This window comes from Triturus cristatus, chromosome 7, assembly GCF_964204655.1.
Source record: "Triturus cristatus chromosome 7, aTriCri1.1, whole genome shotgun sequence".
In the NCBI taxonomy this organism is placed as follows: domain Eukaryota; kingdom Metazoa; phylum Chordata; class Amphibia; order Caudata; family Salamandridae; genus Triturus; species Triturus cristatus.
Genome location: NC_140590.1, coordinates 162,332,335 through 162,620,692, shown reverse-complemented (window position 1 = coordinate 162,620,692; position 288,358 = coordinate 162,332,335). Strand labels below are relative to the sequence as shown.

The 288,358-nt window shown below is 47.2% G+C and overlaps 3 protein-coding genes across 6 annotated transcripts; 1 reads left to right on the top strand and 2 right to left on the bottom strand.

The window, feature by feature from the left end:
• Window positions 1-109,823: 109,823 nt before the first annotated feature.
• Window positions 109,824-187,524, bottom strand: PSENEN (presenilin enhancer, gamma-secretase subunit). Of its 3 annotated transcripts, none has more exons than XM_085615915.1 (4): window positions 187,392-187,524; window positions 116,634-116,740; window positions 115,791-115,895; window positions 109,824-110,317 (listed from the first exon to the last, which is right to left on the bottom strand). In XM_085615915.1, exons 2-4 carry the CDS (start codon window positions 116,692-116,694, stop codon window positions 110,178-110,180), a joined length of 306 nt encoding a protein of 101 aa, XP_085472041.1. In that variant the 5' UTR covers window positions 116,695-116,740; window positions 187,392-187,524; the 3' UTR covers window positions 109,824-110,177. The 3 variants fall into 3 exon arrangements, with proteins under 3 accessions (XP_085472041.1, XP_085472040.1, XP_085472042.1); XM_085615914.1 differs by lacking the exon at window positions 187,392-187,524 and adding an exon at window positions 162,432-162,561; XM_085615916.1 differs by lacking the exon at window positions 187,392-187,524 and adding an exon at window positions 161,848-162,440.
• Window positions 162,856-262,271, top strand: U2AF1L4 (U2 small nuclear RNA auxiliary factor 1 like 4). Of its 2 annotated transcripts, none has more exons than XM_085615913.1 (8): window positions 162,856-163,011; window positions 194,349-194,436; window positions 201,810-201,876; window positions 205,765-205,814; window positions 206,335-206,433; window positions 227,414-227,547; window positions 259,338-259,433; window positions 261,241-262,271. In XM_085615913.1, exons 1-8 carry the CDS (start codon window positions 162,968-162,970, stop codon window positions 261,365-261,367), a joined length of 705 nt encoding a protein of 234 aa, XP_085472039.1. In that variant the 5' UTR covers window positions 162,856-162,967; the 3' UTR covers window positions 261,368-262,271. The 2 variants fall into 2 exon arrangements, with proteins under 2 accessions (XP_085472039.1, XP_085472038.1); XM_085615912.1 differs by having other exon boundaries at window positions 227,414-227,551; window positions 259,342-259,433.
• LOC146809115 (G protein-activated inward rectifier potassium channel 4-like) lies at window positions 206,638-210,303 on the bottom strand. Its single transcript, XM_085614296.1, has 3 exons — window positions 210,040-210,303; window positions 208,380-209,583; window positions 206,638-207,048 (listed from the first exon to the last, which is right to left on the bottom strand). The coding sequence occupies exons 1-3, from the start codon at window positions 210,301-210,303 to the stop codon at window positions 206,687-206,689; spliced, it is 1,830 nt and encodes a 609-aa protein (XP_085470422.1). The 3' UTR covers window positions 206,638-206,686.
• Window positions 262,272-288,358: the final 26,087 nt, after the last annotated feature.

Here is a 288,358-nt window from a genome sequence, read left to right as displayed (position 1 = left end):
TACTTTCTGAAAAAGAAGTTTCTTTCCAAGAGATCGAAGAGAGAGGGGGAGGGTATTCCAAAGTTTGGCTGGCTGTATGAGAACACAGAGTGATTTAAATTTGATCCTTTCTGCTATACCGAGCCAGTGGGGGAGACGTAAGACTTGCCTGGAAGATGGGTGTCTCTGTATAATATACAATATATGGGCCGCAGAGTTCTGTTCTACCCATAGTTTGTTTAGAGTCGATTTTAGCACTCCCAAATGCCATGAGCTGCCGTAGGCCAGGTGTGAAAGAATAAGCACCTGGGCCAAAAACCTTTTAAAGATCGGAGGAAGAAGAGGGAGGATTTTGCGCAACATCCTCAGCATGCCATAGCAGGTAGCAGCGAAATTTAAAGCCTGGGGATCAAAAGACTATGGCAAAGGACCACTCTCCATCAGGAAGAAAATCAATAAATACATACAACAAAGGAACCTACGCTGAATAATGCTTCCCGCCTCAAAATTCCACCATACAAGTAAACAAGCATTGGCATAGCCAATGGGTCTCGCCTTTGGGACCTTATATGTGTTTAGTTATCCAGCACAATATACTTGGTGCAACAACATCAAGTGTTGCACGGCTAAACAATTATAAGGTCCCAAAGGCGAGACCTATTGGCTATGCCAATGCTTGTTTTGAGTGAGTGGCTTGTGCAGGTATGCCACTGTGAGGTAGAGATGCTGCAAGTGCTTTTACAGGAGCCCCTGTGACATTGCGCCTCCTCAAAATGTATCTTGGGTCTGGTGTAATACTTCTAGCCCTTATTCCCGTCTTCTCGCACCCAATGCATCCTTAAATGTCCCATGTACAGCTGGGGTTGACACTCCTATTACCCTTGCCCACCAGTGACACTTTACCTGTCACGGGTGGTGGTGGTGGACGTGGTGGTGGTGGTGGACGAGGTGGTGGACGTGGTGGTGGTGGACGTGGTGGTGGTGGTGGTGGACGTGGTGGTGGTGGATGTGGTGGTGGATGTGGAGGTGGTGGTGGAGGACGTGGTGGTGGCGGTGGATGTGGTGGTGGATGTGGTAGTGGACGTGGTGGTGGTGGACGTGGTGGTGGTGGACGTGGTGGTGGTTGTGGACGTGGTGGTGGTTGTGGATGCGGTGGAGGTGGTGGACGTGGTGGTGGTGGATATGGAGGTGGACGTGGTGGTGGTGGACATGGTGGTGGATGTGTTGGTGGTGGACGTGGTGGAGGTGGATGTGGTGGAGGTGGATGTGGTGGTGGTGGACATGATGGTGGACGTGGTAGTGGTGGATGTGGTGGTGGTGGATGTGGTGGTGGTGGGCATGGTGGTGGTGGTGGTTGACTGGGTGGTGGTTGATGTGGTGGGGGATGTGGTGGTGGTGGACGTGGTGGTGGTGAATGTGGTGGTGGTGGTGGATTTGGTGGTGGTGGACGTGGTGGTGGACATGGAGGTGGACGTGGTGGAGGACATGGTGGGGGTGGTGGTGGGCATTGTGGTGGTGGTGGTGGGCATGGTGGTGGTGGACGTGGTGGTGGTGGTGGACGTGGTGGTGGTGGACATGGTGGTGGAGGTGGACATGGTGGTGGTTGAGGACAAGGTATTGGTGGATGTGGTGGTGGTGGTGGATGTGGTGGGTGGACGTGGTGGTGGACGTGGTGGTGGACGTGGATGTGGTGGTGGATGTGGTGGTGGAGTTGGTGGTGGATGTGGTGGTGGTGGACGTGGTGGTGGTGGATGTGGTGGTGCTGGACATGGTGGTAGTGGATTTGATGGTGGTGCTGGTGGACGTGGTGGTGGATGTGGTGGTGGACATGGTGGTGGTGGTGGAGGTGGTGGTGGTGGACGTGGTGGACGTGGTGGTGGACATGGTGGTGGACATGGTGGTGGTGTACATGGTGGTGGACGTGGTGGTGGATGTGGTGGTGGACGTGGATGTGGTGGTGGTGGATGTGGTGGTGGTGGATGTGGTGGTGGTGGACGTTGTGGTGGTGGACGTGGTGGTGGACATGGTGGTGGTGGACGTAGTGGTGGTGATGGTGGTGGTGGTGGACATGGTGGTGGATGTGGTGGTGGTGCTAGTGGTGGATGTGGTGGTGGACATGGTGGTGGACGTGGTGGTGGTGGACGTGGTGGTGGACATGGTGGTGGATGTGGTGGTGGTGGATGTGGTGGTGGTGGACGTGGTGGTGGATGTGGTGGTGGTGGACGTGGTGGTGGCGGATGTGGTGGCGTTGTGGTGGACATGGTGGTGGATGTGGTGGTGGTGGACGTGGTGGTGCTGGACATGGTGGTGGTGGACATGGTGGTGGACGTGGTGGTGGTGGTGGACGTGGTGGTGGTGAACGTGGTGGTGGTGGACATGGTGGTGGAAGTGGTGGTGGATGTGGCGGTGGTGCTGGTGGTGAACGTGGTGATGGATGTGGTGGTGGTGGTGGATGTGGTGGTGGACGTGGTGGTGGTGGTGGACGTGGTGGTGGACATGGTGGTGGACGTAGTGGTGGTGGACGTAGTGGTGGACATGGTGGTGGTGGACATGGTGGTGTTGGTGGTGGTGGTGATGGTGGTGGTGATGGACATGGTGGTGGTGGTGGACGTGGTGGTGGTGTTGGCGGTGGACGTGGTGGATGTGGTGGTAGACGTGGTGGTGGTGGTGGTGGTCGTGGTGGTGAACGTGGTGGTGGTGGTGGACGTTTTGGTGGACACGGCAGTGGTGGTCGTGGATGTGGTGGTGGTGGTGGACGTGGTGGTGGTGCGAGTGCGAGCGAAAGAAAGAGTGAGTGAGGGGGGAATGGAAAAAAAAGTGTGGCCTGCGCCAGATAAAGTACTGACACTGCTTGATTTATTCAATGCACTTCATGGCCCGAGCTGGCAGTAGGAAAGTAACATGCACACATAATGGAATGAATGTGATGGGACACTGGAGAGAGAGCCGTGCATGAGGGAAAACTTATAATTTGATATTTTGGGGCTCAGTTGTGTCTGCTTTATATTGAGGCTATTGTTAATTGTCGTTACAAAGAAAATGGTAAGACGAATTGCTGTCTCTGTGCGACCTGTGACAAGAAAGAGAGAGAGAGTGAGAGGCAGAGTGCGAGTGAAAGAGCGAGTGAGTGAGGGGAGAATCAGAAGAAAAAAAAATGCGGCCTGCGCTGTGTTTAATGACTGTGAATGACTAATGCTGAAACTCAAACAAGCAGCAGCTGTTTTCAAGCACACTCATGCTTGTGGTGGCATCCGCCTTTCGGGAGCGAGCAGTGGCCAAATAGCACGCACGCTGCTGCTCGCTCCCACAAGGTGGATGCCACCACAAGCACTAGTGTGCTTGAAAAGGAGCAGACCGATGGCTAAAGGCCCTCCTAGGGCAGCACATGCGCGCTGCCTAGGCGAGACTAAAAAAACATGGGTGGAACATCTTTCTCTGTTCAAGCTGCCAAAATATGGAATTCGCTACCCACAAACATAAAATCCACTGACAACCATCTAAGCTTAAGATGATTAGTCAAGAGCTGGCTTTTCTCCACATGACGAATATGCTTGAAACACAAAGGAGCACCACAGCAGTATACTCAAACATAGTAAGCTATGCATCACACAGAATGGAGAGGAAGTTGTTGTTATGCATTTGTCACTGTACTTTGAACTGTGCTTCCCATTATAAGCAGATACATTTAAATAAGGGGGAAAACAGTGTATTACATCAGAAGAGACGTGTATATCCGACCATGTAAATAGTGCTGCTTTTATTTACATATTGGTGCATATATAGAGGGGCTTAGGCCTCAAACTTTAATATGTGTCATGTGTAGGTATGTATGTATAACTTAATTCTAGTTATTTGATAAAAAAACAATTTTCATACGTCACAACACGATAAATGTACATGTGTAAATATTGCAGCTTCTATCTACATATGGGTATTTATATAGAGGGGTTTACTTCAACCACTAGAACTTTACCAAGTGTCATGTCTATTTATGTATAAGTTAATTTCAGTTTTGCTACCACATAATAAACTTCTCCCTCCAAAATTTGCCCCACCCCTCCTTTCTCCAACTCATGCCAAACCTTTCGCCCTATTGTGGCAGGGTGTGGATCTTTACATGAACCAATTGGACAGTTCTTGGATTTTCATCTACAACCATTAGTACAATCATGGGAGACCTACGTTAAGGACACAACCGACTGCTTACTTAAACTGGAGACCGTAAAATACCAAAATGAGGAAGATATTATACTATGCACAATAGATGTGGTAGCCTTATACACATCCATAGCTCATAACGAAGGTCTCGAAGCGGTGGAATGGCGACTATTGGAGTCTACGTTAGAACAGGACATGAGTGTGTTCCTATTGGAACTCTTACACTTTTCACTCTATCATAGTTACTTCAGCTGGAAAAAACATAATTACTTACAAAAAACAGGAACTTCAATGGGATTTCCCGGGGCACCGGCGTATGCCAATACCTTCATGGCACATTTTGAATACCAACACATTCTTCAGAATTCCACATGGCGGAAGCATGCAATTCTACTGCTACGGTATATAGACGACTTATTGGTTATTTGGAAGGGACCAATACATGTGTTAGAAGATTGCATTCAAGATTTGAATCATCGTAATCCCCGCATTCAGTTTACCTCAGAAATCCAAACAAATGAAATACATTTCTTAGATATTGAAATTTCCAAAACACCCACAGGTCTTCAAACAAGAGTATACAAGAAACCTACAGATGTTAACAATGCGCTACATTTTTTTAGCGCACATCCGTATTCCTTGAAAAAACATCTTCCGGTGTCTCAATTTATAAGGATTAAGAGGATAACTTCGGAGGAAACACAATGCACCAAACTAATAGAGGAGCAAAAAATGAGATACATGGAACGTGGATACACAGAAGCCCAAAAGACAGTGACACTTAAAAAACGAAAGGAACTTCTCCAACCTTCACAGAAACAGACTAAACAACGCGAAGTGTTCGTCTTAAAATACTCAGCACAAACCTCTCAAATAAAGAAAATCATCCACAAACGTTGGGAGATCATCTCACAGGAAACAGACTTCAAGGACTTGTATAAAGGCCCTCCCTTGTTCGCCCACACTCGATCTAAAAACATTCGAGAATTATTGAAACCGAAAGATTCATCCAGAAGACAAACCTATAAAGGTATGCAAAAGTGCCACAACTGTGGCCAATGTGGTAATGTCATCGTGGGCAACTCATTCTCACACCCACAATCAGGACAAAAAATCACTTTAAGACACTCCTCGGATTGTAACACCGAAGGCGTCATTTACGCAATTCAATGCCCTTGTGGATTAGTGTACGTAGGGAGAACTTCCAGGAAAATAAAAACAAGAATAGTGGAACATAAAAGCACTATACGCAATAAAAATTTAAAGTCATGCCTTGCAACACATTGGGTAAACACCTCGCACACAATACCACAATTACGCTTTACAGTGTTAGAAAAAATACAATCCATGCCAGGCACTGATTTCAACACGACCTTAGCACAAAAAGAAACTGTTTGGATAAAACAACTTGGCACCCTAACCCCGGGGGGCCTCAATGACCATGTGGAATTGTTATGTTTTTTGTAAACAGCTCTTCTATCATCAACATCATGAATCAAGCGGTTTTTCCAATACAAACTCAGCATAGAAGAGGTACCTATCAATTGTAAAGGATTTGCACTCCCTTAAATTTCGTTTAATCCCTTACTTTTTCTTTTTTTCTTCAACTCATTTTTCTGTTTTCGTAATTCTGTCAATGCTCCATAAAGTTTTTCAACTCGAGTTGTCTAATTGAAAGGAAGGCCCCTTTAAAAATGTCTCGGGAACGTATGCGTCATCACGCACGTTCTCTGGAGACGACGGAATCTGCACTCGGCCGGAGCCTGCCTAGATCAGCTGGTAAGCGGCGTCCGTGTAGCACGAAAATTCTGGTTTTTAGCCCCTAAATTTCTTCTTGAGTTTCATTGCATTTATATTTAACTCTTCACAGCTTACTTCTCTGTGAACGTTTGGAACGTGACCATTATTTGGGTAAGACTTCGGTTTAGACACCCGGGTGTTTGCTAAAGGGCAACACAGGATATAAGACTTAAGAGAGATTACATTTCATGTCTTACATTTCTGCTTCACAGATATTTACTTCTTGTGAAAGCGACGTATTCTTTAGTGACACTTACCCACTATAGACCTCGCTGTAAGTATATTACTCAGGGACACTATATTTTGTGCACTGGATCACTCAGTACACCAGTTTCAAGTAGCACTTTTTCTCGTTTCTTCACCACACCCGCCATTGGCTTTAATCGCGTTTTTACACGCGCATACTCTTGGCACGTTTGGGCGACTTTCCCACAACTAGAGCTTTTTCTCTACTATCTCCTTCTTTAAAAATAATGCACTTCTTCATAGCTTGCTTTCACGAGTGTTTCCACGAGTGCAAATCCTATTCTTAGAATGTTGTATTTTCTTATACCTAGTCAATTAGACTTTCTGTTTCGTTGTAGCTCTCAGAATGGTGGACCAGGTTGAAAATTGACTTCTCCTCTACAATGCGTATCCCCTGAAGAAGGGTTTCGTTAACCCGAAATGCATTGGGAACTTTCATTGTAACAAAGAGAATATCATTTATGTTGCTTTTAGAGTCATAAATTCTCATGGATCGAATATGTTTATGATTCTTCATACTCTCCGAATTTTTGCAAAGCAGATGTTTGTACTCACAATGACCATTATATGTTTTGACTATAATATGTTTTAACAAGTTGGCACATGTAAAAGTATTTATGTATTTTGATGTTTGAATTATTCAGAAGAATATTAAATCAAGGATATAGACTTATACAGTCTTGTGTAGTGCGTCATGTAGGTTTGGGTCACTCCACTCCTCCACTTTTGACAAACCTTTCTGACTGCCATGAACTCCCAACCATCCCTCTCAAACTTCCCTCTCCTCTCTTTTTTAGCTCATTCACCCAGCTGACAAGCACATGCAACCACTATTTATAACATGCATTGGCAAAGCCAGTAGGACTCGCCTATGTACACTGCGGTAGAGTGGAGTGGGGGAGATTGGGATGGAGTGGGATAGATTGGGATCGAGTGGGGTAGATTGTAGTGGAGTACAGTGGGGTAGATTGGAATGGAGTACAGTGGGGTAGATTGGAGTGGGGTGGGATAAATTGGAGTGCAGTTGAGGGGAGTGGAGTGTATTTGAGTGCTAGATTGGAGGGGGATAGATTGGATTGGGGTAGATTGAGGTGGTTTGGGGTAGATTGGAGTGGAGTAGACTGGAGTGAGGTAGGGTAGACAGGAGTGGATTGGGGTAGAGTGTGGTAAATTGGAATGGAGTTGAGTAGATTGGGGTAGATTCCAGTGGAGCGAAATGGGGTAGATTGGAGTAGAGTGGGGTAGATTGGGGTAGACTGGAATGAAGTGGAGTAGTATGGAGTGGAGTGAGTAGATTGGAGTGGGGTGGGTTATGCTGGAGTGGGGTAGATTGTGGTGGGGTATATTGGGGTGGGTTGGGGTTCAGTGGGGTAGATTTGAGTGGAGTGGGGTAGATTGTGGGATCAGAGTGTGGCAGATTGCAGTTGACTGGGGTAGACTGGAGTGTGATAGATTAGAGTGGAGTGGGGTAAATTGGATTGGAGTAGAGTGAGATAGATTAGGGTAGAGGTGAGTGGTGTAGACTGGGGTGGAGTGTGGTAGCCTGAAGTTGACTGGAGTGGGGTAGATTAGGATGGAGTGTGGTGGGGTGGGGTAGATTGGAGTGGGGTGATAGGGGTGGATTGGGATGGAGTGGGGTAAATTAGAGTGGGGTAGATTGGAGTGGAGTTGGGTAGATAGTGGGATAGTGGAGTATGGAAGATTGGAGTAGGATACATTGAGGTAGAGTGGAGTAGATTAGGTGGATTGCAGTGAGTTAGATAACGGCGGAGGCTGTTAGATTGGAGTGGAGTAAGGTAGATTGGGATACAGTGGAGTGGGGCAGATCAAGGTAGATTGGAGTGGAGTGGGGTAGCCTGTGTTTATGGAGTGGGGTACAATGTGGTAAAATGGAGTGAGGTAGGTAGCAGTAGATTTCAGTGGGGTGGATTGGTGGTAGATGGGAGTGGAATAGGGTAGATTGGAGCAGAGTAGGGTAGATTGGAGTGGAGTAGATTGGGGTAGATTGGATCAGAGTGGAGTGGATTGGTATAGATTGGAGTGGAGTTGGCTATATAGGAGTGGAAGGGTGTAGATTGGTGTAGACTGGAGTTGGGTGGGGTAGATTGGAGTGCGGTAGGCTGGGGTTGATTGGAGTTGGATGGGGTGGAATGGTGTGGATTGTTGTAGATTGTGATAGAATGAGGTGGAGTGGGGCAAACTGGAGTCGAGTGGGGGAGATTGGTGTTGAGTAAGTTAGATAGGAGTGGGGGTAGATTAGAGTGGAGCAGAGTAAATTGGATTGGAGTAGAATGGGGTGGACTGGGGTACAGTGGAGTGGTATAGATTGGGGTGGAGTGGAGTGTGGTAGCCTGGGGTTGACTGGAGTGGAGTGGAGTAGATTGGAGTGGGGTACGGTAGATTGGAAAGGGGTATGGTAGGTTGGAAAGGAGTAGATTAGGGTGGAGTGGAGTATATTGGAGTTGAATATTGAATAGGGTAGATTGGATTTGGGTAGATTGGAGTGGCGTAGATTCGAATGGAGTATGGTAGATTGTGGGAGAGTGGAGTGGGGTACATTGGGGTAGAGTGGAGTGGGGTGAACTGGGGTATATTGGGTGGATTGCAGTGGAGTAGATTGGAGTGGTGTAGGTTAGATTGGAGTGGAGAGGGGTAAATTGGAGCAGAGTGGAGTGGGGTAGGTTTAAGTGGAGAGGTGGGGCTACTAGAGGGGGGAGAATGGAGTAGACTGGATTGGAGTGAAGTAGATTGGAGTAGTCTGGAGTGGGTTAGATTGGGGTGGCTTGGGGTACACTGAGGTGGGGTGTATTGTGTTAGATTGGAATGTAGTGGGGTAGATTGGAGTAGACTGGAATGGAGGGGTGTAGACTGGAGTGGAGTGGGTATATTGGGGTAGATTGGAGTACAATAGATTGCAGTGGGGTGGGGTAGATTAAAGTGGAGTGAGGTAGATTTAAGTGGAGTGGGTAGATTGGGATATACTGGAGTGGAGTGGGGTAGACTGGAGTGGGGTAGATTGCAGTAAATTGTTGTGAAGTGGAGCGGGATTGAGTAGAGTAAATTGGAATTGATTGGGGTGGATTGGAGTAGATTGGGTTAGACTGGTATGAGAGAGGAAGTTGGAGTGGGGTATATTGGAGTAGAGTGGGGTAAACTGGGGTAGATTGGAGTGAAGTGGGGTAGTTTGGGGTAGATTATAGTGAAATGGAGAGGGGTAGATTCGAATAAAGTGGAGAGTATTGGGGTAGATTGGAGGAAATTGGGCTTGATTGAAGTGGAGGAGGCGAATGGAGTGGGGTCTATTGAAGGAGAATTGGGTAAATTGGGGTAGATTGCAGTGGAGTGGGGTATATTGGAGTGACGTAGTGTGTGGAGTGGAGTGGGTAGAGTGGAGGGGAGTAGAGTAGAGTGGCATGCAATGGAGTGGTTTGGCGTGTCATAGAGTGTCTTAGAGTGGCGGCGAAGAGTGGAGCAGTGTGGAGTGAAGTGATGTGGAGTGTCATGCAATGGAGTGGCATGTCGTAGAGTGGAGTGGAGTGTCATAGAATGGAGTGGTGTGGTGTAGAGGGGAGTGACATGGTGGGGAGTATGCAGAGTGTGGTAATGCACTGATATTATAGACAATACATTTTCAATTGAAATTACCATTACATTTGCACAGACATGCGGTTTTACTGCGCACAAATGATAATGTGTGGAAATGTCATCACCTAGTGCATTGAAATGTTTTAATCGTATTCAAATATTTGTTTCCACCACACTTCAGTATTACAAAAAAATAAACTTAATTTGTACTCTCCTATTTCTGATATTTTCTAAAATATTATTTTTGTTGTGTGCTATAAAAAATCTTTGGTTTCACAGCAAGATTGTCACATAAATACTTTCACTTTGAAGTCAAAGACAGAAAACTAAACTCGAAGTCCCCCTTGGAAGACATAGCCTGTATTTGAACTCTGTCTTTGAATGCACACTAAATGTTTCAAGATAAGAACAAGGTTTAAAGGCAAGCAATTGGAAGGATACAGTAAACAGGCAACGCTCCAATGAACAGTCAAAATCAAGCTGGGCAGCCTAAAACAAATAAAGCCAGCAAATAAAAAGCAAGCAAATGTGAGTTACAAGCCACAAAGTCAATGTCAGCAATGTATGGAATGCATTCCCAGGGAAGCTTTCAGAATGCCTAAAAGAAGTTGTTAGCAGGAGCGCTAGGTGGCGCCGAACCAGCATGGCCGCCTCGCGGTGAAGCTCCGGGCGCCGGACCCCGAAAATCCTCCCTAATCCGACCTGAGCTGCCCTGGCCGGTTCCTTCCGGGCGTGCCGGAGTCCTGAACTGTCCTGCTATCCCTGGTTCAAGTTTGGAGCGCCTCTGCCCCCTCGGGGCTCGACCAGGCATCTCGGAGGCGGACCGACGGGAGGAGGCTGCAGTCCCGGTGCTGAGGCGCGGGCGGGCTGTCACTCGAGCCCGCCGCGCTCACGAGGTATCTGGGCCTGGGTTCGCCGGTGGCCTAGAAGAGGCGTCTCTGCTGCCATTGTGGCCCCCTCCGAGGAGGAAAACAGGGCTCCTGTCTGATGCCCACCTGCGGAGTCTGTGGAGGAGCGGGGCTGGTCCCGAGGGGCTGATTTGCGCCAAAGAGCAGGCGGTGAGTGCGGTGGTGGAGAGACGCACCAACAGGGCTATCTGAGCTGTTGTGGGTGCCGGAGGAGGTGGGGACGCCCCCCCATCGGGCCGGGTGTCGACGGTCGGGGGTCGGCTCCCCTCTTCCCCCCCCCCCGCCTACGTCGCTTACTCTGGATCTGGTTCTCCACGGCCTGCTGGGGACGTTTTGGCTGGTGCGGAGCCACCATTGAGGATCGGGCTGCGAGCCGGCGGTCAAGGTGTGTGTGGCTTCCTTTACCCCCCCCCCCCTTTCCCCTCTTGGCTACGAGGTTCAACGTGTTGGGGGTGAAGCTGTTCGGACCCCTGGGGGGGTCCGAACTGAACTTGGAGCCCGCGGGCCTAGGCCGAGCACAGGCCGTGGTGGCGAGGGACCCACCGGGAGGGGTCTGTAACGTGGGTGAACGCCTTCGCTTGTGTCCCAGAGGCCTTGAAGTGCAGGAATGTTGGTATGGGGTGTCCGGGCCCCAGGACTTTGGTTGGAGCGGTGAGGCCGCGCCTTGGCTGCGGTGTACGGCGGATGGCGACGCACCTCCCTGGCTATCGGTGGGCTGCGGGTTGGTGACGGACCCCATGAGATAACCGGCTGCCATATCGGGCAGCAAGCGGGGAAGTACCCTGCGGGGCCTGTGACGATTGGCCTTCTGGACAGGCGGGGAGCCCTAAACGTGTTTCCTCCCTCCCGCAGTCCGCCTCCCCGGCCCTCGTGGAATCACTGGACGTTGCTCACGTTGCTCATCGGCTGGCCTGGGCGTCCCCGTTATCCGAGGTGCCACCGCCATGGGTAAGGACAGGGCATCCAGGCCGACGCCCGCAGCCACCCAAACCAAGATGGACCAATTTACAACCTCCGAGAAGGGTGCGGGCCCCACCGAGGAAGCGGTTCCAGCCCCTAGCACGGACCTTGCTGCCATCTTACAGGCCACCAATGCGTCCCGCTCCTCCCTGGAGTGTATGGTGGGGGAGGTCAAGGTTGATGTTGCCCTTCTCCGGCAGGACTTGCGTAACGCCACCGCCGGCATATCTGAAGCCGAATCGAGAATATCGACCGCTGAGGACGATATCCGTCAGCTGCAGGACCAGGTACGCAAACTGACCACTCATTCCAAGGAACTGCACCGCCGGGTCGAAGATGCAGAAAACCGAGCCCGGCGTAGTAACCTCCGCCTGGTGGGATTCCCGGAGGGGGCGGAGGCGGGTCGCGCGGATGACTTTCTGGAGCGCTGGTTTAAATCCGGGATGCCGGCGGACAGCCTATTGGCCTGGTTCGTAGTGGACGGGGCCCATCGTTCGCTGGCTCCCAGACCTCCGGGAGCGCCCCTCCGTCCCTTCATCCTAAAGATCCTCAACTTCAGGGACAGTGACGCAATTCTACGGGAGGCCAGACACACAGAAACTCTCAAATATCAAAATCACACTATAATGATTTTCCCGGATTACACCTGGGAGGTCCAAGAGCTACGGCGATCCTACACGGAGGTGAAGCAGAAGATGCGATCCCTGGGCCTCCAATACCAGCTTCAGTTCCCGGCCCGCCTTCGAGTCATTTTTCAGCATAAGGTGATATTTTTTGACACGCCACGAGCGGCCTGGACCTGGTTAAGGAGTGTCCCTTGCATCGATCTGGACAAAGATCACCGGCGGGTGGGCGGGGGGGGCGGGAGGTGCCCCGGTCATCAAGAACCCGTCGACGGCAACGCACGCTGCCCCGGAGGCGCGCAGAGGGAGAGGTGGTCGTCACGCGCTCCATGGGGCGGCCGCGCCGGGCGTCTGGGGCCTCTTCTGCCTCCTCAGCTGCGCCTACAAGTCCCGCTGCCGCCGGACGGCGGGCCGTGTCCCCCCTGCGGGCGGGTTCCGCAACCCGGCCTGTCGCGCAGGTGGTCACCTCGGACCTTTTCCGCAGCCCTGTCATTTGACTTCCCTCTACTGTTTGTGGTATTGTCGGGGGGGGTTGGGATTTGCTTACCAGGCTGAAGGAATTAGGGACCGGGCCTCAGTGCTCCACTATACTCGCTGTTCTCGGCCAGGGCAGATGAATTGGGCTTGTTCTGATCTACTAATTGGTCCACTGGTGCTCAGGCCCGAGCGTTTTTGCTTGGTTGTTGTTACACATTTTTAATGCGACAGATGCTTCTGTTTTCGAAGTATAGGGTGGGGGGTGAGGGGTTGGGGTTAGTTTGGGGTTGTTTCTTCCTCCTAGGGAGGTTTTTGATGATGGAGGGTAAACTCTTCTCTGTTGTTGTTCCAAGGCATCATGTAACCTTTGACCTGATCTCCTGTCCGATTTCTCGTTGTCCCTCCTTTCGGGGAGCTCACGCGCCCGCGCCCCCCTCAGCCTTGGTGTGGGCGCAGTGCCCATCAGGCGGCTATTCTATGCGCGTTCCCCGGCCCTCCAGGTGTCTGATTTCGGGGTCACCCATTCCTCGCGAGGGCTGCGTCTCTGGCCATGGCATCTGCTTCCACGGCATGCTGCAGCTGCGCAGTATTCTGCTCCTCTTTGCCTATAAAATGCCCTGCGGGCAGAGGGTTGGGGTCCTTACACTCCGGAAGGCGAGAACTCGTGCTTGGCATGCCCATGATTATACCTATGGCTGACACACCCGTTCCTAGGGCCGCCATGCGCGTAATGTCCCGGAATGTAAATGGCCTTTTGGACCGTTTCAAACGCATGGCAGTCCTTAAATATGCACAGCTTGTGGAGATCGACGTGCTCCTCCTTCAGGAGACTCACCTTCTTGGCAATAGATGTCCCTTTCTCGCCCGTTACGGATACAATAGGGTGTGGCACTCAGGCTTTGCTTGGGGCTCCCGGGGGGTGGCAATCCTACTTAAACAGTCCTTTGTCTTTGTATTGGCTCAGGTGCATCTCGACTCCCAGGGAATGGCCGTTGCGGTTTGTGGCACTTTCGAGGGGAGACCGCTCACCTTGCTGTCCCTCTATGCAGCGCCGTCCCTATTGCAGACTGCCCTTTCCTACACCTCAGATCTACTTCCAACACTTCCGGCGGGCTCGCTCGTTCTAGGGGGCGACTTTAATGCTGTGTACACGCCCCGTCTGGACTCGACAGAGCCGCTCACGCGAAGCAGCTGTCGAGCTGGGCCGAAACCCAGGGCCTGTGTGACGTCTGGAGGGTTCGGCACCCACATGCTCGCCAATACACCCACACCTCGGCGCCACACCATTCTCACGCCCGGATCGACCTAATCTTTGTCCCGTCTACCGAGTGTGCTGGGGTTCGAAATGCCCGCATTCTTCCGAGGGGCCTTTCCGACCATTCGCCAGTACTTCTCGCTCTTGGCCCACCTCCCTTTTCGACCCGCCCGGTGTGGCGGCTGAACGCTTTGTTCCTTCAAGACGAGGAGTTTCGGAAAATGGTGGGAGGTGAGATTACTAATTACTACTTTCACAATGTGGGTTCTGTCTCTTCCTCGGCCGTCCTTTGGGAGGCCGGCAAGGCCACTATTAGGGGGGCTGCAAAGGGGCTGGTGCAACAGCAGTGCCAAAGACAAATCCAGCAGCTCACGGCTTGCGAAGCACAGGCCTTGGAGCTTGAGCGGGACCAGGAGGCGTTGAGGGACGCCATGCGGGCTCGACGACTGGCCTTTCTGCGGGAGGAGATACGCATGCAGTCTCTGGAGGCGGCGAAGACTCTTTGGCGCTCCTCGGTGGCCTGGGTCTACGGATGGGGGATAAGAACGGTACGCTTCTCCATCGGCTGGCTACCTACCCCCGGGCAGGCCGGATTATTCCTGCCATCATGGACTCCGCGGGCGAGACCCACACGGTCTCAGTGGCAATGGCTCAGACCTTTGCGGATTATTACTCCCAACTATACCGGGCTCGGGCGCCGGGAATCTCCCTTGCGGAGTTGATGGGGATGAGCGGGTCTGCCCTTGGGCGGTTGGGACAGGAGGCGTGTGAGACCCTTGACTTGCCCATCACGCTACAAGAAGTTGATGAGGCGATTAGTCACCTGGCATCCGGGAAGACCCCGGGACCAGACGGTTTCCCACAGGAATACTATGCTCACTTCCGGGAGACCCTTGCCCCGAGGCTTCTGGATCTCTTTGCAGAGGTGGTGGAGAAGGGTTCGTTCCCGCAGGACATGGACACAGCCACTATAGTCGTCCTTCCCAAGTCACAACCCCCATCACAGTCCTGCTCGGATTATCGGCCGATATCTCTCATCAACACCGAGCTAAAGATATACGCCACCATCCTCGCGCAACGGTTGCGCCCGCTTCTTGTCTCACTGGTCCACCCGGACCAATGTGGATTTATGCCGAACCGAGGGACCAGACACTGCCTGCGGCGCTTGCATCTCGCCCTAGCCCACCGGGAGCGCCTTTCTCCTTATCTGGCCCTTCTACTGGTTGGCTTCGAAAAGGCCTTTGACTCGGTGGGGTGGGACTATCCCGGAGAGACCTTGGAGCGAATGGGTTTTGGCCCCCAGTTTCGCGCCATGGTCCGTGTCCTGTACGCGGACCCGCGAGCCCGAGTATTGGTTAATGGGGCTCTATCCCGCTCCTTTTCCATAGGACGGGGGACACGGCATGGCTGCCCGCTCTCGCTCCTCCTCTTCGCCCTGGCAATGGAGCCCCTGGCCGTGCTGATCCGGTCGGATCCTACTCTCCGTGGGTGGGATTGGCCGGGTATGGTCCCTGATAAAATTGCTTTATACGCGGACGATGTCCTTCTCTATCTTTCGGATCCGGCTGTCTCGGGTCCTCGTGTCCGCCGGATTCTTCGCCGGTTTGGTCAGGCATCTGGTCTCCACCTAAACCCCAGGAAATCTGTACTGGTCCCGTTGCACCCGTCTAGGGAGTGTTTCGACTGGCAGTCTGATATTCTCCTCTGGAGACTCTCCTTTAAATATCTGGGGATCTGGGTCACCCTTCTTCCGGAGCTCTGCTGGGCCCTCAATGTGGCCCCCGTGGTCAATAAAACCAGGTCAGACATGGTAAAGTGGCAGTCGCTCCCGCTGAACCCGTTGGGGAGGATTGCTCTTTATAAGATGATGATCCTCCCCAAGTTTCTATATATGCTGCAGAAAACGCCCTGCTCCTTCTCCCGCTCTTGGTTCCGGGACCTGGACAACACTGCGACTAAATTTCTCTGGGGTGGCGGTAGGCCCCGTCTAGCTCTGGACCGATGCCGGGTTCCTTCATATGACGGAGGCTTGAGCATGACTAATCTTTACTTGTACTATCTTGCCACTCGGCTGCTGGTGGTTTATGACTGGTTCTCGGGCGGCTGGGACGATCCGGCTTATAGGCTAGAGGTGCAGCTCACCGGGTTCTCTGCTATTCAGAACATGCTCTATGGGGCAACGACCCCTCGGTCACTTCCAGATGTTGTGCGGGCTCCCTTTTTGGCGTGGCGTGCCGCCTTACGGCACACCCGTTGGTCGAAGGCACTGACCCTGGTCACACCACTTTGGCACGGTACTTGGCTGCGGGAGGTCTCGGGGCTTGAAGGATTTCGCGCTTGGGATCTTCTGGGGATCTCCCGCTTGGGGGATGTCTGGCAGGGGAGCCACATGTGTTCCTTCCAGGAGCTCCAGACCCGGTTTTCTTTACACTCTTCGCAATTCTATAAGTATCTCCAACTACGCCACGCAGTCCAATCTCACGTCCCTCTGGAATCCAGGATTCCCGACCATAGCCCGCCTGAGGCTCAGGTGATGCTGGGGTGTCTTGGGAGGGGAGGAATATCCCGTATTTATCGGTCCTTGGTCAATAACACCCCGGTGGATTGGAGCGGGTTGAGGCAGCGGTGGGAGACCTGGGTGGGTCCTTTGGATGAAAATGATTGGAGGGACGCCCTTATGGCACCCCGGATGACCACCACTTCGGCTCGACTGCGGCTCATCCAGCTTTACTATCTCCACGCCGCATATCTGACCCCGGAACGCCTATATCGTGCGGGCCTGTGTCGGGATGCTTCATGCGCTCGGTGCGGGGTAGAGCCTGCGGACTTCTTTTACATGGTCTGGTCTTGCCCACGCCTGGGGAACTACTGGGCCGAGATTGAAATCGAATTAACTGAGGTCCTAGGATGGGAGGTCCCCCACGACCCTAAGCTGGCTCTGCTGGGAATAATGGATGGGTTGGACGGATCCCGTAATGAAAAATATTTCCTAACTACTGCTCTGGTGGTGGCTAAAAGAGATATTGCAGCCACCTGGAAGCAGATTGACCCACCCAAGGGCGCTAAATGGAGAAGAGGGGTGGACTGGTGCGCCGCACAGGAACGGACGTTGTACACTGCCCGGGGCTGCCCCAAAAAGTTTCGCAGAGTATGGGGGAAATGGCTCGGGGGCTTGTTTTAGGGGGGGGAGTACGAGGGACGGGAGCGGAAGGTTGGGGGAGGGGGTGGGGGGGTCTTGCGATTGATTGTCACTGATTCTGTGATAAGTCTTGTTGATGCCAATTTCATCAGGTTGATGTATGTGCTTCTTGATTTTGCTCTCTATAATAAAAATAAAAATTTGTTTATCAAAAAAAAAAAGAAGCTGTTAGCAAACCAGACAGCTCTGCTGTCTGGTAGGCTCCGACCTATAAACACCTTACTTCTTTCCCTTTTCTAATCCATTCCCATCGTTCAATCCCTATTCAAAGCTCTGCTAAACACACAGGAAAGCAAGAGCACAAATTTAACTCAGCCAATCCATAAAGGAAAAAAGAAAGCACTTCTTACTAATCTACTAAATCTACTATTAAACTCTAATCTTGTACTCCAGAGTAGCGTGCTACTCGCCACAAATTGCTTAAAAGCCATGTCAAGGGTAGTAAGCGCTATATAAATACAATTTACAATCAAACTTTTACAGAGGCTTGAACCGCCTTCTGCATCATTTTTTGATTATCTCTTCCGCTGCCTCCTTGATAGAACCACAAGTATCTTCCATTTCTAATTAATTTCAGACAATGTCCTTATATATATATTTTTTTTTATGGAGTTTTATATAGCGCGAACTTGACTCAAAGGTATCGGGTATCAGAGCACTTTACATAGAACCAGTTGTGCTACGTGAGGACACATTCATTTTTGTTAGGCATGGGGAGATTAAGTGATTTGGTACGGGGAGATTAAGTGATTTGCCCAGAATCACAGGATGTTCAGTGTCATTGCCGAGACTCAAACCCGGTTACCCAAATTCAAGGTCGACCTCGCTAGCCGTTAGGCCAACTCCTCTCCCCATAATTGAAAATATGTATATATAATCCCAGTACCAGAAACTAAGGTCTTTATACTCAAATTCTTTTTCTTTTCTCCTGCAACATTCCTATGTAATCGAATTTATGACTATACCATTTGTGCCAACATTTTAGAAGAGGAAAGGGGGAGATTTTAGAAAAATAATCATGTATGGGACTTGAAAGTGTGGTACTACAGGACTGGAGGGCAGAAATGCAGATACATGTTTTTTTTTTACTCCTTACCTGTCAGGAGCATGGAGAAAGCGCTATGGCAGACTGAAAGCATGTGACAAAAATGCTGTGCCTTTACCTGAAGGAGCAGGTTACTGGCATTGAATACTGCGAGTCTCATTAGCCCGCAGAGGAATCAGGTTTTTGAATGCAGGAATCTGGCAGTGGGAGACTAGCCTTGAAATCAGCAGTCTCCCACCTGAATTGGGAGGGTTGGCATGTATGCTATACCTTAATGCAGCCTGAATCACTCTCGGAGGGCAAGATAACAGCAAAAACAGGTCAGTTGAACAAATTGATGTGCGCAATGCCTTTAATCCAACAGAGCCTTTGAAGGCGTGTACTAAATAGTGTTCACACTAAAATGGTGGACTTTGATCCAGGACTTCAAATGTCTGAACATTCCAATGTTGACGTCTCAGTCCAACCTTTGTTTCTGTGGACTGAACAGCATGCATCAACCTGGAAGTGTGAGATTCTGTCTCAAACAGCCCATTTTTTTAAAAAACAAATAACTTTCCTCGCACTTGCCTCATGATAGATACTCAGTTATTAACAATGGGGTTGATTATGATGTTGGTGGGTCAGTGTCAGACTCATAGACATCTACCCCTGTGGTACACCCCGGCGCATTGCGATGGGGTGGGTAGAGGCATAGGGTGGAGGGACTGTCTGAAGCGCTTCTGATGGGCTCCTTGCATCAGAAAGACCCCCATAATCCCCTAATTTCGGCGACTTCACAGTTGGGTTTATGATGTCATTTTCTGATAGCCTTTCCATGTCGGCCTTTCTGAAATAGAAACGCTGTTGGAAAATTACTTTGGGAGCCTCTAGCAGGGCCCCTTGACCCTCCGCTATGGGGCTGGGGGTTACCTATGGTGCCCCTATAAATATCCCTGTCATACAGTGCCTGCCACACGGTGCAGAGATGTTTACAACATCCATTTCACTATGGCACCTTGTGCTGCGGGCCTTTTCGTCCCACCACACAAGCTGCTAATGAAATGGATGTTTCCGACCCCCCTATGGGTGGTCGCATCCAAATTGAGAGGTCGGAACCGCCGACCTATGGTCGTGCGATTCCAGACCGATACGGCATCCGCCCGGAATAGTAATCAGGGCCTAAATTTGAAACTCTCATAAAGGCTTAAAGATATGGAATTAACCTTTGAAAAAAAACTCGAAATTGGCAATTAGCTAGACACATTTTTTATCGTCATATAAAAACAAAGTTCTGTATATTGGGAACAGCTAAGCACGGTGAATATATTAGAGGGAAAAAATAAGCAAAGTGAATAATTATAAGGAAAATAACATTTAACCATCACGTTTAACATATTAACTTTCTCAAAATGAAAATATATAATCTCATTGAGAAACAGATACTTTACTGACATGCAGCAGCAATGAAAAGAGGAACAGGGATAACGTTTCTGAGCTTATAAGGAGTATGGTATTCTGATTCTAGAATTTAGTGGCATGCAAGAAGTTTCTTTAAAGAGTTGCACAAGGGTAAGAAATAAAGTCTAATGCATAATGTCAGCCTCTGGTTTTGACATGAAATCTGCATCCTCATCCTTGATCCCTACGGGCATTTGTTGCACTTTATAATCTAGTCATATCATATCATATCAGCTCTTCCCAGTGAGAGAGTCCACCAGGGATGGTGTGTGAGGAGAATCCACGTCTTGTTGAGAGGGCCACGGAAGCCGCATGTGAAAAGAATCTAGATTCTCCGTTCCAGGTAAATATTCTGCCCTTAAACAAATCCTATGTTCTAAACAAAAATACCAACAGTCCCTTGCCAAACCTGGCAATTTCTTTGAACTGCTTCCATATACACCATTTATATAGGTCACTACAGACACACTGTCCATGCGTATTAAACCAACGTTGCCCGTCAAAAATTCCTCAAGGCTTTTAATCCTGCCAGCATCTCCAATCAATTTATGCGCAAACCTCACTGTGCCTTTATCCATTTTACCCCTTTTCCTGACTGTTCAAAATAGCACCCCAACTTTGATTGCTCGCATCTGTTTCTGAAACAAAATTTGCATCCAACCCCAAATCTGCTTGTCCATTCCAGGCTTTTGAACTGTATAGCCATCACATTATCTCCTCTCTGACCTCTGTTGACAGATTAAGTGTGTCCACATACCACAAACCTTTTCTTAAGCCTGATGTCTTCAAACTCTGCTATGCCCTGTAACTTTGGGATCCTGCAAAAATCAATTGAATTGATGAAAATAAAAGCTCAATTACTCAAGCTAAGTCCTGTTGAGTAACCTGCTTCTTTGATAACACTAAGCAATTCTCTTTCATTATCATTTTCTTCTTTTTTTTAATTAGCAGTAATTTTGCCTAAGAAGCATCTACATGGAACCCCAAAAATTCTAACAATTTGAGAAGAATTAAAACGAAATTGTGTCAACTCCCAATGCAGGCCCAGGCTCTGGAGATAACCCTCGACTGTACCAACCAGGGAATACAAGGGAAATAGCAGGGACTTGTTTCGGTTGAGCCGGAGTCCGCACAGGTCTCTGAACTTGTCCAGTGGTTGCAGCAGTGCAACACGTGGGGAAGCGAGATAGAAGAGCGTATCATCCGCGTACAGTGATATCATGTGATGGGTATCCCCCAGTCGTATGCCCCAGTCCCACAGCTTCCGATATGCCCATATTGCCAGAAGTTCCATTGCTAGTGCGAATAGGAGTGGTGAAAGTGGACAGCCTTGCCGCGTCCCCTGTCCAGGGTCCACGCTTCCGATCGGCTGTATCCCAGGCCTTCTCTAGTGCTAGGACCGGTGTATAGCAGCTGGATCCATCCACGAATATTAGGACCAAATACCATGACTCTCAGCACTTCGAGTAGGTAGTCCCAATCCACTGGGTGAAGGCTTTTTCTAGGTCAATGGAGACCAGTGCCAACTCTTCATTGCGAAGCTCCACTTCATTGTGGACATAAGCTAAGTGTCTGAGGTTCATACCGATATTCCAATCAGAAATAAACCTGGACTGATCTTCATGCACCAGATGGGGTGCCAGTCGGTTAGCGGGTAATTTGCAAAGTATCTTCTTATCTTGTGAGCATCCAAAAAGCACTGGGTCTGGTCTTGTTGCCGCCTGGCTTAAGGAACATGCAAGTCTCTCCCTCCCTCATGGTCGGGGGTAATATCGCTCTGTCACGTGCCTCTAGGATGACTTCCAGGAGACGTTCTGTGACCGTGGCTGAGAACAACTGACAAAACGTATGTGTAAAGCCATCACCTTCGGGCGCCTTTTCCCTCAGGAGCATACACATTGTGGTTAGAAGTTTTTCCAGAACTATCAGAGTGCCTAGGGACTGGACTGTCCTCAGTGCGAGTCAGGGGATGTCCAGTCTCTCTAAGAATGGTTTGTATTGAGCCAGGGTTATATCGGGGTCCGCGGTTTATACGCGTTGTAAGTGCTGCCTAAATATACCCACTATTCCAACCCTAGTGCAGACTCTGGTACTGTCCATCGATGTCAGGTGTGTTGTAAGCGGTGGCAGGTGTTTCCTACCTAGAATCCAGGCAGGCAGCCTACCCAATCTTTCCCCATCCTGTGGAGTCTATGTCTATATTGTTTGAGTGTGTATTTATCCAAGGGATTCCATATATCTGCAATGCGTCTATTCACTGCCTGTTCCCTACAACGTGCATCAGGGTGCGATTTCTCCCCAGCATGCAGCGAGGCCAACGCTGCTTCCTCCCTGCCTAGTTGCACCTGGAGCTGCCGACGCACTCCGCAGGCTTCAGCCCTTGCATGTGCCCCTCAATACCACTTTCAGGGCCTCCCACTCAGTGGCCCTAATCTGACAATGCCTGTGATAGCGCCTTCCTCCCGAAAGGGTCTATTAGGACATCTACCGGCATCTTACAGGACCTTACAGCTAGCACTGCATCACCCTACTTCATGGTGCAACAGACCTGGAAATGATCCGATAGGAAATGCTCTGTGTTACCTCAATGTCTTCTGCATGTGGGAATCCTGCCACCAGTATTCTGTCCAGTCTACTATATGTGTTATGTGTGGTGGAATGACAAGTGTATACCTGCTACGCTAGGGTGGCTCAGCTGTCAGACATCATCCAAACCCAGATTTTGCATTACCCCACTATGTCCTGCTGTCATTAATGGTTTGGTGCCCACCCGGGAGGGGGGGAATGCGGGGGGTGGAGGGGCGCCCTATCCAGATTGCAGTCTAATATGCAGATGAAGTTGCCTAACCGTATCAGGGGCAAATCAACATCTTGTGTTAACAAATCCTATATATTGTGAAAAAAGATGGGGTCATTGTTCTTTGGAGCGTAGGTGTTCAGTATGGTCTAGTCACATCCGTCTAGGGTTACCACCATGTACGTGAGGGAAATCAGGACCCCTGGCGCCACCCAGATAAGTGTCCTTCTGTTGTATGTTGAGCAAGAGGAGTGAAATATTTGACCTAACCATTTCTGGACCAGGTGTGTGGCACCTGTGTCATCCAGGTATGTTTCTTGTAAGCGGTCTATAGTGAGTTTGTGCTGTTTTAGGAAGGCGATTACCCTGTACCTCGTAGTGTATGTCCCTAATCCTCTGACATTCCATGTCAGGATTCTGAGATCAGCCCCGTCATAGTTCGAGGTTTCGGATAAGAGTCTCCTTCCTCACCGCCATGTCTGAACCTCTGCTTACTGCTGTACAAGTATAAACACTAAGATACAATGCATAATAGATATTACCCCCACCTATGGACAAACATAGTCTAACCATTCAACTATTAATGTCTACCCCATTCTTCAAACCAAAGGGCATTACCACAAATTGATAATGTGCTCCTGGGGTCGAGAAAGCAGTTTTGGCCTTTGCATTCTCAGCTAGTCTGATTTGCCAGTAGCCTGCTGTCAGGTCAAATGTGCTCAAAAACTTAGCAGCTGCCAGTCTGTCAATGAGCTCATCTGCCCTAGGTATTGGGTGGGCATCTGTCCTAGTGACAGCATTGAGACCTCTGTAGTCCACGCAAAACCTCATCTCTCTCTTACCATCTTGGGTGTGAGGTTTTGGCACAAGAACTACAGGACTAGCCCAAGGGCTCTCTGAAGGTTCAATGACTCCCAGCTCCAACATCTTTTGTACCTCAACTTTTATGCAGTCCCTGACATGGTCAGGTTGCCTGTAGATTTTACTCTTCTCAGGCAGACTGTCACCAGTGTCCACCTCATGGGTGCACCAGTTTGTCTGACTTGGGGTCAGAGAGAACATATGTCTGTAGGATTGCAGAACTTGTCTGCAGTCCTGGTGCTGATGGACAGTGAGGCTGTCAGAAAAGACCACACCATCAACTGAGCCATCATCAGGGTTCTGAGTCAACAGGTCTGGGAGAGGGTCACTCTCTTCCTCCTGCCCCTCATCTGTAGCCATGAGTAAGCCCATGTCTGCCCTGTCAACATATGCCTTCAATCTGTTGACATGAAGCACCCTGTGGGGGCTTCTGGGAGTCCCAAGGTCCACCAAGTAGGTGACTTCTCCCTTTTTCTCAACAATAGTGTGGGGTCCAGACCATTTGTCTTGGAGTGCTGCTGGGGCCACTGGCTCCAACACCCACACTTTCTGTCCTGGCTGGTACACAGTCAGCACAGCCTTTTGGTCATGCCAAGCTTTTTGGAGTTCTTGGCTTGCCTCAAGGTTTTTAGAAGCCTTCTTCATATACTCTGCCATCCTGGAGCGGAGACCAAGTACATAATCCACTATATCAAGTTTGGGTTGTCTGAGAGGTCTCTCCCATCCTTCCCTCACCAAACATAGGGGTCCTCTTACAGGATGCCCAAACAAAAGCTCAAAAGGGCTGTAGCCAACCCCCTTTTGTGGGACCTCTCTGTAAGCAAATAGAAGGCAGGGTAAAAGGATGTCCCATCTTCGCCTAAGCTTGTCTGGTAAACCTTTTATCATCCCTTTTAGGGTCTTGTTGAATCTTTCCACAAGCCCATTGCACTGTGGGTGATAGGGTGTAGTGAACTTGTAGTTGACACCACATTCCTTCCACATTGCAGTCAAATATCCTGACATGAAGTTGGCACCTCTGTCAGACACCACCTCCTTTGGAAAACACACTCTGGAGAAAACTCCAAGTAGGGCTCTTGCCACAACAGGGGCTGTTGTGGTCCTCAGGGGAATAGCTTCTGGATACCTGGTGGCATGGTCCACTATCACCAGTATAAATCTGTGCCCAGATGCTGTAGGGGGGTCCATTGGTCCTACAATGTCTATCCCCACTCTCTCAAAGGGAACCCCCACCACAGGTAGTGGTATGAGGGGGGCCTTTGTGGTGCCACCTGATTTGCCACTGGCTTGGCAGGTGACACAGGAGCGACAAAACTCCTTGGTATCTTCTGACATGTGAGGCCAGTGAAAGTGAGGAACAAGTCTGTCCCAAGTCTTGTTCTGGCCTAAGTGTCCTGCAAGGGGAATATCATGGGCCAAGGTAAGAAGGAAGCCTCTGAAACTCAAGGATATTACCAACCTCCTGGACGCACCAGGCTTGGGGTCTCTAGCCTCTGAGTACAGCAGCCCTTCATCCCAATACACTCTATGGGTACCTTGAGCATTCCCTGCAGCCTCAGCAGCAGCCTGCTGTCTGAGGGGTTCAAGAGAGGGGCAGTCTAATTGAGCCTGCCTCAGATCTGCCCTTGAAGGTCCCCCTGTCCCAAGAAACTCAACCTGATCAGGTTCCAGTTCTTCTAGGACAGTTCCTTCAGGGCTCTCAGAATCATCCTCCTTGGAGGGCTGATCTACCACCTGAGGCAGGGGGGAAGGCACAGCCTTTACCCTACTGCTCTTTCTCTTGGATTGTGTCTGGTCCATTGTCCCAGGATCCAGCACTTGTTCAGTGTTACACTTTTTGGCCTGTGACCTGGTCACAGCAAGGACATGTGCATCTATCCCAAGCATTTCTGCATGGGTCCTATACTCCACTTCAGACCAAACTGAAGTTTCAAGATCATTTCCTAACAGACACTCTACAGGAAGGTCTGAACTTACCACAACTTTCTTGAGGCCAGTTACCCCTCCCCAGGAGAAGTTAACAATTGCCACACTATGGGAGGTAGTGGCATTGCTAGCGTTGGTCACTAGGTAGTTCTCACCTAGCATGATCTGTCCAGGGTCCACAAAGGCAGGTGTCACCATTGTGACACTAGCCCCAGTGTCCCTGTAGGCCTGAGCCATTCTATTATTGATAAAAGGAGTCTGTCTGAACTTGCCCAGGTTACTGGGGCCTACAGTAGAGGACAAAGCTATGTCCCCATCACAGATCAGAACAGCCTGAGTAGGTATCCTGACTAGGCCAGGACCCTCCTCAGTTCCCAGGGTTAACCCTACTACACCCTTTTGCTGGGAACCACCACTTACAGCTGGACTAGGGGGTACAGTTGCCTTAGGGGCAATGGTGGCTGGGGGCTTATCCTTTTTGGTGCACTCACTAAACCAATGTGAGTTTGACTTACAATAGTTGCACCATTTTTTTTTTTGGCCATCTTTCTTCTTATCCTTTTTGGAACCCCCCCCGAGCCTTTTGGGGGCCTGGTGAAGACTTTTGGTCTTTTTGTTTCTGATCATTACCCTTCTAGTCTGCCTTTTTCTGATCACCGCCCTGGTTCTGGTTTTTCTGCTGAACTCTAGTCCTGACCCACCTATCTGCATTCTTTCCCAATTCCTGGGGAGAAGTTAGGTCAGAGTCAATCAAGTGTTGATGCAACAGCTGGTTTTGACAGTTATTAAGGATTTGTTCTCTCATGATCAAATTATACAATCCTGTATAGTCCTTAACCTTACTACCCAATAACCAGCCTTCCAGAGCCTTAGTGGCACAATCTACAAAGTCAGTCCAGTCCTGAGTCTGTGTCTTCTGGGTATCCCTGAACAACAACCTGTATTGTTCAGTGGTTAGACCAAACCCATCAATCAGAGCACTCTTCAGGACAGTGTAATTGTCTGCATCCTCATCACTAACTGTGAGGAGCTTGTCTCTACCTTTCTCAGAGAAGGAGAGCTACAAGATAGCTGCCCACTGACTTTGGGGTACCTGCTGCACTTTGCAAGCTCTCTCCAAAGCAGTTATCCATTTGTGGATGTCATCCCCACACTTGTAGGGAGGGACAATCTTGCTCAGGTTTCTATTATCATAGGTCCTGTCTCTATCCTTAGGGATATTGCTGCCACCAGTGGGTTCTAACCCACTTACATTCTGCTCTCTAGCCAGAGCAAGCTTCTCCTTGGCAAGGGCAAGTTCTTCCCTCTGAATCCTTAGATTAGCTTCCCTCATTCTGGCTTCATGCTCTTTTCTCTGTGGGGAAGTCATTCCCCTGTGAGAAGAGGCATTGGAGCTGTTAGAGACATGGGAGTGGATGGATTCCCTTGAAGGGGATCTGTCTCTCCTGTTTCTCTGGTTAAGCCCACTTGAGGGTCTGAATGGGGGGGCCCCATTCAGACTCCCATGCAAGCTTAAGTTAGCCTGGCTAAGTCTTCGTACTTTGACCTGGCTGTCTACCTCCTCGTCTGAAGTCTCATCTGACTCATCTGTAGTGGGTAGACCCTCACCTGTACCTAGGGTACTAGCCTGGGAGGCCCTAAAAGCATCATACTCCTCTAGGATCTCTACTAGCTGAATGAGGGTAGGGTTTGAACCCTGTTTTAACTTTCTGGAGGTACACAATTGTCTCATCTCCTGAAAAGTTAGGGTATCATATCTAGAGGGGATCTTTCTAAGATCTACCCCTCCTGGGAGAGAATCACCTTGATCTCCTCTCAGAGACATGATCTAGTGAGGGTGTGGTGTGTGCACCTACCTACACTAGTTGTATCTACTAAACCTCTCTAGTAGTTGTAGTCAGGGTGTGCTAGGCCCTTCAACCTACAACAACTAAGTCCAGTAGGACTTAAGTATTTATAATCTATGTTATATGTACCTAAACAATATCTTATGTGATCTTTCAATTTAGTATCTCAAGATTACAATGGTATTACAACAGCAAGCTCAGATCCCAACCGCTGCTCACCAATGTGAGAAGTTGGCCTGATATATGATGTCACTAATTCTAGTGTACACCTTGTATCAGTCCAAACAACCCTTATGGTGATTGATTGTAAAGTCAACCTTATAGACCAGCTATCCTAGTGGTAGCATGGACAAGAGCAGTCTTTTTTTTTGTAAATCTATTTTTTATTGTTTTAAACAGGAACATTCCTTGGCATTTGACACAATAGGTAAGCAGAGAGTTGTAAACATATGTGGGGGATCACCCCGCATCAGGAGCAATAACTACTACTTCATGACATGCATTCAGACTAATTTGTGGTCACTGTCCACAGCGGAGCCAGCTACAGTCTCTTTGACAGTCCCGGTGCAGTCACATCGGAAGTGACGGTAGTAACCGTACCTCAGCCAGGCTCCGTGTCTGTGCGCGGGTGCCTCCCGCCCCATTCAGGTAGTGAAGAACAGGCAAAATACCCGCAAGTCCCAAGGATTATACATAACAAAACCTTAACAATGGCAGCATAGACTGTACATACAGGCTCAATACCCCCCCAGCTGTCAGTAACTCCCCGCCCCTCCACACCCCCCCGAGGATCCCCCATGTGTGTGCCTCGGCTGTGAACGTCGCTATGCAAGTGTGGGTGTCGCGGCGCTAAGGGAGAAAGCAGGCAGGGTCCTATCATCTCGGCAGAGGGGCATCCCCCGATCCACCCCCACCCACGCCAGCTCCGTCGGCCACCTCCTGTGACCCCGCGCAACCCTCCGCGCCTAGGCGTCTGAGCTTCCCCAACAGCTGCCTCCAGCGATCTGCCATGGGTTCCCTCCGCAGGCCCAGCGTTTCCTCCCTCTGGATGGCGGTCCCCTCTGCCCCGGCCCATGCCTGAAATGAGGCACTCCAAGCCTGCACGCGCGGCGGTTCATGTGCTTTCCACCGCTTCGTAATGAGGCGTGCCGCTACCACTAGCCCCAGGTCTAGGAATCGAGACGTCACCTTATCCTTGCGCGATCGTTTAAAGTGGTGCAATATGTGTTCGGGCCAGTCGAATGGGATGTTGCGGCCCACACTCTCTAGCAGCAGCCCACTGACCGATCTCCAGTAGACGCCCAACCGTGAACAGCTCCACAACATATGCAGGAAACCCGCCCCCGGCTCACTACATCTAGGGCACACTGCGTCAGTACGGTGAAAATACCGGTTAATTAACTCCGGCGTGAGGTAAGCTCTGTGCACAATAAATAACTGAATTTGGCGGAACCGCAAGTTTCGGGGTATACGCACCGGGCCCTTGAGTATCCTTTCCCACTCCCTGTCCTCCAGCGGTCTTCCCAGGTCCAGATCCCACTTAGCGCGGAGGCGGTCCAGGCCAATGGACGACAGCTCCCTCAGCGAAGCTGCAAACCAGCGGATCAAGTGCCCTCCCCTCCCCATGACATGCAAGTACTGCATGGTCAGATGCAGGGTGGGTTCCGAGGCCATATCCCCCCACTGGGCGGTCATGCTCGCTATCAGCAAGCGATGCGTCAGGAACCCACCGGGCGGGAGCCCATCCTCCGATACCAGGGTCTCGTACGGTATGAGCTCGCCCTCCCGGTACAGATCTCCCAACGTGCGCACATCAGCTCCCCACCAATCCGCCAGCACGGGGGCCGTGAGCACCGCTCCTCCACCAGGGGAGCCCTCCAGCGGTATTGCCGGCGCATACGGGACAATAGTACGCGTGAGGAACAAGGCCCTCCGGAAACACCTATGCGCCACTTCCAGAAGGAGTGGTAGCGGGCGCGCGGCCCTGTGGAGAGGATGGAAGGACCTGGTTATTCGCTCCAGTGAGTAAGGCGCCAACCCCGAGGCCGTGTCGTCCCTGCCCCTATCAGCTAGCCAGCGGGCCACCCATTGTAATTGAGCGGCCAGGTAGTAGTGTTCAAAGCAAGGGGCGGCTAGACCACCTCTGTCTGTCGGTAGGAACAACTTCGCGAGCGCCAGCCTGTGTCTGGCAGTACCCCAGACAAAGTCCCGCAGCAGCTGATTGAGTTTACCAAAAAATGCGGGGGGAATATACATCGGCAGGTTGGCGAAGTAATACAGAAGGCGGGGGAGCATGATCATTTTGGCCAGCGCCACCCTGCCCGTGATCGTCAGTGGGAGTGCGCTCCAGAAGTGCACCTGCGACCTGAGCGCCGTGACCGCCCTCCCCAGATTCCCATCGAAGAGGTCGGCCGGGCATAGGTAAATTTGGATCCCCAAATAGCGGAAGGTGTCTTCCTTCCATTGGACCAGCGTGCCATCCAGGCAGTATCTCGGATCGTCAATACCGGCGCTAAAGGCATACAGGCAGGATTTGGCTGCGTTCACACGTAGCCCCGAGATAGCGGCGAACGTCCTCAGCAGCCGCGGCAGCTCCTCCGGGACACGCCCCACATCCTGCACATAGACCAACAGGTCATCAGCGTAGAGCGACACGTGGTGGACGGCGTCCCCCAACCGTATACCATCTCCCAGGGTTGCCCGCACAGCCACAGCCAGAGGCTCAATTGCCAGGGCGAACAGGAGCGGGGAGAGCGGGCACCCCTGGCGGGTGCCGCGGCCCACCGGTATCGCCTCCGAGACGTGAGGGCCCAGTCGGACACGGACCGTGGGTCGCCTGTATAACAGGTCGACCATCTTCAGGAATTCCCGGTCCAACCCATATCGCAGCAGCACCTCGGCTAAGTAACCCCACTCCAGACTGTCAAATGCCTTCTCTAAGTCCAAGATGAGGCACCCCGCTCTGGGCCACCTGTGCACTGCCTCGGTTGCATGGACAAGAGCAGTCTTACGCTAAACTCTGAGTGGCATGTATAGCCAGCTGTTATACCATATGTAATCCCTTGAATACCAAATGAAAGGACACCACAACAGATATATCTAAAAATAGAATGTATTTATTCTAGTCAAAGCCTCAGCACTCTTTATGAGATTCGAGGTAAGTACAACACAGTCTTATTTAAGCATACATTAAGTCACACAGGTAAGTAATACATTTAGGCCCTAGGGGCCACGCAAACCATATTCTAAGTAAGTGGTATAAGGACCACTGTCACAAACACAGGATAGGCCTAGGCCTAGGGAATCGCTGGAGCTACACTATACTACCAACAGTTAGGAAGTGGGAGGCCCACGGGATTCAGGTGCAGAGTGGAAACACTCACGCGTAATGCGTAAAAGTCGATAGAATCACTAGCAGTTAGAAACAAGTAGTTTTAGGACACTTCTGGGATAGCTAGAAAGTCGAGACTCGGAAACTAGACCCTAGGATAGTCAATACCGTTGTGAGCACCGAAGTACCCAAGTTACCTAGCCCACAGGCTGCGGGTGCATAGGTGTGAACTTGCGTCGGGTTTCGTTGTGGACTTCTATGGATGCCTGAACAAAAGTTGCTGACAGGCAGTCAGTGAAGAGTGTCCGGTGGATCCCAAGGTGGGGATCAAGAAGGAAGGAACCTGCAAGCAGAAGGGACAGAGTCTAGGTCACCAGCCAGGAGCCAGGAAGGAACCAGGCGATGTCGTGAAGATGCAGGTGAAGAGGTGAAGCTTGTCGCAGCAGCCACGGGTACCAGAAGACGTCGAGGATGACCAGGACCAGGAGGTGAGCTGTCCCACGAAGGCTCTTGCTGTCGGCGGCGTCGAAGTCGAGTCCGGACCCAACAAGCCTTGGCAAGCGGAACCCACGCAGGATGGAGGACTTGCTTCTGGTGCAGACCAGGAAGGTCTGGGGTGCTTCTCTTTCACAGAGGAGTGGGTGCCAGTCTGGAGGAGCCGGACCAGCAAGTTAAAAGTAAAGGTTCATCGTCGCAGAGGCTACTAGCCAACGGGCCAGCAACCGGACAACACGTCGAGCAACACAGGTGCAGAAGGGCCCCACGCAGAACACGTGAAGTGTGGGGAGCTGGTCTTCTTTGCAGATGGTGCTCGGGAGTGGGGCTTCTCACTTCCCTAAGCACAGCCTCGAGGAAGCCTCAGAAGTCGCGCTAGTCAGTTACTAGCCACTTTTCCCAAGTCGCCGGTCCCACGTCCCTCGATGGCTCCACGGGTCTCAGCATCACTGAAAATGTGGATCTGGTTCAGAGGTGTCTGGCAGTCTCGGCGCTGGTCAGTCTCTGCAGTCGTCCCTCGTAGGATTCAGTCGCAAAGCAAGCAGCGGTCGCTGGATGGTGCCTGGTTGCCCAGGGCGGTCACTCCTTGGCCACAAGGGAGATTTCTTAAGTCTTCTTCCTGAGGTCGAATGTCAAAGGTCCAGAGTTTCTGTTCAAGTTGCAGATTCAGGTTAATCTAATTTAGCAGGGCACAACTAGCTACTAATATACTGGGCTAGTGGGCTGGGCTACCTGCAAGGTCCCCCCTAGGGGTGGGACCAGGAAGGGGAGTGGCTACACCCCCTTTCCTTTGTCCAGTTTCACACCAGAGCTGGGGCTGGAGTGCCCCAGCACCGGTTTGAACAGGGCTAAGCATGGGACACCTTGTGTGCCCCAGGCAGTGTCTCGTTTCATTCAACCCTCCCTGCCCCAATACACTAAATCCTGTCTAGGGTGGTGCTCGCACCTCCCGAGGCAGGAAACCTATTGTCCAAGCCTCCCTCGCTGGAAGGACTCCCAGCAGCAGGAGGTCAGACTTGTGTCTGTGGCAGCAGCATCCATTTTGTGATGCTGGAGCTCTGGTTAACTTTAACCGGGTAAGTAGGTTTCAACATGTCTTCTCCCTCTAGAAGGGAGGGATAATATCCTCATGTCCAGAAATGGCATGGGGGTATTATTCCACAGTGTTAGACACCTTACACGACATGTTTCGATAAAGCCAAACCATAGTTACCATAACCGTTTAAGATTATAAGGCACTTTAAGAGTATATGGTAGGCTATATCATAGAACAGCTATAAGGACATGGTTCCGAAAGCTGCAGACAGGCTCAGCTCAGGCTAGAGCACCATCTCACATGTTACCAAGCACTCTGCCTCCAGGATTGTTAAGGCCTGCCATAGGAGTGGCTGATAGGTACACATGTGTCTATATAAGGTAGGTATAGGAATACTACACCTAAGCAAGGGGTGATTACACGACCTTGCCCCAGCTGAGTGATCAGCCAGTCGTGTCATAAGGGAAGGCCAGGCCAGGGGTGGCATAATACATGCTGCAGCCCCTGGTAGGCCTAGGGTACACCTATGCCCTGGGTACCTAAGGTACACTGTACAGGGGCCAATAAGGTGATCCTATCCAATTGGGTTATGCACCTAAAGTACATAGTATTAGTTTAGAGAGAGAACAGCTGGGCTGTGGGTCTGATTAGCAGGCGCACAGCCACATCTAAGTCGAAAACCAGTGGAGCAAAAGCAAAAAGTGGGGGTGAACATAGAAAGCAGACCCTACTCTCCTACAAGGTATGCACGGCAGTTAGAGCTCAGTCTGCCCCCAGTTCTCCAGGAACTCTTTGGTGGAGCCCCCCTCCACTCTCTCGGAGAACCCCAGGACAGGAATATTGCTGCACCCGGAGCGGCCCTCCACATCCTCTGCTCATCGTTTCAACTCCTTTGTGACGTAGTCATCTGAGCCATTTGACATTTGAGGGCGACCACTTCGACCTGCAGTTCACAATGTTACCTTCGGTGGTCATGAATTTGTCCGCAACTTTCCTCAGGTCTGCCTGCAAGAGATTAACATTGATATATTCAAGTGTGGTCCGGGAAGGAGTAGTTTCTTTCTGTAACTCCAGTTCTGTAGTAGGGGTATCTCTGTTATAGTCATAATCTAGTGAATAGTCCCGCCCATGTGCGTGGACCCCGGAGCAATAAAAATAATCTCTTAAGTTGTCAAGCCATGCAGACCTGCATCTACACTTAAGAGAGAATTTCAAAGACAGATAATGCAGCCTATATCCACAGGCTACACTGTCCGGTACTTCAACTAGAAAAATTCCACCAACAACCACCAACAGCACTGCCTGCCCAGCTTTTTCCACAGAGAAAAACCTGCCTCTTCCAGCAAAAGCCTCTGGAATGATAGAGAGGAAGGAATGGACAGACAAGCCCCATAGGCTGCCATTATGTGGCTCAGAACAGGATACTGTGCCTTTAAGAACACTTTCCAGGACTTTTCCAGTATCCCAGAATGCACAGCAGGTCCCTTTTACTTTCAGTTCTTTTTGAAGGCGTAGCACGCCAGACCTGAGGCATTCCTTATTATTAACATTCATCTCTCCACCGGGGAGGAGGGCGGGCGCTTATGACTATAACAGACATACCCCTACTACAGAACTGGAGTTACAGAAAAGAAACTACTTCTTCTGTAGTAGGGGATCTCTGTGTATAGTCATAATCTAGTGAATAGAATGGCAAGCCCATCCCCACACAAAAACGGCGGTGGAGAAGATTACAAAATAATACCACTACTGTGCGAACAAATTTCGCAGCGAAGCCTGCCCAACCTGAGCATCTGCCCTGGCATCCGCGTCCAGACTGTAATGCGCAGCAAAGGTATGGACCGACTTCCAAGTGGCCGCCTTGCAGATTTCTGCAATCGGAACATTACGCAGCAAAGCAGTCGTGGCCGCTTTGCCCTTGGTGGAATGAGCCTTAGGTTTACCCCCTAAGGTCTTATTAGCCTTTTGGTAACACAACTGTATACAGGACACAATCCACCGAGAGATGGACTGTTTGGAGGTAGCAAGACCGGTGCTGACTGATCCATAATTGATAAACAATTGGTGTGACCTACGAATATCTTTGGTCTTATCAAGATAAAACTTCAACACCCTCCTAACGTCCAGGGAATGTAGAGACCTTTCCGCTGGAGAAGAAGGATTCTGAAAAAACGTAGGTAAAGTTATGGTCTGGGTGACATGAAAATCAGATATGACCTTAGGAAGAAATTTAGGGTGAGTACGCATAACAACCTTAGCAGCATGAAATACAGTATAAGGTTCTCGGCAACACAACGCCTGAAGTTCACTCACCCTGCGGGCCGATGTAATGGCCACTAGGAACGCCGCCTTCCAGGACAGGTGCTGCAACGAAGCCTTGTGAATAGGTTCAAAAGGCTCCTTCATCAATCTGGACAGCACCACATTCAATTCCCAGGAAGGCGAGGGAAGTCTGACAGGAGGGAACACCTTCTTCAAGCCTTCCAAAAAATCCTTGACCACAGGGATCTGAAAGAAGGAAGTCTGTGAAGGGCATTTCCTGTAAGCAGTCAAAGCAACGAGATGAACCTTAATGGAGTGGAAATTAAGGCCAGACTGCGCCAAATGTAAAAGATATGGAAGGATGACATCTTCCTTACAGGTCGTCGGGTCAAAGTTCTTGGATTTGCACCAGATGCAGAATCTCTTCCACTTGTAAGCATAGGAAGTCCTAGTGGAAGGACGTTTAGCCTCCTTCAGTATGTCCATACAATCTTCTGGTAGATTCAAATGGCCATATTGCACTATCTCAGGAGCCATGCCGCCAAACTCAAAGACGAGAGGTTGGGATGCACCATCCGCCCCCCGAACTTCATGAGAAGGTCCGGCCTGCACGGCAGCCGCATGTGAGGAAGGAGAGACCGGTGAAGCAGGTCCGTGAACCACCACTGCCTGGGCCATTCCGGGGCAATCAGGATCATCCGCGCCCCGGACTTGGACAGTTTAATGAGCACCGCCGGAATCAGGGGAATGGGTGGAAAAGCGTACAGAAAGCTGTCCGACCAGTCGATCCATAGCGCATTCCCCAGCGTCCCCTTCTGGTAGTACCTGGATGCGAAGTCTCGGCATTTGCTGTTTTCAGCGGTGGCGAACAGATCTACGTCTGGAGTTCCCCACCTTGCGAAGACTTCTCCTGGTACCTCGTCGTTTATGACCCATTCGTGGTTCTCCTGAAGCAGCCTTGCTCAGCACGTCCGCCTGAACATTCTGCACCCCCGGCAGATGCGTGGCCGTGATCATCAGTCCCCGGGCCAGAAGCCAACGCCAGATCGCCTGCGCCTCCTGCGATCTCGACCCCCCCTTGCTTGTTGAGGTAATACATCGTGGTTGTATTGTCCGTCTGTATCAGCAACGAGTTGGTCTGGAAGGACGGATGGAAGGCCTTCAATGCCAGGAACACAGCTCTGAGTTCCAGGAAATTGATGTGGTACGTCGACTCCACCGGAGACCACTTTCCTTGTATCTGTAAGTCTCCGGAGTGCGCTCCCCAACCTTGGAGAGACGCATCCGTCACGATACTCGTCTTGGGAATGTCCTTGTGGAAGGGAACCCCCCTGAGGAGATTCTCCGCCAAACACCACCATCTTAGAGACTGGAGAGCATGTAGAGACAGCCGTATCTTGTCGTCCCAAGAACCTGTCCTCTGATCCCATTGATCCTCCAAGCACTCCTGCAGTGGTCTCATGTGCAGCCGTGCGTGCGGAGTGAGGAAGATACAGGAGGCCATCGACCCCAGCAGCGAAGACAACTTCCTCACTGTCGCCGATGGAGCGGTCATGAGGTCCTGAGCCTTCCGAAGGAGCGATAACCGTCTCTCCTCTGAAGGAGACACGCTTGCTGACCGTGTATCGATGGAGGCCCCCAGGTACTGTATGCACTGGACCGGAGTCGGGACAGATTTGGACATGTTGACGTGTAACCCCAGCTTGTTCAAGAGAGCGCACGTCCTCCGGAAGTGCACCTGCGCTTCCGAAAAAGATGAGGCCTTGATCAACCAGTCGTCCAGGTACGGGTAGACAAACACCTTGTTCCTTCGCAGGTGCACCGCTACCACTGCCATGCACTTCGAGAAGGTCCTGGGAGCGGACTTTAGCCCGAATGGCAGTACTGTGTATTGATAATGATTGGCGCCGACTTGGAATCGCAGGAACTTCCTGTGTTTCTGTGCAATGGGCACATGGAAGTACGCGTCCTGTAGGTCTATGGCACAGAGCCAGTCTCCCCGTTGCAGCTGAGGGTAAATCTGATGCAACGACAGCATGCGAAACTTCTCTCTGCGAATCCATTTGTTTGCTTGCCGCAAATACAGAATGGGCCTGAACTCGTTCTTGTCCTTCTTGCGAACCAGGAAGAAACGAGAGTACAGACCTCTTCCCCTTTGAGACAGAGGTACGTCTTCCACCGCCTTTTTCCGTAACAGGATGTCTGCCTCCACCTGGAGCTCTCGCAGTTGATACCGCGAGCTTACCGGCGGAATCGCTGGAGGCAGCCTGATGAACCGAAGACTGTATCCATTGCAAACAATATTCAGCACCCACTTGTCCCGAGTAATTTTTCTCCACTCTGCCGGAAAAAATTGAATGCTTCCCCCCACTGGAGTGGGTAACGGTTGCAGGGGAAGTAGACGCTCAGGGCCGAGACCCGGCCGGGCCCTTAGTAGCAGTAGCAGACTGCTGGCCCCCTCTACCCTTCTGGCGTTTCTGGAAGGGTTTAGGGAACTGCTGCTGCTGGTGTTGCTGCTGTCCCGAGGCCTGCCCACGCCCTCTGCCCGCAGACCCGAACCGTCTCTGGAACGGGCGCTTCTTCTTTTTTGGCTTCTCCAACCCGACAGCCGTCAGGGTCTCTGCCTCCGTCTTCATGCGGGCCATTTCGTCGTCCGCATGCTGGCCGAACTGGGGTTCCCCCGAGAAAGGCAGATTGGCACCTCTATGTTGAGCCTCCGGCTTGAGCGAGGTAAGGCGAAGCCATGCGTGATGTCGTTGGTGGACGCCATGACAGTACCCATGCGCCGCCAGCAGAGACACATCCGCTGCCGCACTGATAACCTGGTTTGAGACCAGCATCCCATCGCGCAAAGTCTCCAAGAAGTCTTCCCTCTTGTCGCGAGGCAGCAGCTCCGCGTACTGCTGGAGAGACTCCCACAGGGCACGGTCGTAACGCCCCAACAGAGCCCCGGCACTTTCCGCCTTCATGGTGGTAGCAGCCGTCCCACAGACCTTCCTGCCCGCAGAATCTAGCCATCGCCTCTCCTTGTCGGGCGGAACTGTCGATGAAGGGGTGGTAGCATGCTGCTTCCTCGCCGCCGTCACAATGACTGAATCCGGCTTAGGGTCCGTCCTCAAAAAGGTCGGGTCCGAGTCCGGGGCCCGATACTTCTTCATGAGCCGGGAGGGGGCGGATTTCGTCACTGCCGGAGTGAGGAACAACTCCATAGCGGGCTCCACCAGTCCCGGCACGAGAGGCAACAGGGGGCGAGACAGGTGCTTCTTGTGCAGCGTCTCGAATATCACGGACGTCGTCGGTGTCGGTACCGTCACCGTAATTCCCAACTTGGCTGCACCCCTCAGTAGAACCTCCTGGAAGGAGACCAGATCGTCAACCGGCGACACCCTCGTCCCGGGCAAGTCCGACAGCGTCGGTGAGAAGTCCCTGGCAGATGATCGAGTGCGTGATCTGGATCTGCGCCTCCTGTGGCGTCGCCTCGATGTTGACGACGAACGCCCACGGCTCCGCGATCTCCCTCTCCTTCCGGAGCGGGAGCGCGATCTCCTTGGCTTCGGTCTGTCCGCCGGCCTCGCCGGGCCCGGCGACGGTGGCTTACCCTGGCGCCGCGGCCTAGGCGTTCCCTGCGGCGGCGTCGGATACCTGGGCAACGAGACCGATCGTGTCGGAACCGCTGGTGGGCCCGAAGGCCTGCGAGGTGGAATAGCGACGGAGGTGGAGGAGGAGGAGGCGGCGGTGGTGGTGGTGGCGGCAGTGGCGGTGGCGGAGGAGGAGTATACACTATTGAGTACCCCGAGCCCGGGGACTCCGTCGAGGGACTCCTGGTGTCCGGGCGCCCCCTGCGCCTCCTCGACGTCGATGAATCCCTCTTCGACGTCGATCGCCTCCGTGACGTCGATCGCCTCCTTGACGTCGATCGCCTCCTCGACGTCGACGGCGAGTGCCTCGACGGCGGGTGCCTCGACGGCGAACGCCGCCTCAACAGCGAACGCTGCCTCGACGGCGAGTGCCTCGACGGCGACCGTCTCCTCTTCGCCGACGGCGACCGGCGACCTCCCCTCGACGGTGAGCGCCGACGCCGGGCCTGATCTCGACGTCGATGCCTCGACGGCGAAGTTGACGGCGTCGACGCAGACGATGCCGAAGTCGTCGACGGCGGCCTGGTCAGCTCCCTCGACGTTGAACGTCGACGTCGCTTCTTCCCAGAGCCCTGGGGAGAAGGCGAACAGACCGTAGTCATCCCTCTCGACGCCTTAGTCGACGTCATCGACGCCGGTGGAGAATGGGGGCGTTTGCCGGTCTTCCTGCCCCTGGGGAGCCCCCCAGAGGCCTCAGCATGGGCAGAATCAGCCCCTCCTGACCCACCTTGTGCCTTCAGCCTTCTGTCCTCCAGGACTTGGAGCCTGATCTTCATTCTTTCTCTCAGGGTCCTGGCTGAGAACGAGTGGCAGATCTCACACTCTTCCGGCACATGGGACTGGGGAAGGTAGCCTATACACACCCTGTGTGGGTCTGACTTAGCCTTCTTCCTATCGCACTCTGGGCACTTGTCAAACAAGCCAGGCATGTTGACAACACCAGAAGGAAATCCCAACACTAAAACACTTGAAAATGTGACAAAAATCACTAATAAACCCTTGAAAAGGGAGAGCTCAATGCTCCAGGGTCCTGCTAGCAGGAGCCGGACAAAAGAACTGAAAGTAAAAGGGACCTGCTGTGCATTCTGGGATACTGGAAAAGTCCTGGAAAGTTTTCTTAAAGGCACAGTATCCTGTTCTGAGCCACATAATGGCAGCCTATGGGGCTTGTCTGTCCATTCCTTCCTCTCTATCATTCCAGAGGCTTTTGCTGGAAGAGGCAGGTTTTTCTCTGTGGAAAAAGCTGGGCAGGCAGTGCTGTTGGTGGTTGTTGGTGGAATTTTTCTAGTTGCAGTACTGGACAGTGTAGCCTGTGGATATAGGCTGCATTATCTGTCTTTGAAATTCTCTCTTAAGTGTAGATGCAGGTCTGCATGGCTTGACAACTTAAGAGATTATTTTTATTGCTCCGGGGTCCACGCACATGGGTGGGACTATTCACTAGATTATGACTATACACAGAGATCCCCTACTACAGAACCTTGGATCGCCGCTAATAATTTGTCCCTGGTGGGCTCTGTGTCACCCACCATTATGTCCCCTGTATTGTTCATCCTTTTTTGCCTTGTTATTCTTTGGGTAGGGTAGCGCGTATAGTATATTGGGTTATGGTATTCACTGGGTTTGAGCGATCTGGCTTGTCCTTATCCATGATGTGCTGTGGGGGACCATCTAGCTCACTTCTGGGCCGCAGATGATTGGGGCTCATCCTGCCACCGGGATCTCCAGGGCCGCCGAGCAGTTATCACCACTCCTTCAGAGTCAATGGGAGGTAGACTGGCCTCAGCAACTGGACCGTCAAAGGTTGGAGACCTTGCTTTGGTGGGGGGAGGCGTAGTGCAGTTCGCTGCTGTACCACTCTTGTGGCTGCGCATATCCATCTGAGGCCCTCACAGCAGTGTCGCTGCTCCAGCCGGTGCAGCAACTGCGCTCCAATCAAGGCATGGATTAATGGGAGCAGAAATGGAGAAGAGTGCACCCTTTGTTGCTCATATGCGCACCCTAGGGAGAGACATGCATCATTCCAGTGTAAGCCCAGGTGGATCAGTCAGTTATAGCTCTTAGTAGTGGCTTCATCCCCTGATAGCGTCATTGGGGAGCAGTCCCCAGAACTGCCAGGGGGTCTTACCAGGTGGGCCGCCTGAGAGCGTAGGCAGGGCGAGAGGCAAGCCATTCCGCACCAGTCCACAGCAGTGGCCCGGCAGATCCCCCCAATCCCCGGTCCCTCAGTCTGTCAATTCAATTGCTGGGGGCAGCTGCCCAAGGGCTCCCACTGGGAGCAAATAGGGGGTGCATCATTGACCAGTACATAGATGCCTCACAGATTATGGAAGGCTGGTGTGAGCTCCTGGGGACGATTCAGTAGGGCCTTCCAGCATGGCTGTGTGACCTAGATTGGGGATGCGGAGCGCCCCCCCCCGACCTCCCCGTGGGGCACCACAGCAGACGTTCCTGGCCTGCTGCAGGGCACTGGCAGAGACGGGATGGTCATAACATGCTCCAAGGGTCCGCGATGCAGTAGAGAGAGGGCAGGCCGCCTCAGAGACTGGTCCTGTCTCCCTTGGAATCCACACGTAGCAATCTGTTGTGGGCTTGCAAGCCCCTCCAGAGGATGATGGAGCTCTCTCGCCCGGGGATTCCTCCTCGCCGGGCGCTCCATCAAGCTTGTTGATAATGAAGGGGAAGCTGGGGCCACCCCACCTACACAGGTTCTTCTGGCTGACGTGGACAGGCAGCCCAGCTCCTGCTAGGCCCACTCACCTCACCTCCTTACACAGGCTGGGCTCCAGGGCTGCCATGGGTCTGGTCGAAGAATCTGAAAGGCCTTTTCTATTAACTCAGACCACCGGCGGGGCTATTCGCTGATCTTTGCTGGCAATAAATGCCGCGGCAGGTCGCCATGCCTCATGGTGCAGGCCACATTTAGGTCTCAGGCGCATTCCCTGCCATTTACGTCAAACTGGAGCACTCAACAGAAGTCGCTCTCTGTTTTCGCACTACACCTTGTACGGCTCTTGCTCAGCTGTCCGATATCCATTATGTTGTGGCCAGGATTTGGCAGGATTCAACAGGATTATGTGCACTGGCTGGCAGGAGCTCAAGGGTTTACGTTCTGTTGCCCATGTTTCCAGCTTGGCTGTTCAAGGTTGATAATAATACTGGTACCTATTCATCTCATGGCTGGCAGCCATTTCCCTCGGTTGGAATGGAAAAATTCTCTGCATGGGAACGGGCATGCACCTCTGACCTGAGTGCGCCAACTGTACTGATGTCTGGATTTCTAATGCGGATTTTGTTGTCATAGGCAAGCATGAACCATGTGTGTGCCCCATTACGTAGACCTGTCTCAAGGATTGAGGTCTTGTTGGGCCGGGAGGGGCATAGCTGTGAAAGGTTGCTGCTTTTATCAGGAGTTAAGCAACACAAGTGTGGAAGTGGCAATATAATATACCATGTAGTCATCATTAGGAGTGAACAGGTCCATGTTAACCTGTGTCACTGCAGTGGGGAGCTAAAGGCTTACTCATTCAAAGTTCTGCTCCTGTGTTTTTAACTCATCCCATGACATACAACGGGTTGTGGTGAAGTGTTGCTCAGTGCTGGAGTGGTGTATCTGTGCTGGGTGTATGTGTGCCTGGGAAGAGTACAATACAGGAATAATGTAGTATTGTGCTATATGTGTGCGGTAGATGCAAGTGCTGGGTGTATGTGTGTCTGTGAGTGTTACAATACATGAAAGAAGTAGTGTTATGGAGTGTGGGTGCATGGTGAATGCATATGCTGGATGTATGTGTGCCTATGGATGGAATAATACATGAAGGGGATAGGGCTGTGCGGTGCATGCATGGTAAATGTATATGATTGGTGTATGTGTGCCTGTGAATGGTACATTACAGGAAGGATACAGTGCTGTGCGAGTATATTAAAAACATGTACTGGGTGTCTGTGTCAGTGAATGACACAAGATAAGGCAGACTAGGGGTTCCATTTTGGGAGACCTAGGCCTGCATGGTAAACATGAGGACATAGATGATTCACCCCTGACAGATTTGTGCATTACTGCATTCCTGTAAGTTGGGTGTGACACACGGGAGGGAGGGAGAGAGAGAGGGAGAGGGAGAGGGAGAGGGAGAGGGAGAGGGAGAGGGAGAGGGAGAGGGAGAGGGAGAGGGAGAGGGAGAGGGAGAGGGAGAGGGAGAGGGGGAGGGAGAGGGAGAGGGAGAGAGAAAGAGAGAGAGAGAGAGCGAGAGCGAGAGCGAGAGAGAGAGAGAGAGACTAGTCTACCTCTTGCATGAGGGGGCATTACACAGGGAAACCAAGGCCACTTCATCTGGAGCATCAGCACCTGCCTTCTTGCCAAGACAGTGTGCCCTGTGAAGAACATGAGAGTGTTGAGGGGAGCGAGGTCCAGTGGGGAATCCTTTTGAGTGGATTCCCTGTGTGAGGTAAGAGGAATGGCTGCTGCACCAATTGGGTCCTTTCCTATGAGCAGGACAAAGTTGGCGACCCTCTGATGGCGGTGGAAGGGAGCCATTATCTGAGCTGTGGATATTGCTCCACCGATCGAGCAGGAGCTGTGTACAGTGAGGGTCTTGGCAACTCCATATTCCAGGGGGCAACCATGGACAAAGTGTCATGTGGACTGGGCCCTAGCGTGGTGAAGAGCCGGTAAACCAGTATGCAAGGCGGCCCGCTGTGCAGGCATCTGCTGTGCCATTTGGAGTGGTGCCTCTGTATAGCAGTTGTGTGGTGACCCCGTATTCAAGAGGAGCTCACTGGAACTAGCAAAAAGTGTGACCTCATCAGGAGCATAGCTGGAGGAATGAGGCAGTTGTGGGATCCTCGACGCACCTACATCTGGATGGAATCGGCATCCGGAACTTTGCATCACCTTATCTCCATTGAGGGATGGACTGAAAGACTTATTCTACTAGGAGGTGCTGTGAGGAACCTCCAATCACTGAGGGACTGCAACCGCGTGTGAGGAACTCGGGGATCGTCAAGTACAGCCTGCCTGAGCCTCACCTGAACCAGTCGCTGCCACTCCGGTACCTGCAGAAGGGGCGCACTCAAGAACACCAGATGCTTTGATTCTGTAGGTGCTGGTAAGATGGAAATCTGGCTAAGTCGAGCCCAGGGGAACTTGCCTGCTAGATAGTGTTTCTGCGCTGGAATATTTTTGACTTTGTCATAGAATTGGAGTGGAGTCTTGAGACTCAGACTACTAGTGGGGCTTACCCTTGATATGGCCTAAACTGAATGGGGAATAGCCATGACTGCAAGAGCGGAGAAGGAGTAGGACACAGAAAACTACAACAAAACATTAGAGCCCTGACCTCTGGGGGCCTGGATAGTTTTGTGTGAATATCATATTTACTTTGTGTTGATAGTGATAAAATAAAATACTTCTCTTTTTCCATAAAAGTGAGTATTTGGTTGGACAATAGTTTATTGCTGCTGCAGTACGTATTTTGAGTTGTGTACCTAGGTTCACTTCCTGTATATATTTTCCCTTTGAGGGATTAGTCAAAACTTGCTATACTTGAGAGTCAAATGCTGAAGGGGTACTTGGCCCAGTTGATCAGGATCCATAGTAGTTCGGGCCCCGGGACATCAGAAGCAAAATGTCTCAACCCCCCTGGTCCGGTCCAGTAACGCCTGATTACCCTGTGGCCCTCTGAAAGGAGTTATAACACCCACCTGTCATCTCTTCCAAAAAGACTATTATCAAACATGTCTCATAGTTACCTGAACCTTATAAAGAACGGTGAGTGTTGAAACATATTTGCACAATGACTTTACTACTCCTTCTCCAAGCAGCAAACCTTTTAGGCTCCTTTGAGGGTTCTTTAAAAAACGCATCCCTTAATTTCATATTACCTTTAATTAAAATAGCTGACCACTTTTCAGTTTTCAGGCTAGCATTAGCAATGCTGAGCAAACAAATTCCTTGCTGGCTCCATTCTCAAAGAAGCTTAGATTCAACCTTTTTGTGAGTTCAAATGGGCTTCTTCCACCATATGAAAAGGTCCCAACACATCTAGCAACTTATCCTGTCACTGTTTTAATGATCGGTCTAGTCCCTTTCTCAGATCTCTTCTCTCCTTGAAAAAGAAGGCAAGAAGCTCTATCTCCAAACTTGGGGTTACACATACCTTCTACTCAATGACCGGTCTAAATCACTCTGGCCACATCACATTATGAGCTCCTTCTCCATAGGCTTCCTCAGACCTTTCTTAAAGAACTTGGCCTCATGGTCCAAAGCCTCCATTCTGAACTATGTGGCTGCCTCAACGAGTTTGGATTGAACATGCCCTCCCTCTGAGGATCTTTTAATACATCCTGGTCTAAAAGGACTTTTTAAGCCCTCAATCAAACTTTCAGTTTGATGAGTCCTATCTTGAAGATAAAGAACATTCTCATTGAAATGTACTATTCTTTTTTTGTAAACAATTTTATTAGGAAAATAAAAATAAGGTACAAGGAAATGATAAAACAATAGTCGGGTCTACAATAAAACAACACATATTGCAATATAGGAATCAATCGATAGGCACCATACTCGTAACGGAGATAAGCCAGAGTGACAGTGTCAGGCCTGTACAGCGAATAATATCCTGTAATAAGGGACAGAGGAATACAGGCAGCATACATATCAAGTGTCATCTCACTTTCAAAGCAGTAGTTACGTACTTTAAGGCAAGATCGTCTCATCATTTCCAGGGTCATCCAACAATAGGCGCCTTTCACGTTGTAGTTCAATTGTAGGAGACAAACATATATTGCCTCTATATTTGTTCCACCTCCCCCACTTATGGTCCCATTTCTTGGGGCACCCTCTGTGCTTGAACACGTCCTTTTCAGCAATCATTGCCCTATCCATGTCGATAGCCCAGTCTCGTAAACACGGGGCTGTCCCCACTCCCCACCTCTGCACAATGTTGCATTTTGCGATGGACCACCCCAATGAGGCCCATATTTGTTCAATCTGCGTGAGGTCCGTGGCCTCCCATACATTAAGGAGGCACAGCTGGGGGGAGCACTTCAAAGTCTTGCTGCCCGCCCTCTCCATCTGCTTAGTGACTTTATCCCAGTACTGTCCCACTATTGGACATTCCCATAGGATATGGAAGAAGGCACGCGTATGGTTACAATTTCAGAAGCATAAGGAATTAGGCCTTGTACCCAACTTAAACAAAAGCTTTGCATTAAAGTATACACAGTGGATGATTTTTAGTTGGACTAGGCACAGTCTCATTGGGATAGCCACTTCTTTAGGAGAAGCCAGTACATCACGCCAGTCCTCATTATCAATGCTCCCCAGGTCCGACTTCCACCCATGCCGCAGATGTAGCATAGGATCAGGTCTATTATTGAGCAGTTTTTAATAGGTAAGGGAGATAGCCTTTGTGGGCATAGGGTCTAAAATCAATCTGTCTTCCAGTGCAGAATAGTCAGGCAGAGGAAGTTTCTTGGGCATAACGGCCATGATCGCGTGACTGATCTGAAGATATCTGAAGGCCTCGGTGGGCGCCAACTGATATTTGGTTTGCAGGCCGGCAAATGTGTCCAGTCTCACCCTCACCCACATGTCCCCAACCGTAGAAATGCCTATCGTATCCCACCTGTCAAATCCAGGACACTTACTAAGCTGACCCAACTTGTCCGGTTCCCAGAGTGGTGTAGCTTTTGTCAGTCGGTTGTGCCAGACCCATTTCTTAGTGATACCATGCCAGACCTCCACTGTGAGTGTGGTGGGCCCCGTGAGGTGATGTTTGCGGGGGTTCGCGTACTGTGCTCTGCTGTACCCTGCCCGTCCCAAAAGCCAACGATCTGTGCGAAAGTTTGGATCATCGTACTCCCCATGAACCCATCTATTAACCGCAACTAGCAGAGACGCCTGGTAATACAGCCGCATATCGAGCAAGGAAATACCTCCGTCATACCACCCCATTGTAAGTTTATTCATGGCGATACACAGCGCCCGCCCCTACCAAAGGAGTCCTCGCACAGCATTATTGGTAAAGTATGCTTCGGGGATCACATTGGGGGTATTTTGCAGTGCATATAAGAAGCGTGGTAGCGTTAGCATCTTGAAAAGCGCTGCCCGTCCCAGAAGGGTCAACGGGAGGGTACGCCAATGTTTGGTGTCTGATTTCAGATGAGCCGAGGGCCCTAACAGGTTGGATTCATAAAATAGAGTTGGATCGGGGTGATGAAGATGCCAAGATACTTGAAGCCTTGGGATGCCACAGGTATGCTGTATCCCCTAGGGCTACTGGGCAGTTCACCCCACAAGGATGGATAAAAGCATGTATTATCATGATAATCAAATAGTGATTTGTCATTAAATGTATTTACTAAATTCCTTTACCAGTATGTTAAAACAATGGATGTGAGTGACTGTTATGTTTGCATGAAACTTCCTCCTTCTGTCTCAGAGGGTGTGACATATCACCATCTTCCATTAACTTATGGTGTGTCTTGTAGTGTTGTAACTAGTTTGTTTTATGTTACTGGTAAGTTACACTATTATTATAGTGACATGGATTTCGTATTTTCAGAAATCCCTATTAGAAGAAATATGAATCCAGTACTAAATGGTAAAAATTCAGAGTACATGGGAGAATTCTTTCTAACAACGAATACCATAGACATAATACATGCACATAGAAATAATCTAACATGCCTTTTGCGTGATGAAGAAAAATATTTTTTAATTTTCTAATTTGACAGAAAATCATTATTGAGTTGCTTGTTTTTATTGAAAACTGTCAGAGCCGTAAAGGTTACATCCATAAGAAAAGCACAAAAAGGCTCAAAATATTAGCTTTTTTCGCAGAGGATGGGGAGTGCTCAAAAAGCACAATTGTTGCATTGAGCTTCAAAAATCTTTTCACTGTTCCTGTGTCTTTGTACGTGAAAATGCATAGGTTCTAACCTTAGATGCTTAGGCAAAATATTGTCTCAAATCCGTGGGTAAAAAATGAACATCCTTTAAGGTGAGAATTTATGTTTTATTCCCATTGAGCTGTATCAGTCAGACGTCTTACAAAAGCGACTGTTTGCTGTTCTTACTAATTTCACCGACTGACTCCTTCCTCTGACATTCCTACAAATAGTTTGCGCCTGTGTCGGAATTTTACAAGGCATCCCCAGTCCTTAATGTGCTCTGAAGATGCTGGCACTGATTTATCGAATGGTGGCAGGCAGACTTTCTGACTGGCTCCCTCCCTCACTCCCACGCATTTGTTTTCCTGGACTTGTCTCCTCTGGCCTGATTTTCTGAGAGCAGCAAACACTCTTGCTCAGTTTTCTCGTTCCCCACCGGGGCATGTGCCCATCCCAGAGGAGTGTAAATTGATGTATTCATTAGCACGCTATATTCTTGAATCAGCAGCCTGCTGGTTGGCAAGTCATAAGTGGCTTAACCCCTTCAGTGCCACGCCCTTTCCCCCTCCTGTGCCGGGCGTTGTATTAGTGGGTGGGGTTCATGACAAGATAGTCTCGTCATGGGCACAGCGCAACTGTGCTCCATGACGAGACTATCTCGTCATGGGCACAGAAGAGGTTAACAGGCTCTTAGAGTAAATCAAGCAGCTACAATTGCAAAGCAGAACATTACTGGCAAAAGTCTCGCGAACGAAGCTAAAAAACAAACAAACAAAAAAAGCATTTTGAATGCAATAGATCTCGCATTTACACAAGTTTGAGCTATTATCAATGTAAATGACAATGTCTTTTATTTACGTTTTGGTTTTTAAAAGATAAATAAAAGGCATTGTCATTTACAATTCTAATAGCTCAAACTCTCGCCAATGCGGGCCCTATTGCATTGCAAATGCTTGTTATTGTCTGTTGTAACTGGAAACAGTCCTGCAACTGACTAGCCCTGTACCAGTGCCTAGTGCCCCACCAGTTCGGTCCGGGACTCTCAGGCAGAAATGGGATCATCATCCCTTCACCCGGCCTTGTCGGGATCGTAACGGGGAGCAGTGGCGATGGGAGAGGTGGAACCCGTGCAAGCCGGATACCGGTCGCCCAAAGCAAATCTCTATAAATCATGCCATTTAAGAACCTCCCAAGCGCAAATAAAATAATTATTTTACGGAGAAAGGCGGCACCCACCTGTCAGGGAAGACAAGTTCTAAACTAAAAGCACATTATCTCCCATAAAGCCCTGCAACCAAGAAAAACAAGCGTTGGCATAGCCAATAGGTCTCGCCTTTGGGACCTTATAAGCGTTTAGCCATGCAACAGTTGCATAACTAAATACTTATAAGGTCTCAAAAGCGAGACCTATTGGCTATGCAAAGCGGCCATGCGGCCGCGAAAGTGAAAGTAATCGCGGTAAAACTCGGCATGCGCGCCCGCGCACATGCACTGTAGCTCTAGGCTGGCCTGGTAGCACTTTTTGGAGCCCTCTCAATAAGTCTCTCCAGACCAGCGCATGCGCTGGGTCAGGCGAGACCTAAAAAACAGACTAAACTTACTGCTAAGGCTGCGGGGCTGGGTGGCGCTCCACCAGTCAGCTGACAGTGACACACCGAGTACATTAAAATGATAGCTGCTGATATCCACCTTTCAGCTTGTTTGATCGGACTCCACATAGGCGAGAGAGCCTACCGACACAAATGATGCTGTATTAATTTGATCGATTTCCAGGGAGCAGCCAGAAGGCATGGTCGGCGCAAGCTGCCTCAGGCAGCATTTCAATAATTGTTTCTGCTCACCGGCTACAGGAGTCGGACCTAGGCTGAGACAGGATGTTCAATTCCCCTCCTGTGCTTCAGCCCCTAGGATCTTTTGCTTCTCTGGTAACAGAACTTTAACGTGTACGACCTCTGGATATGTGCTCTGAGTCGGACAGCTGAACAGGTGGCGCTGAGCATCTTTACAAGGCATGCTTCTGTCATAACATCGGTTGCACCATTGCCCCTGCATTTCTGATGCGTATCAGCAGCAGTTTTAAGATCTTCTAAGAGTTTCCGGTTGTTCAAATGAGTGTAATTTATGATATGTAAATGTTTACCTACTGTTCATTGCTTAATTTTACTTGCGAAAAAGTGTCACTCAGTTGTTGAATGTCACTCCTATGAAAACTGAAAATTAGAAAATGTCACATATAGTAATCCTAAGTCTTGGCAGCTATGAGAACTACATATAAATTTATATCTAATCTGTTACTGTGAATGTGTGTGAAGGGAAATGGCACCGAAAAATGAATACATTAAATGGGAAGGGTTTGTTAGACAAAAAGTTCATTAAGAAATCGAGAATGACAGCGTGAGGTAATGAGAACTCCCCTGCCCCTGCCCAATCACAATCCATGATCCAATGAGACTTGCAACTTTTGAGGAAGGGACATGCAGAAATAAAGACTGTAACTAGAGTGATTTAGGTTAAGAAGGTGGACGTCGATGCTGTGTGAGGTGTAGGCGGGAGCTGCTGCTGGAAGGGAACAGACTGGGAAGATTCAATCCTGTAAGACAGCCTGATTAGAGTTTAGATTTTGCGGAAGAATATCGAGGATGGAGAGAGTGTAATAGAGGGATGCGCTCCGGTGCGTCAGGGTTTTAGAGAAATGTTGTAAGTATTATCCTATCCTGCATTTGTCCTATAGTCTTTGTCACCTGATTCTTAAGTCAGGAGACCCCCGCCAGTCCTTTGGCCAGAGGGTTGGGTTTCCCCATTTCACCATTCGGTCAATATTATTCTGTCTTAAATTTACATATCTTTTTGCAAATGTATGACTTATTATGTCTTTTGTCTCTTCACCTATCACTCCTAATGCATTAAATTGTTGAATGCGTCTGTAATTTGAATGTAATTTGATAAATGAATTTTCCTCTCCCATGAAAGTTGGAGTTTGCACTGTGAATCTGTACAAATGAGCGTTTATTTGAATGAGTTATTAGATACAATTCATTGAATCTTACCCAGAGTCTGTGATTATTTTATTGAGAGTTATAAAATAGATTAATGAATTTGTTAATATAACCATCAACTACTCTACTAATGGCCCATTGACCAAAAGAAGAATGTTGATTTGTGAAGGTTAATTAGACATTGACGAATTCAGATAAAGGTGGAATTAAAACTTGACCCCCAGCGAAAGTCAGGAAACTTGAATGTGTATATGGGCCCATTTTGAATAATTTCTTGATTGTGAAATGTTAATCCTAGCCTTTCGCTGGACCAACGTCACATAGCCAACTACCTTATCCAATCCAGAAGCTGCTCTCATGCCGTTAACAATGTTCAGCAGCATGAGTGAAGCACTTGGATTGGCTGCTTCAGCGCCCTGAAAGGCACTGGAGGCAAGTGCCTTATCTTCAACCTCGCTGTCTAAGACAGCTGGGTTGGAGAGTTTTGAATTGTGAATGTCAGGCTGGCCGTAATATAACAGCAGGCCAAATCTACATTTGCACTTCAAACTGAAGTTGCCCTCCTCATTACTGCCAATTAGCAGCAATGATGCACTGGCCCCGCCCACATACTCCGTTCGCAAGAGAGTAAAACATAACATTGTAATAAAATCATTTATTACCATTTTATTTTCCACTCTTTCTGCAGCAGTGTGTGGGGCGACGCTCCTCCGCTCCTATGGAGGACCCGCCTCTGAATTCTGAGTCAAAAAATGGTATGATAGATCAGTGGGTTATTGTGCATGCTGCAGAGACCAGATAATACCAAAAATAGAGACAGTGAGCACTACCAGTCTACAACAGTAAGACAGTATGAAATGACATGGCATAACATAACACATAACTCTATAGTGCCACATAATATGCACTGAAACGAATGTAAACATTTAAAGAGCAACACATTAAAGGAAAGACAGTAACATTAGAAGTACTTTTTATAGCATAAATTAGTGAATCCATTTTTGACAATGTTCAGCATTCCGCCCATCGTCTTTTTTTGTTGCAATAGGCATTCTAAGTGGCAACGGTATACTCAGACATGGGTCCCGCGCTCACCATGCCACTTGGTTCAAGCTATCCTGGCTGATGAGGGGGGATACCCAGAAACGGCTCCCGGGATGCTTGTTTTCCGGCCAGGGAGGACCTCGTCGGCAGTTCAGGCTGGACTGTTCCCACGGGGAGCAGGGTCAAGACTGATTTGCATATGGCTGGGTCCAAACTGGGGTGGAATGGCAAGATAAAAAAACTATGGATTTAACCCAGAGCTGTGAAGGGGGGTGAATGCTTGACAATGTTCAGCATTCCGTCCATCATCTTTTTGTGTTACTAGAGACCAAATAATACCCAAAATAGAGAGTGAGCACGACCAGTAGGCAGCAGTAAGATAGTATGAAATTACATGGCATAACATTACACAGAACACTATAGTGCCACATGTTATGCACTGAAACAAATGTAAACATTTCAAGAGCAACACATTGAAGTAAATACACTAAGAAGGATTAAAGGTAATTTTCATAGAATATATTAGTGAGTCAATTTTGACAATTCAGGCATAGTCTCAAAAAACAATAACAAAATCAAACCTTTTTGTGTGCATCATAAAAAATAGTTTTCCTATCACAGTAAAGCTTGTACCTCCAATATTGTTGTAATATTTTAAGATGTTTGTAAACTTTTGAAAGAAAACTCGCAAAAAGTGTTTGGTTCTCTTTGGGGTAAGTAACCTTTGACATAGTACCTTTCACCATGTACTGGACTGATGTTCAAGTTACAAATTACCCTCCATTTGCAGGCAGGCAGATATAACTGTAATTTGCGAAAAGCAGTGGTATCTCTGTGAACTGTGCTTCATTACAAATTACTTTTGACTCTCTGTTGGAAAAGGAAAATCTGAACGGATTCTGAAAGGTAACTCTTGGCGGGGGTACCGTAGAGCAGGTACATTCTTACATACTTTGTAGGAATGCCAGGGGCATAACACAGGTCCCTGCAGCCCCTGCAACAGGGTCCCTAAAAACCTTCCACGGGACCCCATTCTGGCCATGCTCAATGAGTATCTGTGAGATATGGGAGGCTTGGGGGCGGGCCATCGTTTCACGTTAGGCCACTGAGTAATACCCCAAACTATGACAGCTCTGGAAAGGCACCAGCCAACTCACCTAATATGCTTCTTACTGTCATACCCCTAACATAACAGGTTACAGCAGATCCAGACCCCAGGCCCATCCAACTCACCCAAAGAGCTCCCCACTGTTATACCCCTAATAATCCTCTGGTATATTATGCCAGGTGTAAGATCTTAATTTGCACCATTTTAAACTCTGTCCTCGTCTTTACTCCCCTCGGATATTGGCATTACTCTGACAGTCCTGATCTTCCATTGGATATTGGCGTGCCTCTGACAGCCCTAGTCTTCCACTGGATATTGGCGTGCCTCTGACAGTCCTCGGTCTTCCATCGGATATTGGCGTGCCTCTGACAGCCATGGTCTTCCATTGGATATTGGCATGCCTCTGACAGCCCTGGTCTTCCATCGGATATTGGCGTGCCTCTGACAGCCATGGTCTTCCATTGGATATTGGCGTGCCTCTGACAGCCATGGTCTTCCATTGGATATTGGCGTGCCTCTGACAGCCCTGGTCTTCCATTGGATATTGGCGTGCCTCTGACAGTCCTTGGTCTTCCATTGGATATTGGCATGCCTCTGACAGTCCTGGTCTTCCATTGGCCATCTACCATTGGCCCAGCCCTCTCAGAGTTTCATGAGTGGTTCTTGCATGTTATTAAGCAGTGTTTTTTTTCTTCAATTCCTAGATTACCTTAAGAGTGTTTTAGTAGTGCATGTTTCATCTGGAGTTATTTATAATATTGTGAGTCTAAAAATTCAGAGCCCCGGTTGTCCTCTAACCTGGAGATGCCTTTATCAAGTCCCACTTTCTAAATCCCTCCGAGGTCTGCAGTTTTTGTAGATCCACATAATCCCACAATGGCGGATCAAGTACTCTTTCCTATTCTATTTTGTGGTTCTTCAGTTGCCAGATTTTAGTTATTGTGGCCATTTACGGGGCAAATTGTTGATTGGCCACATGCCTTTAACCCCTTGCATGCTTCGGACGGCTGGGAGCCATCCGATGCCTCAGGGCTCATGTGCGTCAGATGGCTCCCAGCCATCCACGCACATGGCACAGGAAATCCATCTGGTGCAGGCACCAGAGGGATTTACTTTCAATCAAAACAGCCTCCCCAGTTCCCTAGGCTGTTCCGATTGATTCTCAGAAATTACAATCAGCGCACATGTCACGCTGAAGTAATTTCAGAGAAACCGAAACTGAAATAAGCCCATTGGCTCATTTTAGTTTCACTGCCTCAGTGTCAGGGGCTATCTCAGCGCTCTGAGCACCGAGGGAGATGGGAGGGGTATGATTGGAAAGGGGAGAATCTCCTCTTTTCAATGGTACCCCTCTCTAGTGGATCTCTACTTGGGGATTGCTGCAGGAGGGTGATCCCCAAGCAGGGATCTACCCACTAGGCACCGGGGGGGGGGGGGGGGGGGGAGCGCCCCCTTGGGCAAGGACTTTTGCTCCCCCCAACATTTTCCCTAAAATTCAGTCTTACTCCTCCCCTAAATAGGCAGAGGGGGGTAATAGCTCCCAATCTGCCCCCCCGGGTGGGTACAAAGCACACTAGGCACCAAGGATTTTTTATAATTTAAATGGGGGTGGGGGCTGCCCAAAATGGGCATGCCAATGACACCCCAAATTCCACAGTCTTTCTGCCCACCGGGGGTCAAATGGGAGCAATGGCCCCGATCTGCCCCAGAAGGGGCAATAAGCACACTAGGCACCAGGGATTTCTTTTATGTATATAGGGAGGGGGGCTGCCTAAAATGGGCATGCCAATGCCCCCACCATAACATTCTACAGTCTTTCTACCCCCCTAGGAGGCAGATGGAGGCAATAGCCTCTGATCTGCCCTCCCCCAAGGGGGCAGAAAGATCACTAGGCAATAGAGATTATGTTTTCTTTTTTAAACATAGGGCTGGGGGCTGCCCAGAATGGGCATGCCAATGCCCCTATCCCCAAATAAATTTAACAAAGTCTTTCTGCCCTCCCCTGGATGGAGATAGGGGCAATAGTCCCTTATCAACCCCCCCAGGGGGCATAAAGCCTACTAGGCACCAGGGAGTTTGCTTTTTTTTTTAGCCTAGGGACGGGGCTGCTCAGAATGGGCATGCCAATGCCCCCCCACCAAAATAATTGCAACAGTCTATCTGTCCCCAGAGGCAGTTGGGGGCAATAGTCCCTTATCTGCCCCACCGGGGGACAGAAAGCCCGCTAGGCACCAGGGACTATGTTTTTTTATTATACGTAGGGGTGGGGGTTGCCCAGATGGGCATGCCAATGACCCCCCCCCATAACAAGTAACCACTGTATTTCTGCTTCCCCGGGAGGCAAATGGGGCAATAGCCCCTGATCTGCCCCCCCCCCTCCCCCAGGGAAGCAGAAAAGGCACTAGGCACCACAGCTTGTGTTTTATTTTAATATATAGGGACTGCCCAGAATGGGTATGCTAATGCCTCAACCCCCAGAAAAGTCTTTCTGCCCTTGCGAGAAGGCAGATCAGGACAATAGCCCCTTATCTTCCTAGGCACCAAGGATATGTTTATGGGCATGTCAGGGAGAATCCCCATAGAAGAGGGTTTCCTTTCCAAGCAACATTCACCTCCCTCTCCCGAGTAAAATGATACCTCCCTTGTGTGGGTATGCCAAGAGCATGCAACTGAGAAGGGCCAAAAATGTAGAGATTGAGGGGATAGCATTGCGAGCTCTAAGCGCTATATTTATTTTTATATATGTTTTAGGCTGGCTCTGCATTGGACACCCACACAAGTGAGGTATAATTTTTATCGGGAGACCGATGGGAATCCTGGGTGGTAGGAAATTTGTACTGGTGCGGTGATCCCACACAGAAATGTGAGAAAACTGTGATTTAGGGAAACCTATCAAATCCAGACAGTTCTGAAAACTAGACACCAGGGGGAGTCCAGGGAGGTGTGGTTTGCGTGGATCCCCCAATGTTTTCCTACCCAGAATCCCATGCAAACCTCGAATTTATCTAAACAAATCTTCCCCGAGTCCCACTCTTTTTAACTTTTACGTCACTCCGCTGGCCAGACTAATAAAAAGTTACGGTTTTCCCCTAGTATCGTATGTGGATGAAACACAAATAATGGTCTCTATAAGTGGATCATCCAGCTCCACAGCAAACAGTTTCCACGACTGCATGAGTCACATCGGGAACTGGAAGTCAGACAATTGTCTGAAACTAAACTCCTCCAAAACAGAGGTCTTGCGTTTTGGTAGCAATCCTCATTTCTGGACTAGTAACTGGTGGCCAGCCCAGCTCAGTTCCTTACCCATGCCTGTTCCTAAAGCAAAAAATCTGGGCGTTATTATTGGACACTAAGTTGTCCTTAGAAGGTCAGATTAACTCCACTACATCAAGCTGCTTTTTTATCCTCAAAATCTTGAGGAAGGTACTACCCTAAATTCCGCTAGAACTAAGGAAAACATTTATATCTGTCCTGATATCCTCAAGACTTGATTACTGCAATGCCCTACTTGCCAGCGCAACAGAATGCAGCATCAAAAAACTGCAGACTGTACATAACACGGCAGCCAGGGCTCTCCTAGGAATTCTCAAAACAGAGTCGGTAACTACTGCTCCCTTCCAACTTCACTGGCTGCCGGCAGCAAAGCACATTCAATTTAAATCCCTTTGGATTGCCTTTAAATCACTCAAACGTGCCCTACCCAGTTAGCTCGCCATCTCAAACTCTATGTCCTGGCCAGGCCACTAAGATCAGCTGATCTTGGAAATCTGATCTTTCCCAGGATAAAAAAGACCAAGTGAGGTGACAAGAGTTTCATCACGATCACCGCCAAGTTGTGGAACTCACTGCCCACCGCTCTTAAGAAAGAGACTAACATGCTAACTTTCAGAAAGAGACTAAAAACGTGGCTCTTCTGGGCATAAAACACACATCTCCCCAATGTACCCAGTTGCACGTGCTCTCAGGTAGCGCCTACACACCTCAGGGGATTGTTGCGCTTTATAAATCAATCATTAATTCGTTCATCTGGTTTTGGATACCTGGAATATATGGGAATGGGGAATTACATTTTTGAAATATTGATAGCAGTGTTTCTTGTTGTATTAACCTTTACGCTTTGATCAAACTGAGTTTGCGTGTCACCTGTGCTTGCAATAATGTGTTTCTCAGGCTTATTTGCTAAGTATTGTTGAGGATGAGGTAAAAGTGACACTGACGAATACAGAACTTAAGTAATAAGATCATATGCTATCAAATTGTTGTGATCACCCCACTGTGAAAAATGGGGGCTTGGGACAAAATTGTTTGCATTAATAATTCCAAATTCGTTTTTATACTCCAGAGAGAAAATGACTCTCTTTAAATGATTTCCTTCCCCTACAACGCTCAACTGGCATGACGTCATGCCGTAATCTCCTCTAGGGAGAAGTGAGCAGTGTGAGCAGGCGCACATCGATGTGCCTGCTGTCACAGCAGTCCCGAAAAAACACGGACTGCCAATGCACTGTCAGAGCACAAAACAGAGCCCGATAGAGACCCGTTTCGAGGTCCCCTCAGCAGCGGTGAGACCCGGCCCACTTGAAGCCCTGGAGATAGGCACCCTGGTGTCCACATGACTTCACATGATAAGTGCGGTGGGAACAGGAGCAGCTTGTATTGGGTGAAGGAGGTGGGCGGAGATCAAAAAAACATTTACAAAAGGGGGGGGGGTGAGGAGAACGCAACTGAATGCAAAGAAGCATAAAATCAAACTTACCTGCTGCCACATCGCGTCGCTCTCTTCCACTCCTCTCCGCCGCTGCAGGAAGGCACAGGCGCCCAGCCTGCCCTGCGGCCAATCCTGAAACTGCTGTCACATGAGAGCAGCTTCAGGATTGGCCTGAGTGCCGATAATGGGCGCTCCAGGACAGACGAGGAGCCTGTGCCTGCTTTCTTCATCCCCAGCAATACAGTTGGGGTTGTGGAGCGGTCACTGCGCATGGGGTTTTCGGCCAGCCTGAGACCGCCGGCCAAAAAACAAATGCGCAATGTAGGTAGAGCCCACCACTCCCCTTCAGCCATCGTAACCCTGACCCTGCCCTAAGCCCCGCTCCAAGCTAAATCAAATGATCATAAAACGGGTTTTAAACTGCTGGCATCGGGGATGATGCTCCGCCGACACAGCGGAGGAGCCGCCGCTGGGTGGGAGGGAGAGTCATGGGTTCGACTTCTTACATTTCTTCTTCGACTTGGACTTACCCAACGACTTGGATTGGGAAGAGGGAACTCTTGTGGGAAGGGCCACTGCCGCCTGGCCTTCCAGTTCCCTAGTTTCCAGAGACTGGCCACAGAATTAGACAGAACCCTCCTCCCTCATAGCTTTCTCCTTGGAAATCAAACACTCTCCTCAGACTGCAAGGGTCTAGTATGCCAGGTAGGGCTGCAAGCATTGCAGAGATAATAGGGCAATGCCCACCAGAAGTACCGTCAACAATGGCGATCGCCTGCCTCTTTCAATTCAGGCAACTCAATAATAATACGAAAGTGAGGAACCCTTGGAAAAATGGGGCGCTGGGATAGAGGAATAGAATGGAGACACTAGTTCGAAATGGCAGCCCCAGCAACCGAGTATCGTCTTAGAACCACAGCTCAGATATCTTGAGATAGAAAAAAACAACATACACTGCAAGCCATTTGCAATACCACAATGTTGCAACTTACCTCGTGCTCAGTGGAAAGACTGTGACTAGTCCCTGTCCTACCAGGAGTCAAAAGGCAGAGACTCTGGGACTGCCGAGAGGGAGAAGCACTGCTTCCCAGAGAAGCCAAGTGGATGAAGACAAGACTGCTGATGATTTCCTATGGACTGGTAGGGTCCCCCTCTCAGGGGAGCACATGCTGCTATTTCTGATTGTGGATTGCCTTGTGGGTTTGTTTTTCTGGTTGTTCTTTCAGTTTAAAATGAAACCGTACAGTGGGGTCCGGATGGTGTGGCTATCAACGCTACTAACTCCTGTGCATCTTCCTCAGCCGCAACACACGCTCTACAATGTGTGTCATATGCTCCTTTTGTCTACTAGCGGCCGGCCGGAAGGTTGTAGGCCCATCTTTGTATATTTTTTGAGTTCTGTAATAAACGGTTTCAAAAAAAAAAAAAAAAAGACTGCTGATGATTGGTAAACTCTAATAGAATGCTACCGCGGCAGAACTTGTAGCAGATTGTAGACACCCAAGGAAAGGAGCTGAACACAGACAAGAACCAAAAGGTGGGTGGGAGCCATACATGATGGATAAGGTACAGGGGAGTAGGGGCTGAGAGGGAGAACAAAACAGAGTGAAGGTTTTAAGCAGCTGAGCGGTGAACTGTTGAAACAACTAGATGTTGCCAGACATGAACAGTGTGTTGCACAGAGCTTATATGGGTCATGAGCTCCACCTCCCACCCACATCTCGGAGGCAAGGCTCGCGCCATGTCCAGGATCGTACTCTTCACCGTCTTCAGTCATGACCTCTGTTATGCTTAAAGAAGGGTCTACACCTGGAGTAAGGGCGCATACGTATTGTGTTATACTGCCCTAATCCTGCTAAGACCCACTATAGAGAGTGAAGTAACAAGGTCTATGATGGTTCTCAATCTAAACAGTAAAAGGCAATAGCAACACATTCACATTTTAGCAGGAAAGGCTCCTCCCACCATATTCTGCCATTTGTGTAGGAAGCCTTAGTAACAAAGGTTCCGCCAAGGACATGTATATTTGTTAAGAGGATCTCCTCAGTCTCTGGACAAGAGATGTGAACTAGTGAGGCATTCGCCATGGCTGTACTAAGGCAACAAAGGTTCCATGTCTCATCACCTGTAGAGTCCAGCATGCAGGTACATATGAGCGGAGATGTGTGCCTTTCAGCCAAAACTACATTCTCTGCTGACATTTTACATTCATTGCTGCCACCAATCATTGGATCAGGATGTTGATTTAAATTGCAGTTTGCTCTGTGAGACACTGCTGCCCCAGGCCTGCCAGGGATCACTTTGGATTCGAAGCAGCTTGTAACATGCAGTGGACAGTGGTCACTGGACCAGAGGCGACAGGAGGGTTGAACATCCTTGTTCTCTTGATGTAGAAGGGGCTGGGCCCCAGAGTCAGGGGAGGCCACAAAAACCAGACCAGACTCCCAGAAGCAGGAGCAGCAGTAGGTGTAAAATGTCACCGTATTTTTAGACCACCTGTAGCTAATACCAGTTTAAAATCATAATGTGTACTTCTAAAGCACATGCACGCCCATGGCTCTCTGGATAATGAAACATATTTTTTTAAAAGACCTCAGAACTCGGATGGGCTTAACATTCTACCCATCTAATTTTTTTCCTCAATTCCTTTATTTTTAACAAAGTTGCAGCAGTAATACAGTTACAATTGTCAGTATCGCCAGAGGAGCTTACATTGGTAAACCAAAAGGTATGGTTCAGGGCAGTTGGAATCACACTACCGTACCAGGTTTTTGTCCCATTAATTACTGTAAAAGTCAAATATCAATTTTCCCTTTTAAGATACTTCCAACCATTCATACACAAACAGATATCCACACCAATTATGTACAGTCATCAACCGCTCATTCAGATAAGACACTGACTCGGGATGTCAGGGCAGTTATAAAAATATTTAATGCATTTTTTTTCCCACAATTATATAATACAAACATACAGTTTAAATTTTTTTTTACATACCATATATCTTAGAGAACAAAATGTACTGCATTTTTACAAAATTTCAACAATCCCCTGGAAAGGAATATAATGAGACATCAAATTTGTCATTAAAATGTTAATATGCAATTATAGACAGCACAACAAAATTCTCCGTCCTAGCATCTATACTGTCTTTAACAAATTTAACAGAATTTCCAGCGTTGATGTGTTTCGGTTGGTTATATCAATCTGACCACCTTCATCAGGAGAACAGGTAATTCCCTTTTTCTCCTTACCGTTTCTTTTAAAAAAACAAATTTTTCTTTAAAACCTATTGTGTAAAAGAAATGAGAACGTTTTTCTTCACATAATGGGAAACCTGTTATTTAACAACCATCCAATTATCCCCAATTGATTTATTTGTGCCTACAAATTACATTACATGAGTTTTTAATCCAAAATATATTATTTGCATAGCACAAATTTGTGTAAAACACTACCTATAAGTGCTCCAACATCCCACAGTGAGTTTACCACCATTCATGCTTCCATGCCACTACCACCACCAGGTGCAGCCTCAAGTGTAATCATGCTCTTTATACACTATTTTAGATGTAACTTACCGGTGCACACGTACTAAGTAACAAGCTGTATTTAATTGAGCCAATTGTTCATAGATAACGCTCCATATCTAAAGGAAGAGAGGTATAAATATTCTGATCATACATTTTTAATTCGCAGGTATAGGCTTTTTATTTGTCCATATAACGATTGACTACATACCTATTTGACACCACTAAGTTCGTGTGCCGAATAGTAATTTAAAAGATGCTCCGGTCCAGGGTCAGCAAGCCATCTCTGGCTGCCCACTATATTCTAACCAAGCATTGGCATAGCCAATAGGTCTCGCCTTTGGGACCTTATAAGTGTTTAACCAGAGATATTGACTTTGCCGATGTTTTTAGGCTGTGCGGTACAGAAGTCTGCAGCATGCTGAAAAGTTATAATAAAGAAGTGTCAGAAGCATTTTTGTTAACTTATATATGACCAAGAAAGCATTATATTCAACTGAACGACCATATTAAAAAACTATTAACAACAAATAATGTCTTGAGGGTTTTTTTGTCCTTTCAAAGCTGCCTGTCCCAATGGTTGCTTGTTATGGTTTTCTTTTGTTATGGGGGAGGAGGGCATAAATAACAGGAGGGTGAAGGTTGGGAAATAGTACCTGTATAACAGTCAGTGAGAGAGTCAGAGAGAGAGAGAGAGAGAGAGTCAGTCAGTGAGAGAGTCAGTGAGAGAGTCAGTCAGTCAGTGAGAGTCAGTCAGTCAGTCAGTGAGAGAGAGAGAGTGAGAGAGTCAGTCAATGAGAGAGTTAGTCAGTTAGTCTGTGAGAGAGAGTGAGTCAGTCAGTGAGAGAGTGAGAGAGTCAGTCAGTGAGAGAGAGTCAGTTTGGGAGAGAGAGAGCGTCAGAGAGTCAGTGAGATAGAGTGAGAGTCAGTCAGTGAGAGAGTCATTCAGAAAGTGAGAGTCAGTCAGTCAGTGAGAGAGAGTGAGAGAGTCATTCAGTGAGAGAGTGAGAGAGTCAGTCAGTGAGAGAGAGTCAGTTTGTGAGAGAGAGAGCGTCAGAGAGTCAGTGAGATAGAGTGAGAGTCAGTCAGTGAGAGAGTCATTCAGAAAGTGAGAGTCAGTCAGTCAGTGAGAGAGAGTGAGAGAGTCATTCAGTGAGAGAGAGTGCGCGCTGATTAAACTAGACCTAATAAGAAGGCATTGGTCCTCAACTACTCAATGGTGTGTGTTCCAATGGCCCTTATTTACTATCATATATGCAGAAAATGAAAGTATGCCGACAGAAGAGGGTTCTGAGCAGGATGCAATAGAAGTCTATCAATGCACAAGGCTCACCTTATGATTTGTTCATGTTTCACAGTCTTGTATTTGGCTATGTTCAGAAATCAAAATTGTATGTTATTAAATTAAAGCATTTTCTATAAACTATATTGTTTTTAAAGAAATTAGCACACAAAGATTTTAGAATAATGCTTGAATGGTAAGATTTTTTTTTTTTAAATAGCTTCAACAAGGCTGGGGCGCAGTCATGAGAGTTTTGAATTCTTAAAGTGCTTCTGAAAGCGTGTTTGGGGTTAAAAATCTGGGCTGTGCGAGGCTTCCTAGAGTGAATATGTGAGTCTGACACGTTATTGTGAGGAATCTCTGGGCTCTTCAACACTGGGCCTTTGTTTTTTTATTCTTAATTCATTAACGCTTTGATGCGTGTTTCGGTCTGGGGCCACTCCAAAGAGGAAAAATAAGCATCTTATGTTGACAGACAGTAGACAGCCTGTCTGGGACTGGACCACGGCAGACCAAGAGAATACCAAAAGGGCCAAGAAACAGGGGCGAGAGTGGCAGGGGGCACCATAGAAACAAAGAGAAAGAATCTTTGAGTAGGGAGAGTGCAGAAGCATAACAGACTGCCCACGGGCTGGTAAATATAGAAAGGCTTTTAGGAGCTGGAGAAAATGAATGGACAGCGTGAGCACCGTGCTGCAGGTTGTTATGCTCACACTGGACTCGGGTTAAACTTTAGCAGCAAAAAATTAATGACAACCACTTTGGCTGCCTGAAAAATAATATTCATTATAATCTCCAAAATAAATTTGTAAGCGAAATGGCCAGATGAATGTGGGATGATTAGAACCTATTTAGCGAAGAGTTATTCAGAAAATCGCATGAGGAAGCAATGGATGCGCTGGGGAAAGAAGAACCAACACGAGGAGCGCACAGGAGCGGTGCTTGAGGCGGGAAGCAGCACACGAGAGAGACAGCAAAACAACACGCACTCTAATAGAAACAAGCGGTCTTCACTTTCCAAGCACTGCCCTCGTGTTTGTGGTGGCATCCACGGAGTGAGCAGCGTCACGCAGGGGCCATATGTTTGTAATTAACGTGGCCACGCCGCTGCTCGCTCCCGCAAGGTGGATGCTGCCACAAGCACGAGTGCAGTGCTTGAAAAGTGAAGACTGACTGCTAAAGGCCCTCTCCTAGAGCAGCGCATGCGCGGTGCCTAGGCGAGACCTAAAAAGGATATATATATATATATTTTTTTGCATATACATATACAGAGGGGGGCTCAAACATTCCTAAAATACACCCCTGATGTACACAACCGACCCCCCCGTCTTTATTTTATGTCTGTTTTTTGTCTAAGACTGACGATATGGATGCCTTATCAATGATATCTTTACAAAAATTTTACGTATCAAATTATTAGCCATATATGTTATCTCTGCGGCTATAGTACATTGTAGGAGAGTAGGATCTGCTTCACATGGGTACCCCCACTTTTCGCTGGTGTTTCACTGTTTTTGGACCTTAGTCTGGCTGTGGCCCTGCTAATCAGGACCCCAGCCTAGATGCTTCCTCTCTAAAATGGTTTCCATGTACCTTAGGTACATTTCTAATTGGATTCTGGAGTGCCTTATAAGCCCCTAGTATATGGTATACTATGTACCTTGGGCATAGGTACCTCAGAGGCCAACCAGGGGCTGAAGCATGCATTATGCCACCCCTGGGAAGCACTCCAAAATGACACCACATGTCTGCTACTGCAGCCTGGGTAAGGTGGTGCATGCACCCCTTACTGTGGTATAGGCTACCTATATCACTACCATTGCACACACATATAAAACTTATAAGTCACTCCTATGGCAGGCCTTAACAATCCTGAAGGCAGAGTGCTTGGTTTTTATGTGAGAGGGTGCCCCTGCATGAGCAGAGCCCCTCTGCAGCATTCGGAGTACCTCCTCTGGTGCTGTTTGTGGTGCAGCCTGACCATATACTCTTAAGTGCATTATAACCTCACGGTAAATGCTAACTTTGGACTGGCTGCACGGAAACATGTCGTGTTTGGTGTCAAACGCTTTGGAATACTAACCCCCCCCTCCCCCGCCAGTTCTGGCGGCAGGGGTAGAATTCCACCCTTCTAGAGGGAGAGACATGTTCACACTGGTCTACCCGGTAAAGACTTTCTACAGCCCCGGCATCACAAAATGGCTGCCACTGCCACAGACCCGGGTCTGGCCTCCTGCTGCTGATCGCAACTCTGGCAGGGGAGGCCTGGACAATAGGTTACCTGTCCCAGGGAGGTGTAACCACCTCCCCAGATAGGCTGATGTGTATTGGGGCTGGGCGGGAGCACTCTCTGGTGCTTTGAAGTCCTGCACTGGGGGCACACTTGGTGTCCTTGTGCATAGTCCAGTTCAAACCGGTTGCAGGGGCTACCTGCCCCTGCTCTGGCGCGAAACTGGACAAAGGAAATGGGTGTAACCACCCCTCTTTCCAAACCCTCCCATAGGTGGGTCCCTAGAGTATGTCCAACCCCCAAACTTTGTATAAGTATGGGAACCCAGTCCTTGCGACTTTAGATTACCCTGGACGAAACTCTGCAACATATATCCTGGATCTTCGACTTTCTATTTCCGTTAGAAGACTGAAGAAATCTCCCTTGGGGTCAAGGAGTGACTCCCCTGCTTGGCAGGCACCATAGAAGCAACTGTCCGGTCTGCATCTCTGAAGCTCCCTCCGGACTCCGAAGTCTTTGCATCACCAGAGGTAGATTTCCAGACTTCCCCGAGGCTACCCTGAGTCCTCAGCAAAGCTGAGGCCCGTGGCTATCGTGGGGGACGTGAAACCGTGACCCCTGGACACCGTGATCTTTTGCTGATCCATCATCTTCCTGGTCTTCCTCGAAGTTGTGCTTTGGGCTCCGAGTAGCCCCAGCCTTGAGCACCTCCTGCACCGAAGATCTCTGGCCTCCACTCCCCGAGCGACCCGTGGGCCAGTTTCATGTGCGACCGCTCAAGACTCCTTCGCGATCGCTAGCCCGTTGGCTAGTGGGTCCCCACGAAGGCAACTCCTCTTCTGATTGGGCTTTCCTGGTTGCTCCAAATGTGCCTGACTTACCCTCGCTGGGTGAGTCCCCCAGACCTTGCTGGTCTGCACCGACGTCCTTTTTCTATTTCCAAGTGACTTGCCGTTGCCAAGGCTTGTTGGGTCTAATCTGGTCGCCGACACCGCAGCACTCGACAGAATTCGTGGGACAGCTCGAATCCAGCTTCTGGTCATTGTCGACGCTTCCTGGACCTCATGGCTGAAGAGTCAAGACACCCGTCAACTCACCTGAAGCACCCAACATCTGTGGGCATTGGACTATCGTGCCCCTGGTCACTGGTAAGTGACCCAGACTCTCTCCCCTCTGCTTTCAGGTTCCTTCCATCCTAGATCCAGGCCTGGATCTCTCCGGACACTTCTCTTCACGGCAGCAGCACTTCTTGAGCAGCTTCCATTGAAAACAGCGACACGACGCAACACCATTTGACACATATGTACCCGGCTTCCCTGGGTGAGGTAACTCGAGTACTCCTGTGCTCCCATGGGTGTTGGCCCTAGACACCTCTAAGTCCAAAAGGGTTTGCTCGTAGTGTGGAAATATGGATTTTTCCGATCAGTTATGTCCCCTATCTTGGACCCCAACGGTTTCATGTATGAATCACAAGTACATGTATGTTCCCTCCAGTTCCAGTTATGAAGACGCAAACACATGTGCGTCCACCGTCAACATGTCCTCTTTCAGATCCGCCATGAATAGGCTGGATATTCCATTCCTAAGTATGAAAGGCCACCGGCTTTATATGGTTCACTTATGCCATTTTACAGTCCAGGCAAATAGGCCCTGATTCTGTCATCAAGCTTTTCTTGATTGATTGATTGATTGATTGATTGATGTACTTATAGAGCGCAGCTATCACCCTACGGGCATCTTGGCGCTTGCATTGGGAACCCGTCCTGGTTTTTCCCTGTAAGATAACCCGTACTGGGCATCCCCAAGGTGAAAGCCAGGCATCCCGCCGCGGGGGGCCGTTGTGGAGATTAAGCAGGCTTGTTGCCCAGAGCTGCATAGTGTGAACTCGTGCTTAGAGTGGGCACCGAAGCGAGAATTATCGAGTCCGTGGACAATTGGGCTCTGGACACTGCCACGTCGGGAATCGAACCCAGGTCCCGGGTCTGATCTCTGCTTCAGGGTATGCCTCCTCTAACCAGTGAGCTACACTTCTCTTGCTTTCTGCCTCTGAAAGCTCCAGTCTGAGCCTGCATCTGTGACCATGAACTTTGTCTCATTCTCTGCGCGGCTCACGATGCCTGACATCAGCCTGTTGCCTGCCAAAAACTGTATTTCACCTTCGAAATTATCTGCTCCGCTCCCTGCCCTATGCATTCCTGTCTAGTAGTTTAAGTAAACATTCTTCCAGCTACCGAGCAAAGGCCCGGCTTCTCTGTCTTTATGCAAGTAATTCATAGCCCTATTATTATGGAAGACTTCTGCCCTCGCATCTAGTGTAGACACTTAGACGCTTGTACACGCACTAACAGTCAGTATAGTCAGTATAGAATAAGATTCTACTCTAAGAGACCTCTCTTTTGGATAACAGATTTCTTTAAACATAGGATGTTAGATATGATTTGGGATTAGGTTGACTTGACCCTCCAGACATCTGTCGCCACATGTAGAGCTAAATGTCAAGTCCCCTTCACCCCCTAGTTGCACGTCAATCACACGTCATGCTGCTGTGCGCGCATTTCTGCCAAGTATTTCTGCTGACATTGCAAAATTCCTTCATGGAACCACCCCATTATGACGTCACACCTGATGACGTTCTTTAGTTACACCCAGTTACGCCTACTTTTGCTACGCATGTATCTTTTATCTTCACTGTCAATTGTTACGCCTCCTGCATTTGCTTCACTGTAATGCCTATTGTATAAAAGTGTTTACTTATCGATAAAGTATGTACTCCACTTCCTGAACCTCCGTGGTGATGGAACTTGGAGTCAACGATTCGAATCGTCCATTGGAATAAAGCCCATTCCGAACCTCTAATACCACGGATTTTGCCTCTTATTTTACTGAGCTATTTTTATTATGTTTCTGTATCAAATTAAGTCCCGGTAATTAAATTATTTACCACATGAATGGCGCCCGAACAGGGACACTTTCTCATCTCACGCGCCGGCGGTGCGTTGCAGGCCCGGTCTCCTGCCACAGCTGGACGGACAACAACGCGTACCAGCAGGATTTCCTGTATCTCCCTCCGGTCAAGCGGGGGCGACTGAGGCTGCGATCAACACCCAGACGAGGCGGTGAGAAGTGCGAAGTATCCCGACCAGAGCCTAGCTGAGAGAGCAAGATCCGAGGTATACAGAGGCCCACCAAGTTCCGAAGTTCCGAAGTTCCGAGGTTTCCGATGTTCCGAAGTTTTCGAGTCGAGTCCAGTCCAGTCCAGTTCAGTTCCGTTCCGAGGCCTTCCGTTCCGAGCTACCCGGTGAGTACCATTACTGGGGAGGCGTTCTGACGTGCACATAAACTGTGCCGGTCAAGACGGGTTTGGGTACACAAATCCGGTCTGCACTGTTTTAGCAGTGTATCTGTACTGTTTAGCAGTATATCTAGTATATCAAGTATATAAAGTCCGAATATTTCAGTTAATGCCGAGTATTATGTTTAGTGATTAAAGTTTCCTTAGATCGTCGTCATCATTGTTGCTCATTTATATGTTAAATGTTAAATGTGTTAATAACGTCCTGCATATTGTGGTATGAATGACTGTTCATTATTGTGTTTATTGTATTAAGTTTGTTCAAAATCCAGTATCAGATCAGTTCTCATTAAGTTTTGTTCGAAATCCAGTATCAGATCAGTTCTCAATATGCCGCTCTTTTCGAAATTAAGACAGATCACAACTAGAAAAGGGGTACTCGAAGAAGCTGTTCCTATTCCTCCTAGGGACACTCCAGGGTACTTCATGTATCATAAACACGGCTTAGACGCTATATTATTTCTTGATTTATGGGTAGACTACACCAAGGAATTACCAGAAAGTCAGAGGTGGCCCGCAGCGGGGACCTGGGATGCAGAGTGCATCATGAAAGTAGAGGAAGAGTTATGGAAAAGGAAAGCTAGACAGTCACAGAAAGACGCCGTTGAGTTATGGCGCAAAGAATCTCATAGACGTACAGAAAAAGCACTCCGACAGGAGGAGAAAAATAAGGAGAATTCAAATAAAGTCCGAGAAAATCTATTAATTGAAGAAGGTACACGAGTGAAATCAGAACAAGTAGACAGACAAAGAAATGCCCTTATGAATGGTATGTATCCCCTTCTGGCCGAAGGATTACCTAAGGCTACTCCGGAGATACCAAAAGACTTGCCACCCCCATTATTTCCAATAAAAGTGCATCCTAAGGGGCATCCTAGAACCGCAGAAGATGTTTTTCTCTCCTCATATTTAGATGACGCAGCTCCCGAGTATGCTAACACCGCCCCCCATAGACCGTCTGCCGGGGAAGTTCAACGCCAAGATCCTGTATCTGTATCTCTACAGCAACAGATCCTGACACAAGTTCCGGCAAGCACATCTGTTTCCACATCTGTCCCTACAGCTACTTCTACAGCTGTGTCCACACCTATAGTTGCTGTATCACGTTCAACGAATCCTTTCACGCCCGATACCCCAGACGGGGCTACCGGAGGTGCTATTAACACTTTCTACGCCACCCAGAATAAATAAACTTACTTTTCAAGAATCAGCGCATCCACGTACCCCCAAACTCATAAATTCCCGCACGCTTAAGGAACTTCTTGTAGATTGTAGATATGACCCTGTGCCCGGCAAAGAGGACGAAATGATCCTGGCATCATTACGTATCAGACGAGCTGCGGTGTATTTAGGGAAGTTACCAGGAATGACTATGCATCTAGATAATATATACCATTTTGTCCAAACAGGGCGAGATTCTGAATGTATTAACAGAGCTATGGAATACCAGAAAGTGGAGATACAGGGGGAACTGTTACGTTTCCTCATAAATTGTGTGATCAGAAATCAAGACCGACCGGGGGTAGATCCGGAAACAATGGAGACTCTTACCAGATGGAGCCAGAATATATCAGAAGGGAGACATGATAGGCAAAAATGTATAATAGCCATGTGTCGAAAGATCCGTAAAGAAATAGAACGCCTACACGAAGAGAGATTAGCGGTAGACCAGTTTGAACAAAACGAGGAGGAGGAAGGATCAGGACTGCCCACAGGACAGTCAGAAACCATAGCCTATGTAGGTAGAGGAAGATCCTGTAATAGTATTAGATGTTTTTCTGACCCGATACGTCCGATATGTCCGGATAATAACAGGAAATTCCAAACACCTATAATAAATATAAGGTCCCCCGAGCATTCGTTCCAAGCCGCTGACAAATTACTCCGAGAACGAAGGGGTTATCATTTACTCGATTCTATGGATGAACAAGAATTAGCCAGGTCGGCCGTTCATTGGGTTGACAGTCCCGGAAAATATGGTGATGATACAGTAGCACACACATTTCTGAACCTCACCCCAGATGAACAGCGTTTAGCTGGGATTTATATGATTCAACAACTTCTTATACTATATAAAAGCCAACATTCAGATCCTGGTCCCTTACCTGATATATTGACTGAACTACTCACGAATAGATGGAGAGGTTCAGGTACTAAGTTAATTAGAGAAATACTAGAATCAAGAAAGCAGTACATTCTTTCTGTATGCCCAGAACATGTCTCACTGCCCATTAAGGAAAGAACGACGTATTACATGGACAGACAGAATCCCTTACGAGAAGTACACCCAATAAAGGGCGAGGACAATCAGTTTAAACGTGTATTTGTATATACACCCATATCAAAAATAGAATTGTTAGAAATGAAGAAAGTGGTACCCAGTCATGACAAAGACCCAGCGGGTTTTCACCGTGAAATTAAAGACATGTTACTCATGGGAGAGTATACCTATCCCGACATTATGACCATATTAAAGGTATTAATGCCTGCTGGCATTTATGAAAAACTTAAGGAAAAAGAGTGGGAGGTGGGAGACCAAAAGATAGACTGGACAGCATTAGAAAACGAAGAAAAAGCTCGAGGTCCAGGTTCAGGGCTTGGGGATAAAACTAAAGCGCTACCAGGTTTATTAGTACAGGTACTGCCACGTTTATTAACTACGAAAAAGGAAGACTGGGGTGCAATCTCAGCCTGTAAACAAAAGCAAGATGAAGACACTAGTGATTTCTATGCCCGATTTGAAAAATGTTTTGGTATAAATAGTGGCATAAAGGCAAGTAGCGAATCGTATCCACATCTGTTTGTGACAAAATTAGTTGAAAATTCCTTGCCCCAAGTGAAGAATAGAGTATTAAAATTCGAGAGTACCTGGCAAGGTAACACCCCATCACAAATGTTACAAATGTTACAGTATCATCACAATAGAATTAGAGAGGAACAAGAACATGAACAAAGACGCATGAAAGACACAAAAATGAAAATGCTAGTCTCCCAGACAGTTCCAGCTGAAGGTCATAAAAAGGGTACGACACAGTCCAGTGATTCAGCAGGACCTGTAAAAGGGACATGCAACTATTGTAAACAACCAGGTCATTACATACACGATTGCCCAGTCCTGAAGCGTAATATTGCCACAGGTAAAACACAGGAAAGACCACGGCCACCTAGACAGGATCAGAATGAACAAGGAGCCCCGCAGCATGCACAGTCCATGCCAGCTCCACAACAGTCTATACAGTTTGTGCCAGCTGCACCAGCGCTGCCTTTTGCTGCCACACAAACCACGACACGACAGCTGTACCAGACCGCACAGTACGACTATCCTGACTATCAACGATACGCATGAAGCAGCCTAGAGAGGGAAGTTGACTTACCCCTTATCGAGGTCCCTGTAGACCAAGAAGGACCTTATGTACATAGTGAATTATTAGGCCAAGATAGAAAATTTTTACTTGATACAGGGGCAAGTCGAACAACCATAAAACGTAGTGAAGTTCCAGGGGCACCCCTCTCAGGCTTACAGAATATTTCCCTTGGTTTTTCAGGAAAACCTATTGTTAATGAAGTATCACAGCCTCTTCCACTTACGATAGGACCCTTGACCAGAACTACAGATTTATTGCTTACCAAATCATGTCCAGAAAACTTGTTAGGTATAAAAACACTGAAAGCTCTAGGAGCTATAATATGTTGTTCTCCGGAAGGAGTAAGATTGTTTTTACGTGATTTCAAAGGTCACTATGTGTCTCGAGACATGGATCCCCGACTGCAGACTTTACCTACACATTTATGGGCACAAGGCCCTACTGATGTTGGTTGCATGAATATTACACCATATCGAGTTACGCTAAAGGCAGGAGTGGTACTACCACGAATGCGACAATACAAGTTACCACCAGATGCTGTAGTGGCTTTACTACAAATCATTGACGAGCTCATTGCCCAAGGAGTGGTTGTGGAAACAGACTCCAATGTATGTAATTCCCCGATAATTCCGATTCTTAAACGAACAGATCCAAAAGCCCCGCCAGTATATCGATTGGTTATTGATCTGCGCGAATTGAACAAATGCATTGTGCCACAATTCCCTGTGGTCCCAGATATCTCGTCATTACTGACAGCTATTGATTCCGAGGCAACATTCTTCACTGTAATTGATCTCAAGAATGCCTTCTTCAGCGTCCCTATAGATCCGGAAAGCCAATACTTGTTCGGATTTAGTTTAAATGGACGTAGCTTTAAATTCACACGCGCACCTCAAGGATTTACAGAAAGCCCCAGCATCTATAGCCAAGCACTGAAACGAGAACTCGACAGTATCCACATGCCAGTAAACACTGCCCTGCTTCAATATGTCGATGATCTGCTGATCACCGCTAGAAGCGAACCTGAATGTGAGAAAGCATCATTGACAGTTTTACAATTTTTAGCCGAAAAGGGGCACAAGGTGTCCCCTTCCAAGCTGCAATTCTGTGTCCAGCGAGTTGTTTATCTTGGACACTCGCTGTCCAAGGAGGGAAGGCAGCTTACACCCGACCGCATTCAGTTAATAGCTAATATGCCAATACCCAAGACACAGAAGGAGGTGCGGGCTTTCATAGGCCTCACTTCATATTGTAGGCAGTGGATCCCTCAGTATGCATTTCTAGCAAAACCACTCATTCAATTGACAACACAGGAGACAGCCACATCGACTGTTCTCCCTTGGACTCAGGAACATGCACAAGCTTTTGAAAGCCTAAAGAAAGCCTTATGCCAAGCACCGGTTTTAGCAACACCATGTTACAATAAACATTTTACGCTCTTTGTTACAGAACGCGAAGGTACTGCCTTGTCAGTACTCACACAGGAACAAGCAGGATCACACAAACCATGTGCTTATTTTTCTAGTACACTAGATCCCGTAGCCCAGGCTTTGCCTGCATGCCTAAAATCAGTGGCAGCAACAGCTTTAGCAATCAGACAAAGCGATGCCATAGTGTTAGGACATCCATTGACAGTTCAAGTACCACATACAGTAGAGGTTCTTGTGAATCGAACGCAAACACAACACTTGACTATAGCACGACTCACTGGTTACGAATTAACATTGTTTCAGCCACATATAGAAATAAGACGTTGTAATACATTGAATCCTGCCACACTTTTACCTGTAAGCGGAACAGACCCACTAGCTCATAATTGTATTGAAGTTATTACAATCACGACGAAACCCAGACAAGACTTGACAGATGTCCCATTGTCAGACCCAGACCTGACGTTGTATGTAGATGGTTCATGTATGAGAACAAGTACAGGAGAGTTAGTGGCCGCTTACGCAGTCACAACAGACACTGAAATCATTGAAACAAATTGCATAAATACCTTGTCAGCTCAAGCCGCAGAGCTCGTCGCTCTGACACAAGCCTGTATTCAAGCCACAAATAAAAAAGTCAACATATACACTGATTCACGTTATGCATTCGGAGTTGTACATGACTTCGGCGTGCTGTGGCGAGAGAGAGGTTATTTAACTTCTCACGGTGCCCACATTCAGCACGGACCCCTCATTCATGCCTTATTAGATGCAATACACCTACCCACTGCAATATCAATTATGAAATGTAAAGCTCATACGAAAGTTACTGATATCATTTCTCAAGGCAATGATCTAGCTGACAGAACAGCTAAACAGACTGCTCAAACTCAAACATCCGACATGACAAAGACAATAGTCCCGACGCCAACACATTGTATGACGGTTAAAGATCCCGCTCTTGACGTAATTGACATACAGACACATGCTACACCAGACGAAATAGGGAAATGGACTGAATTAGGAGGGATCCAAACGGATCAAGGATGGATGACGAAGGAAAAATCTGTGTGGTTCCTCCCTGATTCAATGGTCCAAGTCATTATTAACACTGTACATAGTCCAGCGCATCTAGGAGAAAAAGCTATGCTAGACAGCATTCAACACATTTGGTTCAACAAACATTTACGAGCAGCAGCTAAACAAAAGGTCCGTACCTGTATGATCTGTTGTCAGTTTAACCCAGGAAAAAGCATTCCCGTAGAACAGGGTGGATTTCAGCCTCCTGATCACCCTTTTGAAGTCCTCCAGATGGATTATATCCAGATGGAACGATGTCGAGGATTCAAATATGTTCTCGTAGTTGTCTGTGCTCTTTCCCGTTGGACAGAGGCATACCCGGTTTCAGATTACACTGCCCCGACTACTGCCAAACAGTTGGTTCGAGAATTCTTCCCACGATACGGTTTACCACGTGTTGTCTACTCAGATAACGGCCAGCCGTTTTCATCCGAACTAATGAAACACGTTTCACTTTTGTTAGGCTATCAGTGGAAATTCCACTGTGTCCGACACCCCGAGGCAGCAGGTCTCGTGGAAAGACATAATCAGACCCTGAAAATGAGATTGTCCAAAATATGCAGGGAGAAAGGTGTCGACTGGGTAGTAGCGTTACCAGTTGCACTCTTTTACATGAGAATGGTAGCACACTCTCGAACAGGGCTATCCCCGTATGAGGTGATCTTTGGCAGACCACCAAATATGTGGGGGACGCCTATACCATGCAAAATAACTGATATTGACTGTAATATGCTGACAGATTACTTGGCTTCCTTGATGTCTGCACTACAATCTTGTCGTTCACAGGTAGCTGCAGCTTTTCCCGACAACACTGAGGTGAAACCCCATGACGTAGTTCCGGGGGACCTGGTCTTAGTGAGGAACTTTGATCGGAAGTCTCAGCTGGATCCTAGGTGGAGGTCACCTCAGCTTGTACTGCTCACCACAAGGACAGCCGTGAAGATCGAAGGCAGGAAAGGCTGGGTACATTCAAGTCATATCAAGAAATTTCATGGACTACCATCGGATGTAAATACCACACCTCGTGCGTTTTCACCCATTGACTCAAAACTTCCTTTGGTTGAATCAAGTAATCACGAACAATACAAACTAAAGCTCAGGTCTAACCAGTCAGGCAATTTGATTGTTTAAGTCCTCTTCAAGGTGAAGCGGTTGAATTTGTCTCTGACATGTATCCCTTAGACCTGAATAGAGAAAAAACCCGAAAAATGTTGAAACGACATGCGTACTGTAAATCACTGCGTAGTCATTGCACAGTGACGTTATTAATTTTGTTTTTCTTAAGTCTTTTAATAATTACTGCAAGTATATTGTTGCACATATATTATCCTATTTCTAGACATGTTTATAATATTACTGCTGAACATTCTTTTAGTGAATTACCTCCGCATGAGTTGTCTTATAGATTTGCGCTGCGCAATAACACGTTTATTAGTATGTTACATCATTCCCATCAGGTTAACAATGCTACAAATTGTTGGATATGTGGCCGACTCCCTCCCTATCAGAATTATAAAGGAATTCTACCTCTCTTTCCATACCCGTTCACACACAACGGCTCCTGTGGAGCATGGTTTAGTTTAATTAATTCCCTAGATTCGAATTCTGCAGTTCATCAAGACAACGGGGTATGGGGAAATTTGAACTTAGTTTTACTTAAAGTCTGCTACCCTAACAAGGAGGGACTTCCCAAAAGAACAGGAACTGATCTAGAAAATGAAGTGTATGGATTAGGTAATTTTACACTCAATCTTATGATCCTAAATGTCGAATCCGAAGCTACTCCAATTTTGCCCGCTATGTCAATATTCCCAGTAAAAGGTGAATTATGTGTAAGAAAGAATGGTTCCATACATATGGGCCATAGTAGATGCACCACTGTAATAGAATTTAGTAATCAAGGCAAGTCTACATTTAGAGCTTCCCGCCATTCCTATTTCATATGTGGTCAGACGGCATATGTACGTTTACCTCTAGATTGGGATGGTACCTGCTACATCGGATTCCTTTTGCCACCTGTTTTCCTAGCTCCTCCTGATTATCATAGAAATACTCATTTAGTACACAATAGAGAAAGGAGAGATCTCCCAATAGTCGATTACACTGAAACAGCATGGGAAAAATACACAGATTTCAATAAAGGTCTTTTTCCCTATATAGGTACCGTTACTAATAGTAAGCTGATACGTAGATTAACTAGAACCCTTGAAGCAGTAGTGAACGAAACTATTTCCGCCTTAGGCAATTTAACAGAAGAGCAGTCTGCTATGCGGATTGTTGTGCTTCAAAATCGTCTTGTCCTTGACGTCATCCTGGCCGATAGGGGCGGAGCTTGTAGGGTCATCGGATCAAGTTGTTGCATTTTCATACCAGAAAATTCGCCATCTGTGTATAAAGCCATAACTCGCCTTCACAAGATTGTAAGCCAGATACACCAGAATCCAGGCACCTGGACTTGGTCCGGTTGGTTTTGGAGTGTATTATCTACCTTTGGATGGAAGGTCCTATCCTTCCTAGGTATTGGCTTTCTCATACTATTCAGTTGCTGTCTATGTCTACAATGTGGACCAGCGATCTGTGGTCTGTGTGCCACATCGTGTATTCCACCACCAGGATTTCATTCATCCCAGAAGAAAAAAGAAGAACAAATGATGTTATATGAACAGATCAACGGATTGATGAAGATTGATATCTCTTAACGGGCAAGTAGGGGACAAGGAGGGAATGTGGAAATATGGATTTTTCCGATCAGTTATGTCCCCTATCTTGGACCCCAACGGTTTCATGTATGAATCACAAGTACATGTATGTTCCCTCCAGTTCCAGTTATGAAGACGCAAACACATGTGCGTCCACCGTCAACATGTCCTCTTTCAGATCCGCCATGAATAGGCTGGATATTCCATTCCTAAGTATGAAAGGCCACCGGCTTTATATGGTTCACTTATGCCATTTTACAGTCCAGGCAAATAGGCCCTGATTCTGTCATCAAGCTTTTCTTGCTTTCTGCCTCTGAAAGCTCCAGTCTGAGCCTGCATCTGTGACCATGAACTTTGTCTCATTCTCTGCGCGGCTCACGATGCCTGACATCAGCCTGTTGCCTGCCAAAAACTGTATTTCACCTTCGAAATTATCTGTTCCGCTCCCTGCCCTATGCATTCCTGTCTAGTAGTTTAAGTAAACATTCTTCCAGCTACCGAGCAAAGGCCCGGCTTCTCTGTCTTTATGCAAGTAATTCATAGCCCTATTATTATGGAAGACTTCTGCCCTCGCATCTAGTGTAGACACTTAGACGCTTGTACACGCACTAACAGTCAGTATAGTCAGTATAGAATAAGATTCTACTCTAAGAGACCTCTCTTTTGGATAACATAGTTCTTTAAACATAGGATGTTAGATATGATTTGGGATTAGGTTGACTTGACCCTCCAGACATCTGTCGCCACATGTAGAGCTAAATGTCAAGTCCCCTTCACCCCCTAGTTGCACGTCAATCACACGTCATGCTGCTGTGAGCGCATTTCTGCCAAGTATTTCTGCTGACATTGCGAAATTCCTTCATGGAACCACCCCATTATGACGTCACACCTGATGACGTTCTTTAGTTACACCCAGTTACGCCTACTTTTGCTACGCATGTATCTTTTATCTTCACTGTCAATTGTTACGCCTCCTGCATTTGCTTCACTGTAATGCCTATTGTATAAAAGTGTTTACTTATCGATAAAGTATGTACTCCACTTCCTGAACCTCCGTGGTGATGGAACTTGGAGTCAACGATTCGAATCGTCCATTGGAATAAAGCCCATTCCGAACCTCTAATACCACGGATTCTGCCTCTTATTTTACTGAGCTATTTTTATTATGTTTCTGTATCAAATTAAGTCCCGGTAATTAAATTATTTACCACAGTAGTCATCCTTTAAGTGTCCTTAAACTCTTAATTTCCAACCGTGACTTTCCCCATAGAAGTTAACGATGATTCGCGGCTGTGTTCTCACACTGCACGCGTCCCCCGTGGGTCCCCTGTGTCACTACCTTAGGTGGTTCCTTGTGGTCCAAGCACTTCTACAGGCTCTAGGCCTTGTGTCTAGTTCAGTCGTGGTTCTTATACCACTTTATTGGTATATGGTTTGGTACGCCCCTAGGGCCCCAATGTGTATTTGTGCTTTTACTGTTGAATACTGACTTGTAACTTAAGTACTTCGAACTCCAGTCTCATAAAGAGACTAGAGGGGTGTGTTTTATCTTAAATATATATATTTTAAATATATACCTGGTGTGGTTGTCCTTTCATTTGGTCATTCAAGAGATTATAGACTGGTAAAACAAGCTGCTTTACATTCCTTAAAGACTTAGCCTGAAGGCTGCTCTCCATAGCTACCACTAGGATAGCTTTCAATAAAGGTTGTCTTTAACCTATCACCATAAGGGGTTGTTTGGACTGATACAAGGTGCCCACTATAACTAGTGGACAGCATATATCAGGCCAACTTCTCAAATACATACTAAAAGGCGAGAGAGCACGCGTTGCCATTTGGCTCACCCTAGAGCCTTTGCCCTGGGAAGTGCCTGCGGAGCAGCACGTATTTCTTCCAGTGTCTACTGGGTATTCAGTGCCTCCACAGTCAACGGACCAAGGCGCGTTAGGGTGAACCCTTTCAGAAATGGTGTGTAGCAGTCCTCCTCATGGATAGCAGACTCTGCCGTGTACACTCGCTGTAGGTGTTGTTGAAACACCTCTAGTATACCAGCTCTAGTGTACACTGTTGTACCCGATGGTGTGAAAAGGTGGGTCGTCAGGGCGGGGTTTGTTCCCTTCGCAAGATCCAGACCAGGAGGTGACCGGATTTGTCCCCCTCCCTCTGTAAGCGTTGTTGATATTGACGGAGTTTGTATTTATCTAGCCTTTCCCATAGGTGACTGATACGCCTGCACACAATCTGTTCTTGGTCAACAGTGGTCGGATGGGTCTGTCCCTCAGTCTGGACCGCGGCCAAGATGTTTTATTCCTGAGTTCCCACTGTAACGGTCTGCGGACCCCACTCATCAGTCCCATGCATGTATCCTTCAGCACCACCTTCAGCGCCTCCCACTCCATAGCTGTACTGGACGTCACTTCCCAGTTAAAAGTCATATAGTCAGTCAGCACATGAGATAATGTCTTTCTACCAACTGGGTCCTCTAGAATATCATCGGACATTCTCCATGATCTCGCCTCTTAATGGGGCCACCCCATTTCATCACGCAGCCGACCGGGGAGTGGTCAGATAAGAAACGGGCTAAGTGTGTCACTACAACGTCTTCTACCCTGGGCAGCCTTGCCACTAATATCCTATCCAGTCTACTATGAGTGTTGTGTGTGGGTGAGTAGCAGGTGAATAGTTTCTGTGTCGGATGGCCCAATTGCCATCCAATGTGTATGCCCACTTCACACATCACCTCACTGAGCTTTTTGGTCATCAAGGATTTGGTGCCCTGTCTGGGCAGGTGTCTGTCTAAGATAGGGTCCAGTATGCAAATGAAGCCCCTCATCCACAGGAGTGGCTCATCAAGCTTGAGTTATCAAATCCTGCATTGTCTGATAGAACGTTGGCTCATCAACGTACGGGGCATAGGAATTTAATACAGTTATGCCAGATCCATCTAGGGTCCCCATAAGCAGCACATAACAGCTGTTCACTTTACCCTCCAGATATGTCAGAGTGAAGGGTGTCCCAGGGTCTACCCATCTCAGTACGGCCCGAGCGTAGCTCGAGTAGGAGTGAAACATTTGGCCCCACCGCTTCTTAGCTAATCTAGTAGCGCCCACATAGTCCAGGTGTGTCTGCTGTAGACATGCTATGGAAATGTGATGTATCTTCAGGAAGGTGAGTACTCTATATCGCTCAGTAGAGGTACCTGAATCCCGGACATTCCAGGTTAGGGGCTTAACGTCAGTTCCCATCTCAATATGTTGTGTGCCTCAAACGTTGCCATTTTCCACCGCCCCAACTGTGATTTGTAGCTGCTGCAAATTACTACATCTAATAAACAAACAATACTGTAATCAAATTCCCCCCACGGACCAATAACGTGAAACTGTGCATTCGTAAATGCCCTCCCTATGCTAGTGCCAGGACATGCAGAGCCTCTCCATCAGTCCAACTGGGACCGATGACCTCCCCAGTATAAACAAGCATCCCGACTGGGACCGATCCATTAAAGTATCCAGCCAAAGCCCACCAAGGGGCAATATGACCACAATCTCAACTGGACTTACATCCCAGGCAGTGATATCTTCCCATACCTGCCTCGCCAGCTGTACTACCAGCGTAACACCACCCCTTTTCGTCCAGTATGCAGTCCTGCAACATCATCACACTTGCTGAACCCAGACTCTATGTCCCAAGCACACACAAAAGTCATACCACAAACATAGCATGGAGGCCTCGTGGTTGACATTGTCACATGTCATCCGTTTCAGAAGCAGGGGCCTGCAGAGCACCTGGGACAACGTCCACCAACAGGCTCAGTGTCATTGGTACATATCCAGATTGCCGCGCTGAAGTGGCAGCATGTAGGTCCGATCCCCACAGAACACCACAGTCCCAAGTTGCATGGTGCCATCCTCACCTACTGTGATCATCTGTTCCACTAGCGGAGTCTCATTGGGGTCTTCCACAGATTGTCTGTTCGGTCGTGCTCCCTTCCTAGCATGAGAGCCCCATCATCGCCGCTGACTGCATGGCTCTTGAGGAGGGAGAGCATCCACCCTGTCCAAAAGCCATTCCCACGCTTCCTCCGGGCGTCTCAAAGAAATGAACCCTGCCTTGTGCCAGGACCTCCAGTTTAGCTGGGTACAGAAGCATATATTGAAGCTGTAGAGCCCGCAGCTTCTGCTCGACTCCAATAAATGATTTGAGCAGTATCTGGACTGCACCACCCTACAGAAGTTCAGAGATGGCCTATAAACCTAGATGTTCAAATGACAACTCCCAGCAGCAACCGCCCTCCACACCCCCCACCAGTGCCTGGATACCCTCACGGGTGATAAGCAGCGCTCTACAAATTGTTGATTGACTCTGCACTCCTTAGCGCTAGTTTGCATCAAGGGGACATACGATGGGTGGTACGTGACTATTACCATGCAACTACCCTTAGGTTTTGACACAAATCCTCATCTACTAGCCTTGGCAGACAGGGATTGTGCCAGAAATATACACCTACTCAAGAAAGGCACAACGTTAGAGAAAACATTTATTTTCTCAAAACATTTCTAAATTTGTACACATGCTGTACTATATATCACATATAAAGTTATGAAAGTATTACAATATGTAGTATTTTGTAACAGAAGGATCCAATACCAATAGAAAACCTACGCTTGATACCACACACACCCTTACATTATGGCGGAAGGGCATGTGAATTAGCGCAAGGTAGCAAGCAGCGCAGGAAAAGAGACAAACAGCATTATATCTTATTAGATTTGGTGCTGTTCTGCTCCCTCCCTTTTTGCAATGCAGCAACGCGAAGTAGTTTTTAAAGCTTTGCTGACAGTTGTTGGAATTCTCTATAAATCAGGCCTGGAGAGTTTCGCTATTACACAGCAAGTATATAAGAAAGTTGGTATAACGAATATGGGTTTATCATAAACAGTAATGAATTTTGCACTACAAAATGAACCATAAAAATAAAATGCTAAACAAATTTCATTGTTTGACATAAATATGACTTAAAGAACAAGTTACTTACCTTTGGCAACAATGTATGTGTAAGAGAAATTAGGTACTTGTAGATTCCTTACCTTAGAATTACCCCCAGGCGTCAGACTGGATCCAAAGAAATTTTTTCATAGCAGTACCCCTGCGCGTCGGTAGGTGGCGATGGTCGACTCCACATTCGTTGCCGGCGTAGTGGTCGCTGAGATGATGTTGCAGTGTCTACTTAGACGCCGCCCCTGTGCGCTGATGTCAGTTCTGACATAACTTTACATGCCAGAAGCGCAGAGCCATGCAAAACACTGACCACTGGTGCACATACCTAGGGGGCCTGTAAGGGAGTCCCGATCCCTAGAAGTCAGTTCACAGAACGGGGAGGATGGGTGGGGCAGTGTGAGGAGGAGAGCGGGGCAGAGTGGACTCCAACTGTGCCGCTTCAACCCACTCCGGAAACAGGCAGCGGGCTTGCCTTGGACCCGGCGAGAGGGGAGGAGTCAAAGACGGAAGGAGACGCGAGATGCATTAAGCGTCCAGAGGAGGAGCTGGAGGCGCGCGAGATCGAAGGACGGAGAGCGGTGCATCCTGAGGATGGCGAAGACAGCGAAAGCAGAGGAGAAGAAGAGCGACGAACGGAGGAAGGCAAGGACGGAGAAGAGGAGAACAAAAACGAAACGGAGGAGAAGGAGAGCGGAGAGGAAGACGGCGAAAGCAGGGCGGAGCCAACAAGACGGAGCCAGGAGAGCGGTATACTTAAGGCGACCAAACCCGGTGGGCTGAAGGGAGAAGACGCCCCGGGTCCCAGCGCCACGGTCCGGGGAACGGGCCGTGGCTTAAGGCAAGTGCCTCTTCGGGGACCCTTCGGGTGGGGGTGGTGGGGTGGCGACGAAGGGAGGTAGGGCACTGGAGTAGGGGTGACACTGCAGAATCCCCCACAGACCCATCCCACACTTTTTTCTTCGGTAGTGGTAGCACAGACTAAATACAATAAGAATCGAAACTGACCCGCTCTGTTTTGTTTCTTTCCTCGCTTCCCTCAACCATCGAGCGTATCCATTGATGACCAAGAGCACGAAGGTCCAAGACCCCTCAGCCTCAAGGAAGGCCCGACGCAGGAAGACCCCCTGGACCTTGACTGTTTTTTCTTTTTTTTTGTGTTTCGGCCTGAGCCTCATCCAGGGAATATCCCCAAAACAACCTCTATCCTACCTGTAAGACTGAATAATAAAAGTAAGAGCATTTACGCCTTTCTGAACACAGCGTCTTGTGGTCCATCTTCCAGTCAGGGACTCTCATATCCTACAACTTTGTGTCAGAAGTGGGATAGTCCAGGTGTCGACAATGACACAGCCCGTGCCTGTCACTATAGAAAGCATTATCAACCAGCTGGTGGAGGGGCAGAGACACCTCCAATTGGCACTCGAGGAACAGGTCCAAACAGCCCGGAAGGATAGGGAAGCATTACATGAAGCCCTGAGGGACCAAGCAGCCCTACTCACCTCCAACCAACAGGTACAAGACACAGCGATACTCTGACTGACAGATGCCATTGTCAGTACCAGAGTGCACCCAAATGTCCCTGGGTCGGTACTGCAAAAGTTTCAAGAAGGCGACGACCCCGATTACTTTTTTATTAACTTTGAGAGGGTTGCAACTACTGCTGCATGGCCCCAGGAAAGGTGGAGTCAATACATAGCCCCTCTCCTGGCCGGGGAGCTCCAAGCTGCCTACCAGGCCGCCAACCCCGCTGGAACGACCACATCCGAAGATGTGAAAAGGCCATACTAGAACGGTTGGGGTGTGACCAGGAATACTACAGGGTCAAATTCCGGAAAGAAAGGTGGACCACTGGGGACAATCCGCGCGCCCTATATTACAGGATCAGGGACCTGGGGAACCGCTGGTTGACTCCTCATGTATCCACTGTAGAAGAAGTAACTGAAAAGGTGTATCTGGAACAATTCCTCGACGCCTTGCCCACAACAACCCGTTCATGGGTAAAACAACATCCCAATCTCACAACAGCAACGGCTGTCGACCTGGCTTGTGCTTTTCACAGATCCCCAGAGTTTAAGGCCGGCATACCCTGAACCCCCTCTTTTCCCCAGAGACACACACCCAGACCGGATCCAAAACCCCGTGTAAACCCTAGACCAGTGTCCCCCATCACTGGCCCGAGCGGTCAGGGACCCCAGTGCTATCATTGTTCTGAGTGGGGACACATAGCCCGACAATGCCCCCACAAAACCCCAACAACAGAACCCATGGAAGTAGGGTATTCAAGGGGACGGATATATGTGGCAGGTCTGGGTTCCCATCGGTACAAGAAAGACATACTGCTTAACGGGAAAAAGCAACAGGCACTATTGGATACCGGGTGTCATGTGTCAGTGGTGGATAGAGCCCTGGTCTCCCAACCGCAATTACGAGAGACCAAAAGGGTACAAGTTACCTGTGTTCACGGGGATACCAGATCATACCCTGTCGCGGAGGTCTTGCTAGACGTCGCGAACGATCCCCAAATACGGAAGGTAGGGGTCATTCCGTCCTTACCCGAGGCAGTCATTATTGGTACAGACAACCCAAAATTTGAAAAGTACCTAGACGAGACAAAAAGAGATACGCTGTCCTGGTTACATGAGGCACCCTTTAGCAACAGTATCCTGGAGGATAGAACAGGCAAAAACAGGAAAAGTAAGAATGAAAGACGGAAAGCAAAACACCTGTATACCCAAACCCAAAAATTACACCAAGCTTTTCCTATCTCCCTTACAGACCCCATTGAGGCAGCCCCAATTAGCTTCCGCTCAGCTCAGAGGGACGATTAGACCCTTGTCCATTCCTGGGAGCGGGTACAGGAGCAAGAACCAAACAAGGTAGGACCATATTTTTTTGTTAACAAGGGCTTGCTATATCGTTCTGTAAAGGAGGGGGAACATGTCAAGACACAACTATTAGTGCCTCTTTCTTTTCGTGACCATGTAATGCAATTAGCCCACAACCACACAGGGGGAGGCCACTATGGGAAAGAAAATACACTGAAGTACCTCTTGTGCAGGTTTTATTGGCCGGGGGTCTACAAGGACGTGGCGAAGCATTGTGCGTCCTGTGTACGGTGTCAATACACCAACCCCGAAGGGATAAAAAAGGCCCCTCTGCTCCCCTTGCCTATCATAGACGTCCCATTTAAACGTGTCGGCATGGACTTGGTAGGCCCACTTACCCCCTCTGCTAGAGGTCATAGATATATTCTGGTCATCATAGACTATGCTAGCAAATACCCAGAGGCCTTTCCTCTGACCACAATGACCTCCTCTGCTGTGGCTAGGGCTATGGTTTCTTTCTTCTCCCGGGTGGGGTTTCCTTCCGAGATACTTACAGACCAAGGAACCCCTTTTGTGTCCCGTTTAATGGTACAGGTGTGTAAAATCTTAGGTATCCGTCAACTCCGAAAGTCTGTTTATCACCCCCAAACAGACGGCCTTGTGGAATGCTATAATAAAACCATCAAAAGTATGCTCCGCAAGGTTATCTCTGAAACCGGAAGGGATTGGGACCAAAAGCTACCCCTTATTCTTTTTGCAATACGAACACATGAGCAGAAATCAACAGGGTACTCCCCGTTTTGAGCTACTGTTCGGGTGAAAACCCCGAACCCTGCTTGACATGACGGCCGAACAATGGGAAGGGGAAGATGAGGAGGGACAACCAATACCCAAATATGCAGCCGATTTAAAATCCGCTGTCTCCAGGATTTGGGGTTTGGTGCACGAACACATGGAAAAAGCACAAGCTACCCAAAAAGTTATATTACGACCGAAACAGCCGGTTAAGAGAATTCGCTCCCGGAGATAAGGTTCTTCTCTTGCTCCCAACAACAGAGAACAAACTGTTGTCCAAATGGCAAGGCCCCTATATTATTGACAAAAAGATTACCCCAGTCACATACAGCGTTCTCCATCCCTTCCGGGCCGGGGGCAAACAAATTTACCATGTTAACCTTCTAAAAAAATGGGAGGAGCCCGCTGTGCCCGATAGTACAGGGCAACCGGCTCTTATAGTAAACACCGAAAGGCCCCTAGAGATATCCACAGCAAACACACAAGAAGCTGTAGACGAGAAAGCACCCGTTAGGAACATAATGTCTCCCAACCAGCAGACCCAATTGTCCTCCATGCTAGACCGCTTCCCTGGTCTATTCTCTTCCACTCCGGGGTTGACCTCCATGATTCACCATGATATCATTTCACTAGACAACAGTATCATAAAACAGAAGCCGTATCGCATTCCAGAAGCAAGAAGGGAAGCAGTAGAGAAAGAGGTAACAGCTATGTTGCAGGCACACATCAAAGAACCCTCCTCAAGCAACTGGTGTTCACCAATAGTGATAGTACCGAAACCCGACGGGAGCCTACGTTTCTGTATTGACTTCCGTCAAGTGAACAGTGTCACTAAGTTTGACTCCTACCCGATGCCTCGCATTGACGAACTGATCGAGAAATTAGGAAATGCCAGGTATTTGACAACCCTTGACCTTACTAAAAGGTTATTGGCAGATCCCACTGACCCCCCAAGCCAAAGAGAAAACCGCCTTCTCAACCCCCTCCGGGCTCTATCAATTCCAGGTACTCTCTTTCGGCCTCCATGGGGCACCGGCGACGTTTCAGCATCTTATGGATCGCTTGCTGAAGCCCCACAGAGGTTACGTGGCCGCATACTTAGACGACAGTCGTTTTTAGCCCCACCTGGACAGACCATCTGAAACACCTAGCTGCTGTATTTTCAGCTATCCAGGAGGCCAGTCTAAAAATAAACCCCAAAAAATCCCTACTGGTCACGGATACTATAGAATATCTTGGATACACGATAAAAGGGGGTCTGAAAAAACCACAGCTAAATAAAATCGAGGCAATCAAGTCCCTTCCTATCCCCAAAACCAAACGTGACATACGTTCTTTTCTTGGGTTCATCGGGTACTATAGGAGATTCATCCCAAACTTTTCTTCCCTGGCCAGCCCCTTAACGGATCTCCTAACCAAAACCTACCTGTCCTGCATAGAATCCTGGACAACGGAACACGAGCATAGCTTCCAAGCTCTAAAAAACGCCATATGCACAGCTCCCGTCTTACATTGCCCTGATTTCCACAAACACTTTGTCCTCCAGACCGATGCTTCAGGTCTAGGCCTGGGTGCCGTGTTACAGCAGCCTGACTCAAGGGGTGACCTTAAACCTGTTCTATATATCAGTAGAAAGTTATTTCCCAGGGAAAGCCATTACTCTACCATTGAGAAGGAGTGCCTGGCAATCAAATGGGCAGTTGAAGCACTTCAATACTCCCTACTACGACGCCCAACGCCCCTTCACTATACTTACAGACCATGCCCCCTTAACCTGGCTCATGAAACACAAGGATTCCAATCAACGCATACTCAGGTGGTTCATGTCTCTGCAACCTTTCTCATTTCAGACCTTGCATATGCCCGGTGCCAAACAAGGCTGTGCAGACTACCTGTCCCAAAATCCCTCCACTGAATGGCCCAGACGTCCATTCCTAGCGGGAGAGATATGTGAGGAGGAGAGCGGGGCAGAAGTGGACTCCGACTGTGCTGCTTCAACCCACTCCGGAAACAGGCAGCGGGCTAGCCTTGGACCCGGCGAGAGGGGAGGAGTCAAGGACGGAAGGAGACGCATAAAGCGTCCAGAGGAGGAGCTGGAGGCGCGCGTGATCGAAGGACGGAGAGCGGTGCATCCTGAGGACAGCGAAGACGGCGAAAGCGGAGGAGAAGAAGAGCGACGAACGGAGGAAGGCAAGGACGGAAAAGAGGAGAACAAAAAGGAAACGGAGGAGAAGGAGAGCGGAGAGGAAGACGGCGAAAGCAGGGCGGAGCCAACAAGACGGAGCCAGGAGAGCGGTATACTTAAGGCGACCAAACCCAGTGGGCTGAAGGGAGGAGAAGACGCCCCGGGTCCCAGCGCCACAGTCCGGAGAACGGGCCGTGGCTTAAGGCAAGTGCCTCTTCGGGGACCATTCGGGTGGGGGTGGTGGGGTGGCGACGAAGGGAGGTAGGAAACTGGAGTAGGGGTGACAGTGCAGAATTCCCCACAGACCCATCCCACACTTTTTTCTTCGGTGGTGGTAGCACAGACTAAATACAATAAGAATCGAAACTGACCCCGCTCTGTTTTGTTTCTTTCCTCTCTTCCCTCAACCATCGAGCATATCCATTGACGACCAAGAGCACGAAGGTCCAAGAGATGTATGACGTAACAACGCGTGCTGTTACATCGCGTGCTGTTACATCGCGGCCGTTACAACGACTGCGATGTTACCACGCTATCCCATTACAACGCAAGTCTTTACATCGACTTGCACTAGATGGCGTGCTAACATTAGAAAAGTGTAATTTACTATTCCAACTCCAGTCCACTTAACAGTAGGGAAGGTGTTGGGATAGTAAACTACACTATTTTTAATGTTAGCACGCCATCTAGTGCAAGTCGATGTAAAGACTTGCGTTGTAATGGCATAGCGTGGTTACATCGCGTTCGTTGTAACAATAGCGATGTAACCGCATCGCGGTGTAATAACCACGTTGTAAAGGTTGTTCCCCAGGTCCAAGACCCCTCAGCCTCAAGGAAGGCCCGACGCAGGAAGACCCCCTGGACCTTGACTGTTTTTTCTTGTTTTTTGTGTTTCGGCCTGAGCCTCATCCAGGGAATATCCCCAAAACAACCCCTACCCTACCTGTAAGACTGAATAATACAAATAAGAGCAGTTATGCCTTTCTGAACTCAGCTTCTTGTGGTCCATCTTCCCATCAGAGATTCTCATATCCTACAGGCAGTAAGGAATCTATAACTACTAATGTCTCTTACAGATAAATCATTCCCGAAGGTAAGTAACTTGTTCATCTGAAAGAGACCGTAGTTATATATTCCTTACCTTAGAATAGATACCCCAGCAATGCCATCCCCAGAGGTGGGTCTGCGAACTAAGTTCACACCAGGAAGTCATGGAGAACAGAACGGCTAAAAAAAAAGCCATCTCTCCGGACTTGGCTGTCCAGGCAGTAATGTTTCATGAACGTGTGCAGAAATGCCCACGTGGCTACCTGGCAGATGTCAACCAACAGAACTCCACGTCCCAAAGCAGTAGTGGCTGCCGTCGCCCTGGTAGAGTGGGTGCGCAGTCCTACTGGAGGTTCCTTCTTCGCCAAAGAATAACAGATCTTTATGTATATGATAACCCATCAAGAGATGGTACGTGTGTGCACTGCAGGACATTTCTTGGCGTCCACATAACCCACAAAGAGTTGATAGTCCAAGGTATAAAGACAGCGCACGTTTTGGGTCCAGATGGTGGAGTCTCTCCTCCTCTTTGGAAGGGTGCGGAGGCGGGAAGAAGGTGACCAATGCGATGGTCTGACCTATGTGGAAAGATGTAACCACTTTGGGCAGAAAAGAGGGCCTAGTACGGAGGACTACTTTGTCTGGATAGACAGCAAGAAAGGGAGGTCAGGAAGATAAGGCTTGAAGCTCCTGCCAGCAGAGGTGAGGGCAAGCAAGAAAGCAGTCTTCAAAGTAAGGAGACGAAGAGGACAATCATGTAGTGGCTCAAAGGGAGCACACATAAGATAAGTGAGAACACGATTCAAGTCCCACTGGGGCATTATGAAAGGAGGAAGAGGAAAGAGAAGAGTAATGCCCTTCAGAAATCTGTTAACAATAGGGGACTTGAAAAAAGAAGGCTGATCAGGAAGGCCGAAATGGCCAAAAGGTAGCCTTTAAGGGTGCCCAGAGCAGAGCCCTGCTGGGCCAAAGATAGAATGAAGAGGAGAACCTCTGAAAGAGGGGCAGAAAGGGGATCCACAGCCTTTGTTGTGCACCATGCCACACATTTGTTCCATCTACAGGCGTAATCCATTTTAGTGGAGGGACGCCTGGCTGCCAAGATGACATTCAGACTTCACGAGGAAGGTCGAAAGCTGTCAAGTGTCACCGCTCAATCTCCACGCAAGGACGTAGAGACTGGACAGGTTCGAGTGGAGGACCGTCCCCTGCTGCTGCGACAGAAGATCCTCCAGAAGAGGCAGACTTATCAGAGGATTGATGGCCATGCTCAAGAGCTCGGGGTCCTAGACTCTTTGTGCCCAGTCCAGGGCCACAAGAACTAATTGGGCCCGGTTGCGCTTGATCTTCTTAAGCACTCTGGGTAGAATTGGTACAGGCGGAAAAGCGTACAGGAAGCCGCAATTCCACTCACGACGAAAGGTGTCGCCGAGCGAGTGCCACCTTGAAAACTCCAATGCACAGAACTGCTGACAGTGCACGTTCTCTTCAGGGGCAAATAGATCTAACCAAGGCTCTCCCCCACTGATGAAAGAGACCTTACACCACCTCTGAGTGAAGATGCCATTTGTGATCCATTATGCACCGGCGGCTGAGTTCGTCCGCCCTGGCGTTCAGGGAACCTGCCAGGTGTTGAATCACCAGGGATATGCCCCGATGTTCCAGCCATGTCCAGGTGAAGAGCCTCTTGACATAGGGTCCACGACCCCACCCTGCTCTGTTTGTTGTAGTACCACATGGCAGTGGTGTTGTCCGTGAACACCTGCACTACTCTTCCTTTGACAGAGGGAAGACATGCCTTCAGTGCAAGACTAAATCGCCCGGAGCTCCAGAAGGTTGATGTGGAGCCCAGACTCTGACAGAGACCAGAGGCCTCTGATCTCCGCCTCCCCCATGTGGCCGCCCCATCCCAGAAGTGACGCATCATTCACTACGGTGAACCCTGGTTGGGAAAGGGAGAGGGATCTGCCACTGACCCAATCCTGGTCTGCCACCACTGAAACTGACTTGCAGGCCTCTCCGAGATATGGACGACATCGAAAAGATTCCCCTGATGCTGCGCCCACTGGAACTTCAGGTCCCACTGCAGTGCCAGCATATGCCATCTGGCAAGATCCACCAGCAGGATTCAGGAGGCCATGAGGACCAGCAGCCTCAGGATCATTCTCACCCAAATCCGGAATAGAGGCTGAAACATCGGTATCATAGCCCGAATAGCCCGTATTCGCTGCTCGGGAGGATAGACCCGAAACTGCGCTGTATCCAGAACCGCTCTGATGAAAAGGAGCTTCTGAGAGGGAATCATGTGCGACTTTGGCACGTTGATAGTGAACCCCAGTGAATGCAGGTGGTCCGCCGTAGTCTGGGGGTGGGAGACGACAGCCTGTGGCGAGCCTGCCCTCAACAGCCAGTCGTCGAGATAGAGGAAGACTTGGACACCTGATCTGCACAGATGAGCTGCGACCACTGCCATCACTTTCGTGAACACCCAAGGGGCGCTGTTAAGGGCAAAGAGGAGCACGGCAAACAGAAAATGCTCGTGGCCTACCGTGAACCTTAGGTACCGCCAGTGGGCAGGCAAGACTGGGATGTGAAAATAAGCGTCCTGCAAGTCCAATGCTACCATCCAGTCTCCAGGGTCGAGGGCAGACAGGACCTGAGCCAAGGTTAACATTTTGAACTTCTCCTTCCGGAGGAAGCGGCTGACGTCCTTGAGGTCTAAGATAGGACGCCGGCCTTTGTCCTTCTTGGGTACAAGGAAGTAGTGGGAGTAACAACCACTACCTACTTCTGGCACAGGGACTCGTTCGATAGATCCCTTGGCCAAGAGAGCTGTAACTTCCTGGCGGAGAAGGGCCAAGTGATCCTCCGGCATGTGATGGAATGTTGGTGGCATGGAGGGAGGAGTAGTATCGAAGGGGAGGGAGTAGCCCCTTCGGGCTATCTGCAAAATCTACCTGTCTGACGTGATGTTGTGCCAGTGGGGGAGGTGATGGCGGATTCTGCTGCCCACTGGCAACTGGTGGCCCTGAAAAGTCTGACTAGGAATGTTTGGAGGCTGCTGCAGGGGGTGCATTGGTGGACTGGCCTGCCCGCTGGCCACCAGACCCGTGACAATAGGTCCCACATACTGGGGCATGCATGGGCTGGGTAGCTTGCGCAGCCCTGTGGCACTGGGCGGAACGTGGTGGGGCGCCCCTTCCGTAACCGCAAAAGGCAGACTGCACAGGGTGAGAAGTTGACGGAAGGCCCAAGGATCTGGCTGTGGCCCTAGAATCCTTGAAGCGCTCAAGCGCATTGTCCGCCTTGTCACCAAACAGGCGACTGCCATCAAAGGACATGTCCAAAAGTGTGGATCAGACATCCCCAGAGAAGCCAGACTTTCTCAGCCAGGTGTAGCGCCTCAGGGCTACCGACGTGGAAACCGTTCTACCCAGCGAGTCAGCAGTATCCAGTCCACACCGGATGGTGAACTTAGCCGCGTCTCGACCCTCAGCAACACCACAGGTGAGCATGGCCCAGGCCTCCTGCGGGAACTGTGGCAGCACTTGTGCGACCGTATCCCACACCGTGTGTGTATAACGGCATAAGAGACATGCGGTGTTCACCGACCGCAGTCCTAAGCTGGCAGAAGAAACCATAGTCTTCAAGATGGTCCAGCTTCTTGGATTCCCCATCTGGGGGAGCAGTAGGGAATGCGCCTTTTGAGAATGAGGTGTAGGACCACCAAGCTTTCAGAGGTAGGGTGTTGGGAGAGGAAAAGTGGCTCGCCCGGGGCCAGGCGGTAGCGTCGGGCAATCATCCAGTCCATAGAAGCCCCTGTGCTGGGCTTGGACCAAGTGCCCAGAAGGATGTCAGTGAGTGCCTCATTGAAAGGCAGTATGGGCTCCGATGAGGCTGCTTCCGGCTGAAGCACCTCAGTCAGGAGGTTAGTCATGACAGCCACCGTAGGAAGCGCAAGGCCCAAGCCCTCAGCCGCCCTACGCAACACCACAGGGTAGGAAGCTCCCTCCTCCGTAGCCACGGTAGGGGGAGAAAGAATACCAAGGTCTGGGGAGGTATCCAGACCACTGGCATCACCCACCTCCTCTCGCCAGTCAGGCTCCTCAACAGACCCCTACCAGTCCTCATCCTCCTCTGGCTGCCACTCAGGGTGATAGGGAATGCCAGGGATGAACAGAGGTACAAAAGTATTTGCCTTCTTCTTGTGCTTCGACTTACCGGATGAGTGCAAAGACTTCGAAGAGGAATGGTGACGACTCCGTGACCTTCCTCTCGACGGGACCTCGAACTGCGCGGAGTGGGCTGCCGGGCCCCCAAAAGCTTTTGGAGCACGACTTCGGATTGTTGTCGCGCTCCAGGCACCAAAGGCAGATGAGGTGCGGATCAGTAACTGACATCAACTTGTGACAGAAGTCACAGGGTTTGAAGGCGGTCCGACGATGGGACTTCCCTCATGCACCAGGAGTCGAAGACTCAAAAAATGATGTTGACAAAAGTAAAAAAAAAAGAGTTAGTCAATAAAGTGACTAAGGAGCACCGTCTCTCCGGATCTGCGCTGGCTGGCGTGGAAAAAGAAAGAACTGACGTCAGCGCGCAGGGGCGGCATCTAAGTAGACACCGCTACGTCATCCCGGCGACCACGACGCTGAATGCGGAGTCGACCGACGCCACCTACCGACACACAGGGGGACTGCTACGAAAAAAAGTCCCCGGATCCAGTCTGACGCCTAGGGGTAATTCTAAGGTAAGGAATCTATAACTACGGTCTCTTTCAGATATGTATTGTATTTTAATTAATGTGTATTAAGATGCTGCATTTTGTCAATAAAGTGGAATTTAAAAATATATCTACTTTTTTTTTGCAACATTTTGTTTGTTATATATAGGATAGAACATAACATTCAAATACTTACATACAGAAAGATACAAGTAATTAACAAAACATACCAAGAATTCTAGTTAATTTAAGTGGTGTTTCATGATTTGTCAAGCAAAAAGTTGTTTTTTTTTTTAAATTATAAGATAAGACAACACAATGTGCTGACGTTTTCTACACACTTCCTTGACCTTTGCCAGCGTGTTGGAATCCAAAGGTTTCCTTGCGGCAAACGTCTGTAAAATCGCAGGGATGAGGCTTTAGAGTTAATTTTGTGCTTATTTTGCAAAACGCAAAATGTCGTAAAGCTGGAATGTCTGAATAATGTCAAAACACCAAATAATATACATTTCAAGAATTGAGAGAAAAATAGAGGACAATTTATTTAACAAAATTAAACTAAAACAACAAAAATCCAAAAAGGGGGAACTAAAGATATGGATTTTTAAAGTGTTAAGTAAAAATAGTGCCTAAAAGCACTATGCACAAATGACAGCCTGTGGAAGAGGTAGACTGGGACTTAGTTGCGATTTCAGGTTGACCGCAATAGAGGGCGTGTCAGACACACCAAGCGTGGTCGCCCAGGTTAAAGACTTTACTTCCTGACGTTTTCATAGAGCTCCAAATTCCTAAAGCTAGAAGTTGCATCGGAGGCAGTTGCATTGAAATTTGTCACTTTTGCTGTGAGGTACCGCTGATGTTCAGGAGGTCTTGGGAGTCTAAAAATATTTGAAGTGCCAACTTTTCAGGGTTTCTGGAGCAGCTCATCTGTGTCACTTTTAGGGCTCTCAGGACCTCAGGGACAGCATTTAGGGGTCAGGACTCATTCAGCAGAGGCCACCTGCAAGGTCCAATTGGTACTGATCACTTCAGGAAAAAGGATTCCTGGACAACCAACTGACACTTTGAGTCCACTTCCTTGTCCTCGGTACAAGAGGGAGCAAGTCCTGTCCTTCAATGCTCCTCAGGTTAAATCAAAAAGGATCCTGTCCTCTTCTAATCTCCAGCAGGTCCAGTAAGAGTTCTGAGGAGAATTACTAGGGGTGCCAAATTTATGCACTAACCAGAGGGCGAGGGTGACTCCTGGCCCCTCCCTAACCAATGGGGTAAATGTTCCCAAGGGTAACCCTAGCCATTTTTTCAGTAGTTTCTGTTTGCCCTATCACAAACCATGCTAAACAGCACTTTTCTCATAAAATCCAAAATGGCGAAACCACCCTCCCTTGTGTCCATACAGAAATGTGACAAGGGAAATCGGCAGTCCGCTCCCATGTCCACTCCAAACTGGTTCTGGTGGGAGCTTCCCCGCCAATTGGGTTTAGGCCAGCCCCACTAGTGTAGGCCTGGGGAACAGAGGCGTACCCCCTTTCAGGTCTCTTACACCGAACGGTGAAAAGGCAGGCTTCACTTCTGTCGCTTTTAAGCAGGGCTCGAAAAATCCGAAAAATTGTACTAGTCCTGCAGGTCTAGTCCCTTGGAAAATCCCCTCGACCTCACTGCAACCTACTTGACCTCCGTCTAATTCCCTTTGTGAGCAATAAAAATGCCTTTAAATCTTGTTATCTTGTCACTTTTGCTCCGTTTTCAAAGACAGAGGACAAAAGTTAGTTTGTCGTCCTACTCGCCAGAAAGGGCGAGTAGGACCTAAAAATAGCTCGTCCTCATCAATTCTCGGGCGAGTGGATTTGTCGAGTCCTGTTTTAAGTTATTGATGTTCCTTGAACCTCCCAGCTGTTCTTCATGAGCGGATAGAGATCATATGCCCCCATACTCCACCCATGTTGTCACCTGGCCTAAGCCACTGCTCTGCGGACATTTTCACACCTTATTAAAGTCAAGCACTGGCTGGGCAGCTGCAGGCAGGCTGGTGCTAATTAACATCCAGGAGCTTAAGGCAGAGAAAGGTTATATTCTAAAAGTTACTTTCCCTGAATATACATTTCACTATGCATTGGATTTACAATAAATATGAAAAATAGACTGACTTTTCTAGGATCCAGCTACAGTCCTGCGAGTGACAATAGGTTTTAGGGTGGTAGTCACGGGAGACACATGCAAACTTTAATTTTGCATGTTTCACTTTTAAACATCTGGCACCCTACTTTGTGGGCAACAATGTGTACTTAGAGGTGGCTGTAATGATGAAAGGAGACTGGTCAGGAGAATGCAGGAACACACAGACACTTGCATGATACATGGTGGCTTTATTTGTCAAGCTGGTACAAGTAGTAAAGACAAAGACCCCACCAGGAGCAGATGTTTCACATACCTCAGCCCTGGTCTAACTGCTTTGGACACACAGCACAGAACCTCCAGCACCTCACATTCCATGATGTCATGCCGAACAGAGAGGGCAAGATAGTACACCTGGGAAATATATAAGGAAGGATACCACATTTCTCCCTTCTTCACAAAGCAATCAAACAAACAATTTAAGGGAAACACACCCAAGAACAACTCTCACGAGAAACTGTCCAAAGAACTCGAACAGGAAGCCTCATAACCGTAAGGAGTTAAGAGGACAAAGAAACAGACTAAAGACAAACCCTAACACTCACTTCCACACAAAAAATCCTGAAAAATAAAATCACTCAACACACAACCCAAAATAAGTTGACCAGACTCACCTGATCGAGAACCAAGGGTGAGAGTTTCACCACAACCAAAGAAATGCCCAGATACACACAGAACAAGGCTCTCTCTCTCTCTCTCTCTCTCTCTCATAAACACACACAAATGTGGCTGCGGAGTAAATAATAGCCACAAAATAATACTACATGTAAGAATGGTTCCTCAACCACTGAAGGAGGATGGTCTACAATAAAACATGGAAAGCCTGAATATCCTTCACAACTGATGAAAGACTTTTTGCAAGTTTAGGGTTGCAACAACAGGACCCTAACAATCCTTAACCACCGATGAAGGACCCTAACAATATCTCCTCATCCATGAGGGAAGACGATACAGACCATGCACAACTCAACCGCCAAAGGTGATCATTGTAAAATAGATTGCAACAAAACTCTAACCTTTCTAACCGCTGAAGCATATGCATCTCAACCAGCAAAGGGGCGATCACTGCAAAAAAAGGAGACAGGACCCTAGGACCACCTCCACTGACAGACTGAAAACACTAAGCCCCTTAACCTAAGCAGGGACACAGCCCTAGAAGCATTTGACTAGTGAGGGACATCACTATGACCCATAGAATGCAACCAAATCTAGGGGGTAAAATCCCTGAAAATCCCCAGTGAGGGAGGAGGAAAAATGTGCCTTAACAGAAATTGGATTTAAATAGGGATTCGTTAAAAAGGGTGTGGAAATTTGGCACTCATTTGAGTTTGCACACTTAACATGCATCTTTGAACTTCACATGCTTCCCTCGCGCAAAACAATAGACACACCAATAAAGAAATAAAATAACTGCAAGATGAATACGTGCGGTCAGACATGTAAAATGAATCCTGCCACTTTGTGACCCATGTCACACCTGGAGTGTATACCAATCAACTCTAAACCATAAAAAACATTGTTATACATTAAATTTGGAGACGAAATGTACATTCTGAATTAAAATAATGAATATGGATCATGCAATTAACCAAACTTAAAAGTTGAAATGACTGTTCTAATAAAACTACCAGGTATTAAGACCACTACTTACAAATAAAGAAATCATGCCATATAATGCTCTCACTTCTGTGTGAATTGGGGGGTTTGGCACTTACCTACAACCACCTTGGGCCTTAGACAATTGTATACACAAAACAACATCAGGTGGTTGTGAGATTAAAACACATCTTGACTTATGCATGAGGTACATTTTACTCAATAATCATGACTTCAAATTTGTTTTAGTAACGATTGAACACAAACGTCCTCCTGCCACATGGATAATCATGTGGCAGGAGGACGATGTGATCCAGAGGGAGCCCTAACAAGCTTTTGTAAAGGAATCACACTGGGCTCCAGAATCCACTTCTAAACAAATAAAAATTACAGAGAATCACAGAACAACATGAGCAATCCAGAAAAGCCTGTACTGCTCCTTGATTTGGTGCAAGAGTACCAATACCTAATAACCTTGACAACTGATAAGTCGGAATCAAAACCTTTTGTCGGGCCCCCTTAGGAATTCACCAAACCCTTGTCTTGAAGAGAACCCACAAAGAAAGTGTGGGTTTGAAACGCATAGACCGGGATCATAAGGGGATCCTAGTTCAACCAGTATCAAAATGGACGTATAAATTCATTGGTCTAAAGAAACTATTGGAAGCCCATATTGGATACCTTTTGACCCTTTATACGTTCCAGTACTAAGAGCACTTTCTGTGAATGTAATGCTCTGGTCTTGTAAAATCTTGGATTGGTGAAGATGCAATTTTTGCCTAGTTCATGTATAAATTTGCATTATCACAATGTATATTTGATTTATCTTTCCATATTTCACACGTTCCAAATGTGAAAGTTTAAAAAATGTTTGTGTTCAATCATTACTAAAGCAAATTTGAGGTCATGATTATTGAGTAAAATGTACCTCATGCATAAGTAAAGATGTGTTTAAATCTCATAACCACCCGAGGTTGTTTTGTGTGTGTACAAATATAATGCTCTCACAGCAGTGTAGCAGGCATAAAAATATATTCTCCACTATAAACTTTGGCTCACTAAAAGCATAGTTAGAATATGTAGAGGTGACTTTATACGTTTAAAACCCATTTGTTGGTGCGGATAGAGGACTCAGGGGCTTATTTATGAGCCCTTGCGTCACTTTTTGTGACGCACTAGCGGCGTAAAAAGTGAGCCTTGTTGCACCATATTTACAAAGTGACGCATCTACATAGATGCGTCACTTTGTAAACTCCTGCTTCACATTATACCTGAGCCAGGTATAATGTATGCAGGGGGGACATTCAGACGCAAGAAAGGGTGGTAGAAGTGATGCAGTGAAATCCATAAGATTTCATTGCATCACTTCTAGGACGCAAATGCGTCAATATCTTATGCCTGCCTCATGGCAGGCGTAAGACTGACGCAGGCACATTTCACATGGGGCTTGCCCATGTATAATGACCCATTGCTGGAGTTGCGTCACTTTTGTGACACACTCCAGCAATGCGTCATTTTTGCGCCTACAGATACGTCAGAAATACTGACGTATTTGTAACTCCTTGAGACATGATGCGTCATACAGTAAATATGACGCATCATTGGTGTCGCAAGGAGAGCGGAATGAAAAATGACGCATCGCTGTTTTCTCGCAGCGATGCGTCACTTTTCAGAAATGAAGCCCTCAGTACGTGCCTGAAGTAGACGGGTGTTAACAGTGAAGTACCTAAAAGCATCACCGCAGACACCGGAGGTCCTGTAGAACTTGCTGTATTGATGTGTGTGTTATTACACAGATTGCAGATTCTATTTCAGGACTTGAGGCTCAGATTATGCTTCTCTTCCTCTACTGCAAAAATACAGCAGCCAATGTAGGAACGTTTCACATGCAACAAACATGATACTTTGCTCTTAACGACCAATCATGGCCCAGTAAACCGTATAAGTACAGATATCACTATCTTGAGAGCCTCTTTCTTTGCTGCTCGGCAGTCAAGATAAGTGCTTCTGTATTTTGCATATTTCATGACCTGCCACTTTATCGCACGTTGATTATTGTGGTTGATATTGGTGTATTGCAACTATATTGCATTTACTGTATTTTGTGTCCCGCTTGGTGCCCCATGCAACATTATTCCCTTTAGCCGATCTCGTTTCGCAACTGGCAGAGAGTGCGCGCGTGCGCTCAGTCGGCAGCTATAAGCTGCTACTTTCATCTGCCTGTATCATCTTCCGTTTGGCTGCTATATGTCTCTATTCTAAAGAGCCACAGCTACCCTTGGTTCTTCCTGTGGCTCTTCATGACCGCTTTGCTAATCTTGGTGCCTTCCCTGGTCATCAGGCCCGAGTCTTAGAGGCGCGGATGCATGAAGCCCTATTGGGCTTCCTATGGGTGGATTGGGCTCAATTTGAGCTACGCACAGTCTGCTTTCTATCTCCACCTCGCCAATGTCTTTATTTGACGCTCAGTTTGATTTACCATAACACGGTTGCCAGCTCCGGCTGTAACAATAGAGCTTTATTACCCATTTTGTCGAGCGGCGTGCACTCTTTATTGTTTGTCTCTACTGACGCCCACGTTTCAATAATATGCTTTACATCTTTTGCTGAAGAGCCTTCCTGTTTCTAATACTCCCGGGATTTAGTCATGCTACATATGCAGATGACTGTGTGTCTTACAGGATTTGGGGTTTGTCATCAACGGGACCAAGTCAGTCCTATCTCCAGCCCACACCCCAGAATTCCTGGGGTTTGAGATTGATTCTCAGGTGGGTCAGTTGAGGCTTCCCAAACTAAAGTTGAGGGATATAAAAAAAAGGAACTGAGATCGACCCTCTCCAGTCAGTCTCCCCGAAGACAATCGCACATCTGGTCAGTCTGCTAGCTTCCTCCATCCACATGATTTTCCTGGCCCCCCCTACACTATAGGACCCTGCAGAGATTGAACATCCAATACTTGAGAAAGGGTCTGGCCTACACGGACCAAGATCCCCTGACAGAAGAGGTGAAGGAGGAGCTCAGACAGTGGCTGGGACACGTAGATGCTTGAAACGGCAGCGCCATCTTCGATTCTCAGCCAGAAGTTGTAATAGAGTCAGACGCCAGCTGCTGAGGTTGGGGAGCACATTGTGGAGATATATCCACAGGCAGCAGGTGGTTCCTCCAAGAGGTGCACCTCCATATCAATGGTCTAGAGCTTCTGGCAGGGTGCTTTATCAGGGCAATTTCTCCCAAAAAGATGTCTTGTTGTATCCTCCTCAGGATGGGCTAAGCCTCTGCGGTGAGGTATATCAACAAGTGGAGGGGCACAATATCGTCTCTGTTAGTAGAAATAGCCAAGGACGTTTGGCATGATTGCCTGAGCCACAATATATCTGTGATAGCGGAATACATTACAGGTCATTCCAACAAAGTAGTGAACTGGCACTCCAGATACCGGATAGATTACAGCGATTGGCAGCTCCACTTTCGTCTTTGTAGAATGATACAGACTGTGTGGGGTGCCTTCAAGGTGGATCTCTTTACCTTCCAACTAAACCGCAATCAGAGGAGTTCTTCAGCTGGAAGTCTTTCTCAGGATAGGTCACAGTCCCTAAATGATGCCTTTCCCCCGTTAGCAATGATTCTATCTGTGGCATCTCATATCAAATGACAGATCACGGAACTGGTGTTGGTCACCCAGTGTGGAAAGCTCAACCCTGTTTCCCAATACTCCTGGTACTGGCGTACGATTTCCCTCTCCTACTTCCCTGGCCCCAGATGTTGCTCCAGGGCCCTCACGGAGAAATACATCCGATTATAATTTTGAAGCAGTTGTCCCTAATGACATGGAGGCTTTCCAGCAGCAGTGGAGTTTGCCAGGCATTTTGGATGCATCTTCATGGTTCATCATATGAGCCTGGGCTCCCTCCAACAGGAAGAGGTATTCTTTGGTATGGAGATGCTGGATGGGTTGATGCCTGGAACGGCATGTGGATCCCGTGGCAGCAAACCTGTCCCTCATAGTACATTTTGTCTCATAAGGCGACGGAGGGTTTATCCTACAGGTTGGTGAATAATTTTCACTCTCATCTGAGCAGGTCATGTACAGGTTAATGATAAGGCTGTCAGTATGCATCCTGTCGTCTGTAAACTTCTTAAAGACATCAGAGTTATTAATCCTCCCAGGCCCAAATTTTCTTTTTCATGGGACATGTCTTTAGTTGCATCCCTTTTTGAACGATGGCCAGATAAGGACCATTTATCTAGAAAACATTTGTCAGCCAAGTTGGCCATGCTCTTATGTCTATCTGCGTGTAGAAGAACTTTGGATGTGAAAGTTCTGGACATTGCAGGTAGAGTATTTACTCCGGAGGGAGTTTCCTTTTCGATTAATGGCAGGACAAAAACATTATCAATGTCTACGGAGTATCATTCATTTCCTAATAATAAGCTTTCAGGCATTTTACCACACACAGCTTATCAAGAATGTGCTTGTACTTTGAGAAATGATTCTTCTGGTCAGTTGGTGATTGCTTTACAAAAACCTTTTAAACCAGTGTCATCGGCCACTACAGCCAGGTGGTTAAAGTTGGTCATGGCGGAAGCTGGTATAGATACTCAAGTATTTGGAGCTCATTCTGTTCGAGTTGCGATGGCTTCCAAATCTTTTATGTTAGGCTTCACTATTCAAGACATCATGGAATCTGCCAACTGGTCATCCGGCTCTACTTTAAAGCAGAGTTATTACAAACTAACAGATGATAATGCCTCTGCCGTACTCAACAAGCTTTTAACTAGCGTATTGGGAGCCTCCAGTCCTGAAATTAAAAAAAAGAATATTTCCTAGCATTAGTGCCAATCATTTTCAATTTTATTGAGGACAAGGAGGCCAGGAATATCAGTCATTGATTTGGAATGTCACGATTTGACTGTTTTATGTTTACCCTAACCATTTTAATCCTCTTAGCTATATAGAGGTTACGGTGCCTTATTGTTTACTTGTAGGTTCGGATCAGAAAACAGATTGAGTAAGTTCCGGTCTTATCTCGAGTTGGTGCTTCACTACTTTTGCTGGTTGAGCTGCTGCTTTCCGGTTGAAGATACCCACTGGGGTTGTCCCTATAGATGGTGTGAGTTGTCGTTGATATTCGAGTTTTTCGATGGACTGTTATGAGCAAAGAAAGAGGCTCTCAAAATGGTGCCATCTGTACTTACAAAGGCAACTGGGCCAGGATTGCTGGTTAACCCCTTCGACGCGCATGACGGAACGGTTCCGTCATGCACATCGGTTGCGCTGTGCGCATGACGGAACCGTTCCGTCATGGCCCCGCCCGCGCACGGAACCTTCAGCGTGGCGCGGAAATCTGCGCCGCGCTGAAGGGGTTAAGAGCAAAGCATCTTGGGATATGAGTTTGTTCTATGTGAAACAACTTTTTTTATTGGCTGCTGTATTTTTGCAGTAAAGAAAGAGAAGCATAATCTTTGCCGCCATGTCATTAATAAAAATGAAAATTCTTGGTACGAATGCTAGTAAATTTGTATTCCAAACGGCACAGTGTAAGATGCATTGCGTCATACAGCATCAGCATACAGTCCAGGTGGCTCGCACGTAACAAAGAGGATGGAGGCACTGACATTGAGGGGAGTGTGCAACTGTCTAATGCATTTTTTAAAAATGTATTATTATTATTGTAATCAACAAGGCACAGTTCAAATCTGACAGTACATACATACAGTACATTTCAAATAATAAACATTCCTGCGACATTTTGCCTATTGAAATTATGGATGCCATAACAGTTGACAGCATTCCACATATTAATTTTAGGTTACCCCACCATTCTCTTCCTCCGAGACCTCATGCGATTGAACCCTGGGTGGCTCACAGATGTATCCCCTAAATTTATTCCAGTCCCCCCATACTTTATTCCACTTTCGTGGACAGCCTCGGTTATTGTAAACTCCTTTTTCGTTCACCATAGCTGTGTCCATGTCTTTACACCATGCTTTGAGTGTCGGGATCTCCTCCGAACCCCACTTTTGTGCGATATTACGCTTCACAACCATTATTCCTAGTGTAGCCCAGTCCTGTGCTGGATGTGTAAGGTCATTTGGTTCCCAAACATTTAACAAACAACAGTTGGGTTCCGGCACCAGTGATACTTCCTCTACTTGTGATATTGTCCTCATTACCATAACCCAATATTCTGCGATCCTCGAACATTGCCATATGGTATGATAAAATGTACCCTCTTCCCCACAGCGCCTCAAGCAGTATGGGTGGGATGCTTTCCCTATCCTACAGAGGGTGTCTGGTATAATAGCTACGGTGTAATATTTTGAGCTGCACCAACCTGAGCCTTGAAGGTATTCCCACCTCCCGCGGGGATGCCGTTGCTTCCTGCCACTCTGTGTCATCAAGTTCCCCAACATCTCGGGAGCATTCTTCCCCGAGTGCCTTAGTAGGATCTGGCAAGTTGTTGACCAACTTTCGATAGGTGGGAGAAGTGGCTCGCTAATGCATATAGTCTGTCAGTAATCCATCTTCTAGGGGGTGGCTTCCGGAACCTCGGTACCAGATGGTAAGGCTGCTTGTAGTGCATGTTTTACCTGCATATAGCGAAATATTTCTGAGGGTGCCAGCTCATATTGTTCCTTAAGACGATCAAACGTGATTATCTCCCCTTTGCGCCACATGTCGCCCACCATGGAGATGCCGATTGCGTCCCATTGGGCAAACCCCTTATTATGCTTGAGTTGTCCTAACCGTTGGGTATCCCAGAGTGGAGTAAGTTGGGTTATAACTCCCTGCCAGCCCAATTTAGCGTGTGCCTTACGCCATATGATGATTGTGTGTTTTGTGGGCACAAGTAATGAGGGGGGTCGCTTCTTGTTATAAAGCGCTGACATCATGCCTTCTGCCCCCAACCCATGTCTATTACAAAAAATGGGGTAACCCAAAAAGGTCAAGGACCTGGGTGCAATGTAGTACGAAAAACAATGGTCCTGGACCATAAATCAAGGTAGGCAGTAGTTCCTAACTTAGTGATATCATTCACATATTCTGAGCTACATGTAATCTATTTTGGTAGCTTTTAGTATCCAATACAATATTGCTCATAGGGTCAACCATGCAACAAACCAATATCAAAAGTTAATAAAGCATTTTATTCTTTTTGAACTTTTTAAATTTCCATTAGCAATTTTGTCAAGGTTACTCCAAGGGGAACGTGCAAATAGTAAGGGTGCTTAAGTAGAGAAAAGTGAAAAGGAAAAAGGAAATTATTTCAGAGGTTGTGACATAAGAAAACTTAAACAAGTTAAACAATGGACTGGTTGTCATTCACCATCCAAGTGCATAGACCTGGTCACGTATATCAGTTTATGCGATAGATAAATCAGGCAATTATACATTCATTAGAAGCCAATTCTAATAAGGCACGTGGGTAGGTAAACGTATCCCAGGTTCATATATATGGGGCGTCGACGTTTCGATCCGTCTTAGTGGCCTAATGTGGAAGTTTGAACCTTGGCCGTGCGGATCTTCATCAGGACTGGGGAACAACCTGGAAGAGTTGGGCCTGGTAGATTGCCCGCTGCGATGCATGAAGCGAGTTCCTTTTTATGGAATTGCAGTGGTGTACATCATATGGCTGGCCTCCGTTTGTGGGGTGCTACACAGTAGTACTGGTGGGGGCTCAATTGAGTGGTGCCACCCACTTGCGTTCCGAGTCTTTTGCCACAGTTGGAGTCAATCCAAGGCTTGGGCCGCTAAAATCCGGCATCCATCCGTAACGCGTTGTGTTTGTGTTCTGATCCTGAATCGTGATAGCGCCATCGTTTTAAAAAGCGTCGTCCTTCCTAGTAGTGTCAGCGGTAATGGGCCCCAGTGTAACGCATCCCGTTTTAAACGCTCCAAAGGAGGCATGAGATTCTGTGTATAGAATTCATCCGAGCTGGCTGTTATATAAATACCCAAATATTTAAATGTGTCCTCCGAGATCTGCAGTGGGCAATCTCTGGGGAAGCTGAGGTGGCAGGCCACATAGTATAAACCAGATCGATTTAGACCAATTTATGGTGTATCCAGATGCCCGACCAAAGAGTTCACATATGTTTAGGAGCACCAGGGGAGGCCATATACAATAGCACGTCATCCGCGTACAGAGAAATGTGGTCTTCCCACCCTTCTGCCCATCTAAGTCCCCAATTCATCGGCTCAGATCTAATCCACGCCGCCAGTGGCTCCAGCACGAGAGCAAATAGCAGCGGTGACAGCGGGAAGCCTTGGCGCGTGCCACGTGTTAGTGGAAAGTCTTTGGATATGTGACCGTTGGCCGTTACATGTGCAACTGGGTTAGTATACAGTAGACTTATCCATGCGCAAAATTTAGGACCAAAGCCCAAGTGAGTAAGCACAGCGAATAGGAAGGGCCATTCAACCATATCGAACGCCATTTGAGCGTCCAAGGAAAGTATAACAGCTGGTGCCATCACACCATGCAAGCGTCTTAAATTTAATGCTGCGTTTCTGCCCGGCAAGAAACCGGACTGGTCCGACTGTATCAGGGTCACCAGGTGTGGGGTCAGTCTCAGCGCAAGGAGTTTCGCAAGGATTTTTGCCTCTGCATGGATTAAAGATATGGGGCGATACGAGGTACACTCCTCGAGGGCTTTCCAGGTTTTGGGATCGTCACTATGGTGACCAATCGCTGATCCAGTGGGAGTTCACCAGCCTGTAGGCTATCACAAAACATATGTAGCAGGTGCGGGGCAATTGTTCCAGCTGTCTTTTTATATAGTTCAATGGGTATACCATGAGGTTCCACCGCCTTCCCAGATTGCAGTGAACCGATCGCCACTTGCAGCTCTTCAATCGTAAGATTGGCCTCGAGCGTAAGGGCCGCCTCCAGTGTGAGTTTGGGCATAGCAATATCTTTAATATAGGACTGTGCCTCCTCTATGGTCATGGTGGATGGTGACGTATAGACCGGTTGAAAGTGTTGCGCTAATGTGTGCACTATTGTACGTTGGTCGGCTACCACTTGACCATCACGCGTTTGGAGCCGTGCTTTCCATTTCTTTCCTTGCTCCCGTTTATCGAGCCATGCCAGGAGCTTCCGGGCCTTATCGCCGGTTTCGGAAATCTTATGCTGTGTGGCCGTCATGCGCGACCTAACCACTTCTCTGAGATATTCACTGTGCTCTTGCCGTTTAAGGCGCAGGCATTGGGTTGTAGCTGGAGATGGGTTGTGAGTGCATTGGGCTTTGGCATGGTGTAACTCTAATTCTATATTATTTAGCTCCTGCTGTTTTTCGCGCTCATGACCTGTGATAGAGGCAATGTCCTCTGAGCACAGTTTTGTAGGCTTCCCATAGAGTGGTCGGAGAGCGAACCGATGAGACATTTTCCTGAAAGTAGTGTTGTGTTGTAGTGGTGATAGCTTTCATGATCTTGGGGACATGTAAGTGTCCAGGGTATAAAGGGTAGATACGCTGCCGTATCTTGTGGTGGCATGTGTATGTTAAAAGTACTGGGGAGTGGTCAGAGATGCCTCTTGGTTTGATTTCAACGTTCGCTACATTTCTAAAACAATCAGCTGAGGTAAAGAAATAGTCTATCCTGGAGAGACTATTATGAACCCCTGAATGAAAAGAGAATTGACGTGTTTCGGGGTGATGGTACCTCCATGTGTCAGTGAGCTCTAATGCGTCCACAAAGCTCCCAAGATGAGAAGCCAGTTGCGTGTAGTCTGGCAGGGTATCGGTCTAGGGCCCCATTGATAGTGTCATTAAAGTCTCCCACAATCAATAGTTCTCCCTCCGGAAGATCAAGTAAAAAGTCACTAAGTGCTGGGAGCGTTACCGCATGAAGGGCTGGAGGAATGTAAACCGACACTATATTGATAGGGTCTTCCCTCCCATTGACCCGCTATAGCCATAAAGCGGCCGTAGTTGTCTTTCTTCGTTTGATGTATTATTAGCGGCGACTGTTTTCTAACTAAGATTCCGACACCTCTTGAGCCAGAGGTAAACTCAGAGTGTGCAATCATTTTAAACCCCCATCTATCTAACGCTTCGCAAGTGGTACCGGTTAGATGAGTCTCCTGTAGTAGAGCCACCGTCGGAGAGCACCGTTTTAAACATTGCAGGACTAAGCCTTGTTTTATTTTGTCCCCCAGGCCGTGCACATTCCATGTAACCAACGTTAAGGGAGCCACTTGTGACATAGGGTGCGTCTGCGGCTCAGGTTCGGGTGGGTCTTGTCTAATGCATATCTTAAAACTGCTGTTATTCAACCGTCACTCTACACTGAACATATATCAATACAGCAAAAGTGCCAAAATACAATTCGATAAGAAAACATTAAATGGGGAGCCAAAGAGATAACATCAATTGGCTTTAGAGAAAGCTAGACGTCCAATAAAATGCTTTTGTTCATACCGTTACAACCTTCAGCTGTGAATCAATACGTTTAAAAACATTTTCCATGTTGCTGCGCTTCCGTTATAATAGTCTTGCCTTCTGTTGTCTCTGGTAATTGTAAATCGATCTATTTTAGTAAAACATAAGAAAATTCCAGTCACTAGTCTCAACTTGGGCTTGCAAGTGAACTCGGTCATACAACTGTACCTCTCCACAATTTTTCATTTTCTGAGATGGCAAGCATTCCATCAGAAACTGTCTTGATAATTGCCCTTTTGAATTGATTCTGAAATCCAGCTAAAGTACATAATGCTAAACTGAATTTTCCAACCACGTTGAAACTTGGTAGAAATGCTATACTTCATATGCTCTTATAATAATGGTCAAATTTTTGTTTTTCAGGAAACGCTTATCTAAAACAACACCAACAGAGCACTTAGGCAATGACAAAGCCAACTGGGTACTGAAGGAAAGGTAAACTTCTTGGGATGCAAAGTCCACTGTAGACCAAAGAGAACGAAGGGCAGGTTCTTGATACACCAGAGTCCTTAGGGGCTGCAGACATTACCTCAGGGCTGCCAGGAGGAAAAGGCAGCACTCTTCAAAATGTACCAGATGGTATGTTCTTTGCACGCTGGGTTGTTTAAATTTGTCACCAATGTAATGATGCGTGAAGGCTGGTCAAGAGGATGCAGGAGTTCACACACTTGTAGGTTACATAGAAGCTTTATTTGTAAAGCTGGTACAAGTCGCAGAACACGTAAAGAAGACAGACACCTCACCAGGAGCAGGTGTTACACATAGCTGAGCCCTGGTCTAACTGCTTTGGGCACACCAGCACAGAACCGCTAGCATACTACATTCTATGATGCTAAGGGAAACAGAGAAGGCAAGATAGTGCACCTGGGAAATACACAAGGGAGGATACCATAGTGACTTATTAATATTTAAAAGCAGGGTTTCCCACCTGTCAAAAAGGGTCACTTTGACAGCCGGCTTCAGACTGCTGAAGACAGGCCTGAAGCCATGTTTCTTAGGGCACCCTGGTAGATAGCACAATAGGTGCTGCACAGGTGGCATTTAGCTTCCAGGCCCAGAGTGCATTTTCTACACCATATACTAGGGACTTGTAGGCAAGTTACATGTGTCAATCAGGGGTAAGCCAATTTAACAATGTTTAAATAGCACACAGGCACTTTATTTCTGTTTAGCAAGGGTGAAGTGCATTGAGCTCTAATGCCAGCAAAAACAGGGTCCAGAAAAAAAGGCAAAAAAATCCTGCCTAGGCAAAAAGGTAGATTTGCTACACAAAGCAACCACTATTATACACACGGAAAATTGTCCGTTTTGCCTACACCTGTAACTGTCAGATCATGGTTTACCTCTCAAATCTAGATTTTCCTCTGCGCCTTCAGTTTTTCTGTCTGGGGAGAGCGGCTGGTGGGGGAGGGGGTGGCGGAGGAGTACTGAAGCCTGTGCTGACTGCATTTGTTTGCGTTTGTCTCTGGTTCTATGCCCACCTTTTGGTAACCATCTTTGTCTTTCCATTCTGTTACACAGACAAGGCCTTCTGGCTCTGCTCACTGTATTGCCTCAACTTGCTGATGCCTCCTCCTGTCCTAGAACCCCTGCTCCTTCGAAGCATTTCCTACACCACCGCCGCCCTCATAAGGCCTCGACAATGGAGGCTTCACAGGTGCGGTAAAAAACACAGTAGCTTTAAGCCCAACCTGGAGCTACAGCTGGTGAGGCTAAAATGCCCCAGGATAGGAGAGTGACATAGGTTCCCATTTGCACCTCCACAATCCAACGCTGGTGGAAAGATAACAGTGTAAACATACAGAAAATATTAAAAGTAAATACAAATAAATTCTCTAAAGAAACTTAGTTAAAATCCCAAATATTTTAACTCTGCATGAAGGGTTGAGTTTTAGATCAATGACAGCAAATTGGTAACTCACCATAAGAAGGAGTCCATGGTCACAAGGTGAACCTAAATTCAACAAGAAGTCCACTCCTTGAGACTGGACATTAGCGACATGAAACCAACTGGTGTGGCATGTAGAAAAACAAACCCCTCTCATGCCTTCCCTGAAGAGAACTGCGTGGTACTGACAAGACAGTAGGGTGGCACCGTGACAATACATCCACCAAGCTCAGCAGACAAGGAGGAACCATGGGGTGAGATGCTGAGGGAGAAAAGCATCGAGCTGGAAAGACTATGCGAAAGAAAGGTGCTTGGGTGTCGCCTGCGGCCTTCGTCAGCACACCCGGTGAAACAATATGCACAATAAACCGAATGTTTGCTTTTGTATGAAACCCGCAAGTGACATTGCTTGTTCAGGCCACTCAATTTACATTGGCATTGGAGCACTTCTCTAGACCCTCAGGCATTGATGACATTAAACAATGCTTCTTTTCTGTTGTTCTAAAACCTACTGAATCACGAGTCCAGACTCGAACCCAGTTCCAGCAGGCAGGCAGCCCTTTGCTTCCCTCAGCAGAAATAAGGTGACTTAGCAGAGTACGTGACCTAGATTTCATATACAGGTGTGGCGCAGTCGATAATACAAGTTCATTGGGAACTACGAACAATTCAACCCACTTGGAAGTAAATACATTTTTTACGGTTCATGCCTAAGAGAGTAAAGCTATGCAGCAGATGAAAGGTCTTACGAGCTGATGCATTACACGTCAGGCTCTTGCAGACTTAGCCCATAGGTCAGGCCTTCGAATTTCTCAGGCCTAGAGAGCAGAGAAATCGTACAGGCGGAGGATTTAAAAGACAGCCCATCTCTAAAGAGCCATTTTTACAAGGTTTAACCTTTGACATGGGTCCAGCACAGGTGATGTGCCCTATTTCTATAGGGTCAGACCCTAGATATAGGGCACATCAGTTGTGCTGCGGATTCTTTGCAGCTTCAAGTCCTCGCCCGCATATATATCTTTCCTGTTCAGAGTCTTACTGGTACAAACAGGCCTGTTGGGTGACAAGGACATCTTTACGCTCCAATGCTATATTTGATGTCCACTACAGAGCACACGTAAGGCTCAAAGAGCAATGAGCACATTCTCTGACTGGCAACACTTCCCCTTTGCTCTTTTGGTCACTTACACTGCAGGCAATATGCAACACTTTAGGCTTTTCCTTGGTTCCTTTGGTAGGAAGCAACACATTGCCATAACCAATCTCTTACAATCTGTAGGTGGCATTTAGAATGGAAAGCAACTATCGCTGACTAATCCCCTCACATGCTTAGGAGCAGGTACAAGCACTTCAATAAGAGAACCTTTGTGGTCATATCACAAACACTTCCTGCACAGGTCACACCATGAAGAGCACACTGTTCTGTGTAAACACAACCAACAAAGTGGCATGCAATCTGTCTACCAAAATGGCCGTTGACGCCTGGCCAAGGCTTTGAGGCGCTATTCAAATGCAAATACAACACAGCAAGGGAACCAGTACAGAAAGGATGCATAAGGGCCTGGTTCTTTTAAACTTTATTTCAATCGCCACCAGTGGTTTCAGTAAAAAAGGAAAATGGGGAGGTTAGTCAAACGTGGAAAAGAAAAATCACTCAAGTTGTTCAGGGGTCCTTGCTCAAAGTTCACAGGAACATGGAGTCGTTGTAGCAGCCTCCAAGATGAAGTCTCTAGTGCCGATTGCGGAGGCTTGGCCTCTAAATGAGCCAGAAAAAGGGTACAACACCAGAGTGCTTCCTGACTGTGCTAGTCCATGTTCCCTGGAGACTGGGCTCACACAGGTCCAGGGAGAAGAGCGGCTGCGGAGTTTGGCCTCGTCAGTGGAAGGAGCTGGGGTGCCATATTCGAACCAAACATCAAGGAATGCCCAATGGTATGGTGAAAGACAGGTAATCTCCAGTCGCCCCCCACTCAGCACGGTGCAGCTGGTAAACGGTGATCCAGGAAGTCAAAATCACCACCCAGAAGAAGAGGCCTATGGCGGAGCGCTGCACATCTGGGAAAGCAAACACACACAAGAATATATAGAAGTGTTGTATGGTCTACAAGGTGTCACCCAGGTTGTACGTGATAGAGCCCACCCTGTCATCGCTTTAAAAGAGCCTCCTTTCCTGCATACACGTCTGCCAACTCCCCCAGATAAGTGGCTTCGGAGATCGCAGTACAAACAAACACTGTAAACATACCTGGCTTGACATTTGGATGCACATCAGGAACACAGAGTAAAGACTCACTGCTGAAGGCTAAGTCAATTAACATGGGGAAAGAAAACCAGCCACTCAATAAAGGTGGCAAACATACATTTGCTGCTTGCATATTTCAAAGTAATACATTTCTTGTGACTCTATTTTAGTATATTTAAAACATACTTCTTTTAACTCATTTGCAAAGGAGCAACTTGTGCTTTTTTAAAATTATTAAATTGCATTGTTTCTATGCTCATAAAGATTGTGATTAAAATACTCGAACTAAAAAACCTTGTCTAGCGCTATGACTCCACTGATAGTTTGAGATGTCAAACAGCTAGTCGGATTATTAAATCTCACAAAAGAACCTGGGAGAAAATCCTGTTAACACATAAAAAAAATCAGTCCACACAACAAAGCAGACTAAATCAACAGAGCACCAAAAAATGAAAACTTCGACAACCAAGGCGATGTCAACAGAGCATACATTAAGAAGCCTAAATGGCATCTTCTAAGTGGAGAGAAACAATGCAGGCACTCTGATAGAGAACGAGCACGCAAAAAAATAATAATAAAACAACATGAATCATATAAGACATGCGCACCAGTGGAAGAACATGCCTCATGCACAATCTACAAAAGCCAGTCTTACATGAACCAGTGGAATGAATACTCCTCCTGCCTCTTCTGGCCTCAATAACATCCAAAGAAGCACCTTCCTTTTCCCCTATGCTTCCAGGCTCGTGGCTTCAATATCATGGCAATACCAGGCACACAACTCTTCCGGTTCAAATGCTTTTTGATCACGGTGTCAGGTCTGTTTTGTGTGCAATCATTACTTTTGTGGTAGCCGAGATGAAAAAATGCGTCAAAACTTTTAGCCACAGCTCTTGCACACGGTAATATTGTGTTTTATCTGTTTAACACCCTCTATATATGACACAGAGTCCGCCCTACTCACCGCCACAGATGACATCCGTACCCTCCTGGACCGAGGCCACTCTGCAGCCCTCATCCTACTCGACCTATCTGCAGCCTTCGACACCATCTCCAACCAAACACTCGTCGCCAGACTCAATGACGCCGGCATACAAGGAACAGCCCTACACTGGATCCGATCATGCCTCACCAGAAGAAGCCAAAGAATCAGACAGCAGCCCTTCCTCTCCGATCCCACGGAAATCACCTGCGGAGTTCCAGAGGGATCATCACTGAGCCCGACCCTCTTCAACATCTACATGGCCCCCCTCGCCACCATCGTCCGACAACACGGCCTCAACATAGTCTCCTACGCTGACGACACCCAACTCATCCTCTCCCTCACCAAAAACCCCGCCACCGCCAGACTCAACATCCAGAAAGGAATGCAGGAGGTCGCAGTCTGGATGACCAACAGCTGCCTTAAGCTCAACACCGAGAAGACAGAAGTCATGTCCTCTGAACCACCCCTTCAGCATGGGACAACACCTGGTGGCCGACAGCCCTCGGAAGCCCACTGGCCCCCTCGAACTACGCCAAGAACCTCGGCATCGTACTCGACTCATCCCTCACCATGAACCGACAGATCAACGCCCTCACCTCCAGCTGCTTCAACATCCTCCGCAAGACCTTCACAAGGATCCTCCCTCGGAGTCAAGGAAGATCGTCACTGAAGCACTCATCACCAGCAGACTGGACTATGGAAACGCACAATACGCCGGCGTAAACAAGTCCCTACTCCGAAAACTCAAGACGATACAGAATACCGCCACCCGACACGTTCTCGGCATCCCCGTCACGAACACATCAGCCAACACCTTCGAAGGCTCCACTGGCTCCCCGTAGAGGAAAGAGTCCCCTTCAAAATCCTCACCCTCGCCTACAAATGCCTACACAACACCGGACCCAAATACCTCAACGACAGAATCAACTTCCACCTACCCAAAAGAAACCTCAGATCTTCCAACCTCGCACTGGCCGAAACCCCGCGCATCCGCAGAGCCAGAACAGGGGGGGGGGGGGGGGGGGGGGGGAGATCCTTCTCCCACATTGCGGCCAAAACCTGGAATGAGCTCCCGGCAGACATCAGACTCGCCCCCTCCCTGAACGCCTTCAGGAAGGCACTCAAGACCAGGCTCTTCGGCTAACGGATCTGCGAGCTCCCTGCCCCTCCCCTCCCTCAGTGCCTTGAGACCCTCCCGGGTGAGTAGCGCACTTAATAAACCCCGATTGATTGATTGACACAGAATCTCTAGTGAGCACTGTGTGCGCTAAGAACATAGGCGGCACAAAGTGGTACCCTTTCTGCACCCAATGTTCTACTTTTTGTCCAGCTCAATTATTTCTTCTTCCCCATCCTTCCGCCTCATTTTGTGCCTCTCCTGCACTGTATTGCCTCTGTATGGTCCTTAATGCTCTGGCGTGGGTGGCATGTAGCACTATGTAAGATATATGCACCAAGAACCTCTGTACAATAAACAGATATTTTTAGTGAAACAAAGGCACCTCAATTCTCCATTATTTCGTATAGTTCAATCTCACACCCTGCTGCATTAGGTGTATGAGAACTACTTAAAGAGGGCTCCATCATAAATGCGCGTGAAATAAAATATGGGTAAGGGTAAGGCAAACATTACAATCCCTATTCAATCCTTCATAAAATACAATGCGGTTGTGTGGTCTCATTGTCTTCTGGCAGTGCCACATGCATCTATTGTCCACAACAACCTGGAGAGATCGCAGTGTGTGCAGCCCCAGAGGAGGGGCAGGAACTTGCAGGTCACAAATGTGAGATATGCAGCAGAGCAACTTCTATAGCTCCAGGTTTGGAGATGTGGTGGTGGGGAGGCCAGGTGGGGGAGTGCCCTAAAACGTGCCATTGGCAATTTTGCAAGCAAGGAAATGCCCCACACCCACAGGCCGAATAGTAAATGGCAACCAAGCCTGGGGTTAAGTAGACCCGCTTATACCCCTGGCTTACAGGGCCAGTGCGCCAGCAGAGCTGGATGGAACTAGGATGACTACATTTTCAGAACCTAAAACAGGGACCATTACAGACATAGAACCTGAGCTAAATGTTGGTACCAACCATTGGCACTGAAGGACTTCAGTGCAGCACCTACCCACAAAGGACTACACATTCCATAAACCTATTCAAAAAGACTATATAGAAGAAAAAGAATAAGCTGCGCAGGGTTCCGCCCTGAGCCCCACCCTCTTCAACGTCTACATGGCCCCCCTTGATGCCATCGTCAGAAGCCCTGGACTCAACATAGTCTCCTATGCCAACGACACCCAACTGATCCTCTCCCTCACCAATGAACACACAACCGCCAGAACCAACTTCCACAGTGGAATGAAGGACATTGCCACCTGGATGATAGACAGCTGCCTCAAGTTCAACTCGGACAAGACCGAAGTACTCATCCTGAGACCCACCCCTTCAGCTTGGGATGACTCCTGGTGGCCAGCCACTCTGGGATCACCCCCACCCCCACAGACCATGCAAGTAACCTCGGCATCATATCGGCTCATCGCTCACTATGAACCGCCAAATCAACATAGTCTCCTCAGCCTGTTTTCAAACGCTGCGCCTGCTTCGAAAGACATTCAGATGGATCCCCATAGAATCCAGGAAGACGGTCACCACACACTCATCACCAGCAGACCTAACTACGGCAACACTACGCCGGAGTCACCCAGAAACAGCTCAAGAAACTACAGAATGTTCAAAATGCCGCAGCCAGACTGGTCCTCGACATCCCCTGCCGCAGCCACATCAAACATCTCCGACAACTCCACTGGCTCCCAGTCTACAAAAGAATCGCCTTCAAGCTCCTCACTCACACCTACAAAGCTCTACATGACCAAGGATCAGCATACCTTAACCACCGCATCGCATTCCACGTACCCACCAGACAACTCCGATCCTCTCAACTCGCTTTTGCCTCCGTCCCCAGGATCCACAAGACCAGAACTGGAGGAAGGTCGTTTTCCTACCTTGCCACCAAGACCAGGAACACCCTGCCCCTCCACCTCAGGCAATCTGCGATGCTGACCCAATTCAGGAAGGACATCAAGACCTGGCTCTTCGAATGATCATCCGCCCAGTGCAACCAGCAGTCCCCCTTTGCCGAGCACCTTGAGACCCTCACAGGTGAGTAGCTGCGCTATACAAGACCCTGACTAATTGATTTCAAAGGGTTTAATTTCTACAAGTTTTGACGAAGCAAAGAAAGGGAAAGGAGATTTCAATTTGCACAATGCCACACAAGTGTCTCCTCCAATCCGGTTTTCTTTGCATTACGGAACTCGTAATCCAGCATTTATAAAAGCAAGACAAGCCTTTGCTAAGACCGGGGAGTGGAAACTGGGAGAGAGGTGTCTAAGAACTCATGATTGGAATCATTTGCATTGTCTACTGGAAATCGGACTGAAAACAATCATGGACTTTTTGTGGACCTCAGATATAAAATTAAGCTAGTCCCAGATAACTGAAACTAGTCAGGTGAAAACACTCTGTGTAGTGATAAGCCCAGGGGCCAATCTGCTAAGCAGGAACCTTGGAAGATGGGCTCCTCGAATGCCAACTCGCCCCTCGTTATAACCTGCTGTGTTTCTTGTATGAGGAGAAGCAGCTAGAAAGAGACTCTGAAGAATTGAACTCCTGTCTATGGTGTAATGAGAGGGCCAGGGGAAACTTGTTTTCATTACAATGCACACACGTGACCCTCTATTGAGAATCCGGACACAAATTTTCATTAGAATAAAGTTTCGAACACTGGACAGTTCAAAGAATCCAACACACCTGCTCACCCCTAGTGGAAAAGACTAAGTAACTAACTGTACTGCTGCACTTGCACCAGTAGGAGTACAATCCAAGAGGAAGATGGAGAAAGTAGTGTCCAGGGTGTACCCATCACCACTACAAGTATGAGCAGTGACCATTCCAGTAGTGCGTCCAGGTACCCCTACAGTAGTGTCAGCAGTGCCCCCCACAGCAGAGGCAGTAGATGACTGTCCTATTGCTGCAGTGCAGCCCTGTACCGCCACAGCCTGAGAGAGCACACACTCCACAGCACAGTGAATTCCTGCTGCGCCCTTTGGTCTCTTGCAGACTTCTCGGATTCCACAAGGGGGCAGTATTGCAGCCGGTGATTATTAGGGATCAGGATCTTGAAAGGGAATGTGCTTAACAGCACGGGAAGATAAAACGGACCAATGGACTACATGCTCTACCACTGAACTCTGCCCCTCTGTCACCTACCATAGACAGAAACCTCGTTGGTGGGTTCACATACTTACAGCCCTTTATCTGCGGCTGCTCCGTAAATGCAGGTTTCAGGAACGCATCCCTGAAAAACCAGAACACGTTCACCAGCCAGAGAAAAGGCAGCAGCGCAAAGCCCCCTGTGAACGAGAAAGAAGGTAAAAAGAAAGGTCAGAGCAGTGACGCCCCTCGGGCCCCCAGCCCCACACACTCCAGAAGCATGCGCTCGAGTAGTCCACTAGGCCCGGCTAGACTCATGCTCTGAGCCAGGATACCCTCCTGGGCGAGAGGAGCGCTCTACAAATCTGCAGAACATAACAAACCCCAGTAGCCTAGAGAGGGGCTCTCTGCTCACAAAGGTAGTGGCCTTCGTATTCTGTACATTGAATACCTAACTGTACCCTCCCCCCAACCCCCACTCTGTTAGAAGGTGGCCAGCTGTAAGAGTGGTCATACTATCCCTGGACATCAGTAGGGTGCCAGGTCTGCGGGGCTGCAGAGGATAGGAGTTCACGCTCTGGAGGTACTGTGCTTCTACATGGGCCATCCTTCCTTCTCTTGGCTTGCTCCCGAGACAATACTAAAATGTGTGGTGGCTGGTTTTCGTGTCCGTCTCCTCTTCACCATCATCCCTAGACCTCGGTCCGTCCTCCACTTCAACCTTGGCTCTCCTTCATAAGCTCCTGCATAGCTCATTATTCTACAAAGCCTATGGGTGGTCCATGCTGCCTCGACCTCTCAATAAGATTGATCCAGCCCCTCCCGCCTTGGCACAGTGCACACTCCTGTCCATCCAGCTGCACACTACTTGGGATCCATAGCCCTCTACCACTGTTGGACTGAACGCGGCCCCTGTCCCAAAGCCCCCAACGACTTACCCAAATAGTACTTCCGGCACAAGTTCAGCTTCTCCTCGTTAGGCACCCTTTCGAGATTCATTTTTCACGATTGAACGCTTTGTCAGTGTATGGTCAAGGGAGGGAATCTGGAAGGGCGATCAAAGGAGGGATTTAGAAACTCAAAACAGGTGACTCGCATTAAAAGTCTGCAAGCAAAGTAAGGAAGGAAGGAATACCTGATTTGATTCAGAACTCCAAGCTTAAAAACAAGTATTAGTGTACAGGCTACAGTAGGACTTTCATAACATAATAACGCAAACACTTCAGAGTTACTCAACATTTCCTTCTTGAAACCGTAAAGAGTGTGCAATCACATTAAAGCAATTCGAAAGATACAAAACCGACAGATGTTTCAAGTTCCAAAGGGAGCATCAACTCCTGAGGAAGCTTCAACCACCAATAAGCTATAAGATGCAACACGTTTTAAAAGACGGCAGCAAAAAGCCATGAAACTCTCCTTGGAGAAGAAAGTGCCCTGCAGAGCTCGACCAGGACTGGAAATCTCTCTTAGATTAGCATTGGCCCAGAATCGGACACAAATAGAAAAACATGTTTAACCCATTGCTTGGCTCGTGTATATGGGCAGAGAAGAGAGGGCTAAACGGGTTTATTTTCTCATTTACCTCCTCGGAGACAAAAATGATAAAGCAAGCATTGGCAAAGTCAGTAGGTCTGGCTTTGATTTCGAAAGAATTCAAAACACAGGCATGCAAAAACACTCTTTTCACGCATTGCATGCACACATTCTCTTCAGCTATGGTTAGCGGTGGCTTAAACTGTCCTTTGACTGCATATCTGGCATGGGGTAGCATCACAAACCCCATACACAGGAACCTGTTCCATCTCACTGGAGACATGGAACAATTCAGTGTGCCTACAAGTTAAACGAATCTAGAACCAGAACAATACAGGCGTGGACTGGACCTGCTGCATTTTCAGGACTCGGCAAGAAACAGAGGGTTTATACAAACTACTCAGCACTATTGACAATGACAAAAAAAAAATCCGGCAGCCTTTTTAATTTTAAATATAAGACACTTGAACTGTTTAAGGCCAGAGGAAACCTATATTAATAGAAGCAAAAGTATTGCTAGAAAGTAAAACATCCATGGCTAGCACGACCTCGAACAAGAAGGATTTTGCAGATAAAAAGAATGTTTATAATGTATGAAAAGAAGCAGCACAATAGAAGACTAGGAGCCGAAGAGGGAAGGGACGAGGGCGCCATTAAATGATCGAATTGAGAGTAAATACAAACAGGGATGCCAATCAGCTCAAAGGAAATAATTTACTACAGGAACACGAGCATAAGGAAAAATCTCAATTCTTGAGTAGCCTCATGTTGGTTGAATTAGACATACAAATAAATTAAAAATTGATTTGTCAAGCTATACTAGAAAAGTGACAGCAACTTACTAAGATTTAGAGTCAGACCACTGGTCTGATATGGAAGAAAATAAGACCAAAATAATTACAAACTCTTGTCTGAGGACCGCTGGTGTCACTGGGCATGTGCAGCGTCTCTTTTTCTGGCATCTGCATGGCAACCAGGCACTTACTGTAAATGATATTCTCCTTGATGGGCCAATGGTGGCCACTCAGTGCTGGGGTTGTGGTGCGCTGGCTAGCTTGTGGACCGGATGTAGTGCCTTTAGCATATCTGTCCTCCTTGATGGGTGGTCTCTCCAACAGCTGAGAACCTCACTTTGAGTAGAGCTGACCAAATGAGTGATGTGCCCGTGGGCATGCGGGGTGCGCAGTCAGATCTGAACAGTCCCGCAATTCAGTCTTTTAATGTGCCTTACCCCTGATTGTTTGTATGCTGCTGTGAGGTGGTGAGGCTGCACGCGGTGAGGGTTCTAAATAACTCTGCCCAATGCTGGTGTCAAAATGTTTTGGGAGGGGGTTTAAGCTGGGAGCCTCCAACTTTAATCTCTTGTATTGCTGTAGTCACTGTCTGGTGGAGTGAATAAAACCACTAGGCGGCACTCTTCTCCAGCTGCAGTAGCTTGCTAAGATGAAGGGCTCTACCTTTTCCTTTGCATGATAGCCCTTTTATCTCTATGCATTCATCTGCTCCCTCTGGGCCTCTTTTTAGGTCTTCGCTAGCGACGCAGCGCATGCGCTGCTCGCCTTGGCGAGATCTATTGTTGTCGACTTGGTTGCCGAAGGGGGACAGGAGATGTGCACTTGCCCAGACAGCTGATCTGCACACCCACACCGTCTCTTCTCTGGCGATGTCATCTTGCGGCCGCACAACAGATGTGCACGCTCACGGCGTCTCGCGCGCTCAGTTTCCTTCAGCAGCCTCAAGCGAACCAGACTGCTTGTCCCTAAACCTCGGGCAGGTCCCCGGATTGCGAGCAGATCTCCAGACTCGGGGGTGGACTTCCATGGACTGTTGGCCAGGCATGTGAGGCGAGCCCCAGACATTCGGGCAGATATCCAGGCAGATCGCCATGCACAGAGGTAGGTTTGCGGGATCGCGAGCAGATCTCCAGACACTTCTATGGACCGGGGAGGGTGGGGGGGGGGGGGGGAAGGGAAGAGTTCTCCGGGCACGTGAGGCGATCCCCAGACATCTGGGCAGATCCCCAGGCACAGGTCTCAGACTCACGCGCAGATGGTCTCAGCTGGAGTCGATATTCCACGCCAATATAATCAGTTTCGGACACTCCTACAAAGGACAGGGGAGCTAGGTGGAGTAAGCCCCACCAATCAAACAACATCAGCCCTTGTGGGAACACATCACCTGGCGGAGGGGGGAGGGGCAGTGTCTCCACTCTAGGGCGAAAGTAAGCCCTTGTCTGCCATGGAGAGTAGCGCTGTGGGCAAGCGGCAGGGCGAGCTCTCACCCATGACATCTTCCATCACATGACATGTCGCTGCCTTACTGGAGAGCAGCCCTCCACCCGTGGCACACAAATCTTGGTGCCTGTACTGCCCCTGCCGCTGGAAGCAGGCTTACCGCCATGCAGAGACCTCAGATCCCGGAGCGATGTGGACGTGGGAGGTGTAAAGTGTCACCCGACTAGCATCTCACTCACCCATCACAAGTCACTGCATCGCTAGAAGGCAGACCTCACCCCTCCTCCCCCATAAAGATCGTAATGGGGATCTGGCCCAGGGGCCTGTAGTGTTGGTGGAGATCTAGCACATGGAATTCAATGGCTGGGGGTGGGGGCTCTAGCACAGTGGACTCTGGGGATCTAGCACATGGAACTCTATGGTTTATGTGGATCTAGCACAGGGGCGTCTGTTTTGGGGATCTAGTACAGGGGCGTCTGTTTGGGGGATCTAGCACAGTGGCGTCTGTTTGGGGGATCTAGCACAGTGGACTCTGTGGGGATCTAGCACAGTGGACTCTGTGAGGGTATGGTGCCTAGCAGTGGTGCTCCGTACGCTGCCCACTTATGTAGCACAGTGCCCCAATATATCTGAGGATGAGCTGCACAGGGCCCTGCTGTGTACCGATGATGAGTTACCGTCCTCTGGTCATGGGAGGGTAAGTTCAGGGTGCAGCGTCTATTTTTTAGTGGGAAAAGCAAAACCAAAAGTTCCAGAATGCAAAGTGCTGTAAGTACAAAAGAAAACAAAAAACACAGGTCGGGCTAAAGGTGTCGTGCGTGACAGGCAGCCACTGTGGAGGTTTGCAGAATATTACATGCTTTTCCTAACCAAACGTATTCCAGAGTCAGTGGGCTGTAACTCATTAAAGAAGATCGCGCTATTGCTTGACCATCATGTTATGCTATTAATACCCTCACTTTTAAAGGTGCTGAAATTAACCATTAAAGGGTACATTTTTAAACACACCTTTCTAACATTATATGCTTTTTACTTTTTAACAAACTTGGCTACATTTGTGTATTGTCTTGCTGACTTTCTCTTGGTGTACCTTTCACTTGGCACTTTAGCACACTTGATTGTCTCAATAAAGTACTCCTTACCTTACCACACCTCATTACAGGAGATAATGTGTTCATGATTGTTCCAGGATGTTTAAAATTAACATCTGGACCTCTGCAGTAATGATGGGGAGGTTTTATTGACTGATTGATTAGCACTCGCTACCCAAGAGTCTCTAGGCGCTCGGGATGTCAGTAGGGCTTTTTGTTTCTCTAGAAGTGAAGCTGGGGTCAAGGGGCGCAGCCGCAAAGACTTGTTCGCGCGCCCACCGCCATTACTTCATCTCTCTTATAACTGTCATGGAGTCCAGCGTTGGTCCAGGAGGGCTGGGTCCGTGCCAGATGTTCAGCTTATCACATGACACAAATTCACATGCAGCGGTTATCCTGAAAACCTGGCTTGGCAGCTTTCATCTTGGACCCCCTCCCACACCCCGTGGTGAAATCTTTTCAGGCTCTCTGACTGCAGTCATGGGGTTATCTTAACACTTCTACCAGTGAGCACAAGTTTTACTATGCTGCGTCTAATGGCTACAGTCCTGACTTGTATGACGAGTTACACCAGTCTCTTGCATACCTGTGTCCTCGCGCTAGTGTATATGCTGTCTTTATGTAGACTCGCACAATGTAATCTCCTAATATCGATTCATAACAAGGTGCGCCGTGTCTATAGTGTGTTTTTCATTCTGGCAACCTGAAAAAAGGTTCTGGTGTCACCCGAATGTGGTGTGTATTATATACCGTGGGTCAAGTGGAAATATAGAAGTGCAGGTACTCACTATCTAGAACACCCGTGTACTCCTGAAGAGTATCTCCCGTTAGCTGTATTCCTGCAGTGCTGAGAAGCGCAGGAACTCTCCATTTCAAATTGAAGTGCAGGTACTCTCCATCTAGAACACCTGTGTACTCTGAAGAGCATCTCCCATGAGCTGTATTCCTGCAGTGCTGAGAAGTGCAGGTACTCTCCATCTAGAACACCTGTGTACTCTGAAGAGCATCTCCCATGAGCTGTATTCCTGCAGTGCTGAGAAGTGCAGGTACTCTCCATCTAGAACACCTGTGTACTCCTGAAGAGTATCTCCCATGAGCTGTATTCCTGCAGTGGTGAGAAGCGCAGGAACTCTCCATTTCAAATTGAAGTGCAGGTACTCTCCATCTAGAACACCTGTGTACTCCTGAAGAGTATCTCCCATGAGCTGTATTCCTGCAGTGGTGAGAAGCGCAGGAACTCTCCATTTCAAATTGAAGTGCAGGTACTCTCCATCTAGAACACCTGTGTACTCTGAAGAGTATCTCCCATGAGCTGTATTCCTACAGTGGTGAGAAGCGCAGGAACGCTCCATTTTAAATTGAAGTGCAGGTACTCTCTATCTAGAACACCTGTGTACTCCTGAAGAGTATCTCCCATTAGCTGTATTCCTGTAGTGCTGAGACGCGCAGGAACTCTCCATTTCAAACTGAAGTGCGGGTACTCAGGACTGGAGACGACCCGCCTGCTTAAAGCACTGACTATGTACAACTTCAAATAAAGAAAGAAAATAGATATTGTTGCAGTAGTGGATCTGACGAATACCTTCATCATCATATCTCAAATCGATTATTCAACAATAATCATAAAAGAACAGCAGTAATAAGACGTCATAAAATCATTAAAAATCCATATACAGCTATACACAAGCATAACATATCCTAACCATCAGAAAACAGGTTACGCTAAAAAGTAGTCTAAAAATTAATTACGTTGCACCAGCACAGGGCACTTTTTAAATATCCTCCAACGGAGCGGCAAACAAGCCTGCTCATATCTCAGTCGGAGAAAATAAAATGCTCTTTGTATTCGCAAAACCAATCAGCTTTAAGAATAGGCAGTAAGTGCCTGCGCCAGAAAGGCTCATAATAGCAGCAAATAAATCCCACTTCTTTTAAAGGCATGCCCGGTTCTAGAGGGTGGGCCAGGTGGACCAGGCCCACCCAAGGAATACCCTGGCCCACCCAGGACTGAAAAACAAGCGTTTTCACCTTAATGTTTCAAAGGGGCATGCAGCCCTCTGGGTTTTCCCGTATCGTTTGAGTGATTAACACCATTGACATAGGCTACTTTCAGGCCCATGGAGATGTGTGAAGTCAGCAGAGTTTATTAGCAGCTGTGATGCACAAATGACCAGCATAGATATCCTGAAAACTCAATTATGATTCTGTGTAGGAAAGTGGCTCTGTATATACTGTTCCCAAATAGGTACAGTGTGCACAGAGTCCACAGTCCCCAGAGGTTTGGCAGAGGCTAGAGTTAGATATAACCTTACTCTCTAAAGTGGTAGCTTGGTCGAGCAGTAAGGCAGTATCAGAGGACAGTGTAAAGCATTTGTTGTACACACTCAGTCAGCAAATGGTCTCACACACTCAAGAACTGAACTCCAGGCCAATGGGTTTGTATAAAAATATATGGTTGTTTTATTTTAGAACCAACAACAGATTCAAAATATACTTTCTCTGAATGAGAGGCTGTCGGAATGGGCAGGAATACCGCGACACAGACTTAGGATGTTGCTTATAGTTTTAATGGGGAATTTGTAAGTTCACTGGTACAGAGAGAACCAAAGAAACAATAATGTGGTTGAGTCCTCCACGCTGTCCTCCAGGGGGATGTCTTCTCCCTCCTTGATACGCGTCGTCTCGTATCCCTCGTCCAGTTTGAGGGGTGGCCAGTGGTATGTATCAGGGTAGCGCACCCAAAACAAAGAAAGAAAAAGCACCAATTAGGGCGTTTAGCGGTGGCGCTGCTGAGGGAAGGGGTGTGAGGGGATATCACCCGTCTCTATGAGGCTGCGGGGCCGTGTAGGGAGGGATTCCGTCACCTAGGGAGCGTTAGGGAGACGGGAGCGCGCAGTTATTAGGACTCCCCAGCTGGCAGCCCCACTCCTCCCTCGGTTCCTGGCCCTACCCGCCTCCCGGTACCCAGCAAGCGCTGACGTACCTGCTCAACCACGTTCCTCCGGGACCGTGGCGGGGTGCTTCACGGGAACGATGGCCTCCAGGCTTCTCTGCAGCGGGCTCCTCCGAGATCTGCAATACCGGGGAATCATCCGATTCTTCTTGGCTCCGTCCGTCGTCTGGCTCAGCTCCTTCCTCCTTCCCTCAAACGCCGACTCCTTCATTGGTTGTTGGGCTTTTTGCTTCAGATGACGCGGTGTGGGTCCACCCCCAGAGGTGGGGGCTGGAGTCGTCAGTCTCTTCCTTAAAGAGCCAGAGCCAGGAAGAGGGAGAGTCGGATGATGCGGTCCATGCGGGGTCTGAGTCCGGCGACTGCAAGGGGGAAACAGCGGTGATCGGGTTAGGTGAGGGTAAACCCGGTATCCCAGAACCCGGCCTCTGACAGAGACTTTAGATAAATACTTTAAATATGCAATAGGCTTTTGAATGCAATAGACACAGTTGTTGCAATAGGCAACACAATTTCAAACACAATAATACATTGAGCTCAATGGGAATTTCTAGTTAAATGCAATTAGTTACTTTCAGGACTACTTTTCTAACCACAGGACTGGATCTGGATTCAGTCCTGGGACATTTCCTGTAAACAGTGGAGTAAAAGCGTTTTGGTTACAGTAGTGATTTTTAAACAATATTTTGGTATTTTAAAAGTTGACACTTAGAAACTTTTTCTCCTAGAATCACCAATGTTATCCTATGGGAGAAATTTCACTTAGCAGGTAAGTGGGGTTATTGTTACTTTTTCTAACTCAGTGTTGGATCCTGGATCCAGCACTGGGGCATCACCTGTAAACAGTTGAAAGAATGTGTTTGTTATACAGGCGATTTTTAACGAATATTTGAAAGTTTGCAAAATCGACACTTAGAAACTTTTTCAGCAAAAACCAGGCAATGTTATCCTATGGAAGGTATTTCAAATTATAGGTGAAGTATGTTCTCTTTACTTTTGTAATCCAGTGCTGGGCTCCTAGGTTCAGCACTGGGACATCTATCTAAAGCAGGTAAGTAATTACGTTTTCACAGTTGGTGCGATTTTTAAAGAATATTTGTAGTTTGCAAAAATCGACACTTGGAAGAAATTTCACAGAAAAACAGTCAATGGTTTCCTATGGGAGAAAATTGGGTTAGCGGCAAGTATGGTTGTAATTACGTTTCAGGGTCAGTGCTGGGCACCAAGATCCAGCACTGGGATCTCTCCTGATAGCAGGTGAGTATTTTCGTTTTCGTCACTCGGTTGATTTTAGGTAAATATTTTAAAGTTTAGAAACTCCACACTTAGAAGAATTTCCAAGTGAAACCAGTCAATGTTACCCTATGGAAGAAAAGTGAGTTATCGGCTTTGGGGTAAGTACTCGACTAGCAGAGTTAAGGTTCTGGGCATAGACTCAGGGGTCTCCCAGGGTCAGGCAAGTACAGTTGTTACACCCTCAGCAGCACAGGGGCAGCCGGGTGCAGAGTGAGTTAGGCCCAATGTTATCCTATGGGAGGTAGGGGGCCTGTGGTTGGTGGCGGCTGGCTAGCAGGCCACGCAGCTGTGGGAGCTGGGCTCCTGGTCACTTGCTCAGGGCAAATGGGGAAGTAGGTTAGAGTAGAAGTTGCACTGCCAGGGCCACTCGGGCGGCTGGGTGCAGGGTGCTTTTGAGTCGCTGGGCGCTCAATGGATTGCAATGGAGAAGCTCAAGAACGTACAAAGGCTGCAAGCTCGGGGACGAAGATTCTTCAGGTGCGACCACCACTTCGAGAGGTAAGTTGGGTAGTTGGAGGTTAGGTAGGCACCCAAGACTTGGGTACAGGGGGCCGCAGGGCGCCAGTTGCAGGGGTGCCTTTTGGCGTCGGGAAATCTTACCCTCTGCTGGTCGCGGTTGGAGGGGTCCCTGGTTCTGAGGCTGCAGGCGTTGTCAGGAGCGTCGAGGTAGGTCCTTGGGTGCTGGATTCGGGCGTCACAGTCGCCGGGGGAGGATGTCCTCGTGGTCTTGGTCCACTCCGGCACAGGCCAGGCGGGTGCAGAGTGTGTAGGGTTCGCGGTTCCTGGCTGATGCCAGGGGTCAGTTACTTGCTTTGAGCAGTACCACTGCTCGTGGGAGTCCCAGTTGCTCAGAGTCACAAGGTAGCCAGGTCCTCCGGGGTTTGTGAGGTTGCGGACCACTGGAGATGCCGGGGTTTAGCAGGAGCCGGTTCGAGGGTCTACAGGCCGGTAGGGCTGGGGCCAAAGCAGTTGGTGTCTTTCTCTTGTTAGGAGCTGCACGGCAGATCTTCTTGATCTTCTTTGCTGTTTCGGAATCTGGATACAAGGAAGGAAGGTTCAGGGTGCCCCTAAATACTAGATTTAGGGGCGTTACAGGTAGGTAAAGGGCAGGGTTCACCCCCTATCCTGCCACTCTCCTGTGGGAGGGGGGCAGTAACTTAGTCCTGATTGGGTAGGGCTTCCCATCTTCAAGATGGCGAGAGCCCGGCGATGTGCTTCACCTCGCCTCCCCCACCTGAGGGATGGGGTTGGCAGAGGCTGGCACAACTCCTTTCCTTCCTTGGGGTTTCCGGCAAGTCTTCCCTCCAGAGTGGGGGTCAGAACCTGTAGGGGCCAGTTACTGAGTACAGCAAGTGGCCTGGAGAAGCTCACAAAGGCAGCATGCCTTTGAAGCTTCCCCTGCCCATCCTGGGGGAGGAGACCTAGCACCTCGCCCACATCCCTGCATTGTTGCAGGCCCAGGAGAGCGGATGGCTCTCTACCCAGGGGTCCAGCAACATGTCTGCTGTGTGGCAGTCTAGGCAGACCCTTAGACAAAACGTGGAATGTAGGTTAGGTTCAGGGGGCATCTCTAAGATGCCCTATGTCGTGCATTGTACATTAAATCCCACACTGGCATCAGTGCGGGTTTAATGTGCTAAGAAGTTTGATACCAAACTTCTCAGTTTACAGTGGAGCCATCATGGTGCTGTGGAGTTCGTGTTGACGATCTCCCAGCACCATATACTCTTAAATGGCAGCACTGCACTTAGTGCCCAAGAATGGACCTGGGTACTGTAGGGGCACAGGGCTCATGCACCTGTACCCACACCACTGGCATAGGGCACCCAGCTAGAGGGGTGGCTGATGTACGCCCCCATGTCGACTCTGTTTTGTTCTGTACCCAGACAGCCTGCAAGGGCAGTGTTTGTGTGCCAGGGTAAGGGCCTCTAAGGGTGGCACAATAAGTGCTGCAGCCCTTAGTGGCCTTCCCTGGTCACAAGGCCCTGGGTACCTAGTGTACCATTTACCAGGGGCTGACATGTGGCCAGAGTTTGCCAATTTGGGTTTTAGGTTTCAGCACAGTTTTAGGGAAAGAACATAGGCCCTGGGTACCTGATTGGCAGGAGCCCAGGGCACACTCAGTCAACGTACTTTCAACAAAAAGTGGGGGCATACCATGCAAGAAAGATTGCACTTTCTCACATTCTGGGCTTATTGAATCGTATTTTTAAACTTCAATGCTTTGCAAAGTAAAAAGCTGCCAAAGTTTTTTTAAAACATGAAAAGCTGTAGAGTGGCTCTGTATGGCAGCAGAAACGTTTCTGCTGCTGCACATGACCAGGAGCATGCTGCAGTCTTAAATGTCTGCATCTCAAAGATTTGAAATGCAGAGACCCTCCCCTTACCGAAAGCCGGAAGCACTTCAAAGAAAGCTAAGTATGTAGCTCTTTGGGTGCTGATTATTGTGATAAAAATGTCAAACGCGGACAGATTCCAATGCGTAGAATATCAAATCGATTAAATACTTTGCTGCTTTTTTGGCCAGTACCCACTCATCTCCACCCATGCTTCTTTATGGTCCTACCAAAGAACAAATTCTAGAGCCGGACCTGTTGCAAGGTCAATGCGCCTCTGCACATTTGCGGGCCTCGCCGGGGTTGCATATGGGTGGCTCACAAAATTGGGAGGGCGCTCCTCACCCTGGGAAATATGGTGGACAGGGGCTGCTTGCTGGTGCCTTAAAGGTATGGGGTTTGGCACGGTGTAAGCCCTAGTACCCCTGGAGGGTCAGGGCATGTCAGACATCAGCATCCTGCTCTTACTGTATTATGCTGCTTGCTATTCGTAGTCTTTCTCTGCAGGCAGATGGCAGCCTTTACAAGCAAGGTGCTGGAGACAACCTGTCTCCCTGACAGTGAGAAGGGTCACCCTCTTCTCCAGGGCAGGCGATGGTGGCGAAGCTGTTGCATTCCCCACAAGGCACAGCAGCGAGCTGCACAGTGCGAGGGTCAACTCTCGTCCCAATGTTACGTTGTGGGCTCTCGGCCTACATAGTTTGTATATAAGTGACACAGACAATCAGGTATAGTACTTAGAACCGGCCACGAGCATGTGCACTCGGGCGCTTTTATTGGCAGGGTCTCCTGACCAGTGACACCTGTGTTGGATGAGTGTGGGGTGGGTGTAAGGGCCACCTCGTGGGAGTGGCTGGTCAAAACACTAGACTGTGTCCAGTAGGACACAACACAGGACTTACAGTGTGTGCCACCGTGTCTGAGATCAAGTGTTCAGCTGCAAGAAATGAGGAGAAAGAAAGGGAGGAGATTCAATACCTTTATAACTTGCAAAAGCTTTGTGAGTAGTATCACAAATACAGTATTGTACATACAGTATTGTACATAGGGTTGAATTTTGTGGACAGCACGTTCCAAACACTTAAACTACAATCAGAGAACATATAGTTAAGAAGCACTTGGACACCGCACAGTAGGCTATAAGTGTGGCTTTCCAGCACCTTTTAGTAATCTGGGATAGTACTTTCTAGATGTTTGCATGGCAGATTCTGGTACGGGTTTGCAGAGTAGTCCTTAGGAGTACGTCAATTGCAATAAGTTGAGGGGTTTTTGACGGACGAGACAGGGTGAGAATGTCAGTGTTAAAGAGTCGTGGGGTTTTTGGCGGGATAGACAACGCCCATCAATGTGGCATTGGAAAGGACCATCTAGGTGGAAGGTCTTGACACCACCACAATAGAGGCCCTTAAAATTCAAATATTCTGCGTGCTCACAGTTTCGAGCAACCGAATAGGCAGGAGTGCGATGAAAACGAGGCAATCAAAAGAAGGCTACTGGCTGTAACTTCTGGGCAGGATTATCAAAGGACTACCCTTTTATTTCGGGTTCAAACTGGACTACTGTTATACTGAAAGTTGTTCGTGGTCGCCACGTGGTCGTGGTCGTGGTTGAAAGTGAAATATGTACATGTTGATACCAATCACGAGGGCTATTAATAATAAGAAAGCAAACAGCTAATGGTCATTTCCGTCTTCTGTGGTTTAACTGCATACACTTAAACCACAAACTTTCTTATTTGCAATTCAATTGAATTCTACCTGCCAGGCTGTGCCTACTGCGTTTCTATTTATTACATTTATAATTTTATAACGTGAAAAAGCTGAAAGCGCATGTTAACCAGCAGATGGTTAATATAGAACACCTGAGGTTTCTTTTATAATATCGTTATGTTAACTATATTCCAGGTGTAAAGTGCAGTCAGAAATGTAAAACCCACGCTTGGAAAATGCGCAGAGGCGATAAAACTTCAGGCTGAAGCTTTCGAATTGCTCTCCACATCTGTGGTTATGCTCTCCGTGAACACAACGAGGCCAGCGTCATGACATGGTAAATTGAGCACTCCCTGCAGAAACATGCGGTGATCTGCTGGGCGCGAGCTGAATCCTGGTATGGCTTTCTCATCCTGCCATCTTTCGGAGGTCGGAAAATTGGGTAGCATTAAATTAGGAAATAGCAAAATAGGTTATTACGGGTCTTAAAAATGCCACAGGTGCTGTTTGAAGGGCTACATATTAGTATGGACCAGGAGGGTGCTTAGGTGGCTCGATAATAACATAACATGCTCTACAAATACTACAACACACTGAAGGTCTGGAAGAAACCACGTGTTCATATCCATGCCATACAGTAATTGGTCAACAGCTCACCAAGCCCAGCCTTTTTAGGTCTCGGCTAGAGAAGTATAAGGGAGAACGGGTCCCAGGATATACAGACTTATTAAAAACTGACACACAATCAATAACAAAGAATACAAAAAGAATGATGACAAAGTGTTATTTAATCACACTTTGGCAAAATACACATTTTTAATAAATACAATCGACTGTGATCAAACAGTGCGGGGTGCCAAGGAAGGGAATGATGGGGGTAGTGAATTGAGTGAGGTAAAAGGGGTAAGTGACATATAAAATTTGTCATCATTCTTTTTGTATTCTTTGTTATTGATTGTGTGTCAGTTTTTAATAAGTCTGTATATCCTGGGACCCGTTCTCCCTTATACTGCTCAATTACCCAGGTCCCAGTGATTTGTGGGTTTACCCTTTGCTTTAACGCTCGGCTAGAGAAGGCTGGGCTTGTTAGGTCTCGGCTAGCGAAGGCTGTGCTTGTTAGGTCTTGGCTAGCGAAGGCTGCGCTTGCGCAGTCTCGCTCGCGAGATTTAATGTCTTTCAGTAGTGGGCTTGAACCCGCCCCTCTTCTCCATTGGCTGGCTTCCTAAAGGGAGGCCAGACATTGGAGGAGAGGGGCGTCTGTCCGTTTAAGCCCCGTCTTTTTCGGATTCGGGGGCGTGTTTTTTACTTTCTTTCTCTCCTCTGGAATGTAAACATTCCAGCCAATGGCAAGAGGAGAGAAAGAAAAACACGCCCCCGAATCCGAAAATGCCGCTGCGAGGCATTTCTGCTTGACCTCGGAGAAAGGCGGTGGTGTTCATGGCGGCATGATGAACTATTGAAATCCTTGTATAGCGCAGCTCTGTGACCCAACCTGCCCTTCTGGCTAGGAGTGTGTGCCCAGCGGACTCTGCCGGAGTGTGTGCCCAGCGGACTCGCCAGAGATACATGTCTAGTGTGTTTTTAAAGTCAAGATAGTTGAATTCAGTGCGGATGTTAACGGGGACAGCGTCGCACACATTGCAAGGGATTTGCAGGCAGGACGATCACTTTATACTTTGTCTTTCATTAAGCGCTGCATACCACATTGGGTAGCCTTGAATATACACATTACACATGCACAACCCGCAGGAAGACGGCACTACCTTTCAGTCGCGACAACACCTTGATTAGAGCCCCCCCCCCCCGCACTAGAGCCATCTTTGTGGTCTGTGCTCCGAGATACTGTGTGCGGCGCCTGAGGTCTGCCTTGCATGTCAGGGCTGTGACAGCAGTTGTGTGTCTTCTGTGCGCTGAGGGGTGTGTACTCGTGTTGGTCCCTTTGACGGCGGTTGGAAAGGCTACCAGTGCACTCGAGGGTAGGTTCTGGGCAGAATTATTGTTACATCGGTTTTCCTAACACGATCTCATAAGGTGGTTTTGAGAAGACATGAGTTTATTTATATACAAACAGTTTAGATACCCGGAAAGTGAAAGAAATTGTCGGAAGGCAATCACAGCAAGCCTTTTTTCAGCAGCATAGGCGTACCCCCTGGTGTTTACTGCGGGAACTGCAGCAACGATCCTGGCACTTGTAAAATATTTGCTTTATTCTGCAAAATACATCAGACTGATGAAAGAGGAGTATATGTCTGCTTTTCTGCCCCATCTGGCAGTTTGAGGCAGGTGAGCACAAGGTGGATGTTCAGTGACGAGGATGTCTCATTGGAATCAGTTAATCTGGAACACCTTGATAGTAACTCTAGACCCAGCACATCGCTGTTTGGTAGTGGGCAGGTACAGGAGCTGGGTCTTCAGCGCCTGGCTGGCCAAAGGGCCAGTATGGTTTATAAACATCATGTGAATTGGAGTTCAGAACTGGAATGCTCTACGCGTAAACCAATGTCCCCATGTGGTAAGCCATGATGGTGAATGTCTTTTCTTGGGGTGTGTCTGAACTTTAGGGAATACTCAAGTTCTAAGATTAAAAAAGGGCCTTATGTAGAGTAGGTCTTCTCATGTGGTGAGATCTACCTGTGGCCTCTTGTGCTGGAGTCGTACCGATGAGCAAATGGCTTAGTAGGACTCATCCATGGTACTTGGTTGACTGTTATTGTTGGACAGCCATTCTGGATTTGCTTAGTGCATGGACTATACAACGTGAGGATAGTCCAGAGCCTTTTGAGTTGTAAACTCCGTGGTTGGCAATTAACACCCTTCACGGATACGTGTGCCAACATTATTTAATCTTAAAACAAGAATGAGCCAGGTGGCATAATTCTTGTCATTTTCTGAAACTTGTGTTTTTTAGAATCCTATAAAAATGCTATTTCAATAGTTCACACAAAATGATCACACAGAGATCCAACACGTTGGAGAGCAGAAAGGGGACTGTGCCCCCTAGTGACCACAGGTGTTGCACTGCCTTCTTGGTAACTGCCGTCACCTATGTGGCAAAGGAGAGTTTGTTGTGAATCAGGACGCACTGTTTAGTTACCACCAGCCTGCGGAGTGCTGTGCAGGGGTGCTATGAGGTTCTTGATGTAATTCCATAAGCCCATATCTGTACCACAGTGTCCTGCATAGTCGCCCATGGCTGGCTTCCTGTTCCTTGTGTCAGCAAAGCCACTCACCTTCTGTTTACCAATGGCTGTCATGCAGTCATCCGTGAGCTCACTGCTTGCATCTGTCCATCATTTCATATCTCTGGCAGACCCGCCTACACAATCCATAGGTTTTAAAAACGAAAACATAAACAAAAATAATGTCATGAGCAATGCCAATAGCTCTAACTTTAACAAAGCCGAGACCATTGCATTGTAAATGCTTGTTTTGTGGTGTATTCACGTTTCTTCCCAATATGTAATTGTGTAGTGGCAAACAAGCCTAGTCACATGACCCTGCATATCCATGGCGGAGGGTTTCTTATGCAGAGAGATGAACCTGAAGCACATGACGGCAGCACAAGGGTTGATGCTACTCTTATTCTTGTGCCGGTCTGCAGACTCGACTAGTGTTCCTGCCCTGCTCACTGCTTGAATGTACACATAGGAGGTGCACTGAAAGGGTTCTCTCGCCCCTATGAACGCAGTCTTCTGCTCTTTAAAGACATTTGAGAACATGACTCCAGCTCTGAGGGAACTCCAGGAGCTCTCCATTCAAGCCAGAAATACATTCAGAATCGGATGCCTGCCCCACAGAGGCACCTTCAGGCCCCCTCCATACCTTGCAACGCGCCTCACCATCTCTGATGGAGAGAGGACTGCAGAGCAACGACTCTTTTAGCACGTCTGCAGCACGCCTTGTCCCCTGACGTCAATGGAACTTCCTAGAAACTTTGAAAAATCCACCAATTTCACGTTCACCTTAAATAACCCCCTCCCAACAGCTCTGCTATCCCACCTACAGACAAGAAAAGAAGGGCAGCAACTGAACCCGAGCCCCTTTACTGAGTAACACGTGCTGCTCTGCGAATGCATCTCAGCCCTGACCTGAAGCATTCAGCCACTCTTGGACCTACAAGCACCCCTCCTCCGCACGCACGTTCTTACCGGCAACGCCCATTATTCGAGTCTACTCAGAGCCATGCCAATGCACCTACCTACCGGCGTGTAGCAGCTCTTCCTGGTACCAAACTGGACTACAACGCACTGTAACCGCAAAGATGCTCGGCCGATGTCGGCGAGGAGTTCAAATCCCAGCAAGGCCAACGATGCCTTTCATCGTTTCGTCAGTCATGAACGGAGCATGATAGCGCCCATTACTGGCAGTGCATAGAAACCTCTACGAAAAGCACGTTATTAAACACGTCCGCCAACGCCCCTCGGCTTTGAGCTAGAGTACACTGCTATTCCACCAGCAACACACATCTGTGCCAATGCACCCACCTCTCCAATTCTAGTGCACCCTGCTTCTGCAGTACAGTGGCACGTACAGAACGCAATACACGTCAGTGTTGCAATTCTAAAGCCATACTAATCACATGCAGAGACTCGGTTTGAATTCTGCCAATGTCTCTTAATACCGATCTACAGCTCTCCCGGATGTTCCGTTCTTGAGAGGCACATGTAGTTCAGCCACGTGCACCTCCCAGTATTCCAAAACTGAAACCCAAAGCTGCGCCAATCTACTTTTCTCCGGGTCTTTTGCACTACCTCGTATTCAAGCACTGAAACTGAATTACAACTCTGCCAGTGCACCTCTCTCCGGATCGGCTGTACACACAGATATTCTAGTACTCGGATAAACACCTCCCCAGCTCTGCGAGTGCACCTCTCTCCGTATCGGCTGTACACACAGATATTCTAGTACTCGGATAAACACCTCCCCAGCTCTGCGAGTGCACCTCTCTCCGTATCAGCTGTACACACAGATATTCTAGTACTCGGATAAACACCTCCCCAGCTCTGCCAGTGCACCTCTCTCCGGATCGGCTGTACACACAAATATTCCAATACTCGGATAAACACCTACCCAGCTCTGCCAGTGCACCTCTCTCCTGATCGGCTGTACACACAGATATTCTAGTACTCGGATAAACACCTCCCCAGCTCTGCCACTGCACCTCTCTCCTGACCAACTGTACCCACAGATATTCTAGTACTCGGACAAACACCTCCACGGCTCTGCCAGTGCACCTCTCTCCTGATCGGCTGTACACACAGATATTCTAGTACTCGGATAAACACCCCCACAGCTCTGCCAGTGCACCTCTCTCCGGATCGGCTGTACACATAAATATTCCAGTACTCGGATAAACACCTACCCAGCTCTGCCAGTGCACCTCTCTCCTGATCGGCTGTACCCACAGATATTCTAGTACTCGGACAAACACCTCCACGGCTCTGCCAGTGCACCTCTCTCCTGATCGGCTGTACACACAGATATTCCAATACTCAGACAAACACCTCCGAAGCTCTGCCAGTGCACCTCTCTCCTGATCGGCTGTACACACAGATATTCCAATACTCAGACAAACACCTCCGCAGCTCTGCCAGTGCACCTCTCTCCGGATCGGCTGTACACACAAATATTCCAGTACTCGGATAAACACCTACCCAGCTCTGCCAGTGCACCTCTCTCCGGATCCGCTGTACACACAGATATTCCAGTACTCGGATAAACACCTACCCAGCTCTGCCAGTGCACCTCTCTCCTGATCGGCTGTACACACAGATATTCCAATACTCAGACAAACACCTCCGCAGCTCTGCCAGTGCACCTCTCTCCGGATCGGCTGTACACACAAATATTCCAGTACTCGGATAAACACCTACCCAGCTCTGCCAGAGCACCTCTCTCCTGATCGGCTGTACACACAGATATTCTAGTACTCGGATAAACACCCCCACAGCTCTGCCAGTGCACCTCTCTCCTGATCGACTGTACACAGATATTCTAGCACTCGGACAAACACCCCCACAGCTCTGCCAGTGCACCTCTCTCCTGATCGGCTGTACACACAGATATTCTAGTACTCGGATAAACACCTCCCCAGCTCTGCCAGTGCACCTCTCTCCGGATCGGCTGTACACACAAATATTCCAGTACTCGGATAAACACCTATCCAGCTCTGCCAGAGCACCTCTCTCCTGACGGGCTGTACACACAGATATTCTAGTACTCGGATAAACACCCCCACAGCTCTGCCAGTGCACCTCTCTCCTGATCGGCTGTACACACAAATATTCCAGTACTCGGATAAACACCTACCCAGCTCTGCCAGAGCACCTCTCTCCTGACCGGCTGTACACACAGATATTCTAGTACTCGGATAAACACCCCCACAGCTCTGCCAGTGCACCTCTCTCCTGATCGGCTGTACACACAGATGTTCTAGTACTCGGATAAACACCTCCCCAGCTCTGCCAGTGCACCTCTCTCTGGATCGGCTGTACACACAAATATTCCAGTACTCGGATAAACACCTACCCAGCTCTGCCAGTGCACCTCTCTCCTGATCGGCTGTACACACAGATATTCTAGTACTCGGACAAACACCTCCGCAGCTCTGCCAGTGCACCCCTCTCCTGATCGGCTGTACACAGATATCCTATCACTCTGATAACAAGCATTTACAATGCAACGGTCTCGGCATTGTTAAAGTTAGAGCTATTGGCATTGCTCATGACATTATTTTTGTTTTTGTTTTTAAAACATTTAAAGAAACGGCATTGTTATTTACAATGTCAATAGCTTAATCACTCAAATGCGAGACCTATTGCATTTGCACCCACACAGAGCCACCCACACACAGAGCTGCGGAGGCATTAACAATGTGGAAAAGTCAACAATTATCCCGATGCGGCAGGAAAAAAAACACAATGTCTACAAATAAACACACGTACAGCTGGTAAGACGAAAAGGAATTCAAGCTTACAACAGGTGGGACACAGACTGTGTACACAACTATATTTATAAAAGACCTTCGCCAAACCAGAAGGAGGAGCAGATACCAGTGATGACAAAAAAAAAGGTACATTTTACACGCAATGAAAAACAAACAGAGAAAAGGCATGCATTTTCAGAGGCCGTGGGCCGGGTATCTGTGTTCTGGTATACACCGCACAATATACATGTAGTTCTTCCATTGAAATAAATACCATAACATCTCCAAGAACATGCCTAAAGCAGACCAAAACATACACCGACAATAGTGTGAAGGACTGTTTCGTGCGCTGACAGGCCCGTGAACACGGACACTACAGACAGTTGCACAAAGCACTGGGAAGCCTCCTAGGCTACAGCTGGTGCCACCAAGGTGCAGCCTCGGTTTATAATCCAGTGGTAGTGTAAGGAGTGAAGATTGCGGGCACAGACCGGCATGTAGAGCCGATTAAATGCAAACAGCAAGGACAATCCGCATAGGAGCACAAACATTTTGTTACCATATACAGATGTAAAATACATGATAGCAGTGGAGGAGCAGTCTATCAAGGCACGCACTGCTGAGGCACACGTATACTGCAAAATAAAGGTCTGCAGTGTACACTATATATATTACCTGTGTGTAGACAGACTTGATACGCACAAGCAGCCTGTATTTTAAGGCCCATAGAATCAGCTCAAGCAGCATGTGGGCACAGAGAGTACATTTGCACGCAATTTAAGAGGAGTTATCTGTGGGAGTAGCGGGTACACGAGACACAGGCGAAGCCTTAACAAAAGATATGCGCATGAGATCTACGCTTGTGCACAGCCACACGATCTATGTATGTGCACAATGTATAAGTGGTTAGCACATGTGCAGACTGAGCCTTACGTTATGTTATGTTATATAGTTTATATAGCGCGTGAATTGACCCCAAGGGGGTCTCTCAGCGCTTGCAGAGCTGTGCAGGGGGGATGGAGAGATGTTATTCTGAGAAGAGGATGGTTTTCAGAATCTTTCTGAACTTGAGGTAGTCAGAACATTGTCTTAAAGGAAGGGCAAGCCGGTTCCAGGTGGACGGTGCTTGATAGGAGAAAGATTGACCTCCCAACCGTGTTCTCTTTGTCCTAGGGATAAGTAGCAGGGATTTGGAGCGGGATCTCAGGTCGCGGCTGGGGGTATAATGGTGGAGCCTCTCGGCCAGATAGGAAGGACCTGGGCCCCACAGTGCTTTGTGTGTCAAGCAACAAAGCTTGAACTTGACCCGTTTCCGCACTGGCAACCAATGAAGTTGACGAAGCAAAGGAAGTGAGGCTGATCTGTATGGAGCATTGGTGACTAATCGAGCAGTAGTGTTTTGCACCATTTGCAGACGACTAAGGGCAGAGTCATTAGCGGCGACCATAAGGGCATTGCAATAGTCCAATTTATTCAGTACAAGAGCTTGAACAAGTGTCTTGCGAAGAGAGTCCGGGAGATAAGGAAGGGCTTTCCTCAAAAGACTCAGAGTGAAAAAACAAGCACTAACTGTATGGGAGACGTGATCTTTCATAGACAGAGCCTGGTCAAATCGTACACCAAGATTTTTTACTGTCAATTTGGGAGGGGGTGCGGGCCCAGTTCATCTGGCCACCAAGAAGGTGACCACATAATAGGGGCATCTCCGTAGAGAATAATCTGTTTTGTTGGCATTCAGCTGAAGAAAATTGCCGCTCATCCACTGCGAGATAGTCAGCATACCTAGGGAGAAGGATGCTTGAGCTGTTGTGGAGGATTTGTCAAATGGGAAGATAAGTTGGGTATTATCCGCATAAGATACGGGGATGAACCCAAGAGATCTTAGAAGAGGAGCAAGGGGGACCACATAGATGTTAAACAGCGTAGGGCTCAAACATGAGCCCTGTGGCACACCCTTGGTCAGATTTTCAGTTTTTCAGATTTACGGAGTGTATGAGCAGAGAGAAAGTTATCTGTGCATGTTCAAGATGAAGTAGCAAGCTGTACATATACAAACTATTACAGTTAATCGATACTTGAGCATTGTATCAAACATAACCAAAGCATGAGCAATCGGTACGGAGAAACGGAGCTACCGCAAGCAGACACAATAGCCCAGTCCGTCCATGCATTAAACAGAGAAGTGACACCCTGTGCTTGTAAATAAGGAGCTTTTGCCGCTTGTACATGTCTATAGGTGTGCACATTGTAGTAGCTGTACGCACTTGCATGGCTTGTAAAATTAGGACACTCGGCTGTGGCTAGTACTCTATGCTTGAATGCATGGCTCATTAGCAGTTCGTACACATGCATTCTGTATGTACATGCACTTTTAGAACAGTCTGTGCATGCGCTGTTTACAGGCGTAGGTGGTGCGAGGCAAGTTCCACACGCTAAAGGTGCTGTAATAGACCCTAAAGGTCGGTCTCATCGTGACAGAGTGCAGTGTGCGTGCATTTGGGGGCCATAGCAATCAGTGCGAGACACACCGCGCTTTGAACAGCGCCTGCAGCCAGGAAGATGCCATATATATTGAATTAATTTCACAGAGTGATCCGCTACGGCTGTTAAAATTTACAATAGACAATCAAAAACACTAATATTAAAAGTTCAATTTGGGCATGCAGCTCAGGTTCAGAATAATTGTATTCATCATGAACAGTGTGGAAACGCAGCGCTTCAAACATTCAAAATGCGCCGAGGTAAGCCTACGCGGGAGGAGGGAACACAGAGCAGTGCGCCCACTGGGAGGTTCAGGCACCAGGAGTTTGAATTACACAAACCGAGGATGCAGCATCTGCCGAGCCTTGCCTTTTGCTCACGGGAGGAGCTAACCACGCCATCTACGACGTTCGCCAGTTATTTTGCTGTCACTCACCTCCCAGCGAACGTCCGGAGAGAACACAGGTTCCCCAACAACAGTGCCCTGACAGCAGAGCCTCTCCTGTGCCTCAGGCTTCGTAACCAATCACAGCGGGCTTTCGTGGTCTCCGCCAATCAAGTAAATAGTCGACATCCTCGCGCACAGCTCGGATTGGTTCCGATCACTACAAGCTATGTACAACTGGTAACACTTGAACCAAAGGTCAGTCAACCTAGCAGATCCCTGTCTTGTTTCGTGTTGGGACTGTGCCTGAGATAGAAACTAAAGAGGGACAACTTGCACGTATCCCATTTCTATTGAAAGAGCGGCCATGTTTTAAGGGAACTTTATTAGACAATGTTTATCTATAGACACAAAAGTCCGTACAGGACTATAGAAAACCGAAAGTATGCTTATTCTCTTTTCAACATTTAAATGTGGATCTTTTAATTTTGTATCGGTTAGTTTAAAAAAAAAATGCTTCGCAAGGGTCTCTTCAAAGAGCGAAGAAAAAGTGATGGTAGAAGAAGAAACTCTCAACTAATATAATATTTCAAAAGTTAGGAAATGGTGCTCCTTTGGTATGGTTGCCTTGGTTCCAATAGGACGGGGGCATTGAAGCAGTCACACCGATTTGATAGTCCTATTTTGGTCTCCATGCTGACTTCTATCGGTTTGTGTTCAATTTAGTTTCTGCTTTGACACATCCCCTCTCCATAGTTCGGGTAAATCTACGAACAGTTTGCTCCTTGTTTGTATGGCGGTGTGCAATCAGCTGGCAGAAGGAATATTGCCATATTCCGATCAACTGTGGCACAAACTTACTTGTTGACCTTAGTTAACTGTTCAAAAGAAGCACAAATTCGGCGCCTGTTTTTCAATTGGCTAGACCCCTGGGGTCGTCATATCTTAAAGTCGATAGAGGTAAGTAAACGTTCTGTGAATATTACGTTATGTAGGGATTATGTAGTGAGTGGGGAGAAAAACGCCGCCGCCTTTCTCCGAGGCGAAGCAGAAATGCCTCGGAGAAAGGCAGCGGTGGTTTCGGATTCGGGGCGTGTTTTTCTTTTCTCTCCTCTTGCCATTGGCTGGAGGAGAAAATGAGAAAAGTAGCAAAAAATATGCCCCGAATCCGAAAAGGACGGGGCCTGTTCGGAGAGACAAGCCTCTTCTCCAATGGCCGGCCAGCATTCAAGAGGCCAGCCAATGGAGAAGAGGAGAGAAGAGGGGCGGGTTCAAGCCCCTCTTCTCCAAGTCATTAAATCTGGCGAGCGAGACTGCGCAAGCGCAGCCTTCGCTAGCCGAGACCTAAAAAGGTACACAGCTCTGCCAGTGCACCTCTCTCCTGATCGGCTGTACACACAAATATTCCAGTACTCGGATAAACACCTCCCCAGCTCTGCCAGTGCACCTCTCTCCGGATCGGCTGTACACACAGATATTCTAGTACTCGGACAAACACCCCCACAGCTCTGCCAGTGCACCTCTCTCCTGATCGGCTGTACACACAGATATTCTAGTACTCGGACAAACACCTCCGCAGCTCTGCCAGTGCACCTCTCTCCTGAACGGCTGTACCCACAGATATTCTAGTACTCGGATAAACACCCCCACAGCTCTGCCAGTGCACCTCTCTCCTGACCGGCTGTACACACAGAAGTGAAGTGTGAAGTGAAGTGAGGGGTTTTATAGAGCGCGTCTGCTGCCCGAGGGCGTCCAAGCGCTGGTAATGGAAAGAGACTCTGAGGAGGGCAAGAGGAGAGAGCAGGGGGGATTAGTAAGAGGGAGCAGGGGGGGGATTTGTTTCTGAATAAAAGTGTTTTCAGTTCTTTGCGGAAATGCAAGAGGGTGGGGTTGGATCTAAGTGAGAAGGGAAGAGAGTTCCAGAGTTTGGCAGCGTTCAGAGAAAAGGACCTACCTCCTGCTCTAGCTTTTTTAATTCTTGGGACTACGGCGAGAAATGCATTGGTGGAGCTAAGGGTTTTACCAGGACAGTAGGGGGAAGAGAAGTGAATGATTAATCTCCGGGCTTGCTCTATGAAATGCTTGATGCGATATGCAGAGAGCTTTGAACTTTATTCTCTCTCTGACGGGGAGCCAGTGAAGAGATCTGATCCCTGCCTCGACTGAATGTCTGCGAGGGATCTGGAGAAGAGTGCGGGCAGCACAGTTCTGTGTTCGCTGCAGTTTTTCCAACACGTACTCTGGGGCTCCTAAGTATAGAGCATTGTTGAAGTCCAACCTGGATTGTACGAGACCCTGGATGACCACCTGCTTGGCTTCAAAGGGTAAAATTGGCAGGATTTTTTTCAACATTCGGATAATCCCGAAGCAGGTTGCAGCTGTTTTCGTTGCCTGAGTATTTAGTGTGAGTTTGTTATCTAGCCATACTCCTAGGCTTTTTATATCTTCCTTCGGAGTTGGCATTGGTCCTAGACTTGCGGGCCATAGCTGGTAATGGGTGGTGGGAGGAGAAGGGCCGAGGATCATTATCTCGGTCTTATCACCGTTGAGTTTTAAGGATGACTTTGTCATCCAACTTTTGACATCCTCCATGCATGCTGCCAGATTGGATTGAGGGAGCACGCTGCTTTTCTGTGTCAGGGAAACCACCAGCTGGGTGTCGTCCGCATACGATATGATTTTGATACCGTATTTTTGGACGACCCCTGCCAGTGGCCTCATGTACACATTAAACAGCGTGGGACTCAATGAGGAGCCCTGGGGCACACCGCAGTCTAGGGGTCGGCTTTTAGAGTAAGAATCGCCATCAAAGACCTGGAAGGTTCTATTGCTGAGAAATGAGCTCAGCCAGTCGAGGGCGTTTCCTGAGATGCCAAGATCGAAGAGTCGGGATAACAGGGTTTTGTGGCATACTGTATCGAATGCTGCGCTTAGATCGAGGAGGACCACTGCCACTGTCCCCCCTCGATCCAAGATCCTCCTAGCTTCTTCCGTAACGGCTAATAGCGCTGTTTCTGTGCCGTGTCTAAGGCGAAACCCTGTTTGGGTGGCGTCCAGTAGGTGGTTCTCCTCAAGGTAGTTGGTGAGATGGAGGTTGACGAACTTCTCCAAAATTTTACTTGCCCATGGCAGCAGGGAAATTGGGCGATAGTTATTAGGGTCTGATGGGTTGAGATTCGGTTTTTTTAACAGTGCTTTCACCATTGCTTGTTTCCAGGCGGGGGGCACTACCCCTGATGAAATGGAACTGTTGAGTAAGTCCAGAAGAGTAGGAAAAATGATTGGGTTGACCATATTCATCATCTTAGGGGGTGCAGGGTCGAGGGGAGAACCAGATTTTACCTGAAGTGCAAGAGATTTGAGTGATTCCAGGTCTAATAATGGAAATTCATTCAGGTGAACTTGCGTAGGGTGTTCAATGGCGCTTGTGGGTTGTGGTGTGACAGCTTCTGAGTTGGGGGTTGTGAATGAGGAGTATATTATATTTATTTTTTGAAAGAAGAACTCAGCTAATTCGTTGCAATGGGAGATAGAGTCGTGGGTTGTAATTATAGATGGGGGGGATTTTGGAGAGGGTTTTAACTACCTGATATTTTTCTTTGGGTTTGGACCTAGCTGCCATGATTTTCTCATTATAGTAGATGGATTGAGCAGAGTTTCTCTCTATTTTATAAGCTCTGATATTTTCTCTATATCTTTCTTTATCGGTAAAGGCGTATCCCAGGCGCCACTTTCTCTCCATTTTTCTGCACTGTCGTTTCAATTACCTGAGTTTGTCCGAGTACCAGGGGGCGGTTACTCGGGCTCTTTTTAGCTTGGTTTTTCTTGCGGGGAGGATGGTATCAATGGAGTCCTCTAGCCATTTGTTAAAAGTTGTGCTATTTTGTTCAGGGTTTTTGGAAAGGATAGGTTTGGAATTAGAGAGAAGGCCAAACCACGACTTTGGCGGAAGTTTCGACCAATTTCTCATCTTCCGTGTAGTGGGAAGGGGGGGCGGCATGGCTTTCCATGTAGACCAGTTAAGGGAGATTAGATGAGGATCCGTCCAGGGTAGGGGAGTGATGGAGCCGACTGTTAGAGAGGGGCAGTTGGTAAAGACTGGGTCAAGCAAGTGAACTTTGTCGTGAGTAGGCGCCTTTATTAGTTGTTGTAATTGGATCGCGGCTAGACTAGAGACAAGCTCGTTGGCGGTGCAGTCGGTGCTAACATCAAAATGAATATTGAAGTCACCCAGCAACGTGAAATTCGAGGAGGACATGGCCGTATCTGCAGCGAAAAAGGGTAAAGAGGAGGAAAAGTGGTTCAGTGGGCCTGGCGGGCGGTATATAAGAGCCCCTGTTAAGCTGTCGTTAGGAGTGCGCTTGAGGCAGAAGGACAAGCTTTCGCAGTCCGGGATTGGGTCAGAGGTGCAGTGGCATTGATAGATAGACTTATGGATGATGGCGAGGCCTCTTCCTTTCCCGCATGGACGGTACCGGCGTTCAATTTGGTAGCCCGATGGCAAGGCTTGAATTACATCTGGGTCGCAGTCTAGGGTTAACCAGGTCTCGGTTAGAAAGAGGACATCAGGGGATAGTTCGTCTAGAAGAAGTGAGATTTCTACTTTGTGTTTTGACATAGACCTGCAATTTAGAAGCAGTAGGGTGAAGTTTTGCTGTGGCTGCTTAGTTTGAGCCGTTTTTAAGTTAGCGTTACAGTGCTGGCAATAGGTGGGAAGATTGAGGGGATGATATCGGTGGAGGCAGTTGTGAAAAGGGTGGCAGAGTTATATTGCGTCCTATGAGAAGGATCGGGGGGATGGCCCCTGTCCCCGGCCGGACGCGAACGAGCGCAGACGGGCTTGCCTTAGGCGCTCCCTCTGCGCTCGTCCCCTGCGCTTCCGGTGGATGCACATTTTTGTCGTAGAGGGGAGGACGCTAAGGGGTGGGGGGGGGGGGGGGGAGGCGTGGCCTCGAAGGGCCGTGGCCAGGGTGCACGCCGGAGATGGCGGCAGCTAAAGTTTGTTTCCACTAAAGTCCGCAACAGCGTTTAAAATCGGCTGTGCGGGTTAGCAAAGTGGGGGCTTCTGTCCCAAGAGTAGGCTTGAGTAGGGTGAAGTTAAAAACACAAGAGTAATCAGTGACTTTCAATTTTAAAACACAACACACCTAGCGCTCCCGGCTTCCGCCGAGTTTCCAGTTAGACGCTAGTTTTCAGCGTCTTTTAAGCTGGGCGGGAGGGGCGTGGCCAGGGTGCACGCCGGAGATGGCCGCAGCTAAAGTTTGTTTCCACTAAAGTCCGCAACAGCGTTTAAATCGGCTGTGCGGGTTAACAAAGTGGGGGCTTCTGTCCCAAGAGTAGGCTTGAGTAGGGTGAAGTTAAAAACACAAGAGTAATCAGTGACTTTCAATTTTAAAACACAACACACCTAGCGCTCCCGGCTTCCGCCTCAGGAGTGAGTTTCCAGTTAGACGCTAGTTTTCAGCATCTTTTAAGGGGGGCGTGGCCTCGAAGGGGCGTGGCCAGGGTGCACGCCGGAGATGGCGGCAGCTAAAGTTTGTTTCCACTAAAGTCCGCAACAGCGTTTAAATCGGCTGTGCGGGTTAGCAAAGTGGGGGCTTCTGTCCCAAGAGTAGGCTTGAGTAGGGTGAAGTTAAAAACACAAGAGTAATCAGTGACTTTCAATTTTAAAACACAACACACCTAGCGCTCCTGGCTTCCGCCTGAGGAGTGAGTTTCCAGTTTACAGATATTCTAGTACTCGGACAAACACCTCCCCAGCTCTGCCAGTGCACCTCTCTCCGGATCGGCTATACACACAGACATTCTAGTACTCGAATAAACACCCCCACAGCTCTGCCAGTGCATCCCTCTCCTGATTAGCTGCACACACAGATATTCTAGTACTCGGACAAACACCCCCACAGCTCTGCCAGTGCACCTCTCTCCTGATCGGCTGTACACACAGATAGTCTGGTACTCGGACAAATACCCCCACAGCTCGGGCCAGTGCACCCCCCTCCTGATCGGCTGTACACAGATATTCTAGCACTCGGACAAACACCCCCACAGCTCTGCCAGTGCACCTCTCTCCGGATCGGCTATACACACAGACATTCTAGTACTCGAATAAACACCCCCACAGCTCTGCCAGTGCATCCCTCTCCTGATTAGGTGCACACACAGATATTCTAGTACTCGGACAAACACCCCCACAGCTCTGCCAGTGCACCTCTCTCCTGATCGGCTGTACACAGATATCCTATCACTGATAAAAAGGTACACAGCTCTGCCAGTGCACCTCTCTCCTGATCGTCTGTACACACAGATAGTCTGGTACTCTGACAAATACCCCCACAGCTCGGGCCAGTGCACACCCTCCTGATCGGCTGTACACAGATATTCTAGCACTCGGACAAACACCCCCACAGCTCTGCCAGTGCACCTCTCTCCTGATCGGCTGTACACAGACATTCTAGCACTCGGACAAACACCTCCGCAGCTCTGCCAGTGCACCCCTCTCCTGATTGGCTGTACACACAGATATTCTAGTACTCGGATAAACAGGTTCATAGGTCTGCCAGTGCGCCCCCTCCCTGATAGGCTGTACACACAGATATTCTAGTACTCGGACAAACACCCCCACAGCTCTGCCAGTGCACCTCTCTCCTGATCGGCTGTACACACAGATATTCTAGTACTCGGACAAACACCTCCGCAGCTCTGCCAGTGCACCTCTCTCCTGAACGGCTGTACCCACAGATATTCTAGTACTCGGATAAACACCCCCACAGCTCTGCCAGTGCACCTCTCTCCTGACCGGCTGTACACACAGAAGTGAAGTGTGAAGTGAAGTGAGGGGTTTTATAGAGCGCGTCTGCTGCCCGAGGGCGTCCAAGCGCTGGTAATGGAAAGAGACTCTGAGGAGGGCAAGAGGAGAGAGCAGGGGGGATTAGTAAGAGGGAGCAGGGGGGGGATTTGTTTCTGAATAAAAGTGTTTTCAGTTCTTTGCGGAAATGCAAGAGGGTGGGGTTGGATCTAAGTGAGAAGGGAAGAGAGTTCCAGAGTTTGGCAGCGTTCAGAGAAAAGGACCTACCTCCTGCTCTAGCTTTTTTAATTCTTGGGACTACGGCGAGAAATGCATTGGTGGAGCGAAGGGTTTTACCGGGACAGTAGGGGGAAGAGAAGTGAATGATTAATCTCCGGGCTTGCTCTATGAAATGCTTGATGCGATATGCAGAGAGCTTTGAACTTTATTCTCTCTCTGACGGGGAGCCAGTGAAGAGATCTGATCCCTGCCTCGACTGAATGTCTGCGAGGGATCTGGAGAAGAGTGCGGGCAGCACAGTTCTGTGTTCGCTGCAGTTTTTCCAACACGTACTCTGGGGCTCCTAAGTATAGAGCATTGTTGAAGTCCAACCTGGATTGTACGAGACCCTGGATGACCACCTGCTTGGCTTCAAAGGGTAAAATTGGCAGGATTTTTTTCAACATTCGGATAATCCCGAAGCAGGTTGCAGCTGTTTTCGTTGCCTGAGTATTTAGTGTGAGTTTGTTATCTAGCCATACTCCTAGGCTTTTTATATCTTCCTTCGGAGTTGGCATTGGTCCTAGGCTTGCGGGCCATAGCTGGTAATGGGTGGTGGGAGGAGAAGGGCCGAGGATCATTATCTCGGTCTTATCACCGTTGAGTTTTAAGGATGACTTTGTCATCCAACTTTTGACATCCTCCATGCATGCTGCCAGATTGGATTGAGGGAGCACGCTGCTTTTCTGTGTCAGGGAAACCACCAGCTGGGTGTCGTTCGCATACGATTGGCTGTACACACAGATATTCTAGCACTCGGATAAACAGGTTCATAGGTCTGCCAGTGCGCCCTCCCCGATAGGCTGTACACACAGATATTCTAGTACTCGGACAAACACCTTCGCAGCTCTACCAGTGCACCTCTCTCCTGACCGGCTGTACACACAGATATTCTAGTACTCGGACAAATACCCCCACAGCTCTGCCAGTGCACCTCTCTCCTGATCGGCTGTACACACAGATATTCTAGTACTCGGATAAACAGGTTCATAGCTCTGCCAGTGTGCCCTCCCCGATTGGCTGTATACACAGATATTCTAGTACTCGGACAAACACCTCCGCAGCTCTGCCAGTGCACCTCTCTCCTGATCGGCTGTACACACAGATATTCTAGTACTCGGATAAACAGGTTCATAGCTCTGCCAGTGTGCCCTCCCTGATAGGCTGTACACACAGATATTCTAGTACTCGGACAAACACCTCCCCGGCTCTGCCAGTGCACCTCTCTCCTCATCGGCTGCACATAGATATTCTGGTACTTGGATAAACACGTACACAACTCTGCGAACGCATCCTACCCCCGACATGCTGCACCTCTCGGGGCACAAGGGTTGAGGGCACCACTGCATAAATGGACATCTATTCTGAACAGCAGGTGGGGTGTATTTTACATCATAGTCGTACAGCCAAAGCGGGGTTACAGTTAATGGGTGTTAGGTAAGAAATTACTTTTAAAAGGCACCAAGCGGCTACTTTTGCAGCAAGTACTTGGTTCAAGCACAAGTAACTGCTATAGAAGAGTGGAGCAAAGGAGAATTAGTGTAGCACAAATCACGGTTAAAGATTAAGGGCAATGCAGAGCTGCCACCTTACCGAAAACCATAAACTGCACGCCCATCTCACACTTCACCCATCACACTCCTAAGCATTGCGTCCCATTAACCTAATATCTGCCCCTCGGTAGTCACCGCGCACCACATGGAAAAACTTCACACAAAGAATTAAAACAAAGACCACATCCTTCCAACCACACCCTACGCCAGTGATCTTTAAACTGGGCCTAAAAGTGAATCAGGGTAAGGCTCTTGCCAAAAGAAGCATTATGCTGATAACAGTGCTTTGTTTTTAGCTGAAAAAGATGAACGGCAGGAAGTTGCCCTGTAATGGGACATTGCTAACATCTTTTGACATTTATATCCAGGCTGGGAGAAGGTGTCAAAAAGGAAGAGACTCCAAATATTCTTCAAACCCTCCACCCCCATTTTTAATAATCGCACTGTGGATACTTTTACACGTTAGTAAGTCCTGCTTGACAAGAATAGTATGTTTGGCAATCATGTACTTGATTGGAATTTTAAAACTGCATCAGAACTTAACTGCAATGTTTAAATAAGACTACACATATTTAAACATTGCCAGTTTATTAGAATAATTGTGAACATTTTTGAGGGGGACTTTGATGATTTTTTTTCCCCACAGGAGTGGCATGGCATTAAAAAGTTTGAAGATCACTGCCTTACGTGCTGTAACATGCTACCCATGAAGACAGGCTCTTCAGCGGCCCACAAAGGGTTGTGAGCGCTAGATCTTACAATACAACATATTATATAATACATACAACTATGTCTAGTCTGTTCTAACTGTTCTCTGTTCCATGGCACTGCTTCTTACAGTTTAGCATTTGTATCTTCCGAGTTATCTGTAAAGTGCGCTTACATCTTCCTAGTAAAGTGGCTAAAGAAAGCTGCAAATAACTGAGTTAGTTTGTATCTAAACTTTGCAACCCTTACATCATTTAGATGTTGTAGCTTGTTGCAATACTCCTCTCAAAGCGTGAGGATATACATTCATCTAACCCACACAACCAGAGACAGCACTAAAGAACACCACTTGTGTGTGGAGAAGAGGCAGAGTTGACAAGAGCATATTTTCAGAGGTACTTAGATATTCCCTGTGCAACTGATTTTACAGGATACTGTGTATAATAGGAACAAAACTTACACCGGAAACTAGGAGATTGCAAAATTAAGTAAAAAATAGCTCACTGTATTTAAGTGGCTAGGGCCTACAATACAAGGCACTTTTAAATATATAATTACTGTGCAACCAGGACCGAGGAACGCGCTAGCTGTGGATGTTGAGGACGAAACGAGAGCCAGACAAAAGAAAAAAAGCCAGAGTACTTCTTTGGATGCAGAGTCAGGATATTCTGTAGATTAAATCAAAAGAAGATCGGGATTGGGTGCAAGGCATAGGTGTGATTTCGCAAAAATCAGGTGTTTGTGTGTCAGTAGGTTATTTGGAAGCACTATTTGGCTGTATGGGCGTTAACCTATGCATGCAGAGGGTTTCTAGACACCCTTTGTGGTCTTGGGTACCCGAGTTCAAGGAGTGGAAAATTCCATGGCGGCTGGTGGCTTTTCAAAGTAGTGCGGTGAAAAAGTTACCTTTGATTGTCACCAAGTGAGCAAAGCGAGCGAAACCAACTGACCCAATGGGATTTCAGGCTAAAGGACACAGTCTCCAGATTCACTAGGTAAGCAGATGTATGCAGATGGGGTGGACAGTAATAGAATCCCCCCAAAAAGGTTCTGATGGGGTAAGAAGGCAAGTTGTAATCGCTATATTAAAAACTTAAGAAAATGATGGATAACATTTGGTGTTATGTCACATTTTACTCAGTTACTACATGCATAGAATAGTTTCTTTTTACTTGCACATTTATTGCATACCAGTTTGCATGCCATACACTGGTACAGTAAAAGGCTGTATCAGGCGTGGTTACAGATGTCTGTGAGCAAGTAACTGGTCACTGTGACAAAAAGCAATCTTTAATCACCAGAAAAGTAACTAGCTCATGGCTTCTAGGAAGCAGTGCTTCAGATAATCTAAATTAAGAAAAGGACATGGCCTTGGCATTAATCAGGTTGGCAAATGTATGCAGAGGCACTTTACATACATAACATGGTAGTATTTTAATGTTTCTTTTAATTTTATGGTTCTGCTATGGCAGTACTAATATTTCAAATCCCTAATTGAGAATGCAAAACTTGAATGGGAGCACCATAAATGGGAGAAACTAGTGAAAATCCTGGTATGTGGAGATTCGCGAAAATTTTGGCGCTGTGCAAATACAGGCACAGAGTCGCTGGTCTCCGCGGTAGAACCTAATATCTCAGCAAAGACCTGGCAAGACCATTTCCAGTCCCTATACATGTTACCTGTGGGGACTGGAGCTGACTCTGTCCAGGTAGAAACTACTAATTCGCGGGGACTGTCATTTACACTCAAAGAAGTCAGAACAGCCATTATGGGTCTGGCGTCAGGAAAGGCACCGGGCCTGGATGGCCTTCCGGGAGATCTACTCAAGCAGGAACCAGAAGTTTGGGCACCCTACTTTACGCTTCTGTTTAATTCTATCTTGGAGGGCATGGAGCTACCCGATACTTGGCTGGGCGCAGAGATTGTCCCAATTTTTAAAAAGGGTTCGCCTCTGCTTCCAGCCAATTATAGGCCAATCAGTCTCATTGATGTCCCTCAAAAATTATTTGGTAGACTCATTCTCAATCATTTACAAGACTGGATTGAGGAATCAAGAATCATGAGTACATATCAAGCTGGTTTTAGAAGAAGTGTTTCTACCATTGACCAGATTTTTCGCTTAAATTTTATTCACTGGAAGACTGTGCTAATAGAGGGCGGCACCTTATACACGGTCTTTGTTGACTTACGTGCCGCGTTTGATTTAGTGCCCAGGGACAAACTGTGGGCTGTTCTGGAGGACCTAGGGCTTCCAAATGACATTTTAGTAATTTTGAGAAGACTGCATTTGGGGAACTTTGCAAGGGTGAGGTGTGGGAGAGGAGGGATTCTTACAGACCGTTTCCCCGTTGACAGGGGGGGTTAGACAGGGCTGTGTGCTGGCACCAACTCTTTTCTGCCTCTTTGTCAACGGGGTGATCAGTCATCTGAACGCCCTAGAAGATACTGATGCTCCCAGGCTTGGAGGCACGAGGGTACCCGCTATTCTTTTTGCGGATGATACCCTGTTGCTTTCCAAGTCCCCCATGGGTATACAACGGATCCTTGATGGATTCGCGAATTTTTGCGCGATCCGTGGCTTGGAGATCAATGCTTCTAAAACCAAGTATATGATCTTCAACTCACCCCTGACAACACGCGCCAATCCTACCCTTGGGTCCTCTAGGCTGGAGAGGGTCTACACATTTGAATATCTGGGGGTAACATTAAACCAATCCATGACCTGGGATTCCCATCGTATCAGGGCGAACCTGAAACTGACCCAAATGATAGGAGGACTATCAAGGATGACCCGAGGACTGACTTTTCAGCCGTTCTCCCCTCGCTTGCAAATTTATAGAACACAGACAAAAGGGGCAGTAACCTATGGAGCCGAATTATGGGGGCATACTGCCATCCAGACCATGCAGGTCACCGAGAATAACTTTGTCAGGCAATTGACAGGCCTCCCGTCTAGCACCCCCCTCCTACCCCTTAGACTCGATCTAGGCCTCAGACCAATTACAGAAGAGCTGGGCCTTAAGCCCCTTATGTATTGGCGAAAACTTTGGTCCACACCTGAACTGTCTAATTATAGATCTGAGCTTCAGGAGATCATGCGGCTTTGTAATCCCGTACGGATTCCTTGGCTGAGATATATTAAACAAACATGTGAGGCATTAGGTAGACAGAATCTATGGTTGGATCCTGAAAACACCTGCCCCAGAACCTCACGAAAGTCCCTCTCTAAAGCCTATTACGACTATCATTTATGCGCTCACATTGTCAATACAGAGGAGAAGTCTTTAACAGGAAAGTTTTTGGGGTCAAAAGACTCATACCATCTAGAGCTTGGATATGATAACATAGGCCCCCCGCTTACTAGAAAGCTTTTTATGCAATGGCGGTATAGTACCCTCCCTCTTAAAGCGCATACTGCTCGTTGGACAAGTTCCGAGACTACATTACAATGTCCAGCATGTGCTTACCCGAGGGAGTGTGACTTGCACATAATATTCTTCTGCCCAGCATACAGAAGAGCAAGGAACTATTGGCTTGTTCCACTACTTAAAAACTAGGGCTTTAGGCGGTACCTTCCCGCATACAGGATTTTAAAAAGAGATTTGTTGGCCCCAATTGTATTTGCAGTTGCAAAATTTTTAACAGCAATGTGGCACAGTCGTAACCAATGTATTAAGTTATTATCAACTGAATGACTGTTTTATATTCTGGTCAATTGTTTGTAATTCATTATTTTTACCATTTCTAACAATTTTAATATTCTGTAATTCTTTTATGGTCCAAGAGACCGAAATAAAGACAAAGAAAGAATATTTCAAATTAGGTCTTTTTTTTATAATGACTTTTTATGGATGATGCTGGGAGTGAATTGTCGTTTTGTGTCCCAGTCCATGGTGACTAGTGACTGGGACTGTCAAATGAAATGATTGTGTGTGCGCTATTATGACAATAATGTCACAAGCCTCAGTAGTGTGTTCGTACTGCAGTACACCAAAAGTTGTTATACATAATAAAAAAGCAGTGTTTCAAATCTTAACCACAAGGATTAATGCCAGCTGTAACCAGAAACATATTGCCACATGCTTATGATTTAAAATGCACACAAATCAAGACTGAAATGAAGAAATGCTCTCCTTGTGTCTGAATTGAAATGATCACTTTATCGCATCTCTTTTCCTCCAACATTGTACACTTTTTCTTTTTACCTTTCTCTTGGCAGCAAACATCAGAGGTAAAGAATGAAATCCTGGAACTAGACCAGCTATAAACATTGTATTATTGGTGTTGCACATAAATTTGCTTCCTTTCGTCACTTGCTCCATGACATGCCAAATTCTAGATCAGATTGCCGTATGATAGATTATTTTTCATTCACCACTGCTGCTGCTGGACGCAGGCTTTTTCGGAACACCAAGCAAGGATTGCTAAAGTACTATTACGGATTACACTGGAGGCTTACCAATGCCTTAAGAGTCATTTCTTAGCCGGTCGAAGGCAACTTACGTTTCTAATTGGACTAAGGACATAAGGGTACTCATCATCGGCCGTAGACCCCATTTGTGGAGTCAACGTCCACCAATAGGGATATTTTGCGATATTACTCTTTGCTGGAGTCAATACATGGATATACGAATCTGGCTATATTATTTTGCCCTGAAGAAGCCCTTGTGAAGGGCGAAACGCATTGGCTGTTTCCCACATGTAAACAAAGGACTTTTAAAAGACTTGCCAAAAAAACCTCACAACTTCTGAAGATTGAACTTTGCTTTATGTACACTGTAATTTGTTGATTCTGTGTGTTGCCTCTCATCAGCCCTTTCTCTTGAATTTATCTGTGGTCATGTGGCAGCTGACCATTTGATGTGGGCAATACAAGCTTAATGTACTTTCTGTGACTAGCCTAGGTGGTGCAGTTGTCATTTACCCTGCTGCCTTTTGCCTTCGTTGATTTATTTTCCATGTAGCAATTGGGGAAAAAATGTGAACATGTTGAGAAGGCATTTTTCATAGTGCCTGTTTCACAGGTTTGCTTTTTTACTACAGGGAAGTTCGACTCAACGCATATTTATTTGAAGCGCACACCGTTATCTGACATCTCTGCTATTCAATCTGACAAAATAACACCACCGTGCACTTGTTCGGTGTGGCAGCTGCCGGCGCCTTACTGGTCTGCAGTGTGTGTACCCTTGTAGAAGCATTTGAAGGAAAACAAGCAAAGACTGCTCACATTCTCGCCGGCATACGCACTGCTCTGATGTCATCACAGACTACTGTAGTCTGTATCTTCATGCATACTGCCTGAAGGAAGCCCAAAAGAGGATGATAAAAAAAAATAAACGACATGGCCAATCGTTGTGCCCTTTAAATAAAGTGGCACCATAACTGGCCATGTTGCGCCCTCTTCCCGCCCCTGCGCTGTCTGGTTGGTTCTTCTGTGTCCAAGCTTTGAGGTTTGGGTGTGCCAAAGTTGACATATCTCATGAAATGTATTATGTTAAATAGCAGGAGAGCTGCACCGGGACAGGATAGACAGCATCCTACTGAAGAAATTGAGGGCTGCATTAGCTGGCTAAGCCCCTGCCTTCAAGGCAGATTGGATTTAGAACTTGGCTGTCCAAGTCCAGAGAAGCGGTCTGTCTACCATGCACACTTTCGGTACAGAGCACTGGATCTTTCCAAGGCAACAGCCACACCTCCTCCCTTCGTGATGGGATTTCCAATATGCTTAGTTGCTTAGTTGCAGCCCACCCCTGCCTCAGTATGAAGGCCCACCAAACACGACTTTTTAAAAGTACAAAAAAAATTAGAATTCACAATTAAAACTACTATATTTTAATTTCCAGGTGAGTTGTGAGTTGTGGATGAAAGCAGTGGGTCAATGCCCTTCTCTTCCTTAAAAGGAACTGCTGCTGAGAAATGCAAGTATTGGCATTAGGGTAGAGAAGCATTGGCATAGCCAATAGGTCTCGCCTTAGGGACCTTATACATTTTTAGCCATGCAGTATATTACCCATTACATTATATTAGCCATTAAAGATATCAAAGTTTGTGGTAAATCGATCAATGGTAAGCAATGAGTGGGCTATTAAGCACCTTAGTTTCCTGGTAAATTTATACTTGGTCTTGCACAACCAGGCAGCTTGCACTGTCTGGTCGGTGAGATGAACAAAAACAGAAGGACAACCCTATATCAGCAATATGCTAGAACAAGAGCTTGACCAGTAAACAAACCCAGCCCTTAACAGGTTGGAAATAGTTAGTTTGGACCTAACTATTTTAAACTCAGTGAAAGTAGTTTGGCAACCTCTATTTTTGCAGACACTTATCACATGGAACCCTTAGGCAGGGCTGGTGGCAAAGTCATTACAAATTACTCCTAACGTGGGAAGTAACCTAACGAGCAAACCACAATTCAGTGTTGATGGTTCCAGAATTACAAGGGGGACGCTCCCAACAATCCACACAATTTTAAAATTAACTAAAAAAGGCATACATTTAGTGCCGTTTACACAGACATTTCACCATTCATCACCCATGAAAAACAAGAAGCCAAACTTAATTAGCTCTGTCCACGATGTATTGATTAGTAAGCATTACATAATAAACATTTTCAGTGGATATATATATAGATTGGTGCAATTGACTACAAATCCCAGCAGGCAATGTTGAAAAATCGGATCTCTGAAGTGGCACACCTGAGGCCATTTAAAAGGAAGCAAGCAGGGGAGTTTGTAGCAGCACACTGGATGTCCGTGTTTGGCCTCTGAGGAAAGGGAAGAATTCCCTGAAACGCGTCAGGCCAGGGGGCAACATTGGGGGTGAGAAGCAATCCGTTTTTGCAATAAAAGTGGTGAGACCTACCTGCCAAGGAGTGCGGCCTCATATCTGGGGAACTTTGGGAGAAATTCACACGCGGCGCTTCCAGGCCGTGGAGGCGACGCACCGCCCATGCACTGGTTGAAGGGTCTGCGCGGAGGAATTATGTCTCCGTGATCGGCGTGGCAGGTATTGGGATTTAAAACGGACTGAGTCCCACCCAGGCTCAATGGAGAGCTATGATTGGCCCTTGAAAAATGACACGAGCACCCAACCCACTGGAGGGTCGTGATTGGTGCAATTGACTACAAATCCCAGCAGGCAATGTTGAAAAATCGGATCTCTGAAGTGGCACACCTGAGGCCATTTAAAAGGAAGCAAGCAGGGGAGTTTGTAGCAGCACACTGGATGTCCGTGTTTGGCCTCTGAGGAAAGGGAAGAATTCCCTGAAACGCGTCAGGCCAGGGGGCAACATTGGGGGTGAGAAGCAATCCGTTTTTGCAATAAAAGTGGTGACACCTACCTGCCAAGGAGTGCGGCCTCACATCTGGGGAACTTTGGGAGAAATATATATATATATATATATATATATACACTTAATAGTCAAGTACTTCTGACACTCCTGTCTTAAAATTAGTCTTATCTGAGATGTGGCTCAAATAACCATTTCAGAGAAAACACTTCATAAAAATGCAACCAGCATTTAACACGTTTTTTTCAAAGCAACAAACAAGTCTTTGTCGGCCATGTAAGGATTAGAATAGCACAGCTGTGTACTTCTAATTTTAACTACTTTTTAACACGCATGCTTCACATATTGTTTTGAGTTTTTTCCCATAAATTAAACGATTAAAAAAATATATAGCTATACATAACACATTAATTCAAATTTCAAATTGCTAAAAAATATGCATCAATAAAGTCAATTATTCATCTAAAAATGAACCATGCAATGCACTCCTTGAGTTTTTAGCGCCGGATAATGCCTATGTAATACCTTCTCCCCTCTGGAAGTTTGTAGAATCAAGACAGAGAAATAAACACGATTTGCCCAGGATCACACAATGGTGTTGGCATTGCTCCGGACAAGGTCCCCTGGGAGCTTCTGTTTACGAATGCACCTTGGTGACCTCGCCTAAAGCGGGCATAGAAAGGAGACTTAAATAGTGATAGTTGATGCATAATCTCAAAAGGCCAGAGGATTCATACTGTCTGGGAGTCTTCAGACTGTGTGTGAGCTAGACTCCACATGCTGGACGTTCACTTGGTTGAGCGCCTGCTGCGTAAATAGGTCTGCAACTTGCAACAGGTTTCAGTGCCAGCGAGGCCTAGAGCTGCAGAGATCAATAGTGGAGCGCCTCGTACATGTCACCTGTACCAATTCCAGTAGGATTGCTCAGGAGGTTAATGCACCCGCTCCAGATAAGTGTGCATGAGATGCGGTTCACCTGTTCAAATCCCTGCAAGATTGGTCAGTAGCGTATTGTACCCTGGATAGATCTGCATAAAGGCTACGTTTCGAATTTGTCAGTTCAGCGGGTTAATGTTCTTGCAGTGGCGATCTGTCGGTCTGGGGTTTACAAGTTTGACTCCAAGCACGTTTGGTTCTTTCAAAGCACTAGACATTGAATGTACTTGTATGGATCAATAATAACACTACATATTTACACACCAGGAGACAATTACATGCCTACTATCGTCAATTATCATATTAAGAGACTAGTTGCTTATAAAAGTGACTTTTCCTGCTTTGCATTTCAATCCATTGAGCAAATCATTCTTTATTTTGGTGAAACAAATATAAGTGGATTTTGTTCTGAAAATGCAACACATGGCGGATCTTATGTTATGTTTCTTTTGCCTTCTCTACCCTGTGGTCAGCGTGTGAGGGAGATGAAAGAGAGTCGAGCTATGTTGTGGGGATGTGCGCGTAGTTTACAGGTGAGCGGTACGAATCCCGACACGATCAACTCCGCCTTTCATCCTTCTGATGCCAGTAACGCGCTAAGGCATTTGTGGCACGCGCTGCGCCAGTGATGGGGTCGGTTTGTTGTGCTCCAGGGCTGCCACAGAGGGGCGCAGCACACCCTCATCCACTTGAGCCGCTCTTCCTGCCACTCTCCGCCCCAGTGAAGCAGCTTTTGTAATCATGGCGCTGCTGCGTGGGAGGTTCTGCATAGCTTGTCCTGCGCAAAGCTCTGTTTGATTTCTGTATCTTAATCTCTGTGAGTTAGACCTCGGCATGTGCAGCTGGCGAATATAGCGTGTCCTATTCTTAACGTTAAATCTTCACTGCTGGTTGGTATATGGTCTTTTAATTACACAAACCTTTAAAACATCCCATAACATCGATCTGAAAATCCTGCACTCTAGTTATTGTCGTAAATGTTATGTCCCAGGGTGCAGTGAAGTGGTGAAAGGTACCTTGCGCCTGTAAACAAAGCACACAAAGTAAATATTATGGTCCAATAATTCTATCGAGATGTTCGGAGGAGACTCTTGTTAATGCCACCAGAAACCTCAGGTGACTTTGTAGGGCCATAATGCAGCAACAAAGGTTTAATGTAAAACAACCCATACCATAAAGTTCCACCGTCGGGTTTCACAGACGGAACCTCAAACGAAAACAAGTGAAAGCACGCAGCGTTGTGTGTAACCTGACCCACGAGGAATGCAGCTGCCACCCTGCGCGCCACTGCTCGCTCCAGAGAGCAAAACGCCGTGGGAGTGAACATTAAAAAAACAGAAGGTGGGACATGCACCCACCCTTAGCCATTTGCGTGCTTTCATTAGTGAAAGACACACCCAAAAGCCTATCCTATGTGTGGGAGGAGTCAGATCCACACAGAGTTGTTTAGAATACTTACAAGAAGCCTCGCAGTGCATGCGCGCTGGCTCAGGCTAGACCTAAACAAGCATTGGCATAGCCAATAGGTCTCGCCTTTGGGACCTTATAAGTATTTAGTTATGCAGCACAATATCCTTGGTGCAGCAACATCAACTGTTGCATGGCTAAATACTTATAAGGTCCCAAAGGCGAGACCTATTGGCTATGCCAATGCTTGTTATTATTCTGGCAATAACGACAGAGCCGTACACGTAGAAGCCTTGCTCCTCCTTCGGAAGCTTCGCTCGACTCTGGCCTCTGCGCTCGTTTTAAAGATGCGTTCGATAGCCGCCTTGTAGTTGCGGAGTCCTTGTAGCAGGTAGTGCCGGGCCGGCATCTGGTGTGTGTTTGATGTATGCTCGGAGCCCCCACGAAGATGCTTGGTGCCAGCGCATCTCGAGGCAGGGGGCGGGGGGCTTTTACTTGAGTCGAGCGCTATGAGATCACTGTGCTGTGCTCAAATACCCCGTCAGAGAAGCTTTCTTGAATGCATTAGCCAACTGCACATGTGCCAAAGAGCTCGGCAGCAGTGTGTGGCAGACACAAGGCTTATCAAGACGTGAGTGATGAATGTAGCGCAGCAGAGTTCAGCGCTGAATCCCGCAGTGACACCCTACAACCACCCGATGGTAGCTTTTATCCTGTGCTGCTGTAAGTGGGGCCTGTTTAAAACGGACGCCCATGCGCATCCCTTCCAGGGTTTTACTCCCTCCTGGATTCTAATCTGGGGCCCACGTGTGTTTGGAGATGGTGTTGAGAGCAGGGCATTGCTCACACCAGCTGCACCTCGCAGCCGCACCACCGCCAGGCTGCTGCCAACACCCTGTGCGAATGTAAAGCCCCTGGTGGGAGTCAGACAAGCAGGAAGTGGGATAAGGGAGGGGGTGGCAAATGGTGAGCACTTTCGCGGCCGCTTTGATGTTCTCAGTGGCCGTGCGGCTCACTGAGAACATCAAAGCGGCCGCAAAAGTGATCAGGCAGGCTGACAAATGGTGCGCACGCCCGGCGCACATGCACTGTAGTTGGAGGCCTGAAAAGCCACTAGTCTGCACTTCCAAATCCCGCTTACTAAAACTCTCGCCAGAGCAGCGATAAAGCGCTGGCTCAGGCGAGACCTAAAAAGGAAAGGACACACAGTAACGAGTAGTACTCCCATTAAATTCTCTATGGTTTTTGAGAACGCCATAAGATTTCCCTAATGGTATGGAATTATTTCAAAACACACACTCACAGAAAGAATCGTGAGAAACAATACACACTTGACCCTATTAGCCTTTACTGTACTGCCACCTTATGGTTATCAAACAGTATCATCGACTCCAGGGGATAGGATAGCCATCTGGTGATAAACGTGCTATACAAATTCACACAAAACATGTAACGCCTTTACATTCAATCAAAATGAACTTCCATTCACACATTACATTTAGATGTTTTGTAAAGTCCTTTTAATTACCCCGTAATGTTCTTGAGGCACTTTGTGGTACGGCAACTCATGAGCTACAGAGAAACGCTGCATTATAGTACCATTGCCAGGACTGATGGGGTGGAGTCAACCAGTCATTCAGCAGAGGCAGCCAGTACCTGGAGATAGATGGTTCTGGAGAAGGTCCCCAGCTACATACTAAAGCTTTGAGATGTACAGTCGGACAGCTTGAGTGGAGAACCAAGACCAATCTTGGATGTCTTCCCTGGGCAGACCCCTCAGGATTTTGCAATTTGCAAAAAAACATGAAATCTGCACTTTTGTAAAAATGCCGCGATTTTGACTAAAGTGCCCGCAAAATGTGTTTGTTTTTTTTAAATAAAAAACTGCTGTTCACGCTCTTTACTGGCTCTGTGCTGCCACTGAGCCATTAAAGAGAGGGTGAGCAACAGGCCAGCAGAGGTGTTAAATGCCTCTGCTGCCTGCCTTTGAAATGCAGCTAGAACCCCTCCTGAGCAATTAGCCTGCCACCTCACACATTTGGGGCCCCCCTGCAGAATAACCCCCAACATCCCAGGTCTACTATTGTCTGTTTTTTTTTTTACCTGCCTAATCTGCCGCCGCCCCCACCTCTTCTGCCCTGCATGCATAAGTTGTCTGATGCCAAAAAGATCAGGTTTCATATGGTAATCAACTCTCTTTGGTATCATACACCCTCCGGTTCCAGGCTCTGCGCTGCTGGAGACTCTGCAAAGTTACAGACTGACATAACACAGTCTTCTGTATTTTTGTGGCAGGCTAATTCTTTGCCCACCGAGCTGCAAATGTTGTTTTTTTTGCCGCAAAATGTCCCACTCAAATCTGCAAAATCCTGGGGGTCTGCCTGGGGAGTGCACAGAAAGCACTTGGAGAATGCAGTCATAGCATGAATGGGCTATCCGAATGCCAGGCCCAAAAGCAAGTCTTTGTAGATCTTCTGAACTTGAGGTTTTTGTGGAGGGACCAGCAAGTGGAGAGTTCTATAACCTGTGCCCTATAACCTGAACGGCCAGGTCGAAACTATGCACCATTCAGTTAACTTCAGGCTTCTTGCCGGTTGATACAGGACTAAGGGCCAGATGTATGATCATGTTATTTTGCGAGTCCCAAAATGACATGTACAACAGTGTCAGACACGGTTTGAGATTCTCAATGGGGTTGCAAATTGCACGCCTCATCAATATTCATGAGGCACTCGCAATTTGGGACCAGATTGAGAATGGATGGCCCTCCTAGGTATGGTGGCCCTTTGGGCTCAGCAGACCTCCATGTCTGTGACTGCTTTTAAATAAAGCAGTTTTTTTTTTAAATGCAGCCCGTTTTCCTTAAAGGAAAACCAGATGCATTTAAAAAAACAAAAAAATTAAAAGTTTCCGCTTTATTTTTTAAGGGCAGGTATGGTCCCTGGGACCACTGCCTGTCCCTAAAAATAATTTCTCCCTGCATTTGTAACACCCCTTTCCTTTTGCGAATGCATTACCACCCTCTTGAAGCGGGCGGTAAATTGTGAGTGTTTAGCGACCGCAATTGCGATTACAAAACATTCTTACATGGCTTGTAGGGTCACTATTAGGAAGGGAACGCCCCTTCCTAATAGCAAGTCGCTAAACATTATTTTGCGAGTTGCAATTTATTTGCTACTCGTAAAACAGTGTTAGCACATGGCCTACCGGATTTTTGCATGCGCAAACGGGTCGCAAACCCGTTTGCACATGCAAAATCCCATCGTACATCTGGCCTAAAAAGTTTTGCGAATTAGCTTCTTGAGTGGTTATGGGGTGCTTATATACGAGGCAAGGTGTTTTAAATAGCTACTTGCTTTTAGTGGGAGCCAATGAAGTCATTTGGGGGCCAGGACAGCAGGACGTTGTTTCAGGCAAGACCACAGGCGTACAGCATATTAAAAAGCAAGTGCCGGGGAGAATAATCTATAAGCTTTTAGGTGATATGACAACGATGCCAGATAAGGCAATTTTCTGGCTTGAAATGGTTTTTTCATCTCAAATTTGTTTTTATAAGTTTCCAGAAACTGCAATTCGTTAAATCTATAAACACAGTGCACATGCTACAAACAACAAATATAACCTTTGCACAACTTTGCCATCTGTAGTAGTTGGCAAGATGTCAAAACATAGAACCAAAGACCCGCTCCTCTTCCCTACACTGGGCTTGCAAACGTTTACTATTGTTAGTCACAGGGCAGGGCTCTGCTGTATGTATGCCACATCTGATCACGGCTATTCTGGAGAAACATTGTGCAAACGTGACTTTGCAAGCATGATTTGACACAAAGGAAGAGAATAATGTCATGCAAAGCTGTTGATGTCGACATACATGTACAGTCATTTGATTAGCACCTGGGGTCCATGGTGTAAAAAGCAGCTGAAATGGAAGTATACTAACTCTTACAGAAGCTGGAAGGTAATCTAGCAAAACTATACTGTGGTGATGGTTTCATTAATGTTACGTGAATCCCAACAAGCTCTTCCGAATGAATACCAGGTAAGGACCCTCTCCCGGGGAGATGGAGCGCATAGGCAGGACCACGCAAACTGATTCTGCCAAAGAGGGAGGATGTCTCTCAAAATCTCGAGAGGCTTCCTTGTCATGTGGGAGAAATAATCTCAACCCTGCAAAATGTATGTTGACACTCCTGGTTTCTTTAAAATGGAGTACAGGGCCCTTTCCATTTTTAGCAAAGATCATACACTCCTACCGCCCAACAAACAGCTCATTTGGAGAAGGTGGTGCTCCTTCCATGTCAGTATTCGAACGCCGGATCGGCCTTCCTTTAATTCCACCGCGGCTTTCTCTGGGAGGCTGCTTTTAGTTCCGCACCGCAGTCAGCCCTGTCCGTCTCTAGAGTAGAAATCCTTGTGGAAATATGGCTCGGGTAGTTTAGAGGTTAATGAAAAGGAGATTCTCCGGGAATACAGGGCATGGTCCCCAACTAACTCGGATCACTATAGTTTTAAACCAAATGGAACAATGATACCGTTATGTAAATCAAAGTTGTTTCTATTTTTCTGGGGAAGCCGTAGGTAGTTTACTCAGTCAGAACATTTCCAAACCTCAGTGCAGTTACAATCATTTCAGGGACCGAATACGGCAAGTGCTGTGGTTACTGTAGATAGTACGGGGGCGACGAGGGGTAGATTGAGTCTGGACTAGTTTTAGGGTGTCAGAAATAGATGGACAGATCTGTGTACAGCCAAGGACAGGACGTTATCGGAAAGCGAGAGACGTGTAGCAGAGCGGACTACGCCGGGACAGACAGAACCTCTTTCAGGACTCACTCACCATCAGACGATCCCTTCCTTCCTTCCTCGGCCTCTTCTTACTGCGCGTGCGCACCAGCACGGAAAGCCACTTCCGGGTAGACGGAAACGCGCATCGGGACGGTGCACGAACGGAGCTAGGCCGAGCTGACTGAAGTTATAACGTAAACTGGCAACACAAAAGGCTTTTTCAGTAATACAGTTCCTTTCTCACACGATGCGCGTTTTCATTACGGCAGCAGTGATGTGCATTTTTCTGTTTTGCACATTTATAAGAAAATTTTGAAATACAAAAAAAAATGGCATCTCTTTTGCGTAGCGGTTTAGTGTCAGGAATAAAATAGTTTGCAAATTATTGTATTCGGGAATATGCATTCTGGTACTTGTAGTTCCATATAACAAAACCTCTACCCGAATGGCGTTAACTGTGTCACCCACAATTCCATGCGCAGAGTAAAACTATCTAGCGGAAGTGACGTTTGGTCGCTTTTGTGACGGCTACCAGAGGCCGGAAGTCGTTGCGTTTTCGGCGGCGGCGGTGCGGAGCAGCAACAGAACATGGCGGAGTATCTTGCATCAATCTTCGGTACCGAGAAGGACAAGTAAGAACCCCAGAAAGAGTCACAGGCTTTGTAGAGGATGGGAGCTTGGTACCGGTACCTCCGGAGCCCTTTGGGTGGAGGGAACATCGCAGGACAGAATCGGTCAGAGGAGAGTGGGCCTTATTGTGGAGCGAGAAGATTGGGGCGCGCTGGGAGTTTGTGAGGTGGCAGAATGGAGGCGCTGGTGGGGCAAGGGCGGTGGTGTCCACCATTGGAAGGCGAGAGGATGGAAACAGTTTAAACATAAATTGGCTAGTGACACCCTATTATGCGAGCAGGTGTTGGGAGCCCCTTAACTGGCGTCATATCCCATATCAAACGAGTGGGCAGCAGAGTTTGCAGGCAATTACAACCTGTGAAAGAGAATCGCGGGGTCTGTGCGTTGGCGGCCTAAGACCGTTAGAGAATGGATGCGACTTGGCGGGCACATGGTCTAGGAGGAGAAGGTATGACAGTGGCGATGGCACTTATGTTCTCTGTTTTGGCTGAGGAGAACTTTAATTTATCAGCATGTAAGGAGTGGTAGGATAACTTGCGTACAGGTAATATGTGGATACTAATGAGGCTGCAGTGGCTGCAGTTCAGACAAACATCTGTTATGTACAGAGTCAACACTTCATGGAACACGTTTGGGTTCGTCTCAATTTGAAATTGTCATGTTTTACTCTGTTGGCTTTGGCCAGATAACTGCTCGCTTTGTTTAGTGTACTGCATTTCAAGTCCCCCTCCTCCTAAATATTCTGGTTTGGCGGTTTGGTTGAGTAGGGCCACTAGTATTTTGTAGTTGGAGACAACTAAATTATTCGGCATGGTTGACTAAATTATTCGGCAAGAAAAGACAACTGTGATAGTATAACTTCATTTTTTTCACACTTGTTAACCATGTCTGATCGCAGGTTCCTTTATCAAAATAAGGGAGTGAGTAGTATTAAAGATTGTCGCCTGCACTGTTCAGGTTTATATGATTTGTCAGTAGAGTGGACCCACTATTAATAATGCTTCTCTCTAAGCTCCCAAGCCCCTACCCCCCCTTTTTATGCTCTGGCCCAATAAAGTTACTAGTGGCATACTTCATCGTCGAATCTTCGTCCATACACCAACTGTATTTGGAGAGGCTCAATCTGGAAACTCAAGGGAACACTTCAATATGGGGAGTGTAAGCTGGACTCAAGTAAGCTACACTGTGCAAGAATATACATTTTTAACGGTATGTAAATAGCCCACTTAAATGCGTCCATACGCATTAAAGCTTACCTATGGGAGTAAAGGCATGTGTTGCACATTTACATTTGCGAACGGTTTCTGGGTATCTTCTTCAAGACTTAGTCGAGGGGCCTTCAACAGCTAGGTCTCGGTGGAGTCCAGAGTGGACTCTAATGGTCTTTGCTTGCTGCATTGGATTTGGTACCCAGGTATTAGTCCTGTGCATCTCTGGTTGGTCCTGTTGTCCTCTCACCTTGTGGGGGGACAGACCTGACCATCAGGAGTAAAGCTGCCTCTTCCTGCGTTATTGCTGTGTCTGGCTCTCTGGTTAGTGTCAGTCCCCTGGGTTTCTTGCCTGCTGGTTAATTTCAGGACGAGTCGCTGGTCATGATTGTTGGGACTTGTTGCGAGCCGGCAGGATTTGATGCCAAAAGTCCACAGCCAGTTTTCGGTTCTCGCTGTTCTCCTTTATTCTCCCCTTGATCCGTCGAATCTAAGTTCCTGGTGTCAGGGGTGCCACCTAAATTCTCAATTTAGGGGGCGTTGCAGAGAGTGGTAGCAGGTAGTAGCTGATTGGCTACTTACCTTTAGGGTGTCTATACCCTGGTTGAGGGGAGAGGAGGTGGTCTAACGACTAGGGCTGTCGACCTCGAATCTGGGGAACTGGGTTCGAGTCTCAGCAATGACGCGGATCATCCTGTGATTCTGGGCAAATCACTTAATCTCCCCGTGCCTAACAAAAATGAATGTGTCCTCATATAATGCAACTGGTGCTATGTAAGGCACTCTGATACCAGATTCGGGTCAAGTTTGCACTATAAAAATACCCTCTAGGTGACCACTTCCAGTGGGCAAAACCGTGACCCGGAGTGCCTAATTCCGCCAAAACTAAGATGGTGGAATAGTAAGTCATGTTCCCATCAGGTAACCCACCTGAGGGGTGGTACAAACCGAAGAGGGGAACAAGCCCCTTGACGAGCTAACTCTTATCGCTTGTCCTGGTGCCTATTGGGCCTGGGGCGGCATTCCCCTTGGCTGGGGAAATCTTGGGTCGCATATCAAAAGCACCAGAGGCCTTTGAGCCCTCCTTCCTTGATATGCTGATCACTTAGCCACCCTGCCTGGAGGAGGTGGCATCACCTCCGACCAAAGCAGGCTTTGTTTCTGCACTCAGCGTAGGCTGGATAGGGGGTTAGAAACCTGTCTATGGTGGCAGGCTGGTCTACATCAGTCAGGCAGAGCACTAGTAGTCTGTAGGTATTGAATATGAGCAGGTCCATTGGAATTATGCGGCAGGGGAGGAACACATTATGGTACATGGTTGACTAAATTATCCAGCAAGAAAAGACAAATGCAGCACATTTTGTGATAGTAAGACTTCATTATTTTACACTTGTTAACACTGTCTGGTCATAGGATCCACCTCACTCGATTTTAATTTATGAATCAAAAGCTGATAATGGAAGTGCTTATATTAATCGATTTTAGTCAAGCATAGAGAACAGTCTGCTGTGTAAAATAGTAATTAAAAGCTTATATAAAAGAAAGATACATCAATTTAAGTAGGAACACAGTTATAGGCAAGGTCTAAACATTTTCTGTATGCACCGATAAAAGGAGGGGATTAGTTAGTAAAGCAATAATTAATTGCTACTATGATAGTCCTAGTGTTAGCTGTTTTGAAGACTTTCTGTGGTACCAGTTTAACACCCAAATATAGCTATAAGCAACTGAGAGTTGACCGGTTAACCTTTGCGAAGGACCTTGCACTGCATATCAGCACTTTCTGGCGTTTTTAGTAACTTTTGATCTGTGTAAGTTGGAAACAACATCTTATGTCAAAATATGCAGATTATGCTGCAGATGATTATTTGGCACATGCAGAAAAAACTGCATCCTCAATCTCCTAATTTCAGTGGACCTGAATATCCTTATTGGTAGCAGTAGGCCTGATGGACTAGGCATAACATTTTAAATGTGACTTGCTCTTTGTGTGGATGGATTTTTGAATGCTGGCATTGTTAGGCTTTGAAGGAGGCCATAGAGAGACCTATGATGGGGCCATTTGCAGGAGGCAGAGAAAGAAGATGTGTATAAATAATGGTATGGAGAAGTTGGAATAAGTCGTCTCAAGTTGTTTGTTACAGTAGAATAAATCTGAGTGCAATCTTCTATTTTAAATCAACAAGGCTACAGAGATCGAGTCTACTCTGGGGTGTAAATGGTAAGCCCTAATAGCGCCAGCTCAGGCAATAGTGTTATATTTACCCTGATCATGGCCGATATTTGAATGCTTGTCACCAATATCTATGGTCCTGGGGCCAGATGTAACCTTTATTTAGGCCTGCCAGTATCTCCTCTGAGGCCGCACATCCAGAATGCTGCAGCCCAGTTGTCCGTGATACTTCGATACCTTCTTTGGCTTCTGTTGCCAAGGACCAGTCATTGGAAGGCGCTATGCTTTGTGCACCAAATCAGTTTTCAGTGAACTCTTCTCACCTCCCACTTCCTGTTCTGTGAATTCGTAAGTGGGTATAGCCATGAGCTCTAATCCTCCGACTTGTTGCTTTATGTGCCACTACCAAACAAGGTGCAGGCAATACAAAGTCCTTTTTAGGTCTCGCCTGAACCAGTGTTTGCGCTGGTCTGGCGAGACTTTAAGTAAGGGCTTAAAAAAATGCTACCGCCGGCTACAGCTTGTAGTGCGCGGGCGCGTGCTTGAGCAGAGGCGCCATATGGCATTCCTCATGCTCATTAAGCGCATCGCTCGCCGCACGCTTGATCGTGATCACTTTCGAGTCGCGCGTCGGCCGCACGCGCACCACTCCCTTTATACTCTCTCTTTTTAATGTGATGTTTTTTTCCTGTGGCTCCTCTTTTCGTGGGGGCTTTGCCACCGCTTGGGTCCGCTATACGAATTGGCAGCGCAGTTGTTTACACGCGTTTTCTTTTTACCAATTATTCTAGTACATATCTCTCTGTGGCAAGGATTTGGAACCTGACGGCTAAAATCTAACACTCTGGACGGAAATACAGTTTCAGCGTGGTGTTCTGTGCGCTGGTGTATCACGCCCCGGCAAGCTCAAAGCAAACCAGGGAAGACGAGAACACACATGTGGAATCACAAACGCTGTGAGATGCTGCTTATTTCTTCAATTTAACCGGGCCAGACAATCGTGATTTTCATCGGTAATGCGATTGGCAGCCGTTTGATATTTCCTATTTTCTTCTTCTGTTAAACGCACCAGGAAAAAAAGCTCCATAAACATAGCCTGGCATTACAATAAAGTGGTTTATTGCAGTTTTTAAGTTCAAAATATTCCATTGCTGCAGAAGAAACTTCTACACGAAGCAGACCAGGCAAGCACACTGTCATATAACTTAAACTAGCCATACTTAAGACAATATTTTCACTAGGTCACTTCTGAAAAGTATGTCTGCCTGCCCAATTGACAATATTATTTATGCCAGCCATTTCTCTTTCAGGATAGAGAAATTCCAGGTACTGTTTAATGGGCGGAATGGACAGGTTAAAATAACACAGTTGGAGTAGACACGGTTTATGTATGGAGTGTATATAACAAGAAAGGGCAGACCTGTCATTAGACAGTCTAAACTGTCCCCAGGACATACAGCCACAAAAGTATTGTACTGTATTTGCTAAGTGTTGCATACTTTTGCTCCCCTGTAAATCAAACACAGTACAATTTCTGTTGCATTTTCAAACTGTCCTATATCCAGTACCTTATTACTGAAAAGTATTTAATGCTTACCTGTACCAGGTCTGCTTATATTAAAGTCAAAGCGCAGTATGGGGCGCTTTTACCAAAAAAAGCAGTTGTCTGTCAAGTTGACACACATTTTTTTTGTGTAAAAGCGCCCTGTGAAAGCGTGCATGGCCTGCTGAATGTTGCAGGAAAGCATATAGTGCCTGCAGTAGGAGAAACCATTATAGAAAATAGTGCATACAGAGTAAATAGAACGTACCGTGTAACAACTAAAGTAAAGGGGCTAGTCCTTATGGGAGGTTACAAATGAAGACAAGGTGGTACTAAGGAGGAACTAACAAGCCTATTAATGAATCAGAAGCCAGCGTTTACGAAGGACAGTGACACAAGCCACTGGCAAATACGGGCGGGGCTTCAAGTCCATACTTCAATACAGTATGGCTCGCAGCGCTTGCGCTGCCCATAACCGACCTAAAAAACGGATCGTATAACAATTCTTTCCATGTGCACATCAGTCTGTCACAGAAACCTTTTACACAGATCCAGATGTACGTGCATTGCCCAAATGTGTAGTGCACGTCTGGCAGTGTTAATTTAATTTCTGCTAATGTTGCTGTAGTGCAGGCTAGCCGATAGATCATATGTGTGCAGGCGTGGGATCATCAGGATATAATTTGGGAGATGGTGCTCCGCTAGGCATCTGTAATCCTTCAGTGTCAGGTAGAGGGACAACTAGACTGTAGAAATTATTCCCTAGTGTCTAAATCCAGGCTCACACGCATCAAGATCATACACTGCAACCTAATGTCTGCAAGAGAACACTTTCTGGTTATCACTGGCAGTTAGTTTTAGTAGTTCAGCCGTTGGGACAGAAGTCCATTCTACATAATTATTGATCTTAAATTTACTTCGTTTGGACCAGTTTCTAGAAATATACTTGTTTGAAGTTGATATGATAAATTTAATTTACCACACAATGTGGGGATCACAATTAAAATTAGGACCACGGATGAGTATCTCACACATACACACGCCCAACATGGCTCATGATACTCCTTTGTTTTTTTTTTCATTATCCAAATCGATCAGGACCAGGGTTACTATAGCCTAAAATGTATACCTAAAGGTCGGGTCAAAGCCCATGTGCAAAATCCCAGCCTCAACAGGAGATCCACAAATCCTTTCCACTAATCTCAATGGGGTAGCATTTTCTGGGTTCAAATGGTAGAACTTAGTTTTGCAACAGGCATGACGTTATAGGGCAGATTCACCTTGCAGAGCCCCATAAAACCTGGCTTTGCACGGCCAGCACTTCATAAATTAACCAGTGGTGCACAGACCACCTCAGGATTCCCATGTGTGATCTTGCACGCTTCTACCATCCTCCGATTTAACTCAATGCAGCAGCACAAAGGACCGATTTTTTTATTTTTTTTCTTCCAGAAAACGAGTAGCAGATGTTTATCTTTTTTCATCTTTTCAGAATGCAATTCTTATTAAACTTCAGCATTAAACCCCAGTCTCAACACTCTTATCTTGTCAGTTTGTACCCTTCCGATACTAGAGCTGCAAGCTTGCGTCTACATAACAGCCTTGAGTAACCCATACCAAACCTTAACCACAAATCACGCACTGCCCCATAGACTTTCTGGCTGCCGTATGTCAATTCGTTTCAGAATGTCAGTCCTTGACAGTTATTCTCTCCCCCCCCCCCCCCCCCCCCAGCATCACCTACCAAGATGAATCTCAGCCGTTCCAAGCAACACAATGATGCTGACAAAAGCATTCAGGAGTCCCACTACTTTTGTCCCATGTGGTTGATTTGTGCTAGTGGGTCCAGGTGATACGTTCCTGCACTCTTTTGGGAACAGACCTTTTCATCGCAAGGCTCTGACCCAGGGCAAGAGACAAATTACGCAGGTTGAAGATAAAGATAGGAAAACACGTCGACAAATGGAGAAAGCATGAAAGAAAAAAATCCTGCACGTAATAGGCTGGATGTTTAGTTAAGAAAGGCATTTGGTGCCCTTGGCATTCAGAGGCTTATAAAGACCTACTTAGGGGCGAATAGTAAATTACGAGTTCTGCATGTTGTTCGTAGGCTATAAAGAGTTTGAGGAACATGTGTGGCACAATGTTTAGCGAAGATTACCTCTCCCACCCCCACAGTAAGGAGTCCCACATATAATCGCATTGTTGGCCTTTACTGAACAGGTCACCGCACTGGAGCGGCACTGATTTTACCCAAGCTAAACTTGATAGACGGGATCCCATAATTATTTTTGTTGTAACCAGATCTGTTATTGCAGTTCAAACATTTAAAACCGCGGAAACCGTATCGCAGAAATCGGTCTCTTCCTCCCAACACCCTCCAGTGCTTGGCACTCATTTATGTGCCTCAGCAGTGACTCTAGGAACAAGCACCACGCCTGGGCTAAATAGGTGTGTTTTTTACTATTTGAATGCAACTACATGGATCGCGTTATGCTGCATACCTAACCTTGCTCGAAAAAGTGACCATCTATATGCAGACAGGTTTACTAGAAAACCAACACCGTAAAATTGTTAGATGGCGGTGGAAAAACACGAAAATCAAGATAAAATGTAATACTTCTTCTGTAAATCCATATAATTGTATAGTCATGAAGCCAGTAAACACTAGCATTTTCAATGCTATAGGTCTCGTATTTGCGAGAGTTTGAGAGCTTGACATTGTAAATTTCAATGGCTTTTAATTGTGTTTGTAAAAGCAACACAATACCAGGAGCTCAAATTCGCTCAAGAGCACTGTAATTGTGGCACCCCCCCCTTTTGTTTTTTTAGATGCTGCTCGCATATTCAGATTACAGTGAGCAGCGTCTAAAGAAAGGGGTGCGGCCAACATTAAAGTGAATGCGCCTATGGTGCTTTCACCCTAAGTGGGGGGGAAAAAATTTACTTTCAAAAGCTTCTGTAGCACGGTCGCCACAGTGAAAGCGGCCTGCTGGTAATTTAAAAAGTGTAGCCGCTATAGTTAAAGCAGCCCGTGCTTTAAAATAAATTACTTTAAAAAAAAAAAAAAGCTGGCAGGTGCCGCGATGTCGTGGGTGGAATAGGGGAAGAGCATTAAAGAAAATAGTGCTCACTGACTTATAAAGCAGACCCTGTACCGACCAGTAAATGTTCCAGTCGTTATGGGAGGCAACAAATACAAACACTGCTCCGAAGCCAGCGTTTAGGAAGGAGAATGACACAAGTCAATTAAAAAATATGGGCGGGGCTTCAAAGCCATACTCCACTACTGCATGCCTTGCATCAGTGCATGCGTTGCCCATGCTCGACATAAAAAAGCAATTCTCATGGCCATAAAATAAGAGGGAACCTGAAGAAGGCCAAGGGAGGCTGGTCCAAGTGTGGAGGTCAGGAATGCGAGCGAAGGAGAGCAAGAATCTTTCTGTACAATCGAGGGATTTAAATGTTACTTATTCTTGCTCCGGGAACCAGTGGAGTTTGCCCACAATTGGGAAAATATGCAGTAATTTCCTGGTACGTATGGTAATTCTAGGCACTGCATTTTGTCCGTTTACAGTTTGTCGTATTTTAGTGGGGTTCCTAAGTAGGTGCTATTGCTGCAATCTAAGCATGTGTGAAACAGCAGGGGTACGATGCATTGCATCGATAAAAGGGAGGACTCTGCATAGCAATTTAAACTGGAAAAACAAGACCAGTATACTTCTCTCGCTTCTTTTTTGAGAGTAAGATGTTTATCAGGAGTGACGCTTAAGTCGGGGACCTGAGAGAATGTGTGTGTGTTAGGGCCAGTAGTAGTGGGTCAGTCAGGGTTGTACTGGGAAGGAAGGTGCCTGTGTGTGAGAAGCACTTGAATTTTGTGTAGATTTAGTTTGAGGAATTTGGTAGTCATCCATTGTACTCTGGCAGTGATGGAGGAAAGTTAGTTATAGTCTGTAGATGATAGTAACTGGTTAAGACAGAACATTTGCAGAGTATCACCTGCATACAAATAACATTTTGGACCGTTCAAATTAAGGAGATTAACCAGTGGAAGCATGTCAACTAGCCTTTAAACCATAAGAATGGGCAATGGCATCAGAGACTGCTGACTGGTGCAAGATTATTGTGCCAACCCTGCCCATATCACCTTTTATTCTGAGGTGGAAATCTGGACTAAAGCATAGGTAAAAACATCTAAGTGCATGTAGCACAGAACAAACCAACTGCATGTTCTGGCTTTATATTAAGACCTCTTAAAGAAACCCCACTAGTGTGAGAAAGTGCCATCTTTCTTGCATGGTATGCCCCCACTTTTTGCTGAAATGCTGAATGTACTTTGACTGAGTGTGCCCTGGACTTCTGCCAATCAGGTGCCAAGGGCCTATGTTCCTTTCCTAAACAAATACCTCAAAACCAAATTGGCACACCCTGGCCACATGTCAGCCCCTGGTAAATGGTACACTAGGTACCCAGGGCCTTGTGACCAGGGAAGGCCTCTAAGGGCTGCAGCACTCGTGCCACCCTTGGAGGCCCTGTACCCTAACACCCACACACTGCCCTGGCAGGCTGAGTGTCTGGCTACAAGACAAAACAGAGTCGACATGGCACACATCCCAGTGTGCCATGCCCACAACCTACACTGCCCTGGCATACATCAGCCACCCCTCTAGCTGGGTGCCCTATGCCAGTGGTGTGGTCACAGGAGCATGAGCCCTGTGCCTCTACAGGACCCAGGTCCATTCCTGGGCACTGTAAGTGCAGTGCTGCCATTTAAGAGTACACGGTGCTGGGAGCTTGTCAAACACGAACTCCACAGCACCATAATGGCAGCACTGAAGCCTGAGAAGTTTGGTATCAAACTGCTCAGCACATTAAATCCACACTGATGCCAGTGTGGGATTTAATGTACCAAGCACCACAGAGGGGATCTTAGAGAGACCTCCTGAAACCTAACCCACAATCCACGTCTGTTCTGAGGCTGTCTAGGCTGCCACACAGCAGACCTGTTGCTGGACCCCTGGATAGGAGAGCCCCTGCTCTCCTGGGCCTGCAACAATGCACATCCTGGGCGAGGTGCTAAATCTCCTCCCTCAGGATGGGCAGGGGGAAGCTTCAAAGGCATGCCGCCTCTGTGAGCTTCCCCAGGCCACTGCAACCCCCCACTCTGGCGGGAAGCTTGGCCGGAAACCCCAAATAAGGACAGGGGATGTGCCAGCCAGTCAACCCCACCCCTCAGGTGGGGAAGGCGAGGTGAAGCACATCTCCGGGCTCTCGCCATCTTGAAGATGGGAAGCCCTGCCCAATCAGGACTAGGCTACTGCCCCCCTCAAACAGGAGAGAGGCAGGATAGGGGGTGTACCCACCCCAGGACAGGGACCCATTGGTCCCTGCGCTTCACCTACCTGTAACGCCCCTAAATCTAGTATTTAAGGGCACCCTGAATCTTCCTTCCCACAGATTCCACAATCCGAAGAAGAGCTAGAAGAAAGAAGACCTGCCCTGCAGCTGCTAAGAAGAGGAAGACACCAACTGCTTTGGCCCCAGCCCTACCTGCCTGTCGACCCTCGAACCTGCTCATGCTCCAACCCGGCATCTCTTGTGGCCAGGCCACTGCAACCCCCCACTCTGGCGGGAAGCTTGGCCGTAAACCCCAAATAAGGACAGGGGATGTGCCAGCCTGCCAACCCCACCCCTCAGGTGGGGGAGGAGAGGTGAAGCACATCCCCGGGCTCTCGCCATCTTGAAGATGGGAAGCCCTACCCAATCAGGACTAGTCTACTGCCCCCCCCCCCCTCCCACAGGAGAGAGGCAGGATAGGGGGTGTACCCACCCCAGGACAGGGACCCATTGGTCCCTGCCCTTCACCTACCTGTTATGGCCCTAAATTTAGTATTTAGGGGCACCCTGAACCTTCCTTCCCCCAGATTCCAAAATCCGAAGAAGAGCTAGAAGAAAGAAGACCTGCCCTGCAGTTGCTAAGAAGAGGAAGACACAAACTGCTTTGTCCCCAGCCCCACCGGCCTGTCGACCCTGCTCCAACCCGGCATCTTTTGTGGCCAGCAACCTCACAAACCCCAGAGGACCTGGCTTACCTTTTGACTCTAAACCCCTGGGACTCCCATGAGTAGAGGCTCTACTCAAAACCTACTTCTAATCCCTGGCAGCAGCCCGGAACCGCGAACCCAGCACACTCTGCACCAGCCAAGCCTGTGCCGGAGTGAACAAAGACCACGAGGATGACCCCACGGCGACTGTGACCCCGAGTCCGGCACCCAAGGACCTCCATCGACATTCCTGAAGAAGCCTGCAGCCTCCGAACAAGGTGTCCCCCCTACCGCGATCAACAGAGGGTAAGATTTCCCGACACCAAAAGGCACCCCTGCACCCGGCGCCCCACGGCCCCCTGTGCCCAATCCCGGGGTACCTACCTACCTATCCTCCAACTACCCAACTTACCTCTCGGAGTGGTAGTGGCACCTGAAGAATCTTCGTCCCCGAGCTTGCAGTCTTTTTCTAAACCGGAGATTTCCCACTGAAATCAATTGAATGCCCGAAGGCTCAAAAGCACCCAGCCGCCCGAGTGGCCCTGCCAGTGCAACCTCTACACCTATCAACTTCCCCCCCTTGCCCTGAGTAAGTGACCAGGGGCCCAGCTCCCACAGCCGCGTGGCCTGCTAGTCAGCAGCCACCAACCAAGGCCTCCCTATCCCTCATAGGATAACATTAGGCCTAACTCTCTCTGCACCCGGCCGCCCTAGTGCCGCTGGGGGTAAACCAACTGTACCTACCTGACCCTGGGGGACCCCTGAGTCTATGCCCAGAACCTCAACTCTGCCAGTCGAGTACTTACCTTTAAACCGATAACTTAATTTTCTTCATAGGGTAACATTGACTGGCTTTTTCCTGAAATTTCTTCTAAGTGTGGACTTTTCAAATCTTAAAATATTCACCAAAAATCAGCCGAGTAACAAACGAAAATACTCACCTGCTCTTGGGTGAGCTCCCAGTGCTGGATCTTGGTGCCCAAAACAGACTCTGAAAAATACTTACAACTGTACTTACCAGTAACCCAATTTTCTGTAGTAGGGGATCTCTGTGTATAGTCATAATCTAGTGAATAGTCCCGCCCATGTGCGTGGACCCCGGAGCAATAAAAAATAATCTCTAAAAGGTGACAAATCATGCAGACCTGCATACACCTTTAAGAGAGAATTTAATTTAAAGACAGATAATGCAGCCTATATCCACAGGCTACACTGTCCAGTACTTCAACTAGAATTCCACCAATATCCACAAACAGCACTGCCTGTCTAGTTTTTCCCCACATAGGAAAAAACCCTGCCTCTACCAGCAAAAGCCTCTGGAATGATAGAGAGGAAGGAGTGGACAGACAAGCCCCATAGGCTGCCATTATGTGGCTTGGAACAGGATACTGTGCCTTTAAGAAAACTTTCCAGTTTTCCAGAACTTTCCCCAGTATCCCAGAATGCCCAGCAGGTCCCATTTACTTTCAGTTCTTTTTTCCGGCTCCTGCTAGCAGGACCCTGGAGCATTGAGCTCTCCCTTTTGCAAGGGTTTCATTGAGATTTTGGCAATTTTTGTCATTTTTTCTTGTGTTTAGTAGCTGGTACTGTCAACATGCCTGGCTTGTTCGACAAGTGCCCGGAATGTGGTCGAAAGAAGGCTAAAACCGACCCACACGAGGTGTGCATAGCTTGCCTTCCCCAGTCCCACGTGCCTGAAAGCTGTACCATCTGCCACTCGTTTTCAGCCAGGACCCTGAGGGACAGGATGAAGAGCAGGCTTCAAGCTCTGGAGGAGCGAAGACTGAAGGCACCAGGTGGGTCTGGAGGGGCTGATTTGGCCCATACTGAGGCCTCTGGGGGGCTCCCCAGGGGCAGGAAGACCAGTAAGCGCTCCCGCTCCCCGTCGACGTCGGCGGCGACGTCGAGGAGGATGACCACCGTCTGTTCGCCGTCTCCCCAGGGCTCTGGGGAGAAGCGGCGTCGACGATCGCCGTCGAGGGACCTGAATAGGCCGCCGTCAACTACATCGGCGTCGTCGGCGACGACGCCGTCGTCGGCTTCGTCCAGCGGTTGGCGGCGAGTGAAGACCCGGCGTCGGCGTTCGGCGTCGAGGGATCACAGCTCGCCGTCGATGAAGAGAAGGAGATCGCCGTCGAGGCGAAGGTCGCCGTCGAGGAGAACGTCGCCGTCGAGGAAGAGAGAGTCGCCGGGATCGGTGTACTCGGTGGTGTATACCCCGCCTCGGATGCCTCCGTCGCCTCCTCCTCTCCCACCTCTGCCACCGCCGCCTCCACCGCCGCCACCACCACCGTCTCCGCCACCGCCTCCTCCGCGGACGCTGTCTCCGCCACCCCAGCCTCTGTTGCTGCCACACACTCCTGCGGGACCGCCGCCGGTTCCCCCGAGGTCGGTTTCCCTGCCACGGTACCCGACTCCGCCGCAGGGGACCCCGAAGCCACGACGCCCACGGTCGCCTGGACCAGCGAGACCGGCGGACAGGCCTAAGCCGAAGAGGTCGCGCTCCCGCTCTCACAGGAGGCGACGATCGCGGAGCCGAGGGCGATCCTCGTCAGACTCAAACATGCGACCGCCCCGGCCTCCACGGTTCCACCGGACAAGGAAAGCCGCTGGCTGGACTCTGCGGGCAGGAAGGTGTGTGGTACCGCCGCCACCACGATGAAGGCGGCTAGTGCAGGGGCGCTGTTGGGCCGTTACGACCGGGCCCTGTGGGAATCCCTGCAGCAATATGCGGACCTCCTGCCACGAGACAAGAAGGAGGACTTCTTGGAGACGGTGCGCGAAGGCATGCTGGTTTCTAACCAAACTATCAGCGCAGCGGCGGATGTATCGCTATTGGCCGCCCACGCCTACTGTCATGGCGTCCACCAGCGGCGCCATTCCTGGTTGCGCCTGACGTCCCTCAAGCCGGAGGCGCAGCAAAGAGTGGCCAACCTACCCTTCTCGGGGGAAACCCTGTTCAGGAAGCATGCGGACGATGAAATGGCCCGCATGAAGGCTGAGGCGGAAACCCTGACGGCCGTCGGGTTAGAGAAGGCCGAGAAAAAGAAACTACCGTTCCAGAGGAGGTTCGGGTCGTCGGGCCGAGGGCGTGGGCAGGGCTCGCGACAGCAGCAGCCACAACAGCAGCAGTTCCGCAAGCCCTTCCAGAAGCGCCAGAGGGGTAAAGGAGGCCAGCAGGCTACTACCACAAACAAAGGCCCGGCCGGGTCTCGGCCCTGAGCTGTTACTTCCCCCTCAACCGTTACCCACTCCAGTGGGGGGAAGCATTCAATTTTTTCCGGCAGAGTGGAGAAAAATTACTCAGGACAAGTGGGTGCTGAATATTGTTTGCAATGGATACAGTCTTCGGTTCATCAGCCCGCCTCCAGCGATTCCGCCGGTCAGCTCTCGCTTCCAGCTGAGGGAGCTCCAGGCGGAGGCAGACATCTTGTTGAGAAAACAGGCGGTAGAAGAAGTACCTTTGTCTCAAAGGGAAAGAGGTCTGTACTCTCGGTTCTTCCTCGTTCGCAAGAAGGACAAGAACGAGTTCAGGCCCATTCTGGATTTGCGACAAGCAAACAAGTGGATTCGCAGAGAGAAGTTTCGCATGCTATCGTTGCACCAGATTTACCCTCAGCTGCAATGGGGAGACTGGCTCTGTGCCATAGATCTACAGGATGCGTACTTCCATGTGCCCATAGCACGGAAGCACAGGAAGTTCCTGCGATTCCAAGTCGGCGCCAATCACTATCAATACACAGTACTGCCATTCGGGCTAAAGTCTGCTCCCAGGACCTTTTCGAAGTGCATGGCGGTGGTGGCGGCACACCTGCGGAGGAACAAGGTGTTTGTCTACCCGTATCTGGACGATTGGCTGATCAAGGCATCATCCTTCGAGGAAGCGCAAGAACACTTCCGATGGACGTGCGAGCTCTTGAACAAGCTGGGGTTACACGTCAACATGTCCAAATCGGTCCCGTCTCCGGTACAGTGCATACAGTACCTGGGGGCCTCCATAGATACGCGGTCAGCAAGCGTGTCTCCTTCGGAGGAGAGACGGTTATCACTCCTTCGGAAGGCTCAGGACTGCTCCATCGACGACTGTGAGGAAGGTGTCATCTCTACTGGGATCGATGGCCTCCTGTATCTTCCTCACTCCGCACGCACGTCTACACATGCGACCACTGCAGGAGTGCTTGGAGGATCAGTGGGATCAGAGGACAGGCTCTTGGGACGACAAGATCCGACTGTCTCTACATGCTCGTCAGTCTCTGAAGTGGTGGTGTTCGGCGGAAAACCTCCTCAAGGGGGTTCCCTTCCACAAGGACATTCCCACGACGAATGTGGTGACGGATGCTTCTCTCCAGGGCTGGGGTGCGCATTCCGGGGACCTGCAGATTCAAGGGAAGTGGTCTCCTTTGGAATCGACGTACCATATCAATTTCCTGGAACTCAGAGCTGTCTTCCTGGCACTGAAGGCTTTCCTTCCGTCCTTCCAGACCAACTCGCTGCTGATACAGACGGACAATACAACCACGATGTATTACCTCAACAAGCAGGGGGGGTCGAGATCGCGCACTTTGTCGCAGGAGGCGCAGGCGATCTGGCGCTGGCTGCTGGCCCGAGGACTGACGATTACGGCCACGCATCTGCCAGGGGTGCAGAATGCTCAGGCGGACGCCTTGAGCAGGCTGATTCAGGAAAACCACGAATGGGTCATAAAAGACGAAGTACTAGGAGAAGTCTTCGCAAGGTGGGGGACTCCAGACGTAGATCTGTTCGCCACCGCCGAAAACAGCAAATGCCGAGACTTCGCATCCAGGTACTACCAGCGGGGGACGCTGGGGAATGCGCTATGGATCGATTGGTCGAACAGCTTTCTGTACGCTTTTCCACCCATTCCCCTGATTCCGGTGGTGCTCATCAAGCTGTCCCAGTCCAGGGCGCGGATGATCCTGATCGCCCCGGAGTGGCCCAGGCAGTGGTGGTTCACGGACCTTCTTCACCGGTCTCTCCTTCCTCACATGCGATTGCCGTGCAGGCCGGACCTTCTCACGAAGTTCGGGGGGCGGATGGTGCACCCCAACCTCTCGTCTTTGAGTTTGGCGGCATGGCTCCTGAAATAGTGCAATACGGTCATCTGAATCTACCAGACGATTGTATGGACATTCTGAAGGAGTCTAAGCGACCTTCCACTAGGACATCCTATGCTTACAAGTGGAAGAGGTTCTGTATCTGGTGTAAGTCCAAGAACTTTGATCCGACAACATGTAAGGAAGATGTCATCCTTCCATACCTTTTGCATCTGGCGCAGTCTGGCCTTAATTTCCATTCCATTAAGGTTCATCTGGCTGCTTTGACTGCTTACAGGAAGTGCCCTTCACAGACGTCCTTCTTTCAGATTCCTGTGGTCAAGGACTTTTTGGAAGGCTTGAAGAAGGTGTTTCCTCCTGTCAGACTTCCCTCGCCTTCTTGGGACTTGAATGTGGTGCTGTCCAGACTGATGAGGGAGCCTTTTGAACCTATTCACAAGGCTTCATTGCAGCACCTATCCTGGAAGGCGGCGTTCCTAGTGGCCATTACATCGGCCCGCAGGGTGAGTGAACTTCAGGCATTATGTTGTCAAGAACCTTATACTGGGTTTCATGCTGCTAAGGTTGTGATGCGTACTCACCCTAAGTTCCTTCCTAAGGTTATCTCTGACTTTCGTGTCAATCAGACCATAACTTTACCTACGTTCTTTCAGAATCCCTCTTCACCAGCGGAAAGGGCTCTCCATTCCCTGGATGTTCGGAGGGTGTTGAAATTTTATCTGGATAAGACCAAGGATATTCGTAGGTCTGACCAATTGTTTGTTAATTATGGCTCAGTCAGGACTGGTCTTGCGACCTCTAAGCAGTCCATCTCTCGGTGGATTGTGTCCTGCATACAGTTGTGTTATCAAAAGGCTAATAAGACCTTAGGGGGTAAACCTAAGGCTCATTCCACCAGGGGCAAAGCTGCCACGACGGCTTTGCTGCGTAATGTTCCGATTGCGGAAATCTGTAAGGCGGCCACTTGGAAGTCGGTCCATACCTTTGCTGCGCATTACTGTCTGGACACGGATGCCAGGGCAGATGCTCAGGTTGGGCAGGCTTCGCTGCGAAATTTGTTCGCACAGTAGTGGTAGTGTCTTGTGTGTTCTCCACCTCTTTTGTTGTGTGGGGATGGGCTTGCCATTCTATTCACTAGATTATGACTATACACAGAGATCCCCTACTACAGAAGGAGTAGTTTCTTTTCTGTAACTCCAGTTCTGTAGTAGGGGTATCTCTGTTATAGTCATAAGCGCCCGCCCTCCTCCCCGGTGGAGAGATACTTATTCATATGTCGGATGCTACAGGTCTGGCGTGCTACGCCTTCAAAAAGAACTGAAAGTAAATGGGACCTGCTGGGCATTCTGGGATACTGGGGAAAGTTCTGGAAAACTGGAAAGTTTTCTTAAAGGCACAGTATCCTGTTCCAAGCCACATAATGGCAGCCTATGGGGCTTGTCTGTCCACTCCTTCCTCTCTATCATTCCAGAGGCTTTTGCTGGTAGAGGCAGGGTTTTTTCCTATGTGGAGAAAAACTAGACAGGCAGTGCTGTTTGTGGATATTGGTGGAATTCTAGTTGAAGTACTGGACAGTGTAGCCTGTGGATATAGGCTGCATTATCTGTCTTTAAATTAAATTCTCTCTTAAAGGTGTATGCAGGTCTGCATGATTTGTCACCTTTTAGAGATTATTTTTTATTGCTCCGGGGTCCACGCACATGGGCGGGACTATTCACTAGATTATGACTATAACAGAGATACCCCTACTACAGAACTGGAGTTACAGAAAAGAAACTACTCCTTCTCCCATAGGAAATCATTGACTGTTTTTTGTGTGAAATTTCTTCTGTCAATTTCAGCAAACTTTAAATATTCTTTTTAAAAATCGTATAACTTCTGAAAACGTAATTGCTTACCTGTTTTGGATAAAGGTCCCAGTACTGAGTCTAGGTACCCAGTACTGGATTACAAAAATAACGAGAACATACAATACCCGCAACTTGAATTTTCTTCCCTAGGCAATCATTGACTGTTTTCTATGAAATATTTTCTAAGTGTCAACTTTTAAAATAGCAAAATATTGTCTATAAATCATAACAGTAACTAAGTTGACTTATCACTTGATTCCAAGTACTGACCCAGGACTGAATCTAGGATCCAGTCCTGGAATTCCAAAAGTAATCCTAAGAGTAATCTGTTGCAAATAACTTGAAACATCCATTGAACTCCATGTATTATTGTGTTTAAAATAGTGTTGCCTATTGCAACCACTTGTAACTGTTTACAAAAGTCAATTGCATATTGCAAAAGTATTCATATAAAGCATCTCATTCTGAGAAAGTATATTTTAATACCAATTGTTGGTTCTAAAATAAAAAAAGCATATATTTTTTATATGTAAACCATTGGCCTAGAGTTCAGTTATTGAGAGTGTGAAACCATTTGCTGACTGAGTGTGGCCAATGCTAATTTTAATAGTTTGCTAGAATCCTCCTTGGACTCTGTTTTGCCGAAGAAAGAACTTTCCCATCGAATTGGCCCTAATAAGGCATGGTATTCCCAGGAACTTAGACTGCTCAAGCAATCCTGTAAACGTTTGGAAAGGAAATGGAGGAAGGATTTTTCTGAGGCGAGTAAGACCAAGTACAAAGAGTCACTTAAGCTCTATAAAAATGAAATAAAGAACGTGCAAGCCTCCTATTATCACGGAAAAATTGCCTCTGCATCCAATTCCCCATGGGAAATTTTTAAAATCATGAATTCCCTGCTCACCCTTCCATCTCCTCTCATTGCCCCGGGGGACGCTCAAAAGCGGTGTGAGGAAATAGCTGATTTTTTTTCGAATAAAAATTGATAACATCTACTCTACCTTTCCTCAGACATCTGCGACGATAAGTACCCCATTGCCTATCGGTCAGGTCATGCTGGAAGACTTCTCCCCGCTGACTCTGCCGAATTTACAGAGGTTTTTGCGAGAACTTAAATCTGGGTTCCCAGCTGACCCTGCTCCACCACCCATTCTTAATTTGGCTTGGGAGACTGTTTCCCCAGTCATTCTGCAGGTAGTTAATTCCTCGCTTAGAACTGGGCAGGTGCCGTTGCTCTGGAAGCAGGCCAGAGTTAAAGCCCTTCTTTAAAAACCACATTTAGATCCTGAAGACTGGGCAAATTATCGTCCCATTTCTTTGCAGCCAGGGATCGGTAAGATAGCTGAAAAATATGCCAACTCAATACTTTCAGGTTTCCTGGAGGAGAATAATCGCCTCCACCCCACTCAGACAGGTTTTAGGCGTCATCGGGGCACGGAGACGGCCTTGCTTGCGGTAGTCGAAGAGCCTCGAAAGATCCTGTACAATGGAGGCTGTGCTTCGATCATTTTATTGGATCTCAGCGCAGCCTTCGACACAGTGAATTATCAAATTATGATTCAGAGTCTTGGGGAGATAGGAGTAGCGGGGACTGCCCTTAAGTGGTTGCAGTCCTTTTTGGTTGATCGTTCATTCGTGGTTTTTGAGGAGGACGCTCTCTCCAGTCAGATTCCTCTGCGCTGTGGGGTTCCCCAGGGCTCCTCTCTTAGCCCTACCATGTTTAATATCTACATGAGGCCCCTCGCAGAGGTGGTAGCCCCGTGGGGAATCCACACGGTTGTGTACGCCGACGACACCCAGTTGGTCGTCTCTCTGTCATCAAGATAGAGGTAAGTCAACTTTGACTGCCTGTCTGGAGAAGGTCTCTCAGTGGATGGAGTTATCCTTCCTTAAACTGAATGGGGCCAAGACGGAAATTCTGATCTTAGGCCATGCTCCTCCAGCCAACTTGGATGCGATGTGGCCTAGCTGTCTTGGCCCTCCTCTGGCCCCCAAGATTCAGATCAAAAGTCTGGGTGTATGGTTTGACTGCAACCTAAATTTTACAGCCCAGGCGCGGAAAGTGGCGGCCACTTGCTATGGCCTCCTTAGGTCGTTGAGGAAGATTCTTCCCCTTCTCCCGTTCGAGGCGAGGCGGCTACTGGTCCAAGCTTTGGTTCTTTCACGGCTGGACTACGCAAATGCAATCTATCTGGCAGCGCCTTTAAAAACTATACAGATTCTTCAGACCGTTCAAAATTGTGCAGCTCTCCTCCTAATGAATGTCCCTAAACGCAGCTCGGCTTTGTTAGCCATTAGGCAGTTGCACTGGCTCCCAATTCTAGAGAGAATTGGGTTCAAGGCCATGTGTATTGTCCAAAAGTCACTTGGAGGAGCCGGTCCCCCTTTGATTGAGCCCATGGTACAGCTATATTGGACTGATAGAACTCTTAGATCCAGTAACAAACGACGTCTTGTGGTCCCTCTGATTAAACGGGCAAGGATGGGGGGGGCGCCGGTTTCCTTTCCATGCTGCAATGTTGTGGAACCAGCTCCCACACCACATTCGTCTGGAGCAGGATTATCTTGGTTTTAGCAGGCAGTTGAAGACTTTTCTCTTCCCGTAAGTAGTAGTTAGTGAGAAGAGGTCACAGGAAGCGCTGGGATGCCCTTGGGTAGCCATGCGCTATATAAGTATGTATTCATTCATTCAGTGTGTACAACAAATGCTTTACACTGTCCTCTGATACTGCCTTACTGCTCGACCAAGCTACCACTTAAGAGAGTATGGTTATATCTAACTTTAGCCTCTGCCAAACCTCTGGGGACTGTGGACTCTGTACACCGTGTACCTATTTGGGAACAGTATATACAGAGCCACTTTCTCACAACTAGGGGTTCTTCCCCCCCCCCCCCCCGCATATTTATATAGCGCACGACTCACCTGGGGGCATCTTGGCGCTTACCTACTGAACAAGAGGAAGAAACCGGTAACATTTAATTTACTATATTAAAACGGGTTTTTAGTTGTTTCCTAAAAGCAATATACGAAGTGCATTTTCACAGGGCCATGGGGAGCCAGTACCGAGGGGCAAGTTATGAGAAGGCTCTACCGCCAGTGCGGCTTAGGCGTATTCGGGGGACCTTTAGAAGAGCTATCGAGTTTGATCTGAACTTATAGCTCGAGACCTGCTTTGCAAATTTCTTTTGTAGATAATGAGGACCTTTTACCGTTTAAGGCATTATCTTAAAGGATCGCTTCTTCACTAGTAACCAGTGGAGCTCTCTCAGCAAGGGGGCTGAGGAAGAGCCTGGAGGGTGATTTTAAATCATCCTTGCCGCAGTGTTTTGAATCACCTGCAGTTTAGCAAGCAACGTCTCGCCTACTTCAGCCAGCAGCGCATTCCCATAGTCAAGGCGACTCATCACCATAGCCTGGACCAAGGTTCTATGGTGTTTAATGGGCAGATAAGGAAGTATCTTGCGTAAGAGACGTTGGCTGTAATAACAGGAACTAGTAGTGGTCGCAATATGATCATTCATACTTGGTGTCTGGTCCAATTTTAATCCAAGATTTTTAACCGATTGATTAGGAATGGGAGCCGTTCCCAGCTGACAAGGCCACCAGTCCAGATGGTTGAGGCTTTACCCATAAGCATGTCCTTGGTTTTGCTAGGAATTAGCTGGAGGCAGTTCTCCGTCATCCAATTAGAGATAGCGAGCATACCTGCCGAGAATGGGGTTTTCTCATCTTTTAGGTTGGAACTGATTGGGAACATCAGCTGTGTGTCGTCAGCATAGGAGATTATCTTTAACCCAAACGGTTCAACAATTTTTGCCAGAGGGGCCATGTAAACATTAAATAATGTAGGACTTCGACAAGAGCCCTGAGGTACGCCCTTGTCCAGACCATTTCTGAGAAAGGTAAGGTCCTAACATTATCATTTGGCATCTATCTGACAAAAAGAGTTTTCCAGCCATTTTAAGGCTGTGCCTCGAATGCCACAGGAGTATAGTCTCTCCACAAGCAGTAAATGAGACATAGTATAAAATGCCGCGGAGAGATCTAGGAGGATCAGTACCACTGATCCCCCAGCATCCATTGCCTGCCTCACAGTCCATTACTGCGAGAATAGCGGCCTCCGTGCTGAAACCTGGGCGAAATCCAGATTATGAGGGGTCTAAGATTTTATTGGACTCGAGATATGAGCTTAACTGCCTATTTATGAAGGTTTCTAGTTGCTTGCCCAACAGGGGCAACAAAGATATTGGTCGGTAGTTACTTAGAACCTGGGGGTCAGCTGTAGGTATTTTCAGGATAGGTCGTACATATGCTTCTTTCCAAACGGTAGGAATAATGCCAGATTGGATCGAACAGTAAAAACTTTTGAGAATTTCCGGGGCACAACTGGAAGATAGAAGGGCCATAATTTTAGGAGGACATAGATCGCCAGGCGAACCAGATTTAGCAGAAGATAGTGAATTAGAGATCTCATCATGCGTGATTGTTTCGAATTGATAGAGTGCCTGTTGTTAGTATCTTCAGTTCATCTAATCCGTAAGAGGTGCCGGCTTCTGGGACTTAATAGTTGTAAAATTAGCATAGATCTGCATGATTTTTTCCTGAAAATAGGTTGCTAAAGAGTCACATAGTTCTTGAGATTCAGCCGGAGATTGTCTACAGGCTTGAGGTGATACAAAGACTTTAACTATATTAAATAAGGCTTTGGATGAGTTACTAGACTGATCGATTTGATTGATAATATAATTTCGCCTGGCTGTTTTTATGGTAGCTGGATAGAACTAGTTTATGACGCTTGTTTATCCAGCGAGTCTTTACTGCACCGTCTCTCCAGTGTCTTGCACTTGGATTTGTCAATTTTTAACTCCGCTGTGTACCAGGGGGCGGATTGCCACCGCTGGACTATGTTTTATTTGAGGGATTACAGAATCCAGTGCTGTCACTAAATCTGAATTGAAACCTTCCAACATTCCAGAAATGTCGGAGTCGTTGGAGCCACATTCATGACGGTGGGGATAGAATACCTTATCAAAGGATTTCAATGATAGTTTATTCCACGGCCTTCTTCATCCGTTCCATTTTTGGGATCGGGATAGACGGAGATTGATGGGTAAACATGACCATGAAGTGGTCAGTCCACGTTAAGGGATATGGGGGATGGCTGATGAGGTGATCGATATTAGTAAAAACGAAGTCAAGGGCGTGGCCAGCCCGGTGAGTGGAACCCATACCCCTTTGGGAAAGTCCAATTAAATTAAGACTAGTTATGAGATTGTTTACTTCTGCGTTGGCAAAATCTTCGCCATGAAAGTAAAAGTCTCCCAGCAGAATAGATTAGCTGGAAGCGAAGACCTGCATGGCGATTTGTTCAATCAGATAATTTGGGAAATTAGCTCTCGGTCCTGGAGGCTGATAAATTGGCGCTCCATTCCAGCTGTCCGTGGGAGACCAGGTGATTTTAAAAATACCCTGTTCCAAACTATCATTACACAGGGTAGAAGTCCATTGCACCTTAAGATGGTTTTTTAGGTCTCGGGACCATCCGGTCTGCCGAAGGCAGAACCGGAAGTCGAGAGATTTAATGACTTGGAGAAGAGGGGCTTGAACCAGCCCCTCTTCTCCCCTGTTCTCCATTGGCTGGCCTCTTGAATGCTGGCCAGCCACTGGAGAAGAGGTCAGTCATTCAGATCAGGCCCCGTCCTTTTCGGATCGGGGGGCGTGTTTTTTGCAAGAAGTCTCAAGGAGGAGACAACAGCAAAACACGCCCCCAAATCCGAAAAGGACGCTGCCTTTCTCCGAGGCATTTCTGCTCTGCCTCGGAGAAAGGCGGTGGTGTCCAGCATCAGGTTCGTGCAGCTCGCAGCTTCCTCCTTGTTTACTGTGCAAGGACGTCCGACTCGGAGACTCCAGTTTCGCTTTAGACACGCCAGCCGGCCTCCGTGGTTACCAGGGGACAGCATTAATTCTTGGTCATCAAAATACGAATGTACATCATTTGTCGCTTTCTTTCAATATAAATGCATCTCTCTTGCATCGGTGTTTGAAGGTCCGTGTACCGCGGGGGAGGAACGATACAGATAAAACACAGACATAAATAAAAAAAAACAGCGCTGCGGAACTTGAAAAAGCCTAATGCATTCTGGGGGTTGTAGTCGCCATTCACTTTGAACCAGATGCATTGACGTGAACCACGTACGTTTGCAATGAATCACCGACTCTTACCAACAGCAGCTGGCACAGTGGTACATGTGAGCTGTTAGTTTAGTTATAGACAAACTCGAGTCCCCAACATGCTTAGTTCTATTGGCTGAAAGCCCAGCCCCCCTCTTGACATGGGGCAGGGAACGCTGCTGCAGCTGTACTGAAGTGGTCGATCACAGGGGCGTGGGGCCCCCGTCGCCCTCTCCATCCTGCCACCCACAGAGAGACGTGTTTTAGCTAAGACGGGGCCGAGGTGCCCACCCTGAAGAGGGGCACTGTACACTCACTTCTCCTCCAAGGCGTCCAGTCTGCGGTGTCACCCCTCCCACGCCAAGCCCCCCTCAGCCGCAGGGGCCCCAGGGTGTAGTGAGCAGCTCCCAGTGACAGCCTCCGTTCTCCATGTACTCCCACCTTCTCTCCCTACTTTCAGCCCGGCAGAGTCTCTCACACTTGTGTGCGAGGAAGGGGGGCGGCGGGGGTCCCTCAGGGTGATTCAGACAGCCCACTCTGCTGGACTCATCGCCACATTCCTCTTCCTCCACTGATTACAAGGACGGCTGCCAAGCGAGAGAGCTCAGGGGAGGGGTAGTGTTAAAAGTGGCTATGCTGAGCAGTGCAGCTTAGGACACCGTGAGGGGGTATATACAGACGGAGGGGAAATAGTACATATTTACATAGCATGGTCTTGATGTGAAAAGCGATACAGTCATGGTGCGGCCTTAGAGTGGACAGAGGGAGCTTCGTGAATGGGCTGCGAAGGACAGGAGGGCAGGGCAGAGCTGCCGAGGTGTGTGTGTAAGTGTAACTTGTAGGTCACGGGTTCGGTGGGGCAGATGAATAGCTGACTCACCTTTTAAGTGTCACTACGAACGAAGGAAAAATGTGTTAAACCAAGCGCAGTGAAATGCACAGAATCTGTCTCATCGTCCCTCTACATGTTGTGGAAAAATAAGTAGCGCTTAGAATCTTAGCGCAAAGTAAAAAAAAAACGGATTTCTCAACAATGGTTTCCACTCTTTTTGGGCGACCTTATGCACCCGTTTTCCCTGCCTATGTCCTCAGTATGTAAAACTGAAAGACAAATACAGCGAGCTGACAGAGCAGGAAATTCTATTCACGTGATAAATCGAGCATTTATAGTCAAACAAAGGCGTCAAGTTACCTGCGCGGTGCACATTTTCCGACTCCGACTCTGACGCTTAGGTGGTGGTGCCGGGGGTAAGGAATACTATTTTGGGGGTGCTGCCTCCTGGGGTCTGAGGAAAGAGGTCCGCTCACGTGCGCTTTGCTATCGTGTGGGGTGTTAAAAACCTTCCATTTAACATGCCCCGGAAATAAAAGCCTTTTACGCAATGCCCTTCGGCACATTCAAAGGTAGAAACGGCGGGTCCTGTTTAAAACCCTTTCTACAGGTGAGGGGTTTGAGGGCAAAATAAGAAACGCACAAATCCACAAAGGATGTTGCTCCAGCGCTTTCAGCGGAGGAGAAAGTCACCACGCCCCTCCAGCGTCCAGCTTCAACTGTAAGTGACAGGAATTTGTAGCGCTGGGTGTCATTTATCCTGTTTCTAAACGCTTCCAAACCGAACCACGATTGGCCCGGATCACACAATGTGGTCAGGGGAAGAAGATGGGATTTGAAACCACGTTTTAATGCTCCGCAGTCATTAAAGTGGCCACCAGACCGTAACCCACCACCACCACATTCCACCCCCACTGACTGAACGCAGCCGGGGCCACGCCCACCCAGCGTGCTCCTTTGTGTTCCCTCGTCAGTGACTAGAGCTCCAGTTCTTTGCAGCCAGTACTTAACCACACGTTGAAAAGCCTATGTCCAGCCCCTAGCGTAAAGTTACCCCTGTGTAATTGGACAAACTCTTAGCGTACAATTGTGTAGGTGTAAATAGATTACACCAGGTAAGTATCCTTTTCTGAATAATGTGTCTTATCTTTATGGACAAAACGTGTTTGTGAATTAGTCACCCAGACTTAACCACTGCCTGGCTGGCTGATCCGAAGCTGACCCACGTGTATTCTGCACTTCTCAGATTCCATCTCTCAACCAAGGCCTTCCCCTCTCTGGGGGTAGTGGTGCGCGAGCCAATGACGGCTTGAGCATGGTTCCAGTCAGATGTCCACCACTGACTCGGCCTGAGCTCCCCTTAGTGCCTCGAGCCTAAGAGAGCCGAGACCAGAAGCTGTGGATTCTACCTCCTGCATCCATGCTTGCCCTGGCACCTCATTCTCCGGGCCTCTCTGGGTGTTCCGGTTTAGGGGCTTCTCGGTGTCCGCCTCTGCTTTCACAATCAAGATGCAAAAAGCCTGTGTGAGACGGGCACCCAGGGGCTTGGAGGATGGTGTGATAGCGCACAGAGGGAAGGGAGGCAGAAAGAATGAACTGGGTGCAAGAGGGATGACAACCGGATCTATAGGAGTAAGAAAGAGGAGAGGAGAAACAGAGAAGGGGGGGGGGGAGAGGGGCATAGGGAGCGAAAGCAAGGGAAAGCGGGAGATGATTTAAGATAAAAAGAAAGGGGGCGGGAGAAATTATATCCAATAAGAAAAGGTTTTGAGCATGTCATGTCTCTCATAAATGTGTTATTTTATTTAATAAAAAAGACGTACTTTCTTACGAGTGCAGACATCCATTATCCTCCTGCTATCAGAGCTACCAATTCCTGCAAGTCGTGCTATAGTCAGGGCCACTGGAATTATGCGATTTTGAATCTGCGGTGTTTACCGTATAGTTGTGAATTTACTGCATTGCCTCGTTGTCTATAATCTACTGTGTAATCTTTGAACAACGATATCCCAGCACTCCAAAATTACAGTTGTTATTTGTGTTGGTTACTAACCAAAGAAGCATAGAACAGAATATTGACAATGAGACTGGCTGCAGAACAGATTAGGTCCTCACAGTAACATGTAGAAAAGGATAATTTAATTACGAATTTTACAAAAGTAAGGAGGAATCGCAATCATGAACACAAGTCAGAGTTCCCTAATACAATAGGTAATAATCAATATTTCATGAAAAGAGACCATGTGGTCTCCACGTCTTAGTCCAGATGGATAACAGCCGACACGTGTTTCGTCACGTATAGTGACTTCCTCAGGGCTTTTATTGTAAGTTTATAGAGACAGTTTGAGTAACACTCATTTGTTTAAACTTGTTTCCAATGATATTTAGGTTGTACGTTTTCCAAAAACCGCATTCGAGAATAAAGAAGATTCTATAAGAAGTCCAAGAGAGAGCTAATGTTCAGGAAATATAGACCATACTGTGATTTGCTATGGCCAGGGTACTTGGTTATATTAGCTCTTCTGATAATTAGTCGTTGTGACGATCCTCGTATGGTTATTTAACAATTAGTTCTTAATATGATTACTGGCTCCGCCATGCTAAGTGGGGTCAGTGAAACGGCTATGGTGAGCCCGCGTGATGTGATCGGGGTGACCGAAGAAACGCCTCCCGTGTCTTCTTCACAACGGGAGACGTTTCTTCGGTCACCCCGATCACATCACGCGGGCTCACCATAGCCGTTTCACTGACCCCACTTAGCATGGCGGAGCCAGTAATCATATTAAGAACTAATTGTTAAATAACCATACGAAGATCGTCACAACGACTAATTATCAGAAGAGATAATATAACCAAGTACCCTGGCCATAGCAAATCACAGTATGGTCTATATTTCCTGAACATTAGCTCTCTTGGACTTCTTATAGAATCTTTTTTATTCTCGAATGCGGTTTTTGGAAAACGTACAACCTAAATATCATTGGAAACAAGTTTAAACAAATGACTGTTACTCAAACTGTCTCTATAAACTTACAATAAAAGCCCTGAGGAAGTCACTATACGTGACGAAACACGTGTCGGCTGTTATCCATCTGGACTAAGACGTGGAGACCACATGGTCTCTTTTCATGAAATATTGATTATTACCTATTGTATTAGGGAACTCTGACTTGTGTTCATGATTGCGATTCCTCCTTACTTTTGTAAAATTCGTAATTTAATTATCCTTTTCTACATGTTACTGTGAGGACCTAATCTGTTCTGCAGCCAGTCTCATTGTCAATATTCTGTTCTATGCTTCTTTGGTTAGTAACCAATACAAATAACAACTGTAATTTTGGAGTGCTGGGATATCGTTGTTCAAATTTTGCTCATCACGGGGATTGCTTTGCATGACCCATGTATTTTAGCACCTAGGTAGTAGGGTGCTTTCTTATCCCGAGTGGCACCACTAATTGATCTTGCTATGTGATTTATTTTCCTGTCCTGACAATTATCACTGTATACCCAATCCGTTCTTACTAACTGTCTTTGATGTGCGCTCTCATATGCATTACTACCATATATCTTTTTTGCTACTGTGTAATCTGCATCTTTAATTCAATGACAAAATAGCAAGTGTATATTGTCACATGATGTGCTGCAGGAGTCTGCTAATTGATTGAGTTAGCCGTAAGGCTTATTTTGGTCGTTCATTGCCGCATAATTCTTTCCAGAGGCCCTTGTGACAGCTCGTACATACAGCACCTAACTGTCCAAAAGAGCTGGCGGTCAAATCGGATAGTGAGTATATTATAGCCACGGGAAGGAAGCAGTTCAGTCGGACTGGGAATTCCCCAGCTCCGGAGAAAATGAGTCGGCCTCTACATTTAACACTTTATAAACAAACACTGCAGAAATAAAGCATCGTCTGAACACATTGCTATAGCGCCTACATATGAAAAGCCTCCAGGCACTGAAGTCTGACACGTGATTGTGAATGACACTGGGCTTTCAGTCGATTTCTACGCGAAAAACCCTCTAACACGGGCGAGACCAGATCACTTCTGTGCACAAGGAAATTACACGAGGTTGTAGGAGTTCGGGAGGCAAGAGTTGGGTAGAAGGGTGCCAGGGATGAAGAAAGAATGAAACAAGCATTTACAATGCAACGGTCTCGGCATTGTTAAAGTTAGAGCTATTGGCATTGCTCATGACAATGCCGTTTCTTTAAATGTTTTAAAAACAAAAAACATAAACAAAAATGTCATGAGCAATGCCAATAGCTCTAACTTTACCAATGCCGAGACCATTGCATTGTAAATGCTTGTATAGGCTATGGCAATGCCTCCCCCGGTTTTGCCCTCTCTATCTAGATGGATACATTTATAGCCATCCGGGATAGCCAAATTGATCGATGGATGGTTTGTGGGTGTTAGCCAAGTTTCTGTGATGAAGCAAAGCTCTGGGGAGTAATCGTATCCCATACTTCAATGGGGTGTTTTGCTAAAGATCTTACATTGCATAAGATGTACTTTAGTCTAGTTGTATCATGGTCAGGATCGCTTTGTAGGTCAAGTAAACGAGTAGTGACCAACTTGCTCTGAAAAAGGCAGGTGCCATCTGTCCCAAGGTAGCAAAGGTTTGCTGGCGTTAGGCATGTAGTCAGGACTGGGTATTCGAGAAAGAGATAATGCAATACCAACTAATGTTCAATGAAATCAAAAACGCTAGGAGGAGCGTAAAACACATTGCTGAAGAAATGCACGCATGATATTGGTGCAGAAACCTAACCAGCATGATGCCAACTGACTCGTAAGTCGACCCGCGGTCGAACTGCCAAAGTTAAAGTTGTAAAACAAGCTGAATTCCAGCGGCCGCCGGAAAAGGATTAGGCAGTGTAATATAAACTAACAATCTAAAATGAGTGAAAACTCTTGTTGGTTAAATTGTGAATACAGGTTACGGTGGAGACAATCTGCTTGTCTGCGGCTTGAAGAATGTGGGGAATGCGAACGCAGACAGCAGAAGCCAGGACTCTTCAAACAGAAGTAAAAAGTGCTTGTCGTACGTATCAAAATTGATCTGTGGAAAAGTGTCTAACTCGGGGGGGGGGGGGGGGGGGGGGGGGCGGGACTCTGCAGGCCCAGTCTGCTGAGGCAAAGGTAAGCTCACCTCTTGTCAATCCGCTCCGTCAATGCGACATCAGTGAGCTCGCGGTGGGAAGCGATAGTATTTAAAGGCGTGTCAGTGTTGCGTGCACGTTAGGTGCAGCAGCTCAATCCTAGCACCGTGAGTCAGCGTGGAACCATATATTGCGGGACAGTAATAGAAAAAAGACCTTGGAAACACTTTGCAAAAACTATTATAACAAGTATTGGCCGCGAAAGTGATCGCAATCAGGCGCGGCCTGCGCACATGCTCTGTAGCGCTATGCCGGCCGTGGTAGCATTTTTTTTAAGCCCTCACAGAGAGTCTCGCCAGACAGCGCATGCGCTGGGTCAGGCGAGACCTAAACGGTGAAGTGCAAGTTTAAAAATCGAGCACGAATGCTGGGGAAGTGGTTTAAATGATTCCCGGCTTCCGCCTTAGGAATCGCTAGGTGGGTTCTAAAGGCCCTCTAGACACCAGGGATATTTTTTTGTGGAGAAATGAGTGGGGGCAGCCTACCTAGGCATTTGCGTAACCCCAACCCTCAAATGTCCCTCAACAGTCAGATGCACTAGGTCCAGCTGTGAGAAAGTGCCATCTTTCTTGCATGGTATGCCCCCACTTTTTGCTGAATTGCTGATGTACTTTGACTGAGTGTGCCCTGGGCTCCTGCCAATCGGGTACCCAGGGCCTATGTTCCTTCCCTAAAACTGTGTTGAAACCTAAAGCCAATTGGCATCTCTGGCCACATGTCAGCCCCAGGTAAATGGTACACTAAGTACCCAGGGCCTTGTGAACAGAGAAGGCCCCTAAGGGCTGCAGCACTTATTGTGCCACCCTTAGAGGCCCTGTACCCTGACACACACACACTGCCCTTGCAGGCTGAGTGTCTGGGTACAGAACAAAGCAAAGAGTTGACATGGCACACATCCCTGTGTGCCATGCCCAAACATGCCATGCCCACAACACACACTGCCCTGGCATACATCAGTCACCCCTCTAGCTGGGTGCCCTATGCCAGTGGTGTGGGTTCAGGTGCATGACCCCTGTGCCCCTACAGTACCCAGGTCCATTCCTGGGCACTATGTGGGGGGGGGGGTGGGGGAGGGGGGGGAACACATTTGGAGTTGATAGCTTATGTGGACTGGCCAAAAAGTTATGGCGGTCTAAGGGCAAAGCGAAAAGGTTAATAGCTGCACCATAATTGAAAATGATGTGCTTCTGCCACCCTTTGACTTATCTGGTAGCTGAAAGTGTACAGAATCATTCTGATGATTTGTGTTTTTTTTCCTTTTGATTACTTTATCCACAGGGTTAACTGTTCCTTCTACTTTAAGATCGGTGCCTGCCGCCACGGGGACAGATGTTCTCGACTTCACAACAAACCAACATTCAGTCAGGTATAAGGCGATGCCTCAACAATGTCACTGATCTCCTGCATGTGGCGTTCAGTATTTACCCTTTAATACCTACAGTTTTCCACTCATACATAGCATTTCACGAGTCAGGTATTTGAACTTTCTCTCCCCTTATTACTCATACATTTACATACATACATCCTCATTCATCGTGACTCCAAGAGTTTGAACCAGGACCTTGCTCATCCTTCTCACCCCACGATACCAGTGATGTGCTTCCCTGTGCCTCGCCTACCATTTATTCACGTTTCATGGGCTGCCCTGAAACTTGTGCTACTCTCCTACACAACATTCTTGATTCTTGGCTTGTCCTTGAATTCACTCGCCAATCATACCTAAATACTTTACCAATGTCGTTCTCCTCTGGAAATCACTCTCCACATATTCACATCTCCGTAGTCATGGCTTGGTCTGCACCTGGATCTACTCTGAGAGAACACTTCATCAGCATTGTCCCATCATAGAGCACTTGCTGCTCATACCCCCAATTCTTCACCATTTTACCCTATTGGCTTTCTACCCCAGAATACAGTCTCCACACATGCACAAGTTTTCACAAGTCCTTGCCTCCCTGCAACTAGCTCTCCACTAATACAGAGCACATCGCCTTTATTGTTATCTCATGGAACCTTTTGCACTTGCATCCAAAGAATTCACACTGCGCTCCTAAACAACATTTCATGAGTTGTAGAGTGTCTTGGAACTTGCTATCCACCTCCCTTTAAATTCAACCCTTCATCAATGTTGTGCTCCCCTTGAATCGGAACGTGACCTGTAAACATTTTCTCAGTTGTTTCTGCCATGCAATGCACTTTCTTCTCTTAGGCAGAGTTTTCCCAGTGGCGTCCAGTGGCACATTGCAGAGCGGAGTCTCTGCAATGTGTTGGTCATGGGTATCACCACTTACTTTCACCAGTAGTCCCCAATCCTTGAATATAATCTCCATGGTCTGTCATTGATCTCCACATACATGTCATTTCACTGCACGCAAAGTGCACTTCTGTTCAGTTCCCATGTAGTTTTAAGCTCTAGTCTTAAGCACTGCTTCACCAAGCATGCCTTGTCTTGAAATTCTTTTCAAAGTGAACCTATCCGTGAGATTTATTATCTTCACCTTATTTCAAAGGTGCCATACTCTGTCATTCAGCGCTTGTGGTTCTCTATTAAGTACTAGATGAAGATGCCGAGAAATTAGTTTTCTGAATATTCAGTCCAAATGCTGTTCTAAACAGAGATTCATAGTTTGTGCCTGTGTTGAAGTGAGGTGCATTATATGATGTGATTGTGATGTTACTCTTTAATACACTACCACCCTCATTAGGACCAGTCTGGTTTCATTTTTTTAAGCCCATAGCTCAATCTTGGATAGCTGTGGGTCTGAGTGGTCAGGCTTACACAAAGGAACATGTGTAAAGCATTTGAACAGCACCAAAACAATTGAAGAAATAAGACACTCAAGAAATGAGATCCCCATTTATAAAAGGTTTAGAATTTTGTATAATTTATGACCTCAAAATGAAAAAGAACCACAGGGGTTTCTGGAGATAGTGCTCGAGGAATGCTGTAGATACACATGCTTTTTATAATGCCATCATCTAGTGTTGGGCTTGGATGTGCACGTGTTGTTTTTCTTCGAAGAAAGTCTTTTGAGTTGCGATGTATAGTGACTCCTCCTCTTGCTGGAAAAGCGCATAGTCTTTGAGTCCATTGTTAGGTTGTTTAATTCCCCTGTCTGATTCGGAAATGTGCTCCTCTGCTCCGGTTTGACGACGGTGTTGCCTATTCTTTTAAAACATTAAAATAGGCATTGTTTTCGATCATGGCTGTTCTGTCTTCCTCGTCCGTTCATCGACTTCTACCTCATTGGGGCAGCTCCAGTTTGCATGCTGTCCCGGTGGGCCTTCGTCCTTGTGTTGGTCTTTATCTTTGCCGTTCCCTCTACACTATGTCCACCAGGTGATGGAACTTCTGTCCTCACTGCCACACCAAGATCCCACGCACCGATCTTGTGTAACTTTTACCTCTCCCCTGAACACGAATAAGCTACCTGTAATGCCTGCAGGTCTTTTCAGTCAAAGAAAATGATGCACAACTTTAGCGCTTTACCCCTCACGGTGTCCCGGTGTAGCACCAAGGTCACCTCCTTTTGAAGGTCTTCGGTTCTAAAGACCTTCAAAAGGAGGTACAAGCCCACCCATCTGCTGCTGACTAGGGCACCTTCTTTCTGGAGGATAGCTTCGGTTCTGAGATGTAGATGACCTTACTCCAGGGCAGCCTGTGAGTACTTTGACCCATCTGTCTCCACCCCGACCGCAGCACACCTCAACAAAGAGTTGTCTTCCTTCCTCTGATCGACCAAAAACTATGGTTGGGCCACCAATGCCTTTGGGCCATGAACTGAACCAACCAGCTGTTTCGGACACGCCTGGCCTCTGTGTCGAAAAAACAGCACTGGCCACATGTTTCCCAGTTGACTCCTCAATCATCGTTTGCTTCGAGCAGAACCCTTGAAACTCCACTCCACCTTGGCTCCGAAATGCCAGTTTCTGACCCAAAACCCTCGGCACCAAAGATACCTGCTCTGAAGACTTCCACATCTAATCCAAAATAATTCAGCAAGCATGCACATGCTTTTGAACTTGCTCAAAGGCTACAAGAGGAGATAGACTCAAGGCCAGAAGCGTATCATGATATACCCGGACACTGGTCTTATCATTGTGAGACCTCCTCACTTGGGCACAACCAGCCAAAAGACCATTGTCATTTGAAGATTTGAAACTGCCGATACCACCAAAGCACAGGAAGATGGTGGACATGGACACATGCCCTGTCAGCATCAGTCTTTCACCAACACCTGCAGCACACCATGCCCATTCACCACCGCCTTCACCTATTCAACCTCATCCAAACTCGCCAGAAGGTTCCATTCACCGCTACACCGGGGGCGGAGGGAGTGAAGTTTTCCATTCCACGCAAGATGACTTGTGGGATTCATGACTCGAAGCTACCTGCAGATAAAGGCCCAGATTTGTACCCCGCTAAACTCTCTATCTCCAACCACCCCCCCCTTCCTCCCGATGGCGGTACCACCTACCATGACTTAATAGGTAGAGCTACCACCTTCCATATGGTTCAGCTGCATACCTAGCCTTCAGAGGATTACTTATTTGAAACCCTCTTCTCTAGTCATCGCTCAACACAATATCTGGCAGTGCTTAAAGGCATGCTATGCTACACACCTGATATATTCAACTACCCTGTTGGGTCCAGAGTCATTACACCGAAGAAGAGAAAAAATATAAAGCATCATCTAGCAACCCTACGTATAATAAAGGACATCACCCACCTGACTCATTAGTAATTGCCACAGCATGTAAGAGGGCCAACTCTCAAACATCTGGCGAGGCACCACCACCAGATAAAGTAAAAAGATAGATGCCTTTGGTAAGATGATGGCTGCCCAGACTGCCAACCATCGGAGGATTGATAACTCCATTGGCCGCCTATCCCGCTACGATGGGGTCCACAGACGAAATGGAGGACATCCTCCAATTTCTTCCAGAAGAGCACAAAAACAGGCATACCAAATTGCCCCTGATGGGAAGCTTATTTCCAATACCACAATTCTGTGCCCTTAATGCAGCAAGAGGCATAATTTATAGTATCCTCCTTCTGAGACATGCATGGCTCAGTGTTCGGTTTCAAACCTGAGGTTCAACAAAACATCTTGGCTCTTCTCTTTGATTTGGAGTACCTTTTTGGTCCCCAGGTTACCTCACTCCTGGGTAAAGAAAGTATGAGATTAGCAAGGCCATGGGGGCATTACAAACACCATCGCTGCGTGTTCAAGAGAAATGGAAGGTGCACTCATTGCGGAGTCAATCAAGCAAGCAAAATTTGTTCCAGAAATACTACTTTTATTTGAAAGAAGTATTTCTGGAACGAATTTGGCTTGCTTGATTGACTCCGCAACGACTGCACCTTCCATTTCTCTTGAACATTTGGCCACTATTGGCACCTCCGGACGGCGGAGTGCAGGAAGTGATTGCACCACTTACTAATAGATTATACATAAGGATTTGATGCGCTTGACCCTGGTCAACCGTTTGTTTTTTTGCTGTTTATTTACCATCGCAGAGTGGTTCCTTTTACCGCTCCTCTTGTCGCAGAGATCCAAAACCACCTTACCTGAAACCTCTACCTTCTACCAGTGACTCCAGGCCCAAGCTACCTCACCCGGGTAATAATACAAGGGGTAATATAGGTGCAATAATTCCAACGGAAGAGTCAAAGATGGTTTTACCAAGCCCTCTGCTACTACCACCACCAAACCCTGACTCACCAACTATTCCCCCCAAACTACACAGCACCTGTCTGGGATTAACTACAACGGTTCTTTCCCTCCTAGCGGACCATTACAAAACGTACAACAGACTGCCATGTATTATCTGCAAAAGCAGGGGCATACCAGATTCCCTCAGCTAGCCCAGAACATCTGGAGGTGGGCCTTCCAATACAACATACACCTGTTCTCAGAGTACCTCCCTGGAGTGGACAGCAACTTTTGCAGGTCTGGTGGCTTGGTGGACTAATGCATCCACTGCAGGGGCCTGTGTTCGACCTCATGGTCACAGGTTCAAATCCCGGCGGTTCCACTCAGCCTCGCATCATTTAAGCCTTCCTGGAAGGTCTTGAGTTATTCCTCCTAGGGTGTCATGAGCTCCCTCTTGGAATCTCAATATAGTATTAACAAGATTAATGGGCCCTCCATTTGAGCCCCTCCAGGTTTTATTCTGGAAGATAACATTCCCAGTTGCTATCACTTCACTCAGCCATGTCAGTGAGCTTCAAACATTGACTTTAGAAGAACCATTCTTTCAACTACATAAAGATAGGGTGGTACTTTGTACCAATCCTAAATTCTTCTTACGGTGCTGTCTCAATTCCACCTTAATCTTTCAAACTGCCAGTATTTTTCCTCAACCTGACTCCGTTGCAGAAAGGGCTCTGCTCACCTTAGATGTAAAACGAGTACTTGTGTATTATATTGATTTAACCAAATCATTTCGGAAAACACAGCAACTCTTTTTTGCCATTTTGCAACCACTCCAAGGAAGTGCCATTTCTAAGTCTGACATTGCACAGTGGATTGTCAAATGCATCCAAGCTTGCTATGCTAAAGGTAAAAGAACTTTCCTATCCGTCTTAGGAAATATACATATGGTTGACATGTTAAGCAGCTACATGGTCTACCCCCATAGGTTTGCCCCCCCCTGCCATGCCATTAGAAGAGTACTGCGTTAGTCTGTTAAGCATGTGTATTTACAGCCACATGTCACTCAAACTGCAAATGTTACCCAGTAAGCATCTGTTTGGGGCATGTAGTGCTGTAGATTCACATGCGCCTACCCTCCTTCCCAGACCCCTCTTCATTCCAGTTACTTTTATAGGTTATAGTGAATTCCTTTTGCACGGGCCTCTCGCTATACATCACATTTTATCCTCGCCCGCCTTGCGGGAAAACAATCCGACAGTGGACTGTATGTTCATGCGCATTGCCAGCAAGAGGAGTAGTCACTATACCTTGTGACTTAAAAGACTTTCTTTGAAGAAAAACAACTTGCACACATCCAAGCCCAACTCTAGACTGTGGGATTATGCTGAGCTTGTGGATCCACAGCACTACAGGTCACGAACAGATGCTTACTGGATAAGTAACGTTTACCTCACAAGATATTGTGAGCGTACTAAATTCAAATTGACCATGATCACGCATTGGCACATTCCACAAATTTGTCACTCGGAAACCTTTTGCAGGAAAAACTTTGGTAAGTATCAATGCAGTAGCTTTAGGCGACCAACTTAGTCAGGCAGCCAGTTAAGGGAACCTGCTTGGTCCACAGAAACCGCTACCTCCAAGAAAAGAAGTCTTCAGTTGCTGCGTCAGTGAATCATTGCCATTGACTTCAATGAAGTGCTCCTGATGCAAAGGATGCAGAATGCTGAAGATGCTCGAAGATACTGTGTGGTCGATGAGTCTTCTGGGCTGGGGCTATCCCTTGGTCCACAGGCTTGGTGAGGCAATGCAGGGGTCGACGTTCCTTGAAGTCCTCTTGATTTGGGTAGAAGTCCAGTTGCCCGGTACAGCGGTTCTCCTCTTTTGGCAGTAATTTGCCTTCTGTTCAACCTAGCTTCACACCGACTCTCCCGGGTCCAGTAGATTCATTGGCAAATTTGTGAGCATTGGTTTGGTCTTCTAGGCTGCATGGTGCGTAGGAGTGGCGATCCAGGAATCTGGGCTACCAGCTCGCCCCAGCAGGCTTCTTTAGCTATCGTTGTCCAGGACTACGAACAGGTGCTCAGCCAAATGACCCTTGGGGTCTCCTGCTTCAGAAGGGTCGGCTTCTCTACGAGCAGTACTCTTCCTTGGCTAGCCACCAGGTAAGCATGCAGTTCACGCCAGAGCAGCCTCTATGCTGCATTCCTGGGGAAGCTGGGCGGTCGTCCATTGGTACTCTTTGCCAGTCCAGGGTGATCTGGGTGCCAGGGGTGCCATTTTTTGAATGCCCAAAAATGCACTCCAGGGTTGTCACTGTCACCAGTCAATCAGCTATCCCAGAAGTCTGTATTCTGACTACTCTCAAGAAGGCAGAACCCTTTTCTTGGCATGCAGAGCTCCCTAGCTCAACCCAGAGGTGTGGCTTCCAAGAGCGCTATACGCCCCTGAAAAACAATTTGACAGCTGGTTTCTCGTCTCTGTGCCTAGTGCCAACCTGTCTGCCTAAACAATAGAGCAGCATCTATCCCAAGTGTTACCTATTAGCCCTTCAGTGCTGTATTCCCTGGGATGACCCTCCTTCCTACAGGCCCTAGATACCCTGAGAACCATATATTAGGGATTTACAAGTAAGTAGGCTTATGCAAATTGGGCTGAAGCCAATGAAACATGCATGTTGTATGGTCAGAACACTAGCACTGAGGTCTGGTTAGCAGCATCAGTTCAAAACTTTTGCGATGACTATACAAAAAGATGCATTTCCATATAGTGCCTTGCTCTAGAATTCGGTCTCTCTGCTTATTATTGGGGTCTCGTTACATATACACTGCTTCTTGAGTTCTTTGAAGTAACCATGTAACAATGTAGTTTCCTTTCTGTTCATCCCCACACCATAAACACTTGTTCATCCTTTATCTGTGTGTACTTTCTATCACTGTTTCTTCCTTTCATTTGCTTGCCTTTGTTCTCACTCTAGGATCTGTAATCCAGGCTGTGCTGTTTTTTTTAGTGAGTGGATTACTTTAGGAGATGTGCATCTATTCACTGCACTTAGTAATACATGTTTTTGATTTTTCAGACGATTGTATTGCTGAACCTGTATCGTAACCCTCAGAATACAGCCCAAACAGCTGATGGTTCCCACTGTAAGTATCTGGAGGGAATTTCATGTCTTCCCTCCCTTGTTTCCTCATGTGCAGCCAGAGCTCATCGCAGGTGGGCTATGCTGTTTTGAGCAACAACCTTGCCTACCATTCCTGTCTGTCCACACACTAACATGCACCCACGTCCCTTAACACTCAACAGATGGGGATTCAGCTGTAAGTATAAGACCAGTAACCCAAGACCCCCATCAACCTGTTCTTTCGGCCATTTTAAGATCTTGTTGGAACCCTTTCTATCGCTGTTGCAACTTAAGGGAGGAGGGTTTTGCTCCGGTTCTGTGCCAGTTGTCACACGAGAGGAATCTGCTCACGTTGATCATTTAATTAGCTCTGTTCTGCGTAAAAAGTGTTTTTGCAGCCTGCTTCTAGAATCACTGGCGATGCGTGCATGGAAAGCGATGGTTTGAGTAAATCTGTACCAAAAATTGGAACCAAGAGTGCAGCTTGTGCAGTATGCAACCTCTGTCATCTCTTTGCCTCCCACAAGCCTTCTGTTACATCACATCTGAATATTTGGAAGACTGCATCTTCCCTTGTTGTAGTAGTCGATATGTTGTAAAGAAGTGTAAAGACCAAGAACTGCAGCTTTTCTACAACACAAGCTGCTTGGTGGAAATTAGGTTTCCTCCTAGATCTGTGCGCAATTAGATTCCCATAAAATGAGCTGTTACCTTGTCCCTTGCAAATGGTGCGTCAAGCAGCTTTTGATTTGAGCCAGCAAGATTTTGCTTGCTGCATTTAAAATCCTTTTGTACATGTTACCATGAAAGTGAAGCTTTTTCAAAAGCTCCCTTTTATCACCTATAAAAAGCAGTTGGTCGTTTTTGACCTGTGATGTCTGTCATGTAAATACATGACAGACCTCACAGGTCAAAAAACGACTGCTAGTTTGTTAGGTGCTGTTCGTGGGTAGAAGATGAGAAATGATGCTTCGGATGTCTCGAGCAAAGAAGAGTCTGGGGTTTGTCTATGGAAGGGGAAAGACAAAGGGGGGAAGATTATACACAAACCTAAATAGGGGACATTTTGGCTGCTGGTTCAGACTGCCATCTGGGCTTGGAAAGTAGGCAAACTATATCTGAAGTGAGCGAGAGAACGATCAATAGACCAGTGCTGATTGAGCCGGTAGTTGCAGGTAGGGCCCACGGGCAGTTATTTTTCTTCAACAAACTTTGATCCAGAGCAAGAGAGAAAAACACAAAAAGCAGAAATGAGGATGAGACAGAAGATAGGGAGAAAGCAGGGATAAAACGTAATTTGCAAAAGTGAGAGAGCGGGAATTTGTGGTGGATTAAAAAGTCATTAGGTGCTTCTGAACAAAGCCTTTGGGCCCCAACACGTATTCTTTTACAAATTAAGCACCGACTAGGCAGCAAGCCGAACGCAATACAATGGGAGGCAGTAGGAACTGAATTGGTGGTGGAGTAAAAGGGGAATTGGACAGTAGTGTAGACGGATCAGACACTGTTTGTGAAAGGATTGTTGGGGTTAGGGGGCCACTGGGTTGGGTTCCCATGGATTTGAACTTTTATAAAATATCTACTTGTGCCGTTTGTTGCCATGTAGTAAGATGAGGTTATAGCAGTGTTCTCTCTATTTCACTACCCTCATGTTCTGTCCGTATTTGTCAGCACTTTAATATGCCACACATTGGAGCATACCGGGGTTCTTTTTGTCAAACTTTTGAATAGTCAGACTGTTAATAAGCTCTGTTTAGGCCAGTAATTTGATCACTAGAGGTTGGAATACATTAGCACTTTTTTTTACCTGCAAATTAACCTTTGAGCATTCGTTAGATTTAGTAAAATGTAGAAAATCAAGCTAGATTTGTTCTCAAAAGCCTACATTGCTAACGTTAGGATCAATGAGATCGCCCTATCATTCTCCACTTGAACACATTGTTTAACTTGTTGGCAAGTACACTGCACCTTCCATGTAGGTCTTAATTGTGAGCTTATACCAAACACTAGTTCAGTGACTGGTTTACGTTTTACTCCTAGAAGAACTGTGCAACGTAGCTGCCGAATTTCCAAAGCTATTAGCACATGTAAGTTTGATATACGTGTGCCAAAGTCTGTTTTGAACATGTCCATTTTCTTGGGAACAAATCTCCTTTCAGGAGAAGGAAGTACACAGGAAGTGATAAATCCCATGCTGGGATCACCTATGACTTTGTGCACAAGCATGGACGTTTAAGGCGGTTAACCAGCTCCTCTGCAAACCTTTCCCTACCTATTAAAAATTGTAAATTCTGACAAGGGTGCTATTGAAACTGTTTACAGAATGGAATGGAGCACCCCTTCAATAAAAAGGCAGGTTTGCTGAGGAGTTTTCTCGAGCAGGAAAATATTTTCCCTCTGAAGGGGAAAAAACATTTTAACTATTGTATGCAAAAATGGAATTGACAAGTTTTTGCTAGGATTATGGTTTTGACACCTTTGAATTACTGGAGGCTGGAAATCTGCACTGATCGAGGTCCTTGACTATAGTTGCTGTTTTGTATAAAACAGGGAAGGACCAAATTATTTTGTAGAGTTTACTGAATTATGTGGGGGAAGCAAAGAGACAGCACATTTTCTAATGGTATTGCGTCATTATGTCCTTTTTAAATATATTACAACTATCTGGGAAAAGGTTTCACCTCCTTAGTACCAGTCTGACACCCAAATACAGCAATAAGATCAGTCAACCGTTGCAAAGGGCCTTCCACTATGCAGCACCATGTTGCAGCATTTAACTTTTAATCCGTTTGAGGTAGGAACAATTTTTTTATTTGAGGTTTTCATATTATGCTGCAGATTATGGATTAGTTGGCAAATACTTAGCTATGCGGAAAACGCTATAGGTGCAAAATCACATTCTAGTGTCCATGCCTAAAATGTTGCCCATAATGGTTTGACACTGATTTCCCTATTATTTTTGAGGTGTCTAGTATTAAGACTTGAGGACCATACCAAAAATTAAGAGGGGGTTTATCGCCAGCCCACTGCTCTCCAGTGGTTGGCTTTCCTTCCTCTTGACCATAGCATCTTTGCTGTCCTTTTTTGACTGGATGATTTGTATCCTCCCACTGCTCGCGTTGACAGATCGTCTTTTTAAAATGTATTTCCTTGCTCTCATGTGCTGTGCTGCTTTCTACCTCAGTGTTGGTTCCCTTCCCACAAATGTTTAAATTTTGCAAGCATGCACATTTATATAGTTGACCCTCCCTGTGATGCTAGCTAAGCTCACAAGTCACTGTATTTTTTTTCTGGGCAATCTTGCCCAAATAGAAAAGGCTTTTCTTTAATGAACCATACACATTTATAAACATCTAGTGGAAACATCTAGTGCATATGAATGCGTTTCGTTTCAGAAGAAAATCTTCTCTCCACCAACCATACTATAGTGCAGTACACTGGCAGCTAAAGTATTTGTGATGCAAGGGATTGAGCCTACTGGTCCAGTAGATTAAATAAACATGAAAAGTGAATTTCCTTGACTACAAACAGTTTGATTTAAGCATGTTCTTCCTGTGCACCAGCCTTCGTTTATCTCGTCACACTTGAATCAAAGTGTGTTGCTCTACAGCACTCAGGACTACTTGCTAGTGCTGTTGCATGAAGGGGCAGGAGTCCTGTTGGCTTAGCTGATCACTAGTAAAATTCCTTCCTTCCAGTAAAACATAAGAGATGGGGAACCAGGTTTGTCGATGAGGAATATTTCTGGATAAGTGAGTAGACTTGGGGGAACTGTTCATTGTCGAACCTGGGGTTTCCAGTAGAGGCTTAGACTATTGGTTCCTCAATTGTTTTTCTGTGGGGCTGAGTGAAGGGGGAGGGGGCTCATCCATAACGGTTTATTATATATTTCTATTTCCTTCTACTGTAGGTCATGTGAGTGACATGGAGGTGCAGGAGCACTATGATAGCTTCTTTGAGGTGAGTGGACTGATTATCATCCTTACAGTACCTCATACAGATGGTAGGATCCTCCTCTTGCTAAGGATCTGGGAGGATAGTGGGCTGTGGAGGGGAAGATGGCTTGTAAACCAGCTGAGCTATGATCCAGTCTTTCCACTGCTACACTGTTTTTCATGAAGAAGCTTAGCTCACATTATTATACTTAGCCAAACAAGCAATTCCCAAAGAACTCTTTATTGGAGCTCTTTGGTTGGACAAAGTAAAAATGCGGCATCCATTGGTATGTGTCGCTTTCTTTGTTGTCTGAAAAGGCTCATAGCTGTCATGTCTGTTCACTTGTTAGAATCTTAACAGTCTTGCCCTCACTGCTGGATTTGTAATGAAAGAAACACTTCTGGGATATAGTTAATGGACGTGTTTTTTGGAATCTATTGTCTCTAATAGGGAACTGTACAGAGGTGTTGTAAACTTAAGATTATGCTGTATGGATTGTATGAGTAGCTACACTGGAGCTAATGAGCCATTTCTTGATTTGCAGGAAGTTTTTACTGAGGTTCAGGCAAAGTATGGTGAAATAGAAGAAATGAACATCTGTGATAACCTGGGAGACCATCTTGTCGGGAATGTTTATGTCAAGGTAACTACTCTTGTTTTACTCTGCGCTTTTGAAAAGGGTTATTTTTGTGTGTATTTAAAAGTTCAATTCGCCGTTGCACCCCATTGCTTTATGCTGTCATTTATCTGTAGTTATTAAATGTTGCTCTGCGGGCATATAAGCAGGTGAAGGATATCTGCTATACGCTCAGGACAAGCCACCGAAGTCAGCAAATTAAACATGTTTGTCTCGCATTGCCTTTTTAATTATTCAGTGTTGTCACCTTGCTTCTATTCTAGGTACCAAAATCACTCCCATTGAACTCTGAACTTCTCTCCTCCACAATGTTATGGATTGGGCGGCTGCTTGGTTCAGAGAAGTCCTCCTCTCTTTCCCTTTCTGTGGTGCATCGCCTGCTCTGGGCAAAGTCACCCCCCTCCCAGTACAGGCTGAACTCTGAAGAGTGTGGATTCTCCAGCTCTTTCATTTCCCCAAACTCCTTGGCGCTGCAACGTGGTATATCCACCTCGAAGGTCTTCTGGAAGCGTGTGTAGTCCACACGAAAGGCCCCCTTCTCCAAGGTCATGCAGGGTTCGAAACGATGTCCCCAGATAATTTCTGTCTCCAGGTAGGATGTCTTGGCCTGGCAGGTCATTCCTGGCAAAGAACGGTATTATGAGACTTATACATTGATTTTCCCATAAAAACAGCTCTAAAAACATAGGGCATCAACTGCCGTCCTATCTGCAACCTTCACAACAGGCCAGCAATACTGTCTGCTACATAAGTGTTACTATGTCTTCTCAGCAGAGCTCCTACAAAGCATTCTAGAACCCTCTCCAGTCCTGCAGCAGGGCCCTTACTGGATCCTCCCACCTGCGTACTCTAACTATGCCTTCATTGTTTATTGGCACTGGCCTTCCTAGAACCTTATCCCCAATCCATTAGCACTTTTGCTTCGAGATCTTTCTCGCCATCAGAGCTACACTTCCCATTTATGGAACATTTGCACCAGAGTTTCAACTCCCTCCTTTTTTTTATATTTTGATTACTTCCCTTGACAACGCATCCTGTTGCAGAAGCACCGCGCCAGCCCTTAAGTACTGCCTGTTTCATATTATTAGCTACATAGCGGCTTGTGTATTCTAGCCCCTTTCTTCGCACCAGGTAGTACTGTGCTACGTGGAATGTTCCTTACAACCCGCCATTGTTCGTTTCATTGCTGTCCCTTTTAATGTATTCTTCCCAGATTGTCAGCACTATTTTAAGGCTTGTATCACTCAGCACTCCTCCTCTGGAACATATTTGTCTTTGCTGCCTTTTTGATCTCTTCCGACTATGTTCAACCTATTCAACCTATTCTTGCCTATCTACCCTATTTTTTTACTGCACCCTCAATCTGAGCATGCATTCACAGATGTCTGTTGGGGGTAAACTGCCTTCACAATTTTGTCCCCTTTCTTACCACACACTGTCTTACTTTAGTGACTTGTGTAAGCAGTCTCTTTGCTATATGTCTTAGTGACTTGTGTAACCAGTCTTTGCCGTTTGTGTTGGTGACTTGTGTAAGCAGTCTCTTTGCTGTATGTCTTAGTGACGTGTGTAAGCAGTCTCTTCTGTATGTCTTAGTGAAGTTTTCGAGCAGTCTCTGCTGTATGTCTTAGTGACTTGTGTAAGCAGTCTCTTTGCTGCATGTCTTAGGGACTTATGTGAGCAGTTTCTTTGATGTATGTCTTGGTGACGTGTGTAAGCAGTCTCTTTGCTGCATGTCTTAGGGACTTATGTGAGCAGTTTCTTTGATGTATGTCTTGGTGACGTGTGTAAGCAGTCTCTTTGCTGCATGTCTTAGGGACTTATGTGAGCAGTTTCTTTGATGTATGTCTTGGTGACGTGTGTAAGAAGTCTCTTTGCTGTATTTCCATTCCTTATGAATTGAGATGTGGCAACTCTTAACATTCCCAAAATGTACACTGATTCTGAATACTTGCCTGTTGCTTCTACAATGCCCTCGAGTATAACGATTATCTCAAACTGCTCACGCTGCAGCTGCTGTGGCCCCATCTCCCAGAAAGGACTGTTCTCATCGATAATGTGACAGATGACTTGTGGCTCTACGAGAAAGAGACGGTCCTCTCCTGTCTCATAGCCCAGGTTGATCTCTGACTGCTCCAAGGGCAGGAACTCCCCCTCAGTGGTCTGACGTGACTTGATGAGCTTAGCCCGGATCTTGGCATCCACCATGTGGCTGTCGCGCAGGTCACCAATGCGAAACATCAGGCAGAGCTGTTCATCCCGGTTGCACACCACACAGTTCTCACTAAAGATCAAGGTCTGGGCACGCTTCTTTGGCCGGGAGATCTTGACAAACATGCAGCCCACCATTAGAGCATCGATCATAGAGCCCACAATAGATTGTGCCATGAGAAGGTAGACTCCCTCTGTGCAGTATGAGGTCACCATACGGAAGCCATACCCGATGGTTCTCTGGGTTTCCACTGAGAAGAGCAGGGCTGATGTGAAACTGTCTATATTCTGGAAGCAGGGCTGCCAGTTGATGTTGCCTGGGTGATAGAGATCATGGCGCAGCAAAGAGTCAACATAGTAGATGGTAGCAAAGAAGAGCCAGGTGACGATGTAGCACATCATAAAGACAAAAAGAAACCAGCGGTACTTTAAGTCAACAATAGTGGTGAAGATGTCTGATAAGAAGCGGCTCTTCTCTTCGATGCGGCCAAGGTTGACGCGGCACTTGCCATCCTTGGTGACATAGCGCTGGCGGTCGCGCTTGGTGGTAGTCTTGCCGGCATGGCGGTCATTGTCTATCAGCTTGCAGCGCTGCTTGGGATTCTTTTCTGTACCCACCAAAGGTGCTGAGAAGAAACTGCGGGATGGCATATGCATGTATCGTGGCATTTGGGTAATGTTGGGCACGCTAATGGCATGGCGTGGGTACCAATGGCCATTGGCTTCGCGCAAAGAAGCCCGTCTGTACTTGGGCAGATCAGTGGATATGCAGACACTGGGTCGCTGCTTGGCGACATGAGGATAGACGCAGCCAATGTCATTGGTGCTCATGTGGCGTTTGTAGATACCATTCTGCATGATGTCTGGAAGGGGCAGAATTGGGTTGATAGGTACTGAAGGCTCCATCTCCTCGGGTGGTGCATATGATGGAAACACCATGCATTCTGCCTGGAAACAGAAACAATTACAAGTGTGAGTTATCCAGGGTTGTGAAGCACACTGGTACCTATTACACCCTCGAAATAGGTTGACTGATTGGATGTGTAGTCAGTAGCCTAGGTGTACAATAAGGATGCCTCTTTGATTATCTATTTCTCTTTTGCAGGTTTGCTCCCATCTTTTGAGGAGACTGCTCCTTAGTAATCACTTCTGTGAGCTACAGTGTGCTGTGAGCAGGCTGCTCTTTCATGACGTATTAGTATTGTTTTATCATCTGGTTGTTGGACATACTACTTTCAAGACAAGCCTTGTGTTGCAATTTGATTAAACTAAGAATGGTTTTGGTGTGGGAAAGTTCTTTAGAGTGTTGCCTGCATTCTCTCCTGCCTATGAGCAGCCCACTTTTTGCCCATAGGGGTTGGTAGAAGTTACAGGTTTAATGTGTAGTTTCAGTAATAATCTTACCTTTTGTGGGAAACTGCTGTAGCGGGTAGTGTCTGCAGGTGCCCTTGGAAGGTAGGCCAGGACTTGTTTGGGTTTGATGCCTCGTCCATTGGCATCCTGTGTGCTGGTGATGCTTCCTGCAGAACTCTTGGCCCTCTCCAGCCTCCCCTGTGGTGTGGAGCTTGACATGGTGATGCTCACAGACAGTGGGGCTGGTGGCGTGTGCACCCCTCTCTGGTGTTCTGTTCTAGTCATGGACTCCTGTGGGAACATACAGACAACCATGTAAAGAAAGTTTAAAGGCATTGGGGGAGGTGGGGCTGAGAAGACTGGAAATGCACAGCCCTGAGTGATCAGTAATGTGCCAGGTTTGTCTATTACTACACCTAGTGGCACAGTACATGGAAAGTGCTTTTCTTTAGGTATTTCAACACTGGCGAGTCAACGCATAGTTCCTGCAACTGCACACTTCTGTCTCCTCTTATCACGTCTTCTTGGGCTTTGTATGGCCTTATGTTTGAAAACGGTCCCTTGCATTCCTCTTTCTCTAACTTCTACCTGGTTTTTAGGTCTCGCCTGAGCCAGCGCTTTAGCGATGCTCTGGCGAGAGCTTTAGTAAGCGGAATTTGGAAGTGCAGACTAGTGGCTTTTCAGTCCTCCAAAGACAGTGCATGTGCGCCGGGCGCGCGCACCATTTGTCAGCCTGCCTGGTCACTTTCGCGGCTGCTTTGATGTTCTCAGTGAGCCGCGCGGCCACTGAGAACATCAAAGCGGCCGCGAAAGTGCACACCATTTGCCGCCCCCTCCCTTATCCCACTTCCTGCTTGTTAATTGAGCCAGCATGACATGGCCGCGCCTTTCTTTTATTTGCCTTTCTCGTGCCTACTGTTGTAAGCAGGACAGGCTCTTCCGCAAAAAATTGAACCAGCGCGGCATGCCTCAATAGCGGCTACGCTTTTATTTGCTGTTAATTGCGATTTTGCGATCACCGAAGCGGGCACATGCATTTTTTGTCTGTTTATTTACTAATGTTTACAATAGGGGCACCCGTTCTTCAGTTTTAAGCATCTTAAGCTAAAGCGCGGGTGCCGCTATTGCTTCAAAAGTAAAGGAATAGAAAAAAAATAATTTTGTCTATTTTTTTACTTTAGAAGCAATTGCAGCACCCACGCTTTAGCTCAAGATGTTGAAAGCTAAAGCGCGGGTTCTGCCATTGTAACAAAAGTAAACAAATTAGAAAAAGTGTGCGGTCGCCATTTTTTTTTCCTATTTGTTTGATTCAGTTTCAGTTGCGGCACACGTTCTTTAGCTTTAAACATCCGAAGCTAAAGCGCGGGTGTCTCGACTGCTTCAAATGTAACGAACTAGAAACAAAATGCACATTTTCTATTTCTTTACTTTTCAAGCAATTGCGGCACCCACGCTTTAGCTTCAGATGTTTTAATCTAAAGCGCGTGTGCCGAATTTCATTTTTTTTTTAATACTCATTAAGCACTGCTCTTATGTCCCCCACGTAACCCCGCAGCTGCACTCTGCTCTGCACATTCCTTGCAATCCTAATAACCTGGAAGAGTGAAAGAGCGCTCTCATCCAGAACTGCCCCATTCCCTCACAAAACTACCCCTTCATCTCTTCCTCAAACACCCCCACTCTGATACGGGTCTCTAGCTACTTTAAGGAAGCTGTTCATGTAAGGGCGTCAATCTTCACCTCTCCTCTGTACCTTTGTCCAGGCTCCCTACTTCCACCTCTTCCACGTCATCCGCCCTACACTAGGGATGTTACCTTACCTTCACATCTCTCTTTGTACCTCCACCCAACCGCCTCCTGAACACTTGTCACCTGAAGGATGCTACCTTCTTTCAGGCCTTCTTTTCCACCGACCCTCACTCTCCATATCATCGGCCCTCGTGACATGAATGAATCAGGGCCTCTCAAGCCCTCAGTCTCTGTTTCCTCCATCCCATCCTTATATTCTCGCCTCTCGGCCCTCATCCGCTGCTCCAACAGCGCATCCTTTAAATCTAGGCTCTCTGTACTTGGATGTTGGTCGTCTCAGGCCTTTAAGCACCCCCCTCCACCACGATGCCTCTCACCATATTCAGGGCCCTCGTTACATTATGGATGCTGGTCCTCCCGGGCTCGCAGACTTCACCCCTCCAGCCTCCCTCCCACCGCAGATCCTTATTACATTAAGGATGCGGTCTGCCTCTATGAACCTCTTTCCCAAAAGCCACAGGACCCACACTGCTAATCACATGGCCAAAAAGAGGGAAATGCTAACAGCAGGTTTAATTCGATTAATTCCACGGAAAGTCAGAAATGCCGGACCTGGCTGTATTTCATGGCTTTTATGTTCTTGGTGCCTATTTCCCATAAAAAGGGATCAAATCAGAATTACTTAAAACACTAATAATTCAGTAACAAAACAAGTTTACCACCACAACCGGCCTTCGCACACAGAGTTTGCCTCTCTTCCTTTCAAAGAAATGCACACACACGTGCCGTCCTGACTTACTTAGAAAAGGACATCAAACACACCCGGCTCTACCACTCTCCATCACACATAGGTGCTCCCACCACGCACCCTCATAAACACTCGGGCCACTTCTCAATCAATTTTTTTCTCCTTTTTGCTCACAGGTTCTCCCTCTCACTACACATAATTTTATGCTGTGTCGACGGTACATCTCTGCCATTGTGTACACACACACACACCACACACAGTTTTTTGGGCTGTCAGCATAAATGCGCACACTTCGGGAAAGTTTGGGAAGTCACACCCAACTTTGAAACCACTTGCTGTTTCAGAGTGTGTGCTGTACACATGGCAATACCTTGACACAGCGGACTGCTGCAAGGAATGCTTTGAGCCTCGGAGGCTGACAGACCTCAGTCTGTGCATTAGTTCACCCCGTCTTGGTGCTGCATGAAAGCAGGGTGCCCACTGTCCAGCATGAAGTGAGACATTGTGATCGGGGCTGGAGATGCTATTTAGCAATCTGCTTAGAACATGGTTTCATTTATGGCATTAAACATAAAGGAGCACTGGCAACGCTGATAAAATGGATTTAATTTTGAGTAGTGACTAAAACTTTAAAAAAGTCTGCAGTACTGAAACAAGCATTTGCAATGCAATAGGTCTTGCATTTGCAAAAGTTTAAGCTATTGGCATTGTTCATGACAATGCCTTTTTTAAACTATTTTATAAAGCAAACACATAAATGCCATTATCATTTACAAAGCCAATAGCTAGTGTTGCATTATTATTAGCAATGGCAACTGCTCACACTTTTATAATGCCAGACCTATTGCATTGCAAATGCTTGTTTTTTATGTCTCGCCTGAGCTAGCGCATGCGAGACATAATGGCTCATTAAGCCTTACAGCGCGTGAATCCCCTCCCCCCCCTCGTCAGCTTCATTTTCACTCCTCTCGCGCATCTTTCTTCTGGCTGTTCCTCTCTCTCGTCTTATCTTTTTCTCTTTCCTTTCACTTTCTCTTTGCGCTTGTTCACTTTGTTTAAGCACTCCACAAAAGTAGGTGTTTCTCAGCTGCTCAGTCGTGTACTTCTGCCCCCTCCATGTTCCCGCCCCAGCCCCACCTTCACTCCCTCTGTGTGCTTGGCCAGCCCCCGGTCCTCCCTGTACTTGTCCCCGCCTCCCTGCCTATGGAATTGTGTAATAATACAGGCGTGCGGCACACCATGCTGTGCTCTAGTTTCACTCAATAAATGAGCTGCTTATTCCTTATGAAGAAAACGGATGTAGAGTTTGCGTCATGTGATCTGTTTTAGTGGCCGCCGGCCAGCCCTGTGTTGCTGCAACAAAACACAGTCTGTTCTTTTTTTATTGTCGTTCGTGATTTTTTTTTTACATACCGTCTTGATTACATGTAAGGAACAAAAAGTAAACATTTGCGGTATTTGTGTTTATCAATGGTGCCAGAATTAAATTTTGCTATGCTACAAAAAGGCTTTCAGGGTCAGATTTTGATAGATCTGTTTCATATTACAAAGACCGAGAAAACAAGCAACATTGCACCAGTACAAAGTTTTTCTAATATGGTCCCACGTGTCAGCTCACTCAGCTGCCCTGCTGTAAATCCCCCAAAGTGGCATAGCCTCCTGATAATATTCACCTGTGAGAAATCAAGGGGCTCGTACAAACATTAAAAAAACGAATTAAGGATTACTCAGATTCAAAGTATTGCCTACAGTAGTTATGCATCTTAATTTATTGCACGATTAAATATTTCTCAATTTGGAGCATTATCATTATCAGTAGTAGTAGCATTATTACTATTATTTACTAATAATATACTATTGTTCGTTCCTCGGTTCCATAACACTTTAAGTGAAATATTTAGGTATGCATGCTTGTATATACACATCGCCACCTTAAAAATGTCTAGGCGCCTGATTCACAAGTAGCTCACGTCTGTCTTTCAGTCGCCTGAGGGAGAAACGTCAATTAGGCTGTTGGTCAGGGACTCTGAACCATGCTTTGCAACTCTCTGAACCCGAGTAGTTACACAAGCTTCTCCCCACTCTACCGTACTCCCTCGCAGCGCTTTCCTAAGGGCATTTCCATGAACGCTTCTCAGTGACGTTAGTTATATATGAACCGTAGTGATCCTTCCTTTCCAGATAGCAGTAGTGAAATATATTGCGTTTATAGCGCATATGTGGCTCAATGGGTTGAACGCTGCCTGCGAACAGGTGCGGTCTCCTGCAGGCTACTAATTCGAATTCAGGCTCTCTCCTCTCAACCTAACATTCTTCCGAGGCCAGTAAATAGAGCAGCATAAATGGTCTGATAGCGGCGTCTGTGCTTTACAGTGCTTAGAAACGGCAGATGTGAGGAATGAAGCGCTATTGTACAATAAAATATTTTTCAAATAAAGGTTCTAGTGGATGTAAATATTAACATACTGCATATGCCTGCTCTTGACAATGATAGATAACCAATTGGAAATAAATCGATTCGAAATGGACGTGGTAATCCTGTGCAGATTGAGAATGTCACTAGCAGTCTAAAAATACAGGTACAAAACACTTTCCAGAGTGACCGGGACTGCGTAGAAATGCTGGCGTTTGTGGGAGCGCGGAGCCTGCGATAACCGAGCACAGACAGGGTAGGTCCGTCTCCTGCTGTGTTTAGAAGGGTTCACTGGAGGTCCCCCCCCCCCCCCCCCCCTCAGACACAATAGCCAGCTTTAAGTCGTGTAACAGGCCGATTGGAAAGAGCCCTGGACCCTGAAGTCTGCTGTGATATTTCCTGCTCAGTAGAGGAATTTAGTTATGCAGCACAATATCCTTGGTGCCACAACATCAACTGTTGCATTGCTAAACACTTATAAGGTCCCAAAAGCGAGACCTATTAGCTATGCCAATGCTTGTTTCTTTTTGCAGAGCAGCTGTCTTTTTTTGCCCGTCGCTCGGTTGCTATAGGTTCTATTCTGAGAGTGAAAGTTATGCTTCCTAGATTAGCGTGGGCTGTTGGCTGCAAAGTCCTTATGAGCATTAATCGGCTTGAAATAGACGTGCATGTCCGTTTATGAACCACATGACCTCCCGAGGCATGCAAGCGATGAGAATGGCCTGAAAGTGGAAGAACGCGCTCTCTGGGTGTGACATTGGGGGTGGTTTGTTTCCCTAGTGCCGCAAGTGAGAGTTTGGAATTTTGAGTCCCATCTGTCCTGGTTTGGGAGGCGACCCATTACTTTGAAAATGCAGATATGGATTTCTAGAGCCTCTTACTAAGGCTGAATTGTCGAGCTTACCTGTGCATATAATGGCCTGTCCAGGAACAAAGGTCCCCGCCACAGGCTACACCCCAGAAGAGCCCAGTGATGCACCTCTCTCGGTCTGTTGCAGCAGACGATTGTTGTATGTCCCAGGGCCCCACTTCTCAGTGACAAATCCTAATTATCTTAAACCCGTATTAAGGGCTCCTAATTAAGCTGTCTTCAAGAGGGTGGCGTCTTATCCGCCCTGCTGACAACAGATCCCTCTCCATGGGCAGCCCCAACGTCTAGGAAAGCCCAGACCCTGTGATCAGTGCACGCCCCAGAGGCACTGCCTTGCCCACAAGTTCCCGAAATGTAATCTACACAAAGGAGTGAAGTGGTCAGCAGTTCTAGCGCCCTTTTAAAATTGGATGTTCCAACTGTTTACATCATTCAGTACATATTTACCATAACGCACAGCGTTCCTTTTCCATAACTGTTTAACTTGGCTCACAGCTGTTACATTACGCGTTTAAGATTTTTTCAAACCTGTAGAGACTCGACTCTTATTTCGGTGTGATAAGTGTGCAGAATATTACAGGGCATTTTGATAAAATAAGACCTCTATGCATCATTTTTACTGCTTATCTGGGGTTATTTTTCTAGTGGATTGGTTTATTTATTTTATTTGCAAAAGAAAATTAATCCATGGTGTGTAGCTTGACTGCTGATGGGGTGAATAAAACAAACCTGAGAGGGCTATTGATGTATTGTACAAGCATGCATTTTTGTAGCGGGTAGGCGCTGAAATGGAAGAGCATAGAGACATGTTACATGATAAAGTTTCAGACTTCCAATACTTTCAGCATCAAGATTTTATATGGCTGCAAGATGCCGCTCCTGCTAGATTTAAAGGACCCAGACTGTGAATGTCACAGTATGTCTCGATACCCAGGCAGGCATGGGTGTTCTAAAACGCTTGTTACGGGTGCGGACTGGATAAAGAACTTTTTCTTCATGGATTAAACCTTTAAACTCTGACTGTGAGCCCGACTCGTATCCGAGGTTCTTGAGTTCCTGTCATGGGGACATAGAAAGGTGCATTTGGAAACTGGTTTACATGTCACCAGTAAGGTCTGCGTGCTGGATCATATTGCATCAGCATACAAGTCGTTGTCCTCTGAGACATGCTTACACTGGGTGTGAGAAAGTGCCATCTTTCTTGCATAGTATGCCCCCCACTTTTTGCTGAATTGCTGATGTACTTTGAGTGTGCCCTGGGCTCCTGCCAATCAGGTACCCAGGGCCTGTGTTCCTTCCCCAAAAACCGCATTGAAACCTAAACCCAATTGGCATCCCTGGCCACAGATCAGCCCCCGGTAAATGGTACCATAGGTACCCAGGGCACTGTGACCAGAGACGGCCCCTAAGGGCTGCAGCACTTATTGTGCCACCTTTCGAGGCCCTTATCCTGACACACACACACTGCCTTTGCAGGCTGTGTGTCTGGGTGCAGAACCAAACAGACGACATGGCACACATCCCTGTGCCATGCCCACAAACCACTGCCCTGGCATACATCAGTCACCCCTCTAGGTGGGTGCCCTATGCCAGTGGTGAGGGTACAGGTGCATGAGCCCTGTACCCCTACAGTGCCCAGGTCCATTCCTGGGCCCTGTAAGTGCAGTGTTGGCATTAAGAGTATATGGTGCTAGGAGCTCGTCAAACACTAACTCCACAGCACCATGATGGCTCCACTGAAGACTGAGAAGTTTGGTATCAAACTTCTCAGCACATTAAACCCGCACTGATGCCAGTGCAGGATTTAATGTACAATGCACGACAGGGGGCATCTTAAGAGATGCCCCCTGAACCTAACCTCCCATCCATGTCTGGTCTGAGGGGCTGCCTAGGCTGCCACACAGCAGACATGTTGCTGGAACCCTGGGTAGAGCGTAATCCGCTCTCCTGGGCCTGCAAAAATGCACATCCTGGGCGAGGTGCTAAGTCTCCTCCCCCAGGATGGGCAGGGGAAGCTTCAAAGGCATGCCGCCTTTGTGAGCTTCTCCAGGCCACTTGCTGTACTCCGCAACTGGCCCCTACCGGTTCTAAACCCCCACTCTGGCAGGAAGACTGGCCGGAAATTCCAAGGAAGGACAGGGGATGTTCCAGCCTCTGCCAATCCCACCCCTCAGGTGGGGGAGGCGAGGTGAAACACATCCCTGGGCTCTTGCCATCTTGAAGATGGGGAGCCCTGCCCAATCAGGACTAGGCTACTGCCCCTCTCCCACAGGAGAGTGGCGGGATAGGGAGTGTACCCACCCCAGGACAGGGACCCAGTGGTCCCTGCCCTTTACCTACCTGTAACGCCCCTAAATTTAGTATTTAGGGGCACCCTGAACCTTCCTCCCTCAGCTTGAAGATTCCAAAACAGCAAAGATCAAGAAGTAAGAAGACCTGCCGTGCAGCTGCTAAGAAGAGGAAGACACCAACTGCTTTGGCCCCATCCCTACCGGCCTGTCAACCCTCGAACCTGCTCCTGCTAAATCCCGGCACCTCCTGTGGCCAGCAACCTCACAAACCCCGGAGGACCTTGCTACCTTGTGACTCTGAGCATCTGGGACTCGCACGAGCAGTGACTCTGCTCAAAGCAAGTATCTAACCGCTGGCATCAGCCAGGAACCGCTAACTCTGCACCCGCCAAGCCTGGCCTGTGCAAGAGTGGACAAAGACCCAGAGTACGTCCCCCGGCGACTATGACCCCGAATCCGGCACCCAAGGACCCACCTCGACGCTCCTGACGACGCCTGCAGCCTCAGAACCAGGGACACCCCCAACCGCGATCAACCAAGGTTAAAAATTCCCGACACCAAAAGGCACCCCGGCGCATTGCGGCCCCCCTGTGCCCAACTCCTGGGTACCTACCTATCCTCCAACTACCCAACTTACCTCTCGAAGTGGTGGTCACACCTGAATAATCTTCGTCCCCGAGTTTGCAGCCTTTGTTCGTCCTTGAGCTTTTCGATTGCAATCCATTGAGCGCCCGAAGGCTCAAAAGCACCCTGCACCCAGCTGCCCGAGTGGCCCTGGCAGTGCAACTTCTACTCCTACCTACTTCCCCATTTGCCCTGTGCAAGTGACCAGGAGCCCAGCTCCCACAGCCGCGTGGCCTGCTAGTCAGCAGCCACCAACCAAGGGCCCCCTGCCTCCCATAGGATAACAGTGAGCCTCACTCACTCTGCACCCGGCTGCCCCTCTGCCGCTGAAGGTGTAACAACTGTACTTAACTGACCCTGGGAGACCCCTGTGTCTATGCCCAGAACCTTTACTCTGCCAGTCGAGTACTTACCCAAAAGCCGATAACTCACTTGTCTTCCATAGGGTAACATTGACTGGTTCCTCTTGAAATTTCTTGTAAGTGTGGAGTTTCTAAACTTTAAAATGTTCACCTAAAATCAACCGAGTAACGAAAACGGAAATACTCACCTGCTATTAGGAGAGATCCCAGTGCTGGATCTTGGTGCCCAGCACTGACCCTAAAAAGTACTTACAACCATACTTGCCACTAACTGTTTTCTTCCATAGGAAACCATTGACTTCTTTTCTGTGAAATGTCTTGCAAGTGTCGATTTTTGCAAACTACAAATATTCTTTAAAAATCGTACCAACTATGAAAACATAATTACTTACCTGTTTTAGATGGATGTCCCAGTACTGAGCCTAGGAGCCCAACACTGGATTACAAAAGTAACGAACATATTTTACCCGTAACTTGAATTGTCTTCCATAGGAAACCATTGACTGTTTTTCTGTGAAATTTCTTCTAAGTGTCGATTTTGCAAACTTATAAATATTTGTTAAAAATCGCCTGTATAACTTAAATGCAGTTTCTCAACTGCTTACAGGTGGTACACTTGTGCTGGATCCAGGATCAAAAACTGACCTAGAAAAAGTAACCATAACCCTACTTACCTGCTAAGTGAATTTCCTCCCATAGGATAACATTGGTAATTTGATTAGAAATGGTTTCTAAGTGTCAATTTTTAAAATGGCAAAATAGTGCTTATAAATCACAACCGTAACTAAAACGTATTTACTCACTTGTTCCCAAGAACTGTCCCAGTACTGAATCTAGGATCCAGTCCTGGAGTTAGAAAAGTAATCCTGAAAGTAATCAATTGCATATAACTTAAAATTCATATTGAGCTCAATGTATTAGTGTGTTTTGAAATTGTGTTGCCTATTGCAATAAACTGTAACTATTGCATTCCTAGTCAATTTCCTTTTGCAAAGTATTTAACTAAAGCATCTCATTCTGAGAAAGTATAAGTATATTTTGATACCTATTGTTGGTTCTAAAATAAAACAACCATATATTTTTATATACAAACCATTGGCCTAGACTTCGGTTCTTGAGTGTGTGAGACCATTTGCCTAGTGTGTACAACAAATGTTTTACACTGTCCTCTGATACTGCCTTACTGCTCGACCAAGCTACCACTTTAGAGAGTAAGGTTATATCTAACTTTAGCCTCTGCCAAACCTCTGGGGTCTGTGGACTCTGTACACACTGTACCTATTTGGAAACAGTATATACTGAGCCACTTTCCTACAGTAAGGCTTTATCAGAGGGTAGGGTTAAGCATGTATTGTACACACACAGGCTGCAAATGGTGTCACACACTCAAAGACTGAACTCAGACCAATTTGTTTGTATCAAAAATATTTAGTTGGATTTTATTTCTAGAACTAAGCCAGGCCTGGTGCAGGTAAGTGAAACAATACTTTGCAATACTTATGCGATTAATTACAGTTGAATGGAGGTTCAAATGCAGTTCGTTGATTTACAGGCAAGTCAATCAGAATTACTTTTCATTTACTTTGTATATTACAATACTCGTTACTTCTTGGAATACTTTTGAAGTTACTTTTGCTAATCAGTGTGATGTGCCTAGATATCACACGGAGACATTTCCTAAGCAAAAGGTAAGTAATTCACTTTTGAACATTTGCAGTTTTTCAAGCTTTCATACAAACCAACTCCACACTTAAAAGAATCTTCAAAGAAAAGCAGTCAATGCAATCCTATGTGAGGAAATTAAGTTATCTCACATAGGATTAACTTGGTTGTGGGAGTTGGGTTTCTGAAGTTAGAATCAGGATTCCTCCAGGTTCGAGGATGCACTCTCAAAGCACCCTCAGCCGCAGCAGTGCTGAGGCCCAATGTTATCCAATGGGGGATAGTGTGCCTTTAGTTGGTGGCTGCTCACGAGCAGGCCACAAGGTTGTCGGAGCAAAGCTCCTGTACTTAAGCTTTGGGCAAAGGGGGATTCAAGTTAGCACACAAAGTGCTCTGGATTTGGATTTTGGCTGCCAGCTCGTTCCACGAAGGTTTCTGGGAGGAACCTACAGCTGGGCAGGTAAATTGAAGGGTTCAGAGACATAGGTGCACCTCTGGTTCTTTTCTCCAGGGCGCTTTTGTGGGGGCGTTCTCTGTGCAGAGGTTACAGGCAACATCGGGGAGTCCTGGAGGGGTCAACCGACGATGGACTTGGCCTCTGGAGCGCTCGGGGACCTCACTGAGACCGGTGGGCCACTGGCTGTGGCAATAGGCGTTGGGTGCAGTGGTAGTTCCAGGGGTTGAGTTTCTTTGTCCTCAGTAGGCTCGTAGTCTTTATTGGCTGTTTCTTTTTAACAGAACTGCTGTTCACAGGAGATTCGGTCTTTGCTGAAGTCAGTCTGTCAGTCCTCCCACCGGTTCTGGAGGTCGCTAGCTGCAGGACAAGGCGACTTTTGGCGCAAGGTCTCTGGAAACTGCAGACGGACCGGTAGGGCTGTGGCAAGTCAGTTCTTCTCTGCAGTCTCCTCAGCTGGGCATCTTCTTTTGTCCTTCTAGGTTGCGGGAATCTCTTCTGGGTTCAGAGCTGCCCCTAAATACTGTATTTAGGGGGGCGTTTTGGGGGTCTCGGGGTCAGTAGCCAATGGGCTACTGACCTTAGGGTGACTACACCCTTGGTGTGTTCACCCCATGTGGGAGAGTGGGCACAATCCCTAATCCTGATTGGCGAGTGCCTTCCATCTGTTAAATGGGCACTGAAGAGTGGGCTGTACCTCGCCTCTCCCACCTGAGTGGTGGGATTGGCAGAGGTGGGCATACATTCTGGGCAGCTCTAATTTTTCCTGCCTGTCTTCCCGCCGAAAAGGAGGGGAGACAGTAAAGGGCCCTGCGTCTGATAGCCGGAGAGGCTGGGGGTCTCATTACAAAGGCGGGAGGCCTTTGAAGCTCCCCTGCGACAGAGGGATCTTCCTGACCTGGGGGAGGTGTGACTACCTCCGCCCATGAAAGGCTTTGTTTCTGGGTCCAGGGAGCGAAGGCTCCCACCCCAGGGGTTCAGAAACATGTCTTGAGGTGGTAGGCTGGTGTGTACCAGTCAGGGAACCCACCAGAGGCTGGTTGTTTTTCCCAGTCTTCAGTAAAGCCATTATGGTGCTGTGGAGTTCGTAATGACAAACTCCCAGCACCATATACTCTTAGTGCCAGTGCTGCACTTACAATGTCAAAGAATTGTCTTAGACACTGTAGGGGTACAGGGCTCATGTACCTGTACCCTTACCACTGGTAAAGTGCACCCAGCTAGAGGGGTGGTTGACCTATGCCAGGGCAGTGTGTTGTAGGCATGGCACACAGGGATGTGTGCCATTTCGACATGCAGCCTGCAATGGCAGTGTGTGTGTGTAAAGGTACACTGCCTCTAAGAGTGGCACAATACGTGCTGCAGCCCTTAGAGGCCTTCACTGGTCACAGTGCCCTTGGTACCTATGGTACCTTTTACAAGAGACTGACATGTGGCCAGAGAGGTGCCATTTGGGGGTTCAAGGTGCAGTTTTGGGAAAGAACACAGGCCTGATTGGCAGAGACCCACCAAGTCAAAGTGCGTCAGCCTGGCAAAAAGTGTGGGGGGGGGGGGGAGGGGGGAGGGGTTACTGCAACAGAAACCCAGTTTCCTACAGGGGATATGAGCACAGTACACTTATCTACACATTACATATAAAAACTGAAGTCAAAATGGCAGATCCAAAAATAAGTTAAGTGTTTGTGTACAGCAGAAAACCTTCCCTCGGATCAGGTTTGTTACTCAAGCCTTAATTGAAGGGACCTGTTGTATGGGTTCCGCCATAGGGATGGGGTCCACCATAGGGATGGGGTCCACTGTGCCCACCTTTCCCTGGCTCCCCATCCTTGTTGGCTGTAAATTGAGTTGTGCCAGGTAAAGGTTTTATTATGATAAAGGTAATTTGAAACTGGCCTTTAATTGTCTGTGGATGTTTTTTGTGCTTGCACAGCACAAACCTATCTGAGAAGCAAGCAAGCACTGTACATAATAGATGAGGGTGTACATTTTGTAACTGTGTACATAGTAGTTGTAGGAAAGTTGAATCTGCTTTCATGGTTACCCCCACTTTTTGTTGGTGTCAGTCTGTTGTTTTGACTAGCCTGACTGGGATCCTGCTGATCAGGACCCCAGCCCCTGTGCTTCCTCCGTAAATGTGACTTGGTAAGTACTTCTGTACATCCACAATTGGATACTGGTGTACCCTTGTAAGCACCCTATATATGTTACTTTGGTACCCAGGGAATAGGTACACCAGGTGTTTCCCATCAGCTGCAGCATGTATTATGCCACCCATGAGAGACAACTCAAACTGCAACTACAGGCCTGCCATTGCCGCTCATGTAAGCGGGTGCTAGCACCACTTACGGCAAATACGTTTTCTTATATCTGAGGTCACCTCACATAAAACCCAGAAGTCACCCCTAAGGCAGGCATTTCAATCCTGAAGGCAGGGTACTTGGTTATAAGTTATAACGGTAAGGGTGTCCCTGCATGAGCAGGACACCCCTAAAAACCCTTGAGTCGATTCTCCAGGCTTTGTAAGTGCTGGCAGCCATTTTAATACATATAGTGGACTTCAGTTATTACGATATGTCTAACTATATAGTGGCTTCACAAAACCCAGGCATGTTTGGTATCAAACATGTTGGAATGATACCCAAACACAAATTCCAGTTTTGGTTGTATGAGCTAATGTACTGGGGAGGCTCCCTTGGGTTACTCCCCTGTACTCCCGGTTACAGCTTTTCAGGGTCTGACAGCAAACTAGTACTGGTGCCGACCACAGACCCGATTCTGCCCTCCTGCTGCTGAGCCAAGCTCGAGCAGGGGAAGGTTGAACAATAGATTTCCTGTTGTAGGGCGGTGTGACCATTTCCCCAGACAGGACTTGGTGTATTGGGCCGGGGGCACTTTCCAGCGCCAACAGTCTGCTTTGAAGGGCACATTTGGTGCCCTCCTTGCATACTTCAGTTGGAACCAGTTCAGAGAGCCCTTGGCTCCTGCTCTGGCACGAAACTGGACAAAGGACATGGAAGTATCCTCCCCTCTATCCAGCCACTCCTCTGGGAGGGGACCCCTGAGTTGTTCAACTTTTTCCCTAGGGTACTTAAGGGCTTACCTGTGGGTGGCTCTTCAGATTCGTTGTAGGACAAGCCTCTAGCCACATCGCTCTTCGAACGTCTGGACACTTGGACTTCACCTGGAACTGCAACTGCACCAAAGAAGACTTCTGCTGCTCCTGGTCTCACTGTTATGCAAGTCTTCTTCGTCACCTGGGTCTGTACTTCTTTCAGGATCTTCAACAGACCTGTGTGCATCAAGGACACCTGAAGGAATCTTCCTTGGAGTGAAAAAGTCACTCTTCTGCATCTGCAGGCACCGCAATGAAGCTGACCGGTATGCTGCTCCTGACGTCCTAAGGACTCCGAAAGGCTCAGCAACACAGGTGATTGTTCTGCACTGTCCTCTCAGCATGTTTGAGGCCAGTATCCCTCACCAGAACTGCTGAAACAGAACCCCTATGCACCGCGTCAACTTGCTGTTGCCAAGACTTGTTGGCTCTGTCCTCCAGAGAGCTTCGGGCTACAAGAAGCTCCAGCATCTCTTCCTTCAAAGATATTCGTCCTCCCCACATCCTCTGCACCATGGGCCTGCATCTTTGGTGAGGTGCTCAAGGTCCTCTTGCGACGCCTGTGGGCCCTCTTGAGGGTCGTCTTTGGCTTCAGTGGGCTCCCCTGCTTGCTTGGGGCCTGCTCTCTCTCCTGAATATGGTGAATCCCCTAGACCTTGCTGGTCCCAACGCAGCACCTTCTTCATTTTCATCGTCTGTTGCCAAGGCTTGTTGGTGCACCTTCCGGACACCAACCCCCCTGGTACTTGACTTCCGACGTGGCACAGCTTGTGAACAGCTCCTGGTCTTACACAGCTTCGCCTGGTCATCACAGCTGCAGCGACATGGTCACCGTCATCACTCCTGCATCTTCCATCATCGGTGGTAATCGGCCTTTCGTACCTCCTGGTCACTTCTGAGTGGCATAGATTGTCCCCTCTACTTGCAGGTACTTCACTTCTAGAATCCACCCTTGCAGCGACATCTTTACTAAAGTCCTCCATTGTGGTCTACGGTATTTTCCGATGTTACTGCGCACTCTGCTTCCCTGGTGTAGGTATCCCGGTTCCTGGGGCATCCACCAGTTGGGTAAGACTCCAACCTTCTGTCTTCCACTGGGTTTCTTTAGGGTCCACTGGGAAGGGTCCTTATTCAAAACTGCAGCCGCGACTTTCCTGTCGATTGAGTACGTGGCTGTGTTTCCACTTTGCGCACAGCCTCTGTTGGGTTCCTGGGAGCTTACCTTGGGTGGTTTCTTGGGTCCCCAGCTCTTCTGAGTCTCATGGTCCTAGTCCCAACTTGGGTCTCAGTTTGCATTCCATTTTTTTATTTTATGGTTTGGTCGCCCCCCAGGAGACCACTGTGTATTGTGCTTACTTATCTATTTGCAATTGAAGTATTGTTTGATGTCTCTGGGTAGGATATATACCAATGTGTTAGTGAGTGTTGTGCAATAAATGGGCAATTTTATAGTGTTTTTTTTCTCCATTTAATCTACACTATATGATTAGCAAGCTGCTTAACATTCCTTTTTGATAAGCCTGAAGGCTGTTCTCCACAGCTACCACTTCGAGAGCTTTCTAAGGTTGTCTAAGACTACTAAAATCCCCATAAGGGTTGTCTGAATTAGTGCAAGGTGCTTCACTTAAAGAAGCGTGCACCATATACTAAGCTAGCCTCCTACAGTAGTCGTGTGTATAATGGACTGTTTTTATTGGATGTAAGTTTTATGGAATGAATGAACGTTGACCTACTACATAGTTGTAATGTGAATGAGGTTCTCAAATTTTTTAGTAGAAGCAACTGCTCCTTTCTTTTTCTGTGATAGATTAGATTTGTCAGCTCCTTTGCTTTGCAGATGGTAAAGCAGATGCTAAAAACAAAGGCAGCTTTAGAAGGGGGCAGTGTAAGAAGTCAAACAGCAGTGTTCATGACATTCTCCAATGAACGTGGTATGGAGTTTGGGATGATGGGAAGACAACAGATGAGGGAGGCCCATTTATAAAGTCAGCTTTAGAAAATTAAGCATTTATTTTGTGAAGAAAGTACATGTGGTATCCTGCCTAATGTGTTTTGCTGTGTGAATTCTGGGGAAAAGTGTTTGGTACATGAAGCTGCACAGTTCTAAACTGATGCATGATGCTCCTGGCCAATTGGACGGGTCCCTTTGAAATTTAGTTTAGGCCACCACTTCCCAGTCTCAACCAAATAAATCAGTATATTTTCAAGGTTAGCCACCCATGTGTTAAAACCCCTTTCTTTTTTTGATTCAGCTTCATAACCGCAGTGTTAGCATTAGGATATCAAACCATGTCTGAAGTGGTGCATCCCAGCAATGGAAAGCCTTACAGGAAAGTTTGTGGGTTTTGAAACTTGTTGGAGAAAGTGGTTGACAAAAAAGTGTGGTCCATTGAAACATATGGCTACTGGGCACACCATACCCATGCAGACAGTATAAATGGAAGAAAAACTTGAGCAGCGCCTCTTACACCAGTAGTATCTTCACATACTTTACTCCATTAAATATAAATTAATGCGATCTAAACTGCACATTTGATTCATCATCTCCATATGTGATTCCTACTTGTTTTCATAGTAAAACGTTTTAATTATTTCTCTTCGCATAGAAGTCCTCAAACTATATGGTGCCAACAAGCCTAATAAAAGGTTTCTTTTCCCAAATCTAAAACGAGTGATATGATGTGTGTTGTCAGATCTATCTGAAACACCCCAGATGGATGCATGCCTGTAACTGCTTGTGTGAGTTCCACAGAGTTTTTCAGGACTTAAGAGCCAGACCCTCTCCTTGTGAAATTCTGGCTTTTAACTTCACATTGGAGACATCTACTTACATAAATATTGGACCAGATCTACTTAGAGTGTGGTAAGTGAGAAGGAAAGTGTAAGTATTAACTGGTGTAAAAAGTGTGCCAGTAGGTGGCTGTTCATTCCTCCTGTGGTTGCCACGCTGCTGCAGTGCAAGGACTTGTTTCTCAGACTGTCCCCGCTTGAGAGAGATTTATTTGGAGAGTTCGATCTGTCACTTTGAAAGAAGCTCTCACTAATAATTTGAAAGTCATACACAAAAGTGGAAGTGCTGGTGAGCTGCTTCAGAAAAGGATTGCTTATCCATGTGCTCAAATGTTGTTTTTATCCTCAGTTCCGGCGAGAGGAGGATGCAGAGCGAGCACTGGCTGAACTTAACAACCGCTGGTTTAACGGCCAGGCCATCCATGCAGAGCTATCGCCTGTCACGGACTTCAGGGAATCCTGTTGCCGGCAGTATGAAATGGGGCAAGTATCCCAAGGCCCTCTAAATATTTTCATGTGAATTCGTTCAAGATAGTATCAATACACTGGTATAACTTGATTTATTGGCTGCAGTTTATATGGCTGACTTAGACAAGTGTCTGAGAGTAGCGGGTATTAGACACTGACCTAGTATGGTTTAAATCTTTTCTGACCAATCCCTCTCGCATGACCAGCATGCTTCCTTACGGAGCCCCAGAAATGTCTCTAACAATATGTTGTCCCACTAGGCTCATCACGGTCTCCTCACTATTTAACACATAATTTGGCCCCCATCCAAGCTAGTTGGACACTCGAGGTTAATGTGTAAGTGGATGACATAACTACTACTAAAGCTGGGTGGTGAATTGGCCTCAAGCCAACAATACTAAAAATGTAGGAGGTGGGACTTGTATCTGACTTAACGAAGTGCCGAAAAAAATAGGTACTGGTATTAAAGAGTGAACATAATCTTTGCAGAGACCTAATGCCCTATTTAGACAGCGGTTCTCTCCTCTTTAATCATAATGGTCAAATGTTTAGGTGTCAAAATTGAACTATCTTTGGTTGACCAAATAGCCTCACTGAACCTGCCTGTTGCTTTTTTGTGCAGCTGTTGAGGAAAATGTGTTTAAAATAAACAGGGCAAGGTAGTCTGTGCCGGCCTTGATAAGCACACTAATTGATTGTGCCATTTTCTTAAATTTAGGATTAATTTGTCTCTCCAAAGAATTTAGGTTGGTTAAACTGCAGCAGCACTCCCGGTTACTGGAGCTTCTAGATAGGATTGCCTGACCAACTCTTGCTCAGCGTTACTGACTTCCCGTAGCATTGTGCATATTGCACTCCATGGAATAGCTGCACTTTTTTTTTTTTGTAAAGAACAGGATAAAAATATATTTTACTTAACGCCCTCAACATTCTGCCAGAGCCAATTGTCTAACCATGCCATAAGTTTGCACAAATAGTCCAGGTGGTTCTTCCTTCGCTCTGCTCAGTAAAGATGTGGAACGGATAATCAGAAACGTTATTGCTGTAACAAATCACAGAACTTTCAGATGCTTCCTAAAAACCATGGCTCTTTTGAAAGACAGATTAACTTTTTAAGTCCTAAGCTCTGGCCTGTAGTGCCTTCAAAACTTTTTGTTCGAAGCATATGAACTGCAGATTACACACTTGTGCATAGATCGCCATCTGGTGTTGGGCCCGGATGTTTGCAGTTGTTTTTCCTCTTGGAAAGTCTTTGGAAGTCACGAGGTCGGTGACTCCTCCTTTGGATCGTATTGCGCATGGGCTTCGGCTCCATCCTCAGATTGTTTTTTTCCGCCATCGGGCTCGGATGTGATCTTCGCGCTCGGTTCCGAACAGCTTCCAGTTCGACGATAGGCGCGCAATCCTCACCCCAACTCGCGGTATTGTTTTCGATCGCAATCTCCCCACTCGACGCGCCTCTTATCGGCAAAAACCTTCGATTCCGGTCGACGACGACGGCCTTCGGACCTACCCAAGCTCCGGTCCTGGCTAATGGAAAGGACTCCCTTCAAGAAGTGCCCTCGATGTGGGTCCAAGTTCCCCCACACCGATCTCCACGAAGTATGCAATCTCTGCCTCTCCCCTGAACACGAGGCTCGAGATTGACCTCTTCGGGGAAGGCGTCGACGCTCCAGAAGAACACCACACTGACGAGGGACTCGTCAGCGCCTCCGAAGCCGACGATTCAGATGTGGAGGACATCACTCCGGCACAGAGGGTCGTGAGTACCAATCTACTCCTTCCCCCCCCCCCCCCCGCCCACACACACACACACACACACACCCTCGCCGGCACCGAAAAAGGCTTCGGTTACGCCTCTGACCTAAGCAAGACCAAAGACACTGCTTCCCACACCGCACCTTCGGGCCCGGTAAAGAAGCCGATTAAGCCTTCCGGCGGCTCGGGCTCGAGCCAGCCCACCGTCGGTGCCGATAAGCACTCTTCGAAATCCCGAAAAGAAAATGGCCTCCGCTTCGACACCGAGCCCTGCACCGACACTCTGTGTCGAGAACCAGCTCCAGCTCCTCGGTGCCGACACCATCTTCGGCACCGACAAAAGCACACAAGGCCACCAGCACCGACACTTCGAAGCCGAAAACCACCTCGGTGCCGACCAAACAATCAGACTTTTCCAAACAAAGTTCCAAATAACGAACCAGCGCGGATAAAGCCAAAAAACCAACGGCCCGACGCCTTCGGCGCCGACGGACCAACCAACATCACCAGAACTCTTTACACCGGATCCATTACAAAAAACACTAACCAAGGATCCTAAAACCGGACATTTGATGCTCTCCATCAAAAAGAGACAGCTGGAAAAACCTGCTCCGCCTCTTCCTCCAAAGAGGAAGAACTCTGCTACCTCTCATTTCAGAATACCTTCCCCCACCTCCACTGCCCCCACCTCCTTCCCCTCCTCCACCATCTCCGCCCCCATCTCATCATTCCCCAACACCCTCTCCAGATGATGACGATCAGGGGGATCCATATGATGACATAGGAGACGTGCCCCAAGATTTACCTACAGGGGAATCCCACTCCCACAGGCTCCCCAGACTCATGGGACGATTATAATATCCCTGACATCCCTAACGTCCCACAGGATGAGCTCTACCCTTCCGGACCTTCCCCACCAGAAGACTCACTGGGGTTCAACCATCTATTACAAAGGGCAGCACACTATCACGGGGTAGATCTCCATACCGACCCCGTGGAGAAGGATTTCCTCCTAGATACGTTTGACACCACACATGGGACTACCTCAATATTGCCTATGCTCAAGGGAGTTATAAAACATGCGCCAGAGGTCTTTAAAGATCCAGTCAGAGCCAGGGTCATTAACCCGCGCATTGAAAAGAAATATAAATCCGCCCCTACAGATCCCTCCTACATCAGAGGGCCAGCACCACTAGATTCTCTGGTAGTATCCACAGCACGTAAAAGGGCCAACTCCCAAGCGTCAGGCGAAGCACCACCACCTGACAAAGAGTCTAAACTCTTGGAAGCATCAGGCATGCGTACTGCATCCCAAGCTGCCAACATATGGCGTATCGCTAATACACAAGCGCTACTAGCCAGGTACGACCGGGCCCATTATGACTAATTAGAAGCCATAATGCAACATCTCCCTGATAAATACAAACCTAGGGCCAACGAGCTAATTCAGGAGGGCAAAACCATTACTAATACCTCCATACTTTGTGCCCTAGATGCAGCAGACACAGCCTCCAGGGACATCAATACTAGTGTCCTCCTCCGTCGCCATGCCTGGTTAAGGATCTCCGGTTTTAAACCGGAGGTACAGGCCTCCATCCTCAACCATCCCTTTGACCAGGAACATCTGTTTGGCCCAAAAGTGGATGAGGCCCTAGAAAAGATGAAAAAGGACACAGACACGGCAAAATCCATGGGAGCTTTACAATGACACCCTCCCAGGCGCTCCTTTCGCCGCTCTTCCTTTTGGAGCACATCCAGAGGCGGCTACTCCGACACTGCTTCCACTTCATATAAGGCCCCTACCCAGTCCACCTTTACAAGGGGCTATCAAAGAGGCGGCTACAGGCGCAACAATAACAAAGACAAAGGCAAAACAAACGCCGCCCGCTCTGCCACCGCACCTACCCAATAACTTCCCTCCACTCCCCCCAGACCATCCCACTGCGGTCGGGGGCAGACTCCAAAATTTCCTCCCTGTCTGGGCCACCATCTCCTCAGACAAATGGGTATCACAAATAATTCGGTCAGGCTAATGCCTAGAACTAATATCTACCCCCCCAAACATTCCACCCAGACAACGCCCAATGTCACAAGAACATCTAACACTACTAAAGCAGGAGGTAATCTCCCTCCTACAGAAAAGGGCGATAGAACATGTTCCTACCAACCAACGAAATATGGGGGTCTACTCCCTATATTTTCTCATACCAAAAAGGGACGAGACTTTGCGGCCCATCCTAGACCTCAGGCCCCTAAACAAATACACACACTCAGACCATTTTCGCATGGTCACGCTTCAGCAGGTACTTCCACTGCTTTCCCAAAACGACTTCCTGACCACTTTAGACCTAAAAGACGCTTATTTCCACATTCCAGTGCACAACGCTCACAGGAAGTTCCTCCGATTCGTAGTGGACTGCCAACACTACCAATTCAAAGTACTCCCATTCGGAGTCACAACAGCACCACGTGTATTCACCAAGTGCCTAGCAGTAGTGGCAGCACACCTCCGGAGACCACACATCCACGTCCTCCCATACCTAGATGACTGACTAATAAAAGCCAGTTCATACAACCAGTGTGTACAACACACGCATGCCACTATCCAGCTACTTCACCAACTGGGCTTCACAGTAAACCACGCAAAGTCCCATCTACAACCATCCAACATAAAACTATATCTCGGTGCCACCATAGACACCTCAAAAGCGCTAGCCTACCCCAATCCTGCCAGGATTACGAGCATTCAGGCTCTACGCGCAAAATTCATAGCACAACACTCCCTTCCAGCTCGAGTGTTTATGCAACTAATAGGGATGATGGCCTCTTGCATCTTCAAAGTACCTCACGCAAGACTCCAGATGCGTCCTCTCCAAGAGTGCTTAGCGCGCCAATGGAACCAGGCCCAAGGTCAATTAACAGATCTGGTGTTGGTAGACGGTCGCACCCATCGCTCTCTGCAGTGGTGGACCACCACAAACCTTTCTAAAGGGCGACCGTTCCTGGACCCGGTTCCCCAGATAATACTAACCACAGACGCATCGCTCTCCGGCTGGGGATCTCATCTATTACATCTCACCGTGCAGGGCACATGGACACCTCAACAAAAGTTACTTCACATCAACCATCTGGAGTTACTAGCCATCTTCTTAGCCCTAAAATCTTTCCAAACACAGATTTCAGGCAAGGCAGTCCTAATCCGCACAGACAACATGACAGCCATGTACTATATTCAAAAACAAGGCGGCACACACTCTCCACAGCTCTCTCAGCTAGCACAGAGCATATGGAGATGGGCCATACCCCAGAAAATCTTTCTCCTAGCTCAGCATGTCCCAGGAGTCCAAAACACTATGGCAGATCTGCTCAGCAGACAAACACAACAAATCCACGAGTGGGAACTCCACCCACAAGTTCTACACCCGTACTTTCAGATGTGGGGGCATCCACAGATAGACATCTTCGCCACCCACAAAAACACCAAATGCCCAAGCTTCGCCGCCAGATATCCACACCCATTGTCCAAAGGAAATGCGATATGGATGAACTGGTCAGGCAGATTTGCGTATGCTTTTCCGCCTCTCCCACTCATTCCACTAGTGGTGCGCAAACTACAGCAACACTCCCTCACACTAATCCTAGTAGCTCCAACTTGGGCCAGACAACCATGGTACACCACACTGCTGGAGCTATCTGTAGTACCGCACCAAAAATTACGCCTCACTCCATACCTCTTAACCCAGAGCCATGGAGAGTTATGTACTATGCAGAAAAGTATGAGTTTTTTTCTTCTGTGAATAGCACTAACAAAGAACACCCAGCTCTCAAAAAAGGCATAGTTGGTATGTTCCACTGGGTGCCAACTGACCTTCGACCCATTTAGTCCAGTCACACCCCCTACGTCAAGTCACTGTTGACTGCATTTTGGCGCAGTATCAAACTTTTCTTCTCCCATGCAGAAAGCACATGACTGTATAGTTGTAGTCAGGAGAGTTGTCAGATGGATGTTGTAACATTCCTCGTTAACTAGCAATATGAGATACATAATGGATACTAAACACCAGTGATATAATCAAGACATTTCCCACTTTAATGTTCTTTCCTTTATTCTGTTGACTGTGATAGAAACTGTGTAGGAAGGTTGACAATTGCCCACAAAGTGTCATGCTTCCTGAGATACTCACATTTAGTACAGGAAAACTTCATTTTGTTTTGTCTGGCATGCAGACCGCACACAAGTGCCATACGTGTGGAGAGTTTACAGCCTGAGATTTCACTAGCTCTTCATATTTCTTTCACATGCGAAGTCTACCGCTATTGTACGGCTGGCTGGGTGAACCTTTCCTAATGTCTCCTCCTGGCAGCCTGCTTTAGCTCATGTGACTAAACTTCCTTGCACCTTTAGCATACTCGCTGTGATTGGCAGGAGCCTCCTTCATTTGGAATTTGACTTTGGACTGTCAACACGACTGCCAAAACTGGTGTTGACAACTCCAAAATCAAACTCTTGCATGGTGTGCTATTAAGTTGTGGGTTGTCGCACAATATCCTTTAGGCATGTACCTTGAACATTGCAAGCATATGTACATTTGAATACCATGGTAAAAATAATGAGGCAGACTCCTAAATTCCCTAGAAAGAATATTCATAAATACCAAGGACCTATGACAAACTTTGGTACTGTCAAAACTTTTCAGATGTCCTGTTCACCATTTTGGACAGTGCTTTTGACTAGGTGTAGGAAGCTGGCTCTGTATATACTGTACCAAAGTAAGGTATAGTGTGCACAGAGTGCAGTGGATCCCCAAAGGTAGGCAGAGGTAAAGGTAGATTGTGAGAAAGTGCCCTCTTTCTGCATGATTGCTCCCACTTTTTGCTGAATTGCTGATGTACTTTGACTGAGTGTGCCCCGGGCTCCTGCTAATCAGGTACCCAGGGCACATGTTCTTTCCCTAAAACTGCATTGAAGCCTAAACCCAATTGGTATCTGTGGCCACAGATCAGCCCATGGTAAATGGTACCACAGGTACCCAGGGCATTGTGACCAGAGAAGGCCTCTAAGGGCTGCAGGACTTATTGTGCCACCCTTAGAGGTCCTGTACCCTGACACACACACACACTGTCTTGGCAGGATGCGTGACATGGTGCAGAACAAAGTGAAGTCAACATGGCACACATCCGTGTGTGCCATGCCTACAACCCACTGCCCTGGCATAGATCAGTCACCCCTCTTGCTGGGTGCGTGCACTATACAAGTGGTGAGGGTACAGGTGCATGAGCCCTGTACCCATACAGTGTATAAGTCCATTGTTAGACATTGTAAGTGCAGTGTTGTCATTAGGAGTATATGGTGCTGGGAGTTTGTCATTACGAACTCCACAGCACCATAATGGCTACACTGAAAACTGAGAAGTTTGTTAGCAAACTTCTCAGCACATTAAACCCACACTGATGCCAGTGTGGGGTTTGATGACAAATGCACACAGAGGGTATCTAAGAGATGCCCCCTGAAAACTAACCTACCACTAGTGTCTAGGCTGAGTGGCTGCTTTCAGTTGGCACCACCAGACATGGATCGAGAGCCTACTGCTCTCTAGGGCCTGAAACAATGCACATCCTGGGACGACGTGCCAAGCCTCCTCCCCCAGAATGAGCAGGGTTCACGAAGGGGAAGCTTCAAAAGCTTGCCGCCTTTGTGAGCTTCCCCAAGCCGCTTGCTGCTCTCAGCAACTGGTACCCACTGGTTCTGACCCCCACTTTGGGCGGACGAACCGGCGGAAAAAAACAAGTGAGGAAGAGAGGTGTGCCCACCTCTGCCAACTCCACCCCTCAGGTGGGGGAGGCGAGGTGAAGCACAACTCTCAGTCCACGCCATCTTGAAGATGGAGGACTCAGCCAACCAGGAACAGGCTCATGCCCCCCTCCCACTGGAGGGTGGCATAATGGGGGGTGTACCCACCCCAGGGAAGGGGCCTCTTACCTACCTGTAACTCCCCTAAATCTGGTATTTAGGAGCACCCCTGAACCTTGCTTCCTCAGACAAGAACCTGCAAGGAGGACGATCGAACAGCCGTGCAGCAACTAACAAGAGGAAGATGCCCACTGACTTGGGCCCCATCCCTACCAGCCTGTCTCCACCTCAAACCTGCTCCTGCGAACTCCGGGTGTTTCTGCAACCTGCAACCTTGAAAATCCTGGAGGACCTGCCTGCCTTCAAGTTCATAGACTGTCTCCCGTGAACACCGGATTTGTTCATCTGTAACATCTGGCCTTGGCCGGAAACCACAAATCTGCACCCGCCGTCAACAGCCCGAGCTCAAGTGGGCAAACACCACGAGGAAATCACCCCGACGATCCTGATCAGGGGACCCCTGACCTGCCTCAAGCCGACGCCTGCAGTCTAATTCCAAAATGCCCCCCTAACCGCGACTAGCAGCTGGTAAGAAGATCCGACCTCAAAAGGCACCCCTGCGCCAGACGCCCCACGGCCTTGTGTGCCCAAACCGACGGTGCCTAACCAACCCCTAACTTCCCAACTTACCTCTCGAAGTGGTGGTCGCACCAAGAAGACCTTCAGCTCCCTGCCTGCAGTGCTTTTGCAAACTGGAGGTTCTCCATTGAAACCAACAGGGCGTCCGATGTTGAAACCCTAGTGCCGCTGAGGGTGCATCTTTGGTACTACTTTGTTTCCCCATTTGTCCTGAGCTAAAGTCCAGGAGCTTTGCTCCCACAGCCGAGTGGCCTTTTAGCCAGCAGCCACCAACCGGAGGCGCCCTATCCCCCATTGGATAACATTGGGCCTCAGCACCCGCCTGCCATAGTGCTGCTGAGGGTGTAACAGGAGTGCATCCTCGACCCTGGGGGACCCCTGAGTCTATCCCCAGAACCCCAACTCCTACTACCAAATACCCCAAAACAGATAACACTAGTTCGAGGCATGTGGGCTGCTGAATTCATATCTGTGCATAGATCGCCGCCTAGTGTTGGGATCGGATGTTTGCACGTTGTTGTCCTGGAAGAGTCTTCGAAGTATCCTTGGATAGGTGACTCCTCCCCTGGACTACAGTGCGCATGGGCATCCTCTCCATCCTCCGATTGTTTTTTTCCGCCATTGGGTTCGGATGTGCTTATCTTGACTCAAGTTAGGAAAAACTCTTTTCAGGCCAAAAGGCCTCTAGTTCGCGTCGGTACTGTTCCCGATCGGGATCGATAGTATCTTTGTTAGTTTACTAACTTCCAGAACCAACTTTTTCGCATCTTACCCGACCATCGACCCGACATCGACGATGGAATCGAGGACACCATTCAAGCGGTGCCCTGTATGCAATGCGAAATATCCACACACCGACGTCCATCCGGTGTGCAACAAATGCCTTTCACCGGATCACGACGAATCTACATGTATGGCCTGTGCCCGATTTCGATCCAAGAAGACTCTCCGGAATCGACGAGCGGCGAGACTCGAGGTGCAGCAAGCGGCACCGGCCCCGGCCGACATCTTCAGCGCCGAGACCGAAGATGTCGAAGAAGTGGAGAACCTACCCTCCAGCCCCGTTTCCGAACATGACTCCGGATCGGAAGACGTCGACGAAACACTCTTTCACAGAGATGAAGACGACACCGAGGTAGGAGACTACAATGAGGCCTTAGGGGCCGAAGAGAGTAGCTCCGATGACGAGCAAGGCCTACCCGTTCAGACTGAGGAAATCCCAGTGCAACAGTCTATGGCACCGGTCGAGGGATCGCCTTCGGGCCTTACCCAAGACCTATCCCAAAGTTCTTCGGCCCCGCCCTCGGGCCCGGCCTCGGACATTCAGCGGCAGCCATTAATGCCCAAACCGGCTGGTTTCCCTTCTTCGAAACCAAAACCAAAAGCTATATTGGTTCAACTGAAACCGAAACCGAAAGTGGCGCTGGTCGGATCGAGGCCCTCCACACCTTCGACGCCAGCAAAACCCGTCGGCACCGAGCGCACCAAACGAGATTTCGGTGCCGAGCTCGAAGCGGCCGACGTCGGAGTCGACATACGGAAAAAGACCTTCGGTGCCACCAAACCTAGTCGGCTCCCGGCACCGACGCAATCGGCTCCGACCCCAAAGGTCAAACTACCTGCCGCGTCTCACACCGCTTCGACGGCACCACCAAAGACCCACTCCTCGAAGGCGTCGACGGCCATTCCTGCCCCTCGACTCCACGACTCACCGGCGCCGAAAGTCCACGCCCGCCTCCACAGAACCGGTCGGCGCAAAGGAATCGAGGGCGCTCCAGGTGCCACCCGTTGCTGCGCAGCGCACCAAAAATAAAAATGTCCTCCAGGACACGTCGGGCTCCGAGCCAATAAAAGCTCCAACAGCCTCTTCGGCACCAGCCAACATTACTTTTGGCCTGCCACCATCCACTGCCCCGAAACTGTTCCAAATCAGGACACGGGTCACCCACACCACGATCACGCCTGCCAAACACTCTGCGGAGACGTCTCCATCGCATATCATCGACGCCGACACCGGCAGGATGATTATCCACAAAAGGAGAATAACTTCTGAGCCAGCTTTGGACTCCTTCCGGATCCCACTTAAGAGAAAGCTGCCAGTGGCTTCAGAACCAGTTCTTTACGAACCTTTCCATTCACCCTACCAGGATCCACAATCCTTCTCTCCCACACACTCCGACATGGATGCGTTGGAGGACTACATGGGTGACCAAGTCCCCTACCCCGGAGGGATGGACCCTGATGGCCAACAGGACCCTGATCAAGCTTGGGATGACCCTGTAGACCCAGGTGCACCTATGGATGCACAGGACCCGCAACTCTATGGAGCAAAAACATCTCCCACAGAGGACACTGCCGCGTTCAACGCTCTAATTGAACGTGCTGCGGCCAATCATGGGGTGCAACTTCACTCTGACACCATCGAGGACGACTTTCTCATGGATACTTTCGCATCCTCGGAAAGGAATATAAAGACTCTGCCCATGTTAAAGGGGGTCCTCAAGCCAGCAAAGGACATCTTCAAGGAACCCACCAGGGCAAGAGTGATAAACCCCAGGATCGACAAGAAATACAGATCGGCGCCTGGGGACCCTACTTACATTAGAGGCCAATTACCTCTGGATTCCATTGTCGTTGCGAATGCTCGCAAGAGGGCGCACTCGCAAACAACAGGTGATGCTCCTCCCCCGGACAAAGAGTCCAAGGTGCTAGAGACCTCTGGCAAACGGGTTGCCGCCCAAGCAGCTAACATATGGCGCATTGCCAATACTCAAGCGCTCCTCGCTCGTTATGATCGAGCGCACTACGACACATTAGAGCAACTACTCCAACATCTCCCTGACCAATACAAAGAAGGTGCAGAGATCCTCATCAGGGAGGGCCAACTGCTCACAAATGCATCCATTAAGTGTGCACTGGATGCCGAGGATACAGCTGCCAGAGCCATAAACACTAGCGTCATGTTGCGACGACACGCCTAGTTGCGAATCTCCGGATTCAAACCAGAGGTACAAAATAACATCCTCAACCAACCTATCAACCCCGACTACTTATTCGGGCCGGAGGTTGACACTACCCTAGAGAAAATAAAAAAGGACACGGACACTGCAAAGTCCATGGGGGCCCTACAGACGCAGTCCTTTCGGAGCGGCTCCTTTCGTCGCCCCGGAAATAGAGGAGCAGGCAGAGGACAGGGGTCACAGCAAACATACAACAAGGGCAACACACAAAACACCTACGATAAGAACACCCGGGGTGGATATCGTGGCTCCAGCACAAAGGGCAGAGGACGCGGCTACGGCAACACCAGGTCCTCTCCCAAGAACAAGCAGTGACGCCCTCTCCCTTCCTCCCGACCACATAACACCTGTCGGGGGAAGGCTACAAAGGTTCCTGTCCGCGTGGAACTCCATCACCACGGACAGGTGGGTCAAAGATATTGTCAAATACGGTTACTGTCTAGAACTAACCTCCACTCCACCCACCATACCTCCAAAAAACCGTCTTATGTCCTCAGAGCACTTAACGCTCTTACAGCAGGAGGTGCAAAGCATGCTTCTAAAAGGCGCAATAGAGGTCGTACCCGTCCACGAGCAAGGTACGGGGGTGTACTCCCTGTACTTTTTAATACCGAAAAAGGACGGGTCACTCAGACCTATATTAGACCTGAGACCCCTGAACCAGTACAGTATTTCCACATACCCATTCACCCCTCACACAAGAAATACCTCAGGTTCACTGTTCAAGGGCAGCACTACCAATTCAAAGTCCTTCCCTTCGGCGTGACAACAGCACCCAGGGTGTTCACAAAGTGCCTAGCTACTGTGGAGGCACATCTACGGAGGCAGCACATACACGTCTACCCTTACCTGGACGACTGGCTCGTTCAAGCGAAGTCAGCCCAGCAATGTGCCAGCCACATGTCCCGCACCATCCACCTCCTTCACAGTCTGGGGTTCTCACTAAATTACCCAAAATCCCATCTCCAGCCCGCACACGTACAACAGTACCTCGGTGCGACTATAGACACTCTGGCGGCCACAGCTCAGCCAAATTTAGTGAGAATCAACAGCATGCAAATGCTGATTTCCAAATTCAAACCACAACACTCCCTTCCCGCGCGAGTGTTCATGCAGTTGATAGGCATGATGGCCTCCTGCATCTTCATAGTCCCACACGCGAGACTACATATGCGCCCGCTTCAGGAGTGCTTAGCACGTCAGTGGAATCAGGCTCAAGGACAGTTGAAAGACCTAGTGTTGGTGAGCGGTCGGGCATACAACTCTCTGCATTGGTGGAATCCACAAAACCTTTGCAAGGGCCGACCGTTCCAAGAGCCTGTCCCACAGATAATACTGACGGCGGACGCGTCTCTCCAGGGATGGGGAGCTCATGTACTCCATTACACAGTGCAGGGACTATGGACACAACAACAAAAGAAGATGCACATCAACCTTCTAGAGCTGATGGCAATCTTCCTCGCTATGAAAGCATTCAAAGTACACTTGTGCAACAAAGTCGTGTTGATCCGGACGGACAACATGACTGCAATGTACTACATACAGAAGCAGGGAGGAACACACTCTCCACAGTTGTCTCATCTGGCTCAGAGCCTGTGGAAGTGGGCCATTCAGAGGAACATGTTCCTCATTGCAGAACACATCCCCGGCAAGGACAACCAAATGGCGGATCTGCTCAGCAGACACAGCCACCAGATGCACGAGTGGGAGTTACATCCATCAGTACTCCAACCGTACTTCCAGCAGTGGGGTCATCCAGAGATAGACCTATTCGCGACAAGCGAAAACGCAAAATGCCAAAGCTTTGCCGCCAGGTTCCCACATCCGCAGTCGCAGGGCAATGCGATATGGATGAACTGGTCCGGCAGATTTGCGTACGCTTTTCCCCCAGCACCACTGATACCGCTGGTGGCGCGCAAACTCAGACAACACTCACTGACACTCGTCCTGGTTGCTCCAACGTGGGCACGCCAGCCATGGTACACCACCTTTCTCGAACTTTCCGTGGTGCCGCATCAAAGGCTGCGGATCAAACCCGTGCATTTGACGCAGAACCATGGAGAGATTCAGCACCCAGATCCGCAACAGCTGAACCTGGCAATCTGGCTCCTGAAGTCCTAGAGTTTGGCTACCTGAACCTGCCACCTGACTGTATGGACATCATTAAGGAGGCCAGGAGACCCACTACCAGAGCTTGCTATGCAGCCAAATGGAAGAGGTTCGTCATTTATTGCAATAATAATGACATTAACCCGCTAGACGCATCCATCCAAAACATTATTTGTTACCTATTACACCTATACCGATGCAATCTGGCGTACACCTCTATACGTGTCCATTTGACCGCAATCTCAGCCTATCTACAAACCAGGCAGCACCTCTCTCTATTCAGAGTGCCTGCCATCAAAGCATTCTTGGAAGGACTCAAACGAGTCATTCCACCTACCCACCCACCAGCCCCAATGTGGAACCTCAACTTGGTTCTCACACGCCTGATGGGTCCACCCTTTGAACCTCTACACTCATGTGAGATTCAATTCCTTACCTGGAAAGTAGCTTTCCTAGTAGCGATAACTTCTTTACGAAGAGTTAGTGAACTCCAGGCACTAACCGTCCAAGAGCCATTCATACAGGTTCACGCCAACAGGGTCGTACTACGTACGAACCCCAAATTCATGCTTAAAGTGGTATCGCAGTTCCATATGAATCAAACTATTGAACTGCCTGTTTTCTTTCAAAACCCACAAACTGTCGCAGAAAGGGCACTCCATACACTAGATGTGAAAAGGGCCCTCATGTATTATATCGACAGGACCAAACCCTTTAGAAAAACAAATCAACTTTTCGTTGCCTTTGCCCATCACCACAAAGGTAACGCTATCTCCAAAGCAGGAATAGCCAGATGGATCGTTAAATGTATTCAAATTTGCTATCAAAAGGCTAAACGCACTTTAACGATTCCCCCTCGAGCCCACTCAACACGTAAGTTAGGGGCCTCCATGGCTTTCCTAGGAAACATTCCTTTGCATGACATATGTAGAGCAGCCACCTGGTCCACTACACATACATTTACCAAACACTATTGTGTAGATGTGCAATCAAAACAGCAGGCAGCTGTAGGACAGGCTGTTCTCAAAACTCTTTTTCAGACCGCTGCAGCTGGCACGGGTAGCCGCCGCTAATAAGAGGGCACTGCTATATATTCTATGCACAGATATGAATTCAGCAGCCCACATGCCTCGAACTGAATATGCTACTTACCAGTATGCATCTGTTCTTGGCATGTAGGGCTGCTGACATTCATATCGCCCTCCCTCCTCCCCGGCGCCTGTAGCAGCTGCAGCTCTCAGAATTACTGTAAGCATGGTCATCACTTTCTGTATCTACTCCATCACGGCCACAATGGCGAAAAACAATCTGAGGATGGAGAGGATGCCCATGCGCACTGTAGTCCAGGGGAGGAGTCACCTATCCAAGGATACTTCGAAGACTCTTCCAGGACAACAACGTGCAAACATCCGGACCCAACACTAGGCGGCGATCTATGCACAGATATGAATGTCAGCAGCCCTACATGCCAAGAACAGATGCATACTGGTAAGTAGCATATTCATTTTCCTCCATAGGATAACATTGACTGTTTTTCTGTGAAAAGTTTCTAAGTGTGGAGTTTGAGAAATTAAAGAAAGTCCTTGAAATTGCAGAAACGATTTTACTTACCTGTTTTCAGGAAATGTCCCAGGGTCGTTTTCAGGTATACCACTCTGTGTAATCCTAGTAATCTCAAAAGTTACTTACCTGCTATTTTAGTGAAAAGCCTATTCAAGTCTATGTACTGCATTTAATAATGTGAGAAAGTGCCATCTTTCTTGCATGGTATGCCCCCACTTTTTGCTGAATGTACTTTGACTGAGTGTGCCCTGGGCTCCTGCCAATGTTACGTGTGCAGGACTGGAGAAACAACTTTTTCTTGATGGATTAAACCTTTAAAACTCTGTGACTGAGAGCCCGGCTCGTATCCGAGGTGCTTGAGTTTCTGTCATGGGGACATAAGAAAGGTGCATTTGGAATCTGGTTTACGTGTCACCAGTAAGGTCTGCGTGCTGGATAATATTGCATCAGCATGCAAGTCGTTGTCCTCTGAGGCTTGCTTACACTGGGTGTGAGAAAGTGCTATCTTTCTTGCATAGTATGCCCCCCACTTTTTGCTGAATTGCTGATGTACTTTGAGTGTGCCCTGGGCTCCTGCCAATCAGGTACCCAGGGCCTATGTTCCTTCGCTAAAACTGTGCTGAAACCTAAACCCAATTGGCATCTCTGGCCACATGTCAGCCCCTGGTAAATGGTACACTAGGTACCCAGGGCCTTGTGACCAGGGAAGGCCCCTAAGGGCTGCAGCACTTATTGTGCCACCCTTAGAGGCCCAATACCCTGACACACACACTGCCCTTGTGCCACCCGTAGAGGCCCAATACCCTGACACACACACACTGCCCTTGCAGGCTGAGTGTCTGGGTACAGAACAAAACAGTCGACTTGGCACACATCCCTGTGTCAAGAGATAGATATCACGCACACCAATTGTTTGTCAAGAAATTAGTTAAATCCTTAGCAGGTAATTTGCGTGCAGCTAGAGGAGCGACCCCTGAACCTAGGTCGGTAGATAAATGTTAGTTGCACTGCCCCATTCGGGGTGGTGTCCCTCTATGCGCACAGCACTATGGGGTAACGAAGTTACTAATCTTCACAAGCATGAGTTTGAGTCAAAAGTTCATTTATTCATAATGAAAAGTATGTTGCCATATTGTAAACTTCAAATGTTAAGTCACAACGATATCAACGGATATCCTCTATGCATTTCGGGTAAAACCCTTCATCAGGAGGAATCCTGTAACAGAAATAGGAGAACATGTTGCTAATCCCCTTAAAATGCAATAATTAAACAAAGCATACAAAAGAGTAAATGACATTGCCCTTCCGTGAAAGGTCAAAATTAAACTAAATAGAGTTACTCGAAAGAGTATATGTGACAGTGTTGCAGTAAAAACTGAAACGAGAAGAAGCACAGTAACGGTGAAACTTAAGAGATAATAACGGTGAGAAGTGAAAAATAAAATACAAATAAACTTGGATTGTGAGAGACACCACGCGTTGTGATGCGACAGTAAGTTCAACATATATGCGAAAAAATCAAACTTTGAATGAACCTGGGTCAAACACAGGTGCATGAGTTAATACGTGAAACTGCGTGTGTGAAGTTGTACGTTTGAAGCGCTGGGGTGAACGCTCAAGCGTTGTAAACAGGCTAATAAACGTGATAAAATCAAAGGAACAGGGTCAAAGGAATCAGGGTTAGAAGAGAAAATTACCTCGATTCGTTGGTGAAACGAGCATGGTGAAATTGTGCCGATCCGGAAGATCGTGAATTGTAACGGTCACCATGTTAAATAGGAGATTGAGTGATAAACAAAAAAAGAGGACTCAAAGTGCGGCGGCCATCTTAAAGATGCAAAGTGTATTAGTAGTTGTACTATTTATCGGCAAATGTGAACCAAAAAAAAGCAAGAGATTTATGTGATAACAAAGGTTTACCAAAAAAGGGAATGTTGAAATGAAAGACATGTCGGAAACAATAAAGTTAGGAAAGTAAATAAAGTTGAAAGAGTTGAAAGGGATAACAAAGTTCAAAAGAAATGTTCAAGAAAATAAAATAGGGAAAAAAGTTCGGAAATGTTAGAAACGTTGAAAACGAAAGTATAGAAAATAATGGTTGAAGGTTAAAAGAAAAGATTACGAAAAAAACAATAACATTGAAAAAAGCATTAAAAGGTAATCAAAACATTGTAGAATTAAACGTAAATACATGAATTTTCACACAGGCATCGATGCAAAGTCAAATAAAGCAACTGAGTTCAAGGCGGTCATTCAGACCATGTGGTACCATCGAGTTCATTTTATATATCCAAGATGTTTCTCTTTGGATCAAGAATTTTCGATTGTCACATCCATCTTTTAGTGGGACTGTCTCGCACACCAAAAAGCGTAGTTGACTGACATTGTGTTTGTGTTCGTTGAAGTGTATTGCTACTGAAGATTTGAGATTGTTGTTGCGGATATTACTTTTATGTTCATTTAATCGTATCTTCATCTTTCTTTCCGTCTTCCCAATGTATGGAAGACCACATGGGCATTTCAACATGTACACGACGTTTTTAGAATCACAAGTTGCAGACACAAAGAGTTTAATATTGTGACCCTTAGTTGGGTGCTGTATGTTGTTGCCTTTGATAATGTTGTTGCAGTTGCCGCAGTTATGGCAGGGTATGGTGCCCTTATATTCAGAAATACACTGTGGTGAGCTTGTTGGTTTCAGAAGATCCATGAGATGTTTGCTCCTTTCATAGGCGAACAGTGGTTGATCTGAAAAAATTTGGTTGAAGTCAGGCTCCATACGTAACAAAGGCCAATGCCTAAGGATTGATTTTCGTATGTTGAAACTTTCAGTTGAAAATTTGGTCACCATAACTAATCTCGCATGTGGTTCTGAGGATGTCGGTTGTTTGTTTAATAATGGAGATCATTATTAAACAAACAACCGACATCCTCAGAACCACATGCGAGATTAGTTATGGTGACCAAATTTTCAACTGAAAGTTTCAACATACGAAAATCAATCCTTAGGCATTGGCCTTTGTTACGTATGGAGCCTGACTTCAACCAAATTTTTTCAGATCAACCACTGTTCGCCTATGAAAGGAGCAAAAATCTCATGGATCTTCTGAAACCAACAAGCTCACCACAGTGTATTTCTGAATATAAGGGCACCATACCCTGCCATAACTGCGGCAACTGCAACAACATTATCAAAGGCAACAACATACAGCACCCAACTAAGGGTCACAATATTAAACTCTTTGTGTCTGCAACTTGTGATTCTAAAAACGTCGTGTACATGTTGAAATGCCCATGTGGTCTTCCATACATTGGGAAGACGGAAAGAAAGATGAAGATACGATTAAATGAACATAAAAGTAATATCCGCAACAACAATCTCAAATCTTCAGTAGCAATACACTTCAACGAACACAAACACAATGTCAGTCAACTACGCTTTTTGGTGTGCGAGACAGTCCCACTAAAAGATGGATGTGACAATCGAAAATTCTTGATCCAAAGAGAAACATCTTGGATATATAAAATGAACTCGATGGTACCACATGGTCTGAATGACCGCCTTGAACTCAGTTGCTTTATTTGACTTTGCATCGATGCCTGTGTGAAAATTCATGTATTTACGTTTAATTCTACAATGTTTTGATTACCTTTTAATGCTTTTTTCAATGTTATTGTTTTTTTCGTAATCTTTTCTTTTAACCTTCTTCAACCATTATTTTCTATACTTTCGTTTTCAACGTTTCTAACATTTCCGAACTTTTTTCCCTATTTTATTTTCTTGAACATTTCTTTTGAACTTTGTTATCCCTTTCAACTTTATTTACTTTCCTAACTTTATTGTTTCCGACATGTCTTTCATTTCAACATTCCCTTTTTTGGTAAACCTTTGTTATCACATAAATCTCTTGCTTTTTTTTTGGTTCACATTTGCCGATAAATAGTACAACTACTAATACACTTTGCATCTTTAAGATGGCCGCCGCACTTTGAGTCCTCTTTTTTTGTTTATCACTCAATCTCCTATTTAACATGGTGACCGTTACAATTCACGATCTTCCGGATCGGCACAATTTCACCATGCTCGTTTCACCAACGAATCGAGGTAATTTTCTCTTCTAACCCTGATTCCTTTGACCCTGTTCCTTTGATTTTATCACGTTTATTAGCCTGTTAACAACGCTTGAGCGTTCACCCCAGCGCTTCAAACGTACAACTTCACACACGCAGTTTCACGTATTAACTCATGCACCTGTGTTTGACCCAGGTTCATTCAAAGTTTGATTTTTTCGCATATATGTTGAACTTACTGTCGCATCACAACGCGTGGTGTCTCTCACAATCCAAGTTTATTTGTATTTTATTTTTCACTTCTCACCGTTATTATCTCTTAAGTTTCACCGTTACTGTGCTTCTCGTTTCAGTTTTTACTGCAACACTGTCACATATACTCTTTCGAGTAACTCTATTTAGTTTAATTTTGACCTTTCACGGAAGGGCGATGTCATTTACTCTTTTGTATGCTTTGTTTAATTATTGCATTTTAAGGGGATTAGCAACATGTTCTCCTATTTCTGTTACAGGATTCCTCCTGATGAAGGGTTTTACCCGAAATGCATAGAGGATATCCGTTGATATCGTTGTGACTTAACATTTGAAGTTTACAATATGGCAACATACTTTTCATTATGAATAAATGAACTTTTGACTCAAACTCATGCTTGTGAAGATTAGTAACTTCGTTACCCCATAGTGCTGTGCGCATAGAGGGACACCACCCCGAATGGGGCAGTGCAACTAACACATCCCTGTGTGCCATGTCCACAACCTACACTGCCCTGGCATACATCAGCCACCCCTCTAGCTGCGTGCCCTATGCCAGTGGTGTGGGTACAGGTGCATAAGCCCTGTGCCCCTACAGTACCTGGTCCATTCCTGGGCACTGTAAGTGCAGTGCTGCCATTTAAGAGTATATGGCGTTGGGAGATCGTCAACACAAACTCCATAGCACCATAATGGCAACACTGAAGACTTAGAAGTTTGGTATCAAACTTCTCAGCACATTAAACCCACACTGATGCCAGTGTGGGATTTAATGTACCAAGCACCACAGAGGGAATCTTAGAGATGCCCCCTGAAACCTAACCTACAATCCGCATCTGGTCTGGGAGGCTGCCTAGGCTGCCACACAGCAGACATGTTGCTGGACCCCTGGGTAGGAGAGCCCCTCCTCTCCTGGGCCTGCAACAATGCACATTCTGGGTGAGGTGCTAGGTCTCCTCCCCCAGGATGGACAGGGGGAAGCTTCAAAGGTATGCCGCCTCTGTGAGCTTCCCCAGGCCACTTGCCGCCCCCACTCTGGCGGCAAGTCTGGCCGGAAACCCCAAAAAAGGACGGGATGTGCCAGCCTGCCAACCCACCCCTCAGGTGGGGGAGGCGAGGTGAAGCACATCTCCGGGCGCTCGCCATCTTGGACTACCCAATCAGGACTAGGCTACTGCCCCCCCTCCCACAGGAGAGTGGCAGAATAGGGGGTGTACCCACCCCAGGACACGGACCCATTGGTACCTGCCCTTTACCTACCTGTAACGCCCCTAAATCTAGTATTTAGGGGCACCCTGAACCTTCCTTCCCCAGATTCCAAAATAAAAAGATGAGCAAGAAGAACGAAGACCTGCCGTGCAGCTGTTAAGAACAGAAAGACACCAACTGCTTTGGCCCCAGCCCTACCGGCCTGTCGACCCTCGAACATGCTCCTGCTACATCCCGGCACCTTTTGTGGCCAGCAACCTCACAAACCCCGGAGGACCTGGCTACACTTTAGCTCTAAGCACCTGGGACTCCCATGAGCAGAGGCTCTGCTCAAAATCAGCTTCTAATCCCTGGCATCAGCCCGGAACCGCAAACCCTGCACACTCTGCAGGGATTCTGCTTATGCACAGAACTATGCACAGGAAACCAGGACCTCAGTGAATTGTGGTGTACCAAAAACTCACCTCAGAACCCCTTATCCGACCAGCATCCGTGTCCCATTCGTTATCCGAGGTTTATCTCGGCGGTCCCAATGTGTAGACAACCCAGAACAAGCAACTTAGTGTATTTCTCAGGAATGGTGGGAATCAGAAATACCTGTTCGTAATTATTCTCATATCAGTCCACAACAGAATAAACAGACACGATAAAGTTTAAAGAGTTTATTTTATAAACCTCGTGTCCTAAGATGCAGTACTTTGGCTAACCTAAGCAGACAAATGATTAAAATCAAAACCATCAGCATAGTTACAATACCATAGAAAATGAAAGGAGTAATCATACTAAAATCACAGTGGATTTCAGCCACCTTCCTTTCGCTAGCAAACTAATATTATTATTATTAGACTAGTAAAAGGTCTCTAGGCTTGAATGGGGAACCCCATACCGTAAAGATCAGCTCAGTGAGATCACATCACAGGATCAGCTATGCTCTGCTCCTGGGAAACCTCTTCTTCCGAATGTAATGAAAACATGTAACACTGCAATATTAAAAGCACCCGACTTTCAGGTATTTGCAGCTGCGTGCGTGTTATGGCTAAATAGTGGGCCGATCAACCTGAACCCAACAACATGCACCGTCTAGCGACCCAGACTGTTTCTTTACACGATGTACAGACCAAGGTCGCTGCTCACTGTTTGGGATGTGAACAATAGACAGTTTTCATGTGAAGCAAAGTCGAGCAAGCATTTCTCAAGTTAATAACATGTGACTACAGTGTTGTGTGCAAAAGCGGCAAGATGGCTTTCTAACATCTAACGCAGTTGTGCTAACTTAGCATTGTACATATATAGATAAGGATCTTCACTACAGAGCAGAAAATAACTATTCAGTAGTGGAGAAAGAGGCGCTTGCCTGCCTGTTTTTGGGCCATTAAACATTTCAGATTCTTGTGGGGGATACCATTTACTGCAAGAACGGATCATAAACCCCTAATGTTCGTATTCACTTGAAAGGGTCTAACCGGACCACTCCCAGAATTGCAAGATGGGTGTTGGGATTAGAAGGCTACAACTTAAATGTCTAATACGTACCTGGTACACAAAATGTGGTTGCATACTATCTATCCCGCTCTCCGATGGATGTGGATGATGAATCTAACAATGGGGAGTGTGGGGAGATCGTTTTACAAGTAACGTGTCTTAATAAGGAGGAATGGGAAGCTTGTGTTGGAGCAGATGAGATGACGTCCCTTAAAGAGTACATAAGGGTGGGCTGGCCCACCACCAGAAGTGAGGTCCCGGCGTCACTATGCAAGTACTGACAGGTGAGACTTGAACTAAATATACAGGAAGGGACAGTATGTAGAGGGGAGAAAATCATTCCTCTGGTGAGGTTAAGAGAGAAAATTGTGGAATTAGAACACATTGATCATCTAGGACGCAGCCTCACCAAGAACAAGGTACGCCTGGATTATTGGTGGCTAATAATGATTTCCATGACAGAGAACATTGTGAGAGATTGCTTTGAATTCTCCAGACACACAAACCTCTTTCCCCGGTAGAGGTTCCCATTAATTTGTGGTTTATATTAGCACTGGACAATATTGGGCCACTTGATCTCGAAATGCTCAAAACGCTTCATCTTGGTGTTAGTGGATTATGACCCCCGATGGGTAGTTTTCAAGTGTGCACCAAATTGGCACAAAAGCCATCGTAGCGTTCTTGAAGGGAACATTTTTTGATTAAGGTATTCCCGATGTTTTACCCACGGACAACTGAGTACAATTCAACTCGGAAAACACGAAAGGTTTCTTCGGTAATCTAGGCATAGGTCACCAGAAGACAGCGTTGTATTGCCCCCGTGCCAATGGACTGGTAGAGCAGATGAACAGGATGTTTAAGGAATGTTTACAAAGAGCCGAATCTCTGGGCACTTCTGCTTTATCCACTTTACAAGAAACCATTTGGGCGTATCGCTCTACTCCCAATAGCGTCGCAGTAATCTCTCCATTCCTGTTTTGCAAAGGCAGAGCACCTAAGACCAGATTATCCCCTCCCAGTTTGATAAATAATAGTCGGTGTGCGGTGGATTAGAATGAAATTTCCAGGAGTGAATGAACATCAGATCCAATATAAGAAGAGATATGATCAAACTAAGCGTGTCAAGTCTCATGGGTTTCAGGAAGATTTGGTTTGTGTCAACCTTCCAAAACCCCGTAGAAGGGAAGCCTCCAGATATTCTGATCCTTACAAAATTATCAAACTGGGAAAGAACGTGGTCCATCTTGAGAATGGCCAAACTTGGAGTATGGACAGAATCACTACCCACAAGCTGGAAAAAGTATCTGGAGCCATTCTTGATCAAGGTGGAGCTGGAGGGGAAGATGTACCTCAAGTTCCCAGGGTTTCCCAGAGAACCAAGACATTCCCTGTGTGGGTCAAAGACTACAGCTTAACACGAGTATCATCTTTTGCAAACCCCCTTGTAGCTCTGGCAGCACTGTAGCAGTCACTCCTTCATAAGGGTTCTTGTTACTTCCTATGTTCAGAATTATCCATGCAATTGTATTCATGTTGATTTCTCTCTACATTTTGCTTCCTTTTCTCCCCTTTCTCCTTCTTTCCCTTCTACCCCTCTTCCCATTTTCCCTTCCTTGCATAAGAGGTGTGTTAGAATCATACTTGGTTTGCTCCATCCCCCCTCCTTTTCTCCCTCTATCCTTTATTGGATCCTACCATGCATTGTTATGAATGTTCCACAGCTGACTGGAACTATGGTGGTGATGAAGAATAAAGGAGAGTTCTTTTCTTACCTACTTGCGCTTCTTCATTGCATCAATATACATCCCCTTTAGCTTTCCCGTGGAGGGAGCAATTACGAGGTCATGCGTTGCCTCCATTTCACCCTTCTAGCTAGGGCACGTGCCACATATATGGTTCAGTACCTGCTCTGGGATTTCCATGCTCTGGCAGAGGAGTTGCACAGGGGTGAAAAATACATGACGTGTATCCATGATGAAGCAACAAGTCTGATTTATATCTGACATTTCATTTGATTCCTTGTCTGCTGTTTCAGCAGACTCTTGTTAATCCATTGCAGCTAGGCGTTACATTGGGGTGTGCTTTGGGACGGTAGATAGTTCACACACAAAAGCCCTTGTTAAGCCACCTTCCATTTAATGGGTCAAAATTGTTTGGTCCTCAGTTAGAAGAATTAGTGAAGAAAGCTGTTGAAGAAACTGAGAGCTACTAACTTCAATGCATCCTTCTTCAAAAAGAAGAGTATTGTGTTTCAGCGAGCTTTCAGTTAAGGATTTTGTTCGAGGCGCCAACCAGCCCTTTTGTGGCAGGGGTCGAGGCCAAGGAGGACTCTTCACCGAAAAATCCCAGCAGTAGTCAACTATGCCTGCAACTCCTCCAGCGGAAGGTTCCTGTGTCTGGGTCTGAGTCAGACATCTCAAACTCTTGTATTCCCCAGCTGATGAAAGGATGAAATATAGACTTCTCAGTTTATCCTGAAGAAATCTTTATTCCAACCCAATGTAATCCTGCCAAACATTGACTGCTCAAAGGGATTCAGGACTTTTGGAAACAAAGTCCAATTAATATTCCAGTACTGTAAGAAGAGAAAGGGCAAAGTTACTATTTTGTGGTATTTTTTTCTCTTAGTGCAAAAAGCCTCCGTTTCTGCCAGTCCTGAATTTAAATATTGTAAACATTTACATTTCAAGATGGTGAGTCTTCAGAATAATATTCCTCTAATTGCACCAGGCATGTTTTTGATTTGTCTAGACTTCTTAGATACCTATTTGTATATTCCAGTGAATCCTCGTATAATAGAAATTCCTTAGGGTTTATTGCCTTAGGAAAACATTTCGAATTTTGTGTGCATCATTTTAAACTCTTCCTCAGCTCCAAAGGTATTAACCAAGACTCTAGCCCCATTGGTGGGTAACCTTCTCTCACAAGGATTGTTGGTTTCCTATACCTAGACGACTGGCTAATATGTGCTGCTGCTTTTTCTAATGGGCTGTAAGCAGTTTGGCAGGTGTGCAACTGTTTCACGGAGCATCTGTTTTTAGGTCTCGCCTGCGAATGCAGCGCATGCGCTGCTTCGCCTCAGTGAGAACTATTGTCGTTGCTTCTCTGTCCGTCTTCTCTGGAAGTGTGGTTGGTGTCCGCCCTGTCGGCATTAGGCCCTGACCACTCGCCTAGCGTCTCTTCAGGTGGAAACCACATGTGTAAACATTAGCACAAACAGCCGTAGGGGGGCGATGTCTGCACAGTCCATGGTGCGCCAATTTCCTGCATTCTCATGAAACACACAACTCACGTATTCAGCAGTTTTAGTTCTACTGCGCGCCCCCATGAGTGTGCAACACCTGTTTACATAAATGTATTCTTTCTGCGTCATCGCACATAGTGCTAGGCGTTGTCTAAGTACCACTCTCCGAGATATTCACTAGAGGTACAGCCATAAGAAAAATCTTTTGTATTTCCTTCCTGCTATTCCAAAACTCTTCTGAAAGCATTCTCTTTGTGTGCTTCCTTTGTTATGTAAATGACAAAGTGGCAACAGTTTGAAAGCGAGCACAAACTTTCCAACACGGGGGAGTCGAGAGCATGCAACATCTCAGGGCAGCAAAACAGGCGGGATGTTATTTTTTTCGCAGAAATCGCAATTTTTTATATTACTTTATTTAAATGCCCCGCCTTTTTTATTGTGAACGTTTTCTCACAATTTGAGATTTTCAAGTTTTTTGGCAGATTTTCTTTTTTTCGTGAACTTTCTTGGTTCAGAAGAGGTTGAAAATGACAGTGAGGTGATGTCGTAAGCAGCGTTGCTGACCGACATTACATGTCTGAGCGCTTCTGTGTTTCAGGGGTGTAAGCACAGTCAGTGGACACGGGGGTGCGGGACTCTGACTATAACACAGGCTCAGAAGACAGTTTCGTGACGTATGACCAACGTATTCAACCTGGTACCTTGCTTCCCAAACATAAACAAAAGTTAATAAAAAACAACCTGTCTTTTTTGATTTAGGTAGTTTGATTATTTCAAGATTAAAATTAAGATTGCCGTTCCCGCAGACTTCTTAGATTCTACTTTTTGCTCCACAAAAAAAATCTGCGTATTTCCTACTCTTTTCCTAGATTCTTTCCTCATAGTTATGCCTTTACTTCCTTACCATACAAGAAGCAGTGGATTCCGGCATGGCTAGGGACGGACAGTCTGGATGACAGAAATAAGGACTTCTGTCTCCCAGTCAGTTTCACAACTCCTGCCTGCGATAGATGGCCATTGACTGTCATTAAAAAATAAGGAAATAGCACCAGTTTACCAATTAGGAACATCTTAACGCTGAACTGAGTGGGAGTAAAAGATGCTCATGTTATCAACCTCAGAAGAATGAAAGGCTGAGTGTACTTGTTGTGAATGACATTATACAGCCTTTCCTTTCAAACTTTGTATACCCTAGGAGGATTCACATAATTCGCTTTACTTTAGAGGAGTTTGTAAACGCCAGTCCCGTGTTAAAATAAATAATAATAAGCAGCAGAAAACATGACCTGACATTTGACCTCCGTATTTGAAGCACAGTAAATGTGACACAAACACAGAATTTAAAGGCCTCTTTATTTATTGCTTGAATGTTCTTGACCCACCAAAAATTAGCTTGCCACGACAGTTCGGGAAGCACTCTGCCATAGGACTCATGTCGCTGCCTTCAAGGGTGCCTCCCTAAAACACATTTGTTCAGCAGCCACTTGGTCCTCGCCTAACACCTTAATTTCTTACTAGAGGTTGAGGATGAAGAGGTAGTTTCCTCTTTTGCACCAGCAGTTCTTGAGTATTTTCTCGCTTTGTTTAAAGTTATTCCACTATGGTGTTGCATTTTATGCCGAAGTGTGGTTCTCACGAACAATTTTTTTAAAGGCTTGGGTATTGGCTCATATTGGGGCTGGAGCGAGGAAGAGCTAGGAAGTAATGCTTTGATTACTTACTGGTAATCTTCATTACTCAGTCTTCCTCGTTACTGCCCTGTATTTCCCTCCCTCACATCCCTTGGAAAAAGAGAACGTACTGAAAGAAGAGGGAAAAAAGCTATTTATAAGAAAACCTTACTATATTCAGCAAGTACACGAGTAGGCTACTTTATGAGTCACACTGCTGGAAAGCCTGTGTCTGCCATGTTAGGAGGGGCACTTGAGTGTTCTTTTTTTACTTATATTGGTGACATCTGTAGCAGGGAGACAGAAGGCGCATTATGTCAGGACTGTGACCAGGAAGACTACGGCTCAGAGTAATGAAGATCAGTGGTATGTACTGGAAGCATTTCTTTGTTCTGTCAAACATCTTGTTTAGGGAGTTTCTTCACAGCATTTTGTGTGATGGTCCAGTCTGTGCCTTGTTTCTGGTAGTAGCACTGAGGTTTTCTACACATTGCTCTCTCCTCACATCTCTTGCTGCCGGTATTGCCACTAGTGATTTTCTTCTGTTCTGTGCATTGCTGTCTATCGCTTGCTACATGTATCCCATCTGTGGAGTTATGTACTTGGCATGGGCCTGCTCACACCGTTTTCACATACAGTTTCAATAACCACACTTTGATGTGTGCTCTTGTCCATCTGTTTCAGGAAGCGGTCTGAGTGGTTTTGTATACTACAGATGCTTTTCTGCTCACAACAGCGTATTTTGCCATGAAGTGCTGATGCAGCGGAGTTTACCAGCTCAACACATTCATACACACAACACTCATTTGGGCCCATATACATTCATACACGCAATGAGCTGGCAAATAACCACTAGTCATCAATTTATATTACCCTAGGAAACCTTTACACCAATATTCTTACCATTCCTGTCTCCTGAGTAAATGCACGTTCGATAAGATCTAGTAGTAGATTAGAATAGGGAGGAAAAACAATAATGCATTTAACTTTTAATTTAAAGAACCACAGACTGAGAGTTTAAAAGGTTTATCTGAATTAATGACTTTTTGAGTCAAATCAAATACACATGAATATACCAGAAATCTCCATCAGGAAAAAATAGTAAAATTAGCTTATCAGTTTGCCTTAATACATTCTTGCAATGACAGCACCTGAGGAGAGAAAGGACAGAGAACAAGTATGGAGCATTTACCCGACAGATATATTTACCTAGAATGGTGTGAGGACCCCGACATCAGAGTGTCAAAGATTCACGATCAGCTCAGGACAGGGAAGGAGACCTCCTCTAGTGCAACGCCAGCGTTACACCCCTCTCTAGTGCTACTCTCTCCGGCGCGTCCGGACCCTTCCCTAGATGTGCCTCCTCGGTCTCTGCGCGAATTTCCCTAGTGTTGGTTTCTTCAGTCAGCTTGCAGCAAATTTTGGGAGCATCCCCGCATAGCATCAGCATCTTGTCGGATCAAGTGTCTAACCATCCATACCTACCTCTTGTTCTACCAAATTCAAGTGTATGATCCACTCCCAAATGTTTCAATTCCATGTTCACCCGCAATTTGATTGGGCCAAGCAGTGGGATGAGGACATCACACCATACCAAGTGCAATGATTTTCTTTAGTCTATTGTCTAATTCCCCGCCCATTCATTTTAATACCCACAAGCTTTATTCCCACAAGCATTTCATATTATGATCGATAAATTTAAGGTACAATGTTGCTGGGGCTTCCTCTCGTAAAGGTCAGAAGTTTACTTTCTCATGTCCTTGCTAGCCTTGGGTTTGGCAGTCCGTCAAATGACTTCATTGACTTGAGAGCAGAGATGTAGAGCGCATGCGTGGTTGCCACAAAGGATGAGGACATCAGTCACCCTCCAAGGCCCAAATGCAAACTATTAATAAAGTCAGAGAGAAACATGTTAGAATACAAAATTAAATGAATTCACTGTATATCACTTCTACTCTAACCCCATTTACTTAATAAATCTTTCGCATTAAAAGCTTAGTAGTACGTGCATAGGTTAGTTTCAGCTCTACATGTGCATTAGTGCTTTACTTTGAAGCGGCCATATTAGAAGCTACTGCGCAGCTGCAAAGTTTCCCCCCAAGAGACAGAAGAACGTCACACCGCATGATGTGGTAGACGCATGCGCAAAAGAATTCCCGCGTTTAAGCGTCCATTTTAGAACACTCGGGTTATTAATTAGGAAAAGCGCATAGACAAGCGTCCCCTAGATATAATAATTTTGAATGTGGTGCATTATTAGTACTCACGAACAGGTTGGTTATAGTATTACAGGTTATTCAAGAGGATTGCATACAAGCAAGTTTCTTTTCATGTGAAACCTTTCTCCATCAGTGCCTCTGAGGATTCTTTATTGCTCTCTGCTCACATCTGATTTCTGTTGTGCGTTCTGTACTGATCCTTTCTCCCGGATGTAGAGGAGGTCACTGCTGTGAGAAGCTGGATTTCTGTTGCAGTAACCCCCCTCCCATTTTTGCCAGACTACTGATCAGTCACCCCACTTGCTGGGTGCCCTATACCAGTGGTGAGGGTACAGGTGCATGATCCCTGTACCCCTACAGTGTATAAGTCCATTCTTAGACATTGTAAGTGCAGTGCTGCCATTAAGAGTATATGGTGCTGGTAGTTTGTCTTTACGAACTCCACAGCATCATAATGGCTACGCTGAAAACTGAGAAGTTTGGTATCAAACTTCTCAGCACATTAAACCCACACTGATGCCAGTGTGGGATTTAATGAAAAATGCACTCAGAGGGCATCTTAGAGATGCCCCCTGAAACGACCAGCCTCGGGTGGGTTCCCTGACTGGTACACACCGGCCTGCCACCAGGAGACATGTTTCTGGACCCCTAGGGTCGGAGCCTTTGCTCCCTGAGCCCAGAAACAAAGCCTTTCCTGGGCAGAGGTGTTCACACCTCCCCCAGGCCAGGAAGAGCCATCTGTGGCAGGGGAGTTTCAAATGCCTGGTAGCCTTTGTAATGTGACCCCCAGCCTCTCCTGCTGTCAGGAGCAGACCCCCTTCCTGTCTCCCCTCCTTTTCGGCGGGAAAAATTAGCCGGCCCAGAAGGTGTGCCCACCCCACCCCTCGGGTGGGGGAGGCGAGGTGTAGCCCACTCTTCAGTGCCCGCCATCTTGCAGATGGCAGGCACTCCCCCAATCCGCATTAGGGATTGTGCTCACTCCCCCAAGTGGGGTGAGCACACCAGTGGTGTAGTCACCATAAGGTCAGTAGCCCATTGACTACTGACCTCGGGACCCTTAAAACGGCCCTATCTACAGTATTTAGGGGGCAGCCCTGGACCAGGGACTCCGATTCCCACAACCCAAGAAGAAAAAGGACGAAAGAAGATGCCCAGCAGAGGAGACTGCAGAGAACTGACTTGGCCCCAGCCCTACCGGCCCGTCTGCAGTTTCTAGAGATCCTGCGCCAAAAATAGTCTTGTTCTGCAGCCAGCGACCTCCAGAACCCCTGGGAGGACGGACTGCCTTCAACAAAGACCCGATATCCTGTGAACAGCAGCTCTGTTCAGAAAAAACACCAAAGAAAGACTCAGAGCGTGCTGAGGAAAAAGAAACCCGACACCTGGAACCACCACTGCACCCGTCGCCTACGGCCCAGCGAGGTCCCCCAGCGCTCCAGAGTCCGAATCCACCATGGGTTAACCCCTCCTGGACTCCCCGACGTCGCCTGCAACCTCTGCTGGGAGCCCCTAACCCCACCGCAAGTGGCACTGTAAGGTGACATCCGACCTCAAGACACCCCTGCATCCAGCAGCCCTGCGCCCTGGAGAAAAGAGCCTGAGGTTCACCTATGTCCCCGAGCCCTCCAACTTAACTGTCCAGCTGTTGGTTCTTCCTGAAAGTCTTCCTGGACCGAACCTGCAGCTAAAAACCGAAAATCCTTGTTAAAAACAGGGCACTCTACGCCAAAACAGCACCCTGCACCCAGCTGCCGCTGCGCTTTGTGTGCTAAACCGGACCCCGCTTTGCCCTGAGCCTAACACCAGGAGCTTGGCTCCCACAACCTTGTGGCCTTCTCGCCAGTAGCCACCATTGGAGGCCCCCCTAACCCCCATTTGATAACATTGGTCATCAACACTCTGCACCCGGCCGTCCTAATGCCGTTGAGGGTGTAACAGTGGATACTTGACTCTGGGGGACCCCGGAGTCTAACTCCAGAACACCAACTCCTACAACAGAGTATTTTCCTTTAAAACGATAACACTATTTTCCTCCATAGGATAACATTGACTGTTTTTCTGTGAAAAGTTTCGAAGTGTGGAGTTGGAAAACCTTAAATTCTTTAAATTGCACTGTTAAGCAAAAACGCCTTTACTTGCCTGTTTACAGGAAATGTCCCAGTGCAGTATCCAGACATACTGCACTGTGTAAGAAAAGTAATCTCAAAAGTAACGTACCTGTAATTTTACTAAACGTACTATTCAAAGTATATGTACTGTATTTACAAAGCATTGCATTTCTTAATACTGTAATTCAAAACAAAGTGCATATACAATTATAATCCAAACTTTATTACAACTGTATATTTCTGCAAAGTATTTATCACTTTCCTGTGCCAGGCTTGCTTGGTTCTAGGAAATAAAATAACTAAAAGAATTTTGTACATGAAGTGCTTAACACTGTCCTCTGATGAAGCCTTACTGCTCGACTACACTACCACAAACAGAGTGAGGTGCAATCTACTTTACCTCTGCCTACCTTTTGGGTTCCACTGGACTCTGTGCACGCTATACCTCACTTTGGTATAGTATATACAGAGCCAGCTTCCTACAACTGCTCTCTGCTTCTGGCTGCCTTCCGATTGATTTATATACTACCTACATTTGGCTTGTTGCATTTAGTGCCTCTAGCGTTCATACTGCACATTTTTGTCTTCTAACATATGTCTCCTATTGCAGGGAGTGCACCCGTGGAGGGTTTTGTAATTTCATGCACCTGAAGCCCATATCCAGTAATCTTCGTCGCCAGCTGTATGGCCATGCTCGTCGTAGGAGGCAAGTTCTTAGTGCCAAGCCCATTTCTTTTATTTACCGAAATGTAATGTACAAGTGGGTCCATTTCTTTTGTTTACCGAAATGTAATGTACAAGTGGCTCAGTGTACCCACCACCGTACGTCAGTGTTATGTACTAGACCTATCCTGAAAGTCACAGCTTAGTCATGGTAACTCGCTCCGAGTCATGGCACGAAGGTGCTTGAGGGATTCTCTAACATGAGGGAGTATTTATTAGTAAACATTGGGTTTGCCCCAGGGAATGCAGGGGAATTTCGTAGCATTTTTAATATTGACTATTAGCACTCCCAGGTTTATGGACGACCTTCGCTCCTAATTTGTCTCATTACAACACTTTTGATAGTTTTAACAGTGCCTTAATGGGTGGCCAGTCTTGGGTTGGCTTCATATACTACTCTGGAGCTCTTAAGGGTTTTTTCTGTGCTGTTGAGTGGATTACATATTCATAAACTTCCACAGCAGGTTCTATATTGACTCTGTCCCCCCTGAACCTGGTATATACCTGCAGGTGCGAAGGCGTCTATGGCTCAACATCATGTGCTCTGATATTAGGTGCTGTGTGCTTCCACCACGTCATTTCAATCCTTGCACATCTCACGCCAGATGTAGGGTAAACTATACATTCTTATTTCAAGTATACACTACGAAGGGCGCTGAGGAACATGGTACAAACTGGGTCGCTTCATAGCTCGTTAGAGGTATGGAGCATTATTTAAATAATAAAGTTAAACCGTACATTTGAGTCCAAGTAGATCACTTTTGTGTTATTTTTTTTATCCGTGTTTATTCAGGTTTATTTTGGGTTGTGTGAAAACAATCAATTTTAGTACTATACAGCCACATTTATTTAACAGAAAAATCTCCATGTTTCCTGGATTCTTATAAGGTTTTAGTTCTGTACCAAGCCATATGAAATAGAATACTCACCTAGAAACGTTAGCATTTGTTATACAGTCACATGGATATCTGCATCTGTCTGTCTTGTTAAGCCATCTCTTCCTTTTTCAAACCCTGATGCTGTTTGTTTCATTGTTTGACCTGGCTGTATTGATTGGCAGCATGGAAAATACTGCATCGTGCATGGCGACAGTGTCTGTTTTTTAGTACACCAGCCCAGTCTTTTGCTTCTGGTTTCCCTCCAGGAGGGGGAGGTTCTGAATGCCAGTGATTTCATTGCCTTTGTTGAATTCAAAAATTGCTTATATTTAGGCGCCCGTCCCTGGACAGAAGTCCGTGTGCTATACCAGGAGCATTGATTGATGCCTAAGATGTCCATGCTTTATAGGGGTTATGACGTTCTGCAATAGATTGTAGGTAGTTAATGAAATTGTCTTCCAGTGTTTAAGCACAATAATGATTTACCTGGATGACATGCTGAGGGGTAAGTCATGCCCTATGATAGTGCTCAGGATATTGTTACGGAGATACCTGAAGAAGTAGCACCCTTGGCCGGTACCAAGTAATATCGAATCATCCTTGTGTTTTCTGGGTCTCATATTTGTAGCCAGAAGGTGACTGTACACCGACTGTAGATTTCATAATCCTGCAATGTTGTAAATAAAGTTGCAGGAAATTGACTCTTGATAACTTGCTTTATCAAAGTATGACCGAGCCAGGGGATTGATTTGGAGGAGACTCGTAGAGATTCCAAGTGTATGTGTGTAAATTGCAGTAGACCCTAATGCAAAAAGAGCCCCGATGACCTCTTTCCGTATATTCCTGTACTTCAAATTTCTTGCCCCTTCTAGCTTTCCTCTTGATTTAAGTGGTCTTTTCTTATTTTTGCAGGGGGCGTTCTGAGCCTCGCTCCCCTCCCAAGGGAGGAGGGGGACCTCGTCCCCAGGACCGGCACCGCCCCAACGATAGGATCCGCAGACGATCTCGTTCTCCAGGACCGCGCCATGGACGCTTCTGAATGCTATCTTCACACCTCTTTCCTTCCTCTGGCAGATAGAAGTGGAAGTCTACTTGCTCTTCTTTCCATGAACCTGCAGAAATTAGACCCGCCAGCAGATCTGCATGAGTTGCTAGAAGTGGTGCGAATGAGCAGCGATTCTGGATTGAAGCTTTTGGGACCGAGCTTGAACTCCATGGAGGGAAGATCATCTCGCTCTCAGTGTTTCAACACAGGAGAGATGTTTGCATCTGTGGAGACTGTTTAACTGCTGGGGGCTGGTGAGCAGGCTGTAGAAAACCTCTGCTTGATTATTTAGAAACTGGATGTGTGTATGGCCTAATCGTGTAATATTTCTTCTGCCCTCCTCCAATTTTAGATTGCCCAATCTGTTTCCAGAGAATCTCCTTTCTCGGCAAGCAAATATATGCATAGGTTTCAGGGCCCACAAACCCGAAGCTGATTAATCTGTAATCTCCATGGCTGGTAAATGGGACTCATGGCTAGGATTTGAGCTCCATACTTGCTTTGTCCAACTGGCTGCCCAGAGTGCTGCTAATATCTCTGCCCACTCCTTTCTTCATCTCCCCATCAACTAGAGAGATGATTGCTTCAGTGTATTTCTCACATCACATGCCCTATTCCGTCTGTGATTTGTGATTACAGGGCATCCAACAATCCTTTTGTAATTCATGTTTTCTTCTTTTGCTCTCAAATTCTTCCACCTCATCCTCTTCTGCTTTCCTCTTCTACAACCCAACTCCAACCCCTTCCTCAGTAGCTTATCTACTCATTGTTCACAGCTTCCTTGTACCACCAAGGTTTGATATGTTTTTTTTAATTTTATTTTTGTTTTTCTACAGAAAATGTAACTTTGGACGTATTAAAGTTTCTCTGCTGATTCCTCCAAAGGAAAAACAATGTAGTCTGTTGGCCGCTAGTGATTTATTGGTACATATGCTAGATTCAATGCTAGTGAACTATTGTCCTAGCCTTTTGTGTGTCAAGCCTTACATTGGTCTCTTGTAAACAAGTTGAGGTCCAGCCCCCTTTCCACAACTGAATGTTTATGAAATAACATCTTAGTCATGAGAGTAGCTGAAGAGTCTAAAGTTATACTACCAATGATAGATTCTTTAAAAAGAGTTCTCTAGACCAAAACGAGAACTGTTCACTGCCTGTATAGTTTCTCATAGAGTACATGTGTGTCCAAAGTAATGAGAAAAGATAAACCCCTCATTTAAAAGAACACTGAGCCATCTCCCATCCTGTCGTGGCATTCTTCATCCTTGCTCCTGTTTTTCACCTTTATTAAGCTGTTTTTGCAATATGGCTTGACAGCTTTCCTGCTCTTAGAATGAATTAGCTGGGTCAATTTCAGTATAAAATGTAACAACATAGTTCTAAAGGGACTGAAATAGAAATAAAGTTGTCATTTTAGGGTTTTCATTATATCTGATGTAGGTCAACTTAAAACACTAGGGGTTCCTTAAACCCAAGGTTGTGGTGCATGTTTCTTCCTAAACCGTGAGCGAATAACCCGGTCTAAGGCATTCTTCAGCACCTGGTGACTTAACCTAATTTGACATCTAGGTCATTGGGATTGTGGAGTCAGGGTAGGTTAAATGCTAATTTGGCTTGTGAATAGGCTAGTCTCACAACTGTAAAAAGAACTATTGATGGACAGAATGCAGAACAATCTCATACATTCACCCCAATACAGAGATCTGGGCCTAAAGCCATCGTTTTTTTGCTCACCATGCCATTCCAGTTTGGACTCTGCCATATGCAAATCAATCTTGACCCTGTGCCCAATGGGAACAGTCCAGCCCGAACTACCAGGCCAGGTCCTCCCTGGACTGGAAACCAGCATCCTAGGATCGGTTTCGGGGTTTCACCCCTCTTCAGCCAGGATAGCTGGATTCTAGTGGCATGGAGAGCACGGGACTCACGTCTGAGCTTTAAAAGCCAAAGAAGCGGAGATAAAAATATCGCCCTATCAACAACAAGGTGCTAACATGCAAAATCGCATGTTAGCATCCTTTTTCACTACGCTTCCCTTTGCATCTCTAATGAGATGCAAAGTGGGCGTTCCAGAGCAAAATAGCGACATTTCTCCTATTATCAAGCTTCACGCTAACCCTGTTGGGAGACAAAAAAAATCAGCGCTAACCATGGTTAACGCTGCTTTTTTACGTCTGCTAATTTTCAGATTTAGCCATGTAATCCAATGGGAGGTGGATTACATGGCTAAATCCACCATGGGCTATCAAGGATATCCCTATCCTTGTAGTTTTATCGCTGCATTAACAGCGATAACCTCCCGAAATGCCGCTATCGCTGGGTTTCGAGGCATGTGGGCTGCGGAATTCATATCTGTGCATAGATCGCCGCCTAGTGTTGGGTCCGGATGATTGCATATTGTTGTCCTGGAAGAGTCTTCGAAGTATCACGAGATAGGTGGCTCCTCCCCTGGACTACAGTGCGCATGGGCATCCGCTCCATCCTCAGACAATCTGTTTTTTTCCGCCATTGGGTTCGGATGTGCTTATCTTAGCTCAAGTTAGGAAAACTTTATTTAAGGCAAAAAGCCTTTAGATATCGTTGGTATTGTTTGCGTTCGGTATCGATAGCTTATTATACTTGTTCTCGAACTTATTCACCCTTCTCGGACCGAGTTTCGGTCCGAACACCTATCGACGTTCGAAGATGGAATCGAGGACTCCCTTCAAGAGATGTCCTCTGTCACGCAAAATATCCACACGTTGATGTCCATCCGGTGTGTATTAAATGTTTATCACCAGATCATGATGAGACCAGGTGTATGGCCTGCGCCGGTTCCGGTCAAAAAATACCCTTCGGAATAGACGCGCGGCTAGATTGGAGGCCAAAAAATCGGCGCCTAACCCGGTTAATATATTCGGCACCGAGGATGAAGTCGAGAGCGTCGAAGAGGTAGAATCGGACCCTGCTTCGGAGCATGAATCCCAATATGACGATGATGAAGTTATCTTCGAGGACGAAGAAGTCGTCGACTAGGTAGGAGACGACAATGAGGCCCTTGGGGCCGAGGAAGATAGCTCAGGCGAGGAGCTAGGCCAATCCGTCGATGCGGAGGCCGAGGGAGATAGCCTTGATAAGGCTCAAGTCGAGAGATCGCCTGCGGGCCTTACCCAAGATCGGTCAGATCGTTCTACAGCCCCGCCTGAAGGCCCGGCTTCGAACATTTCAAAAGGGCCAGAATTTTCGGAAAAGACTAAAGTCTATTCCGTGAAATCTAAACCAAAACCTGCACCGGTGAAATCGAAACCGAAAGTGCAACTGGTTACGGTCGGATCGAAGGCATCGAAACCTTCCAATCCGTCGACACAAAAGAAGGACATCGGAGCCGAAAAAACTAAGAAGGACTTCGGTACCGAGAAACCAAAAAAGGACTTCGGCACCGAGACACAGAAGAAGGCACTCGGTCCCGAGAAGACGCAGAGGCCTATAGCACCGAATTTTGGGGCACCAACGACCAAGGTAAAGGTGGTCGATCCGACTACATCAACACCGAGGAGTGCTGAGACTGCCAAAATACCGGATCAACAAGGCGTCTATCCCAAACTTCGGATCGAAGCCCCGAAGACTGGAAAGAAACCGGAGACGGCGTCGAGGCCTGTCTCCAAAGAGCCTGTCGGATCGAAAGCACCGTAGGTATTCACATTGCAACAGGTGTCAGAGTCCCTAAAGCGCATCAGGGAACGGGACACTCGGACCGAAAACGGGTCGCGACTTGAACAAGGCCGCCAAGGCTCACTCGGCGCCGGCACCGATCAAGTTTGGATTGCCACCACCGGGGGCACCTAAGATGTTCGAACTTAGGAAGAGTATCGAACAACCAAGAACAGTGTCCACAGAAGGAACTGATGTCGAAGGCTCACAGGACCAGTTTATCGACGTCGACACTGGTAGACTGTTGTCCCGCAAGCGGAGAATTGTTCCAGAAAAGGGTTTGGACTCAAATAAAATTCCACTAAAAAGGAAAATGGCGTCCGGTTCGACACCAGTACTTGTAGAACCTTACCACACATTTAATCAGGAACCACCATCCTTTTCTCCCGCACACTCGGAGGCGGATGCAGGAGAGGGCTATACTGAGGATACCACTTATCCTGTGGATAATGACCCTGATGAACAGCAAGACCAGGATCAAGCATGGGGAGACCCTAATGACCCAGGAGACCCACAAAATGCTCCTGACACTCCTCTTTATAATCTAAAACCATCTCCCACTGAAGATACTGCTGCTTTTAACGCCCTCATTGAAAGAGCGGCTGCCAATCACGGAGTGGAACTTCATTCGGACTCTGTGGAGGAGGATTTCTTGGTGGACACGTTCTCCACATCAGAAAGAACGGTCAAGACTCTACCAATGTTAAAAGGGGTTATTAAACATGCTAAGGACATCTTTAAGGAGACAACCAGAGCACGGGTATTGAACCCGAGAATAGAGAAAAAATACAAACCAGCCCCAGGAGACCCAATGTACATTAAGGGTCAATTGCCGTTGGACTCCATGGTAGTTTCTAATGCTCGCAAGAGAGCTAACTCGCAAACTACCGGTGATGCTCCTCCTCCGGACAAGGAGTCCAAAGTGCTAGAAACATCAGGAAAAAGGATAGCAGCACAAGCAGCAAACATCTGGCGCATTCCCAACACTCAGGCACTCCTAGCCAGATACGACCGGTCACACTACGATACCCTAGAAACACTGCTAGAACACCTACCGGATGACTTCAAAGATGGAGCGGAGCTCCTCATCAGAGAGGGACAACTCATTACAAATGCGTCCATCAAATGCGCACTAGATGCAGCTGACACTGCAGCAAGGGCAATCAACACTAGTGTGATGTTGAGGAGGCACGCATGGCTGAGAATATCAGGTTTCAAACCTGAGATTCAAAATAATATCTTGAATCAACCAGTCAACCCAGACTTTTTGTTTGGCCCCGAAGTTGACACTACACTAGAAAAGATTAAAAAGGACACAAACTGCGAAATCTATGGGGGCTCTACAGTCGCAGCAGTTTCGGAGTGGCTCCTTTCGTCGCCCCGGGAATAGAGGAGCAGCTAGAGGTCAGGGGTCCCAGCAGCAGTACAGTAAAGGAGGTACCCAGAGTACCTATAATAAGAACAATAGGGGTGGATATCGTGGATCCAGCACCAAAGGCAGAGGACGAGGACATAACAACACCAGGTCCTCTGCCAATAACAAACAGTGACGTCTTGTCACTGCCCCCCCGACCGCATAACACCTGTCGGGGGGAGACTCCAACAGTTCCTGCCAGTCTGGAGATCCATCACCACAGACAGGTGGGTCAGAGAAATTGTCCAGTACGGTTATTGTCTGGAATTAACATCCAATCCACCCAACATACCACCAAGGCACCGTCCTATGTCCGCAGAGCACTTGGCATTATTGCAGCAGGAAGTACTAAGTATGCTGCAGAAAGGAGCAATAGAGCTCGTGCCTGTAGAACGAGGGTCAGGGGTGTACTCTCTGTACTTCTTGATCCCAAAAAAGGACGGGTCTCTCAGACCTATACTGGACCTGAGACCTCTCAACCAATACATTGTCAGAGCATTTTCATATGCTCACCCTCCAACAGGTTCTGCCGTTACTCAGTCAGGGAGACTTCCTAGCAACACTGGATTTGAAGGATGCGTATTTCCACATACCCATACACCCATCACACAGACAATATCTCAGGTTCAAAGTACTCCCTTTCGGAGTAACAACGGCGCCCAGAGTCTTTGCCAAGTGCCTAGCGACAGTGGCTGCACACTTGAGGAGACAGCACATTTACGTCTTCCCTTACCTGGACGACTGGCTTGTTTAGGCAAAGTCAGCCCAGCAGTGTGCCAGCCACATATCCCACACCATTCACCTTCTTCACAGTCTAGGATTCTCACTAAATTATCCAAAGTCACATCTTCAACCCGCCCACGTACGGCAGTACCTGGGCGCGACCATAGACACTCTGACAGCCAAAGCTCAGCCAAATTTAGTGAGGATCAACAGCATGCAACTGCTGATCTCAAAGTTCAGACCTCAACACTCCCTTCCAGCGCGAGTGTTCATGCAGTTGATAGGCATGATGGCCTCCTGCATCTTCATAGTCCCGCACGCGAGACTACATATGCGCCCGCTTCAGGAGTGCTTGGCACGTCAATGGAATCAGACTCAAGGACAGGTGAAAGACCTAGTGTTGGTGAGCAGTCGGGCATACAACTCTCTGCATTGGTGGAATCCACAAAACCTTTGCAAGGGCCGACCGTTCCAAGAGCCTGTTCCACAAATAATACTGACTGCGGACGCGTCTCTCCAGGGATGGGGAGCTCATGTACTCACTTACACAGTGCAGGGACTATGGACGACACAGCAACAGAAGATGCACATCAACCTTCTGGAATTGATGGCAATCTTCCTGGCAATGAAGGCATTCAAAGTACACTTGTGCAACAAAGTCGTGTTGATCCGGACGGACAACATGACTGCCATGTACTACATAAAGAAGCAGGGAGGAACACACACTCCACAGTTCTCATCTGGCTCAGAGCATGTGGAGGTGGGCCATTCAGAGGAACATGTTCCTCATAGCAGAACACCTCCCGGGCAAGGACAACCAAATGGCGGATCTGCTCAGCACACAGCCACCAAATGCACGAGTGGGAGCTACATCCATCAGTACTCCAACCGTACTTCCAGCAGTGGGGTCATCCAGAGATGGACCTATTCGCCACAAGGGAAAACGCAAAATGCCAAAGCTTTGCCGCCAGGTTCCCGCATCCACAGTCGCAGGGCAATGCGATATGGATGAACTGGTCAGGCAGATTTGCGTACGCTTTTCCCCCAGCGCCACTAATACTGCTAGTGGCACGCAAACTAAGGCAACACTCAATGACACTCATCCTAGTTGCTCCAATGTGGGCACGTCAGCCATGGTACACCACGTTACTAGAACTTTCCATGGTGCCGCCTCAAAGACTGCGGCTAACACCCAAACTTTTTACACAGAACCATGGCGAAATTCAGCACCCAGATCCGCAACAGCTGAACCTGGCGATCTGGCTCCTGAAGTCTTAGAGTTTGGCTACCTGAACCTGCCTCCAGAATGTATGAATATCATCAAGGAGGCCAGGAGACCCACGACCAGAGCTTGCTATGCGGCTAAATGGAAAAGATTTGTCATTTGCTGTAAAAACAATGACATTAATCCGCTGGATGCATCCATTCAGAACATCATCTGTTACCTGTTACACTTATACCGATGCAATCTGGCATACAGCTCCATCCGTATAAACCTAAACGCAATAGCAGCCTATCTTCAGAACAGGCAGCACCTCTCTTTATTCAGAGTGCCTGCCATCAAAGCCTTCTTAGAGGGACTCAAAAGAGTGATCCCTCCGACACCCACCGGCACCGGTGTGGAACCTGAATGTGGTCCTCACCAGATTGATGGGTCCACCTTTTGAACCTCTACATTCATGCGAGATTCAATTCCTCACCTGGAAAGTAGCTTTCTTAGTGGCAATCAGTTTGTTAAGAGTTAGTGAACTCCAGGCACTAACCATTCAAGAGCCATTCATACAGGTTCACGCAGAGTTGTACTACGTACCAACCCCACATTCATGCCTAAAGTGATATCGCAGTTCCACATGAATCAGACTATTGAACTGCCTGTTTTCTTTCCAAATCCAGGAAATGTCGCAGAGAGAATGCTCCATACACTGGATGTAAAGAGGGCCCTCATGTACTATATAGACAGAACAAAGGATTTTAGGAACACAAAACAACTGTTCGTTGCTTTTTCTCCACAACATAACGGCAACGCCATTTCCAAAGCAGGGATAGCCAGATGGATCGTTAAATGTATTCAAATTTGCTATGAAAAAGCTAAACGCACATTAACGATTCCCCCAAGAGCCCACTCAACACGAAAGTTAGGGGCGTCCATGGCTTTCCTAGGGAACATTCCTGTAGAGGAAATATGTAGAGCAGCCACATGGTCCACTATACATACATTTACTAAACACTACTGTGTAGATGTACATTCAAAACAGCAGGCAGCTGTAGGACAGGCTGTTCTCAAGACCCTTTTTCAGACTGCTGCAGCTGACACGGGCAGCCGCCGCTAATGGAGGGACTGCTATATAATCTATGCACAGATATGAATTCAGCAGCCCACATGCCTCGAACCGAATATGCTACTTACCAGTATGCATCTGTTCTTGGCATGTAGTGCTGCTGACATTCATATCGCCCACCCTCCTCCCCGGAGCCTGTAGCGGCTGCAGCACTCAGAATTACTGTATAGCATGGTCATCACTTTCTGTATCTACTCCATCACTGCCACAATTGCGAAAAACAATCTGAGGATGGAGAGGATGCCCATGCGCACTGTAGTCCAGGGGAGGAGCCACCTATCTCGTGATACTTCGAAGACTCTTCCAGGACAACAATATGCAATCATCCGGACCCAACACTAGGCGGCGATCTATGCACAGATATGAATGTCAGCAGCCCTACAGGCCAAGAACAGATGCATACTGGTAAGTAGCATATTCGATTTTTTTTATCGCCTAGGCGGTTAGTGTTAATAACGCGATAACCAGGCGATATTATCCAGCGATAGCGGGCGTTAAAAAAATTAACGCTAAGCACCCCCTGTTCCTTGTTAATATGCCCCTTGGATCATTACAACTAGAACCCGTATTGACTAACAATTCACTTGTCTACTCTTCCTTTCACAACGGGGGGGGGGGGGGGGGGGGGGGTATAGAGATTTCTAACACTAGTGCAGACTTTTAGGCTCCCTTACTTTCAACAAAACAGGCCACTGAAGTACCTACATGAGTTTGCGTACAAACTACGTACTACGAGTAATGTGGCTCCAGCTACATTTTTTTATACTTAATTGGTAAATATGTAACAGCTGTGGCTTTTATTACGCGTGACTCTAAAAAATACCCTTTTTTAACTTTTGCACTGTTACAACACTTTGCTTATAAATCCTATTTGTAGGGAATTTCTACACAGTGGCACTTACACGGGAGGCATGTTTTCTTTTCACTTTGGTACCCCGTTAATATTTGTCAACTATAAATGCTGTTCATTTTGTTACTAAACAACAAATCTCACAGGAGCCATAGGGCACAATATTTTCACTTCTCCATTGTATCACTTACAGAAATGTACGCTAAAGCGCTGTGTTTCTCACGGTCGCTTGAAATGAACTTTTGGACACTTGTTTACATCTATTCAATGCATTCACGCCCCAAAAAATATTCTTGGATTAAACTAGAGCTTTTGTGCAAACTATTAGGCACTCCTGTGAACGCACATGAAAAGACGGGTTTTTTTGGGAGCTGTGCGTCCGTGATTAACGAATCAGATATTTTGCCAAAATACACACCCAAATGTTTTCAACATTAAGCAACAACTGAGAGCACATGCACGCTACAGTTTTATGAAGCTTTTTGAGGACAACCGCTTTTTGGGGACACTCATAGCCAGAGTCAGTTTTCACTTACAGTAAAGGCTTCTTAAACAAAAAATCAGGTACCTTGAAAATCATATTTTGCAAAAAGCGCTGTTTGCATTATTGGAAAAAAACGACATACACAAAAGAAATGCGGTCTCCAAACGCAATAACGCTATTGCCATTTGTAAGGCAAGTGACATTCATCACAGGGAAGGCTTCCACTACTAAGACTTTTTTATTCCACAAATAGTTATAAATGATGATTTCTTTAATAATAAAAAAAAGTTACATCAACTATGCGGTCTCAAATTGCTTAGTAAATAATTCCGTTTCTATAATGCTTCATCAATATTCCCCCTTGCAGCACAATCAGATCTTCATACTTTACAATAGTGAAGGCTTCAAGGACTACAACTATTGCGCTAGTAATGTTCATTACTGGGTGCAGGTGTTAAGCACCTCAAACTAAGTTTGAAAATTTTGCGCTCGTTCTTTTATTTTTTTTATGTTTCATGTTATATATACTTAAATTTAAGCTAGTGGCATTGTAAATAACAGTGACTTTTCTTTCTTTTACTAATGAAAACAAAAAAACATTGCCATTTACAATGTCAATAGCTCAACTTTTGGTAAATGCGAGACCCATTGCATTGAAAATGCTTGTTCTAGATGGAAATTAAGATGGTCAAAGGACAATCAAATATTTAGTCCTTAATCATAAGGATATCCTAGATTTGATGAGGGTAGCTCCTGTGACCTACCCTGATGCAAGTTGTGATAAAGTGAATAATGAGAGAATCTAAATGCTCCCTTGATCTGTTTTCTTAAGTTGTTTAAGCTTTCTTAAGCCAGGTAAAATGACAGGTAACATGTAATATGCTTTTTAGGAAAACACTGGAAGATGGTTTGCAATTGACACAATTTAATTGATATAATCAAGGCTTTATCTGATGGTGTCTTGGTATTTACCATGTCAGGATGAAGATATCAAACTCTTAGTGCAGGATTGAGTAGGTAGCCAAGGGCCACTTTCTCCTTCCTTTTCCTATTATCTGTGAAGTAGGGGTATAGAGTTGATGTCTGAAGAGATGCACTCTTGAGGACATGTAAAAGCGTTTGACTAGAAGAATTTTATGGACTAACCAGAACATAACGTTAAGAATTAAAAATGGTAACGTGAACGAATGTCATGGTTACCCCTTACAAGGTTTAACATTTCTACCACAATGACATATTTTCAAGGCCAGAATCAGTCTCAAACTTTCAACACTTCCGTGTAATATAACAATCTGTTTTTCTTTCAATTCTTTTAGTTTTTCTAACACTTTTCTTGGTATGTGACTTGGAAAAAGTTCTACAAACTAGTACCTGTCAATTTAATAACCTCTGAAGGCAGACCCTGATAGCAGTGCTTCATTTGTAAAAAAAAAAAAAAAGCTTAGTGCCAGGGCTCTCGACAGGAGGACACTAGAGCTTGCACCATCCGTTGCCCCTGGCAGCACTGCCAATGACCGCACCAACCTACTACTAATCATCGCACTCTTAAAAGTGTGACAATTCATACTATTACAGGCCCCTAAAGCTATAAACATGGCTGTGGAGGCAAATACTAATAATTGGAAATTGAAATTAAAATAATAAACAGTAGTTGTGCTCATACCTAAATTGGCAGGCACCACTACCATGTGGCACAGTCATAAGCCCCGGTGCTGGCAGTTAAGTGCCGGTGCTGAGCACCGGAAAGCACCGGCACAAATTAAGTACTGCCTGATAGAGGAGAGAGAACCGCTCTTTCCATACAAGGTCTTTGGATGGGGCCTTGAAAATACACACAGGCCTACGACGTAGGCAGCAGTTGGGCCGCTGCATCATTGCACAGGTGCGCATGCGTGGGAGGAATTATTCACTCCTTTGGGCACAGAAGTGACCTACCATCCTTCCTGGTATAAATTATAGGGCTGTGATTGGAAGCAAGGAGGGCCTGGTTTGGATGAATTTTTGAATTATGTTGTTGCTGGTGGCGAGTGGAAGGAGGTAGCTCAGGATAAGACAGGGAGAGCTAGGAAGGTAAGTGGAAGAGTGGTTCAGAGAAAGAGCTGATCAAGGATAGAATAGTAGTCCGCTTGAGCTCAGTCTGGGTAAGTTGGAAAGGAAAGCAATGGATAATTAAGAACAAAGTATAAGAACTATGGGGCATATTAACAAGGGCTTTATCTCTGCTTTTTTGGCTTTAAAAGCCAAAGAAGCGGAGATAAAAATATCGTCCCATCAACAACAGGGTGCTAACATGCAAAATCGCATGTTAGCACCCTTTTTTCTACGCTTCCCTTTGCATCTAATGAGATGCAAAGTGGGTGTTCCAGAGCAAAATAATAGAAATGTCACTAAGCGACATTTCTCCTATTATCAAACTTCACGCTAACCCTGTTAGAGACAAAAAAAGCAGCGCTAATCACGGTTAACGCTGCTTTTTTACGTCTGCTAATTTTCAGACTTAGCCATGTAATCCAATGGGAGGTGGATTACATGGTGAAGTCCATCATGGGCTATCAACAAGGATATCCCTATCCTTGTAATTTTATCGCTGCATTACCAGCAATAACCTCCCAAAATGCCGCTATCGCTGGATTTTTTATCGCCTAGGCGGTTAGCGTTGTTAATGCGATAACCAGGCGATATTATCCAGCGATAGCGGGTGTTAAAAAAATTAACGCTAAGTGCCCTTAGCGTTAATTTTCCCTGTTCCTTCTTAATATGCCCCTATGAGCTTCTAGATGGACCTGTTAAAGTGTTGGACATTAAAGATGGGAGTGGGCTTTAAAGATTTAAGGGGTGGGTATTGTCTACGTGTGTGGGAATGGTTAATGGTTTCAATTTTATTGGTATTGCTCTGTTAATTAAATCCATTGCAACATTGAAATATTATAAGACATAATTAAGACTAGTTCTATGGAAATAGAACCATTGTAGGAAGCTGGCTCTGTATATACTATACAAAAGTAATGTATAGTGTGCACAGAGTCCAGTGGAACCCCAAAGGTAGGCAGAGGTAATAGTAGATAATACCTTACTCTCTATTTGTAGTAGTGTGGGCGAAAAGTTACTTTTTCTACTCCGTGTGATATTCCTAGATACCACACTAGGACATTTCCTAGCCAAAAGGTAAGTAAATCAGTTTTTGTACATTTGCAGTTTCATAGGGTTTCATACAAACCAACTCCACACTTGGAACAATTTTCACAAGAAAGCAGTCCTATGGGAGAAAACAATGTTATTGGCTTAACGGTAAGTACTTAGTTTGGGAGTTGGTTTTCTGGGCTTAGAACCAGGGTTCCCCCAGAGTCAAGGATGTACTTTCAAAGTACCCTCAGCAGCACTCGGGTGGCCAGGTGCAGAGTGCTGAGGCCCAATGTTATCCGATAGGGGGCCTCCGGTTGGTGGCTGCTCATGAGCAGGCCACAAGGTTGTGGGAGCAAAGCTCGTGGTGTTAGGCTCAGGGCAAAGGGGATCTGGTTTAGCACACCTCCAGAAAGGGGCTGCAGGCATTGTTCAGAGACTTGAGGTAGGTCAGGGATCACCAGATCCCAGGTCAGGATCACCGGGGAGACCGCCTCGTGGTGTAGGGCCTCTAGAACTCGGACCGTAGGCGTCGGTTGCAGAGTGGTGCAGACTCGCAGATTTGGCTGGAGCCAGAGTCTGTCGGTGAGCAAATCCGGTGTTCACAGGAGACAGTCTGGTTTCGGAAAGCACGGCAGGTCTTGGGTGCTGCAGGACACACCGGGATTTCACTGTAGCAGGTAGAGGTCGGTACAGGCCGGTAGGGCTGGGGCCAAGTCAGTTAGTGTCCTCCTTCATTTCCCCGCCCCACCCCGAACCCACCGGAAGTGCGTCGGCGTTACAGCTTAGGCTGTGGCAATAGAGGGAGCCCGCCCTCCACACAAACGGAGAAGCCACGGTGGACCGGAGCGGGGCTCAATGTTAATGCAGAAGGTAGAGAAAAGAGAGCTCCTACATACTAAAGGGAGTCAATAAAAAGTATTAAAATAGTTAAGAGGTCACATGTTAAAAACACAGAAGTGTCTAAACGGCAGTGTGCAAGGAGGAGAGAAACGCAGCCTCAACAGTATCCCATGACCATATAAATAAAAAAGGTCATGGATTGCAAGGTGGCTTGCAACATCTTTTTAACATACGGCAGAGGGTATTAAATTCCTTTACACATGGTCAAACTACCTCCATTCACCAAACTGCTCAAGTACTTGGGGGCATATGTACAATGACCTGGCGGAGAACGAGTTCGCTTCAAAATTACTAACGTTGCGCTCCGTCAGTTCGAAAACACAGGAATGTGCTGTATTTACAATGATACGTCGTGTTGCAGGTATTCTGCCAAGTCACAGAACTATGCTTGGGATCATAGAACCTTAGTAGGCAGGGGCTGCGTCTTTCTACCACCTTAGTACCCATGATCCCAAAACTGACTAGTTATAGTGTTTCACTTGTCCTCCTACTCAATCACGGAGGAACAAGTGATTATACACCCCAGAACATGACACTCACGACCCTCTCATGAATCGCAGTTGCAGGACACACCCTTTCTGTCTCACACGTGCTAGTCCACAATAAGTTATGACAGACACAAGTAAAGTTTAAAATATTTATTTTAACTACGGTGCTCTAGTATGCTGTATACGTGTCACAATAAGTAAGAAAATGCCTAACACAAATACAGTCAGCATAGCAAGTAGTCCATAAATCATAAACAAAGCTGTCATTCTATAAGACAGTGTAGCCTAACTTCCCTCCCCTTTTACAGAAGCAAAATTATTATACATGAGAAAATCTTTGGGTGTTAGCAGCAGACCTCGTACCTTAGCATACACAGATGAAAGATCTACATCTCGGGTGCTGTCAATCTTTTCCCTGGAAAGTCCCTCTCCAAGTGTGTCTGTTACCTATCTGTGCATACCTATATAGCAAAAGTACATGTTCCCGAACAACAGCTGCATTTGCATGTTTTGTCTAGGTGCTAGGGCGTGACGAGAACAGAATACCAAGAGGCATTGTTTGACCTGGTCTACAGTGTTCAGACTAAATCCCATAAAAGAACAGAACTCAAAAACAACATAGTCTGAGTGAAAGGACAGTGTGGCACAAAGCAAAATATATTTGTAGAGTAACGTGCGCAAAGCAGAGGACAGTCTGCAACGTGCTCATGCTAACCTAGGTAAAACGACAATGGGCCTGAGTGGGACATATGACAAACCCACTGCTGCGTTTCCCCTAGCACGTAAACCATCATTCATGGCGATTTGCTGTTTTTGTGTGTGCTTTAAAATGCAGCACTCGTAGAAACAGCAAAAACGTGGCGAAATTAAGAATTTCTCCTCATTTTGCTGTTAAGACCAGGTTATTTTTGGTCTTACTTTTGGCGTGCCCCATATTTACTCCACCCTTGTAAATAGGGGCGAGCGTCAAAATCAATGGGTGTTGCGGCGGAACGCCCACCACAACCCCCCTTTTCTGTCCCTTTCATGCTAAGTGTGGCGTGAAAGGGGGTCTTATTTACAAGGCGGCGTTAATCCACATCAAGTGGTTAACTCCACCTTGTAAATAAGGAAATGGACGGAACGCCACCAGAACATCTTAAAAATTGATGTTCTGGTGGCGTTAACAGTGGCGGCCGGCATGATTCGCGGGTTGCGGGTGGATGCAGGCATGTGTGGGGGCTTGTGGGGTTATAAGGGATGTCACAAAAGGAGGTGGGGGGTGAGTAGCAAGGGGAGGTGGGGCGGAAGAACTGTAAAAAAAAAAAAAAAGCACTTACTTTGCTGCGCCGTTCCTGCGTCTCTGCTCTTGCTCTCCGAGGTACAGGAAGCAGAGAAAAGGCTTCCCTGACCAATCACAAAACTGAAATGCAGCGTTGTGATTGGTTTTGAGCATCCTGGTTCGACGCTCAACCAGGGAATGGGGACTTGGGCTTGTTCTCCAAGCAGGCTGTAATGCAGCCTGCATGGAGAAGGGGAAAGTGTGCATGACTGGTTTGGGTGGTCCGAGAGGGCCAACCAAACAGCCATTGCGCACTTAGGAGTGGGCAAGCCACTCCTCACCTGCTCTGCTCCCGGAGCAGGACATCCCCAGTCACCATCTCACCCACCCGCAAAGCAGGAAAGAATAAAATGATACCTCAAAGTTATTATCATTTTATGTTTCCTTTGCAGTGCCCTGCCTAAAAGCAGTGGGCGACGCTCCTCCGCCATAGCGGAGGAGCTGCCCATGGACGTTGAGTCCTTGTACATAGGCCCCCTCGTATTTCGCTCTCCCGTATAAAAATATAGTATCGTTGCACATATGAAGAACAAAAAACCACACCAAAAAGCAGTTAACAACTTGTTGCAGAAATATATTAGACTCGGTTTAAGTGTGTTAGGTTAAAAGTGTTGTAGCTCATAATACCTAGAAACATGCAAAGTTTCTGTATTCTCTGGAATGCCATATAGCTTGGAAAAAACTAAAACTTGCCATAAATATAACATTTCTGCTGATAACTGTTCATTTTAGAAAATCAGCAGGATTTAAAAAGGCAGTTGTTTAAACTGCAGCTGTAATTATGCTCTGTCGTTCACCTTGGTTGCCAGCCCTTACAGGAAGCATTGTGATATCACAAGTGAACTGTACTAGCTTATCATGGTCTTCATTTCATTAGTACTGGTCACTGGGGACATCCCATTCGACTATAATAAGGAAGTCAGAGACAGGCTTTGATATACAATACTATTAATAATCACATGGAATCTTTCCTATAATTTGACCTCTTGGCCGCTGCAGACACTTAACAGCCGTGGACTGTTGGTTTGACAGACTCGAATCCTCAGCAGTAATAACAGCAGTTACATCAGTCTAGATAATCTCCTTTCTGAAAGATCACAAAACATCAGCATGGGCCCTATACCTTCACCCTCCACTGCACTGATCTACAGGATCTCCTCAGTCCTAATAGCTTTTTAAAATTTTCATGAAACTATTGTTTAACATAATTGTTACGCATTTCTTACTCCTTGAGTTGAATTCTGATGATACTCAGTTGTCCAGTACAATCACTGGCCCAAACGGATTGTTTGACTCATTAGAAAGAGCCGCCTATTTCACATAATATCCTGAAAGAGTCACATCTGCTTCCAAAAAATGGGAGTAGCACATGAATACCTATTTTTGGAACTAAGTTCTCCCTACTGTGAAGATCCCATAAATCCTTGGACACCATCTCCAGGCGAGGATTAATATTACAAGTTCTGAGATTAGTCGCAGATAACACGTCCTGTATGGATCTAGAGATTAATTTCTTTATTATAAAAATGATGTTCTACCTTGTCCTTCCTGTTAGAGTCCTTTGTCATGCACTAACCTTGTTCCAGCAAGTGCGATGGATTCAGATGATTTTCAACAGCGTGACCTTTTTCCCTACCTGTGCTGTGACCTTTGCAGTGTAGCTTATACCCATAGCTGGACGTCATGATGATTGGAGTTCTTGTCAAACTCAAAACTGCAATATCCTGTCTGAGGGCCTACCAAGTGCGGATAGCTAAACCACGGAGGGCTCAAAATGCAACTATTCGCTTCTTTGCTGGTCTCAAAACGTACGGCTGTGTAACAATAGTGAGAAGAGGATTCGGCTACAAGGATTCAGTTCTAACACCTACACATTTAACATGAACCTAAATATGGGATGGCCCATAACCAGTCCTAGGTAAAGTCAGTGGCGCCTGCCATGAAGCATGGGTAGTATGGTGGGGGTGGGGGGGGGGGGGGGGGGGTGACTCAGAAAAAATAAATTAAAAACTTACCTTGAGGCCTGACGCAACATCCTCCTCCATTGGTCTGTCTCTCTTCCAGGCAGGCTCCATCACGGGACATGGAAACTTCACTACCCAACTTATCAGCCTGAAAGCAGCACCAGGATTGGATAGAGCAGCCTCTTTCAGTGCTCCTGAGAGCACTGGAGGTCTGAGCTTCTAAGACAGCTAGGTTAGAGAACTTTAAAATGTGCATGCATGCCTGGCTGGCTGGCTGTCGCAAGACGGCCGGTCAAAGAGACATGCACATTTTAATGCGCACAGCTCCTTGCTGCTGCCACTCAGCAGTACTAGCCCTGTCCCATCCTGTCACTCAGTTCAGGACAGGTCGGTTCCTGAAAAATAAAATAGTAGCAAATAAACGTTACTACAATTTTATTTTTCAGCTCTGGCCTGTGGGGTGACACTTGCCCCCATCAAACGGAGGAGCCGCCACTTTATTACCATTTTATTTTTCAGCTCTGGCCTGTGAAGTGAGGATCCCCTGCCCCATTAAAAAAACGGAGGAGCCGTCCCTGGGTAAATTTTATGTATTACATTCCACAAAGAATTGATCGTCATTTTTTCTGGCAAAAATGCTATGGAGGGTGGCGGATGCAGCAGTACTCTGGCTTGAGGGCTGTGGAACTCACACTCAGCTCACAGTCAGAAGTATCCTAATAATTTGACATTCCTAGATAATCCGAACACATTTTGATTTTAGGGACGCACTCTTCTCTCAGGGTTTAGTGGATCAACGTCTAGAGACAGTTTGGTTTGTAAAAAATGCTATACAAATGTCAATTTGTGTTTTATTCGAAAATGGAAAAGGAGAAAGGCAGGAAGCAGAAGGAGGAACCTGGGAGACAGGATAGAGGGTGATTAATATGAGAGGATCTACAAAATGAGATAACACACCTAACTTGAAACTCGCTCCTTACGGGAGTTCAATGATGGAAATATTGCAAATAGGCCCCCTGATGCGACAAAGCTTTCCTGTAAAGGAACCTGTGTGGTAGTGGATTATGAGTACTAGTCCACCTTTCAATAATCAAACAGGAATCGGTGGGCATGCACGCCATTCGGTACGTAACAGTCACTACTCCATGGCCATCCATTTCTTTGAAGAACACAGGAGTCCTCATCTAGCCATGTTTGCAGGAAGAGAACATGCTCAGTAGCCAAAGATGAGGCAAGAAGAGGATAAAAGTCACGGACCACATATCCTCTTCTTTTGAGCGAATAGTAGTAACTTTGTGAAAAAAAACCTAAATCATCTATCTTCCTCCTCTGTGATGTAAGGAACATCATAAAAACAAGCACTGTCAAAGCCAATATGTCTGGCATTGAGAAGCTGGTGCAAAGGCTCATTTTTTAGGTTTTGCCTAAGCAGCGCATGCGCTGTCTCCTCGAGACCGGAAATAGCCGTTACACCGCAAACGTTACAATGCATGTCATTACCCCGTATGCCGTTGCAAAGCGAAAGGTGTGTAGCAGGGGGTAGAAGGTGTTGGATTTAACTCCCAACACCTTCCCTACTGTTGCACACACTGGAGTTGGAAGAGTAAATGAAACTATTCCAACTTCCAGCGCACCCCTTGACAGAAAGTCAGGTTAAAGATTTGCGTTGCAACGGCATGCGGGGTAATGGCATGCATTGTAGCGTCATACAATCCTTTGAGACATGCTGTATCTAGACTGTAGGTTTTAAGCACCGCCCATCTTTCTAATTGGCTCCTTTTACTGTCCTTCGTAAATGGCTGCTTGTCATTGTTTATTATGCTCAGTAGTTCCTCCTTTCTTACTTTTGTAACCTCCCCTGAGGACTGCCCTTGCTACATGTGGTCTTACTCATCATGTTATTTATTACTTTCCAAGCACTCTTATTCTTTTTGCTCGTTCAGGCTCAGGAGCTGCTCAGGTCCATGCTTGCTTCCTCTCTTCATTATTCTGAACAGCTGCTCATTATATAGCTCTCCTTTGCTACAGCTGCCTACTCCTCCCTTGTTTTAGATTAACACAAAGTAGTTCCAGCACGGCACACCACAACGTCGCTCTTTATCTTTAAATATGGCGGCAGCAACTTTTAAAAACTGTATTTACAACCGTCACTTCCGAGGGTGCGTGTGTGGCCGCATGCCATTTATCAGCAAGGCGCCCGCTTCACGGTCACCATGCTTCATATTTCATGAAGCTCATCGGGCGCACTAGAGCAGGACTTGCAAATGGGCCATCTGTGCTACACAATCTGAGCTTATTAGGCTCCAGGCCTCAGGGCATTACATGGCTCCCTTCTCATAACTCTTTTACCCCGTTATGTCCTTCCAGAGCAGATACACATCCCCGGTGCCACCACCAAACTGCAGCTCCTCATCACTCGGGCACCATCTGCGAGTCCATATACCATGATGAGCCCATTGGCTAGAGCATAGTGTAATTATTGGCAACATCCCCACCCACTGTCTGAGCATGCATGAATAAATAAATACACAACACAACTTTTGTTATGGGAAAATATTGCTGCAGGTTTATGCCATACAAAAGTATGCAATATGGAGGGTTATCTTACGGGCGATCCAAGGGAAGGCAGCTGTAAGCAATCTATGCTGCCCTGCCCACCTGATGAGCCAGCACTGTGGGAAACCCAATCAGTGCTACACTTTTTGGATAATCCTCTTCCCGGATCACGTGACACATTGGTCCCTTATTACTCACGCCCCTTTCAGGGCGGAGCTTAGCAAGGCAAGCCCCCGGTTGGTCAGGCCTCCAACCGCCCGAAGGACTAACTGGGCACCGACGCGGTTTTCCAGGAACAGGCACAGGCACTATTATCTATTGCCCCCCAGTCATGGATTCTGAGGTGACAATCACCAACCCAGTCACTGAGGAACCAGTAGGAGGGTGTAGCCTGGGGCAAGGGCACAGGCCAGTGGGGGTAGGGTTCGTAGGAAGGTAATGTGGGCCCTCTCAGTCGGGCCACTAGTGTCATTTACAACCAGGCCACCATTGACCAACTGTTGGGAGCCTATCAGGAGTTCCAAGGTGTGACGGGCCAGGTACTATTGGAAATCAGGAAGATAAAGCAGCTGCACCAGGAGCTGGCCACCCACAACACCAGCATGGGCCAGCTCATTGGGGTTTTGCAGGAAATCATCACCACCCTCTGCAGGACTTTTCCACCACATTCTACCTCTTACTGTGGTCCAACTGCATCTGACCCATCCACATCTGCAACAGCCACAGGAAGGCAGGCCCTGTCAGAGGAAGACACATCTGCAAGCACTGTTGGCTCAGGAGCAGCAGATCCCTCCTCACCCACAGGAGGGGACGTCCATCCAAAAATCCAGGAGGTGCGGATGGCAAGACACCTACCACCGCCAGTATGAAATCTCACACTTAATTTCCTCTAGTGTGTGCAAAACATTCACTTTGTGGACTATTTCTGGACACTTTTCCGTTTCTGATGGTAGTAGTATTTTGTACTTTGGACTCCCAACAATTTGGCTTCTACATCTATGATATCATTCACTATGACTGACTTCTTCACTTTTGATTCTCCCTGTTTGATTTTGCACGATGTTTATTTTCTCCTTGTTCCCATCAATAAATACACTAGTCACAAACGCACTGCCTCCTGTAGTACCTCTCACATCTAGCTATGTATATATGTACTCTCATGTGAACTTTACAATGCCAAAACAAGCTACTTGTGTAAGCATGGATATGTTGCATGTAAACAATGTTTAACTCAGTATCATAACCATGTCACACCAAAACATACATACACAAGTCTGGTCTTATAACATCTTTATTCTGTTGCTCCAATCATAAGCTGCCATGATGTCAGAAACATAGCAAATCATACAAGACTCAAATTCTGTGTCAGTTATCACATTTTCAGGTGCAGACCTCAACAACATGGAAGAAGGGGATACATCAGACCATATCCTACTGCATAGACAAACTAAAATGTGTCTATTTCATCCGCCGTAGTCCTTTTGCCTAGCTCACAGAAGGACTCTCGCATCATTTAAAAGAATGAACAGGCACATGGCAGTATAACAGTTTCTGAACACAGGCTCATTCCAATCCAGTGGTGGACTGTCATAAATAAATGTCAGTGATTTACCACAAACACTGTGGCCTACAATGAGTAGACACATCAACAGCTACACACAGTTTCTATACAATGAGGATTTAGCCAGTGTGAAGGGCGACTAGCGCGATTGAGGCCCACATCAAAATTTTGTTGGTGCACGTGATGGCACACATATTGCATTATGGCCACCACAGGACAAGGAACAAGTCCAATGGATTTCTCTTAACTTCCATCCTATCACTGTGCAAGCTGTCTTGGTACAGGATTTGCACACCCAAGGTCTGTGACAGTCATTCCCTGGAACAATCCATGTTCACTTCGTATGTCCAAACAGCATCATATACCTGCTAATGTCACAACTCTGAAATATCCAAATGAAGATGCCATGGTGAAGGTACCTAAAAGAGACCAAAACAAAAATCAACTGAGAAACCATACATATGACACAATTCACTTAATCAATTTCTGGAGTGCACAGTCCATGACAGATTCTAAGCTAAACAAAGCAACACCAACAAAGTGATTGTATGTCAAAACCTTCCTCCACAAACACCTTCAGCAGATTTTGCTAGAGCTTTAGCTTCCTAATATCTGTAAACATACTCACATCATCACAACAAGAGTTGCGTTAATATTCAATGTCATGGCATCTCATAACATACTTACCCTCATGAGAAGAAGTTGCCAATGCAAGATTTATGCAAGTCAGCTCCTTCCATTTCACCACTATCCTCATCATTTGGCGTTTCAGGATCCTCACCTGGTGGCACTTCATGGTCTCCATCCTTTGAAATATAAGAGATGTTCAGTCGCAGGGCGATGTTCTGGAGCATGAAGAAGGCCACCGTTATTTTACATAACTTCCCGGATGGGTGGTGGAGGGCTTCCCCAGTCATGTCAAGACATCTGAACTGGTCTTCAGGAGCTCAAAAGCCCGCTCCACTGGCTAACGGGTTATTCCATGGGCCTCATTGAAGCGGACTTCCCCTGGCATAGTTGGATTCCTCAGCGGTGCCAACAGCTATGGACGGTTGGGATACACTGTCTCCTAGATGGAATAAAGACATAAGTGCAAAAATAAGTTACACACTTTGTGATTATACAACCTGACATCACCCACACAAAGTTAGGACAGATCATACTTACCAACAAGCCAGGCCCTCTCCAGTAGTAGTTGACATCAGCTGGGGTATGGTACTGTTCAGCAATATGAAGCAATCGTGGACTGATTCTGGGAACCAGGCCCAGACGCTTGAAATAAACAAATCCGGTAAGCAGACAACTTGCATGTTGAGAGAGTAGAAGTGCTTCCTGTCACTGTAAACTTGTTCCCTGGCTTGTTATGGCACTAAAGCAATATGTGTGATATCAATGCCTCCAACTACATGTGGGATGCAACCCAATCCATAGAAATCCCCATTCACATTGGCTAAATCCTCATGTCTGGGGAACTGGATGTAGCTGTCAATGTGTTTAATCATTGCTGAAAACACATATTGTAGTACACCATTGAACATTGGTTGTGACATACCACCAGATAGAGCCACAGTGTACTAGAAGAAACCTGTGGCCAGAAAATGCCATACTGCCATAAGTCTCATAATAGGTGGGTACATGTGGGATTAGTGTTTTGAGGAAGGAGATCAGGCTCCAACTAATGACATAAATCCTGTATTGTTCGCCTATTTAAATAAAACATATTGATGACATCCCTTTCGTCCATGGTCTGAAGGTCTGGAAATGGACGATACACTGGACACTGTTGTCACCTCCCTCATCCAGGGTACTTATATGTGGAATGGAAACAATGTAGAACATTGATCAAAGTGTCCAGGTAACATATATGTAGAGTAAGCCAAAAGTAATGTGACCAGACATAACTGGTTCAGAAAACATTACACACAATTGTCTACTGTCCAACATACACCTATAGTCCCCATTGTGGTCTTCATATGTGCCTGTTAAAGAAATGTACACATTATACATCCAAACATGTATCATGATTAACCTAATATTGTATATTTTGAATTGTACTCACAAAATTCAGTCACCATTGGTGTACAGTGCACCCCAGTAATATAGTGTTTATGCTGTGTAATGCAGTGCACAGATGTTTGTGTAAAGCAAATTATATAGCAATGGAGTAAAACATGTTAACATGTTACAACACATTTGTAGTGGTAGAGATGCACTTAACAGTCACCAATACTGTAAGTTCTAACCGCTAAAAATGCAGATACCTGACTTCGCATATAGGACATTTGGAACCTCCCACCGCTGGCGGAAGCTGACCGCGCACTGGGTGGTTTCATCCCCTACAGATGCAGCCATAGGCTAACGTTGGTGATATTGATGGTCGCAGTCCAATTACTGTGTCCGTCTACGCTGATGATCGCATATGTGGCGTACATACACATGTGTCTCCTGACACTTATCAACACCTCCTCCATTGTAGCTGCTGTTTGCCACCTCTGGAAGCAATCATGCCAGACCAAGCAGGTGAGATGGCCCCTACCTTCTCTCCAGAGGAGCTGAAGAAACTTGTAGAAGAGGTCCATCCCCTGTATGGCCAGCTCTATGGCTCACCAGAGGAGCAGGTAACTATCTCACATACATATTTTACTCTGTTCAACTCAATTTGTTCATCCCCACATTGGACAATCATGTCATGGATGGTGTATCTTGTGTACTTGGTGTACTTAAGATCACTATTGTGATGTGTGTTATGCCCTAGATTCTACTTGTGGTGCTTGGACATATCTATGCATGTATACTTATCATGGTACCTATGATATATTTGCTAATCGGATCATGGTAAATGTGCCAAAAATGTACAGGCTTTACAGCATGAGCTGTGTATGTATACTGTAAGAAGCAGTTGAAGATGATGTTATGTGTACAGTCCCACATATCACTCAGCCCACATCAGGGCTCACCAAACTGTTGTCTGGAAGCTACCTATACCTCACAGACCCCTTCAGAGTGCCGCTCTACCTTGAGGTCTCTTATTGGATGTCCACAAGATGTACATTTATGTATTGAAGTGTTTGAAAGGTGATGTTCATGTGGGATTAGTATGCTCGGCCTGCAGAGAGGAAGGCCGAACAATGAGTTAAGCCCATTATGGGACACAGTCCAGGCTGGGGCAGAGTTACTGTGGCTATACAGCTGATTCACAGAGTAATCTCCCAATGAATGTTCCCAAAATAGTAGCCCTGATTATTTTTACATGGACTACATTTGGAATGTTGGCTGAGGTAAACCCCTGAACTGATTCTTCTTTCCATTCACCCACATTGCCAATGTGTTTCATTTACTTATGACGGGCCCATAAGTCATGCTTGCACTGTACAGGCCTATTGCACATGTGACAAATTAACAATGCAGACAGTTGGTTACTTCTGAAGAGAATTTGATATGTGAATCAAAAGGTTTGTTACAATCAATCAATCACACAAGACATACAATGGTATGTTGAATGTCCTACATGTAACAGTGCCACATATGGCAGAAGGTGAGTCCTGTGATGGCAGTACATACCACACAAACTCAATCAGATGTAGTATAATATCCCAATAAGTATCCCACATGTCCACACATCCCAAGAGACGAAGCTCTCATTGACACACGTCAGCCCTTTCATTGTGACCTAAGTCTTAAGATGTAATCTATACTATGGTACCAGCCTGTATGGACCATATGCCTCAGGTCAATGTGCCTGGTTGTAAAGGTGTCTGTACAATCATGCACAAGTACTTTACTCTTCAGAAGGTCACAATAGTGTGTTGTGTTTCATAGTAGCTCACATCACAGTACATGTAGGAATGCCCTGGGCTACATGATGTTAGTGGGCTGGCTTAGTCAGTGTAGGTCATGACCATTGTTAAAGAAAGTCAGCAGGTGACTACAAAAGTGTGTATTCATGTATTTGTAGTGCTTAACATGTGAGAATGACACATGTAGTGTGTTAACTATTGATTAATGTTTGTGCTAGGTGTATACAAAATCTGTGTCAACCAAACAGATATACTAAAACGTGCAGTTATAATCTGTGTATTAATCTATTGTATCCATACTGGTGACCCTGAGTCTATCACCGGCACAGCATCCATTGCCATAAGAGGTGGGAGTACATGTGGTGCAGAACCTGGAATATCACACCGGTCCAGCTGGGGTAGTCCTCCCAACATGGATGGGACGCACACCGGACCATGACCCCTCTTGTCCCACATACTGGCGATGGCCTACCCGGAGCTTGATGGGAAGTTGAGGGCCTAACAGCATCGACAAGGGGATGAGTCCTGGCCAGAGTCATACATGTTACATTGTCAACTTTGTATGTTAGACATGCATTTCCCCATCATTATTGGGGGTGGCCCATGTGCACGCGCAAGAAGAGTTATTGTTGTATTGGGAGAGGAAGGTAGCCCTGTACGCTGATGACATTTACTTCTTTCTGCTAACTTACAGTCAGCTTTTCCAAGAGTCATCAGTCTAGCCCGGGAGTTTGGTTCTGTCTCCGGAAATGAAATCAATGCTTCGAAGACGGAAATCATGACTTGGAATCTTGGAGAGATTCAACACCAGCACCAGATTAGTTCCAAAATGAGATACTTGAGAGTCCATATTCTTCAGGACATCACTAAGATTGCCGATACCAACATGGCCATGGTGGCAAGGGACTGTCAGAGGCTAATGAGATCTTGGGCCCTACTTCCCCTATCCATCCTAGGCAGAATCATTCTGATTAAGATGTCGATACTCCCGAAGATCATTTTTCTTTTTAATTGTATTCCCCTCCATTTTGAAAAATCTACTATCGATAGGTTGCAGAGAGAAATTAATTTGTTTGTTTGGGCGTCCAAATCACCTAGGATTGCCTGGAAAAAGCTGAGGCGGAGAAGAGAAAAGGGCAGCCTAGATTTACCAGATCTCCAGTTGTATGCCTGGGCTTTCCAACTTTCACAGGGGCTGGAGGGATGTTTTTGGCTATACTTGGAGGCACCAAATTGTCAGAAGAGGGTTTTCTGTTCAAATTCGGGGATCCGCAGTTTTAAAAAAAAGAAGTTGAAGGTTCTCCAGGAGGTGGCTAAAACTTGGCCCAAATTGAGGGGTTCAGTGGCGCTTGGTTATATTTCCAGCTTGGCTCCCCTCTGGGATTCCCCAGGAGCTCCAGAGTGTTTAAAGGATAGGTTGGCAATACCTTTGAGAGATGCTGGGTTAGTGGTTTGGGGAGACCTGCTCCCTGGAGGCACCCTTGTTTCATGGGAACAACTTGAGGATAGGGTTGGAGTACGTCTTTCCCAATTTAAATATCTTCAACTGGTAAGCTGGGTTCAATCCCACCCACCACTAAATTGTAAGAACGCTGTGGGTGGTGGTAGTTTTTTAGAATGCCAGCTCGTGACCAAGCCCCCAGGAAGGAAGGAAGTCTCTTTTTGGTATCAAGCCCTGCTTGAAGAAGTGGATGGCGAATTCAATCTAGCTGGGGAACTGTGGGGTGGCTCCTTACCTACACAAGACTGTGTTCAACTATGGCAGAACTCTTGCAAGA

Coding starts and splice junctions, on each gene's coding strand:
- LOC146809115 (XM_085614296.1), bottom strand. CDS start 210,303: ATGGTTGTCTGTATGTTCCCACAGGAGTCCATGACTAGAACAGAACAC. Junction 209,584..210,039: donor ACAGCAGTTTCCCACAAAAG/GTAAGATTATTA, acceptor TTCTGTTTCCAG/GCAGAATGCATGGTGTTTCC. Junction 207,049..208,379: donor GGGCATTGTAGAAGCAACAG/GCAAGTATTCAG, acceptor GTTCTTTGCCAG/GAATGACCTGCCAGGCCAAG.
- U2AF1L4 (XM_085615913.1), top strand. CDS start 162,968: ATGGCGGAGTATCTTGCATCAATCTTCGGTACCGAGAAGGACAA. Junction 163,012..194,348: donor TTCGGTACCGAGAAGGACAA/GTAAGAACCCCA, acceptor CTTTATCCACAG/GGTTAACTGTTCCTTCTACT. Junction 201,877..205,764: donor AACAGCTGATGGTTCCCACT/GTAAGTATCTGG, acceptor CTTCTACTGTAG/GTCATGTGAGTGACATGGAG.
- PSENEN (XM_085615915.1), bottom strand. CDS start 116,694: ATGAATCTCGAAAGGGTGCCTAACGAGGAGAAGCTGAACTTGTGCCGG. Junction 115,896..116,633: donor GTGCCGGAAGTACTATTTGG/GTAAGTCGTTGG, acceptor TCTCGTTCACAG/GGGGCTTTGCGCTGCTGCCT. Junction 110,318..115,790: donor GCAGCCGCAGATAAAGGGCT/GTAAGTATGTGA, acceptor TTGCTTTCCCAG/ATGTGCAGCGCTCCGCCATA.